Source organism: Staurois parvus, unplaced genomic scaffold (assembly GCF_062004578.1).
Source record: "Staurois parvus isolate SC_StPar_1 unplaced genomic scaffold, SC_StPar_1.0 ptg001903l, whole genome shotgun sequence".
Taxonomy (NCBI): Eukaryota; Metazoa; Chordata; class Amphibia; order Anura; family Ranidae; genus Staurois; species Staurois parvus.
In genome coordinates, this window is record NW_028319699.1 from 2,128 (window position 1) to 279,367 (window position 277,240).

At 44.5% G+C, this 277,240-nt stretch overlaps 5 protein-coding genes and 1 long non-coding RNA gene across 8 annotated transcripts; 4 read left to right on the forward strand and 2 right to left on the reverse strand.

Moving 5' to 3' along the window:
* Positions 1–11,068: 11,068 nt before the first annotated feature.
* LOC149433836 (NACHT, LRR and PYD domains-containing protein 12-like) lies at positions 11,069–77,194 on the forward strand (the record flags this gene model as incomplete). The annotated part of the gene is made up of 10 exons (XM_089664380.1): positions 11,069–11,229; positions 16,723–16,894; positions 19,760–19,825; positions 26,966–28,673; positions 39,502–39,666; positions 40,942–41,106; positions 42,996–43,160; positions 65,119–65,283; positions 68,448–68,612; positions 74,168–77,194. Coding segments are annotated over 10 exons (3,023 nt in total), but the record flags the coding sequence as incomplete, so codon positions are not given.
* Positions 52,409–243,339, reverse strand: LOC149433837 (uncharacterized). 2 transcript variants are annotated; one of them, XM_089664378.1, is made up of 2 exons: positions 243,157–243,339; positions 52,409–55,159 (listed from the first exon to the last, which is right to left on the reverse strand). In XM_089664378.1, exon 2 carries the CDS (start codon positions 54,994–54,996, stop codon positions 53,572–53,574), a length of 1,425 nt encoding a protein of 474 aa, XP_089520504.1. In that variant the 5' UTR covers positions 54,997–55,159; positions 243,157–243,339; the 3' UTR covers positions 52,409–53,571. The 2 variants fall into 2 exon arrangements, with proteins under 2 accessions (XP_089520504.1, XP_089520505.1); XM_089664379.1 differs by having other exon boundaries at positions 52,409–55,163.
* Positions 109,537–152,882, forward strand: LOC149433838 (NACHT, LRR and PYD domains-containing protein 12-like). The gene is made up of 6 exons (XM_089664377.1): positions 109,537–109,641; positions 127,537–127,625; positions 134,920–135,080; positions 137,194–137,371; positions 139,347–139,412; positions 151,180–152,882. The coding sequence occupies exons 2-6, from the start codon at positions 127,592–127,594 to the stop codon at positions 152,880–152,882; spliced, it is 2,142 nt and encodes a 713-aa protein (XP_089520503.1). The 5' UTR covers positions 109,537–109,641; positions 127,537–127,591.
* Positions 175,643–187,174, forward strand: LOC149433839 (uncharacterized). The gene is made up of 2 exons (XR_016308840.1): positions 175,643–175,802; positions 184,802–187,174. It is a non-coding gene; the product is annotated as an uncharacterized LOC149433839 (long non-coding RNA).
* Positions 191,412–225,832, forward strand: LOC149433840 (NACHT, LRR and PYD domains-containing protein 3-like). Of its 2 annotated transcripts, XM_089664374.1 has the most exons (13): positions 191,412–191,465; positions 195,005–195,119; positions 197,179–197,339; positions 199,269–199,443; positions 202,178–202,243; positions 204,958–206,665; positions 209,200–209,364; positions 210,756–210,920; positions 214,542–214,706; positions 217,011–217,172; positions 220,286–220,450; positions 221,985–222,149; positions 224,542–225,832. In XM_089664374.1, exons 2-13 carry the CDS (start codon positions 195,089–195,091, stop codon positions 224,624–224,626), a joined length of 3,213 nt encoding a protein of 1,070 aa, XP_089520500.1. In that variant the 5' UTR covers positions 191,412–191,465; positions 195,005–195,088; the 3' UTR covers positions 224,627–225,832. The 2 variants fall into 2 exon arrangements, with proteins under 2 accessions (XP_089520500.1, XP_089520501.1); XM_089664375.1 differs by lacking the exons at positions 217,011–217,172; positions 220,286–220,450; positions 221,985–222,149; positions 224,542–225,832 and adding an exon at positions 213,271–213,380 and having other exon boundaries at positions 214,542–214,661.
* Positions 243,340–263,355: 20,016 nt separating the features above from the next.
* LOC149433841 (ribonuclease inhibitor-like) lies at positions 263,356–269,091 on the reverse strand (the record flags this gene model as incomplete). Its single annotated transcript, XM_089664381.1, has 3 exons — positions 263,356–263,524; positions 267,465–267,629; positions 268,927–269,091. Coding segments are annotated over 3 exons (499 nt in total), but the record flags the coding sequence as incomplete, so codon positions are not given.
* Positions 269,092–277,240: the final 8,149 nt, after the last annotated feature.

Genomic DNA, 277,240 nt, shown 5'->3' on the forward strand with positions numbered 1-277,240 from the left:
CATAAGGGGGGATATGATCACCATGTATAATACATAAGGGGGGATATGATCTCCATGTATAATACATAAGGGGGGGATATGATCACCACGTATAATACATAAGGGGGGATATGATCATCATGTATAATACATAAGGGGGATATGATCTCCATGTATAATACATAAGGGGGGATATGATCTCCATGTATAATACATAAGGGGGGGATATGATCACCACGTATAATACATAAGGGGGGGTATGATCACCACGTATAATACATAAAGGGGGGATATGATCACCACGTATAATACATAAGGGGGGGATATGATCACCACGTATAATACATAAGGGGTGATATGATCACCACGTATAATACATAAGGGGGGGATATGATCTCCACGTTTAATACATAAGGGGGGGATATGATCACCATGTATAATACATAAGGGGGATATGATCACCGTGTACAATACATAAGGGGGGATATGATCTCCATGTATAGTACAAAAGTTAGGAAATGATCTCCATGTATAATACATAAGGGGGGGATATGATCACCACGTATAATACATAAGGGGGGATATGATCACCATGTATAATACATAAGGGGGGATATGATCACCACGTATAATACATAAGGGGGGGGGGATATGATCTCCATGTATAACACATAAGGGGGGATATGATAACCATGTATAATACATAAGGGGGATATGATCTCCATGTATAATACATAAGGGGGGATATGATCACCATGTAAATTACATAAGGGGGGATATGATCACCATATATAATACATAAGGGGGGATATGATCACCTTGTATACTACATAAGGGGGGGATATGATCTCCATGTATAATACATTAGGGGGGGTATGATCTCCATGTATAATACATAAGGGGGGATATGATCTCCATGTATAATACATAACGGGGGATATGATCATCATGTATAATACATAAGGGGGGGATATGATCACCATGTATAATACATAAGGGGGGATATGATCACCACATATAATACATAAGGGGGGGATATGATCTCCACGTATAATACATAAGGGGGGGATATGATCTCCATGTATAATACATAAGGGGGGGATATGATCACCATGTATAATACATAAGGGGGATATGATCTCCATGTATAATACATAACGGGGGATATGATCTCCATGTATAATACATAAGGGGGGATATGATCTCCATGTATAATATATAAGGGGGGATATGATCACCATGTACAATACATAAGGGGGATATGATCACCATGTAAATTACATAAGGGGGGATATGATCACCATATATAATACATAAGGGGGGATATGATCACCTTGTATACTACATAAGGGGGGGATATGATCTCCATGTATAATACATTAGGGGGGGTATGATCTCCATGTATAATACATAAGGGGGGGTATGATCTCCATGTATAATACATAACGGGGGATATGATCATCATGTATAATACATAAGGGGGGGATATGATCATCATGTATAATACATAAGGGGGGGATATGATCACCATGTATAATACATAAGGGGGGATATGATCACCACGTATAATACATAAGGGGGGGATATGATCTCCACGTATAATACATAAGGGGGGGATATGATCTCCACGTATAATACATAAGGGGGGGATATGATCACCATGTATAATACATAAGGGGGATATGATCTCCATGTATAATACATAACGGGGGATATGATCTCCATGTATAATACATAAGGGGGGATATGATCTCCATGTATAATATATAAGGGGGGATATGATCACCATGTACAATACATAAGGGGGATATGATCACCATGTAAATTACATAAGGGGGGATATGATCACCATATATAATACATAAGGGGGGATATGATCACCTTGTATACTACATAAGGGGGGGATATGATCTCCATGTATAATACATTAGGGGGGGTATGATCTCCATGTATAATACATAAGGGGGGATATGATCTCCATGTATAATACATAACGGGGGATATGATCATCATGTATAATACATAAGGGGGGGATATGATCATCATGTATAATACATAAGGGGGGGATATGATCACCATGTATAATACATAAGGGGGGATATGATCACCACATATAATACATAAGGGGGGGATATGATCTCCACGTATAATACATAAGGGGGGGATATGATCTCCACGTATAATACATAAGGGGGGGATATGATCACCATGTATAATACATAAGGGGGATATGATCTCCATGTATAATACATAACGGGGGATATGATCTCCATGTATAATACATAAGGGGGGATATGATCTCCATGTATAATATATAAGGGGGGATATGATCACCATGTACAATACATAAGGGGAGATATGATCTCCATGTATAATACATAAATGGGGATATGATCTCCATGTATAATACATAAGGGGGGATATGATCACCATGTACAATACATAAGGGGGGAATATGATCTCCATGTATAATACATAAGGGGTTGATATGATCTCCATGTATAATACATAAGGGGGGGATATGATCTCCATGTATAGTACAAAAGTTGGGAAATGATCACCATGTATAATACATTAGGGGGGATATGATCTCCATGTATAATACATAAGGGGGGATATGATCTCCATGTATAATACATAAGGGGGATATGATCTCCATGTATAATACATAAGGGGGATATGATCTCCATGTATAATACATAAGGGGGGATATGATCACCATGTATAATACATAAGGGGGATATGATCTCCATGTATAATACATAAGGGGGGATATGATCATCATGTATAATACATAAGGGGGGATATGATCACCATGTATAATACATCAGGGGGGGGATATGATCACCACATATAATACATAAGGGGGGATATGATCACCACGTATAATACATAAGGGGGGGATATGATCACCACGTATAATACATAAGGGGGGGATATGATCTCCACGTATAATACATAAGGGGGGATATGATCACCACGTATAATACATAAGGGGGGATATGATCACCGTGTATAATACATAAGGGGGGGATATGATCACCACGTATAATACATAAGGGGGGGATATGATCTCCACGTATAATACATAAGGGGGGATATGATCACCGTGTATACTACATAAGGGGGGATATGATCACCGTGTATACTACATAAGGGGGGATATGATCTCCATGTATAATACATAAGGGGGGATATGATCTCCATGTATAATACATAAGGGGGATATGACCTCCATGTATAATACATAAGGGGGGATATGAGCTCCATGTATAATACATAAGGGGGGATATGAGCTCCATGTATAATACATAAGGGGGGGGATATGATCAGCATGTATAATACATAAGGGGGATATGATCACCGTGTATAATACATAAGGGGGATATGATCACCGTGTATACTACATAAGGGGGGGATATGATCTACATGTATAATACATAAGGGGGGATATGATCTCTATGTATAACACATAAGGGGGGATATGATCTCCGTGTATAATTTCATATTTTAAATTATTTTACTGGACATGTTTTATAGCAAAAAAGGGCAAAAAAGGACTTAAATTTCATTCAGGTGCAGTGTTGCATGACCACGCAATTGTCAGTTAAAGTAACGCAGCGCCATAAAAAAAATGGCCTGGTCAGGAAGGGGGAGAAATCCTCTGGAGGGAAGTGGTTACATTTTTTAATTTGTTTTTATCTATCTTTATTGCTATCATAGCACAGCAGGAGTGCGACATCAGGAGTCCATTAGTACAGAGATGTGCAATTTTTTTTTTTTTTTTGCATTTGAAGAGTCCAAAGTTTCAGGTTTTGTCTCAATCCTTACTTACAACATTGTTGGCATTTAAGATGTTCATTTAATGATGGATGAGTGTTAATAACTACAGAGCTGTATTATTTTCTGTCTATTATATCTGCCTGGTGTTCGGTAATACTGTTTTTCTCCGGTTTTTAGTTTTGGATATATATCTATTAAAAAAAAAAAACAAAGTTCCATAAAAATTTTAATCTGCATCAGGAAATGAAGTCTCAGACATCTTACTTCTTCTGGGGGATCTGGACAACCTAGTAGCCATTAGTCACAATGTATCTCTGTGTCTAGGTGTTCTGTGGCATGACTGGAATACGGCTGTAAAAAAAACTAAGAGCAAGAAAAAAAGATGGCGGAGAGTTGGAGATGCCAGAGAAGAGTCATCAGTCCCGGTAATCAAGAGATCATTGGTTTATTGGTATCCCTTTTTGATGCTGTGGCTGCTTTATTCTTCATAGCGTTCACAACTTCTTTTATACTTCTATTAAGAGATCAATCACGGTTTGCCATTTATATATATCAGCCTTTCTCAGCCTTTTAAACACAGAGGAACCCATGAAATAATGTTCGGTCTCAGGGAACCCCCATTAAGAATGTCCATATCTACAACTCATCTAAAGGTTAAGTGGACCTGAGGGAGCCAACCTCTCCTAAAAAAAAATTCCCAGCTCTAACTTGTCAGCCAGCCTGCAAATCCCAACTTATAGCAGGACTGCAGCGGGCATTCTGACACTGGGGGGAACTTACTTGGTATCACTGACATCCCCAGTGAGACCCAATTCAGTGATCAGCGCTAATAAAAAGCACTGACACTGTACTAATGGCACTGGGTAGGAAGAGGTTAACATCTGGGGCGATCAAAGGGTTAACTGTGTGCTGTTTTAAGTACTGTGCTGTGTTTGTGCTTTACTGTAAGCTCACTGTTTGTATGGCTGTGCTATGCAGAGCCATGCAAAGCAGTGTGCAGGAGCTGACAGGGGAGAGAACCTTTTTGTGTACAAACAATTCTCATCCCTCCCCTGTCGGAGATACTCGGCAATCACCGGGCGCCGATGAGTAATCACCGGGCAGTACCTGGTGATTGACAGCCAAGGCCGCAAATGGTGGCATGGGTAGGTTGCGCTCAGCGTTCGCACGCGCCCCCACCTGGAAATGCAAATTCATATATATACGTGATATTGCGCACCCGTGCCGCCCTGTAGCAGTACTTCTGCTATAGGGCAGACGGGAAGCGGTTAAGTAAATTTAACATATACAGAAAATCTCGTATCCACCTTCATTCTCAGACTTCAAACTACCCCTACAATAACTCTCCCTACACCAACATAGTTCTCCAATCCAATCCCTTCACACTGTCCCTTTGACCGCCACCTATGCTCACCCTGAAAAACAAAAACAGAACAAATGTCAGTTTCATAAAGACAATTTTGATCAAATATAAACAAATTAAACGTTTTATATACAACATTGTTTCCATTCCTGCAATTTCCAGATGTTTCTTGCCTTAGTCTCACACAATTATTTTTCATAATCATGGTAAGCCTAACCGTAGATCAGTAAGGATTCATAGTTGGTTGGCTTGGGATGTACAAATATAAATCCCCAATCACAGGGCAATTCATGTAATGGTCCTTATAGTGATCCCCACCTCCTGTGCTCCTTATAGAAATGTCATGACAAGGGTAGAATATATGCCTTCCAACCTAACCCAGCCTGCTAGGCCCTACCCTCCACCGACCCAGAAATACAAAATACACAAACCAAGTTTTTGGAGTCAAAATGGCCATAGCAGTCTTTTTTTAACCAATAAATTATTTCAACTCAGGGACAATCCTACTTATCTCCAGCCGCAACACACGGGCTCAGAGATAACCCTACTTGTAACGCACATGTAAGATTTGAGTGGAAATATGGTATCATAGTCATAACAGGTTGGGTAGATTAAATTAGGCCAGGCCCTTTCATTGCAAAGGTGTTTGCAGGAACAGACTGGTCATTAAGGATGTATATTGAGCCCCTGGGCAGTAGGGAAATGAATAGATGGTACAAACAAGGGGTCATCAATTGATCTGGGATAAAGATGTGTATGTATACACAATTACTCAATAGGCCTTACAAACTCAATCATCAATTAGTGTTAATTTGTCAAAAGCCAGGCCTCCTGGATGTGACACCTTTTGTGTGTCAATCAGGTTATCACTTTCTGGGAAAACATTTTGAAGCCAAGGACAGCAGACAGACTGTCTGCCTTATGTGGAAAGCTCTATAGGTATAATTCTCATCAAAGAAGTATGTTTCATCTCTCATAAAAGCTAAATATTAGTTGCAGAGAGGTGAACATACTCCCTTCTTGTAGGCCATTCTTTACGCTGCATTCGCATATGAAAATCATATTTTTGGCTTGGGGAGAAAGCTAGGAAAATGCATGAAACGGTTAAGTGGCGTTGCATCGCGACGGTCGGATGGTGTTTGGTACTGTTGCGATCGGGCTGACACGCTGGTGTCGGAAATCTAATCCCCGACTTGGTGTCCAGGCCAGTCTTGGCCCAATTGAACATGGGCAGGTCCACGCATGGTACCTCTTGTGGGCAGGTCAGGACCACCTCCCCCAGAGTCAATTGGCCGAAGACTAATGTCCCGCCCATGTCCAAATCCCAATAAATTGAGTGCACGGACATTTGTGATCCGTACGGAGTTGGTCGATCGACTAGCGGATTGCTGATTTTCTGGCTTGCTCCAGCTGCAGGGTAAAGTGTTATTCTGTCTTTTTATTCCCTTTTTATTTTATAGTAATTAGTAATTTGTGTAAAGAAATAAAAGGTGCAGCGCTAAGAGCTAAAGTACAAATGACAACAGAAATAATATGTGCAATATGCAAAACTTATATGAATGCACAGCGGTGCAATAACAATTAATAATCACACAAACGTCCAGATCGCAAAGTATAAATCATATCAATCCTATAGGATCCTGTCCGTGGTGACAATGTGCAATTCAGAGGTGAAGATTGTTAAATCAATAGAATGTGCACTCACCAGAAGTGCGTAATTAATACGCATGAAAGAAGTGTCTTTTTTCTCATCAAACACCTACAGTCAGGTCCATAAATATTAGGACATCAACACAATTCTAACATTTTTGGCTCTATACACCACCACAATGGATTTGAAATGAAACGAACAAGATGTGCTTTAACTGCAGACTGTTAGCTTTAATTTGATGGTATGTACATCTAAATCAGGTGAACGGTGTAGGAATTACAACTGTTTGCATATGTGCCTCCCACTTGTTAAGGGACCAAAAGTAATGGGACAGAATAATAATCATAAATCAAACTTTCACTTTTTAATACTTGGTTGCAAATCCTTTGCAGTCAATTACAGCCTGAAGTCTGGAACGCATAGACATCACCAGACGCTGGGTTTCATCCCTGGTGATGCTCTGCCAGGCCTCTACTGCAACTGTCTTCAGTTCCTGCTTGTTCTTGGGGCATTTTCCCTTCAGTTTTGCCTTCAGCAAGTGAAATGCATGCTCAATCGGATTCAGGTCAGGTGATTGACTTGGCCATTGCAGAACATTCCACTTCTTTCCCTTAAAAAAACTCTTTGGTTGCTTTTGCAGTCTGCTTTGGGTCATTGTCCATCTGCACTGTGAAGCGTCCAATGAGTTGTGAAGCATTTGGCTGAATGAGCAGATAATAATCCCGAAACACTTCACAATTCATCCGGCTGCTTCTGTCACATCACATCATCAATAAATACAAGAGAACCAGTTCCATTGGCAGCCATACATGCCCACGCCATGACACTACCACCACCATGCTTCACTGATGAGGTGGTATGCTTAGGATCATGAGCAGTTCCTTTCCTTCTCCATACTCTTCTCTTCCCATCACTCTGGTACAAGTTGATCTCGGTCTCATCTGTCCATAGGATGTTGTTCCAGAACTGTGAAGGCTTTTTTAGATGTCGTTTGGCAAACTCTAATCTGGCCTTCCTGTTTCTGAGGCTCACCAATGGTTTCAATCTTGTGGTGAACCCTCTGTATTCACTCTGGTGAAGTCTTCTCTTGATTGTTGACTTTGACACACATACACCTACCTCCTGGAGAGTGTTCTTGATCTGGCCAACTGTTGTGAAGGGTGTTTTCTTCACCAGGGAAAGAATTCTTCGGTCATCCACCACAGTTGTTTTCCGTGGTCCTCCGGGTCTTTTGGTGTTGCTGAGCTCACCGGTGCGTTCCTTCCAAACAGTTGTTTTGGCCACGCCTAATGTTTTTGCTATCTCTCTGATGGGTTTGTTTTGTTTTTTCAGCCTAATGATGGTTTCACTGATAGTGACAGCTCTTTGGATCTCATCTTGAGAGTTGACAGCAACAGATTCCAAATGCAAATAGCACACTGGAAATGAACTCTGGACCTTTTATCTGCTCATTGTAATTGGGATAATGAGGGAATAACACACACCTGGCCATGGAACAGCTGAGAAGCCAATTGTCCGATTACTTCTGGTCCCTTAACAAGTGGGAGGCACATATGCAAACTGTTGTAATTCCTACATCGTTCACCTGATTTGGATGTAAATACCCTCAAATTAAAGCTGACAGTCTGCAGTTAAAGCACATCTTGTTAGTTTCATTTCAAATCCATTGTGGTGGTGTATAGAGCGAAAAATGTTAGAATTGTGTCGATGTCCCAATATTTATGGACCTGACTGTAGGTCATCAGCATTCTGGTAAGGCCACACTCTACATCATCCTCTGCTTCCCCGTAGTAGTAGGGCTCCAAGGTTCATCAAGCAATCACAGGCATCAGGTGTCCCCCTTATTTAAAGCAGGCACTGCGGAAGGTGGTGCTCCCAGAGAGAGCCCAATAAGGGACACCACATAGTGTAATATTGCTGTGATGCGTTTTAATTAAATTTATTAATAAACAAAAAATAGTACTGACCAAAAATTCAGGATGGCCACCAGCGGTGGCTAGATGTCCGAATGCTGTAGCCCCCCCCCTGACGCATTTCGTGCTAATCACGTCCTCAAAGGGTGCAGGGCTTACCTTTTTGGTGTTCTAGCGGCTTTTATCTCAATTTAATACGTTAAGTAGCGCTCGCTATATTCTCTATACATAGTCATTTGTGTGTTTTCTTATATCTTTTGTATTTTCTGTAACTTTTTATATTTTGTACATATTTTATGCACTGCCCACTTCGGGAAATTAAATCTTAAAATTAATTAGTGAACTTCTGTGTATTTAAGCACGTGCTCATATCTTCGGAGAGACTAGATTGGAGAGATTAGATTGTATTGCATTTTAGTGCCTTTAAGCTCATTGCCAATCTGTATGCAATTGCACTGTGTGGGCAGATTGCGTGCAGATTGTAAAAGGTAACAGATCTGCCAGACGGAGATTTGTGTGTGTGGGGTGACTCAACAGACCATTCTGCGGATAAACTGTTGGGTGGTGGCAGGCTACCTTTTGTGGTGTGTCTGGTGTGGGGGTGTGTGGACAGTGGAAGGGTTATCAACACCAGGGTTCAAGCTAGGATAGCTGAAGGGACCTTAGAAGGGTGTGTGATTACTAAGCTGGTCCTGAACTCTAATCAGGGCACCAGGTTGTATGTAAGATCATATCTGTCAGTGTGTGGTCGACCAGCTGGATTGGAGTGGAGTCTCCATCTGGTGGTGGCCAGAGGTAGTGCGGGCTGTGAAAAGGTATCACGGCTGATCTTATATACGGTTTGAGATATTCAAGTGTAAATCCCTTTATTCCCCCTCTTTACCACCCTGTTGCGGCCGCACGTGCGTGCCTCGGTTAGCTAGTCGCTGTGGGTGTGCCGTGTGGGGGACACGTGACGGGGTGAATTCGTGACACTACTTATCAGCAGTGACCACCATTTTACCTATTCTGAGTTAACCCCATGGAATGTACCGAGGTCCCTATACCATTGATGGGTCCCGAATCTGTCTCCATCCAGAATTCTTTCCTCCTCCAAAGACCAACCACTGCCAAGGCTGCCGTGACAATCCAAACCAAAGCACGAAGGGGAGGGGTTGGGAAGCTTCTTCTTCTTCCAAACTTCCCCCACTGGACTTCCTGAGGTCAGACACTCCTTTTCCTCCCTTGGAGACCCTCCCCAACATCCCTCCTCCAATAAGGTAAGCCATAATCCCCAAAAACTTCCTACCCATCATTTAACCCTCTGTTTTCCCTCTATTCCCCCTAGTCATGTCCTCCCTGCGCTTATTAAGCGTTCTTGCATGGCGACCACTTACTGTTATCTCACATATATATTCCTATTATTATAGCCAAATTTACCACCCTAACTCCTCCCACAGTTTTTACACTACATAGACAGTAATATACCGAAACGTGCAGATTGTTCCCGATTGGTGTGCTATTACTTTGTGGAATGTTTCGCCGAATGGTTCACAAAATATCTGCGTTTTTGTGGTGAAATGGGTCCCATAGGAATGAATGGCGGAATGTTCAAAACTAGAGTGGGAGCTGACAAAAGCTAAAGTGTGAACTGAAAAATCAGGACATGATTTCTAAACTGCCATCACTCCCTCATTTTCAAGCCCACCTACACAAATCTTATATCAAAATGTTCAGCTATCCCTGCTGCCACTAAAAATGTCCACGGCTAAGCCATAGTCCTGATAGTTTTCACAATATGACCATTTGTTTGCAACTCACGCCGCCCATTGACATTCATTGAAACTCTACTCTAGCCGCCTCAAATTTGAAGGGCAATTTCTAAACTGCGACTGTGCCTTCATTTTTAATATTTCAGAGACATACTAAGCATCAAAATGTAGGAATGCATTTCTCACTCTATCAAGCTTGCCATGTGCACTTTTTAAATTTCATCAATCAATTGGTTAGTGTAATGTTTACTATCTTTACTCACTCCAAACACTCCACACAGTTACTCCGCCCACTCCATAAAGTTACTCTGCCCAGTCCAACCTTTTCACAGTTACTCCAGCCACTCCAACCACACAACAGTTACTCAAGCCACTCCACCCAGTTACTCCGCCCACTCCAGTTGTAGACCACTGGTGGAGGCAAGAACACTTCACACAATTTCCCCAGAAATTGTAGCTTTTCTAGGTTTTTATTTGTTTTGTTCCGGGCCTACCTTTTGTTACATCCCTCCGATTGCAGAGCATTGATCCAGCATAGAAGTAAAAGTTTGTGGTTGAAGTAAATTCACAGCATTTATAAAGCTGGTTTTAGGAAGGCCAGAAAATGTGATTCTCTCTGCTTTTCTAGATGACATCAGAAAGTTCCGCCGTCAGCTGTCTGTGTATGACGATCCATCACTGAGGAGGATATACGAGTATTACAGAGATGATCTGACCTACATCCTGGAGAACATGAACCCTCATTCCATCCTGGCAGAACTACAATCTCTGGGAGTTTTAAACACAGATGTAAGATATTTCTACATTTCCTACAGTAAAATACAGTATGTGTGGTACAGGGGAGCTCCATATAAAACACCCAATCCTTTATAATTGTACACCAAATCACTCCATACTGATCATAAATAACTGAACTTTATAATAAATCCACAAGATAAATGTGATCATATCAGCACTTCATTACATCCCACATACAACTTTTAAAGCCATTTACACAACTGTTGCCACCAGAATATAATTATTATTTATTTTTTTTAAATAGCAAAGATGGCTGTATGAGTACGTTACCCGCGGAGTTATGTTGTTTCTTCTCACATCACAAAAGCCTCACATCCATATCTCCATATACATGTTAGACATGCCCACATGGAAGAAAAATATATATGAAATATAGTTTAAAAATATTCTTCCCAAATATTTTGACATATATTTGAAATACTACAATTATGGCCATATTCAATATATTTCAAAATGTATTTCAATAAATATATATACATACACTGTATGTTGAAATGCGTTTTTACTACAAAATATACGAAAAATAATTTTAAAAATACATTTTCAAATATACTGTATTTCTTTAAAAATACATTTAATCTACATTTTTGGAATGCATTTACAAATATATGTTGAAATGACTTTTTAATATGTTAAAAAAAAATGTGAAGAATATTTTAAAAATATATATTTTTAAAAATATTTTTCATATAGTTTGTAATATATAAAAAACGCATTTCAAAATGCAGTATACATATATGTATTAAAATATATTTTTAAATACATACTGAATAGGGCCAAAATTTTAGTATTTAAATATATATCAATATATTTGGGAAGAATATTTTTAAATTTATATTTCAAATATATTTTTTTTCCATGTGGGTGATACCTCTTCCTATCGCTCTCTGCATGTTTATTGGGGTATTGGGGATGAGCAGCAAATATCGGCCAAGTTGTATTTGTTGGGAAATTTTTCCAAAAATTGTCTCAAAATTATTTTTTAAAAAAATGTTTTCTTTTGAAAGCTATGAGCATGACTGGCCTGGCAACATTGAATGGATGTTTTGTAGCATCTAGAATAAAAAGCTTTTAAAAAATTAAAAAAAGAATCAAAAATGTAATTTAAAATATGCAAGAAAGATATATATATATATAAAAAAAAAAAAGGCAGGAGAGTAATCATTACATCTTTGTTTGACCTGCTGATCACATGCCTTATAATCAACTCCATGTAAAGTGAGTAAGTAGTGAGATAATCACACTGACCTCCATGTTCCCAATTCTCTGATTTCTGAAAGTTCTGCTCTAAGCGATCTCCGGGAGTTGAACCTTTCTATTAAATGCTGTAAATCAATAAAATAATATATGCTTACAGTTCATTTTTTTATAAAGCACTTCCAGCTCCAACAACAACCTTTCTTTGGCCATTAGACAGCGGAGAAGGACCCCTGTGACCCGTGTAGAAGCAGTGGTCTCTCTGCACAGATCAGACATGCCTAATGCTGAATCAGAATTAGAACTGTCCAATCAGCAACACTCACACTCCCTGCTGACTGGGGAGAGCTGCAGAGAGCAGAGCAGCAATTATGTGAAATAGACCTGCAGTAAGAACAAATGAACAACCTCGGGATCTATTAGAAGAAAATTAGCTATCTGCTTCGTATTCTACACCAGAAAAATATGAAAGCCCTCCCCATACCATTCACTGAAAACCATTGAAGTAATCACCTTCTGATAGTTCAGATCAGGCTGACAATGGGAGTGTCTGCACTGGGTGCTAACAATGGTACAAATCCTGTCTACCATCTCTATCTTGCCTGATGCTCTGGTAGTATCCTAGTCAGGGCTTTTTTTCTCAAAGAATAGGTGCAGGAACCCTTGTTTCCACCTCCTACCCACCTCTGAGCACCGTCCCTTGGTTCCACCCCCTACCCACCTCTGAGCACCGTCCCTTGGTTCCACCCTCTGCCCACCTCTGAGCACCGTCCCTTGGTTCCACCCTCTGCCCACCTCTGAGCACCGTCCCTTGGTTCCACCCCTTACCCACCTCTGAGCACCGTCCCTTGGTTCCACCCTCTGCCCACCTCTGAGCACCGTCCCTTGGTTCCACCCTCTACCCACCTCTGAGCACCGTCCCTTGGTTCCACCCTCTGCCCACCTCTGAGCACCGTCCCTTGGTTCCACCCTCTGCCCACCTCTGAGCACCGTCCCTTGTTTCCACCCCTTACCCACCCTCCAAGTACCGCTCCTTTTAGAGAATACAGAGCCAAGTTTTATTTTGTATGGAATTTGTTAATGATAACAAGAAAAACAGTAAAATACTCTACAGCCAGCAACATTAGCCCCCCCAGCAACAATGGACCATCACAACAAAATTACACCCCAGCAAGAATAGACTCCCAGCAGCAAGCATCAATAGACCACTCAGTACTGTAGATCTCTTCCGGCAACAACTGACCTCCCAGAAACATGAGATCTCTCTCCATCAACAATAGATTCCTCTCCAGCAACAATAGATCCCATTCTAGCAACAATAGATCCCTCCACAGCAACAAGAGACCACCATGCAAAAATATATCCCCTCCAGTGACAATAGATCCCCAGCAGCCAGCATCAATAGACCCTCCAGCCTCCCTTGCCATTACATACATTAAAGTGTTACTAAACCCACAACAGTACAATCAGTCTGTAGATGCAGTAAAGCATGCTTGTTATACTCACTGTGGAACCTAAGGGGTTTATCCTCTGCATTGTGTAAAAAGTTAGTTTGATCCTGTCTTCTATGTTCCTCCCCTTTTTCAAGTAACTACCACTTATCTCCTAAACTAAGACAGACTGAACCGTAGGTATTTTGCACATGCTCAGTTTGGTGTGTATTGCTAGAGAATTTTTTTTTTCCTTGGGAGAGTGCTCAGAACAGGGCCAATCAGCACTGGTCAGGCAGAGGTCTGCATCCTCCTAGAGCAGAAAGAAAACGTCTCCTACATGCTTTAACCTCTTCCCGTCCGGACACTTTCCCCCCCTTCCAGTCCGGACACTTTCCCCCCCTTCCAGTCCAGGCCAATTTTCAGCTTTCAGCGCTATCATACTTTGAATGACAATTGCACGGTCATGCAACACTGTACCCATCTGAATTTTTTAGCATTTTTTTGAGACAGATAAAGCTTTATTTTGGTGGTATTTATTCACCACTGGGATTTTTATTTTTTTGCTATGTAAATTAAAAAGTCCAAAAATTTTGAAAAAAAAGTGTTTTTCTTATAAAATTTTGCAAATAAACAGTATTTCATCATAAATCTTGGCCAAAATGTATTCTGTTATATTTTTAGTAAAAAACAATAACCCAAATTAGTTTATAATCAAAACTTATAATTTTTAAACATTTATTTTACATTTTTTTTTTTTTTTACATACTGTCACCCTAGCAGTACAGTGTCACCATGGTGACACTGTACTACTTGTGGGGGGTGATGAAGATTTTTTTTTTTTTTTTACACTGATTGCTTTTATACTCATATAGGATGTAAAAGCAATCCTTTCTCCTTCTCTCTAGCTGCATTCTTGCAGCCATTGAGAATTACTGAGTGAGCTGTTATTGGTCACAGCTTGTCACATGGTACAAGGCTGTTGTGAATAGCCCTGTACCATGTGATCTCTGTTATCATTCACAGATTTCACACGTAGTAAGCAATGATGTCAGAAGTGACATCTTGCTTACTACTCTGCATGTGATCACTGATTGGCCAATCAGTGATCACATGATCGGGACCTCGTACAGAGGTCCCGTACGACGGTCGGTGTTCCACTGTGTCCGGAGGACACAGCGGGCACCGGATCACGGTGCTGCGCGCTCCCAGGGAGCACGCACAACCAGGGTGCGGGGAGGCCGTTTATAAACGGCCACCCGACCCAGCAGTGCCACCGTCCAGCTGTTTATATACAATGGCCGGACAGGAGGTGGTTAACCAGTGCTCTGCTGGACACTAATAGAAATCAAAAGACTGCTATATACTGCTGATGAGAAAAGGTATTTAGCAGTTTACATTTACTAAAATAATTGCATTTCCATGTTGTGTGTACTGCGGGAGACCAGATATAGTGAATGCAGGGTCCGGGGAGAGCGGATATAGTGAATGCAGGGTCCGGGGAGAGCGGATATAGTCAATGCAGGGTCCGGGGAGAGCGGATATAGTGAATGCAGGGTCCGGGGAGAGCGGATATAGTGAATGCAGGGTCCGGGGAGAGCGGATATAGTGAATGCAGGGTCCGAGGAGACCGGATATAGTGAATTCAGGGTCCGGGGAGACCAGATATAGTGAATGCAGGGTCCGGGGAGACCAGATATAGTGAATGCAGGGTCCGGGGAGAGCGGATATAGTGAATGCGGGGTCCGGGGAGAGTGGATATAGTGAATGCAGGGTCCGGGGAGAGCGGATATAGTGAATGCGGGGTCCGAGGAGAGCGGATATAGTAAATGCAGGGTCCAGGGAGAGCGGATATAGTCAATGCGGGGTCCATGGTGACCAGATAAAGTGATTGCAGGGTCAGGGGAAACCAGATATAGTGAATGAAGGGTCCGGGAGACCGGATATAGTTAATGCAGGGTCCGGGGAGAGGGATATGGTGAATGCGGGGTCCAGGGAGAGCGGATATAGTGAATGCGGGGTCCGGGGAGAGCGGATATAGTGAATGTGGGGTCCGGGGAGAGCGGATATAGTGAATGAGGGGTCCGGGCAGAGAGGATATAGTGAATGCAAGGTTCTAGGAGACCAGGGATAGTTAATGCAGGGTTCTAGGAGAGCAGATATAGTGAATGCAGGGTCCAGGGAGAGCGGATATAGTGAATGCGGGGTCCAGGGAGAGCGGATATAGTGAATGCAGGGTCCGGGGAGAGCGGATATAGTGAATGCGGGGTCCGGGGAGAGCGGATATAGTGAATGAGGGGTCCGGGCAGAGAGGATATAGTGAATGCAAGGTTCTAGGAGACCAGGTATAGTGAATGCAGGATTCAGGGAGACCGAATATAGTGAATGCGGGGTCCAGGGAGAGCGGATATAGTGAATGCAGGGTCCATGGAGACCGGATATAGTGAATGCAGGGTTCTAGGAGACCGGATATAGTGAATGCGGGGTCCGGGGGGAGCGGATTTAGTGAATGCGGGGTCCGGGGAGAGCAGATATAGTGAATGCGGGGTCCGGGGAGAGCGGATATAGTGAATGCGGGGTCCGGGGAGAGCGGATATAGTGAATGCGGGGTCCGGGGAGAGCGGATATAGTGATTATTACAACAACTGGTGTTAGAAGGAGGAGCCATTCTGAAAAGCACACAAAAGTCAGGCAGAGTTCAGGCACTATAACTTCACTATGACAGGATTTACTTTTCTGAACAGAGCGGTCAGAGCAACCAGAATTATTGTTTAATGTTTTACGTAATAAAACACAATATATTGAAATTACATTTCTAAATGTGGAAATGGAACAATCATAAGATGTCTTTTTGCAGAAATACCTGCCAATGGAAAAAGATCACTCTTCCTTCTCTCGCACCTTGTTACAAGACATTCAGGATCGGGGAAGAGAAGCTGTGATTGGACTCTGGGAATGTCTCTGTGCAGTACAGACAGATCGCCCTCATCCGAATTTATTGGCCGTTCTGGATGAGATCACACAGAGAGGTAACAGGACTTTGTGTTATCAGTCAACATTGTGATAAAATAATGATTGACACCAATTACCCCAAAATAATAACTGACACCAATTACCCCAAAATAATGACTGACACCAGTTACCCTAAAATAATAACTGACACCAATTATGCCAAGTGTAACTCCATTGTTGGCAAACTACACTATCATTGTTCTCTCTTTTCCTCTGTGACAGAGTTTCTCTCCTTCCCATTTCCATACAGAAAACCTCGCTGTCACTAGTGAAAAGGCTCGATTATTATTACACAATATTTTATGTACTAGCCTTTTCACTAGTGATTTAAATCAAATCCTCCCTGATCCTGAAGGATCTTATTGTGTGTTGCAGCTGCCAGTGGGAAGAAGAGGAGGGAAACCGGCAGCACTGCGGGGGCGGGGCACACAGGGGGGGCCTGGCCAGCAGGGGGAAATGTATGGTGTACAGAGAAGGTGATCATTGGGTGCAGCAGAAGGCAATTACTAGAACCAATCCCCTGTATGGCTCTCTGTGCAGCAGCTGAAAGCCAGCAGAAGGTAGAGAAGAGGGCAGGCCAAAATGCGCCCCCCCTCCCCCCGGTTTATGATGTGTAAGCTTAAAGGATCCTATGCCCAGCTGTCACACACTTGTTAAAATCACTGCCACTACTCCTGTCAGGCTTGTAACTGATGGAAGGTGCCCCTATCCCTACAGAGAACCACTGTGCCCAGGGCAGCCGCCCCTCTTGCCCACCCCTTGTCCCAGCCCTGAGAGCCATACAGGGGATTGGTTCCAGTAATTGCCCCCCTGCCATGCCAATCACCCTCTCTGCCCACATCCGATTCACCCAGCTGGCTTGGGCCCCATACAGGAGGACTGGTGGTACCCCCCCATCCACGGCCATGATAGACAGACTTTCTACCAATATTTTTTTGTGGAATGTAAACTATGTGCACACATTACTCCTAAACCTCTATCTTCTGAAAAGCTTGTTTGGTCTTCTCACTAATTGTTCTGACTCGACTACAGGATGATAAACGTTATCTCCAGCGATGTATAAAGATATACCACATGGTGTTGAATATATCTCTTGCATCAGGTCAGACAGCTGAACCCAATGAATAAACTTACACGTTGAGGAAGTCAGATGAGGAAACCCATTTGAATGTTCCGTTTAATGGAGAATAACCATAGGTAGAAAAACGTTAACGGTACGGTCACCAATCAGTGTCCCTGATCACCGCCATGCCAGTTATATGATGACGATGTACTGCACTGGTGACAGTATGTAAAAAAAAAAATAGTGTAAATAATTTTTTTAATTTTCCGAAAAATTATGACAAAAAAATTACAACTTCAAAAAACTTGGCATGCCTGTTATGAAATAGGCCGGACTGTCTACTTTGCAAAAAGGGGTCATTTGGGGGATATCTGTCCTGTTCTGACATTCTTGGACCTGAAAAAATTAGATTGGCCGTCAGTACTTCAGGACTGATCAATATTCAGATATATCCCATAATTTGTGAACTCTATAACTTTCCTACAAACTAAAAAATACATCCTAATTTGGGTTATTTTCACCAAAGACATGGAGCAGAATACATCTCGGCCTAAATTTATGAAGAACAATTATTTATTTGCAAACTTTTATAACAGAAACAAAGAAAAATGTTTTTTTATTTTCAAAATTTTCAGTCTTTTTTTGTTAATTTAGCAAAAAATAAAAACCCCAGCGGTGATTAAATACCACCAAAAGAAAGCTCTAGTTGTGTGAAGAAAATGATAAAATTTAAGTTTGGGTACAATGTTGTATGACTGCGCAATTGTCATTCAAAGTGTGAGAGTGCTGAAACCTGAAAAATAGCCTGGGCAGGAAGGGGGTAAAATTGCCCGGTATTGGAGCGGTTAAAGACACAGAGCAATAATAAACAATTGATGGTCACAAAGAAATAATAATGAATCAAATAGTGTAACACAACACTACTAAAATAATTCTCTGTGACAATTGGTGCTATGCAGGCCATACACGGGTCAAATTCCGAACAATTTTTTAGAAAATCAGAAATTTCATGCATTTTGTAATCCGATGGTGCCACCATTGATTTCACAATTCGACCAATCAAGCCTTCAATTTCACGTTTTCTTTTCTTTCCAGATCACAGCTCATGCTCATTTCTTTTTCGATTATATTTCTCACACGATTCTCCCATCATTAATGAGAAATTTGTTTGTTTTTCAAAAACATTTCCAACATGCCCGATCACTCAAATTTTATTCGGCCACTCAAATGGTCGCATGAAAATCTGCTGTTTCTGTGGCCCCACAAATGGTGCGAATTTCGAATGAAAATTCTTAGAAAATTATTTCGGAAATCGACCTGTGTATGGCCAGCTTAATTTATTTTTCGATTCTCCTATCATTGATTAGAAATTCGTTTGTTTTTCAAAAAATATCCAACATGCCCGAGAACTCAAATCTGATGGTGGCACAAAAATCGGGCATTTCTGTGGCCCACTATGGTACGAAATTAGAATATAAACTCTTAGAAAATGTTTTCAAAAGAAAATTCTTTCGAAGTTTAACCCGTGTATGCCCGGCCTAGAGGAGAGGAAGCAGCAGTGAGCGGTCCTTATTACAGAAAACTCCTGCACAGACTAAAGTCTCACACTGATTACTGCACAGATCTGGAAGAACACAAAGCATACCAAGATTCAAGGAACAATACACAGGATGAATATATTCACACAATATTTCCTTATCCCCGAGTTCAGCTTTAATGTATTTTCTTTTGTTTGGACATAAATCTAATGTGTAGTTTGTGAAAGGTCAGCTTCAATCATACATGACTCAGACCGGTCATCTTCTATTCCTCTGTATAGGTGATCGTCTGGTGGATCAGATTCTGCTGGATGAACTCGGACACTCGCTGACTCCGGAGCTGAGAGGTAAAAACACCAAAACACATTATACATTATATCTTATAAAACACGAGATCAGATTCTGCCGGATTCTCGGAATGAAAGAATGAATGAACTGCAAGTCCCAACAGCCTTAGCGGCCGTGGGCTTGTAGTGTTCAGTGAACTACCACGGCGCTCCACAGTTCATTCCGTACACCCCATACATCCCCTAAATCCAGTACACCCCATACATCCCCTACACCCCGTACATCCCCTAAATCCAGTACACCCCATACATCCCCTACATCCCGTACACCCCATACATTCCATACGCCCTGTACAGCCCATACACCCCGTACATCCAGTAAACCCCATACATCCAGTACGTCCAATACATCCCTACACACCATTCATCCCCTACATCTTGTACATCTCCTATATCCCCGTACATCCCATACCACCCCGTACATCTAGTACACCCCATACATCCAGTACACCCCATACATCCCCTACATTTGGTACACCCCGTACATCCCCTACATTCAGTACACTCCGTACATCCCTACACCCCATACATCCCTACACACAGTACATCCCCTACATCCTGTACATCTCCTATATCCCCGTACATCCACTACAACCTGTACATCCCATACCCCCCATACAAATCCTGTACATCCAGTACACCACGTAAATCCCGTACATCCCATACATCCTGTACACCCCGTACATCCAGTACACCCAGTAAATCGATTATACCCCGTACCATCCCGTACACCCAGTACCATCCCGTATGGCCAAGCACATATTTTGACAGGTCTGCAGGAGACCTGCATGATATCAGATATCCACTGATCACCGGTGCAATGCTTTCCAGGCTCCTTTGGACAATAATAATAAATGCACATTTTTTTACCTGCAAAAAAATGTGCATTTATTATTTTTGTCCAAAAGGAGAACTTATCCTTTAACCGATCAAGCTGAAGTTAGAAGCTGATTGGCTCCCATGCACAGCTGTACCAGATTCTGCGTGTTCCAGTTTTAGTAAATCTCTCCCTATCATTCAACAGAACAGCAGACACAGAACAAGTAAGAACACAAATTCAGGTAAAAAAAAAATGCATATATTGAAAGACGCTCTGTCACGGGTCACCCACACGCCACGCTTACAGCGACTAGCTAACTGAGGCACGCACGTGCGGCCGTGACTTGGGGTAAGAGGGAATAAAGAGGACTTAACTTTGAATATATAAAACTGTATATAAGATTAACCGTGATATCCTTTCACAGCCTGCGCTACCTTTTGGCCACCACCGGAGGGAGCCTCCACTCCAATCCAGCTGGCTGACCACACACTGGCAAACACAAATCTTATATACAATCTGAAACCAATAGCTGTGCACACTCCCAACTAAAACTATAACATTCCTGACCCAGAAAAAAAGAAAAAACTTTCACCCTTGAAAGTGATATAATGTGTAAAATCTTTCTTCAACGACACTCTACCCAATTCTAATATCTACACCTCAAACAATTGATTAAATAAATAAATCAAGTGAATAAATTCATAAATCAATAAATAAGCCATAAATTCATAAAAGTCCCACAAATGTCTCTGAAATCTCCAAATGTACAAATCACTTTCTTTTCCACTTTCAAATCACATCGTGTTATGCTGTATATGATACTCCAACGTGTTGTATTTCAATGTTCTTGTACCTCAAAATAATGTAAACTAAAAATAGTGTATTACCTTTTACAAACAAACGCTTGTGCAAAAATAAATGTGTCATGCACACTGCATATCATGTGTATAAAAAAGTGCAAAGAGAAAAAAAAAAAAAAAAAATATATATATATATATATATATATATATAAACAAAATAAATATACACAAATATGAACACACGTGGACAAAAGTGAACACTCCAAACACAATGACCGTGTTCACAGCCTAACCACTTGCCTACCGGGCACTTATACCCCCTTCTTTACCAGGCCAATTTTGATTGACAATTGCGCGGTCATGCAAGATTGTACCCATTACAATGGGTACAATCTCACAAATAGAGCTTTCTTTTGGTGGTATTTAATCGCTGCTGGGCACTTTACTTTTTGTGCTATAAGCAAAAAAATTGCAAAACATTTTGAAAAAAAAAAAAGTTTTTTTGTTTCTATTATAACATTTTTCAAACAGGTAATTTTTCTCCTTCACTGATGTGCGTTGATGAGGCAGCACTGATGGGCACTGATAGGTGGCACTGATGAGCACTGATATTCAGCACTGAAGGGCACTGATAGGCGGCACTGATAGGCAGCACTAATGAGGTGTCACGGATAGGTGGCACTGATATGCAGCACTGATTGGTGGCACTGATAGGCGACACTGATAATGGGTACTGATAGACAGCACGGATAGGTGGCACTGACTGACATCACTGCTGGGCACTGACTGGCGGCACTGCTGGGCACTGACTGGCACAACCGCTGGGCACTGACTGGCAGCACTGCTAGGCACAGGTGGGTGGGCACAGGTGGGTGGCACTACTGGGCACAGGTAGGTGGCACTTCTGGGCACAGGCGGTGACACTGCTGGGTGGCACAGGTGGGCGCACTGCTGGGCACAGGTGGGCACATTGCTGGGCACAGGTGGGCGCACTGCTGGGCACAGGGGGGTGCACTGCTGGGCACAGGTGGGCGCACTGCTGGGCACAGGTGGGCACATTGCTGGGCACAGGTGGGCGCATTGCTGGGCACAGGGGGGTGCACTGCTGGGCACAGGTGGGCGCACTGCTGGGCACAGGTGGGCGGAACTTGTGTGTGGCACTGCTGGGCACCGATCATCAGGGCACTGGTGATCTGTGACCCTGATGATCGGTGCCGATCCCCGCTCTGACAACTGCCGGTTTTCGGCAGTACTTTCCTCACGATCTGACAGCGTGAGGAAAGTGCAGCCGAGAACCGGCGTTTGCATTTTCCTGGTGATCAGCGTGTCATTGGACACGGCTGATCACGTGGTAAAAGGCCGCTGTGATTGGCCTTTTACCACGTCGCGTGATCACCTGTGTCCGTAGGACACAGCGATCACGGAGATCGCCGGGTGCGCGCCCCCGGAGAGCGCGTTCTGGGAGGACGTCAGATGCTAGAAGCAGTTTGTTGTAGTTTTAGATGTAAGTTGATGAATAAAATGTTATCTTTGAACACTTTATAGCCTCTAAATATCTGATTTGCCTTATGAGGAATATGGGAACACGCTAACAGGAATATAAAGGAGCCTGGAGATGCCAGCATCTACTGTGTGGGAAAAGCTTGACATTACCTTCATAGGGTAATTACCCATTGCTGCACCAGTTGGAGTGTTTTCACTTGAGTTGCACACTTTAGAGTTCACTATTGAGTTTTATTTATTTTTGCAGTGAATGAGTTTACTACCACATTAAGCTGTGAACACGGTCATTGTGTTTGGAGTGTTCACTTTTGTCCACGTGTGTTCATATTTGTGTATATTTATTTTGTTTATATATATATACAGTATATATATATATATATATATATATATATATATTTATTTTTTATTTTTTTTCTCTTTGCACTTTTTATACACATGATATGCAGTGTGCATGACACATTTATTTTTGCACAAGCTTTTTTTTGTAAAAGGTAATTACACTATTTTTAGTTTATATTATTTTGAGGTACAAGAACATTGAAATACAACATGCTGGAGTATCATATACAGCATTACATGATGTGATTTGAAGGTGGAAAAGAAAGTGATTTGTATATTTGAGAGACATTTTTGGGACTTTTTATGAAATTATGGTTTATTTATTGATTTATGAATTTATTCACTTGATTTAATTAATTGTTTGAGGTGTAGATATTAGAATTGGGCAGAGTGTCGTTGAAGAAAGATTTCACACATTATATACAATCTGTTGCACTGATTAGAGTTGAGGAGCAGCCTAGCAATCACACACCCTTCTAGAGTCCCTCCCGCTATCCTAAAGCTAGAACCCCGGTGTTAATCACTCTTCCACTGTCCACACAGCCCCACACCAGACACACCACAAAAGGTAGACTGCCACCAGCCAACAGTTTATCCACAGAACGGTCTGTTGAGACACCCCACACACACAGATCTCTTGTCTGGCAGATTTGTTACCTTTACAATCTGCATGCAATCTGCCCACACGCAGTGCAATTGCATACAGATTGGCAATGAGCTTGACCGAGCGTTTAAAGGCACTAACATACAATACAATCTAATCTCTCCAATCTAATTTATCTGAAGATATGAGCCCGTGCTTAAATACACAGAAGTCACTAATTAATTTTAAGATTTAATATCCCGAAAGTGGGCAATGCATAAAATATGTACAAAATATAAAAAGTTACAGAAAAACAAAAAATACAAGAAGACACACAAATGACTATTCACTATAAAATAAAAGGGAATAAAGGATAGAAATAAAACTTTTGCCAAGATTTACCCTGCGACTGGAGCAAGTCAGAAAAAGTCCATAATCCGTTAGTTGATCGACCAGCTCCATACGAATTACAATGTCCGGGTACTCAATTTATGGGGATATGGACGTAGGCGGGACATTAGTCCTCGGCCAATTGACCCTGGGGGGTGTTCCTGTACCCACCCACAGGATGTTCTGGGTGCTGACCTGCCCATGGTCAATTGGACCAAGACCGGCTTGAATCACCAAGTCGGGAATTGGATTTCCGACACCAGCGCATCAGCCCGATCGCGACAGTACCAATCACTGTTCGACTGTCGCGATCCAGTGCCACATAACCATTTCCTGCATTTTCTTGGCCTTCTACCTAAGCCACAAATATGGTTTTTATATGTCGGTGTGACCCACAGAGTGCCCCATCAGAGGGAAGTATTTTCATCTCTCTGCAACTAATATTTTAGCTTTTATGAGAGATGAAACATTTCCTTTGATGTATATATTTTTTTTAGAGCTCCCAATGTCAGGGAGACAACCTGTCTACAGCCATTTCCTTTCAACGGGTTTCCCCAGAAGGTGACAAAATCTTATTAGCCCCCAGGTGCCACTTCCAGAGGAAGCTAGGCTTTTCAGATGTTAATTGAGTGAGCACATGCCTCTGCCTTAATTCTGAACACATCTTATATTATTATAACATGGAGTGCTAAATCTACATTTACGATTACATATTGCTACAGGTACAAAGAAAAAACTGGTCACCTACCCAGGTCTATAACTGGTTTTTTAAACAGTGAACATGGAAGGCATCACATATAAAATAAAAATAGGACTATCCTGCTCAACTTGCCAGCCTACCCCAGTCTAATAATGGCTATTGTCAGCAAGGAGCATAGATAGGTATAACTTATCAAAGAGGGGGATAAGAAAGCCAGTTCAAACTGCCAGCCAGTTAGCCAACTATCAAAAACCAAATTGACCTGTCTAAGAACATGCGTTTAAAAACAGGAGTTTAGTTAGCACACATTTGCAAATACATACGTAAGCCACAGAGTCACATCACGGCACCCTGAGTATCTGTGGTCCTAACTCTATAAATCTTGAGAGTCCTCACAATGAAGGCACATGCATTTAAATGGATAGAAACAAGGGCAGGTGAACCTGAGGGAGTCCACCCCTCATTAAGTTCATGGGAGCGCACCTGACACCCAGCATATAGCACAACAGCAGCCAGGGTGTCCAATGCACCCACTGAACCTCCAAAATCAACATACCCCTGTAAACCCCTGTTTTTAAATGCATGTTCTTAGACAGGTCAATTTGGTTTTTAATAGTTGGCTGTCTGGCAGTTTGAACTGGCTTTCTTTTCCCCCTCTTTGATAAGTTATACCTATCTATGCTCCTTGCTGACAATAGCCATTATTATACTGGGGTAGGCTGGCAAGTTGAGCAGGATAGTCCTGTTTTTATTTTATATTGCTACAGGTCAAATCTTATGTACTCAAATCTGTACATTCATGTCACATGTATGTCACACGCGTATCCTTAGGAAAAATAATTTTTAATTAGAAGTATTTCTTTATGGCTGACAATGCTGGGAGGAAGAAATAGGTTTGAAGTAATAAAGCAGAGAGACTGGCAGGAACACCAGGTATTTCTCACAAAGGAAGCAATACAAAGAGAACAGGAGACTTTATCACAAGTACTGCCTATGGTACAACAGACAAATATCGGGAATATGAAATGTTTGGGTAACATACACTTAAAATGAAAAATTAGAAGACAACATTCTCCTATGACTACTGATTCTCTTTAACCTTTCACCAACACCTCTTTATTGGGCTCTGAATGACAGGAAGCAGAAGCAGAGTTCCTGGTAATGTGATCGCTGTGATTGGCTGTTATAGCAGTCACATGATTAGGAACCCCCACCACCTCCCATTTATAAATAGTGACTGCTCAGTCAGTGCGCTGGTAGTGCTTGCTGCACAGAACAGAGGTGCACCATAGATGCATATGTGTGACGCATGGACGATACGGCCCACCCACCTCGCTGGCACACATATACATTAGGTAGTTGGAAAGTGGCCAACATTCTTGCTTTTATTATTTTATATTCATAGAAATTCTTGGTCAAAGATGTATTTTATATATCTGGATCAATGTATATCATTACAGTATATTTACATTTCATTTTATTGATTTGATTAATTTAAATTATATTGAGGTTACTGTAGAGGATGGGGGTGTGTGCTTTATTGTACTTCTACCATACAAAGTGCAGTACTGTGGTTGGTTGCCATGGTGAAAGGTGGGAGTTCCTGAATAACTTGGCTTTTAGTGACACAACGTTTCAGCTTCCAGCATCATCTTCCTTTGAAGCTTATGGTATTCAAACATGACATCTCAGAGCTGCTAAAAGAGCTGTAATTAGCTGGAGGTCCTATTCTGAATAATATCTGCATAGTAAAGTATCTCCAGTCAGGTGTGATCTCACCTGAGACATCCTGGAGCCGGAGATGCCAACACTAGCCACAAAGTATAGAAGAGGCAGCATAGGGTACTTATTGGGAATATGTGGGGAGGAGACCAAGGGGACACATTGAACTTTGAAGGGTGGTAGAGGAAGCCCCTGACAGCACCCCTTCCACTGGGAGTACTGCTTATACTTTCTCAACTACTGTTTTAACCTGAATCAAAAAATATTTCTATTATATTCCCAGATATTCAGGAAAAGCACAAACATCATCTGATGGAGAAGACTGAGACTCTAGTGGAGCATAGACCCCCAGGAACTACCCTGGAACCACAAAGATTCCTCATCAATGAGCGTTATGTGAAGCTGATTGTAGTCTCCACTGATCATTTCCGGCAGCGTCCCCAGAATGAGATAATACAGACCGGGGTAAAACATGAGGAATGCTTGAAGGATACACAAACTGGACTGGAACATATTTCCCCCAACAAACTGTTCCGATGGAACCTCCAGTCACAATGTGTACCACATGCAGTAATGGTGAGTGGAGTACCAGGAATAGGGAAGACCACACTGATGCAGAAGTTTGTCTATGACTGGGTGTACGGAAAACACTACCAAAGATTTGCCTTTGTCTTCTTCTTCAGATTCCGGGACCTTAATAGACTGGGAGATGTTAGCTTAGAGGAGATGATTCTTCAACAATATCCACATCTGGAGGGTCAGATTGGAAACATTTTACAAGATCCAGAGAGACTTCTGTTTATATTTGATGGCTTGGATGAAAGTATTCACCAAATGGATTTCAGATCAAGTAAACTGTCCAATCAAAAACAGAGAACACATTTTGATAAGATTGTGGTCAGTTTGGTAAGGCAGAGTCTTCTTAAGGGTTGCTCTGTACTGATGACCAGCCGCCCAACCAGACTGGCATCGGTTGATACCGATGTTTTCCAGAGAATAGCGGAGATCATGGGATTTCTCCATGAAGACAGACGGACCTTCTTCAAAAATTTCTGTGCAAATGAGGAATGGTCAGAGAAGGCTTTTCATTATGTGCAGGAGAATGACACGCTGTACACTTTCTGTTATATCCCAGCATACTGCTGGATCATCTGTACAGTGTTATCAATGTGCTTCAGAGCCCAACCAACAATCACCGATCAGCTGATGACATCATTACCCAAAACAGTGACACAACTCTTTGTGACTTTTGTCTCCAACATTCTGGCCAATCACAGCCAGAATACAGATGGCAGTCACACTGCCCGGGAACTGCTGACATCTATGGGGCGGATGGCAGAACATGGCGTCCTGAATCACATGGTTGTATTTGATGAGCGTCATCTGGAGTCATTCAGTGTGAGAAATGATAAACATCTCTTTTCATCTTTCCTGATGGAATCTGGTCAGCCTCCTGATGTGGATTACACCTTCTTACATCTCACTCTTCAGGAGTTTTTTGCTGCTTTAGTCCATTTTATTGACTATAATTCTGACAGATTACAGGAAACACTTGATGAGGCTGAATCTTACAAAGACGGCTGTGCCGAAATATTCCTCCGTTTCCTCTGCGGTTTCTCAGACTCTTCTACTAGATCCATGTTAAAGACTCATGTGGGAGTGTTGTCTACTCAGGCTGCCAGACATGTCATCATCTGGATCCAGAAGAAAATGACAGAACAAAGACCTGACACATCCATAAGAGGCAACAGAGATCTTCTTAATGTATTCTACTATCTCCATGAGAGCAGGAATAAGGTGTTGGTGTCACAATGTATTGGATCAAACAACATTGACTTTTTCAGTGTCCCCCTCAGCCCTCTGGACTGCTCTGTGCTGTCCTTTATCCTTCAATCCTGCAGAGAGATAGAAGTAAATCTAAATTCATGTAATATTCAGAGTGAAGGATTGAGAAAACTTGTACCGGCTCTACACAACATCAAGAGTCTGGGGTAAATATTAACTATGAATAATAAAATGTTCATAAATTTCCCCAGAGAAATTATTATTATTATATTGGATTTATATAGTGCCTACAGTTTATGCAGGGCTTTACAACATAAGGGCAGAGAGCACAATTACAATACAATTTAATACATGAGGGATCAGAGGGCCCGGCTTGTTAGAGCTTACAATCTAAGAGGGAGGGTCGAGAGATTCAAGAGGTAATAACTGTGGTTGATGGGCTGATGGACAAAATACATGTATAGTTGTTAGTTGGGGGCAGGATAGGCCTCTCTGTCCACTTTTAGATGATTCCCGAAAACTCATCTTTTCAGAGTAGAAGATAGATGGCATTGGGGAAGGGAGTTTCAAAGGATGGGAGCAGCTCTGGAGAAGTTACAAATTGTTGGTGCTTCTTGTTGTCTGTTATATGTGGACTCTATAGGTATCTGTGTGAATGTATCAGATTGTTACATCAAATGTACAGATGAGTAGAGGCAGCAGAATCTGATCTATGGGAGTAACATCAAGGTACAGGTAAAAGAGTAGAACCAGCACTTACATCTGAGGTAGTTTGCCCTTTGAAAATGTGTTATTACACGAAACGTGTTAGGGAGATACCCTTTCTCATGGAATACTAACCACATGACCTACAAACTACCTCAGATGTAAGTGCTGGTTCTACTCTTTTACCTATACCTTGATGTTACTCTTTTCTGATCATTAAACATACTACACTATTGGAGTTCTTTTCTCTCTGGGCTAATTTTTTTGGCACTGAGAGTCCTTATCCTGAAGGATCCTTTCTTGGTTCCCATCTGAATGCATGATCCCCCTGATGGCTGGAAATTGTACTGCTGGACAGTTAACCTGAGATGTGGAAACCTGCTTTGGATAGATGACAGCTGGTGAAGCACCCCCACCTGATGATCACATCCGCATGCTGAGTTCCCACCCCCAGAGTACCAAGGAGTAGGTCTTATATACTCCAACGCACATTTATCTGTGCTATCTGGTTAGTGCATAGTATGCTCATTGTTTCCAGCCACAGCAGTCACGAAAGTTATCCGCTGTTCTTTGTGTCACCACAGTCACATTACTTCGCATGAACTATATCCTACAAGTTTACGTTACTGTGTGATACTATCTGGTCGGTGCATAGTATGCTCATCGTTTCCAGCCACAGCAGTCACGAATGTTAATCATTGCTCACTGTGTCTCCACGGTCACATCACTCCGCATGAACTACTGTATATCCAATAAGTTTTGTTACTGTGAGATACCATTTGCATACTGTTAATATTATATAGTGCCACAGTCACAGCAGTCACGAAAGTTAATTATTTCTCACTGTGTCACCTCAGTCACATTAATCCGCATGTACTATATCAAATAAGTTTTAATACTGTGAGATACCACCTGCATACTGTAAATACTATATAGCGCCGCATTTGTATTTTAATTTTTGTCATTTCTTGGAGGATCTGAGGTTGTTCATCTTCTATGCTGGCTGCTCCCATCTGTGTTTTTCTTGTCACCCAGCGCTCATATTTTTATTGTTTATATTATACACACACAATATTGTACATTGTACATTCACATCAGTCCCTGCCCACATGGAGCTTAAAATCTAAGATCCCTAACTCACATACAGTTGTGTTCAAAATACTAGCAGTCAGACATCACTAACCGGATCAATCACTGTTTTTGGTAGAAATGATATTTCTACATGGCAAATAATTTCCTAGCAGGTGTAGTAGAGTAATAGAAATCCAACAGACCCAACAGTCATGACATGCATGCTGCTGATTCTGTGTCATTGAATCACTCATTGAAAGGGGCGTGTTCAAAATAACAGCAGTGTGGAGTTCTATTAGTGAGGTCATTCATTCTTTGAAAATCAGGTGGCAATTATTGCCCTTATTTAAGGAAGGAAGGCAGCAAATGTTGGACATGCTGGTTACAGTGCATTTCTCTCTGAAATTCTGAAGAAAATGGGTCGTTCCAGACATTGTTCAGAAGAACAGCGTACCTTGATTAAAAAGTTGATTGGAGGGGAAAACATATAAAGAAGTGCAGAAAATGATAGGCTGCTCAGCTAAAATGATGGCAAATGCTTTAAAATGGCAAACAAAACCTGAAAGACGTGGAAGAAAGTGAAAAACTACCATTGGAATGGATAGAAGAATAGCCAAAATGGCGCGGACTCAGCCAACAATCATCTCCAGGAAGATCAAAGAAGGTGTGACGTTCCCTGTGAGGACTGTTACAATTAGAAGACGCCGATGTGAAGCCAAGTTATCTGCAAGAAGTCCCCGCAAAGTCCCACTGTTGGAAAAAAGACGTGCTGAAGAGGTTACAATCTGCCAAAGAGCACATTGACTGGCCTAAAGAGAAATGGCGCAACATTTTGTGGACTGATGAAAGTAAGATTGTTCTTTTTGGGTCTAGTGGGCGGAGACAGTTTGTCAGATGACCCCCAAACACTGAATTCAAGCCACAGTACACTGTGAAGACAGTGACGCATGGTGGTGCAAGCATCATGATATGGGGATGTTTCTCATACTATGGTGTTGGGCCTATTTATCGCATACCAGGGATCATGGATCAGTTTGAATCGGGGCGAACTGACCATTTGGAAACTCGGGCACTGCCTGAGGGCCTGGGGTCAGTAGGGGGCCCCATGAGATGCCCCTGCTACCTTTTTCATAGGCTTTTTTGAGTTTGAGCAAGGACACAGGGGCTCCATGATCCCCTGTTGCCCAGAGGCCCCATGAGTTGTCGGTCCGCCCCTGGTTTGAATACATCAGAATACTTGAAGAGGTCATGCTGCCTTATGCTGAAGAGGAAATGCCCTTGAAATGGGTGTTCCAACAAGACAACGACCCCAAACACACCAGTAAACGGGCAACATCTTGGTTCCAGACCAACAAGATTGACGTTATGGAGTGGCCAGCCCAATCCCCGGATCTTCATCCAATAGAAAACTTGTGGGGTGACATCAAAAATGCCATTTCTGAGGCCAAACCAAGAAATAGAGAAGAACTGTGGAATGTCGTCCAATCATCCTGGGCTGGAATACCTGATCACAGGGGCCAGAAGTTGGGTGACTCCATGCAACACAGATGTACAGCAGTTCTCAGAAACAGTGCGACTACAACCAAATATTCATGAAGTCATTCAAAGGAAAGCAAAATCTTCAAACATTTTTCAGTTTATATAGTGAATGTTTGAGCTTGTAAAGAAGAATACAAATACTGCTATTTTTTTGAACAATCTAATATTCACTTTTCTTCAATTTGTTTTAGAGGAACAACACAAATTTGATATATTTTTCTGTATGTTTTGATTTGGAATAGAATGTGTCGTGTTCCCAATGCATTTGTGTGTATGGAAATAAAAGCTATTAGAAGGATTTTCAGCTTTATTCACTTTTTTCAACACACTGCTATTATTTTGAACACAACTGTACATACTAGTGCAGTACCCTCCTAGATAGCTAGGGGGAGCTAGAGTCCTGATTGATAGAGAGGAGGGCTGAGTAGCAGTCTGGGTGCAATAATCAGGAAGTCAAATAGTGGTCAGGAGTGGAGAGGTTCTACAGGCCAGCCCCTCTGGAATTTCCCCTTTCTCTAGAGCTTTGGAGAAAGGCCTAGAGGCAATGGGTGGATCTGAGGAGAGGCTAGCTTGTACTCTTGAGGGATCCAAACAAATCCTCTGTCCAAGTATACCACGTCCACAGCCACCCCTCTGTCCAAGCATACCACAGCCACTCCCTTGTCTAAGATTTTGCTCACTTCCTCATAAAAAGAAATCAGATTTGTCTCACAACTTCTGTCTTTCATGAATCGATGCTGTCTGTTGCTTAAAATGTTTTTTTTCCCAACAAGAACTTGTCCATGTGTTTTGTTTTTTAATACCCTGCTACAAGTGGATGCAGGATGTTCAAACAAACACATGATGGCAGTGTCCTGCAGAACAGTGGCATTCACACTCTGTACAGCAGCCCCATGGATCTTGTATGCTGAACTGCAAAATCTAGCTAGGGAACAGTGTAGTAAAGAACTACATTTCCCAGAGGAGCTTGCGTGTGGGCGGGGAAGTATATATATATGAAAGCCTGAGAGATGTGACATAAAGTGAGAGGGGAGAGATCTGGAGAGAGGAGTGCATTGACTGTGGGAGGACCGGACGAGGCCGGTTAAAGAGAGAAAGACAAGAGACAAGGAGAATCTGCTGATCACTGACCTTGCCGCATCATGGAGAAAGCTAATCTGCTAGCAGGTAACCAGACGGAATGCTGCAGGCAGGACCGGAGAGTGTGTGGAGGCCTTATCGAAGGGGAGAGAGAAAACTGCCAAAATTAATTAAAAGCCATCCCATCATTATCAAGGACAGGGAACACTGACACCTGCTCCACCTTTGCTATTTTCCTGCACACAGTTGCGGACATTGCACACAGTTATTAGAAGTTGCGGCCTAGTTCCTTTCGCCACTATCATCTGATTACACTTAGCACAGCCTTACCATCAGAACTGATAGCAGGACAGTCGGTCCACAGGCCAAACCACCACTGTGTCACCATCATCATCAATTCACTCTGCTAAGGAGGCCATTTCCCTATTGCTCCAAAAGTCTTGTAGCCCAAAGAAGAGTTGCCCTGTGCCAACAATCCCTTTTACCAGATTGGCCCCTTGTTGCTTTAGACTCGGAAGTGACTAGTGCCCTAAAGGAACATTACATTTGTAATGCTTGCAGGGGGAGTGTTATTACACTGTTCCTCAGAGAGTTACAGTCCACACTTCTCTTCACTGTGCACAAACTGGGCCCTTAAACGTGAGTAGAAGACTCTTCATTGCATTTAAAGAACATTGGTTGTTTTGGGGTAAAGAGCTCTTTTCCTTATTTCAGGCCATCTCCTTGCCATCAGGTCCTGAGGGCCTAAAGCGAGCAAGTCTACCTAATAATCCTACCTGCTCACTGGGGACTTTTAAGACCACCTCAGGTTGAGGGTATTGGGTTAGTTTCTGAAAACTAGTGGGTTAGTTTTCCTTAAGTTCAAATCAACACAAGTAACAATTGATTTTACACATTCTAATTCTGTTCATGCTGTGTAACCAAGCCATATTGAAGTTTGCTATAAACCTCTTACTAGTTTACTTCAATCGGTGTGAGAATTCACTTTCTGGTGGTGATTTATTTCAGTTAAGAGTGTACTGTGATGTCAGCGGGGGTTGGGCTTTCAGAGTGGGGTCCAGATCCACAGGGAACCTGAAAACAATTCAGCAACTCCTAAGGGGGTAGTGATACATGTGGGGGCTTGTCCGGGATTTCCCTGGCCAGATAGTCTGTGAACCCCAGGAAGAAAGCATGGAACCCACGCAGATCACTGCATGGTACCAAGAGGAGAATGCCAGAATGGTGTGTGGTGCTGAGCCTCCCTGGAGATGACTGGACTGAAAAACTGAAAAGTGTACTGGGATGTCCAGGATGACATAGCTAGGGATGGAGAATTGGATCCCTCTATGACAGGTGATAGGGTTGCGTGGGGTCCCTGCCCCCACCCCCACCCCCATTATACTCCTGTCATTATTTGTATGTTGCAGTTGCACAGACCTGCTCAGTACTGCTCACCACACGATGGCCAGGAACAAGCTGCTGCCTCCACTTCCAGAGATAATGGCCTCCCCCACCTCCTATTTCCCCCCAACTCTGCCCTGTGTCACCGGCAAGAACTGCTCTGAATGGTGAGAGTAATGTGCTGCCCTTGGGTCTCTGCAGCCCGAGCAATGCCACCCGGACGCTGGCCAGGGACTAATTTTTGGTCTCCTTTAAATGTTGCGCATGGGGCGACTGCATCGGCTGCCCCCCCTCATGCTACGCCACTGGCAATTAGAGCCTCAAATGAGCTTCCGATCACCTAACATAACCATCCACTATTCAGTGTCAGGGGATCCCCCATTACTGCACATCTACTGTTCAGTGTTAGGAGGATCCCAAATTACTACACATCTACTATTCAGTGTCAGGAGATCCCCCATTACTACACATCTACTATTCAGTATCAGGGGGTCCCCCATGACTTCCTATGAGTACAGAGCTCTGATCAGCAGAGATAAATAGAATATCAGATACAATCCTCCCGTCCAATCACTAGCAATGCTGATGCCGGCCTCACACTGTCTGCTGATCCCATTCATGCTCCATACACAAGGAGATGATTGCACAATACGAGTCATGTCAGTGGTATTCTGTGCTCATCCTGTGTATGGAGATATCACCGTCTCTACACATGGAGGACAATATTGGGGGGTCTACTCCATTATAACATTTGTCTTATAAAATTCTATTTCCTGGAGATTTATAAAGCGATCGAATATAAATGATTCCAATAAAGAGAAATGAGTTCCATCCATGTAGAGAATAGTTCCATTCATTCCTGGGGGGGGGGGGATTAATTTCCTTCTGGTAACATTCTTCTCTTCTTCTACAGATTGGATGGTAATCACCTGACAGACAGTTCCTGCCCCCACCTGGCATCTGGAATAAGAAATAACCCGACACTGAGGACACTGGACCTGTCTGGTAACAATCTGGAGGGTCCTCATTTCAGGGATCTGATGGCGGCTCTGACAACAAGCCGGATAGAGGAATTACGGTGAGTATAACAGGACTGACTGAGACAATCATATTCTGGGACAGATTAACATTCAATTGTCTAAATCTTCGGATCTTCTCTAACTCTGTTATCAGCAATAAATTAGACTTTTTCTACATCTGGCCATAAGTGGATCAAATATGGACAGGTTTAGTAAGGACCAGCCGAGATCTGACCCATCTATGGGCAGGCTGGATGTACTGAAGTTGATCCGTCAATCACATTCAGTACAACCATCCTCTGGGACTTTTTGCATTCGATCACTGCTGGAGGTCTATAGCAGCTAACAGTGATCAGTGTTCTGCTGGCAGGGAAGGCTTCCTGTTGGCAGAACACAGTTGTGCGGCAGGAGTGATTCCCCCATCCATTCTGACTGTGTTGATGGGAGGATTGAGCAATTGTCTTTCTTTCCACCCGTAGTGGAAGGAAAGAATGTTGTATAGTCTGTAGGTTACTTAAAGCTCCCCACACACAGTACAATCTGATCTTACAATCTTCTTTACCTCCATTGCCTAATTGGATACAAACTGACTGGATACATTGGGTAGGTCCTAATATGATATAAAGTTGTACAAACAGCATAATATCAGATGGTAACATGGTGACCCTATAGACCAGTGATGGCGAACCCGTGGCACGCGTGTCACAGCCGGCACGCCGAGCCTTATCTGTGGGCACGCCAGGAGAATACCGTATTTTTCGCTCCATAAGACGCACTTTTTTTCCCCCAAAAAAGGGGGGAAAATGTCAGTGCGTCTTATGGAGCGAATATAGAGCGGCCGGTCCGGTATTTCCACTGCTGCCGTGTCAGAATACCGGGCCGGCCGCTCAGCTCTGCAGTGGGACCATACCTGTCCCTCTATCCAGCGGCGCGCTGTCTTCCCGGCTTCTGTAGTGTGCGTGACAGCCGGGTCCCAAGTGCGCATGCGCAAGAAGCAGTGCTCTTTGTGAATGGTAAGGCGGTACCTGGGACACATGACAGATCCCAGAAGCCGCCGGACCAATCACAAAGCGCAGCGCTTCTCGCGCATGCGCACTGGGCATCCGGCTGTCCGACGAGCGCCCACACTACAGAAGCCGGGAAGACAGCGCGCGGCTGGATAAAGGAACAGGTAAGATAAAAAAAAAACTCTGCGGAAGTAAGAGCGGGTACCTGTCAAATTCAGGTACCCGCTCCCCCTCCCTCCCCAAAGATCAGCAGTCATCTGTACTGTCCGCAGTCTCTGGTCATCCCTGTGCTTTCCGCAGTCTCTGGTCATCTCCTGTACTGTCCGCAGTCCCTGGTCATCCCTGTACTGTCCGCAGTCTCTGGTCATCTCCTGTACTGTCCGCAGTCTCTGGTCATCTCCTGTACTGTTCGCAGTCTCTGGTCATCTCCTGTACTGTGTCCACAGTCTCTGGTCATCTCCTGTACTGTGTCCGCAGTCTCCGGTCATCTCCTGTACTGTGTCCGCAGTCTCCGGTCATCTCCTGTACTGTCCGCAGTCTCTGGTCATCTCCTGTACTGTCTGCAGTCTCTGGTCATCTCCTGTACTGTGTCTGCAGTCTCTGGTCATCCCTGTACTGTGTCCGCAGTCTCTGGTCATCCCTGTACTGTCCGCAGTCTCTGGTCATCTCCTGTACTGTGTCCGCAGTCTCTGGTCATCCCTGTACACTGTCCGCAGTCTCTGGTCATCTCCTGTACTGTCCGCAGTCTCTGGTCATCTCCTGTACTGTTCGCAGTCTCTGGTCATCTCCTGTACTGTTCGCAGTCTCTGGTCATCTCCTGTATAATTGAAAGCTCTGTTATTGTGTTTTTCTTTTAAGACAAAAGCTGTTAATTAGTTTGCACTACTGTACGAGTTGTTTTTTCTAAACCAAAAGCTCGATATTCAGGTTTCATTGCAGTGTTGGCACTTTGAAAGAAATAAGTTGGTTTTGGGTTGCAGTTTGGGCACTCGGGCTCAAAAAGGTTCACCATCACTGCTATAGACTATAAAATGTAAACATTAAAGTGTTACTAAACCCACAACAGTACAATCAGTCTGTAGATGCAGTAAAGCATGCTTGTGATACTCACTGTGGAACCTAAGGGGTTAATCCTCTGCATTTTTGAAAAAGGCTGATTGATCCTTTCTGCTCTGTTCCTCCTTTTTTCAAGAGACCACCTCTTATCTTCTGATAAGACAGACTGATCCGTAGGCATTTTGCACATGCTCAGTTTAGTGTGTATTGCTAAAGAGGTTTATTTTTTTTTTCCTTGGGAGGGTAAATATGATCAGCACAGGGCCAATCAACCCTTTTCAGACAGAGATCAAGGGTTCTGCATCCTCCTAGAGCAGAAAGAAAATGCCTCCTACAAGCTTTAACTAGTGCTCTGCTGGACACTAATAGAAATCAAAAGACTGTTATATACTGCTGATGAGAAAAGGTATTTAGCAGTTTTTATTTACTAAAATAATTGCATTTCCTTGTGGTGTGTACTGTGGAAGACCAGATATATTGAATGCAGGGTCTGGGGAGACCAGATATAGTGAATGCGGGGTCCGTGGAGAGCGGATATAGTGAATGCAGGGTCCGGGGAGAGCAGATATAGTGAATGCGGGGTCCAGGGAGACTGGATATAGTGAATGCGGGGTCCGGGGAGAGCAGCTATAGTAAATGCGAGGTCCGGGGAGAGCAGATATAGTGAATGCAGGGTCCGTTGAGAGCGGATATCGTGAATGCAGGGTCCAGGGAGAGTGGATATAGTGAATGCAGGGTCCGGGGAGACCGGATATAGTGAATGCAGGGTCCGGGGAGAGCGGATATAGTGAATGCAGGGTCCAGGGAGACCGGATATAGTGAATGCAGGGTCCGGGGAGAGCGGATATAGTGAATGCGAGGTCCTTTGAGAATGGATATACTGAACGCAGGTTCCATGGAGAGCAGGAATAGTGAATGCGGGGTCCGGGGAGAGCGGAAATAGTGAATGCAGGGTCCGGGAAGAGCGGATATAGTGGATGCGGGTTCCGGGGAGAGCGGATATAGTGAATGCAGGGTCCGGGGAGAGCGGAAATAGTGAATGCAGGGTCCGGGGAGAGCGGATATAGTGAATGCGGGTTCCGGGGAGAGCGGATATAGTGAATGCGAGGTCCTGGGAGAGCGGATATAGTGAATGCAGGGTCCAGTGAGAGCGGATATAGTGAATGCAGGGTCCGGGGAAAGCAGATATAGTGAATGCAGGGTCTTGGGAGAGCGGATATAGTGAATGCAGGGTCCGGGGAGAGCGGATATAGTGAATGCAAGGTCCGGGGAGAGCGGATATAGTGAATGCGGGGTCCAGGGAGAGTGCATATAGTGAATGCAGGGTCCAGTGAGAGCGGATATAGTGAATGCAGGGTCCAGGGAAAGCAGATATAGTGAATGCAGGGTCCAGGGAGAGTGCATATAGTGAATGCGGGGTCCAGGGAGAGTGCATATAGTGAATGCAGGGTACAGTGAGAGCGGATATAGTGAATGCAAGGTCCTGGGAGAGCGGATATAGTGAATGCGGGGTCCAGGGAGAGTGCATATAGTGAATGCAGGGTCCAGTGAGAGTGGATATAGTGAATGCAGGGTTCGGGGTTTAGTAACACTCTACATTTAGTTTGGTATCCGTATAAATAGATGACATTAAAGATGCTCATACATGGGAGAATCTGATCTTAATGCAATGAGTGATCAGAGCATCAAACTAATTCTTTTCATCTGGCGTTCTATTCAGTTCCAGAAGATCTCCCCATTACTGAACATTTGTTACCTAGCGCCATGACGTCCTATGAGTACAGAGCTCTGATCAGCAGAGAGAAATAGAATATCAGATACAATCCTCCCGTCCAATCACTAGCAATGCTGATTCTGGCCTCACACTGTCTGCTGATCCCATTCATGCTCCATACACAAGGAGATGATTGCACAATACGAGTCATGTCAGTGGTATTCTGTGCTCATCCTGTGTATGGAGATATCACCGTCTCTACACATGGAGGACAATATTGGGGGGTCTACTCCATTATAACATTTGTCTTATAAAATTCTATTTCCTGGAGATTTATAAAGTGATGGAATATAAATGAGTCCAATAAAGAGAAATGAGTTCCATCCATGTAGAGAATAGTTCCATTCATTCCTGGGGGGGGTTCATTTTCTTCTGGTAACATTCTTCTCTTCTTCTACAGATTGTCCTATACTCACCTGACAGACAGTTCCTGCCCCCACCTGGCATCTGGAATAAGAAATAACCCGACACTGAGGACACTGGACCTGTCCTGGAACAATCTGGAGGGTCCTCATTTCAGGGATCTGATGGCGGCTCTGACAACAAGCCGGATAGAGGAATTACAGTGAGTATAACAGGATTATTTAAATAAAACCACTTCCTAAATAAATATACAAATTCAACTCCCCCACAGCACAATCAACACCTTCACCCCTGAAGATGTGTAAAATAATATAATACAGATAATACTACTAAATAGTTGGAAACTCCTCAATAACACACTACAAGTGAAGTCCAATCCCTAATAAGTCCACAAAATATAAACCATAGCCTTCCTGTGTAATCACAGTGAAAAATTGTGTCCAAAGGAAATATAAATCCAACGATTTCCACGATAAATGTCCCCTCAAAAAAAAGAAAAACATCACATAGTGCATTATCTTTTATAATCTACATATAAACATGTGACATCACTCAAGTGAGTATCCCATCAAAACTTTGCAGTGAAAAATAGTGAAAAAGTGTAAAAAAGAACTGTGAATGAAACGGTGAAACAACACTGTGTGTGTGAATCACTCTTCAGTGCCCAAACACAAGCCAACACAGTGTACACTTCTCATTATAGTAAGGAGTGGGTACCCTTACCAACAATCCCAAATAATCACGCCTATAATATAATCCAATAACTGGTGAGAAATGGCCCCCCTGTAGATCTCCACACGGCCTATACAGTCTCCATGGCACTACCTGGATTCATCAGCCATAGTACTCCATGTGTCCCCATACACCTCTTGGCCACCACCAGAGGGAGACTCCACTCCAATCCAGCTGGTCGACTGGACTGGTGGTGTTCAAGAGGTGTATGGGAGAATCTGAACTTAATGCAATGAGTGATCAGAACATCAAACAAATTCTCTTCATCTGGCGTGCTATTCAGTTCCGGAACTTCTCTCCATTACTGAACATTTGTTACCTAGCGCCATGACGTCCTATGAGTACAGAGCTCTGATCAGCAGAGATAAATAGAATATCAGATACAATCCTCCCGTCCAATCACTAGCAATGCTGATTCCGGCCTCACACTGTCTGCTGATCCCATTCATGCTCCATACACAAGGAGATGATAGCACAATACGAGTCATGTCAGTGGTATTCTGTGCTCATCCTGTGTATGGAGATATCACCGTCTCTACACCTGGAGGACAATATTGGGGGGTCTACTCCATTATAACATTTGTCATAAAATTCTATTTCCTGGAGATTTATAAAGTGATCAAATAAAAATGATTCCAATAAAGAGAAATGAGTTCCATCCATGTAGAGAATAGTTCCATTCATTCCTGGGGGGGGGGGGGGGGGATTCATTTCCTTCTGGTAACATTCTTCTCTTCTTCTACAGATTGTCCTCCAATCACCTGACAGACAGTTCCTGCCCCCACCTGGCATCTGGAATAAGAAATAACCCGACACTGAGGACACTGGACCTGTCTGTGAACAATCTGGAGGGTCCTCATTTCAGGGATCTGATGGCGGCTCTGACAACAAGCCGGATAGAGGAATTACAGTGAGTATAACAGGACTGACTGAGACAATCATATTCTGGGACAGATTAACATTCAATTGTCTAAATCTTCGGATCTTCTCTAACTCTGTTATCAGCAATAAATTAGACTTTTTATACATCTGGCCATAAGTGGATCAAATATGGACAGGTTTAGTAAGGACCAGCCGAGATCTGACCCATCTATGGGCAGGCTGGTTGTACTGAAGTTGATCCGTCAATCACATTCAGTACAACCGTCCTCTGGGACTTTTTGCATTCGATCACTGCTGGAGGTCTATAGCAGCTAACAGTGATCAGTGTTCTGCTGGCAGGGAAGGCTTCCTGTTGGCAGAACACAGTTGTGCGGCAGGAGTGATTCCCCCATCCATTCTGACTGTGTTGATGGGGGGATTGAGCAATTGTCTTTCTTTCCACCCGTAGTGGAAGGAAAGAATATTGTATAGTCTGTAGCTTACTTAAAGCTCCCCACACACAGTACAGTCTGATCTTACAATCTTCTTTACCTCCATTGCCTAATTGGATACAAACTGACTGGATACATTGGGTAGGTCCTCATATGATATAAAGTTGTACAAACAGCATAATATCAGATGGTAACATGGTGACCCTATAGACTATAAAATGTAAACATTAAAGTGTTACTAAACCCACAACAGTACAATCAGTCTGTAGATGCAGTAAAGCATGCTTGTTATACTCACTGTGGAACCTAAGGGGTTAATCCTCTGCATTGTGCAAAAAGGCCGATTGATCCTTTCTGCTCTGTTCCTCCTTTTTTTCAAGAGACTACCTCTTATCTTCTGATAAGACAGACTGATCTGTAGGCATTTTGCACATGCTCAGTTTAGTGTGTATTGCTAAAGGGGTTTATTTTTTTTTTCCTTGGGAGGGTGAATATGATCAGCACAGGGCCAATCAGCCCTTTCCAGACACAGATCAGGGCTTCTGCATACTCCTAGAGCAGAAAGAAAACGCCTCCTATAAGCTTTAACCAGTGCTCTGCTGGACACTAATAGAAATCAAAAGAGTGCTATATACTGCTGATGAGAAAAGGTATTTAGCAGTTTATATTTACTAAAATAATTGCATTTCCATGTTCTGTGTACTGTGGAAGACCGGATATATTGAATGCGGGGTCCGGGGAGACAAGATATAGTGAATGCGGGGTCTGGGGAGAGCAGATATAGTGAATGCGGGGTCCGGGGAGAGCGGATATAGTGAATGCAGTGTCCGGGGAGAGCGGATATAGTGAATGCAGGGTCCGGGGAGAGCGGATATAGTGAATGCAGGGTCCGGGGTTTAGTAACACTACATTTATTTTGGTATCTGTATAAATAGATGATATTAAAGATGCTCATACATGGGAGAATCTGATCTTAATGCAATGAGTGATCCAAACATCAAACAAATTCTCTTCATCTGGCGTGCTATTCAGTTCCGGAAGATCTCCCCATTACTGAACATTTGTTACCTAGCGCCATGACGTCCTATGAGTACAGAGCTCTGATCAGCAGAGATAAATAGAATATCAGATACAATCCTCCCGTCCAATCACTAGCAATGCTGATTCCGGCCTCACACTGTCTGCTGTTCCCATTCATGCTCCATACACAAGGAGATGATAGCACAATACGAGTCATGTCAGTGGTATTCTGTGCTCATCCTGTGTATGGAGATATCACCGTCTCTACACATGGAGGACAATATTGGGGGGTCTACTCCATCATAACATTTGTCTTATAAAATTCTATTTCCTGGAGATTTATAAAGTGATCGAATATAAATGATTCCAATAAAGAGAAATGAGTTCCATCCATGTAGAGAATAGTTCCATTCATTCCTGGGGGGGGGGGTTCATTTCCTTCTGGTAACATTCCTTTTTTCTACAGATTGCATGATAATCACCTGACAGGCAGTTTCTGCCCCCACCTGGCATCTGGAATAAGAAATAACCCGACACTGAGGACACTGGACCTCTCTAGGAACAATCTGGAGGGTCCTCATTTCAGGGATCTGATGGCGTCTCTGACAACAAGCCGAATAGAGGGATTACAGTGAGTATAACAGGATTATTTAAATAAAACCACTTCCTAAATAAATATACAAATTCAACTCCTCCACAGCACAATCACCACCTTCACCCCTGAAGATATGTAAAATAATATAATACAGAAAATGCTACTAAGTAGTTGGAAACTCCTCAATAACACACTACAAGTGAAGTCCAATCCCTAATAAGTCCACAAAATATAAACCATAGCCTTCCGGTGTAATCACAGTGAAAAATTGTGTCCAAAGGAAATATAAATCCTTCCAACGATTTCCACGATAAATGTCCCCTCAAAAAAAGAAAAACATCACATAGTGCATTATCTTTTATAATCTACATATAAACATGTGACATCACTCAAGTGAGTATCCCATCAAAACTTTGCAGTGAAAAATAGTGAAAAAGTGTAAAAAAGAACTGTGAATGAAACGGTGAAACAACACTCTGTGTGTGAATCACTCTTCAGTGCCCAAACACAAGCCAACACAGTGTACACTTCTCATTATAGTAAGCAGTGGGTACCCTTACCAACAATCCCAAATAATCACGCCTATAATATAATCCAATAACTGCTGAGAAATGGCCCCCCTGTAGATCTCCACACGGCCTATACAGTCTCCATGGCACTACCTGGATTCATCAGCCATAGTACTCCATGTGTCCCCATACACCTCTTGGACACCACCAGTCCAGTCAACCAGCTGGATTGGAGTGGAGTCTCCCTCTGGTGGTGGCCAAGAGGTGTATGGGGACACATGGAGTACTATGGCTGATGAATCCAGGTAGTGCCATGGAGACTGTATAGGCCGTGTGGAGATCTACAGGGGGGCCATTTCTCAGCAGTTATTGGATTATATTATAGGCGTGATTATTTGGGATTGTTGGTAAGGGTACCCACTCCTTACTATAATGAGAAGTGTACACTGTGTTGGCTTGTGTTTGGGCACTGAAGAGTGATTCACACACAGAGTGTTGTTTCACCGTTTCATTCACAGTTCTTTTTTACACTTTTTCACTATTTTTCACTGCAAAGTTTTGATGGGATACTCACTTGAGTGATGTCACATGTTTATATGTAGATTATAAAAGATAATGCACTATGTGATGTTTTTCTTTTTTTGAGGGGACATTTATCGTGGAAATCTTTGGAAGGATTTATATTTCCTTTGGACACAATTTTTCACTGTGATTACACAGGAAGACTATGGTTTATATTTTGTGGACTTATTAGGGATTGGACTTCACTTGTAGTGTGTTATTGAGGAGTTTCCAACTATTTAGTAGCATTTTCTGTATTATAACAGGACTGACTGAGACAATCATATTCTGGGACAGATTAACATTCAATTGTCTAAATCTTCGGATCTTCTCTAACTCTGTTATCAGCAATAAATTAGACTTTTTCTACATCTGGCCATAACTGGATCAAATATGGACAGGTTTAGTAAGGACCAGCCGAGATCTGACCCATCTATAGGCAGGCTGGTTGTACTGAAGTTGATCCGTCAATCACATTCAGTACAACCATCCTCTGGGACTTTTTGCATTTGATCACTGCTGGAGGTCTATAGCAGCTAACAGTGATCAGTGTTCTGCTGGCAGGGAAGGCTTCCTGTTGGCAGAACACAGTTGTGCGGCAGGAGTGATTCCCCCATCCATTCTGACTGTGTTGATGGGGGGATTGAGCAATTGTCTTTCTTTCCACCCGTAGTGGAAGGAAAGAATATTGTATAGTCTGTAGCTTACTTAAAGCTCCCCACACACAGTACAATCTGATCTTACAATCTTCTTTACCTCCATTGCCTAATTGGATACAAACTGACTGGATACATTGGGTAGGTCCTCATATGATATAAAGTTGTACAAACAGCATAATATCAGATGGTAACATGGTGACCCTATAGACTATAAAATGTAAACATTAAAGTGTTACTAAACCCACAACAGTACAATCAGTCTGTAGATGCAGTAAAGCATGCTTGTGATACTCACTGTGGAACCTAAGGGGTTAATCCTCTGCATTGTATAAAAAGGCTGATTGATCCTTTCTGCTCAGTTCCGCCCCTTTTTCAAACAAACAACTCTTATCTTATGATAAGACAGACTGAACCTTACTCATTTTGCACATGCTCAGTTTAGTGTGTATTTCTAGAGGCTTTTTTAGGGGGGGAGGGTACATGTGATCAACACAGAGCCAATCAGAACTGTCCAGACAGAGATCAAGTGTTCTGCATCCTCCTAGAGCAGAAAGAAAACTCCTCCTACAAGCTTTAACCAGTGCTTTGCTGGACACTGATAGAAATCAAAAGATTGCTATATACTGCTGAGAAAAGTTATTTAGCAGTTTATATTTACAAAAATAATTGCATTTCCATGTTGTGTTTACTATGGGAGACCAGATATAATAAATGCAGGGTCTGGGGAGACCAGATATAGTGAACGCAGGGTTCCGGGGAGAGTGGATATATTGAATACGGGGTCCAAGGAGAGCGGATATAGTGAATGTGGAGTCCATGGAGAGCGGATATAGTGAATGCGACGTCCTGGGAGAGCGGATATAGTGAATGCAGGGTCTGGGGAGAGCGGATATAATGAATGGAAGGTCAAGGGAGAGCGGAGATACAGTCAGGTCCATAAATATTGGGACATTGACACAATTCTAACATTTTTGGCTCTATACACCACCACAATGGATTTGAAATAAAACAAACAAGATGTGCTTTAACTGCAGACTGTCAGCTTTAATTTGAGGGTATTCACATCTAAATCAGGTGAACAGTGTAGGGATTACAACAGTTTGCATATGTGCCTCCCACTTTTAAGGGACCAAAAGTAATGGGACAGAATAATAATCATGAGTCAAACTTTCACTTTTTAATATTTGGTTGCAAATCCTTTGCAGTCAATGACAGCCTGAAGTGTGGAACGCATAGACATCACCAGACGCTGGGTTTCATCCCTGGTGATGCTCTGCCAGGCCTCTACTGCAACTGTCTTCAGTTCCTGCTTGTTCTTGGGGCATTTTCCCTTCAGTAAGTGAAATGCTCAATCGGATTCAGGTCAGGTGATTGACTTGGCCATTGCATAACATTCCACTTCTTTGGTTGCTTTTGCAGTATGCTTTGGGTCATTGTCCATCTGCACTGTGAAGCGGCGTCCAATGAGCTGTGAAGCATTTGGCTGAATATGAGCAGATAATATTCCCGAAACACTTCACAATTCATCTGTCAGCAGTCACATCATCAATAAATACAAGAGAAGCAGTTCCATTGGCAGCCATACATGCCCACGCCATGACACTACCACCACCATGCTTCACTGATGAGGTGGTATGCTTAGGATCATGAGCAGTTCCTTCTCCATACTCTTCTCTTCCCATCACTCTGGTACAAGTTGATGTCGGTCTCATCTGTCCATAGGATGTTGTTCCAGAACTGTGAAGGCTTTTTTAGATGTCGTTTGGCAAACTCTAATCTGGCCTTCCTGTTTTTGAGGCTCACCAATGGTTTCCATCTTGTGGTGAACCCTCTGTATTCACTCTGGTGAAGTCTTCTCTTGATTGGTGACTTTGACACACATACACCTACCTCCTGGAGAGTGTTCTTGATCTGGCCAACTGTTGTGAAGGGTGTTTTCTTCACCAGTGAAAGAATTCTTCGGTCATCCACCACAGTTGTTTTCCGTGGTCTTCCGGGTCTTTTGGTGTTGCTGAGCTCACCGGTGCGTTCCTTCTTTTTAAGAATGTTCCAAACAGTTGTTTTGGCCACGCCTAATGTTTTTGCTATCTCTCTGATGGGTTTGTTTTGTTTTTTCAGCCTAATGATGGCGTGCTTCACTGATAGTGACAGCTCTTTGGATCTCTTCTTGAGAGTTGACAGCAACAGATTCCAAATACAAATAGCACACTTGAAATGAACTCTGGACCTTTTATCTGATCATTGTAATTGGGATAATGAGGGAATAACACACACCTGGCCATGGAACAGCTGAGAAGCCAATTGTCCCATTACTTTTGGTCCCTTAACAAGTGGGAGGCATATATGAAACTGTTGTAATTCCTACACCGTTCACCTGATTTGGATGTAAATACCCTCAAATTAAAGCGGACAGTCTGCAGTTAAAGCACATCTTGTTCGTTTCATTTCAAATCCATTGTGGTGGTGTATAGAGCCAAAAATGTTAGAATTCTGTCCATGTTCCAATATTTATGCACCTGACTGTAGTTAATGTGGGGTCTTAAGAGAGCAGATCTAGTGAATGCGGGGTCCGGGGAGAGCGGATATAGTGAATGCAAGGTCCGGGGAGAGTGGATATAGTGAATGCAGGGTCCGGGGAGAGCGGATATAGTGAATGCAGGGTCCGGGGTTTAGTAACACTACATTTATTTTGGTATCTGTATAAATAGATGACACTAAAGATTCTCACACATGGGAGAATCTGATCTTAATGCAATGAGTGATCATAGCATCAAACAAATTCTTTTCTTTTTTTTTATAATTTAAATATTTATTTTAATTTTCCATTTTAAATACATTTCATCAACACAATGTAGATATATATATATATAAATATATTCTATAATATTATAATATCCAACATTTCTACTTTATTTACTCTATACAACATTTCCCTCCCGCCTCCACCCCCCACCCCAAATCCCCTCTGCCTATCCTACCTTTTCTCTACATCTTCTTATATCAGCAAGGGAAGTTTTTCTGTTGTTTTCTTTATTCTTTCCTATACTTCATATATAATCTAGCTTTTTCCCAGTTCTCCCATTTCCCATAATAAGCCTCCATCCTATCTTCTTGGATATGACACAACCTTTCCATCTTTTTGATCTGCTCAACTCTTTCAATCCAGTCCTCTTCCTTCGGTATCTCTATTCGCCGCCAGAACTTGGGTATTAGAGCTTTTGCAGCGTTTATATAGTGCCATATCCCTGATTTTTTATATTTATTTACTGTTATATCCATATTATGCAAAATACATACTTCTGGATCTAGATCTATATCTATTTCTGTCAATTTTCCTATCAAGTGGATTATTGTTTTCCAGAATATCTGGATTTTTGAGCATCCCCACCATATATGGTATATTGTGCCGACTTCTCCACATCCCCTCCAACACAGTGGTGAACTCTCTCCACATATCTTATTTTCTACATTTGGTGTAATGTGCCATCTTATCAAAGACTTATAGTTTATCTCTACTTCTCTCATAGAAACGTTCTCGTGAATTAATCTATACATCCTCCTCTGCTTTTCCGCATCTATCACAACTCCCATATCCATTTCCCATTTTGTTATATATGTTGGCTTTGTGTTTGTATCTAATTCAGTGAGTATTTTATAAACTTTAGTGATCGTGTTTCCCATCACCTTGTGTTCCCAATACCTTTTCAAACAAGTTCCAATTATCTCTTGTCCTTAAAGGTTTTGGCAAACTTCCAACAAAACACCTCAATTGAAAATACCGCAATTCATCTAGTTTAGTGAAGATCTCTCCCTCTTTTTTCTTCAATTCACCAAATGATCCTATTTCATCTCCCACCAAAATATCTCTTAATTGCACCTTGTCTTTTTTAAACCACCTCCCTCCTATTTCTTCTCTACCTGGGGGGAAAAACTCTGTGTTTTTTAGTGGAATCAGTGTTGAATTAAAAGTCCATTTCATACTTCTCTGTAAATTATCCCAAACCTTTAGAACATTCAAAGTGTATGTATTTACATTATCATTTAAACCCCTATACTGTGTTGGCACCCATATCATTCTTCCCAGGTCTATTCCACTGAGTTCATTCTCTATTCTCACCCAGCTTTTTTTATAATTATATATCCAGTCTATGGTTCTTGCCAATATTACCGCTTTGTAATATTTTTTAAAGTCCGGGAGCCTTAAACCACCTCTTTCTTTCCTCCTACTCAACAGTTCGTAAGACAGTCTTGGTTTTTTATTCCTCCATATGTATTTTGTTATCAGTTTCTTAATTATTTTATAAAAAATCTCTGGGAGTTTAATTGGGATCATTTGATATCTATATATAATTTTTGGTACTATTACCATTTTTACTAGATTAATACGGCCCATCCATGTCGGGGTTCCTCCCTCCAATCTTTGTAACTCGTCTCTAATCTCATTAATCAGTGTAATATAGTTTAATTTATATAGATGTTTGTGTGAGGCTGTAAGTTTTACTCCTAGATATTTTATATCTCTGTCTTTCCATTTAAAAGGGAATTCCTTTTGTATTTTTTCTTTTTCATTTTTTAAGATGTTTATGTTTAGTATCTCCGTTTTTGTTGGATTTATCTTTAGGTTTGATAGTTCTCCATATTCCTTTAATGACTTCATTAAATTTGGGAGTGTTATCCGGGGATTTCCTACGTAGAACAGCAAGTCGTCTGCGAAAGCAGCAACTTTATGTTCTGTATCTCCTATCAGGATTCCCTTTACATCTCTATTCAGCCTTATTGTTGACAACAATGGTTCTAATGATATAACATACAACAATGGGGACAATGGGCATCCCTGTCTTGTTCCGTTTGACATCTCAATGGGTTCTGACCTCTCCCCATTTACCCCAATAACCACAGAAGGGTATCTGTACAGCTTCCCTATCCACTCTCTCATCCTAGGCCCAATCACCTTCCCTCCTCACCTTCAGGCGCTCCCTGAAAACCCACCTCTTCAGGGAAGCCTACCCCACCCTCACCTAACTGCTGCTCTCCTTCATTCCTCCTACCACTCCATCCCCCACAGCCACTTCCTCCTGTACCACTACCCCCTCCCTCCCAGATTGTAAGCTCGAAAGAGTAGGGCCCTCTTACCCCTCGTGTGCTGTTCGTAGCTGCTGTAATGTTTCATGTATTGTCCCCCCCTCTATTGTACAGCGCTGAGCAAACCCTTTGGCGCTATATAAACTCAATGTAATGCAATGTAATGTAATGTAATACCCAAGGCTTCTAGAGTATCCATCATGAATCTCCAATTCACTCTGTCAAACGCTTTTTCAGCATCTATAGAGAGTAACACCACCGGTTCTTTTCCCTTTTTGCTCTTTTGGATTAACATCAGTGATCTTAACCCATTGTCTTTACCCTCCCTCCCTGGGACAAAACCCACCTGATCCTCATGTATCCATTCAGGCATTAGCTCTTTCAATCTATTTGATAGGACCTTTGCATATAACTTAATGTCGGTGTTCAATAGTGAAATAGGTCTATAACTCGAACACTGTGAGGGATCTTTTCCCTCTTTTTGAATGAGCACAACTTGGGCTTGTAATGATTCTCTTCTTATTTCCATCTCTCCACCTAGTGCATTCATGTAATTTCTAAGTTTTGGTACTAAAATTTCACTAAATTTTTTATAATATCTCACTGTATATCCGTCTGGTCCTGGACTTTTCCCCGACACTGACCCCTTCAATGCTAATTTTATTTCGTCCTGTGAGATATCTGCTTCTAGGGAGTTCAGTTGGTCCTCGCTTAATTTTAGTAACCCAGCCATTTCCAGATATTTCTTTCTTTTTTGATTCTTCTCACTTTGTATATTTTCTAGGCCTTCCAAGGGGCTTATATTATACAGTTTCCTGTAATATTCTGTGAAGGCTTTGATATCTTTATTAGAATGCGACATGTTTCCTTTAGCATCTTTTATTTTTTCTATATAATTTCTATTTTTCTTTTTCCTCAGAGCTCTCATCAGATACTTTAAAGGTCTTTCTCCCAATCTATATCTCTCACTCAAAACTCTATTATATACTTTTCTCCTCTCCTCTTCTATCACTTCTTTTAATTCTTCTTTCTTTTTTTTTTTAACTTCAGCTCTATTTCTTTTGTTATTCTATTCTTATGTATTTGTTCTATTTTACTTATTTCTTCTAGGAGGTTACTCATTTTCTCCCTTCTTTCTTTTTTCTTTCTTGCCCCAATCGCCATTAATATTCCTCTTATGTATGCTTTATGAGATTCCCACACTGTGGCTGTTGATACCTCACCTGTCTCGTTCTCCTTAAAAAAGCGTTCGATCTCCTCCCCTATTTTCTGAGCTATTTCCTTTTCCACTAAAAGTGTCTCATTCAATTTCCATCCCAGCCCTCCGATTTTCCTCCTCCCCATTCCATTTTCATACTAACTGGGGCGTGATCTGATAGAGATATTGTCTCTATTTCTACCTGGGTCAGATGGTCAATTAATTGATGTTCTATTAATATATGGTCTAATCTTGAATATCTCTTATGCATGTTTGAAAAGAAAGTATAGTCTCTATCTTGCATATGTGTAATTCTCCATGCATCTACCAATTGACTTATGTGTAATTCTTTTTTCAATAATTTCAGGGCCCTACTTCCCTCTCTCTTTATATGGGAGGTGGAGTCCCTTTGTGGTTCCATACAAAAGTTAAAGTCCCCTGCCAGGATCAAACGTCCTTTTTTAAAGTCCATCAACTTCCTCAACACTTTTTTCAGATACGCCTCCGGTTTTTTATTAGGGCAGTAGATATTGGCCAGTGTACACTCAATCTCCTGTAACTTGCCCTTTAATAACAAGAATCTCCCATCTGGGTCCGTTTTTCTATCTTCCAACTCAAACCTAATATTCTTTGCCAAACCTATTGCCACCCCTTTTGCTCTTTTAACCGGGGAATCTGCATAATACCATGTTGGGTGATTTCTAGACCTCAGCCTAACATTTGATTTTATCTCAAGATGTGTCTCCTGTAGAAATATCACTGAGGCTGCCCTATGGTGTAGTTCTTTAAATAATCTATATCTTTTCCCAGGGCAGTTCAACCCATTTACATTATATCTTATAAACTGAATCGCTTCCATCTTCCTTAAATTTCCTCTTTTCTCCTCCATCTATATTTTCCTTTTCTCTCCTCTTTCAACTCCTCTTCTCCTCCCATTCTTCTCCTCTCCTCCTTCTCCCTTCTCACTTGCTTTTATATCTTTATTTATCTTGCAAAAAAAACAACCCCCCTCTCCCATTTCCCACCCTTCCAACCTCCCACCTCCCTCCCTCCCTCCCCTTTGTCTTGGAAATTCGCTTTAACGAATTTCTCCTTACCGTGAGTACTCGCAGTTGGATGCGCATAAATCCCCCATAAAGCTGTGCGAATCTCGCTTACCACGACTGCAGCTAAACTACACGATTCCTGCCCATCCAAATACTTTGGATCTGTTGAAATGTGGGGGAATTGGAGCTCCGTTACCCTAGAATGATCAAACGACACTCTCAGGATCGTGTTGCAATTCACATAAGGGCTGGTTTCAGACTCAGCTCTCTGTTTTATTAAAAATACACACATGCCCCCCACATGAATAAAGTCAATCCCCTCCCACCGAACAATGCAATGGGGAGTGCCTATACACAGGATGTACATTCCAATTGGAGCATAGCCTTTCCTATTATCTATCACTGGTCCTCCCCCATGAGTCTTCTGAGGTCAGCAGACTTCCTCCCCTTCCCCCCCATGAGCCATCTGAGGTCATATTTCCTGTCCTACTAGCTTCTATTGGTATGTAAATTCTTTGTACAAGCACTCCCTAAAAATATCAGTCTGTACCTGGATGGGCCCGATACGATCTTTATTAAAACACATCCATCCAAGATACAGTTTCAAGTTGGTAATGGATTGTAAGATATGCATAAGCCTACACGTGGAGTTCACACCGCTTGGCGCCTTGCGTTATGAAGCCCATGTGGTACTATGCTGCTATTATGTGGATACAGGCCCGCGGTCTACTGCCAGCGACATTCGCATCGAATGCCGTGGTGGTATACACGCCGGTCTATAAGCGCAGATCTGCCATCTCATCCATTACCAAGCTGAGTACTGTAATACATACATTGTACATGCGCATGGCCCAATTGCAGCCTTCAGAGCTTTAATTAAGCCACACGAGAGACATATGAATAACACGAATATATGACACATTTAAAGTTCGACCAACAATACAAAATTTCCATGACATTCCCTCCTGTTTTATCATATTCTCCTCGTGTCCCTTCTTGATCTTCTTCAGCTTGATGGGTGTAGTCTCAAACTTCAAAGAGTTCCTGTAGTTGTCCCTGAGAATAAAGCTCCACGGGGTACCTGAAACAACAAGACCCGATGCAGACTCGACGCAAACAGGCTTGATTGAAGCAATGATCCTCAAGAGCGTTGGAACCTTCACTACAGGAAGGCTCTTGCAAAAACCACAAACAGACTTGTGGTATGAATAAGGCTTGTGATCCCACGGTGGTCTGGGGAGATCCAGCAATAGATTCTCAAATTGCCCCTGCAGACGGGGCCACACAAGGCTGGTCTCGACCCAGACGGTTTTCCAAATCGCAGACACAAACCATGATGAGGCTTGAAGCTTGCTTGAAGGTCTTGGAGAATGTGGTCTTCAGAGAGATAAATTAGAGGGAAGCCAGGACGTAATCTGTAGAGAAGGTGGTTGGTTGGTGAGGTCTTCCTCCGATCAGTGGTTGGAGTGGGATCCCAGGAGCGGGCATGGAGATGTGGTCGTCTGCCCGAGCTTGGCTTACACGGTCGATGAGGCAACAGGAACATCTCACCGCGGCATATAAAAGGCAGATGAAAAAGAGAAGCATCAGGATATACACTCCCACTTCCTTCAACCAAGATCCGATGGAGAACAGGAAATCTCCCAATCCTCCCAAACCCTTGAACGGATTCCAACCCTCACTAGCTATAGCTCTAGCTTTTCCCTGTAGTTCACTAACTTTGTCCATATGGGCCTGGACCTTGTCATCGGTGTCTTCTATCCAAGTACAACAATCCTCTCCGATGAACTCACAGAACCGCCCTGTGGCGGCTAAAAGATAATCAGGGGCCATCTTCTCCTGAAGCACTAAAATTCCCATCTGCCGTTGTTCTTGGGCAATTTCTCTGACAGCCTCTACGGTCTCGTTAAACATACTATCCACGATGACAGAAAAATTGTTCAGGCGCTTCATAAGTTCTATTCCCAATCCTGTCCATGAGGGGAACCAAGCCCATGCCTGGTCGCCCTCAGAGAACAGCTCTCTGCGAACTCTCCCTGCCATCCTTACCTTCTTGTGGACCATCAACTCTTCATGATCCATCACTACATAGGATGCGGGGACTAGCTTTATGAGGGCACACGAACCTTTCGCGTTCTGGGGAAATGTTCTATAGGCTGCCGAACCACACAGAAAATAGTATGGACCTGTCAGAGCAGAGCAGGAGGAGTTCCTCGTTCGGCCTCTGGCACTGAGCAACAGTTGCACAGACTGGGGGATTGCTCCCTCAGTCTGCACATCACATCCGTCCTTCCAACACACGTGGTCTGGTCGGTCAGTGTGGTTACTCAGAAGGGAAGTCTGGTTAGTCAGATTGACAGTTATACCTCCCTCACAGGTGGTAGTCCCAACAAACTTGTTACCTGTGCCAAAGCTGATGTTAAAGCACACCTGAGGGCTGCCTAGCTGTCCAGTTACCCATAATGGACTGACGAGGGCCCTACAGGAGCTAGAGCTAATATTGGTGCTGAAACTGATGTTACCTGCTAAAAATGTGTCATTAAGTTCTACCGACAAATGTCTACGTGGGGGCTGACCAGGGGTCCCTTGCTTTTTCATGCCGACGCGGATGTCATATAGGGCATGAACAGCGGCCATTGCGGACATGTGATGACTGGGTGGGGGCTTAGAGCATACCCAACAGTTGGTTTTGTTGGCGGTTCTGGCTAAACGCAGGTGCATTTTAAATAAAAGGTTGGGGTATCTGCCGTCTTTTCCTCCGTTCACACACATGTATGACATACAAACAAAAAGAAAAAGGAAAATGACACCCCTCATTCTCTGGTGTAGCTGAAAAGCTTCTTGCAGTGGCTTGCGTGCACCCAGTTGTCTCGTCCCTCGAGTTTGAGTGAGGTAGGTGTCGTCAGCTGGACTTGGTATGGTCCGGTGAACCGTGGCTCGAGTCCGGTTCTTTGATGTTTCTTTAGGACGACCCAATCACCTGGCTCAATAGAAAGAACACCAGTTATTGCATTTGGATCGGGGAGCGATTCGCGAACCCGATGGTGTATCTTCTGCAGCTCCCGTTGCAGAGATTGCACATAACCTGTAAGCTGTGAATGCAAAGACGACAACTGTTGAGGAAAGTACAACCCTGTTTTGGGAGGTCCCCCAAACAACACCTCGTAGGGTGACAGCCCATGTGGTTGACAAGGGGCATTCCGGATGGAATAGAGGGCAATGGGGAGACACTCAGGCCAGGGTTTTTTGGTATCGGCCATGATTTTGGAGATCCTGTTTTTAAGGATTCCGTTGAGACGTTCAACCTTACCGCTACTCTCGGGGTGATACGGGGTGTGTAGCCCTTGGTTGATGTGAAGGGCTTTACATACCTCTGCAAAGATCTGTCCAGTGAAGTGTGACCCCCTATCGGACTCGATGGTTTCAGGTAGACCCCAGCGGCACACAACCTCAGACAGGATTTTCTTCGCCGTGGTACTAGCATTGGCACATGTGACGGGCCACGCTTCAGGCCAGCCTGAAAACATATCTACACAGACCAAGGCGTATTCGTACGGCCCACTCTTTGGTAATGAGATGTAATCGATCTGGATGCGTTGGAAGGGGCGTTCAGGTTTTGGTGAGTGCCTTTGGGGTATTACTACCGTTCTGCCAGGGTTGTGTAGGGCACAGACTAGGCAAGAAGCTGCAAAGGTAGCTGCAGCAGTACTGAACCCAGGTGCAATTCAATGCTCGTCTACCAACGCACACATAGCCGTCTTAGATTGGTGCCCAGGGTAGTGAGCCAAGTGGGCCATCATGGGGAAAAGGGACTTTGGCAAACACCATCTTTTGTTCAGGCACCAAATGTCATTCGACCCTTGGGAGGCTCCTGCTGCTGTCCATCTAGCCTTCTCCTGCAAACCCGCCTGCGATTGCAGTTTTTTAAACTCGTCTAACGAAACCTCTGAAGGGATGGCCAGCATCAGAACCCCCCTTTCCTGAACCAGTGCACCGGCCTTTGCGGACCGATCTGCCAAAGCGTTTCCACATGCCTCCACACTAGTCTCAGTGGTATGAGCTTTCACCTTAAGAACAGCAATCTCCCGTGGCAGGCCGAAAGCAATGAACAACCTGTCAATCAGTTCTGCATGCTTCACCGGTTTACCTGAACTTGTGAGAAATCCCCTCGCTTTCCAGATGGGACCAAAGTCATGTGCAATACCAAACGCGTACCTCGAATCCGTATAAACATTAATCCTCTGACCTTCATGTAACTCACATGCCCTGGCCAGTGCCCACAGCTCAGCTTCCTGAGCTGACATATGTGCGTTCAGAGAGCCCTTTTCCACAACGTCACTTTCCGTCGTGACCGCGTAACCAGTGTGTGGCTTACCGTCTTGGGTGTAGTACCTGGACCCATCGACAAAAAGATTTTTCGCTTCCGGTATTGGCGTTTCCTTCACTGGGCTGATCGCCGCTGAGTCCAGTTCCATCAAAGAAATGCAGTTGTGTCCTTTGGAAGAGAGGTTAGTAGTGGACAAAGAAGACATGTTAGTAGAAGAGGTGTTAGTATTGTTAGTCGGGTTGCAAAGTTCAGCACTGTCGTTGTTGTCCTCCCCCCCCTTTCTCGTCTTCCAACACAGGAAGAAGAGAAGCTGGGTTAAGAATAGTGCATCGTTTGATAGAGAGGTTAGTAGGAGTTAGGAGGGCTACCTCGTATTTGGTCAATCTTGCTGCAGAGAGATGTTTAGTTTGGACCTGGTTTAGGATCTCTTGCACCGAGTGCGGAGTGTAGAGTGTGAGGGGTGAATCCAAAACGATGTCACCCACTTTTTGGACAAGGACAGCACAAGCAGCCACTGCCCTCACACAACCCGGGGACCCTTTGATGACTGGGTCCAGAGCGGTCGATAGGTACATGATGGGGCGGTATTTGGTTCCGTGAAGTTGGGTTAGTACTCCGGTTGCATGGCCCTGACTTTCGTGACAGAAAAGGTAGAAAGGTAGGTCATAGTTGGGTAGACCTAGGGCTGGTGCTATTGAGAGTTCCTGAGTCAAATCTTGAAGAGTTGACCAGTCGTCATCTGACATTTGAAATGGTGTTTTGGATGTCAGCTCATACAGGGGACCAAGTTTGCCCGAGATATTGGGGACCCAATCTCTGCAGTAGTTGATAAGGCCGAGGACGGCTCTCAGCTGACGGTGGTTTTTGGGTCTCTTTAGGTCTTGCAATGTCTGCACTCTTTGGGTTGTTAGGTGCCTGGTGCCCTGAGAAATACAATGCCCCAAGAAGATTACTTTTTCCTGGCAGAGTTGTAATTTCTCCTTGCTGGCCTTGTTGCCCGTTGACGCCAGATGGTTGAGTAATGAAACAGTATGTTGATAACAATCCTTTTTAGTGGGACAGCAGAGGAGCAAGTCATCAACATACTGTAACAACACCACCTCTGGATTCATTGGGGTCCACTGATCTAACACGATTTTCAGCTTGCAGCTGTATTCCGAGGGACTGGTTACCGCCCCCTGGGGGAGATGGGTCCAGGTAAGTTGTCGGCCCTGGAAGGAGAAGGCAAAAAGGTACTGACACTGGGGATCCAGGGGTACCGAGAAAAACGCGTTTGACAGATCAATGATGGTAAAAAATTTTGCATTGGGTGGTACGGTTGCCAGCAGGGTGTGTGGATTGGGCACCAAAGGGGCATCACTGATGATGATTTTGTTTACCGCTCTCAGGTCATGTACCGGCCGGTACGTGGTCGGTTGACCCGGTGCTGTCTTTTTGGCTACTGGGAATAATGGTGTGTTACATGGCGACTGGGTTGGGGTGAGGACCTTTATCTGTAGATATTGGTCGATCTGGGTTTTTAGGCTGTCCATTTGAGCTACACTTAAAGGATATTGTGGTAGTTGTGGTAATACGCTTCCTGGTCTGATGTTGACTGTAGTTGGAGGTACCGGCAAGAGACCCACATCATATTTATCTGCTGCCCAAACTTTGGGGTCAACTTCAGCCAATACGTCCAACTCCAGACAATATGTAGCCTCGGTGAGATAAGGTAGGGCCAACAATGTGCACAGTCTTTCTTCCGACAGGGCACTACTCACCACAACACCCGATGGGGTGAACTCAATGACAGCTTGAATGTCTGACAAGATGTCCGCTCCCAAAAGATTGATGGGGACGTCATCTGAGACCAGCACTGACCTGACAGCCTCAGTGTGCAGACCTAACCTGCAATGGAGTGGTTTGGTGGACTGTAGAGACACCGTTTGACCTGTGAGACCTACCGTCGGTGTGCTTGCCCCTGAGAGGGGTACCTTGCCTTGGATGTCCTGTTTTCGCAAGACTGTTCTGGCTGCACCGGTGTCGATGAGGCAAGGGAGGGGATATTTTAATTCCTCGAGAAAAAGATGGATCTGGGCCGACACCGATTTGCCAACTTCCTATGAGGATTCATAGGAGTTACTTACCATGGTGGTCATAGGGGCGGAGGACTCATCAGGAATGAACTGCCACCGACCTTTAGGTAATTGGGGACAGCTCCTCCTCATGTGCCCCGTTTGGTGGCACTGGAAGCACCTGGGTGGGGGCCTATCCTTCCTGTGACCCAGATCCCTTGGTTTTTCGTGTGGGGTCTGGGACATAAGAACTTTGGCCTTGTCTTGTTTTCTTCTATCCATTTCCCTCTCTATTGCCGCAAGAGTGGAAAGGATAGCAGGGATAGACATCTCATTATATTCGGGTCGGGCCAGAACCAGCCTTTCCCGAATTTTAATATTGATGCCTTCCAAAAATTTGGCCCGCAACAGAATGTGCGTCGTGGTCACCTTTACCCCTTCAGTTGGAGCATCAGGTCCAACTTCCAGATCCGCATCCAGTGCCGTCTGCTTGAGACGGCGCCAGAAGCAGGCGCTTTCCTCATTAGGACCCTGGGTGAGCTTCATCATGTCCGTAGTAGAGGTAGCACCATACATTTCTGGAAGCTTTGCCTTTAGCTGTGTACAGAACTCTTTGCCCCCTGAAGTCATCTCCTCATGCGTGGTTATAGAGCACCCTGCAATCACTGTACTGGCCACTTCCATGCCCACCTTAGCCCGCAGGATCTGCGCACAATCTGACCCGCTCATACCATAGCTAAACTGGTTTTGTCCAAACATTCGAGCAAATCCTCTCGGATTGACTCGATAGTCCGGGAGCTCAGCCAGAATAGTGCGGATCTCTGCCGGGGTGAAGGGGACATGCCAAACTACCCGTTCCCCTAAAGTCCGTTCCCCCCGTGCATTGGGAGGACCTTCAAATTGCTGCACTCTGACTGGATAGGCCTCGGTCCGGGAAGAGTGCAAGGGCTGACCCAGCTTCATCGGTGGGCTTAGATTAACCACCTCGCTTACTGCACCTTCAGGTTTGAGGTCCCTCAGATCAGGGTATAGCTGGGGGGCAGGGGTCTGATCAGTGGTTCGTAGCGCTTTGATGCAATCCGCCCTGTTTCTTAACCGGGTGTCTATTCCCCTTGATTCACAGATAGTCTGCAAATCGGTTGTTGAGTAGGCTTCATAGTTGGAAACAGAAGGAGCTGGGGTGAAGCAGGAAGAAGGGAGAGGTAGAGGTAGAGGTAGAGGCTGAGGCATAGAGACAGAAGACACAGAAGGGACATCAAGAGTGACGTCACTAACAGAAGAGACAGGTGCAGTTATACTTATCTCAGCCACTGTTGGTTGTTGGGGAACCCCAGCAGACCCTGATCCTGCCTGCCTTAGTAGAGTCAGCCCTGAAAGAGCTTCCTCCACCTCTGACACTGGATCCTCCTGTTTTATTCCCTCTGGAGGCCAGGTATACATCACCTGGTTCTTCCGGACAGACACCAGTTTATGTATGCCCTGCCTCCCTAATTGGATTGACCTGTGAAGCCATAGCTGTGCGATCTCTAGTTCTGACGCCTGCATCCGTGGTTCAAATTCAGAGATGAATTTTTCCCACCTCCATGCGTCAAATGTACCTTCCCGGGGAATTTCCCATCTGGTACCCTTCGACCATTTATTCCACCTTTTGAGGGGTTCTGTAGACTTCCCCCCCAAACTCACCTTCATCAGTTGTGCAGCTGTCCTTACCCTGAAGAGGGCTGGTTCCCCCTCTCTCTTCATGGACTGACTACTGCCCATCGTGACTAGTCACTGGTATATATCCCGCGTCCGGGTACCTGTTTACCCCCTGGAGCACTCGGTGGGATCCTACCGAGAGGCTGGATTCCACCACTTTCCCAGCACAGCGTAATTTATGTGATACTTATCGATCACCCGAAGCGCATCAAGTGGCGGTCAGACTGAGAGCACACCTCCCACTCCCACAGCGCAATTTATGCGATCCTGACCACCCGAAGTGTTTGTGGTAACCAGGCTAAGTGTTATACTTCCCTGGACCGCCCACTCGCACAGCGTAATTTATGTGGTTCTCATCACCCACTGTGTTTGGCAGGCCACACCGCACAATGATGAAAGTGGCTTTTCTCTCCCTGCACACAGTAGCTAACACAAGTCAAAACAAAAAGAGGGGTTCTTGGATGTTACTTAGGGGTCACTGGTTGGGCAGAAACCTGCTAACTGACCTTTAGGAAATTTGTGTAAAGAAAAAAACTTTCCTAATACACACAGAAAAACCCTTTTTCAACCTGAAAAACTGTTAAAAAGGACAAAGTGGATCCTTATGAAAAACACGGGACGTTTCACAGTAAAACAATTACACAGAGGTAAACCGAAAAACTGCGCCAAAAGTAACCTTGTTGCTGACGCAAAAATCACTCCTATCAGCACCGCTAAACGATCCACGTTACACACGCAATCTTCACTGCAACCACCTAAAACCGTTTACACAAAAAGTCTGCTGGACGCGAAACACGTGACACAGCAGCTTAAAACAAACCTGCTTTACAATAAGGAACTACTTTTAACAGGAAAAACACAAGAAAAACATAATCACTATACAAGAAATCTATGTGCAAAAACCCAGACTTCACCGCGCTCATTAAATGTGGAACACGTGAAGGGAAAACTCGCTTAACACACTTTAAATTGGCTGGCAATACGCAAATTTAAAGCTAAAAGCAAACAAATGAAACTGTAAAAAATTTGGATTAAAAACACAATATGGGTCAAATGCATATAGGAAACTTCATGCACATTGCATAGAGATTACTGCACATATGGTAGTCAACAAAATGGCCACCAACAGGGAAAGCACATGGTCATTAACAAAATGGCCACCAAGCAAAAGGAGTACATGTGGTTAGTCAAGAAAATGACCCCCCACAGGGAAGCACATGGTAACACTAGAATGGCCCCCCACAGAGGAGCACACGGCAGACTCTAGCCTCAAAATTGCCTCTAACCTCTTACATAAAACAGACTTTTGGACAGAACATACACTGGACAATTACACAACAATATGAAGTACACATACAACACAATTTGGGCACAATCACAGAACGGACATAAAACACCAACATATCACACTAACATGCACATGTAACAGAAAGGACCCCCTGCTGCATGCTTGCTGGGAGCAGTAGTACCACAAAACACTGCACAGACTACATACACACAGAGATCTTACAACAGTTAACAATTAACCTAAACCTTTCAGCACTGTAATAATTACCTCACGTGGAGGGGGGTAGAGCAATTACCACAGTACCTACAACCCGCAAATACTTACCTAACACTATGCAACAACTTTTACCCGCTAAAACATATACCCGTTTAATTTTTGGTTGGAAGATTTTTAAACTTGACCAAATCCAGCCAACCAAACCCACCCCTCTGCTGCTCTCCGCAGAGACAAACCCTCGTCTTTCACCCACAAATCAAGAGTTTAGGACAAAAAAAACTAGGTCCTTGCTAAGCGGTAATTCTTGTTAGCTAACCGAGAGCGAAATCAGCCACACGAACACGCAAAAAGCGATCCTCTTAATGGCAGAGAGACCTGAAATGTGCCGGCATACTTTTTGCTAGTTCATGATGGCTATTCCCCCCTCGTACTGGGTTAGATATGCAAGAATACGCGTTAGTATCCACCAGGCTCGCCAAACTGTCTTGGAAATTCGCTTTAACGAATTTCTCCTTACCGTGAGTACTCGCAGTTGGATGCGCAGAAATCCCCCATAAAGCTGTGCGAATCTCGCTTACCACGACTGCAGCTAAACTACACGATTCCTGCCCATCCAAATACTTTGGATCTGTTGAAATGTGGGGGAATTGGAGCTCTGTTACCCTAGAATGATCACACGACACTCTCAGGATCGTGTTGCAATTCACATAAGGGCTGGTTTCAGACTCAGCTCTCTGTTTTATTAAAAATACACACATGCCCCCCACATGAATAAAGTCAATCCCCTCCCACCGAACAATGCAATGGGGAGTGCCTATACACAGGATGTGCATTCCAATTGGAGCATAGCCTTTCCTATTATCTATCACTGGTCCTCCCCCATGAGTCTTCTGAGGTCAGCAGACTTCCTCCCCTTCCCCCCTATGAGCCATCTGAGGTCATATTTCCTGTCCTACTAGCTTCTATTGGTATGTAAATTCTTTGTACAAGCATTCCCTAAAAATATCAGTCTGTACCTGGATGGGCCCGATACGATCTTTATTAAAACACATCCATCCAAGATACAGTTTCAAGTTGGTAATGGGTTGTAAGATATGCATAAGCCTACACGTGGAGTTCACACCGCTTGGCGCCTTGCGTTATGAAGCCCATGTGGTACTATGCTGCTGATATGTGGATACAGGCCCGCGGTCTACTGCCAGCGACATTCGCATCGAATGCCGTGGTGGTATACACGCCGGTCTATAAGCGCAGATCTGCCATCTCATCCATTACCAAGCTGAGTACTGTAATACATACATTGTACATGCGCATGGCCCAATTGCAGCCTTCAGAGCTTTAATTAAGCCACACGAGAGACATATGAATAACACGAATATATGACACATTTAAAGTTCGACCAACAATACAAAATTTCCATGACACCTTCCCCCACTTTTTAGGCCTATCATTTGCCTACTAATCATTTATGGAATATAAAATCCACTTTTGATTTTGTATAAAAGGTGGAAGACGCCCGAGGGAAGAAAAGCTTAAAAATCAGCAGGGGGTCAGGGCAGAGATTTGAAGGTTAAAGAACTGTTTTCCCCTCCCCTCCTTACCCACGAACTTACAAAGGAGTACAAGAAGGATACAAGCCACAGAGAAAAATGAAAAATAAAAACGTAAAAGGAAGCGGGCTTAAAGGGTCCCAGACTGGTACAATTAAAAAATATACCTCCCAAGGAAACGTAACCCCAGAAAGATCCCAGAGCAGGACTGAACAAGGAGAAGTAGACCTTAGTATGGAAAGTAGTCCTAGAGTATCATTAGGTCTTGATACTAGTAACCAGCAAACATCAGGCAATATAGAGATGGAAAAAGATCTACAAATACCTAACAAAAAAGAAATGGCAGAAATGTTTAAAGAATTGGAGAAAACAATAAAACAAGAAATGGTAAATATCCGTAGCGATCTGGGACACCTGTTGGAGAGAGTTGAAGAAACGGAGGAGAAAGTTAAAAGTCAGACTCAGGCTATCTTTGAATTAGAAAAAGAAATAATTAATATAGGGAAAGCCCAAGAAAAACTGTTATATAAGGTTGAGATACAAGAAAACAAAGACAGGAAGAGAAACATCTTGATACGTGGGGTCCCAGAGAACTCAAAGGGAGAAAGTCTGCAAGAGGTGGTTTGTAAAATATTTAATACTATAACAGACAGCTCCGAAATGGATAGGACTAAAATAGAAGGAACCTTTAGAAAAGGAAAAATTCAAAGAATTCTGGGGAAAGAAAGGCCGAGAGATATACTAGTTAAATTTTATGAGCTTCGGGATAAAGAAAAAATCTGGAAGAAGACCAAAGGAAAATCAGTAATTAAATATGAAGGAGACATACAGATATATGCGGATCTGGCCCCAGAGACTCTGTGGAGAAGGAGATCTTTGAGACCCCTATTGGGAAGGTTGAAAGAACAAAATGTGCAATATAGATGGGGGACTCCCGAATGCTTAATAGGATGGAAAAATGGGACTACAGCATACCTCAAGTTTCCAGAAGATTTGAAAAATTTTTTTGACAGTTTAAAAATTCAAAGAATGGAAATCCCTGGTTGGGAAGAAGAACTATGGGAAAATAGAACGAAGAGAAAAGAGGACTGGCAATTTGTTGGGGGGATGAGGCGGGGGGGAGGGGGAGAGGGATGGAGGAGGAGAAATAGGGTTTTTTTTTTTTGTTTTTTTTTCTCCTCCATCTTTTTTCTGCCCTCACCCCACCGTCCTTGTTTTACTGTGCCTGAGATAAATCTGGGTGGGACCTGGGGGGCTATGGGGAGGTTAGACAAGGGGAAGTTGTCCATGGACGGAGTCTTAGCCCAAGGTTTAAATCAAACAAATTCTTTTCATCTGGCGTGCTATTCAGTTCCGGAAGATCTCCCCATTACTGAACATTTGTTACCTAGCGCCATGACTTCCTATGAGTACAGAGCTCTGATCAGCAGAGAGAAATAGAATATCAAATACAATCCTCCCGTCCAATCACTAGCAATGCTGATTCCGGCCTCACACTGTCTGCTGATCCCATTCATGCTCCATACACAAGGAGATGATAGCACAATACGAGTCATGTCAGTGGTATTCTGTGCTCATCCTGTGTATGGAGATATCACCGTCTCTACACATGGAGGACAATATTGGGGGGTCTACTCCATTATAACATCTGTCTTATAAAATTCTATTTCCTGGAGATTTATAAAGTGATGGAATATAAATGATTCCAATAAAGAGAAATGAGTTCCATCCATGTAGAGAATAGTTCCATTCATTCCTGGGGGGGGATTCATTTCGTTCTGGTAACATTCTTCTCTTCTTCTACAGATTGTATGGTAATCACCTGACAGACAGTTCCTGCCCCCACCTGGCATCTGGAATAAGAAATAACCCGACACTGAGGACACTGAACCTGTCTGGGAACAATCTGGAGGGTCCTCATTTCAGGGATCTGATGGTGGCTCTGACAACAAGCCGGATAGAGGAATTACGGTGAGTATAACAGGACTGACAGAGACAATCATATTCTGGGACAGATTAACATTCAATTGTCTAAATCTTCGGATCTTCTCTAACTCTGTTATCAGCAATAAATTAGACTTTTTCTACATCTGGCCATAAGTGGATCAAATATGGACAGGTTTAGTAAGGACCAGCCGAGATCTGACCCATCTATGGGCAGGCTGGTTGTACTGAAGTTGATCCGTCAATCACATTCAGTACAACCATCCTCTGGGACTTTTTGCATTCGATCACTGCTGGAGGTCTATAGCAGCTAACAGTGATCAGTGTTCTGCTGGCAGGGAAGGCTTCCTGTTGGCAGAACACAGTTGTGCGGCAGGAGTGATTCCCCCATCCATTCTGACTGTGTTGATGGGGGGATTGAGCAATTGACTTTCTTTCCACCCGTAGTGGAAGGAAAGAATATTGTATAGTCTGTAGCTTACTTAAAGCTCCCCACACACAGTACAGTCTGATCTTACAATCTTCTTTACCTCCATTGCCTAATTGGATACAAACTGACTGGATACATTGGGTAGGTCCTAATATGATATAAAGATGTACAAACAGCATAATATCAGATGGTAACATGGTGACCCTATAGACTATAAAATGTAACCATTAAAGTGTTACTAAACCCACAACAGTACAATCAGTCTGTAGATGCAGTAAAGCATGCTTGTGATACTCACTGTGGGGCCTAAGGGGTTAATCCTCTGCATTGTGTAAAAAGACCGATTGATCCTTTCTGCTCTGTTCCTCCTCTTTTTCAAGCAACCACCTCTTATCTTCTGATAAGACAGACTGAACCATTGGCATTTTGCACATGCTCAGTTTAGTGTGTATTGCTAAAGATTTATTTTCTTCTTTGGGAGGGTACATGTGATCAACGCAGCGCCAATCAGTGCTGTCCAGACAGAGATCAGGGGTTCTGCATCCTCCTAGAGCAGAAAGAAAACTCCTCCTACAAGTTTTAACCAGTGCTCTGCTGGACACTGATAGAAGTCAAAAGACTGCTATATACTGCTGATGAGAAAAGGTATTTAGCAGTTTATATTTACTAAAATAATAGCTTTTCCATGTTGTGTGTACTGTGGGAGACCAGATATAGTGAATGCAGGGTTCGGGGAGAGCAGATATAGTGAATGCAGGGTCCGGGGAGAGTGGATACAGTGAATGCGGGGGCCAGGGAGAGCGGATATAGTGAATGCAGGGTCCGGGGAGAGTGGATATAGTGAATGCAGGGTCCGGGGAGACCGGATATAGTGAATGCGGGGTCCGGGGAGATCAGATATAGTGAATGCGGGGTCCTGGGAGATCAGATATAGTGAATGCGGGGTCCTGGGAGACCAGATATAGTGAATGCGGGGTCCGGGGAGACCGGATATAGTGAATGCGGGGTCCGGGGAGAGCGGATATAGTGAATGCAGGGTCCAGGGAGAGCAGATATGGTGAATGCAGGGTCCGGGGAGAGTGGATATAGTGAATACAGGGTCCGGGGAGAGCGGATATAGTGAATGCAGGGTCCAGTGACAGCGGATATTGTGAATGCGGGGTCCGGGGACAGCGGATATGGTGAATGCGGGGTCAGGGGAGAGCAGATATGGTGAATGTGGGGTCCGGGGAGAGCAGATATAGTGCATGCTGGGTCCAGTGATAGCGGATATAGTGAATGCGGGGTCCGAGGAGAGCGGACATAGTGAATGCTGGGTTCGGGGAGAGAGGATATGGTGAATGCAGGGTCAAGGGAGAGTGGATATAGTGAAAGCAGGGGTCCATGGAGAGCGGATATAGTGAATGCGGGGTCCATGGAGAGCGGATATAGTGAATGCGGGGTCCGAGGAGAGCGGACATAGTGAATGCTGGGTTCGGGGAGAGAGGATATGGTGAATGCAGGGTCAAGGGAGAGTGGATATAGTGAAAGCAGGGGTCCATGGAGAGCGGATATAGTGAATGCGGGGTTCAAGGAGAGTGGATATAGTGAATGCTGGGTCTGGGGAAAGCTGATGTAGTGAATGCAGGGTCCGTGGAGAGAGGATATGGTGAATGTAGGGCCCGCACATCGGATATGGTGAAGAAGGGGCTGAGGAGACCAAATTTAGTGAATGCAGGGTCCAAGGAGAGCGGATATAGTTAAGGCACTGTCCGGGAGAGCGAATATAGTGAAGGCAGGGTCCGGGGAGAGCGAATATAGTGAATACAGAGTCCGGGGAGAGCGGATATAGTGAATGCAGGGTCTGGGGAGAGCGAATATAGTGAATGCAGAGTCCGGGGAGAGCGGATATAGTGAATGCAGGGTCCGGGGAGAGCGGATATAGTGAATGCAGGGTCCGGGGAGAGCGGATATAGTGAATGCGGGGTCCGGGGAGAGCGGATATAGTGAATGCGGGGTCCGGGGAGAGCGGATATAGTGAATGCAGGGTCCGGGGAGAGCGGATATAGTGAATGCAGGGTCTGGGGAGAGCGGATATAGTAAATGCGGGGTCCGGAGAAGGCAGATATAGGGAATGCGGGGTCCGGGGAGAGCCAATATAGTGAATGCAGGGTTCGGGGTTTAGTAACACTCTACATTTATTTTGGTATCTGTATAAATAGATGACATTAAAGATGCTCATACATGGGAGAATCTGATCTTAATGCAATGAGTGATCAGAGCATCAAACAAATTCTCTTCATCTGGCGTGCTATTCAGTTCCGGAAGATCTCCCCATTACTGAACATTTGTTACCTAGCGCCATGACGTCCTATGAGTACAGAGCTCTGATCAGCAGAGATAAATAGAATATCAGATACAATCCTCTCGTCCAATCACTAGCAATGCTGATTGCGGCCTCACACTGTCTGCTGATCCCATTCATGCTCCATACACAAGGAGATGATAGCACAATACGAGTCATGTCAGTGGTATTCTGTGCTCATCCTGTGTATGGAGATATCACCGTCTCTACACATGGAGGACAATATTGGGGGGTCTACTCCATTATAACATTTGTCTTATAAAATGCTATTTCCTGGAGATTTATAAAGTGATCGAATATAAATGATTCCAATAAAGAGAAATGAGTTCCATCCATGTAGAGAATAGTTCCATTCATTCCTGGGGGGGGGGGGAGGGGTTAATTTCCTTCTAGTAACATTCTTCTCTTCTTCTACAGATTGTCCTATACTCACCTGACAGACAGTTCCTGCCCCCACCTGGCATCTGGAATAAGAAATAACCCGACACTGAGGACACTGGACCTGTCTGGGAACAATCTGGAGGGTCCTCATTTCAGGGATCTGATGGCGGCTCTGACAACAAGCCGGATAGAGGAATTACAGTGAGTATAACAGGACTGACTGAGACAATCATATTCTGGGAGAGTTTCCATTGAAATCTTCCAGAGACCTCTATGCCTGGCCTGAACAGAGCAGAGACAATCACTGCAGACATTTTTCCATCAGATAATTGAACTCACCAAACACTTTGCAACCATGAATATTTTTCTTGTATGGAGGACGTTCCGGCAAACTATACAATGTGGAAGAATTCTGTATATTTAGTGATATAGAGTAAAAGTGTCTGTCTTGAAGAAAGGATAGAAGGAAATTACAATGAAAGAGAAAAAATGACATCACACAGATACAGGGGAGGATACAGAAATAATGAGTGCATTAAAAACAGTGACCATAAACAATACATGAACAAAACTGAGCTGCATGGTCAAGTTGCCAGAAAGAAGTCTTTACTGTGCCAATGCCTCAAAAAAGCCTGGTTACAATACACCTGACAACACCTTGACACGTCTCTCCGGGCTTTTTTGTAGCATTGGTGCAGTAAAGGCTTCTTTCTGGCAACTTGACTACGCAGCTCATTTAAGTTCAAGTATTTTCCCATTGTGCTTCTTAAAAAAAAAAAAACACACCATCTTTTTACACAGCAGCCTGTATTTCTCCTGAGGTTAGATGGGGTTTTTCTTTGTTTCCCAAATAATTATTCTGGCAGTTGTGGTTGCTTTTACTTGGTCTACCTGACCTTGGCCTGGTATTCCCTGAATTTTCTACTCCTTAATAAGTGATTGAACAGTACTGACTGGCATATTCAAGACTTTGCATATCTCTTTATATGCTTTTATCTTTATAAAGATCCATTACCTTGTTACGCAGGTCTTTTGATAGTTCTTTCTGATCCTCATGGCTCAGTATTAAGCCTGCTCAGTGCTTCCATGTGAGAGCTAACTAACTCATACTACTTATACACAGACACTGATTGCAATTGAAATAGCAACAGATGTGGGAAATGAATGTTTATTTGCCATTGTAACCTGTGTGTCCCCTTGTGTGCCTGTACCAACATTCCAGGGGAGGGAAACTTTTGCTCAGGACTATTTGGGTGATTTCGGTTATCTTTAGGATTTAAAAAGGAGCCAAACAACTCTGTGATAATAAATGGCTCCTCCATGTCTTTATGGACCTTGCTTTGTGCACTGGTGCACAGTCATGTTGGAACAGGAAGGGGCCATCCCCAAACTCTTCCCACAAAGTTGAGAGCATGAAATTGTCCAAAATGTCGCCTTAAGAGTTCCCTTCACTGGAACTGGGGGGCCAAGCCCAAACCCTGAATAACAACCCCCACACCATAATCCCACGTCACCAAACTTTACACTTTGCACAATGCAGTCAGGCAAGTACCGTGCTTCTGGAAACCGCCAAACTCAGACACGTCCATCAGATTGCCAGACAGAGAAGCGTGATTGGTCACTCCAGAGAACACGTCTCCACTGCTCTAGAGTCCAGTGGCAGCGTGTTTTACACCACGGCATCCAACGCTTTGCATTGCACTTGCTGATGGAACGCTTAGATGCAGCTGTTCGGCCATGGAAACCCATTCCATGAAGCTCTCTACACACTGTTGTTGAGCTCATCTGAAGGCCACACCAAGTTTGGAGGTCTTTAGCTATTAACTCTGCAGACAGTTGGCGACTTCTGCGCACTGTACGCTTAAGCATGCGCTGACCCCGCCCTGTCATGTGACGTGGCCTACCACTTGGTGCTGAGTGGAAGCAACTGGGAACAACAGCCACTTTGTTATAATCTCACTAACAGTTGAGCGTGGATTATTTAGTAGCCAGGAAATGTCACGGATGTACTTATTGCACAGGTGGCCACCTATCACAGGACCACGCTTGGAGTCACCGAGCTCCTGAGAGCGACCCATTCTTTCACCAATGTTTGTAGAAGCAGTCTGCATGCCTAGGGGCTTGATTGTATACACCTGTGTCCATGGAGGAGATTGGAACACCTGAATCACATGATTGGGAGGGCAGGGCCCAATACTTTTGGTAATATAGTGTATGTGATGTTGGAGATGTTGGAGGAAGCACGGCCAATAAAATAAAAATTTGGCAATGTCATTAAAATTAACCCTGGAGGAGGCATTGAGATGCGCCTATTACAGAAACTTAAATACTTTAAAATGTTTAACGACTAATAGCGTCACATACGGCCAACACATGTGGGGGGGGGGGGGGTGGTAAGGCCTCCTCCAGTTTCAGGGCCTTATTCACAGGATTAGAATTGGAATTAAAATAAGGTGGTCGGTTTTTATAACTTTATATATAATTAGAATTGAACACGATCTTATGTAGGTGATAAATAGGACACACACATGATGATAAGTTGACGAATGATATATATAATGGGACCTGTATGGATCATATGTTTTAAAGTGATAATTATTATTATTATACAGTATTTATAAAGCGCCAATGGTTCGCTCAGCGCTGTACATTACAAAGGGGGACAGAACATGTGACAGAACAATAACAATACAATGCAAAACATGAGGGGATTGAGGGCCCTGCTCTTTCGAGCTTACAATCTAGGAGGGAGGGGATGGTGGTACAGGAGGAGATAGCTGTGGGGGATGGAGTGGTAAGAAAAGTGGAGGAGGTTGGCAAATTATGATAATAAAGGCAATTTTAAAAAAAGAAAACTAACAAACATGTGATACTTACCTGCTGTGTGCAGTCATTTTGTTCCTCTACTCGGGGTCTCCCGCTAGCGCTTCTGGCTCCTCCTTCCTACCAAGTGCTCCCACAGCAAGCAGCTCGCTCTGGGGGCACCTGAGCAGGCTCATTCCTAAGCCGCTGCCCTGAACATATATTCATACACCAAGCCGCAGTCCAACTCCTCCCCCTCTCTCTCCTCTTTGGGTCACTGGCTGTGATTGACAGCAGTGGTAGCCAATTGTTCTTGCTATTGTCACAGGAGGGAGAGTCTCCGGAAAGCCGAGGCTCCTGTGCACATTGCTAGCAGCTTACCAGTCCTAAGATGTGTTGGAGGCATTTATTTCCTTATTTCAGGCCTTTCCTTTATCTTCTCCTGTTGATCCCACCAGTAAAGCTGTGTACACACAGGAAGGTTTTTTTTTTGTTTGTTTTTTTCGCTCAGCCAGTGGGATAGAAAAAAAACAGATCCTTGTATCAGCATGATGATGTAGGGATCTCTCCCACTGAGATATTGTATTCTGACAGGGGGGCTCCCCTCCAGCCAGAATACACTGATTAGGGCTTGCACCCATTGGCTTTCCATTATGCCATTCAACAGACCGGCTGAACCAGCTGATTTTCTGCCCATGTGTACCAGGCTTAAAGTGGTTGTAAAGGATAAAGGTTTTTTACCTTCATACAGTACATTTTATGCATGAAGGTAAAATCCTTTTGTGTGCTGCTCCCCCCACAGCCCCCCTAATACTCACCTGAGCCCCCTTTTGATCCATGATGTGCACAAGAGCCTTGGCTGTCCCAGGACTTCCTCTTCTCATTGGTTGAATCAGCAGAGGGAGCCACTGTCCATCACAGCCAATGAGGAGAGGACAGAGGGCAAGGACGAGCTCCGGCTCTGTCTTATGGACACAAAGAGCAGGTCTCAGGAGCGAGCATGCACCAGTGCCCCCATAGCAAGTGGCTTGCTATTGGGGGCACTGGTCAAGGGGAAGGAGCACCAGTGGGGAATCCCAGAAGAGGAGGGTTGGATTGCACACAGCAGTATAACATCTTTTTTGGGGTTTCTCTTTTTTTAATTTGAACCTTTAGTACCACTTTAACACACTTGGTAGATTGTAAAAAATCCTAGATTGTAAGCTCCAAGCAGCAGGGCCCTCGAACCCCTCACGTATTGCATTGTATTGTTATTGTACTGCCGCATGTACTGTCTCCCATTGTAATGTACAGCGCTGAGCGAACTGTTGGCTCTTTATAAATACTGTATAATAATAACTTCCTGTGCTAGGATGACAACACTCACTGACTGCACTGTGTTTAGGAAAAGCAGTGTTGTCACCCAAACCTGCACAACTGATTTGGGCTACAAACATCTTCTGTCTACATCTTCATTACGGGGGGGGGGGGGAAATTAGTCATTTACAGACACTTTCTTGGAAGGAAATTACTATTGTTTGTTTGTTTGTTATAAGAAGAGTAGAAAGACAAAGCATTTCTGGAAGGATCAACTTGTTAAACAAGGTAAATAAATTAAATTCAACTATTGCAGCCACCACATTTGGGCTTCATTCAAATCTGAGCGTAGCGGTTTTCAGAGTTTTTACCGCAATTTTTTATGCGTTTATTATTATTAGTAATAATATTAATTAAAAAATGATGATGATAAATACACAAACAATCATAAATAAATACTATGTAACAATACATTAATAATAATTAACCCATAACCTCCTAACCCTAAAAAAGTAATAATTAATATTTTTATTATAAACACCTTAAAATACATTATTAATAATAATTCATTTCATATTTTTTTAAGGTTAAGGGTTAAAATTGATTTAGTTTTTTTTTATTTATCATGATTTTTTTTGTTTATATACTGTATGTACTTCTTATTTATTTTACATTTATTTATTCATATATTTTTACTTTTTTTTGTTTACTTTTTTTATTTGAGCAGAAAATCGCACAAAAATGTGCGAAATCACGCAAAAATACACCAATCACACATTTCTATTCTTTTCTATGGGAATCACAACGCGCCAAAGATGTGCACATCTTCCCAATCTGAGTTACAAAGGTAGCTCCAAAACTTTTTTGAGCTTCAGCCGTTCTGCTTCAGGCGACTTGGAGTGGAGATGTGAACCATCTCCACAGAGGAATATTGATTTTCTTTTCCCCCCTGAGTGTTTTTGAGCTTCGAACTTCACGCTGCAAAACGCTCAAGTGTGAATGGGGTCTTCAAGACTGGTAAGCTGCAATATGTCACAGTTTTGCTCTTGGATAGAGATATAATTTAACTCCTTCCGTGCTGCAGAGACCCCAAAACAATCTGGAAAATCTGACGACCTGTAGAATATAAATATGGTAGTTATACATTTTTGTTACATTATATTATGGTAACTGATTTTCAAAGCTATATTTTCAGTAAAAAAAAAAAAATACATTCAAATTACTTTTACTGCATCCTAACATAAAGTGTGCCCATCAGAGTGCCATTTACCATGAAATGTGCCCATCGGTGTGCCTCTGAGAATCTTTTTTGAAGTAGAAGCACACCCTACCTTGAGGGCAGACAAGGAGCGGGAGCCAGAAGAGGTAGCGAGCTGCAGGGGGCGGAGAACCTTGCTGAGGGTGGAGAGGCGCCCACATGACGTCACATCATACCCTGCGGGCAAAAAAGGAGCAGGAGAGATGCCAAGCCACAGGGGGCACACATGACGTCATTGGTTGCTGGGATGTCCAGGGTCCCAGCAACCAATGACTGCTGGGCGGCAGGGATTGGACAGTTTAGTCTGGTGGGCTGACAGTCCGGACAGGAGCATCGCTTGGTCGGTGTCCGCACCGCGGTCCGCCATTTAATGATGGCTGCTTTAAATCCTCTCTTCTAGGATCTTGAATAATTCCTTGTCAGATGAAACTGAAAGGGAACTGAAAAAGTTGAAATCCCTCCGACCAGAACTGAAGGTTTATACATGGTGAATCCAGAGGAAGAACCTCTGCTACAGCTGTGAATGGGATATTGCTCGGGATGACGAGGAGAATAAGAATTCGATATGAATAACCCGACTCAAGAGGGGAATGAAACATCAAAGAAGAACTAATCCACCCAGGACAGGATGGGGGAGGACTTTGTAACTGTTTTGTTCCCAATACTACTGAACATGAAGGGGTGACACTCCAGTCAGCCATGAACATTTTCCCCATAAAGTGACTTGGGAGACACGGCTGTCTCTAATGATCATCCTTGCATTCGTCTTCCACAGCTCATCCAGAGATAATACAGACGGAGTGATGAAGAGATGGCACCAGTGGTGTATTTAGGTTTTATGCTGCCCTAGGCAACACAAAAATTGGCGCCAATTGTGTGCCAATGACAATTTTCCAAACTTTATTCATACAAAAGCCTTATTAAGTGTTCTTGCGTGGCGACCACTTACTGTTATCTCACATATATATTCTTATTATTATAGCCAAATTTACCCCCCTAACTCCTCCCACAGTTTTTACACTACATAGACAGTAATATACTTAACTAGAGTGGGAACTGACAAAAGCTAGAGTGTGAGCTGAAAAATCAGGACATGATTTCTAAACTGCCATCACCCCCTCATTTTCAAGCCCACCTACACAAATCTTATATCAAAACGTTCAGCTATCCCTGCTGCCACTAAAAATGTCCACGGCTAAGCCATAGTCCTGATAGTTTTTACAATATGACCATTTGTTTGCAACTCACGCCGCCCATTGACATTCATTGAAACTCCACTCTAGCCACCTCAAATTTGAAGGGCAATTTCTAAACTGCGACTGTGCCTTCATTTTTAATATTTCAGAGACATACTATGCATCAAAATGTAGGTCTGGGTCATGTGATTCTCACAATATAAAGCTCTTTGATGTAGGATTTATAATTTTTAAACTACAACCATTTGAAGATGGCAACCAACAGTGAAGTGAGCAAGTTGGAGCAGTTTGTTTTTAACCGCTCTTCTCTGCCCTTGCTGTAGAGCGAGTTGCCATAGGAACCCAGGTGTGTGAGCAGGCAGCAGAGTGACAAGCCACTCCACCCAGTTACTCTGCTCACTCCAGTTGTAGACTACTGGTGGAGGCAAGAACACTTCACACAATTTCCACAGAAATTGCAGCTTTTCTAGTTTAACAATGTAATATTTATTACTGCGTTCTTTCATAATTCTGTTTGTGGGTTGGATGCCAGGCTGTCTAATAAGAGAGCCCAGCACTAGTTCTGTCATTGACTGCTATAGCAGATTGAAGGTCTACAGCGCTCTGAAAAAGTATTCCTACATTCATACCCCTTGAAATGTTCCACATTCTGTCATGTTACAACCACGACCGTCAATGTATTTGTATCCAGAGTCATTACTTTGTAGGACCCCCTTTGGCTGCAATTCCAGCTGCAAGTCTTTTTGGGGATGTCTCTTTGCACATCTAGAGAGGGACATTTCTGCCCATTCTTCTTTGCAGAATCCCTCAAGCTCTGTCAGGTTGGATGGAGAGCTTCTGGGAACAGCAAATATCAGGTCTGGCCACAGATTCTCCATTGGATTTAGGTGTGGACTGTAACTGGGCCATTCTAACACACGAAGATGCTTTGATCTGAACCATTCCATTGTAGCTCTGGCCGGATGTTTCCGGTCGTTGTCCTGCTGGAAGGTGAACCTCTGCCCTGGTCTCAAGTCTTTTGCAGACTCCTAATATTGCTCTGCATTTGGCTCTATCCACCTCCCCATGAACTCTGACCAACTTCCCTGTCCCTGCTGAAGAAAAGCATCCCCACCACATGATGCTGCCACCACCATATTTCACGGATGGTGTGTTCAGGGTGATTTATATTGTTAGTTTTGCTTTTAGGCCAGAAAGTCCCATTTTGGTGTCATATGACCAGAGCCCCTTCTTCCACATGTTTGCAGTGTCCCCCACATGGCTTCTCACAAACTGCAAATGAGACTTCTTATGGCTTTCCTCCAACAATGGCTTTCTTCTTGCCACTCTTCCATAAAGTCCAGATTTGTGGAGTGCACGACTAATAGTTGTCCTGTGGATAGATTCTCCCCCCTGAGCTGTGGATCTCTGCAGCTCCTCCAGAGTTCCCATGGGCCTCTTGGCTGCTTCTCTGATGAATGCTCTCCTTGGCCGACCTTGTCAGTTCAGGTGGGCGGCCATGTCTTGGTAGGTTTGAAGTTGTGCCATACTCTTTCCATTTTCAGATGATGGATAGAACAGTGCTCCGTGAGATGGTCAAAGCTTGGGATATCTTTTTATAACCTAACACTGCTTTAAACTTCTCCACAATTTTATCCCTGACCTGTCTGGTGTGTTCCTTAGCCTTCATGATGCCATTTGTTCACTAATGTTCTCTAACAAATGTCTGAGGACTTCACAGGACAGCTGTATTTATACTGAGATCACATGACACACAGGGGGACTCTATTTACTAACTAGGTGACTTCTGAAGGCAATTGGTTCCACTAGATTTTAGTTAGGGGGATCAGAGTAAAGGGGGATGAATACAAATGACACACTTTTCAGATATTTATTTGTAAATCATTTATCACTTTCCTGCCACTTCACAATTATGTGCTACTTTGTGTTGGTCTATCACAGAAAATCCCAATAAAATACATTGACGGTTTTGGTTGTAACATGACATGTGGAACATTTCAAGGGGTATGAATACTTTTTCAAGGCACTGTATATTCACAACTCTGGCAGACTAATCAAAGTGTCAAATGTCTTGTTTACTACAGAGAGGGAAAAATGAGAACCATTTCTAATCAAAATATTTATATTTAATAGTTCAGATTTACTTGTCATAAGAGAAGCAGAAACATCTTCAGATCGGTATGTTGTCTTCATTTTAATATAATACATGAATAAAGCAAATATTTGTACAAGCGCCTTACTTTTTCTTTCATTTCATCTGATTTAAAGTATCCGAGGAAGAGAAAGCTAATTTAGGGCTGGTTCACAGCAGTGCAGGAAATGCAAATTTCTGTGTGCGTTTTCCACACCGCAGAGGAATACGCTGCCTTTGCTGGACACATGCAGATGCCAATAAATGTTAATGCATCTAGAAAATATGTACATTTTGCAGCCACCAAATCGCATAGTACTGCAGTATCAGACAATTTGGTGCAGCATTTTTTAATGTAGCACCCTCCTTGTCAGCTAGGGGGAGCACTAGTTCCAATTGTTAGTGAGGAGGGCTGAGTAGCAGCCTGGGTGTGATAGTCAGAGGGAGGTCAACTTTTGGTCAGGGCTGAGTGGCTCTCCAGACCAGCTTTTTGGAACTTCCCCCTGCACTAGAACTTTGGAGGAAGATCTAGTAGCAGTGGGTAGAGGTGAGGAGTGGCTGGTCTGTAGTCTTAGAGGACCCTGGCCAATCCCTGACAGGAGGCATGGCAAGGGGCCAGGACATCCTTTAAGAGTAAATGAGCCTGCTCAGCAGCAGGGGAGTTCAGGGGGAAGATGGAGACGTGAGGTTGGAGAGGAGGAGGAGCCTGGGAGGGGGCCCAGATGGGGAAGGGCTCACCTACAGGCAGAGGAGCTTGGAGGAAGCAAAGCTTGGGACTTCACCAGCCCCCAGAAAGAGGACCACCTATGCAACAGGAAAGGAGCGGCCCAACTAGAAGGCCTGGTAGCAGCCACGAACCCACCATCGGCACAGGAGAAGGACTGAGTGAGTAAACTTGCACCCCTGGACCAGTGAGGGGAAAGATGCACTCTGCTGGGAAACTAGATTAGCTTTTCACCTGGGACTGTTTCACACTGCAGTGACATCGCAGGCACTGGATCCTGCCCAGGGATTCACCCAGTACAGCTGGATGAGGAGAGGATTCATCTGGGGTCTGGGGTGGTACAACAGGACATGCTGGCTAGCACTCCAGAAGAAAATGTTGCTGTGAAGGCTTGTACATAAATTATAAATAAATAAGTGATGTAGCGCTACTAAACAATAGCTACAAAAAATAAAAGTGACATAACTGAATGAAACGTCCATAATGAGTCCATAGATGTAAAATCAATTTGTAATAAAGATTCTTCCATAATTCATGTGTTTTCTTCTTGTGCTGATATCCCCAAACACCATCCAGTAGAATAGTGCCCATAACATACAGTGCCACCTCAGTGCTCACAGAACTCTCACCTCAGAGCACATGGAAATGCGCTTTATGACATCCAATAGGAAAACGGATTCTTCCATTTGTCAGATTGTCAAACCAGAGCAAAGGATCGGTCCCTTTACGGGTGATGGAGGTCACACATTCCTATCTTGAAAAGGGAACAAATGGCGTCTCCCATGGTGCAGGATGTACGAATATAAAATGTATAAAGTAGCAGTAATACACTCACATGTAGGAAATGAATAAATGCCATCAAATCATCAGATGCCGGCTTCACTTGTTGTCAGCTGAACTCACTATTCATGTCTGCCCAGAGCCAAGTGTCTACACAGAAATGATCGCTGATTTGGGGATTGAAGATGCTGTGTAAATACCGACACTCGTCCTGCTGCTCATTAGATCCCTTTTTATCCCAAAATGTTCTAACATTAAGTTTGTGAATGAATTTTTGTAAATCTATATATGTATCTGTTGTGTCCAATAGTTTATCTGGGGCAAATTTCAATCTTCATTCTAAAACGTTCAGTTGGTCCTCAGTGACCGCCACATCACTCAGGTTACACATGCCGACTTCAACCTCTCTTTTCCTTTTTCCTCTTCCCCCCCTCTACACCCCCTCCTTCTCTTTCTCCATTTCTCATATAGGAGCCTGTTGCTGACATCTGGGGATCTGATCTCCAAATCCCTCTTCCTCTCCCTGGTTGGAAAAATGGGGCTCCCCTCCCCCTGAGGTAAGGACCCCCACTCCACGGTGGACCCCCATACTCTCTCCTCCGAAAATCCCCTCCATTTGGGTGGGGGTGGGGTCTGGATAGTGACTGCCTCCATCCTTTTAGAGGTTCAAATCTATTTTGCATCGGTACCCTATAGAAAGGGGTTCGTTCACCTTTATGACTCCCCTCATTCTGCCTCCTGAGGGTTTCCTTTTGTTATTATAGTTTTGTGAACCTCTACTTTTCTGTGGTGAAGGAGGGCGGGTTCTATCACTATGACAATCTCTCTCCTCACTGGACGTCCTTGAACCCACATTATCTTTAGCTCCATCTTCTGGCCATTTATAGACTCCATTCTGTTTCTAGTCTTGTGTGTCTCTATAATACTTCATCTTTTTCTTTTGTGTTTTCTCCTCCACTTATTTACTCTCCTCCTGCAATGATTTTGTTCTCTCTGTAAAGTCGGTGGTGTTCTCAAACGGCATCATTTTTTTCTTTGAAAGTGTGAATTTTTTCTTCTAAAACTCCGAGTTTCTTTTTCCTCCTCAGGATAATCAGTTCTAAAAGTTTTCTCTACATGATTGAAGAATGAAAACCGTTCCTCCTCCGATTCAATCCCTACTAAACCGTCATTAGGGGCCCCTCCCACCTCACCCTCCTGGGTGTCATCCCCTCTGTAACAGATTTCTCCAAAGCAGCAACATCCCCCTGAGCTCTGATCTGTTTATCTGGAGCATTTTTAGGGGTCTGAAGTCTTTCGTTAAATCTGTGTATTCAGCTGAGTGTGAAAAAATATCAACAATCATTTTTTTGTGTTGAACAAAATCAAAAACCTCCATGGCTGCTGAGTGCAAACAAACAAACCGCACAAAATATATAGAAAACTTGTGCCAAAGGAATAAACAATAAATGATAATAAATGCTGCTGTTCAGAAATTGACTAAACATCAAAATATTCTCATAGAAGTGATACGGCAAAAATCCTACAAATAATAAAAATGGGGAAAATTATATATTAAAGTCCAACAAAAGTCCCAATTTAAAGTCCATTGTCCCAAAAATTTGTGAAAAAAATAAACAGAATTGTAACTTAAACTTCATACATTTTCCAGCATGCTCACATCTTCAGTGAAAAAAAAAAAACCCATTTGATCCAAACTCAGCAAATACTGAGAATTCTCGAGCGAATAAAGCTTTAAAAGACAACAAGACACGCCTGCAGGTGGGTGTGGTATCCTCAGACGTTGTCTTACTCTTTCAGCAATTTCTCACTGACTCTCCTTTCCAGATATTTCCACATATAGAGATAGAAAACATAAAAGAAAAGATGCCAATGGAATATTACTATATAACCAGAAAATATATAGAAAGTGCCAAAAACAGCCTTCCTTACACCCACATAAGGTGGTTAGACACCAATTTTCATGGAATTATCTGCCTCCCAAATCACAGATGATGATCCATCCTTACCTTCCTCCAAGCTCTCACTCATGGATGGATAAGGGTAATTTGTAACCAGCTTGTATTTCTCTCTTTTATTTTTTCTAATTTTTATTTATATTTTTCATAGATTTTTATTTTTTATATATATTTTTCTTCATATATTTTCTTATTTTTTTACTTTTATTTTTTGTTTATTTTTCTTCATTTATATAGATTTTTTAATTTATGTTCTATTTATATTTTTATTATTTATTTTTCTTCTATATATATATATATACACATACACATATATATACACACACACACACACACACGTATATACATACATATATACACACACAATACTTCTTTTATTTCTCATTATATTGTATTTTTTCTTTAATTTTTTTAGGGTTATTAATAATAAAGATTATCATTTAGTGTTGATAGTTTATATATTGCTTTGGTTCATATTGTTTGCTAATTGTAAATGACGTTCCAGTGGGGTATTCACCATGTAAGGAGATCGATCGGCAGCAGGGTATTCATCATGTAAGGAGATCGATCGGCAGCAGGGTATTCATCATGTAAGGAGAACGATCTGCAGCGGAGTATTCATCGTGTAAGGAGGTCGACTGGTAGCGAGGTATTCACCGTGTAAGGAGATCGATCGGCAGCGAGGTATTCACCATGTAAGGAGATCGATCGGCAGCAGGGTATTCACCGTGTAAGGAGATCGATCGGCAGCGAGGTATTCACCATGTAAGGAGATCGATCGGCAGCAGGGCAGTCTATTCAATAGTCCGTTGATATAGCAGGATGGAGTGGGCGGGGATTATACGGATTTACTCCACCCATTAATTGCTGGACGAATGAGGAGTGATGGGGGAGTATTTAGAGTGACTGAGAACCGGAGTTTGTTGTCCGTGACGACGCCTTGTGGGAAGGTGAAACGCGTTGACGTAACGTCCTGTTCTGACCCGGTACGTGTGACGTCACATCCGGTGAGCGGAGCGCACGCTGATGCGGCGTTCTGCGGCCATCTTTAGTGTGGGCAGAGAGATCTGACTGTACAATTTTGCCAGTTCTTCATTGCCAAAGCTGACCCATTGTGTGTGCCTAGCTGGGACTGTCAGAGGGGCTGTTGGGACAAGTTGGAGGAGTCCTGATTTATGTACAAAAAGGCTTTATATTCCGTTCTATAATGTGAGACGTTTGGAGCGTCACCTGAGGAGGAAACGGACTTATCAGTAGTACGCTATTCTGTATCCTTTCTCTTGCATTTTTCATCCATCCATGAGAATGAATTCGGGGGAAACTAAGGAGGAATTATTAGCGAAGGCTTGAGAGTGACAAGCTGGTCACAAAGTACCCTCATCCATCCATCCATCCGTCCATCCATGAGGGAGGGCTTGGAGGAAGGTAAGGATGGATCATCATCTGTGATTTGGGAAGCAGATAATTCCATGAAAATTTTTGTCTAACCACCTTATGTGGGTGTAAGGAAGGCTGTTTTTGGCACTTTCTATATATTTTCTGGTTATATAGTAATGTTCCATTGGCATCTTTTCTATCTCTATATGTGGAAATATCTAAGAAGGAAAGTCAGTGAAAAATCACTGAAAGAGTATGACAACTTCTGAGTATACCACACCCACCTGCAGGCGTGTCTTGTTGTCTCTTAAAACTTTATTAGCTCGAGAATTCACAGTACTTGCTGAGTTTGGATCAAATGTTTTTTTTTTTTCACTGAAGATGTGAGCATGCTGGAAAATGTATGAAGTTTAAGTTACAGTTCTGTTTAAATTTTTTTCACACATTTTTGGGACATTGGACTTTAATTTGGGACTTTAATATATAATTTTTCACATTTGTATGATTTGCGCTGTATCACTTCTATGAGAATATTTTGATGTTTAGTCAATTTCTGAACAGCAGCATTTACTATCATTTATTTTTTATTCCTTTGGCACAAGTTTTCTATATATTTTGTGCGGTTTGTTTGTTTGCACTCAGCAGCCATGGAGGTTTTTGATTCTTTTTTTTTTTTACAAATTTTTGGGACGTTGGACTTTAATTTGGGACTTTTGTTGGACTTTAATATATAATTTTTCACGTTTTTATTATTTGCGCTGTATCACTTGTATGAGTTGTCAAGTACCAGGAGCGCAGAGGGAGCACACGGAGACAGATTGCACAGAACCCGCCGTGCGGGCGTTTATTGGGGAGGTTTTCGGGGTACAGATGATAGATCCGTTAGTCCACAGACCAACACCAGACACAGCGACATAGTAAAGTCCTCTGAAAGGCAATATGGAAAAACAGGGGGCCGATAGTCCACAGGGTTCAATAGGACAGTGGGGTGGAGGTTCCGTGAGGATTGGGGTTCATGGGTTAGAATTGGGCTCAGTCTTTTGGGCAGCACAGGGTTAGTCCACTTACTGGATGCAGGGAGCCGGACACGGAGGGTTACAGTCCACACAGGCAACACAAGGTCAGTCCACACAGGCAGCTCCAGGCAACAAAGGGTTAAGTCTGCCAGTCTCACAGGCAGCAAAGGGTTAAGTCGGCCAGGACAGCGCACTCCCAGCACAAAGACCGGGGTGTCACTGAGAGTCCTGAGTCCTGCTCTAATGATCGAGACCTGGAACTCTCGATTCCAGGTCACATTGTTGTGATAGCCTCTGATTGGCTATCACAGTGATCAGTCAGTGTACAGCCCACCCCCTTCTTTTTTTTTTTCTCACTGAATGGAGGAGAGATACATTGTATCGTTATATACATCCCATTATACATTGTATCGTTATATACATCCCGTTATACATTGTATCTCTCTCTCTCTCTCTCCTTGCATAGAGACAAAAAAACTGTTAAATAAAAAAAAGATAAATAAAAAATACCTAAATCAAGGTTCAATCTAGTTCAATGCTTGGGTCAGGGTCAAAGGTCAGGATTTTTGTTTTGCTTTTAAGTTGGTATCAGTGTGTTTTAGGTAAAAAAACAAAACAAAACGCAGACTATTGTTTCTGGGCTGTACTGTGGGTACAAATAACAAATATCACACTTGCACCTCCCCGATTGAAACGGAACTCAGCCCCCACAACACAAACACCCCCAAAACCTCCCAAAAACCCCAACCGCCCCCCTGCAGCAATAGTAGCGAGACTCTTCAATAAAAAAAAGTTCAAATAAAACTGGCAATAATGAAAACTCCTCCACACTATAATATAATAATCCTCCATCACAACGTTCAAAGAAAATCCCAAAGTACAACTGTGTTACTTTGTTTCAAGTTTCCACAACGAGTGAGACTTCTGTAACCATCACAGTGATCCCCCACAACTGAATCCAAGACTTACCAGAAGGTTGGACCTCAAAGCCTAGAGAGGTCAGTGTGAGTGTGTATGGTACAATCCCCATACAGGGATAATGAATGGGTCACAATCTAGCATGCGTTACAATTGCGCATACTCCTGAAATGTGACAAATTACAACTCTTACAAATCTCCATCGGCCACGCCTTAACATCCTTTCCAGGTGAGCAGATTAGAGTCACACAGGAGGGCCGGTGATGGGATTATCGCTCTCGCTATGACATTCATGGTGTCACCTTACATTTGTGGTGCCATCGCCAGCAGAAAGTGGTGGGGGATGGGGACCCCCTTCCCCCACATGTGAAAGCGATCCAGCAGCCATTCAGCCACTAGATTTGCTCTTACATAATTCAGCACCGACTGTGAGATATCCAAAGCTGGAATGCAGAGCAGATGACAGGAAACCGCTGAAACCTGCAGAGTGACTTCAGACCAGCGAAGCGATAGAGTTCCTGCAGACAGGAGGTGACAGAGACAAGACCCTGGAGCACGCACATACTTCATACATGTGCGGTGTCATGGGGGAGATCGGGTAGCTGCATGTAGAGACCAGCTCAGCAATAATGGAGCAACAATCTTTACTGAAGGGAAGAAAGTCTGATGAAAAAACAAGCTGCAAATAGGTGAAAGCCGTACTAAACCCAAAATGTATTGTATTGCAGCTCACCAGTCATTGGATGTGGTGGCTGCATTAGTTTTCTTTGTCTTTTTTCCCTCTGTTTTCACCTTGTGATCCTGTCAGTAAGATACCTCCTGACAACTCTGGAGCAATGAGCACAGGAAGCACAGCAGCATTGTAAGTCTGGGGAAGGGTAGTGTTAAATGTATTAGCAGATTTAGAACCGCTATCACATGGAAGCCGAACTCCTCCAGCTCACACTCCGAACTCCTCCAGCTCACACTTTATAGTCATTTACAGCAAACAATGTTCAGGATGATAAAGGTTTGGCATGAATAAATAAAAGCTGATCATAGTAATCACCGCTGCCAGTGGTAAATGGTTTGTCTCATCCATGTAAACTGATACATTCTGCTGGAGAGCTTGTGCTTCTGAAAAGACTTGCTGGCTGGATCACCAGATGAAAATAGAAGAAAAGGAAATGTATTCCAGCCATCACATCTAAGATTTGGCAGCTGCAATATAAGAAATGTTTGATTTAAACTTTTCTCAGCAGAGTAAAGACCTCCCCCGCCCGAGGACACCAGCAGAAAACTGAGGCATGTTGGGAGTAAATAGGTGAAAGCCGTACTAAACCCAAAAATGTATTGTACTGCAGCTCACCAGTCATTGGATGTGGTGGCTGCATTAGTTTTCTTTGTCTTTTTTCCCTGATGATCCTGTCAGTAAGACACTTCCTGACACAACTCTGGAGCAATGAGCACAGGAGGCACAGCAGGACCGTAAGTCTGGGGAAGGGTAGTGTTAAATGTATTCGCAGATTTAGAACCGCTATCACATTGAAGCCGAACTCCTCCAGCTCACACTCCGAACTCCTCCAGCAAACACTTTATAGTCATTTACAGCAAACAGCGTTCGGGATGATAAAGGTTTGGCATGAATAAATAAAAGCTGATCATAGTAATCACCGCTGCCAGTGGTAAATGGTTTGTCTCATCCATGTAAATTGATACATTCTGCTGGAGAGCTTGTGCTTCTGAAAAAGACTTGCTGGCTGGTTCACCAGATGAATATAGAAGACAAGGAAACGTATTCCAGCCATCACATCTAAGATTTGGCAGCTGCAATATAAGAAATGTTTGCTTTAAACTTGTCTCAGCAGTAAAGACATCCCCCGCCTGAGGACACCAGCAGACAACTGAGGCATGCTGGGAGTAGGAGGGATTATCCTGGCCTGGACCCCAGTTTTTTAGAATGCCATTGTCAAATTTTCCTCTAGGTGGCAATATATTCCCAATAGTGATGGGCTACATGGTGGATTTGAACCCAAGTTTGACTGGAACATGGGCCATGCGTGTGTTCGACCAACACATGAATGGTACGGGCGTTCCACGGGCTATTCGCACACTGCGCCCCGTAATGAACTGCACCGACAGTGCGTTGTGATTGGTCAAAGCAATGCTCCTGACCATAGCTCAGGTGCAATACTTTGGCCAATCACAGCATAGGATGATGTCACAAGGGGCGGGGTTCACCGCTTGTGACATCATGACAGTATTTAAGAACGGTCATCGGGGGGCGCAGCTGCCAGAAGGCGGGAGCCAGAGTCACGGTTTTTCCTTTTTCAGGTAGCGGCGGGCATCATGACTGACGATGGATTTATTTCAGGGGACATTTTTTAAGTCTCTATTTTTAATAAAGGATTTGTCAGAGACTTCTCCTGTCTGTTTTTTTTACAGTAAGCTTTTTTTTTTGTGAATGGATAGTAGTACCATGTACCACATACTCATCCACATGGGGGGTGCTGGGATCTGGGGGCCCCCTTGCTAAAGAGGGCTTCTAGATTCCGATAAGCCTCCCGCCTGCAGACCCCCACAGCCACGGTTGTGGGGAAGAGGCCCTTGTCCCCATCAACATGCCCCCCCTTCCCCAAAGCACCCCCCCATGTTGAGGGAATGCACCCACTTGTCCTCCCCCCCCTTTTCTGACCTGCTGAGCCACATGTTCGGATAAGGGTCAAGTATTGGTTTTTGTTTTTTTTTGGGGGGGGGGGGGGGAGACCCCCACGCCACTTTATTTTTAAATTTTGGCATTGGGGTTCCCCTCAAAATTCCTGAAGGGCTTGGTATGGATAGGAGGGGGACCCCAGGCTGTTTTTTTTTTTTTTTTTTAAGTAATTGTTGGGCAATTATATAAAAATCACCAGCGCCAAAACCGTGAAATTATATGCTAAATAAATGCTGCTGCTCATTAGTGCAAACACCAAAAAATATATATAAAATATCAAAACAGCGCAAATATATAATGAAAATTAATAAATATACACTGCAGTGAAAAATTAAATAAATAATAAAAAAAATAAAAAATGAAAATTAATAAGTCCCACTCCAAATCAATAAAGTGAAAAATAAAAAAATATATTCATGAAAGTCCAAAAAAAACAAAAAAAAAACTTTTGACCCGTGTTTCCATCGAAATAGTGCTCAAATACCACACCGCACTCACCAGATATTGGTGAAAAAAAAAGCCTTTTAAGGGTTTTTTTGGGATCCTAGACCCGCTCAATAAGCCTCCAATCACCAGATATTATTGGATCTCCCCTCCTCCAGACAGGAATATAGCCGGCCTCTAGGATCACCAGACTCCGCTCTCCAAGAAAACGTTTTGAATAGTGTAGGAAAACAAACCAATCTCTAGTGTAATCCTGCAATACTCGGCAGAATCGATTCCCGAGTACCAAACCGCTCACATTCTTACAAAGTATAATCCGCATTTATTGTATTTCACATGGAGCCAAAACCGCCACATCACCGCCGGGGTATTCCTGAGATCTCACGGTCAGCAACACATGACAGCACAAGAATCACCCACAACCAAGATGGCCCCCGGGAACGTCACACGCCGGGGTATTCCTGAGATCTCACGGTCAGCAACACATGACAGCACAAGAATCGCCCACAACCAAGATGTCAGCCAAGATGTAGGATTCTCCCCTTTGTGCCTGAGGGCGATTCTTGTGCTGTCATCTGTTGCTGACTGTGAGATCTCAGGAATATCCCGGCGTATGGCGTTCTCGGGGGCCATCTTGGTTGTGGGTGATTCTTGTGCTGTCATCTGTTGCTGACCGTGAGATCTCAGGAATACCCCGGCGGTGATGTGGCGGTTTTGGCTCCATGTGAAATACAATAAATGCGGATTATACTTTGTAAGAATGTGAGCGGTTTGGTACTCGGGAATCGATTCTGCCGAGTATTGCAGGATTACACTAGAGATTGGTTTGTTTTCCTACATTATTCAAAACGTTTTCTTGGAGAGCGGAGTCTGGTGATCCTAGAGGCCGGCTATATTCCTGTCTGGAGGAGGGGAGATCCAATAATATCTGGTGATTGGAGGCTTATTGACCGGGTCTAGGATCCCAAAAAAAACCCCTGAAAGGCGGTTTTTTCCCCAATATCTGGTGAGTGCGGTGTGGTATTTGAGCGCTATTTCGGGGAAACACGGGTCAAACGTTTTTTTTTTTGGAAAAGGACTTTCATGAATATATTTTTTTATTTTTCACTTTATTGATTTGGAGTGGATTTATTCATTTTTTATATTTTTTATTAATTATCATTTAATTTTTCCCTGCAGTGTATATTTATTATATTTATTCATTTTATTATATATTTGCGCTGTTTTGATGTTTTATATATAATTTTCGGGCAATGCGGACAATTGTTTTGACATCCGGCTGTCGGCAGGGAACCTCACTGACAGCAGAAACATGAATGAATGTCTCACGATTAAAATACCGAATGACGTCATCATGGAACTCCGGCCAGATTGTAGTAACGGACGATATCTCACCTCATACTCAGATGCTGGAAGATACCGCTCACTATATTGTTCGTGTTCAGAGTTCGAACATTCTGTAGGTTTGGATGTTTCGACCGCGAACCGAACGGGGGGGGGGGGTTTCGGCCCATCGCTAATACCGAACTTACCTGAACCGCTGTGTCCCTCAATGGAGGAGAAAGAGAGACGTGTGAATGTGATTGGTGGGATCGGGACATCACATAACAGATCTTACAGGAGAATTGACCAATGAGGAGGAATATTTCCTGTTGTATAGTCTGATATCTCCCATCAGCCTCCATAGTACAGTTACTAAAGTCCTACAAGAAGGTGACAGGATGGTGTCAGGTCCATCACACACAGTACAACCTCACCGTACAATCTCTGTACAATCAACTTCTACAATCTACCAAAACGATGTAATAGGAGGACCCACCTAAACTATCCAATCAGATTCTATACAATCAGACAGAACCTCACTTTGCAGACTTGATGGAAGATCAAACAGTGATTGTACAATCAGATTGTAATGTGTGTGGAGTTTATCAGATATCCTGGAGGATGCTGGAAAATGGTGTGAGAACATTCTGCTGAGATCTGATGACTGTTTATATCCTCTCTTCTAGGATTGGGAACAACTCCTTGTCAGAGGAAGCAAGCAGAGAACTAGAAACTCCGGGAACGCTCCGCCCAGAACTGAAGATATACACATGAGGTGACCCCGGGGGGAGGAGACTCGACTACAGCTGTGAATGGAGCCGGGACATCGCTCTGAATGAGATATAGAGAAGAGCAATCCTGACCCCAGAGGAGAACGGATCATCACAGATGAACGAATACACCAGGACAGGATGGGGGGGGGGAATTTGGTTTTGTAATGAAGGAGATAAAAACTCCACTAAAAATATGAACATTTCATAGAATCCATATTGTGGGCAACAAAGTGGCTGAGGGGTTAGCACTTCCATCTATCAGCACTAGGGATGTGGGTTCAAATCCCAACCATGGCATGTGCTTGTTTCCTCCGGGTACTCCGGTTTCCTCCCACACTCCAAAGACATGCTGGGAGGTTAATTGACCCCGGTATGTGTATGTATGGATGTGAGTTAGGGACCTCAGATTGTACGCCCCTCGAGGGTCAGGGACTAATGTGAATGTAAAATATACACTATATTGCCAAAAGTATTGTCCCTGCCCTCCCAATCATGTGATTCAAGTGTTCCAATCCCCTCCATATGATGTGATTCAGGTGCTCCAATCCCCTCCCAATCATGTGATTCAGGTGCTCCAATCCCCTCCCAATCATGTGACTCAGGTGTTCCAATCCCCTCCCAATCATGTGACTCAGGTGTTCCAATCCCCTCCCAATCATGTGACTCAGGTGTTCCAATCCCCTCCCAATCATGTGACTCAGGTGTTCCAATCCCCTCCCAATCATGTGACTCAGGTGTTCCAATCCCCTCCCAATCATGTGATTCAGGTGTTCCAATCCCTTCCATGGTCACAGGTGTATACAATCAAGCCCCTAGGCTGTGATGGCCCCAGATGTTAACCCCTTCCTGCCCAGTGCCATTAGTACAGCGTCAGGGCTTTTTATTAGCACTGATCACTGTATTGGTGTCACCGGGGATGTCAGTGACACCAGGTCAGTTCCCCCCCGCAGTTCCGCTGTAAGTCGTTGATCGCCGCCATTACTAGGAAAAAAAAATTCTGGGGGCTATACCGGCATTTGCAAACGCTATAACTTTCACGTAAACCAATTAATTTACACGTATTGGGATTGTTTTCAGCAAAGACACGAAGCAGAATACATTTTGTCCTCAATTTGATTTTTTAATTTGTTTTTGGACAGGTTTACCCACCTCCCGTCCGGCCGTTGTATATAAACGGCCAGACGGTGGCAGTGCAGGGTCGGGTGGCTGTTTATAAACGACCTCCCTGCACCCTGCTTGTGTGCAGTCCCTGGGAGCGTGCAGCACCGCAATCCGGACACAGTGAAACACCGATCGTCGGACGGGACCTCTGTATGAGGTCCCAATCATGTGATCACTGATTGGCCAATCAGTGATCACATGCAGAGTAGTAAGTAAGATGTCACTTCTGACATTATTGCTTACTACGTGTGGAATCTGTGAATGATCACAGAGGTCACATGGTACAGGGCTATTCACAACAGCCTTGTACCATGTGACAAGCTGTGACCAATCATAGCTCACACAGTAGTTTTCAATGGCTGCAAGAATGCAGCCAGAGAGGAGAAATGATTGCTTTTACATCCTTAATGGGTGTAAAAGCAATCAGTGTAAAAAAAAAATCTTCATCACCCCCCACAAGTAGTACAGTGTCACCGCAGTGGCACTGTACTGCTAGGGTGACAGCATGTAAAAAAAAACAAATATAAAAAAATAAATTAAAGAAAAAAGTTTAAAATTATGTTTGGTTATAAACCAATTTGGGTTATTTTTTTTTTTTTTGCTAAAAAGATAAACGGAATAATTTTTGGCCAAGATTTACGATGAAAAACTATTCATTTGCAAAATTTTATAAGAAAAACACTTTTTTTCAAAATTTTTGGACTTTTTCATTTACATAGCAAAAAAAATAAAAAATCCCAGTGGTGAATAAATACCACCAAAATAAAGCTTTATCTTTCTCAAAAAAAATGCTAAGAAATTCATATGGGTACAGTGTTGCATGACCGCGCAATTGTCATTCAAAATGTGATGGCGCTGAAAGCTGAACATTGGCTTGGAGGGGAAGGGGGGGGAAAGTGTCCGGACTGGAAGGGGGGGTGTCCGGACCGGAATGGGGGGGGGGGGGGGGGAAGCATCCGGACTGGAAGTGGTTAATAGCAAAAACCCAAAAATATTTCTCAGAATTGTCAGTTTCTTGTTTATAGCACAAAAAATAAAAACCGCACAGGCGGTCAGATACCACCGAAGCTCAATTAATGGGAAATAAAGGACATAAATGTCATTTGGGTGCGGCGTTGCATGACCGCGCAATTGTCAGTTAAAATAATGCAGCACTGTAACACAAAAGATGTCATGGTCAGGAAGGGGATCCTCTGGAGAGGGAGGAGTTAAGGTCACATTGGTTGCTGTGATACGGCGAATGTTTGGCGTTTATGGTAGATGTGTGTAAAGTGGGCCCGGCTCAGGCGGGATCTATAGTTCAGGGATCAGCAGCACACTTCTATTACATGACATTACAGCAAACATGGATTCCCCACGCAGGGAGTTTTCTCCAACAAACAACCAACAATGCTATCCCACCTGGCTACACTTCAGCAGCTCCGCCTCATGTAGATGTAACACCCGGAGATCTCAGAGAGGACTTCACACCCCACAGCCGCCATTCTCCTCCCCTCAGCCTGGAAAAGGCGGGAACACAGAGCAGGTACGCCTGAGGGAAAGCTGGAAGGGACAGGACAGCCAATCACAGGAGAGGAGCTGAGAGGCGGGAACACATGAGGGAACTGTGAGGTGACAGGACAGACAATCACAGGAGAGGAGCTGAGAGGCGGGAACACATGAGGGAACAGCTGGAAACTGTGAGGGGAGGGACCATAACAGCTCAGCCAATTACAGGACAGGAGCTGAGTAGAGGGAACACATGAAGGAAACTACTTGGAACTGTGTGGTGAGTGACAGGACTGCTCAGCCAATCACAGGAAAGGAACTGAGAGGCACGAGAGAACTATTGAAAACTGTGAGGTGAGTGACATGACAACTCAACCAATCACAGTGGAGTAGCTGAGAGGAGGGAACACTTGAGAGAACTGCTGTGAACCGTGAGGGGAGGGACAGGACTGTTCAACTAATGACAGGAGAGCTCAGAGGCGGGAACACATGAGGGAACTGTGAGGTGAGTGGCAGGACTGCTCAACCAATGACAAGATAGGAGCTGAGAGGCGGGAACACTTGAAGGGACATCTGTGAGGTGGGTGACAGGTCTCCTCAGCCAATCACAGGAGAGGAGGTGGGAACACCTGAAGGGACTGCTGGGAACTGTGAAGTGAGTGACAGGCCTCCTTCAGCCAATTACCACAGAGTAGATGGGAGGGGGAACAATTGAGGTTATAAATATAAGGGGGTGATGGAGAGTATCTGGGAATACAGCTGTCAGGGGACAAGCTCTCTCAGCCAATCACAGGAGACTATCTGGGAGGTGGGAACACAGCTGTGAGGGGACAAGCTCTCTCAGCCAATCACAGGAGACTATCTGGGAGGTGGGAACACAGCTGTGAGGGGACAATTTCTCACAGCCAGGAGTGTGGCTGTGAGGCAGGGCACAACTAAAGGGAGTGACAGGTCTCTTCAGCCAATCGTAGGAGAGAATCTGGGAGGCGGGAACACCTGAGGTAACTGCTGTGAGGTGAGTGACAAGCTCTCCCAGCCAATTACCAAAATGTACATGGGAGTTGTGATGGCTGTGAGGTGAGTGACAGGTTTCCTCAGCCAATCGCAGGAGAGGAACTAGGAGACTGAAACATCTGTGAGGTAAGTGACAGACTCCTTTCAGCCAATCACAGGAGAGTATTTGGGAGGCGGAAACACCTGAGGTAACAGGTGACAAGCTCTCTCAGCCAATCACAGAAGAGTATTTGGGAAGCGGGAACACCTGAGATAGCAGGTGACAAACTCTCTCAGCCAATCACAGGAGAGTATTTGGGAGGCGGGAACACCTGAGGTAGCAGGTGACAAACTCTCTCAGCCAATCACAGGAGAATATTTGGGAGGCGGGAACACCTGGGGTAACAGGTGACAAGCTCTCCCAGCCAATTGCTGGAGAGTAGATGGGAGGCGGGGAAGCTCCAAAGATAATGGCGTGTCTCCACTCAGCCAATCACTGGAGAGGAGCTGGAAGGTTCAAATGCCTATGAGATGATTGACAAAGTGTCTCAGCCAATTATAGGACAGGAGCAGGGAGGCAGGACAGCTGTGATGGGAGTGATAGGTCTCCTCAGCCAATCACAGGGGAGAAGCTGGAAGACCTAAAGTAACAGCCGCGAGTTGAGTGGCCAACTCTCCCAGCCAATCACAGGAGCGTGTCTGGAGGTGGGGACATCTGATTGGACAGCTGTGAGGGTTGGCAGGTCTGGTGTAGAGTATGTCCGTTGTGAAGGGCTCTCTTGGGCTCAGGTGGTCCCTGGGGGGAGGAGTCAGCTTATTTTGGTCCCCCATTTAATAGAAGTCACATGACATCCATTGTACTGGTATTATAATGAGGGGAAAGCTGCTTTATCTGTGACCTGGAACACCAGGCGGGTGGAATAGATTTATAACTAGACGAGGAATTGTCCCGCCCCCGAGGGATTGACACAAGACAGGATTATTCTAGAGATGATTGGGGGATGGAGGACATAAAACCAATGACACGGAAAAGAATCTCAGGAAATGGACCTCGGCTGCTTCTATCTGATTGTCATCTGCAGGACTGGAGCTTCCTCATAGATGGCCGTCTGTTCTTTATTACAGCTGATTGCTGGGAGGTCAAATCAAACTGCATTGTGTGCGATGGCCAGTCCTGACCAGACAGCAGCAGCATGGTCCCCTAGACAGTCCTTATTTCCTGCCTGGAATGTTGTCAGATGGGATTCTTCTTCAAAAGGTCTCAGGTGAGCTACTTCTCCCTCTTCAGATTGATTCCTAAATTGGAGGTCTTGCCTGGAGCTCCCCTTTAATCTTTAGCACTGACTGCACTGAGCCCCTGACCCCGGCGGAGGTGGGTATTGTGACGGAACGCGGCATCCGAAACCTGCCCTTCTCACCAACTCGCACCGCGCTGTCACTTGTGTAACAATGTCACTCTCAGCTGCACCCAGCACAAAGATTCTCCAGCTCGCGCGACCACAATCTGTGCCAGCAGACTGAGGGCAATTGTGACTGGGTTAGGTTAATTACACAATTAACCCTTCACACTGCCGCCACCTCATTACAGAGAAGGAGGAAACTCACAAATCCCAGCAACAACACTATGATCTTAGCATAAGCGTCTGCAACACACAGTCACCACAGACAGGGATATCAGAGGATTATTACACACAGGAACACTCTTCTGGGGACAAGGATATCAGAGGATTATTACATACAGGAACACTCTTCCAGGGACAGAGATATCGGAGGATTAATACACACAGGAACCCTCTTCCAGGGACAGGGATATCGGAGGATTATATATACAGGAACACTCTTCCAGGGACAAGGATATCAGAGGATTATTACACACAGGAACACTCTTCCAGGGACAGGGATATCAGAGGATTATTACATACAGGAACACTCTTCCAGGGACATCAGAGGATTATTACACACAGGAACACCCCTCCAGAGACAGGGATATCAGAGGATTATTACACACAGGAGCACTCTTCCAGGGACAGGGATATCGGAGGATTATTACACACAGGAACACTCTTCCAGGGACAGGGATATCGGAGGATTATTACACACAGGAGCACTCTTCCAGGGACAGGGATATCGGAGGATTATTACACACAGGAACACTCTTCCAGGGACAGGCATATCAGAGGATTATTACACACAAATTCCAACACATCCTCCCATCCCCCCACCCTCAACCAGGGTTCCTTCAGGGGGGTTCCTTGAGCAGTGATAGATCCTCTTTATGGAGAGATCTGGAGTCTATTAGGCCCCATTCACACCTGAGAAATTTGTAGCTCGAAGGGAGAAAAAAATCAGTATCACTCCATGGAGACGGTTCACATCTCCACTCCGAGTCGCCTGAAGCTCAAAACAGCTTTGGAGTTGCTATTGTAGCTCCATTTGGGCAGATTGATGTGTTTTTGGCGCATTTTCATTCCCGTAGCAATACATGGAAACGTGCAAATCGCGCGTTATTTATGTGCTTTTGCGTGTTTTGTCGCGTTACCAAGAGCGTTTTCTGGCCTTTCAGAACATGGCAGCAATTGGTGTCACAGATGAAATTTTTGTGTTGGTTAATACAAAAACGCCAAAACTCAAACAGCCCAAAAACGCCTGAACAAATCGTGCATAAATGTTTGCAGAGGTGCAACAAAACACGCAAAAAAAATGCACAAAAACGCTACGCTTACGTGTGAATGGGGCCTTAGACCCCAGATCTGTCCTCTGCCCTTCAAAACATCTGACCATATCAAGATCAGTTTTATCTGATCTTGGAGCATGGGTGGGGTTGCCATTTTGACCACTGAAGCTACACCCATAAAAAAGGATATGATTTCTGGACTGCTGAGGTGTATGTCAGTCCAGTTGTTCTGAATAGACTGCACAACACAGCGCACATTAACTGTGGAAAAATTAGCATGCTTTACACGTGTCTCAGCGGTCAGATGTGTCCGATCCTCATACTTTACCATTTTGGGGAGCATTTCTATACCAGCACACCCCGAGGGGGGGGGGGGAATACCGCACTCTGGGGGACTCATCCAGACTCAGACTGGGACTAAAAATAGGCCCGGGCATTTTGGATGGAGCAGCCCCTAGCCCGGGGACCCTTTCCTTGGAGCCCGGTGGTGGAACGCCAGGGCTCGGTCACAAGAGTGACTTTTGCAACCCTGGTAGTTCCGCCACTAGTTGCAGGTTTTTATTTTTATTTAATTTTTTACAATTTTATATTTTATTATTTTTTTACATTTGTTTTGAAAGAGGGAAGGAGAGAGAGAAAGAAGAGAAACAGGAGAGAGAGAAGGGGGGAGAGAAGACACAAGGCTGTCAGGAATGTGGGCGGGGCAGACAGAAGGAGAGGGCGGGAGGAGGAGGGGCAGCTTCCTCTCTCCTCCCCATCTCTGGGGGGAGGGGGGAATTTGGTGGCGGTGCTGCAGGGTGGAGGGGGGGCGGCCGTAGTTGTCCACTGACAGTCGTCCAACCCCCCCCCAAACAGACAGGAGAGGAGAGAGCTTCCCCTCCTCTTCCCACCCTCTCCTCCTGTGTCTACCCCACCAACACTCTCCACCAGCCTGTGTCTTCTCTCTCTCTCTCTCTCTCCTATCTTTCTTTACTTCACTCTTTCTTTCTTTCTTTTTGTCTCTGTCTCCTGTTTCTCTCCCTTCCCTCCTTCTCTTCCTCCCCTTCCCTCCTTCTCTTCCTCCACTTCCCTCCTTCTCTCCCTCCCTCCCTCCCTCCTTCTCTCCCTCCTTCCTTCTTTCTCTCCTACAAAACAAATGTAATAAAAATACAATAGAAAATTGTACAAAATTGAATAACAACGTACTGACACTAATGACAGAACTACCAGGGTCGCTCCTGTGATCGGGCCCTGGCGTTCTGCTACTGGGCTTTGAGGAAAATGAAAGGGTCCCCTGGCTTGGGGCTGCTCAGTCCAAAATGCCCGGGCTTATTTTTTGTCCCAGTCTGGGCCTGCCTCTAACCCCCTTTTATAGTGCCATTAAGAATTCACGGCAGCACAAGTTCGATGTGCATTTTCGACATGTTTTTATTTTATTTCTGAGAACGCAAAAGTGTGAATGTGGCCTGAGTCAGCAGGCTTCCTCCATCCACTACACTGCATGGATGGATAGGTCCCCTCTGCTGGACTATTGCATGGATGGCACATTTGTAGATCACACGACAGTGATATGATCTGTGAAAATAATGTGTGGCAATGATAGGAAAAGACTCCTTCATCTGTGGCCTCCCTCATGTATAGGGGCTCATTCACTGAATTCCCTCATATATAGGGGCCAAGCACCGGCAATCATCCTCCCTCCCTAGTGGCACATTCACAGTCTGGGAGAAGAGGAAGCCATCCTCCCTCCCCAACAGCCAGTCGGAGTGGAAGATGTGGGATCCTCAGCAGAAGTGCTGGCATCAGGGCAGTGTGTTACCAACCTCTGCCCAGCACCTTCAGCGGCTCCATGGATCCACGGAGAGGAGATAGTGAACCTCTATCCCCCATCACCAGCTCCAAAGACTGGGGATTTAATAGACTTCTGCTGAGGAGGAACAACCCAGTGAACCTCAAGAAGAAGAGCTGGTATCAGAGCAGAACTTCCAACCTCTCCCCAGTGACAGGCTGAGGCAGAGAAGCTCGAATTCCCAGCTGAAGCACTGGCAAGTGGACAGAGTCCAAGACCTCTGCCCCACAGCAGTTCTGGTGGCTCAGGGAGAGAAGGTGGCAGTTCTTCTTCCCCAACGGCAGTGTAGGGACTCGGGAGCGAAGGATGTCGTCCTCGTTGCACAGCAGGAGTCCAGAAGAGGGAGCAACCGGCTCATCTCCCCAGAGGCAATACGTTAACCTGGGAGCAGAGAAATCTGTCTTCCCTCCCCAGCAAGGATCCATGCACCTGGAAGACAGTACCAAAGAAATGTCATCTCAGCAGCCGGATGAGATGGAGCAGCCAGCTCATCTCCCCAGTGGCACTTCAAGAACCCAGGAGAGGAGAAAGCTGTCTTCACTCCCCAGTGGAAGATCCACAGTCCAGGAGAGGAGGTGATGGGTCCTCCCTCCCCATTGGCAGATCCACAGTCTAGGAGCGAAGGAAGTTGTCCTCCCTCCACAGCAGTCAGCTAGAGTGAAGGATGTGGAGTCCCCAGCTGAATCGCTGGCAACAGAGCAGAGCTCTACTGACCTGTGCCTAGCACCTCGTGTCTTCACAGCTCCAGGGAGTCAGGGCGGGCAACCCCTCTCCCCAGCAGCAGATCAAGCCCTGGAAAGGTAAGGACCTCCCAGTTGAACCACTGGCAGCCAGACAGAGGGTCCACGACTTCTGCTCCACACCTACCGACGGCAACTCTTCCCTGTGGCCAAGAATGGAGATTATGTGGACCAACTATGTGGGTTCACTCTGCCCGACTAACACATGTCCAGACTAGGTGGAGGTCTGTGACCTAGTTAGTCTACCTTTTGAGGGTGGAGAAATGTGATAGACCCAACCGGGACAGGGGACTAGGGGCTTGCCTTCTACCAACTGATTATGGCCCATGGAGGAGGCCAGGCATTTTCTCTGCTTCTCCTGGTCAGAGCACGGAGGAGAGCTCAGTTCAGCCTGTGATGGAGAGAACACATCATTCTCTAATGATGGACAACAACATGGTGAACATTGAGAGCGAGGCTTGCATTTATTCTCTGCATAAAGACAATAAAGCTTCTCTTCTGGAGGGGATGGAAAGGTATAATATTAATCTTGGACAGGTTAATGGTCAGAGGAAATATGGTGGCCTTCCTGCAGACTGGGTAGGAGAAGCTCCTTCACTTGGGACAGAAATATTTATCAACAATCTCCCTCAATAAATCTAAGATAAATTAATTGCACTTTTTCAGACTGCTGAAACACTGTATGAGTTTTGTCCTTTGACTTTTTTTAGTGGACAGATTACTCAAGTGAAAGCCAAATACCTGAAGGTCAACATGTGTAATGTATTTTGTGTATCCAGGGCTGTGGACTTCTTGCTGGACTGTCTGGGGTGGGCTCCCTGAATAAATCAAAGCTGGTCTGGGTTCCTGACTGTTGATTAGCTTACTTTTTAATTAGGTTACTGTTAGCTGTTCATTAGATGTACTGATGATATTACTGTTTAAAGTTTGCATTGTTTAGGATAATGTGATCAAGCTCTTGTCTGATTTTGTGTGGTATAAATGATGCGTGAATTTTTTATAATTAACAGTTCCTGTTTGCACCTAAGCTGGAGTCGTCTAGTTCTTGGGTGCAATTCCCAGCTATAATACCTTGTTCCTGTGCTGCAGCAGTGAGGAAGCAGCTCTTTGGTGGATGCACCCAGTCGGGGTGCCTGATGGTTCCTCACAGCCGTCATCTTTGCATCTATTTGATCTATACAATGGTGCTGCATGTTTGCAGTTAGGACTCCAGCCATTTGCTGGCTTGACAGTTCAATTAAGAGCACAAGCTTCTGGTACAGTTCTCATTCAGGGCACGCCTTGAATGTAACTGTTTTGGGAAACTGTTAAAGCGGTATAAAAAAACCCAAAACAATGCAGGTTTAGGACATAATGCACCGCGACAGACCTACCTGTAGATGGAGACCTCCAGTGCCACACTATCACGGCTCCCCGGCACCGCCATCTTTACCCAGTCTTCCTGTATGGATGACTGGAACCGCGATGACGTCACTCCTGAGCATGTCCGCGGGAGCCCTCGGCTGGGACAGGGAGCTCTGAAGTTGCGCCACACTATGCCGTCCCTTCAGAGTGCATGCATCGTTGACATCACCGGCTGCATGTTGTGTGAATATCTCCTAAACAGTGCAAGTTTAGGAGACATTCACTGAACCTACAGGTAATCCTCATTATAGGCTAAAGTATAGGTAAAGTGGTTGTAAAGCCAAATATAACAAAATGTACTTTTTGCCATAAATGAATACATTATAATGTAAACATACATACAACTGGGAGTGAACCTCAGAAAAATGCTCCCTTATCTTGTCTCAGCCTTCCAAAAACTGCTGATCTGTGGGCGTGGCTTAGGACCAGGGAATAGTTGGCGGAGATGTCACACAATCCCTCAGGTATACACTGGTGCTGAGTTCTCCATCTTGTGAAGGCAGAGACCATCAGGGAGAGGACACCCGCTCCCCCCATCCCTTTGCAGTGTATTACATGGAGGCTCACGCTGGTCTCGTCTTCAGCGCAACCTGTCACTCACAGGAGAAGGTGAGTGGCGACACCATTTTTCTGCTTGTGTCAGATTTATTCTGTTCAGAAGAGCAGAGTGGATTTCTGGAAAAAGGGAATTGCTTCAAGGTACCAAACCAAGCGCAAATGCTTAGCAAAGGTCCAATCTATTCAACTGTAGGATTAGATTGATTTGTGTTCTTTAGGTTTATAACCACTTTAAATCTGTGGGTGTAGTTCCACTTTGACTCTCACGTTTACTCGACAGCTTAATCTGTTAATGAAAGGATCATCAGATAAAAGTAAAGGGGAAAAAAAACTAGTGCAGCCACCACATCCAAGAATTAGTAAACTGCAATATAAAAACAATTGGTTTTGGGGTTTAATACTGCTTGCCTGCCGGGCACTTATACCCCTTTCTTACCCAGGCCAATTTTTCAGCTTTCAGCGCTGTCGCACTTTGAATGACAATGGCAACACTGTACCCATATGAAATTGTTATAATTTTTTTCACACAAGCACAGCTTTGTTTTGGTGGTATTTAATCGCCGCTGGGTGTTTTTATTTTTTGCACTATAAAAAAAAAAGCAAAAAATTTTGAGAAAAAAAAGGTTTTTTTCTTTGCAAAAATTTATAATAGAAACAAACAGGTAATTTTTCTCCTTCACAGATGGGCACTGATGAGGTGGCACTGATGGACACTGATGAGGTGCCACAGACAGGCAGCACTGATAGGCTACATTGATGAGGAGGCACTGATATGCAGCAATGATGGTCACTGATAGTTGGTTCTGATAGGCGACACTGACTGATGACACTGATATGTGCCATTGCTGGGCACAACTGCTGGGTGGCACTGGTGGGCATTGGTGGATGGCACTGCATAACCAGTGCTAATCTGCTCTGTGACAGCGTTAGGAAAGTGCTGCCGATAACCGCCAACTGTATTTACTCCGTGATCTGTTGTGTCATTGGACACAGCTGTTCACGTGGTAAAAGGCCGCTGTGATTGGCCTTTTACCTCATCATGTGATCAAGGAGATTGCCGGGTGCACGCCACTGGGGGTGTGTGGTAGGGTGCGATCTGGGAGGACATCATATGATGACATCATTCAGCTATAGCAAGGTTATCAAGTGGTTAACTAAAGCCTCCTGGTGCTCCGTCCTACTCATGGACTCCATTTCTGCATACATACTGGATATACAGCACAGCAAAGCTAGAGGGATGAAGAGTCTAAGGCCGGCCATACATGGGTCGAAATTCGACAGATTTTTTTCACACCTAAGAATAATCGGCTGATTTTTGCTCCGTTAGTGGGTTAATAGCACCGGCCAATTTTCGTGGTTCCTCCCCTTTTCGGTGATCGGGTATGTTGGAAAATTTGTAAAAAACAACCGATTTTCAACTCAATGATGGTCAAATCGTACGATCATTTTTCCGAAAAGAATATGCGCATGAGCCGTGACCTGGAAGGAACAGAAATTTTGCCTGTTATATGGGGTGAACTTTATGACTTAGTCGAAATCCTTGATGGCAACCATCGGATTACCGAGCAAACAACGTTTTTGATTTTCGGACGAAAAATGATTCGGAATTCGAACCATGTATGGCCTGCATTAGGCTCCATGAACACTAGCACGCTTTTTTCTGCTCCTAGAAGCTAAATAGTGTTCTCCTATGTGTCCATGCACACTGCTTTAGATTTTTAGTGTTTTTAGAGCTTCAGTTTTTGGAGCAGAAAAAATGTTGTTTTTGTACAGTTGTTGCGTTTTTACAGCAGAAAAAAAATACAAAATGCTACAATAACTTTGTTTCTAGCTTTTTCTTCTTTTATTTTTTTTCTACATGTACTGTAAAAATGCTAATAAAATGGCAACGCTCCTAAACGATACTACAATGATACTAAAATGCTAAAAACATTATTACCAGCATTTTTTATCCAGCGTTTTTTTAGCTTAAAAAACCCGCTAGTGTGCATGGAGCCTAATAGTGTTTTGTAAGGAACTTTGACCTGTATTTCTTATTTTATCATCTAAAATGTGGTGACCACGTCCAATGTTCCCCAGTTCCATTATAGATCTGGTAAGATGTCTGGAAGATGATCCCACGTCTGGCGGCATAAAGCTGGCCACACACCAGTAGCATTTTAGAGAAATGTTGTATTCGGAACATTTGCTAAATTTTGTAGTAATTAATGGGGTTGAATTGACCATCGTTTTCAACCGTACTGATGAAAAAAAAGGAGCAGGTCAGAATTTTTTTTTTTCTACAATAATTTTCTAACAATGAATGTGGTTTTCATTTGGGAAATTCCATTCAATCCAAATCGAATTTTAAAAGCAAATGCAATTTTGGAGTGCATTCGAAAAGCATCAATGAAGTCTCTGTTGCCATCATCGAGTGTACTGATTGGATTCCACAAATGATCCCATGCAGAGAGCAGATCAAAATGTAAAACCGTTTCAAACTCTACTGCTGAATCCGACCTCCAGAATAATCTGCGTTGTTCTGTCTGGCTTAAAAAACAGGAAGTCGACTCCTACTGAAACTGAAAGGGAGTTAATCAGTCACATTCCCGTTACTTGGCCTCACCTAAAAGTCTCCATGATTTTTCTTCGATCAGCTAGAATGTGGCTTCAAAAACCATCTGATCTGTAAGGTAAGATGACATGTATCCCTATATAACAGAAGTAGTAGTACATTAGGCAGGACGGGTCATCCTGATATGTAATAAGAGATATTTGTAGGTTATACAAACCTTGATTCTCTCTCTGTATTTAGGTCTGTTAGGACTAAGCAGAACTCCGATCTCTTAAGCCCGGTAAGTGGTGATGGACTGAACACCCCCCTGTGCAGTTCGCGGTCAAACATTCGAACGTAATGCGAACTTCAAACTTAAAGCAAGTCTAAGGGACTGGAAGAGCGCCCATCTTGAAGGCTTATATGCAAGTTATTAGTCATAAAAGGGGAATGGGGACTCGGGTTCTGCATTGGGGGACATGGATCAGTGAAAAAATAGTTTTCAGAAAGTACTGTTTTTAAAGGGGCAGTCATTTTTCATAGCTTAAAGTAGAAAAAAAAATAAATCCTTTAAATATCAAGCCTGAGGGTCCTCTTAAACTAACTGCAAAGTTGCACATCTGTACAATGTATAGAACCTGCTGCAGCAGGACTGACCTTTTTTTAAAAATTACATTTTTATTAAAAAAGAAAAGAAAACAAAAAACACAGTGGGCCCCCCCCCAATCCTTAACCACTTCAAGTGCAGATACTTTTACCCCCTTCCTGTCCAGGCCAATTTTCAACTTTCAGCGCTCTTGCACTGCGAATGACAATTGTGCAGTCATGCAACACTGTACCCATATGAAATTGTTATCATTTATTTTCACACAAACACAGCTTTATTTTGGTGGTATTTAATTGCTGCTGGGTGTTTTATTTTTTGCCATTGGACACAGCTGATCACGTGGTAAAAGGCCGTTGGGATTGGCCTTTTACCTCATCATGTGATCACGGAGATTGCCTGGTGCATGCCACTGGGGGAGTGTGGGAGGGCGCGATCTGGGAGGACATCATATGATGACATCATTCAGCTATGGCAAGGTTACCAAGTGGTTAACTAAAGCCTCCTGGTGCTCCGTCCTACTCATGGACTCCATTTCTGCATACATACTGGATATACAGCACAGCAAAGCTAGAGGGATGAAGAGTCTAAGGCCGGCCATACATGGGTCGAAATTCGACAGATTTTTTTCACACCTAAGAATAATCGGCTGATTTTTGCTCCGTTAGTGGGTTAATAGCACCGGCCAATTTTCGTGGTTCCTCCCCTTTTCGGTGATCGGGTATGTTGGAAAATTTGTAAAAAACAACCGATTTTCAACTCAATGATGGTCAAATCGTACGATCATTTTTCCGAAAAGAATATGCGCATGAGCCGTGACCTGGAAGGAACAGAAATTTTGCCTGTTATATGGGGTGAACTTTATGACTTAGTCGAAATCCTTGATGGCAACCATCGGATTACCGAGCAAACAACGTTTTTGATTTTCGGACGAAAAATGATTCGGAATTCGAACCATGTATGGCCTGCATTAGGCTCCATGAACACTAGCACGCTTTTTTCTGCTCCTAGACGCTAAATAGTGTTCTCCTATGTGTCCATGCACACTGCTTTAGATTTTTAGTGTTTTTAGAGCTTCAGTTTTTGGAGCAGAAAAAATGTTGTTTTTGTACAGTTGTTGCGTTTTTACAGCAGAAAAAAAATACAAAATGCTACAATAACTTTGTTTCTAGCTTTTTCTTCTTTTATTTTTTTTCTACATGTACTGTAAAAATGCTAATAAAATGGCAACGCTCCTAAACGATACTACAATGATACTAAAATGCTAAAAACATTATTACCAGCATTTTTTATCCAGCGTTTTTTTAGCTTAAAAAACCCGCTAGTGTGCATGGAGCCTAATAGTGTTTTGTAAGGAACTTTGACCTGTATTTCTTATTTTATCATCTAAAATGTGGTGACCACGTCCAATGTTCCCCAGTTCCATTATAGATCTGGTAAGATGTCTGGAAGATGATCCCACGTCTGGCGGCATAAAGCTGGCCACACACCAGTAGCATTTTAGAGAAATGTTGTATTCGGAACATTTGCTAAATTTTGTAGTAATTAATGGGGTTGAATTGACCATCGTTTTCAACCGTACTGATGAAAAAAAAGGAGCAGGTCAGAATTTTTTTTTTTCTACAATAATTTTCTAACAATGAATGTGGTTTTCATTTGGGAAATTCCATTCAATCCAAATCGAATTTTAAAAGCAAATGCAATTTTGGAGTGCATTCGAAAAGCATCAATGAAGTCTCTGTTGCCATCATCGAGTGTACTGATTGGATTCCACAAATGATCCCATGCAGAGAGCAGATCAAAATGTAAAACCGTTTCAAACTCTACTGCTGAATCCGACCTCCAGAATAATCTGCGTTGTTCTGTCTGGCTTAAAAAACAGGAAGTCGACTCCTACTGAAACTGAAAGGGAGTTAATCAGTCACATTCCCGTTACTTGGCCTCACCTAAAAGTCTCCATGATTTTTCTTCGATCAGCTAGAATGTGGCTTCAAAAACCATCTGATCTGTAAGGTAAGATGACATGTATCCCTATATAACAGAAGTAGTAGTACATTAGGCAGGACGGGTCATCCTGATATGTAATAAGAGATATTTGTAGGTTATACAAACCTTGATTCTCTCTCTGTATTTAGGTCTGTTAGGACTAAGCAGAACTCCGATCTCTTAAGCCCGGTAAGTGGTGATGGACTGAACACCCCCCTGTGCAGTTCGCGGTCAAACATTCGAACGTAATGCGAACTTCAAACTTAAAGCAAGTCTAAGGGACTGGAAGAGCGCCCATCTTGAAGGCTTATATGCAAGTTATTAGTCATAAAAGGGGAATGGGGACTCGGGTTCTGCATTGGGGGACATGGATCAGTGAAAAAATAGTTTTCAGAAAGTACTGTTTTTAAAGGGGCAGTCATTTTTCATAGCTTAAAGTAGAAAAAAAAATAAATCCTTTAAATATCAAGCCTGAGGGTCCTCCTAAACTAACTGCAAAGTTGCACATCTGTACAATGTATAGAACCTGCTGCAGCAGGACTGACCTTTTTTTAAAAATTACATTTTTATTAAAAAAGAAAAGAAAACAAAAAACACAGTGGGCCCCCCCCCAATCCTTAACCACTTCAAGTGCAGATACTTTTACCCCCTTCCTGTCCAGGCCAATTTTCAACTTTCAGCGCTCTTGCACTGCGAATGACAATTGTGCAGTCATGCAACACTGTACCCATATGAAATTGTTATCATTTATTTTCACACAAACACAGCTTTATTTTGGTGGTATTTAATTGCTGCTGGGTGTTTTATTTTTTGCCATTGGACACAGCTGATCACGTGGTAAAAGGCCGTTGGGATTGGCCTTTTACCTCATCATGTGATCACGGAGATTGCCTGGTGCATGCCACTGGGGGAGTGTGGGAGGGCGCGATCTGGGAGGACATCATATGATGACATCATTCAGCTATGGCAAGGTTACCAAGTGGTTAACTAAAGCCTCCTGGTGCTCCGTCCTACTCATGGACTCCATTTCTGCATACATACTGGATATACAGCGCAGCAAAGCTAGAGGGATGAAGAGTCTAAGGCCGGCCATACATGGGTCCAAATTCAACCGATTTTTTTTTTTCCAGACCTAAGAATAATCGGCTGATTTTCGCTCTGTTAGTGTGTCAATAGCACTGGCCAATTTTCGTGGTTCCTCCCCTTTTTGATGATCGTGCATGTTGGAATATTTGTAAAAAAACGACCGATTTTCGACTCAATGATGGTCAAATCGTACAATCATTTTTCCGAAAAGAATATGCGCATGAGCCGTGACCTGGAAGGAACAGAAGTTTCGCCTGTTATATGGGATGAACTTTTTGACTTGGTCGGCTGATTTTCAAAATCTTTGATGGCACCATCGGATTACAGAGCGAACAACGTTTTCGATTTTCGGACGAAAAGTCATTCGGAATTCGAACCATGTATGGCCTGCATTAGGATCCATGAACACTAGCACACTTTTTTCTGCTGCTGAATCCGACCTCCAGAATAATCTGCTTTGCTCTGTCTGGCTTAAAAAACAGGAAGTCAACTCCTACTGAAACTGAAAGGGAGTTAATCAGTCCCATTCCCATGACTTGGCCTCACCTAAAAGTCTTCATGTTTTTTCTTCGATCTGCTAGAATGTGGCTTCAAAAACCATCTGATCTGTAAGGTAAGATGACATGTAACCCTATATAACAGAAGTAATAGTACATTAGGCAGGACGGGTCATCCTGATATGTAAAAAGAGATATTTGTAGGTTATACAAACCTTGATTCTCTCTCTGTATTTAGGTCTGTTAGGACTAAGCAGAACTCTGATCTCTTAAGCCCGGTAAATAACGATGGACTGAACACCCCCCTGTGCAGTTTGCGGTCAAACATTCAAACGTAATGCGAACTTCAAACTTAAAGCAAGTCTAAGGGACTCGAAGAGCGCCCATCTTGAAGGCTTATATGCAAGTTATTAGTCATAAAAGGGGAATGGGGACTCGGGTTCTGCATTGAGGGACATAGATCTGTGAAAAAATAGTTTTCAAAAAGTACTGTTTTTAAAGGGGCAGTCATTTTTCATAGCTTAAAGTAGAAAAATAAATAAATCCTTTAAATATCAAACCTGAGGGTCCTCCTAAACTAACTGCAAAGTTGCACATCTGTAAAATGTACAGAACCTGCTGCAGCAGGACTGACTTTTTTTTAAAAATTACATTTTTATTAAAAGAAAACAAAACAAAAAAACAGAGTGGGGCCCCCCAATCCTTAACCACTTCAAGTGCAGATAATTTTCCCCCCTTCCTGTCCAGGCCAATTTTCAACTTTCAGTGCTGTTGCACTGCGAATGACAATTGTGCAGTCATGCAACACTGTACCCATATGAAATTGTTATTTATTTTCACACAAACACAGCTTTATTTTGGTGGTATTTAATTGCTGCTGGGTGTTTTATTTTTTGCACTATAAACAAAAAAAGAGCAAAACATTTTGAGAAAAAAAAGCTTCTTTGTTTCTAATATAAAGTTTTGCAAACAGGTAATTTTTCTCCTTCACAGATGGACACTGATGAGGTGGCACAGAGGGACACTGATGAGGTGGCACAGATAGGCAGCACTGATAGGCTGCATTGATGAGGAGGCACTGATATGCAGCAATGATGGTCACTGATAGTCGGTACTGATAGGCGACACTGACTGATGGCACTGATATGTGCCACTGCTGGGCACAACTGCTAGGTGGCATTGGAGGGTGGCACTGAATAACCAGTGCCGATCTGTTGTGTGACAGCATTAGGAAAGTGCTGCCGATAACCGCCAACTGTATTTACTCCGTGATCTGTTGTGTCATTGGACACAGCTGATCACGTGGTAAAAGGCCGCTGTGATTGGTCTTTTACCTCATCATGTGATCAACGGAGATTGCCTGGTGCATGCCACTGGGGGTGTGTCAGAGGGCGCGATCTGGGAGGACATCATATGATGACATCATTCGGCTATGGGAAGGTTACCAAGTGGTTAACTAAAGCCTCCTGGTGCTCCGTCCTACTCATGGACTCCATTTCTGCATACATACTGGATATACAGCGCAGCAAAGGTGGAGGGATGAAGAGTCTAAAGCCAGCCATATATGGGTCGAAATTCGACAGATTTTTTTTGGACCTAAGAATAATCGGCTGATTTTCGCTCTGTTAGTGGGGTTAATAGCACCGGCCGATTTTCTTGGTTCCTCCCCTTTTCGGTGATCGGGCATGTTGGAAAATTCGTAAAAAACAACTGATTTTCGACTCAATGATGGTCAAATCGTACGATCATTTTTCCGAAAAGAATATGCGCATGAGCCGTGACCTGGAAGGAACAGAAATTTCACCTGTTATATGGGGTGAACTTTATGACTTGGTCGGCCGATTTTCGAAATCCTTGATGGCAACCATCGGATTGCCCAGCGAACGACGTTTTCGATTTTCGGACGAAAAATGATTCGGAATTCGAACCATGTATGGCCTGCATTAGGATCCATGAACACTAGCACACTTTTTTCTGCTCCTAGAAGCTAAGTAGTGTTCTATGTGTCCATGCACACTGCTTTAGACTATTAGTGTTTTTAGAGCTTCAGTTTTTGGAGCAGAAAAAAAATGTTGTTTTTGTACAGTTTGTTGTAGAAAAAAACAGCAGAAAAAAATGCGAAATGCTACTAATAACTTTTGTTTTTATTTTTCTCTTCTTTTGTTTTTTTCTACATGTACTGTAAAAATGCTAATAAAATGGCAACGCTCCTAAACGATACTACAATGATACTACAATGCTAAAAACATTATTACCGGCATTTTTTGAGCTTAAAAACCCGCTAGTGTACATGGAGCCTAATAGTGTTTTGTAAGGAACTTTGACCTGTATTTCTTATTTTATCAGATGATTGTTTTGCCATCTAAAATGTGGTGACCACGTCCAATGTTCCCCAGTTCCATTATAGATCTGGTAAGATGTCTGGAAGATGATCCCACATGTGGCGGCATAACGCTGGCCACACACCAGTAGCATTTTAGAGAAATGTTGTATTCGGAACATTTGCTAAATTTTGTATTAGTTATTGGGGTTGAATTGACCATCGTTTTCACCTGTAGTGATGAAAAAAATATTGAAAAAGCAGGTCAGAATTTTTTTTTTTTCGAATGAAATTCTAACAATGAATGTGGTTTTCATTTAGGAAATTTCATTCAATTCAAATTGAATTATAAAAGCAAATGCAATTTTGGAGTGCATTCGAAAAACATCAATGAAGTCTCTGTTGCCATCATCGAATGTACTGATTGGATTCCACAAATGATCCCATGCAGAGAGCAGATCCATAGTAAAACCTTTTCACAATCTACTGCTGAATCTGATCTCCAGAATAATCTTCGTTCTGTCTGGCTTAAAAAACAGGAAGTCGACTCCTACTGAAACTGAAAGGGAGTTAATCAGTCACATTTCCGTTACTTGGCCTCACCTAAAAGTCTCCATGATTTTTCTTCGATCTGCTAGAATGTGGCTTCAAAAACCATCTGATCTGTAAGGTAAGATGACATGTAACCCTATATAACAGAAGTAGTAGTACATTAGGCAGGACGGGTCATCCTGATATGTAATAAGAGATGGAATAAAGTGCAACAGCGCTAGGTGTCTAGTAGTTATTCAAATAAAAATATGAGTATGTGGATTAATAAAATAAATTAATTGAGCTGCTAGCATAGAAAGTAAACCTCAAAAAAACTTCGGATAGTATGTAATGAACGTTTGCAGCGCTCATATATTGGAAATTAACCTGATCACATATATTGAATATAACCTGATCGCATATGGTAGATATAAATTAAATAAGATTCATGATAAAAATAAAACGTTAAAATATAAACATATTAAACTCGTGACTTCTGTGTTGCATCCAGGGTTGGGAAACCAGAGGAAAGTTCGTGACTCTTGTGTTGGAAAAAACTGAGAATAGCTTGCACTAACCAGATGTCTCAGCACATGGAGCATGGAGTAATTAAGACCTACTCCTGGTACTCTGAAAGGAAGCCACTGAAGGAGATGATGTCATCTGATCTCTCGCCACTAGATGTCATGTTCCCAGGACAGCAGGACGGGGATCCCAGAGATATACATCAGCCAATGGAAGGAATGATCCAGCAAGCCAGTCAGCAGCGCACAGGAGACCAAGAGGAACCGAGCACTTTCAAAAGGCCCGGGCTCCCTCCAAAATAAGAGAGCCACAGGCCAGAAGCTTTGATAGTGTAGTATTGTATTTATTTCAGCAGTAATTTCAAATGGTAAAAAAACACACTTACAAATTTCAAATAGCAGGAACATGGGGCAGCTAAGTGGTATGTCCAGACAGTTGGGGGGCACCTCTCTGACGCGTTTCGTGTGACACACACGTTTTCAAAGGGCATTCCTTCCATTGGCTGATGTATATCTCTGGGATCCCCATCCTGCTGTCCTGGGAACATGACATCTAGTGGCGAGAGATCAGATGACATCTCCTTCAGTGGCTTCCTTTCAGAGTACCAGGAGTAGGTCTTAATTACTCCATGTGCTGAGACATCTGGTTAGTGCAAGCTATTCTCAGTTTTTTCCAACACAAGAGTCACGAACTTTCCTCTGGTTTCCCAACCCTGGATGCACCACAGAAGTCACGAGTTTAATATGTTTATATTTTAACGTTTTATTTTTATCATGAATCTTATTTAATTTATATCTACCATATGCGACCAGGTTAAATTCAATATATGTGATCAGGTTAATTTCCAATATATGAGCGCTGCATACTTTCATTACATGTAATAAGAGATATTTGTAGGTTATACAAACCTTGATTCTCTCTCTGTATTTAGGTCTGTTAGGACTAAGCAGAACACTGATCTCTTAAGCCCGGTAAGTAGTGATGGACTGAACACCCCCCTGTGCAGTTTGCGGTCAAACTTTCGAACGTAATTCGAACTTCAAACTTAAAGCAAGTCTAAGGGACTCGAAGAGCGCCCATCTTGAAGGCTTATATGCAAGTTATTAGTCATAAAAGGGGAATGGGGACTCGGGTTCTGCATTGAGGGACATGGATCAGTGAAAAAGTAGTTTTCAAAAAGTACTGTTTTTAAAGGGGCAGTCATTTTTCATTGCTTAAAGTAGTAAAAAAAATAAATCATTTCAATATCAAGCCTGAGGGTCCTCCTAAACTACCTGCAAAGGTGCACATCTGTACAATGTATAGAACCTGCTGCAGCAGGACTGACTTTTTTTAAAAATTACATTTTTTATTAAAAAAGAAAACAAAAAAGAACAGAGTGGGGTCCCCCCCCAATCCTTAACCACTTCAAGCCCAGATACTTTTCCCCCCTTCCTGTCCAGGCCAATTTTCAGCTTTCAGTGCTATCACACTTTGAATGACACTGTACCTATATGAAATTTTTATCATTTTTTGAGACAGATAAACCTTTATTTGGCGGTATTTATTCACCACTGGGATTTTGTTTTTTTTATATATAAATGAAAAAGTCCAAACATTTTGAAAAAAAAAAGTGTTTTTCTTATAAAATTTTGCAAATAAATAATTTTTCTTCATAAATCTTGGCCAAGATGTATTCATCTATCTTTTTAGTAAAAAAAAAAAAAAAAATAACCCAAATTAGTTTATAGCCAAACATAATTTTTCTAAATTGTTTTACATTTTTATTTTATTATTATTTGTTTTTAACATACTGTCACCCTACCAGTACAGTGATTGCTTTTACACCCATAAAGGCTGTAAAAGCAATCATTTCTCCTTCTCTCTGGCTGCGTTCTTGCAGCCATTGAGAAATACTGTGTGAGCTGTGATTGGTCACAGCTTGTCGCATGGTACAAGGCTGTTGTGAATAGCCCTGTACCATGTGACCTCTGTGATCATTCACAGATTTCACAAGTTGTAAGCAATGATGTCAGGAAGTGACATCTTGTATGGAGGACACAGTGGGCACCGATGGCACAGGCAATGGATGCAGGGGGACGTTTTGAAACGTACACCCGCATTGGCAGCGTTCTCGTCCGGCCCTCTATTGGCTTGGGTCGGACGGGAAGAGGTTGACAGACCCTTTAGGTCTGGCAGGAAAGTTAGGCGTGGCCTCACAGTAAAAACAATTTATAAAAAGTGCGTGGGGTTTCCCCTAAAAGCCCTACCAGGCCCTTTAGGTCTGGTAGGATTTTTAAGGGTAACCCCACCTCCAAAAAATAGGGGAGCATTGGGTCCCCCCCCAAATTCCTACCGTACCCTTAATCCAGGCACAGGCTTGGGAAGCCAGGAAAGTGTTGGGGGGGGGGGGGAACGTACGAGCGGCTCCCCGCTCCTTGCGCCTTACCAGGCTGCCAGACGGTGTCCCCATGACGATGAGGACAAGGGCCTCTTCCCCACAACCTTTGCCCGGTAGTTGTTGGGGTCTGCGGGCAGGTGGGCTCATTAGCATCAGCGTACCCCTTTAACCGGTTCCCACCCAGCCAACAGCACAAAGGCGGCTGGGCGAGCAGCTCGTCCCTCCGGGTGGACGCCATATGGCGTCCTTTTAGTCACGCGCAGTTTGCCTGCCCGCAGGGCCGCTCTGCGGTGCGATCTGTCACGGACACGGCCGATGACAGATCTGTGTACCAGCCCCGTTTCCAGTACCATGTGACCTGCTGTGACCAATCACAGCAGGTCACATGACAGTTGTATAGAATGGATGGCTTCCTTTCATACCATCCTTTGTATACTAGTGTGTCTAGCTGTGAATGGTCACAGCTATCACATGCACAAGCTGGGCCAATCACAGCCCAGCTGTGTCATGTGATTAGCCGTGGTCAAATCACAGCTAAGTACAAAAAAAGCAAAACCCTGTATGAATCAACGTCATTCAGGTAAATGCTTGCTTATAGCAAATTAATTCCTTGTTATAAGCAAATTGTGTAGTTAAAAAAAGAAAAAAAAAATACTGATCACTTCCCCAAAATAGTACAGTGTTACTATGGTAACATTATACTACTTTGGTCATAGTGAAATATGAAAAAAAATCTTTAAAAAGAAAAAAAAAGTAATAAATTAAAACTAACAAATTATAATTTTTTTTTCATACTGTCACCAGTCAGTGTCCCTGATCACCGCCATGCCAGTTATATGATGACGCTGTACTGCACTGATGACAATATGTAAAAAAAAAGTGAAAATAATTTCTTAAATTTTTTTAATTTTCTGAAAAATTATGACAAAAAATTATAACTTCAAAAAACTCGCCATGCCTGTTATGAAATACGTCGGACTGTCTACTTTGCAAAAAGGGGTAATTTGGGGGATATCTGTACTGTCCTGACATTCTTGGACCTCAAGAAATTAGATTGGCCGTCAGTAATTCAGAATTGATCAATTTTCAGATATACAGTATATACCATAGTTTATGAACTCTATAACGTTCCTACAAACTAAATACATCCTAATTTGGGTTATTTTCACCAAAGACATGTAGTAGAACACATCTTGGCCTAAATTCATGAAGAACAATTATTTGTTTGCAAACTTTTATAACAGAAACAAAGAAAAACGTGGGTTTTTTTTCAAAATTTTTGGTCTTTTTTTTGTTAATTTAGCTTAAAAATAAAAACCCCAGTGTTGCTTAAATACCACCAAAAGAAAGCTCTAGTTGTGTGAAGAAAATGATAAAATTTTAGTTTGGGTACAGTGTTGTATGACCGCGCAATTGTCAAAGTGTGAGAGCGCTGAAACCTGAAAAATGGCCTGGGCAGGAAGGGGGTAAAAGTGCCCGGTATGGAAGCGGTTAAGGGAGCACCCTGATGCTGCCCCCCCCTTTTGAATAAGGGTACAACTACCCATTCACTAAAGGGTTCAAATTGTGAAAAAATAGAGACCAGACGTTTGAAAAAATTCTTTATTGGAAAAAACAGTCCTTTATTTAAAAATTTAAAAAAGCCAAAAAGAAATTGGCTCCAGCTTTGTAATCCATTGTCAATCAGCGTTGTCATGACGACCCCGACTCGGCAAAATTTTGAAAACCCACCAACCTAAGCACTCGCTGCAATCTGATGTTTGCAAGTCAGACATGAACAATTGGGCGGAGTGGGGTGGGGTGACATCACCGCCCAATTGTTGCCAGTTGCCAGTCAGGCGTAAGCAATTGGGCGAAGCTAGCAGTGACGTCACCGCTAGCTCCTCCGATTTGTTTACGTCTGACTCGCAAATGTCAGATTGCGGTGGGTGCGGACGGGTCGGCTGGTGTTGGGTTTTTTTATTTTATTTTGGCAAGTCTTTTTTTTTTTCACAATTTTAACCCATTAGTGAATGGGTAGGGTACAAGTATCCCTTACTCATTCACAAGGTGGGGGTTCAGGATCAGGGTGCCCCTTTATTTAAAAGGATACCCTGATGCTAATGGGCCCTCCTGCCTGCAGACCCCTACAGCCACTGAGCAAGGGTTGTGGGAAGAGGCTTTTAGGAGGAACCTCATGTACAAAATTAAAAAAAATGTACTATGGTATACTGCTACAGGGTGCAGTGGTGTGCAAAATCACGTGTGTATATATACATGATTTTGCATTTCCAGGTAGGGGGTGCACGCCCTACCCACGTCGCCATTCGCGGCTGCGGCTGTCAATCACCAGGTCCCGGCCGGTAGTTACCCGCTGGCGCCCGGTGATTACCGAGCATCTCCTATGGGGAGGAAGACTGTTTACTAAAAGTCTTCCTCCCTGTCAGCTTGGGCACACTGCACAGCACAGCCCTCCAGAGCAGTGTGCTTACAGAGACGCACACAGACACCGCCCCCTAGTAAAACACTCCTTACACATAGTTAACCCTTTGATCGCCCCTCATATTAACCCCGTCTTGCCCAGTGCCATTAGTACAGTGTCAGTGCTTTTTTTTTTTTTTTTTTTTTTAAGCACTGATCACTGTATTGGTATCACTGGGGATGTCAGTGACACCAAGTCAGTCCCCCCCCCCCAGTGTCAGAATGTCTGCGGTAGTCCCGCAATAAGTTGCTGATTGCCGCCATTGCTAGTAGAAAAAAAAAATTCCCATTATCTATACCGCCATTTATAATCTCTAACTTTCACGTAAAACAATTAATTTACACGTATTGGGATTTTTTTTTTTTTTAGCAAAGACATGGAGCAGAATACATTTTGGCCTAAATTTATGACGAAATTTGATTTTTAATCATTTTTTTACTGCATGTTTAACCGCTTAAGGCCCGCCCACAGTACATTTACTGCTGGGCAGGCCCTGTGTGCAAAATCACGTATACAGTGAAGGAAATAAGTATTTGATCCCCTGCTGATTTTGAATGTTTGCCCACTCACAAAGAAATGATCAGTCTAAAAATCGAATGGTAGGTGTGTGACGGGAGTCACTTTGGGTGGGGGGCCCATGGAACACAGCTCACTTTGGAGAGGTGGGGAGACCCCTGTCTCAGCTCCCCCATATCCCTATTATGTGTAAGTCACCCTGTGCCTGTTAGGGGTACAGGGTGATGTGTCCTAATATTGGGGTGGGGGGTTGATGATTGTTTAATGCCATGTGATTGCATCCCATTGTTCTATTGTGTGTCTTGCTTGGGAACAAACTATTATGGGATGTATGTGTTTGTGTATTGGCTTGGTGGGGGGTGTCTGCAGCAGCCCTCCCTCCTGATAGGACTGTCTGTTGTGTCTCTTGTTACTAAATGTGGATTGCCCCGCCATGTGTCATTATGCAGGGAGGGGGTATTGTCCCTTGAGTGTATATATCTTGTATCTGAGTTAAAATAGTAGTTTACTTTCTGGATTATTTCAAGATTGGTGTCGTCTAGTCTTGTATGGTCGGCTGTGGTGTCTGTGGTCGGTGTTCGGACGGGAAGCGGTATTCTAACGGAAGTACCCAAGTGCAGTCTGGGGTTGGTTCCGATACAAGGTGTATTGTAACACTGATAGACAGAATAGCAACAAAAAATTCAAACGAAATGCATGTCTAACAAATGATGACTGATTTGCATGTTCATGAGGGAAATAAGTATTTGTTCCCCTATCATTCAGCAGGATTTCTGGCTACCAGGTGTCTTTCATACAGGAAACAAGTTGAGATTAGAAGCAGTCTCTTAAAGGGAGTGCTGCTAATCTCATTTTGTTACCTGTATAAAAGACACCTGTCCACAGGAGCAATCAAACAGATTCCAAACTCTCCACCATGGCAAAGACCAAAGAGCTGTCCAAGGATTTCAGGGACAAGATTGTAGACCTACACAAGGCTGGACTGGGCTACCAAACTATCGCCAAGCAGCTTGGTGAGAAGGTGACAACAGTTGGTGCAATCATTCACAAATGGAAGAAACACAAAACAACTGTCAGTCTCCCTAGGTCTGGTGCACCATGCAAGATCTCACCTCGTGGAGTGTCAATGATCATGAGAATAGTGAGGAATCATCCCAGAACTACACATGAGGATCTTGTCAATGATCTCCAGGCAGCTGGGACCACAGTCACTAAGAAAACAATTGGTAACACACTACGCCGACAAGGACTGAAATCCTGCAGTGCCCGCAAGGTCCCTCTGTTCAAGAAAGCCCATGTCCAGGCCCGTCTGAAGTCTGCCACTGAACATCTGAATGATGCAGAGGAGGACTGGTTGAAAGTGTTGTGGTCAGATGAGACCACAATCAAGCTCTTTGTCATCAACTCAACTCGCCGTGTTTGGAGGAGGAGGAATGCTGCCTATGACCCCAAGAACACCATCCCAACTGTCAAACATGGTGGTGGAAACATTCTGCTTTGGGGGAGTTTTTCTGCCTAGGGGACAGGACAACTGCACCACATCAAAGGGACAATGGACGGGGCAATGTACTGTCAAATCTTGGGTGAGAACCTTCTTCCCTCAGCCAAGGCATTGAAAATGGGTTGTGGATGGGTGTTTCAGCATGACAATGACCCAAAACACACGGCCAAGGCAACAAAGGAGTTGCTCAAGAAGAAGCACATTAAGGTCCCGGAGTGGCCTAGCTAGTCTCCAGACCTTAATCCGATTGAAAATCTGCGGAGGGAGCTGAAAGTTCCAATAACTTGGAGAGGATCTGCCATGAGGAGTGGGCCAAAATCCCTCCTGAGATGTGTGCAAACCTGGTGCCCAACTCCAGGAAACGTCTGACCTCTGTGATTGTCAACAAGAGATTTGCCACCAAGTACTAAGTCATGTTTTGTGAAGGGGATCAAATACTTATTTCCCTCATGAACATGCAAATCGGTGAATAATTTGTTAGACATGCATTTATTTTGAATTTTTTTTTGCTATTCTGTCTCTCAGAGTTGCAATACACCTACCATTCAATTTGTAGACCATTTGATCATTTCTTTGTGAGTGGGCAAACATTAAAAATCAGCAGGGGATCAAATACTTCCTTCCTTCACTCTATATAAACGTGATTTCGTGATTTGCGACTGACCTACCCGCGCCAGTGTCCATCACTGGGTCCTGCCTGGTGATTACCCACTGGCACCCGGTGATCACCGACAGGAGGAGGGCTGCATTGTTTACCAAAAGCCCATCACCCTATCAGTTTGGGCACACTGCTCGGGATGGCTGAGCACAGCCATTCCGATCAGTGTTCTTTACAGTAAAGCACACAACCCCCCCCGCCCCCTAGTAAAACACTCCCATCACACAGTTAACCCTTTGATCTCCCCTCATTTTAACCCCTTCCTGCCCAGTGCCATTAGTACAGTGTCAGTGTTTTTTTTTTTTTTATCATCGATCACTGTATTGGTGTCACTGGGGATGTCAGTGACACCAAGTCAGTTTCCCCCCAAAGTCATAATGTCCGCTGCAGTCCCGCTATAAGTCGCTGATCTCCGCCATTATTAATATTAAAAAAAACAAAATCCAGTATCTATACCGCCATTTGTAAACGCTATAACTTTCACGTAAACCAATTTACACGTATTGGGATTTTTTTTTTTAGCAAAAACATGTCGCACAATACATTTTGACCTAAATTTATGATGAAATTTGATTTTTTTTAATGTTTTTACTGGACATGTTTAATAGCAAAAAGTACAAAATATTGTTTTTGTTTCTCAAAATTTATGAGCTTTTTTTTTTATAATGAAAAAAATAAAAAATGTACAGGCCATCAACTACCACTGAATGAAAGCTCAATTTATGGGAAAGAAAGGGCATAAATTTAATTTTGGTGCAGTGTTGCATGACCACACAATTGTCAGTGAAAGTAATGCAGCGCCGCAACACAAACTGCTTCTTTAACTGCTTCCTGACCGCCTTTTAGCAGAAATACTGCTACAGGGCGGCGCGGGTGTGAAGAATTATATATATATATACAGTCATGGCCGAAATTGTTGGCACCCTTGATATTTTTCCTGAAAATCAAGTATTTCACACAAAAAAGGTATTGCATTAACACATGTTTTGCTATACACATGTTTATTCCCTTTGTATGTATTGGAACAAATATAAAACAGAGGCAGAAAAGCAAATATGACATAATGTCACACAAAACCCCAAAAATGGGCTGGACAAAAGTATTGGCACCCTTAACTTAATATTTGGTTGCACACCCTTTGGAAAACATAACTGAAATCAGTCGCTTCCTATAACCATCAATAAGCTTCTGACACCTCTCACCCGGAATTTTGGACCACTCTTCCTTTGCAAACAGCTCCAGGTCTCTCTTATTGGAAGGACACCTTTTCCCAACAGCAATTTTAAGATCTCTCCACAGGTGTTCAATGGGATTTAGATCTGGGCTCATTGCTGGCCACTTCAGAACTCTCCAGCGCTTCTTTGCCATCCATTTCTGAGTGCTTTTTGACGTATGTTTGGGGTCATTGTCCTGCTGGAAGACCCAGGATCTTGGACGCAAACCCAGCTTTCTGACACTGGGCCCTACAGTGCGACCCAAAATCCTTTGGTAATCCTCAGATTTCATGATGCCTTGCACACAGTCAAGGCACCCAGTGCCAGAGGCAGCAAAACAACCCCAAAACATCATTGAACCTCCACCATATTTTACCGTAGGTACTGTGTTTTGTTCTTTGTAGGCCTCATTCCGTTTTCGGTAAACAGTAGAATGATGTGCTTTACCGAAAAGCTCTATCTTGGTCTCATCTGTCCACAAGACGTTTTCCCAGAAGGCTTTTGGCTTACTCAAGTACATTTTGGCAAACTGTAGTCTTGCTTTTTTATGTCTCTGTGTCAGCAGTGGGGTCCTCCTGGGTCTCCTGCCATAGCGTTTCATTTCATTTAAATGTCGACGGATAGTTCGCGCTGACACTGATGCTCCCTGAGCCTGCAGGACAGCTTGAATGTCTTTGGAACATGTTTGGGGCTGCTTATCCACCATCCGGACTATTCTGCGTTGCAATCTTTCATCAATTTTCCTCATCCGTCCACGACCAGGGAGATTAGCTACAGTGCCATGGGTTGCAAACTTCTTGATAATGTTGCGCACTGTGGACAAAGGCAAATCTAGTTCTCTGGAGATGGACTTGTAACCTTGAGATTGTTGATATTTTGCCACAATTTTGGTTCTCAGGTCCTCAGACAGTTCTCGTCTCCTCTTTCTGTTGTCCATGCTTAGTGTGGCACAGACAGACACACAATGCAAAGGTTAAGTGAACGTCTCTCCTTTTTATCTGCTTTCAGGTGTGATTTCTATATTGCCCACACCTGTTACTTGCCCCAGGTGAGTTTACAGGAGCATCACATGCTTGTAACATTCTTATTTATCCGCAGTTGTGAAAGGGTGCCAATACTTTTGTCCAGCCCATTTTTGGAGGTTTGTGTGACATTATGTCGAATTTGCTTTCTTTCCTCCCTTTTTTTGTTTTGTCCCAATACACACAAAGGGAATAAACATGTGTATAGCAAAACGTGTTAATGCAATACGTTTCGTGAGAAATACATGATTTCCTGGAGAAATATCAAGGGTGCCAACAATTTCGGCCATGACTGTATATATATGTATATGTGTGTGATTCACGCTCCCGTGATTTTCACGCCCCTCCCAGATAGCTTTAGATTGCCTGTCAGTACACCAGTAATCATATTTAACCCCTTGATTGCCAGCAAGATGCTCATACACGATAAACCTCCATTGCTAGTATAGTGTCTGAATGGATCAATATCTTTGATCAGATTAGCACTATACCAGCGTTCACAAAAACACAGCATTAGCGGGATCAGTCCCGCCACCTTCCAGTACTTGTGTTTAGCCCATACGCTTACCTCTCCCCTTCTCTCCCCAGCAAGTGCAGTGTCAGTAGGTCAGTGTCACTTGATACATTGCACACAAACCGCAATATTCGCAAAATCAGGCCTGATCTCTGCTAGCACTTGCCGGTAAATTTTGATGACCCTCATATGCAGCAGAGTGCCAGTACTTGTGCTGCTCTACCTTTTAGTGAACTGCCGAGCACCAGCGGCCTAGTACATCCTGGTCTTTCACATACCAGCACTGTAGTATCACTTGGTGACGTGGTGAGTCCCTTAAGTGCAGTACAAGCTGGAGCGGTGGTGAGCACAAGTATTGTCCCGCAACCACCGAGAATTCGCATAGAGCTCCTAGTATCCTTCCGGATGTACTTGCAAATCCCAATTGGCAGCCCACAAATTCTGCAGCACCCGTACTTCCCCCATTCACTGCCCAACCCAGAATTCAGGTGGAAACAGCAAATTTAACTACTCCCCTTGATTTTTTTGGAGCTGTTTGTCACGGAATATCTGTATGCATTGATTATGGATCAAATCAATTTATATGCGCAACAATATATTGCTGCCAACCCAAATTCAAACCTTGCCAGACCATTCACATGGAAATCCATTATGGTTTCCGAATTTATTTTTTTTTTTTTTAGGCCTATTCCTCAACATGGGCATTACTAAAAAAATATAATTGCGGTTGTATTGGTCCACAGACCCGATTCATCATATGGTGTTCTCTGCTGCCATGGCCAGGCATAGATAGAGTATTATGTGTTTTATGCATTTCAATGACAATACGCTTTGTCGTCCTCTGAGTGACCCTGAATTTGACCGGCTCTGCAAGATTTGGCCTCTCGCAAATCACCTTAACCAAAAATTTGCAGATGTCTAGATGCCCAGACTACATGGGGAATAGTGGCAAGATAGTTTGGGACTTGGTGTCATTCTTTTTCCATATGGGGTATCACTTATACATGGACAATTTTTATTCAAGCGTGCCCGTGACACTATTTAGAAATTTGTACAATCTTGAAATTGGCGCATGTGGCACCGTGTGACCTAATGTGTGCCCACCATTAGAAGTGGGTGGATGCAGGGCGGTATATTCTAATAGTGGGCATATCACACACTTTTTCTGGCAGAAATTTCTTCTCTTTTTTTTCATTCAGCCCACAGGCTGCATACAAAAAAAAGAACATGGCATACAGGTGAAACTCAAAAAATTAGAATATCGTGCAAAATATCGGTAATATCCCTGATCTTGTCTTCTCCAACTGCTGCGCTCCCCACAACCTCACTAACACCCCCTTCCCTCTCTCTGACCACAACCTGATTACCTTCTCTATCTCCTTGTCCTCCAACGCCTACCCCTCCAAATGTCACACTACTACCAGCCATAACCTCCGCAACCTTAACCCTGCCCCCCTCCACTCTGCAGCTGATCAACTCCACGACAGCATCCCCCCCCGTCCTGCCCCGACTTGGCTATGACTGCCTACAACAACGTGCTGTCAACAGCCCTTGACTCACTAGCGCCTTAACCACACGCAAAATCAGACCCCGACCGCTCCAGCCCTGGCAGACTGATCACACCAAAACCCTCAAACGACACAGTCGTGCCCTGGAGCGACTATGGCGCAAAACCAAATCCCAACAAGCCTTCACCCGCTACAAATCTGCCTTCCACACCTACACCTCCTCCCTCCACGCAGCCAAACAAGCCTACTTCCTGACCCTCATCAAGGCCCTCTCCTCCAATCCTCGCCGACTCTTCTCCACCTTCAACTCTCTCTTTTCGCCACCCCCACCTCCACCCAGCACCTCACTCACTGCCCTTGAGATTGCCAATTACTTCAAAAACAAGATTGACACAATTTGCAAGGACATCGCCGCAACTCACACGCCCTCTCAACCCGTCCCCTCTCACACAGCTACCCCCTCATCCCCCCTCGACATAACCCGCAGGGGCTTCGTCGCTGCTCAAACTCCCTCCAACCCCGTTCCTCCTCACTCAGCTACCCCCTCATCACCCCTCTCCCACAGCCCCACCACTGCTCTGACCTCCACTTCCACCCCACCCTACATTCCTCATACTGAAGCCCCCCCAACACTCCGCACCTTTGATCTTACTACCATCGAGGAAGTCTCCAAGATCCTCTCTGATGCCCACCTCACCACCTGCCCCCTCGACCCTATTCCCTCACAACTCCTACGACCTCCCTCCCCCTCCATCCTACGCTCCTTCACCCACATCTTCAATCTCTCTCTCTCCTCCAGCACTTTCCCCTCCCCTCTGAAACATGCACACATCACCCCCATACTTAAAAAGCCCTCCCTGGACCCCAATGACCCGAACAACCTCAGACCCATCTCCCTGCTCCCATTTACATCTATACTCCTCGAGCGCCTAGTCTACACCCGCCTAAGCTCTCACCTCAACGACAACAACCTCCTTGATCCCCTACACTCCACCGAAACTGCCTTACTTAAACTCTCCAATGACCTGCTAACAGCCAAAGCTAATGGCCACTATTCAGTGCTCCTACTACTTGACCTCTCTGCAGCCTTTGACACAGTCGACCACCCCCTCCTCCTCAAAAAACTACACTCCCTCGGCCTCAGAGATTCTGCTCTCTCCTGGCTCTCATCCTACCTGTCACAACGCTCTTTCAGCGTTACCTATAATGCTACCACCTCCCCCTCACTCCCCCTCTCTGTTGGGGTCCCTCAAGGCTCTGTCCTTGGGCCCCTTCCCTTCTCCATCTACACCTCCTCCCTTGGCCAACTCATACACTCTCACGGCTTCAACTACCACCGCTATGCCGACGACACACAAATGTATCTCTCAACCCCCCACCTCACCCCCTCGGTCTCCGCCCGAATCACACACCTACTGAGCGACATATCAGACTGGATGTTGCTCCACTTTCTTAAACTGAACCTCTCCAAAACCGAGTTTCTTGTCTTCCCCCCAGCCCGAACACCACCCCCCATTGACTTCTCTATCACATCCAACAACGCTACCATCAAACCCGCCCCACAGGCCAGAGTACTTGGTGTCATTCTGGACTCCAACCTATCCTTCCAGCCCCAAGTCCAATCTTTAACAAACTCGTGCAGACTCCACCTCCACAACATCGCCAAAATACGCACGTTCCTAACCCCAGAAACCACTAAACAGCTCATCCACTCCCTCATCATATCATGACTCGATTACTGCAACTCCCTCCTCACTGGCCTACCTCGCCGCTGGCTATCCCCGCTTCAGTCGATCCTGAATACGGCTGCCAGACTCATTCACCTTTCCAACCACTCCATTTCCGCCACCCCCCTCTGCCAATCCCTCCACTGGCTTCCGATTGCGCAACGGATCAAATTCAAAATCCTAACACTGACGTACAAAGCTGTCCACCATACTGCCCCGAACTACATCACTGACCTAATATCCAAGTACCGCCCAACACGCACACTCCGCTCCTCACAAGACCTCCTTCTCTCTAGTTCCCTGATCTCCTCCTCCCATGCCCGCCTCCAGGACTTCTCCAGGGTGTCACCCATCCTCTGGAACTCCCTGCCCCAACCCATCAGATTATCACCTACTCTCCTCTCCTTTAGGCGCACGCTGAAAACCCACCTCTTCAGGGAAGCCTACCCCACCCCCTGCTAACTTGCCGACCTCCTCCACTCTTCCTACCACTCCATCCCCCACAGCTATCTCCTCCTGTACCACTATCCCCTCCCTCCTAGATTGTAAGCTCCAAGGAACAGGGCCCTCAATCCCCTCATGTTTTGCATTGTATTGGTATTGTTCTGTTACATGTTCTGTCCCCCTTTGTAATGTACAGCGCTGAGCGAACTATTGGCGCTTTATAAATACTGTATAATAATAATAATAAGTGCCCGGTAGGCAAGTGGTTAACTAGTCTAGAGCCCAGAGATGATTGCCTTTTCCTTTCTGAGCTAATGGATCTGTTATCTGACAGGCGGGGGGTTGCTTAACCCTGGAGCCCTTTAGAATAGATGCAGAACTACCCTACTAGAGCCTGCCTCTATGAACTGATCCTGTTCCAGGATACTGGGAGTAGAGCCTCTTTTTGTGCTGCACATCACTTCATGGTCCCCAGCCGTGAGGCTATAGACTATACTAGTCTACCTTTACTTGTGATAAATCTACTGCATGGTCCCTCCCCAGCCATGAGGATATTTAAAGTGATTTGACGCCGACGTAACACAAATATGCGGCCTCACAGAACTGGGCTTTTTTCCATGGTGGCCTGGGTGTGATTTCTGGTCACATGATCGCCGTGATAGCCTCTGATTGGCTATCACAGTGATCAGTCACTGTACAGCCCAGCCCCCCCCCCCCCTTTTTTTTTTCTCTCTCTATAAATGGAGGAGAGAGATACATTGTATCTCTCTAACTCCTGGCATAGAGGGAAAATAAATAAATAAATATTAAAAAATAAAATAAAAAATTCCTAGATCAAGGTTTGATCTAGTTCAGTGCTAGGGTAAGTGTTTGGCTCAAAGTCACGGTCAAAGGTCAGGATTTAAAAAACAAAACAAAATCAAATTGGTATTAGTGTCATTGTGTATTAGGTAAACAAAAAACTAAATGCGCACCGTTGTTTTTGGGCTGTACTACGGGTACAAACAACAAATAACATACACTTTTATGGTATCGTTGCGTTCGCCAAGAGCTGAAAATTTTATTTTGGGTTGTTCTTTGGAGATAGATTATGGTAGTAACAAGAAACACACAGCTAAATTTAAAAAAAAAATAATTTGTATTACTATTTTGGGCCAGTTTTCCTTTGATAATAAAAAAAAAATCAGGAGATATTGATTACCATTTACCCCCAAATGAAAGCCCAATTTGTCCTGAAAAAAAACGCGGTGTAATTCACCTGGATGTACAAAATAGTTGTGATGATATGTACGGTTTTACTAACACGTGTCCACGTTGCAAAATTGTGCTTAGGCATTAAGATTTGTTTTACCCTTAGGTGTGAAGGGGTTAAAGACTTTTTAAAAAAAATTTTCTTTTTATAAAAAAAAACTGGTACCTGACCCCGGTCAAATTTTCCTTTTACTACCCGAAACATTCCTCTACATGCTGGAGACAATGCGGTGAGACAGGCTCAACACTACATATTCTTTGGTCATGTAAATCACTTAGATCCTTTTGGAATGCTATCTTCCAATTACTTTCTGACATAACCAAAATCTCGATAATCCCGAATCCCTCATTGGCACTCCTACATATTGGGATTGAGAAATTCCCTCCTCACTCCCGAACAATCATTACCCACACACTTTTTGCTGCCAAAATAAATATCACCAGATTATGGAACACTACTAATGTCCCCTCTCTTACTTCACTAATTACAGACCTCAACACCCAATGTGAAATGGAAAACAAATCTGCACTCAATACTTCCTCTCAACATAAATTCAACCAACAATGGCCCCGATGGTTAAAACACCCAAAATGCTCTGTACAACCCTGATGACGTTAAAGCATAAAAAGTTAATTACTAAACCCAGACTGGTACATCCTCATTCACCCAGTTATATCTTCCCGTTCCTACTTCCTACCCCCCTCACCTCCCCTATCAATACCCCCCTAACATCCCAGGCTCTTCACCAAGGTTCATCATACTCATATGAATACCTCTGATGATATTGCTAAATAAGACTTATACCACCACCACCCAGTGAGTGGAGTAAAACAAACAATGCTCAACTATATTATATTGTATTGCAATATTGTATGAATGAACCGTATATCATTTCCTTGTTTGTCCCTGAAAAAAAATCAATAAAAATATTGAATTATATATATAAAAAAAAAAAAAGAAAAAAACACTTCTAAACGTACGTGCTGTGTGCAGTGGTCTTGCACAGAGCAGCCCGGATCCACCTCTTCTTGGGTCCTCCGCAGGCTCTCCTGGCCTCTTCCTCCTGTCGGGTGCCCCCACAGCAAGCAGCTTGCTATGGGGGCACCCGCTGCTCAGTGTTTCCATTCACACACGGAGCTATGGCTCGGCCCCGGCCCCTCTCTCTTCTGGCTCACTGACTGTGATTGAGAGCAGTGGGAGCCATTGTAGCCAGCCAATGAGGAGAGGGAGCCCTAGAAGAGCCAAGACTCCAGTGCACATCGCTGAATCAAGAGGGGCTTGGGTGAGTATTGGGAGGGCTGGGGGGGGATGCTGCCCAGAGAAGGTGTACCTTCATGCAAGAATGTATTAAGGTAAAAAACCTTCAGCCTTTACAGCCACTTTAATTAACTAGAAAAGCTACAATTTCTGGGGAAATTGTGTGAAGTGTTCTTGCCTCCACCAGTAGTCTACAACTGGAGTGGGCGGAGTAACTGGGTGGAGTAGCTTGAGTAACTGTTTTGTGGTTGGAGTGGCTTGTCACTCTGCTGCCTGCTCACACACCTGGGTTCCTATGGCAACTCACTACAGCGAGGGCAGAGAAGAGCGGTTAAAAACAAACTGCTCCAACTTGCTCACTTCACTGGCAGTTGCCATCTTCAAACGGTTGTAGTTTAAAAATTGTAAACCCTACACCGAAGAGCTTTATATTGTGAGAATCACAAGACCCAGACCTACATTTCGATGCATAGTATGTCTCTGAAATATTAAGAATGAAGGCACAGTCGCAGTTTAGAAAATTGCCCTTCACATTTGAGGTGGCTAGAGTGGAGTTTCAATGAATGTCAATGGGCGGTGTGAGTTGCAAACAAATGGTCATATTGTGAAAACTATCAGGACTATGGCTTAGCCGTGGACATTTTTAGTGGCAGCAGGGATAGCTGAACGTTTTGATATAAGATATGTGTAGGTGGGCTTGAAAATGAGGGAGTGACAGCAGTTTAGAAATCATGTCCTGATTTTGTCCTCCCCCATTTTCAAGCTCTACCAGCAAATACACTTCAAAAAGACAACCCCTAGACTGTTCAATGAGCCGGAGTGAATGGACTGCTGCTTTGTGCCTGGATGCCTCCACACTGTGTTGGGAAAGAACCTTGTAAATGACAGAGGCCCCCGCGGGGGTAGTGCTGCACAACGGAACATTCATTTGAACACTGACTGATTCATAGGAAATGTGTTACCTTTTCAAGTGACATTTTTCAGTTCAAGAAGTTCTTTTATTAATGATATTATTATTGTCTAATAATGGAATGTTAATGATGATGTGCATTTAGGTGTACCTTATGATGGACTAATTCTGCTGTACAGGACTTCACAAAGAGCAAAAAGATGGAGACGAGCCGGAGAGGAGCTGCCAGTTCTGGTAAATAGAGATCAGTTGCTGCTTATTTTTTATTCACTTATATCTTTAGGGACCAACCTCTGGCCGGGGGGCTGCAAGTGACCCTTCGACACCCATTCTGCAGGTTTTGGGGCCCCGCAGACAAAAATCTGTTTTCTTTGCCTTGGTCCTTACTGGATTCTAATAATTTAATATTTCTTACTGTATTATTTTTTTTCCCATCCATTCCCTTCTCTTTTTCTGTTTTATTTCCCACTTTAATAATGGATCTTGCTGAAATAAATTCTCAAATGTGGCTGTAAAATATCGTATTGTCCCGATATTTTATTAACTTGTATTGATGAGAAATGTTCAAATAGAAAGTCCTTCCACTTCTTGCAATTACTCAAAAAGATGATTTAATAATAACGTTGCATAAAATTAGAAATAAAATATTGGCATACAGAATGGTTAAATAATGTCCAAAAAATATAGTTAAGTTCTTGATAATAAGATTGTATATATGTATATGTGTGTGTAGTGTGTGTGTGTCTCTCAAGGCTTCAAGCAATGTGAGCATAAAAAGTCTTTGTTTCAACTCTTAAATGAGCAATCCAGCCCCCACCTTTTCCTCAAAATGGGCTGATATACTTGTAGTCCCACAAAGATAATTGGAAACAGATGTGTATATATTACAAACTTCCAGTCTACTTCTCCTAAAGTCTGAGCGTAACCTAAGAAGGCCTAGACATTCCATCAATCAGAATACATTAGATGTATAACACATACATACATACATATATATATATATATATATATTCTCCTAAAAGTAATCTTACTAAGAGTTATCTCGTATATAAATATTGTAATCAAGAAATATTACAGTATAAACCTTGTAAACCGAACAATTCACTAGTTAGTGAAACATATCATCTCTTACATAGATGGGGGAGGATGGGGGAAGGTATAGCTAATTACTCTCATACTGTATGTGGCTTGAATGTAAAGGAAAAACCCAAGATATGTGTATTCACAGACTCTGAAGTCTAATTACTCACTTTTCCCAATCTAGAACAAATATAAATATAATAACTCAATTATTCTATTAAGATCCAACTCATTCATACTTATGTTAGTACTGTTAATAAGAAGATATTAGATATTTAGGTTAAGGAAAGCTTCTAACAGTGGCACATGTTATATTTTAAAAAAAAGGGGGGGGGGGGGCAAACGTGGGATCATTGATTTGTAAAGAAACTGATTTGTAAAGAAAGTGATCTCTAGTAGTTCCCAGTCTTTAATAACTCTTACAACATGTTTGCAGTCTCTGACCGTCTCCTGTAGCACGTTGGTCTTTCACTGTCTCCTACTGCATGCCTGCAGTCTCTGACAGCACTCTGTAGCATTATGTTCACTAAATATAATGGGCTGTCCCTTGGTGATGTCAGAGGCCTCCTTTAACCACTTCCCTACCACGCTATAGCCGAATGATGGCTAAAGGCCAGTCGTCTAGTTCTGGGAGGGCGTCATATGATCTCTCAGAATGCGCCCGCAGCGGCGCGCACCAGGCGCAGTCTGTGATTGCTGTGTCCTTTTGAACACAGCTGATCACATGACATGGTAAAAGGCCAATCACAGTGGCCTTGTACCACGTGATCAGCTGTGTCCAATCACAGCTGACCATCTTGTAAATACACTTGCCGGTTATCAGCAGTACTATCCTCACACTCAAAGCGTGAAGAAAGTACTGCCGATAACCGGCAACTGTTAAAGGACATATCTGTACTGATAATGAGGGCACTGTTTATCAGTGCCCTCATAATCAGTGCAGCCCCAAAAGTGCCCAGCAGTGCTTCCGATCAGTGCTGTTCAGCGGTGCTGCCCATCAGCCCCCAACAGTGTCGTCCGTCAGTTCTCAACAGTTCTGCCCAGCAATGCTGCCAATCTGTGCCCATCAGTGCTGCCTATCAGTGCTGTTCAGCAGTGCTGCCTATCAGCCCCCAACAATGCTGCCCATCAGTTCTCAACAGTTCTGCCCAGCAGTGCTCCCAATCTGTGCACGTCAGTGCTGACAGTCTGTGCCGTCAGTCAGTGCCCATCAGTTAATTAATGCCTATCCTTGCCGCCTATCAGTTCAGCATCATCCGTACCCCCTCATCAGTGGCCACCAGTAGTGCCACATCAGTGCAGCCTATCAGTGGCCATCAGTGCTGCCTCATCAGTGCCCATCAGTGCTGCCTATCAATGCAGCCTCATTAATGCACATCAGTGAAGGAGAAAAATTACCTGTTTTTAAAATGTAATAATAGAAACAAAGAAAACCTTATTTTTCTAAATTTTCACTTTTTTCGTTTACAGTGCAAACAATAAAACCCCTCCCTGTGGTGATTAACCACTTGCCTACCGGGCACTTATACCCCCTTCTTTACCAGGCCAATTTTCAGCTTTCAGCGCTGTCGCACTTTGACAATTGCGCCGTTATGCAAGATTGTACCCATATGAAATTTTTATCATTTTTTTCTCACAAATAGAGCTTTCTTTTGGTGGTATTTTCTCGTCATTGGGTGTTTTACTTTTTGTGCTATAAACAAAAAAAGTGCAAAAAATTTGAAAAAAAAAAGTTTCTTTGTTTCTATTATAAAATTTTGCAAACAGGTAATTTTTCTCCTTCACTGATGTGCGTTGATGAGGCAGCACTGATGGGTACTGATAGGCTGCACTGATGGGCACTTATAGGCAGCACTGATGGACACTGATAGGCGGCACTGATAGGCAGCACTAATGAGGTGGCACGGATAGGCAGCACTGCTGATGGGCACTGATAGACAACACTGATAGGTGGCACTGACTGGCGGCACTGCTAGGTATTGACTGGCGGCACTGTTAGGCATTGACTGGCGCAACTGCTGGGCACTGACTGGCACAACCGCTGGGCACTGACTGGTAGCACTGACTGGCAGCACTGCTGGGCTGCACTGATGGGCACTGGTGGGTGGCACTGGTGGGCACTGCTGGGTGGCACTGGTGGGCACAGGTGTGTGGCACTGGTAGGCACTGCTGGGCACAGGTGGTTGCACTGTTGGGCACAGGTGGGTGCACTGCTGGGCACAAGTGGGCAGAGCTGGTGGGTGGCACTTCTGGGCATCGATCATCAGGGCACTGATTATCAGTGCCCTGATGATTGGTGCCGATCCCTGCTCTGACAACTGCCTGTTCTTGGCAGTACTTTCCTCATGATCTGACATTGGATTGGATTTCCCTGTGATCAGCGTGTCATTGGACACGGCTGATCACGTGGTAAAAGGCCGCTGTGATTGGCCTTTTACCACATCACGTGATCAGCTGTGTCCGTAGGACACAACGATCACGGAGATCGCCGGGTGCGCGCCCCTGAGCGGGTTCTGGGAGGACGTCATATGACGCCCACTCAGAACTGGCCAGCCGCAGCGTAGCCGTCATTCGGCTATCTGCGGTCGGCAACTGGTTAAATACCACCAAAAGAAAGCTCTATTTGTGTGAAAATATTATAAAAAGTTAGTTTGGGTGCAGTGTTGCATGACCGCGCAATTGTCATTCACAGTATGAGAGCGCTGAAAGTAAAAAATTGGCCTGGGCAGGAAGGGGGTGAAAGTGCCCGGTAGGCAAGTGGTTAAGCCCCCTGTGTCAGTCGTGGTCAACTTTCTTGTTAACGTGTACCTCATGTGTGGCTCCTGACAGCAGCTAAGAGCTGTACATAATATTCACTGCATGTAACAGAAACCCATGAGAGAGTGCAGACGTGCAACTGGAGATTGTCAGAGCCTGCGGACATGCTGCAGGAGACAGACTAAGACTGCAAACATGCTATTGGAGTTGTTGGAGACTAAATAACATGCCTGAAGTGGTAGGAAGCTCTGCATTTTGATTTTTACCTACAAGTGTAAGTTGCTCTGTTTAATTGGGCAACTCTGTGGCAACTGAGGTTTAATGTTGATAAATGTAAGGTTATGCACTTGGGGTCTTAGAATATGCATTCATCATATATACTACGGGCAGGGGGGGGGGGGGTACAACTGGGGGAATTAATGGTGGAGAAGGATCTGGTAGATCACAAGCTTAATAATGGCAGCAATGCCAAGCTGCGGATTCTAAAGCGAGCAAAATCCTCTCTTGTATTACTAGAGGTATAGACTCCAGAGAGAGAGATATCATCCCACCCATCCCTCGGTACAAATCATTAGTAAGACCTCATCTGGAATATGTATTTCAGTTTTGGGCTCCAATTCTCAAAAAGAACATTGGGGAACTGGAGAAAGTACAGAGAAGGGCAACCAAACTGATAAGAGGCATGGAGGAGCTCAGCTATGAGGAAAGATTAGATACTATAGAGCAGGGATAGGCAACCTTAAAGAGGTAGAGATCTAACTAAACAACATGGGAGAAGTCAAAGATCAACTGGCCCAGTGTGGCCTCCTGACACCAGATTTAAACCTGTAATTTCCATACTACCGTCTCACAATCATATGTATTGCACAGCAAATCAGGTGGTGAGGGGGTAACAGTGAAAGAAATAAGTATTTGCCCCCCTGCTGATTTTGAATGTTTGCCCACTCACACAGAAATGATCGGTCTAAAAATTGAATGTTCGGTGTATTGTAACACTGAGAGACAGAATAGCAACAAAAAATTCAGCAGAAATGCGTCTAACAAATGATGACTGATCTGCATGTTCATGAGGGAAATAAGGATTTGATTCCCTTCACAAAACATGACTTAGTACTTTGTGGCAAATCCCTTGTTGGCAATCACAGAGTTCAGACGTTTCCTGGAGTTGGCCCCTAGGTTTGCACACATCTCAGGAGGGATTTTGGCCCACTCCTCTTGGCAGATCCTCTCCAAGTCATTAAGGTTTGGTGGCTGACGTTTGGCAACTCGAACTTTCAGCTCCCTCCACAGATTTTCAATTGGATTAAAGTCTGGAGACTAGCTAGGCCACTCCAGGAACTTAATGTGCTTCTTCTTGAGCCACTCCTTTGTTGCCTTGGCCGTGTGTTTTGGGTCATTGTCATGCTGGAACACCCATCCACCACCCATTTTCAAAGCCCTGGCTGAGAGAAAAAGGTTCTCACGCAAGATTTGACAGTACATTGCCCCGTCCATCGTCCCTTCTGATGCGATGCAGTTGTCCTGTCCCACAAGCAGAAAAACACCCCCAAAGCAGAATGTTTCCACCACCATATTTCACAGTTGGGATAGTGTTTTTGGGGTCATAGGCAGCATTCCTCCTCCTCCAAACAGGGCGAGTTGAGTTGATGCCAAAGAGTTCGATTTTAGTCTCATCTGACCACAACACTTTCAACCAGTCCTCCGCTGTATCATTCAGATGTTCAGTGGCAAACTTCAGATGGGCCTGGACATGTGAGTAAAGGGACCTTGCGGGCACTGCAGGATTTCAGTCCTTGGCGTAGTGTGTTACCAATTGTTTTCTTGGTGACTGTGGTCCCAGCTGCCTGGAGATCATTGACAAGATCCTCACGTGTAGTTCTGGGATGATTCCTCACTGTTCTCATGATCATTGACACTACGAGGTGAGATCTTGCATGGTGCACCAGACCTAGGGAGACTGACACTTGTTTTGTGTTTCTTCCATTTGTGAATGATTGCACCAACTGTTGTCACCTTCTCACCAAGCTGCTTGTCCATAGTTTGGTAGCCCAGTCCAGCCTTGTGTAGGTCTACAATCTTGTCCCTGACATCCTTGGACAGCTCTTTGGTCTTTGCCATGGTGGAGAGTTTGGAATCTGATGGTTTGGTTGCTCCTGTGGACAGGTGTCTTTTATACAGGTAACACAATGAGATTAGCAGCATTCCCTTTAAGAGACTGCTTCTAATCTCAGCTTTTTACCCGTATGAAAGACACCTGGTAGCCAGAAATCCTGCTGAATGATAGGGGATCAAATCCGTATTTCCCTCATGAACATGCAAATCAGTGCATCATTTGTTAGACATGCATTTCTTTTGAATTTGTTGTTGCTATTCTGTCTCTCAGTGTTACAATACACCGAACATTCGATTTTTAGACTGATCATTTCTTTGTGAGTGGGCAAACATTCAAAATCAGCAGGAAATCAAATATTTTTTTCTTTCACTGTATCGCTTCCTTACCACTTTTCAAACACACCTGGACCGTTTTGCAGAGGAGCAGCACCGCTTGCTTTACTTGTGAATGAGAATGAGCCCTTAGTTGCATCCGGCAGCGGCGCTCTTAGGGCTTGTTCACATGTAAAGTTGGGGGGGGGGTGGCAAAACTCTGCAGTTGAGTCACAGTTTTAACCCCCCCTCCCCCCAATGCCTACCCCCTTTAGCTGCTGAGGCAGCAGCCAAAGTTGTACTCATACCATACCACAGCAGGAATTACACCCCCTGCTGCTTTTGGTGGGTGCTACCACCTTGTCAGTCGAGACCCATTCAAGTAAATGGGGCCACTCTGCAAGTGTCCTGTAACTGCATGCTTCTGTGGGGTCCGAGGAGTTAAAGCAGGTGGTGAGAAAGCAACACACTGATGCCTGTTTAACCCCTTGTTTGCTGTACTGCACAAGGTTTCAGGGCACTTGCAGAGCGGCCTCATTCACTTGAATAGGTCATGCTTGGCAGGTGCTACACCCACCAACCATGACAGGGCGTAGGAGTCGGCACTACAGAGGAGGCATGGGCTTATGCGGCTCTCACTCTCTACTACAGTTCCCACTTTACAAATAGTCCCTCTGCATTGCACTCTGATGCTCTGGGATGGTGGGTCAGAAAACCCTGACCGTGATCTACCAGTCATCGGGCCACAATCTACTGGTTGCTGACCCCCCACTATAGAGTTATTGATTTAGAAGTAATGATGGTATTAGATCAGCCTTTCTCAGTCTTTTCACAGAAGACCCTTTGAAATAACATTCCGGTCTCAGGGAACTACTGCTAAAAATGACTATATCTACAGCTCATGATACATTAGTGTGATGGTAGGTGGGAAGAATGTTCCTTACATTTGTGGTCAATGGGAAGAATTAGCCCCTTACAGATAGCTAAAAAGATCAATGGTGTCAGTGGGAACTTACCTGAGAGCCAAAGATTGCTCATAGCTCAAGAATCCCCCAGCAACCTGTGGAGGAACCTTAGGGTTCCATGGAACCCTGGTTGAGAAACCCTGCTTTATAGGTTACAGGTGTTTGTGGGTCTAAACCAACAACTTGTTATTAAAGGAAGCACAAAAAAAGAGGAACAGATGCAATTCTATAGATTTCCTCTATGATCATTTTGTCTCTAATATAAATCGATATTCATGTAAAAATATTTTCTGTTTCTTTAGAGGACATCAAGAGGTTCTGCCACCAGCTGTCTCTGCATCAAGATTCATCACTGAGGAGAATATACGAGTATTACAGAGATGATCTGATCTACATTCTGGAGAACTTGGACACGAAAGCTCTTCTCAGAGAACTAAAGTCTCGGAATGTCTTAAACACAGATGTAAGATAATGATAGCAAAGACCTACCATGTGTTAACAAAAGCATGAAAATTTTACAGACACCTATCAAATGTAAAATTCTCATTAAATGTATAAAATCTGACTTTCTCTACGGAACACGGGGTGAAGATCTTAAAATTCCTGGTCTGACCAACTTCCAGGACATGACGCTGACCGCCTTCTCTTCTCCACTGATTGCTTTGTAAAGCTCCAGGCAAATGGCTCATTTTATAGTTGATATACATACAGTACATTATGGCCTTATATTATAAAGCGTTTCGTAAACTGTTGGCACTATATAAATTCTTTATAATAATTATGTTGGATCTGCGTTACCTGTCAAATGAATTATACGTTTGTCCAATAAAGTCTTGAGATTTTCACAGAACATCCAGAAAGCAGAGCCAGACTGGTGACCTGACATTTCCTTTTGCAGTTAAAGTGATTCTAAAGGCTTATTTAAAATAAATAAAAAATAACAAACATGTCTGTACTTATCTGTTGTGTGTAATGGTTTTGCACAGAGCAGCCTGGATCCCCCTTTTGTCGAGCCCCCCTCTGCGCTCTTGGCTCCTCCTTCCTGTCGGGTTCTCCCACAGCAAGCGGCTTGCTATGGGGGCACCTGCTGCTCTGTGTATCCATTCACACATGGAGCCGCTGCGGCTCAGCCCCACCCCCTCTTTCTTCTCATTGGCTCAGCCAATAAGGAGAGGGAGCCTCGGGAGAGTCAAGACTCCAGTGCACATTGCTGGATCGAGAGGGGGCTTAGGTGAGCTGGGGGGGATGCTGCACATAGGTGTTTTACCTTTATGCATAGAATGCTTGAAGGTAAAAAAAAAACTTGAGCCTATAAAACCACTTTAACTATTTCAGGTACTTGTATAGCGCTGTCAATTTACACAGCACTTTACATATATATTGTACATTCACATCAGCTGCCGCCCTCAAGGGGCGTACAATATAAGGTCACAAACTCATACTAGGGCCAGTTTTTCCACCAGTGGGAGGAAAATGGAGTACTCGGAGGAAACCCATGTAGCCACAGGGAGAACATACAAACTCCAAGCAGGTAGTGCCATGTTTTGGATGTGAACCATTGACCCTAGTGCTGCCAGGCAGAAGTGCTAACCACTTAGCCACTGTGATGACCACATAGAAAGACTCTTCTAGTCAACCTGTTACTTGTGTTGCTCTTACTGAGCAAGAACTGTCCTCTGCTAACAATACCTAGTGTTTTTGAATATGCCATACCCCATTGTCCTCCCCTACTTTCCAGTTCTACCAGCAACTTCAAAAAGACAACTGCTAGACTGTTCAATGAGCCGGAGTGAATGGACTGCTGCTTTGTGCTTGGCTGCCTCTGCCTCAGCCGACGAGGAGAGGGAGTCCCGGGATAATTGAGACTCCAGTGCACATCGCTGGATTGAGAGGGGGGGTTCGGTGAGTATTAAGGGGCGCTGGGGGGGGGGGGATGCTGCACAGAGAAGGTTTTTTACCTTCATGCATAGAATGCATCTTGAGCCTTTACAACCACTTTAAGCAAACTTGTCACCACCCCACCCCCAGCCTGTGATTGGACAACGAATGAGCAGAAGCTCGCTGAAGAACTCATTCCTCTGGTCATTCTGCTTTTGCCTTCATTCAATATGTAGCTTCTCATCATATATGCACTGTAACACACTTGATTGGGTCTTAGGGCTGCCTCTCCTTCTTCCAGTATGGGTTCCACTGTACAAGGGGTAATACTGTATAAAGCTGATATCCAGTCAAATTCAGAAATTGACATAGCTGTCTTTAAAAGTAAATGTAAAAAAAAATGTAGTTTTGAGTTTATTCAAAAATATAACACATTTTTCCTTTATATCTGACTGAAGTTCAGCTTTAAGCTTTGGTTAAGTCCAGCTTCATGGACAGTTGTCATATTAGGCCCATCTGATTTTCTCTGAACTTACAGTAAGTAGGGTCAATTTTTGTTGCTTTGTCTAAATCTGTGCTATTTTCACTGATAAAACTTCAATTTTTTTTCCTTCCTGCAATTTGAGAATATTTGAAAAAATATATTTCTGCAATTCTTTGCCCAATATATCTACAAGGAGAATATGTCTATCTCTTAGAAATACAGGTCAGTACAAGAAGGACTGGGGGTTTCTGCCTTCGCTCACACCTTGTTACAAGATATTCAGGATCGGGGAAGAGAAGCTGTGATTGGATTCTGGGAATGTCTCTATGCACTAAAGGAAGATGATCCTCCTCCTAATTTATTGGCCGTTCTGCGAGAAATCAGCCTGACAGGTAACACTGCTTTATCTGCATTTAATTTTGCTTTTTGTTTAAGTCCATACACAGGAGGAAGTGGAGAGCGGATTTGCCTGGCAGGCTATGTAAGCCTACAAGTAACAGTAACCAGCAAACCTGTAATATTCCACCCCTGGCAGCCATGACACCTTAAGTCATGGCCTATTTGCTGTGTGAGTAATCCGGCCCTGGATACTGATTATAGCATTGGTTGTCAACTCTCAAGGTAAAGGGAGCCTTAAATGCAGACCTCAATATCTCTAAGGGTGCAGCATATAGTTAATGCTACAGAAAACTGTCACAGATGGAAGACTTGATGGAGGAAATGGTCAGAGATTGTTCTACAGAAGTCATGCTATAGGAGACAGTCAGAGACTAGGGACATGTGGCATGATACCACTAGACTTTACTACTATTAAGGGCCCCATTACAAATCAATGCTCCCTCCACTGACTGCTGGGGTCCAAGGGCCACACTTCAGATATCAAAGGGCTGTATGAGTTCATACATGGACAAAGTTTTTTTAGTGATTTGCACTATTATTAGTGCACTTGATCGCCCTAGACGCTCATTGAAAAAATAAGTTGCCTGTGGGAAGTTGTTTATCAGCCTTGTGAAGGCAGATGTCAAGTGTGAACAATTTATGAGTATTTACCTCAAAATGACTAAATAATCCCAAACTGGTAAATTCCTGCAGGTTAGGCATGGGGGTGGGGGGTTTGGGAAATGAATACAGTAACAAAAACCTTTTTTTTTTTTTTTTTTTTTTTTTTTTTTAATTGGGTCATTTTTAGTAAACAATTTTTCATTTAACAACGAAAAATTATACAGAAAAAATATTTCCACAGTAGAAGTAGAAATATTACTGAGACAGCCAAAAAAGTACAAAGCATACTATCTTTAGATCACGCCATAACAGATTTAAGGAACCTTGAGTTAAAGTAGTCTTCTCACAGAGGTTAGTTGTCCAAGAGTCCCATTAAAGAATTAACCACTTATTGTATCTCATTTAAACTAAAAGACGGTCATCCTCTCCAACCATTGGCAGAGCGTTCACCTAACTCCCTACTTCAGGTCCCAAGGACAATGTGGAATGGGTTGATCCTAGATTGTAAGCTCCAAGGAGCAGGGCCCTCCTTTCCCTCTTGTATTGAACTGTATTGTTGCTGTATTGTCTCCCGTTATATTGTAAAGCGCTGAGCAAACTGTTGGCGCCATAAATCCTGTATAATAATAATAAATTGGAATCTAGCCATTGGGCCCATGTTTTCTCAAATGTTTTGGGGCAACCCCTTTTGTTTATATGTCAGGTCCTCCCTCCGTAGGTTGAAATGAATCACATCTATCCACTGTTTGTGCATTGCTGCTGTTGAAGAGATCCTTTTCTGTAATATGTGTTTGCAAGCTCAATATAAAGATCTCGTCCATATTATGTGGACATCAGATGGGAGACTATCATCTGGGACCATTCCTAATAAAGCCACTTTTGGGTCAAGCAATACATGTGTCGAGCAAAGTGTATTTAGTGTGGTTGAAATGGACTCCCAAGAACGAGGGTACTCATAGCCGTAGCTGTGTATGAGGATAGCCGTAGCATATCAGGGACAATGCAGAGAGTCTGCTCTCCCCCAAGATTGTAATTTCTGCAAAGTATAGTGTACTCTGTGGATGATGAACTTGGTTGCTTTGTTCTTCCTTTCTCCAGCCACATTCACCTTCTCCTATGTGCCACTAGTCATGCCAAGTCCAACTCTAACTAATCTTCCAGTGTTGCATTATCATCTCATGCTCAACCTCCTAAGCTGTAGCCAAATTCTAAACCGCTTTGTCTCTTATCCCAGTCCATGGGACTTTATGGTAGCTGAAATTATTCTATTTGTGAGCTCTATTTAGGGGAAAAAATAAATCCAGCACCACTAATCCATTCTCCTCTCGATGAATATAAATAATCATAATTACTTACTTTTTTAAGGTGAGCATCTGGTGGAGCAGATTATGCGGGATGAACACGGTTGTTCACTGACTCCGGAGCTGAAAGGTAAATAGAACATATATTGTGTTTTCAATGAAAAATATGATTAATTTTGTTAAAATATGTTCAAACATGTTAAAATGTTTTCACTTAGAGTATGTAAACCCAACATTTCATATTCCTGATATGTGCCTGCTGTACCATTCTGACATACCTAGTCTGAGGCCGATTTGGTGAGAGGGCTTTCCTTACAACCAAGTACCCCTGAAGGTGAGAACAGGGAATGCTAAGTTCAAAGAAGCACGTGTGCCCTTTAGGTAGATCTTCTGGAAGCTGCTTGCAGTAAAGTCAACCGGATAGCTGTCAGCTTTTCTGTCAAGACAGATGGCAGGACCTCAGTTACCACTGGTGAGGTAGTGGGACCAGGGCAGCAACCACAGGCAAGGTGGCACCCAAGGAAGAAGCAGAATCAGGCTGGCAGGAATGGACTGAAACAGCATAGTCAGGATGGTAGCTGAACTCATACACTGGAAAGCAAGCCAGGGAGTAGGCAGGAATGTGGTCAAAAAGAGAGATGAGTTCATTCACAGGCAAGCAGAAGAGTAGTCAAGAGCAAACCAGAGTCATGCATGGCAGAACGAGAGAAGCAGAGCCCTTAGAGCAAAACAGGGTCAAAACCAGGGATCGGGCAGCAGGGAAGTCTATAGGTAAGTGGAGTCGGTAACAGGTAACCAAGGAATACAGGAAACACAGGAGAAAGGAATACTGGTAGCCGAAGATCATCCAGCAAAGTCTGAGTGCAGCCACTCTCCTTATATAGGGCATTTGGTGCCAGTTCTGGAAGCAGGTATGCGCAAGTGCGAATATTCATGCTGACTTAAACTTTTATGCCATGTAAAGCATTGGTGACTATGCCAGGTCTTGTCCTTGGCGCACACACACTTTTATTCTATGGTCTCCTTTTCAGCACATGCTCATGTTTGTTCCGAATAGCACCCTTGACAACCATGTGCCTGTATGAAGTCTCCTGTTCTCTTTGTATTGCTTCTTTTCTAGACATGAGAGCACAGCGTGGTCAGTTCTCTAACTATGCTGGGAACTCTGCTTGCTCTCCTCCAATCAGACTTGTCCTTACACCCCGCCCCCCCTACACAGCCATTCACTGAAAAAGTCAGTGTACTGCTGTCTCTCCACCTCCACCTCTCTGTTCTTAGCTGCATAAGGAATGTGATCATTTTCTAAACAAGGAAAACAATTTTGTTTTTTATCTATACAAAAATGTTTTACCTTTCATTTCTTTCGTGAACTGAATAGGTTGTTTTACAATGTGAGGATTTGCATATACTATCATTGGGGCTTTTCTTTCACTGAGGAATTTTAAATTCAAGGCATAAAGTGTATTCATGACAAAATGAGAGTGACTACTGCTGATATTCCATGGCAAAGGGTAGGTCCACATTTAAAAAATGATGCTGCTTTTGTGGCCAATCCTTGGGTCTGTTGAATATCAGTTGCAAGAGGGGAGGATAGTTGAGTTCATATACAGTACATGGGCAAGGTTTTTTAGTGATCTGCACTATTATTAGTGCGCTCAGTCACCCTAGACTCCCACTGAAAACAGATGTTGCCCGTGAGCAGTTGTTTACCAACCTTGGGAAGGCAGATGTCAAGCGTGAACAATTTATGAGTATTGACCTCAAAACAACTAAATGATCCAAAACCGGTAAATTCCTGAAGAATGGAAGGAAAATCAAGGTAGGATTCAAAATACATAGGAGAGGGTCATTCATGTACAGACCCATTTTGTAATGTTGTTGGACTGTTGGTATGCCCTAGATGGTCAGGTTCATTTAAAAAGCTCTAGCCACGTGTTCTATTGGTCAAGTACAGGCAGTCCCTGGGTTATGAACAAGATAGGTTCTGTAGGTTTGTTCTTATAGTGGTTCTAAAGGCTCAAGGTTTTTTACCTTCATGCATTCTATGCATGAAGGTAAAAAACCTTCTGTGTGTATCAGCACCCCCCACCAAACACTTACCTGAGCTCCCTCTTCATCAAGCGATGTCCACGAGAGCCTCAGTTCTTTGGGGACTCTCACGACTGATTGGCTGAGGCAATGGCTCCTGCTGCTGTCAATCACAGCCAGTGAGCCTATCAGGAGAGGGAGGGGGTGGGGCTGAGCAGCGGCTGTGTGTGTGAATAGACATGCAGAGCTGTGTCTCAGGAGCATGCCTGCTCAGGTGCCCCGATATCAAACTGCTTGCTGTGGGGGCACCCGACAGGAGGGAGGGGCAAGGAGCACCAGAGAAGAGGAGGATCCGGGCTGCTCTGTGCAAGACTATTGCACAGAGCAGGTATGTATGACATGTTTGTTATTTTTATAAAAAAAAAAAACCCAAGACTTTAGTATCCCTTTAGGATGAACTGCATGTAAGTTGGAACAGGTACATTTTTTAAGGGTAAATCCAGACCCCAATTTTTTTTTAAGTGTTGGATAGCATAGGGAAGGGTTAACTGGCCATGCAGTGATGTGGAATTGCTGACAGATCCACCAGACAGTAGGTGGCAGCATGCGGTGAGCAGCAAGATGGCTGTCTGGCTTTTTCTGGGACCAGCGTAACGTCACGCTGCCTCTGTTCTTAAGTACGAGTCGTATGTGTGACAGGAGTCACTTTGGGTGGTTGGCCCATGGAATCCAGATCTCAATATCCCTCTTATGTGTAAATCACCCTGTGCCTGTTAGGCGTACAGGGTGATCTGTCCTAATATTGGGGTGGAGGTTGTTGATTGTTTGATGTTATGTGGCTGCATCCCATTGTTCTATTGTTTGGGAGCAAACTATTATGGGATGTATGTGTTTAAGTGTATTAGCTTAGTGTGGGGGGGGGGTGTCTCCAGCAGCCCTCCCTCCTGATGGGACTGTCTGTTGGTTTGTTTCTTGTTAGTAAATGTAGATTGCCCCGTCCTGGGTCATTATGCAGGGAGGGGGGGTTGTCCCCTGAGTGTATATATTGTGTATCTGTGTTCAAATAAAGTGTCTACCTCCTGGTTTACTTCAAGACTGGTTTCGTCTAGTCTTGTATGGTCGGCTGTGGTGTCTGTCGATGTTCGGACGGGGAAGCGGTATTCTAACGGAAGTTCTCAAGCACTGTCTGTGTCAGGGATGCGGGTATGACCAGAAGTGTGTGGACTGACACAGGGAAGCGCAGGCTTCAGATATAGTAAATAATATAATTTATTAAGACTAACAATACAAACGCAGTGCAAAACTAAACATAAACACAGTGCAAACAAACTGAACCAAACCTCCAACAGATAACAAACATACAATACAAGAGTAGTCAGGCAGGCCGGGTCGGTAGCAAACGGGCAAACGGAGTACCAGGAGCAGGCGGGAGAGTGGTCAGGACTAGCCGAGGTCAGTACAGGCAGAGTTCAAGCAGAGTCAGGACAGAAGTAACAGGATCAGGAAACCAGGGCCAAGCAAACAGTACAACAAGGCACAGACTGTAGGTCTGGCCATCCCTTAAATACACCACCTGCAATCAGCCCCAGGTGGTGGCTAATTGCCGGAGTGAGCCTCTGGTTGCTGAGAGCACCCGCTGGCCAGTCCTGGTACTGCAACCCACAAGGCAGGTGAGTCCCACCACTATTGGCGAGTCCATTCCTGACAGTACCCCCTGTCACGACCCGCGGTCGCCGCCACCAACAGGCGACAATCGCACAGCCGCGACTGACAGTAATACGTCACGCCCACGGCGTCAGACCCCAGACCTTCTCACCAAACTCGTGACCGAAGGGCCGGCCGATCCAAAAACCGCGGTGTGACGCGCGTAACAAGGCCCCACCCAGCTGCACCCTACACAGCGATTGCCCAGCTAATGGACTACAATCGGTGCCTGCAGCCTGAATGCGCTTGTTACTGGGTCGGGTTAGTTACGCAACTAACCCTCTACTGCCACCACCACTTTTGTCGGAGACTGGGAAACTCCCGTTATCAAATATACACTATAATGATTGAAATATTGATCTATATAGCACGGCCCGCGGACCTGTTATACAGAGATATAACCAACCAGTAGCGTTTCTTCAAAGGCAGGGATTCGTGAATTGCAAGTAAGCGCTTAGAAACAGTTTAACACTTTCAGAAAGAAAAATTTATTACCAAAAGCGTCACACAGATGCAAAATAAATATTTACGAAGAGATGTCACAAAAATATATATATATGTATATAAAGACACAGCAAACAGAATAGCGAGGAAATTACAGGGTAAGTTACTTGCCTTGCCTGGTTTTAGCAAATTCAAGATGCAGAGCAGAAAGGTTCTTTGATCTCCTCTGTTACGATGTTACCTCGGAGATCTCTGTGTGTGTGAGAGTGTGACACAGACTAACTCGCTTAACTCTCTCAAAGGTCCCTCTCAAAGGGGAGGGGGGGGGCTCTGACTTGGGAGTGGTCATTGGGAAACTCTACACTAAATTACCAGCTTCATATCCAGTGATATGAACCATACAGTTGACCTGAAGAATGTTCAGTTCTCGGGTCCGTTTGATAAGGTGTGGGGCTTACATAGCTTTGGGTGACCAAAGTGACACCTCCGGAGACGGGCTGGCTCCACTTCTCATGTCTTAGCCTCCTTGTTCCGCATCATCTGCCAGGAGATAAAGTCTGCCTCACAGGAATGCAAGGGGGGGATGTGAGGAATGATTTGAGGAAGACCTCAAATACAGCAAGGAACAGGGGAACTCCGCTTCCAGCTCTGATGAGCTAGTTTGTTACAAAAGCAAAGGTTGAAGGAGAACTCCGCTTCCAGCTCTGAGGAGCTAGTTTGCTACACCCCCCCCCCCCTCAAGGAGCGGCCTGAGGACGCTCCAAACCGTCCTAAATGGGCAAAATGTTCCACCGCCCGGATCCGGTAATTGGCGGGATATCAAGGACTGGTACATCAGGCTGGGCACCGGACAGAGGCACATCAGGCTGGGCACCGGACAGAGGCACATCAGGCTGGGCACCGGACAGAGGCACATCAGGCTGGGCAATGGACAGAGGCACATCAGGCTGGGCACCGTGTCATTTGGCAAAACAGCGGGCATCGGGTCTTTAAGCTCGACAGCAGGCACCGAGTCATCTGGCAAGACAGCGGGCGCCGAGTCATCTGGCAAGACTGTGGGCGCCGAGTCATCTGGCAAGACAGCGGGCACCGAGTCATCTGGCAAGACAGTGGGCTCCGAGTTATCTGACAAGACAGCGGGCACCAAGCCATCCGGCGGAACAGCGGCACCGAGTCTTCTGGCAAGACTGCGGGCACCGAGTCATCTGGCAAGACTGCGGGCACCGAGTCATCTGGCAAGACTGCGGGCACCGAGTCATCTGGCGGAACAGCGGGCATCGAGTCATCTGGCAAGACTGCGGGCACCGAGTCATCTGGCAAGACTGCGGGCACCGAGTCATCTGGCAAGACTGCGGGCTCCGAGTCATCTGGCGGAACAGCGGGCATCGAGTCATCTGGCAAGACTGCGGGCACCGAGTCATCTGGCGGAACAGCGGGCATCGAGTCATTTGGCAAGACTGCGGGCACCAAGTCATCTGGCAAGACTGCGGGCACCGAGTCATCTGGCAAGACTGCGGGCACCGAGTCATCTGGCAAGACTGCGGGTTCCGAGTCATCTGGCGGAACAGCGGGCATCGAGTCATTTGGCAAGACTGCGGGCACCAAGTCATCTGGCAAGACTGCGGGCACCGAGTCATCTGGCAAGACTGCGGGTTCCGAGTCATCTGGCGGAACAGCGGGCATCGAGTCATTTGGCAAGACTGCGGGCACCAAGTCATCTGGCAAGACTGCGGGCACCGAGTCATCTGGCAAGACTGCGGGCACCGAGTCATCTGGCAAGACTGCGGGTTCCGAGTCATCTGGCGGAACAGCGGGCATCGAGTCATCTGGCAAGACTGCGGGCACCGAGTCATCTGGCGGAACAGCGGGCATCGAGTCATTTGGCAAGACTGCGGGCACCAAGTCATCTGGCAAGACTGCGGGCGCCGAATCATCTGGCAAGACTGCGGGCGCTGGGTCATCTGGCTCGACAGTGGGCACCGGGTCATCTGGCATCAGGTCATCTGGCTCGACAGTGGGCACTGGGTCATCTGGCATCAGGTCATCTGGCTCGGCAGCGGGTACCGAGTCACCTGGCATAATAGGATCATCAGGCTGGATCAGTTCATCATGCTGGGTAGAGACATCATGCTGGGTAGGGACATCAGGCTGGGTAGAGACATCAGGCTGAATTGTGGGCGCCGAGGCACCAGGCTGCACCACGGAAGGCGGGTTCTCAGATGGCAGGCTGACCGGTTTGGATACTGGCAGGATGGTATTGGTTGGAAAGAATTTTCGTCTTTTCCTGGTTTTAGTTACCTGGCACTGTAAGTAAGCGCAGGTTTGTAAACGGATGGAGCAGCTGAAGACAGAGAAGAGCTGGAGGATGGAACAGAGGAGGGAGCAGTTGCTACAGAGGACTTCTTTACAGGGTTAAAGGCAGGATAGGTGCAGCGAGCGGGAGCAGAGGACTGATATGTGGTAGTTAGCAGAGTATACTGGGCCGTCACTGGGGGTGCTGTCGGGGATGCAGGAAGAGTGCCTTGAGCGGAGGAATGACGTTGTAAGCTGACTGAGGCTGGGTGCAACAAGTCTGTCCATGTCTGCAGTATGGGTTGAACAAAGCTCAGCTTACACAAAGCCTGTCTGGTCAAAGACTGCACTGCGTTTATACAATCCCTTAATACCTGTTGTGAACATGCAGAATAATGCTCCAAGAAGCAATCCACATCATCCTCTAATAACCATACCAGGGACTCTACCTGGTCTGCACTAAATGGTGGCAAAAAGTCATTCCTGCTTTCAGGGGTACCAGATGAAGCCAACTCTGCACAAACCTGAATCAAAGGTTGCACCTCAGAGAACTCTGTGCCCTGATCTACTAGAACATGAGCGACCGGTATACATTCTAGCAGTTGATCCCGGGTATACTCCTTCAGAGTCTGATAAGCATACTCTCTGTCATCAAAGACCAGCAGCGACAAATACACAACCTCATCAGGATGCATCCTTCCCAGCAACAAGCCAAGATGGCTTCCCTGTGCAGCCACTTCTGGTCAGGAATGGCCTTGTTGTAATGTCAGGGATGCGGGTATGACCAGAAGTGTGTGGACTGACACAGGGAAACGCAGGCTTCAGATATAGTAAATAATATAATTTATTAAGACTAACAATACAAACGCAGTGCAAAACTAAACAAACACAGTGCAAACAAACTGAACCAAACCTCCAACAGATAACAAACATACAATACAAGAGTAGTCAGGCAGGCCGGGTCGGTAGCAAACGGGCAAACGGAGTACCAGGAGCAGGCGGGAGAGTGGTCAGGACTAGCCGAGGTCAGTACAGGCAGAGTTCAAGCAGAGTCAGGACAGAAGTAACAGGATCAGGAAACCAGGGCCAAGCAAACAGTACAACAAGGCACAGACTGTAGGTCTGGCCATCCCTTAAATACACCACCTGCAATCAGCCCCAGGTGGTGGCTAATTGCCGAAGTGAGCCTCTGGTTGCTGAGAGCACCCGCTGGCCAGTCCTGGTACTGCAACCCACAAGGCAGGTGAGTCCCACCACTATTGGCGAGTCCATTCCTGACAGTCTGGGTCGGTTCCGTTACAGTATGTAAGTTGGATGTTTGTAGCTTGGGGACTGCCTGTATAAAGGTAGAGTGAAAGTGGACAACCCTGGTGCAAAACATTATGAATTGCTACCAGTTCAAAGAATAATTAATTGACAAGGCTTTCTGTAGTTAGGGAATCATAAAGGGTCATCATGTTGTGAAGCAGGGTTGGTGGCGTGCCAATTTTTTGTAATGTTGCACAGAAGAATCCCCAGTCAGGGTTATTTTCTGCATCATCAGGAAAGTAGGCAAAGGGGGACGTTTCCATTTAATTGCATTATCAATTATTGTAATAGTCCTGATAGTGCTAAAATCATACGATAACAGTGCCACACTATTCAAATAGTGACATAATATTGAAGAAATACTACAAACAATATGCCCAAATCTAATGAACTAATACAGTCATTTGCTAATTCATAGTCCTTCCAGCTATAGAAAAAACTTTTTCCATCAAAAATTTTCTTTTCATATATAGTGCACCTCCACCACCAGTGACACCAGTTGTGCTCTCACCTGGAATTTTTGACCTCACAACTATGTTTGGTCAAAGAAGGCTTGCGTCCTCTAGGTGGACGTATAGTGATGGTATGACCTCTACCAAGATTCTCCTTCATTGTTGATTCAGCTCCTTCTTCTGACTCCTTCTCCTCCACTCAGCATACATGTAGGAAGTACATAGGCAGACCAATAATGCTTTATCGTTTAAAAACTTCCATTTTATTAAAATATAAATAAGCAACTCGCATGATTCAGGTGCTCCATAGCACCCAATATTACACACATAAATGTAGCTGACACCTGGCTATAACCAGTTCTCCCCTTCGTGATCTCTCTCTGGAGCAGGTCAGCTGACCTTGAGCACCATGACATCACCAAAACTCCTCCCCTACGCATCACACCACAGGGTCACATGACGCAGCTGGTTCACATTTTATATCTTAGTCATGATAGTGCTATTTTTTGCTTCTATCAATGGGATAAATCCAATGGGGTTGATTTACTAAAGGCAAAATAGAATGTGCACTTTCCCTTGTTTTCCTTAGTAAATGTAGTATGGTAAAGCTTCTGTAGCACTACCCCTTAGGAGTTGCAAAGATTTTGGGTCCCTTCGTTGTCCTGCACAGCCAGGCAACATGCATCTTCACACAAGCTTGTATCCAGAGTCAGAAATCAGTCCTTGAGCTTTGTGTTGTTGTTGGTTTATTTTTTTTTTTAGTGATTTGTACTGGAATAGGGTTAGGGGTGTACAGAATGCCCAAGGGAACTGATGAACTGAGGACAACTTCCTGGAACCATTTACAAGCTTTTACACATAGCGCAGTCTGTAATGAAGAGCTAGCCAGCAACTCCTAATATACCACCCCAGACCCTAGATGAGCTCCTCTTCCTTCATCCAGCAATCTGGAGGTATTCCTGAACAGGGGATCCGGTGCCTGTCAATTTAGGAGATGAACAGTCACAAGTAGGTGGTGAATCTGGTTTCCCACCAGAGTGCTCCTTCCCCTTCCCCGCCCAGAGGGCATAGGTGTACTCGCTCAGATCCTCTCCTGTACCACTGGTGGGTTGGTGGCTGCTACCGGGCCTATCAGCTCCTTCCCTGCCATACAGGTGGTCCTCAATCTGGGGGTCTGTCAGAGCATGGGATCGAATCTGGGCCTTCTGCAGTGAGAGGCAATGTTTCTTCTCACTGAGCCACCTGGAATGCTGGACAGTTCCCTTAACAACTCTTTGGATGATCCTGCCTTGGCCCTGTTTTGTCTTGAACCTTGAACTCCTTGCTCCTCCCATGAACTTCCTATAAAAGCCATGTCCACGCACTTCCTCCATGCCAGATTATTGTGCCTTCCCAGCCAATATCCCGCTTACTGTTCCTGCTGCCGTCTACATCTTCGTTACCGACCTTTGGCTTGCTACTGACTACGATTCTGCCTCATCCTATCTACTACCATTGTGACCGACCCTTGGCTTGTGACTGACTCCGCTTCTGTTTGATCCCTAATCTGTTTTATCCGCTTTTGGTTTCCAGCTTGCTCATTCCCTGGTGGGCTGATCCTGAGATCTGCGACCTGGTATTAGCATGCAGCCAAATCCATCTCCAGCATTAGGAGCTCTGGGGAAAATCGGTTAATACTTAGACCCCGCACCTCAGGTGAGCCTGCGTCATTCCCAGGGTGATCCGCTGGTGTACCAACCCTGCTGGTTTCAGGTAAGCCTTACACTGCTGTAGCAGCTGGTCTCTGAACCTGATCCAGACCGTGACAGGGCCAGTGGGACTCTGTGCTTTCTTCCTTTCCAGCTCAAGGCCTGCAGGTAGACTCCATCCTATTGGGCCTCCTCACAGCCTCCCACCTTCAGCCTCACATCTTCTACCCGAACTCTCCCTCCTCCAATTGAGCAGGCTCCAACACTTTTAAGGGTGCCCTGGCCCCTTACCAACCTCTTGTTGGGGATTGGCTAGGAACTGCAACCCCCTCAGATCCACCCACTGCCTCTAGGGCCTTGCTCCAGAGCCATAGAGCAGGGGGAAATAAAAGAGGGGCAGGCCTGCAAAGCCTCTCAGCTCCTGTCCACAATTTAACGTTTTGGCTATTACACCCAGGCTGCTACTCAGCTTTCCTGACTGACAATTGGGACTCTAGCTTCCCCTAGCTAAACTAGGAGGATGCTGCACTTCAATATCTAATGAATACCTAATCATGTGCAAGGAAAATAAAAAAGCATTTTTGTTTGCACATGACTGGATGATAGAAATCATCATAGCTTTTCCACATTTAATAATGTTTGGGAAAAAGTATTTCTATTCAGTCTATTTGCCTTTATTAAATCCAGCCCGATGTGTTCTGTATGGGTTAGGTGTGGTATGTAGGTGTCCTATTTGCTATCATATTGGCATAATTCTTCAAATCAAATTAATGGCATTGGATGATAGCTAGAACATTGGATGGGATCCTTTTGATCCTCAACAATCAAGGTAATTTGAGCCTGGAATGCAGACTATGGCTTTCATCCCGTAGTTTGGCAGGCTGCTGGCAGTGAAGCTGAAAGGGAATCGTGACCTCCACCTACATGCCACAGCGCCTCTAAGTGTAGACTGTTTAACAGTATAATGATTAAAACAGTAAGTTTAACAACTCATATATTGGAAACAACAAACGGGCTCATAAGGGTTAAGTGTGCACAGCGCCTCTTCGCCAGACACTGGAACCACAGTGAGAGAGAATGCAGGCCGGACAGCAGAAAGCGCTGGAGAGATGGAGGAGCGCCTGATAGTAAAGCCTGGCAGGTCACTGGAAAGTATGGTTTTAATTATTAAACTGCTAAACAGTCTACACTTAGAGACACAGTGTTTCTCTCCTTGTATTTTAGACTGTCCACCCTCCTGTCAGTTTTTGGATCTCATACCCAACTAAAAGACTAAGTGGACTGCCTATTCCATGCGCCTGTTACTCCTTTGAATCCGTAGTCACCTGTACATGCTCAGTTTGATGTGTATTGCTAGAGAGGTTTTTTTTTTCTTGGGAGGGTGCATGTGATCAGCACAGTCCCAATCAGCACTGTCCAGACAGAAGGTCAGGGGTTTCACATCCTCCTAGAGCAGAAAAAAACTCCTCCTACAAGCTTTAACCAGTGCTCTGCTGAAGTCAAAAGACTGCTCTAACTGCTGATGAGAAAAAGGTATTTAGCAGTTTATATTTACTAAAATAATTGCATTTCCATGTTCTGTGTACTGTGGGAGACCAGATATAGTAAATGCGGGGTCTGGGGAGAGCGGATATAGTGAATGCGGGGTCTGGGGAGAGCGGATATAGTGAATGCGGGGTCCGGGGGAAAGCGGATATAGTGAATGCAGTGTCCAGGGAGAGTGGATATAGTGAATGCAGTGTCCAGGGAGAGCTGATATAGTGAATGCAGGGTCCGGGGAGACCAGATATAGTGAATGCAGGGTCCGGGGAGACCAGATATAGTGAATGCAGGGTCTGGGGAGACCAGATATAGTGAATGCGGGGTCCGGGGAGTGCGGATATAGTGAAAGCAGAGTCCTGGGTTTATAACACTTTAAAATTAATTTTATATTTCAACTTCTGATTTTATCTGATTAAAAGAAAATTTCACCACCTTCTAGATATTCAGAAAAAGCACAAACAACATCTGATGAAGACTGAGACTCTAGTGGAGCATAGACCCCCAGGAACTACCCTGGAACCACAAACATTCCTCATCAATGAGCGTTATGTGAAGCTGATTTTAGTCTCCACTGATCAGTTCCGGCAGCGTCTCCAAAATGAGATAATACAGACCGGGGTAAAACATGAGGAATGCTTGAAGGATACACAAACTAGACTGGAACATATTTCCCCCAATAGGCTGTTCCGATGGAACCACCAGTCCCAATGTGTACCACGTGCAGTAATGGTGAGTGGAGTGCCAGGAATAGGGAAGACCACACTGATGCAGAAGTTTGTCTATGACTGGGTGACCGGAAAACACTACCAGAGATTTGCCTTTGTCTTCTTCTTCAGATTCCAGGACCTTAATAGACTGGGAGAGGTCAGCTTGGAGGAGATGATTCTTCATCAATATCCGTATCTGAAGAGTCAGATTGGAGATATTTTACAGGATCCAGAGAGACTTCTGTTTATATTTGATGGCTTAGATGAAAGTATTCACCAAATAGATTTCAGATCAAGTAGACTCTTTGCTTACAGGACGAATTTTGGTGAGATTGTGGTCAGTTTGGTGAGGCAGGAACTTCTTAAGGGTTGCTCTGTACTGATGACCAGCCGCCCAACCAGACTGGCATCAGTTAATACCGATGTTTTCCAGAGAATAGCGGAGATCATGGGATTTCTCCATGAAGACAGACGGACTTTCTTCAATAATTTCTTTGGAAATGAGGAATGGTCAGAGAAGGCTTTTCATTATGTGCAGGAGAATGACACGCTGTACACTTTCTGTTATATCCCAGCATACTGCTGGATCATCTGTACAGTGTTATCAATGTGCTTCAGAGCCCAACCACTAATCACTGATCAGCTGATGACATCATTGCCCAAAACAGTGACACAACTCTTTGTGACTTTTGTCTCCAACATTCTGGCCAATCACAGCCAGAATACAGATGGTGTTCACACTGCCCGAGAACTGCTGACATCTATGGGGTGGATGGCAGAACATGGAGTCATGAATCACATGATTGTGTTTGATGAGCGTCATCTGGAGTCATTCAGTGTGAGAAATGATAAACATCTCTTTTCATCTTTCCTGATGGAATCTGGTCAGCCTCCTGATGTGGATTACACCTTCTTACATCTCACTCTTCAGGAGTTTTTTGCTGCTTTAGTCCATTTTATTGACTATAATGCTGACAGATTACAGGAAACACTTGATGGGGCTGAATCTTACAATGATGGCCGTGCTGAAATATTCCTCCGTTTCCTCTGCGGTCTCTCAGACTCTTCTACTAGATCCATGTTAAAGTCTCATGTGGGAGAATTGTCTGCTCAGGCTGCCAGACACGTCATCACCTGGATCCAGAAGAAACTACTAGAACAAAGACCTGACACATCCATAAGAGGCAACAGAGATCTTCTTAATGTATTCTACTATCTCCATGAGAGCAGGAATAAGGCTCTGGTGTCACAATGTATTGGATCAAACAACATTGACTTGTACAATGTCCCCCTCAGCCCTATCGACTTCTCTGTGCTGTCTTTTATCCTTCAAACCTGCAGAGAGATAGAAGTAAATCTACGTTCATGTAATATTCAGAGTGAAGGATTGAGAAAACTTGTACCGGCTCTACACAACATCAAGAGTCTGAGGTAAATATTAACTATGAATAATAAAATGTTCTGAAATTTCTCCAGAGAAATTATATTATATTGGATTTTTTTTATAATTTACATATTTTATTATTTTTTCAGATTAACAGTTTATTTTAAATGGTTGGTTTGTATAAACAAAACATACGCTCACATTTACCCAACACCATATCAAAACAATAACATTAATATTTTATATATCTTTTCCCCTCACCCAAAGCCCCCCTACCAATAAACCACATACCTCCCCCCCCCTTCAACCCTACATTATCTCTGCTCTGCTTTTTCTGGAGATCCTAATCCAGAAATAAAGCCATATCGATTCCTATATTAATCAACCATGATCTCTAGAATTGAGTTTGATTTTTTTAAATTCCTCCCATTTTTTCCATTTTATATGGAAACTCCATCTTATCTTCATTCATATGGTAAAGTTCCTCCAATCTATATATCTGATCCACCCTATCTACCCAATCTTTTATTTTTGGTGCCTCCTGTTAATTTCCAAAATTTGGGTATCAATCCTTTCACTGCATTCAAATAATACAATAAACCAGTTTTTTTTATATATTTTTTAACTGAAAGCTTGGTACCATGAAAAAGGCAAATCTCTGGGTCTTTTGAGATATCAACTAGCTGCCGACCGCAGATAGCTGAATGACGGCTACACTTCGGCCGGCCAGTTCTGAGTGGACGTCATATGACGTCCTCCCAGAACGCGCTCTCCTGCGCGCCCCAGGGGGCGCGCACCCGGCGATCTCCGTGATCGCTGTGTCCTACGGACACAGCTGATCACGTGATGTGGTAAAAGGCCAATCACAGCGGCCTTTTACCACGTGATCAGCGGTGTCCAATGACACGCTGATCAGAGGGAAATGCAAGTGCCGGTTCTCGGCTGCACTTTCCTCACGCTGTCAGATCGTGAGGAAAGTACTGCCGAGGACCGGCAGTTGTCAGAGCGGGGATCGGCACCGATCATCAGGGCACTGATGATCAGTGCCCTGATGATTGGTGCCCAGCAGTGCCACCCGCAAGTTCCGCCCACCTGTGCCCAGCAGTGCGCCCACTAGCTCCGCCCACCTGTGCCCAGATCACCCACCTGTGCCCATCAGTGCACCCACCTGTGCCACTCTGCAGTGCCACCTACCTGTGCCCAGAAGTGCCACCTACCTGTGCCCAGCAATGCCACCCACCTGTGCCCACCAGTGCCACCCACTTGTGCCCACCCACCAGTGCAGCCCAGCAGTGCTGCCAGTCAGTGCCACCAGTCAGTGCCCAGCGGTTGTGCCAGTCAGTGCTGCCAGTCAGTGCCCAGCAGTGATGCCAGTCAGTGCCGTCTATCAGTACCCATCATCAGTGTCACCTATCAGTGCCGCCTATCAGTGCTGCATATTAGTGCCGCCTATCCGTGACACCTCATTAGTGCTGTCTATTAGTGCCGCCTATCCGTGCCACCTCATTAGTACTGCCTATCAGTGCCGCCTATCAGTGCCCATCAGTGCTGCCTCATCAACGCACATCAGTGAAGGAGAAAAAATACCTGTTTGAAAAATTTTATAATAGAAACAAAGAAACTTTTTTTTTTTTTTCAAATTTTTTGCACTTTTTTTATTTATAGCGCAAAAAGTAGAGCGCCCAGCGGTGATTAAATACCACCAAAAGAAAGCTCTATTTGTGAGAAAAAAATGATCAAAATTTCATATGGGTACAATGTTGCATGACCGCGCAATTGTCAAAGTGCGGCAGCGCTGAAAGCTAAAAATTGGCCTGGTAAATAAGGGGGTATAAGTGCCTGGTAGGCAAGTGGTTAACCTCCGTAATTTTCTTAATCAAACATACTATTTTAACCCAATACTCTTGGATTTTAGGACATTCCCACCATATGTGATATATTGTATCTGTACCCCCACATCTATGCCAACATAAGGGTGAATTGTCTCCACTTAATCTTTGTGCTACACTCGGTGTAATGTACCATCTTGCCAAACATTTATAATTCATTTCCACCTCCTTCATATTTACATTCATGAATCAGACTGTACATTTTCTTCTGCTTTTCCACATCTATTGTTACTCCTAAGTCCCTTTCCCATTTCTCTATAAATGATGGCCTTATATCCGTATCTATTTCAGTGAGAATCGTATATATTTTAGAAATCCCATGTTTCCCATCACCCCGTGTATCTAACAAGTGCTCAAAAGGGTTCCAATCCTCTCTTGTTCTCAATGGCCTTGGCAACTTCCCTATAAAGTGTTTCTATTGAAAATAACGCTACACATCCATTCTCATAAATATTTCCCTCTTATTTTTCAATTCCTTAAGTGAACCCATTTTCTCTCCCACCATTATGTCTCTTAATTGTACATCTTCCTTCTTTATCCACTTCCCAGTGATACTTTCTTTACCTGGAGGAAAAAAACTGTGGATCCTAAAGGCATTAAAAGTGAATTAAATTCCCATCCCATCTGTTTGTGTAAAACATCCCAAACTCTTAAAACATTAAGTGTGAACCAGGGGCGGACTGACCATTTGGAAACTTGGGCACTGCCCGAGGGCCTGGGGTCAGTAGGGGGCCCCATGAGATGCCCCTGGTACCTTTTTCATAGGCTTTTTTGAGTTTGGCAAGGACACAGGGGCCCCATGATTCCCTATTGCCTGGGGCCCCATGAGTTGTCAGTCCGCCCCTGGTGTGAACAAACTTGTGCTATCTGCTAATCCTCTATATTGTGGAGGTATCCATGCAATTCTGCTTAAATTAGTACAACTTATTGGTCTTTCAATTTTTACCCAGCTTTTCCCATGTGCATTATGTGTCCAATCAAAAATTCTTGCCAATATTACTGAATTATAATATCTTTCCAAGTCTGGTACTCCTAGTTCGCCTTTTCTCTTTATTTCTACTTAAAATTTCATTGCTCCAAATAAATTTATTTAACATTTTTTTAATTGTTCTGAAGTATGCTTCTGGTAATTTAATTGTTATCATTTGGAATTTATATAGAATGTTTGGAACAATCACCATTTTTATCAAGTTTACACAACCGATCCATGATATATTTCCCCCACCTAATTTCCTTAGTTCATCTTTGGTCTCTAGATATTTTAATTCTTTTTCTCTCCAAACAAAGGGAAATTACTCCTGTAACCTATTTTTCTCTCTATTTGGAAGCTTTATATTTAAGATCTCTGTTTTAATTGGGTTAATTTTTAAATTTGACATCTCCCCATATTCTTTCAATGATTTTATTAAATTTGGCAATGTTATCCTTGGCTTTCCCACATAAAACAGCATATCATCTGCATAAGCTGCCACCTTATGTTCTGTGTCTCCTATCCATATTCCCTTTATATCTATATTATTCCTTATTGTAGCCAATAGAGATTCCAATGACAAAACATATAGAAGTGGAGACAGAGGGCATCTCTGTCTTGTTCCATTTAGCATCCCAAAATACTCTGATAATTCCCCATTAACCATGATTGCTGCAGAGGCTATATAATTTCCTTATCCATTCTCTCATTCTATGTCCTATCCCCAATACTTCCAATATATCCATCATATATCCCCAGTCTACTCTATCAAAAGCCTTTTCAGTATCAATCGAGAGTACCACCGCAGGGTTTTCTCTTTCCTACTTTTTTTGTATGAGAAACAGAGATCTCAATCCATTGTCTCTACCTTCTCTCCCTGGGACAAAGCCTACTTGATCTATGTCGCGACCCCTGAGTGCACCCAACTGTGGTAGAGGGGTCCCGCTGAGGGTATGTGCCAGGTGTGAGCCTGATGTGAAGAGGCTGACAGGTCCAGGTCCTGAGCGGGATGGATGGATGACAGTCAGGAGTGAGCGTGGTCCAACTAGCCAGGTCGGTAACTGTGGAGGCAGGTAGGTACCCAGCAGTAGACAGAGAGCAACCGGGTCACGAGGCAAGGTTCAGCAACGGGAGGTCCAATAGTAATAGTAACGACAGGCAGAGGAATAGTCAGAGACGAGCCAGGGGTTAGAGCAGGAGAAGGTCAACACAATTCAAGACAAGCAGGATCGGCAACAGGGACGCACTTCAGAAACACAGGAACTAGACCTTGCGGCAACCTGATCACCGCCTGGCCAGTTTAAATAGTGCTCCCTGCACCGTCATTGTTGCCAGGCGCGTGAGTGCGCATGCGCGGCCACAACTGCCGCCGCGGACGCCCAGGTCCTAGTGCCTGCACATTGGTGCGCCTGGGCAGTCTGCGCATGCGCAGATCTGTGCGCCGCGGCGAGACCCGCAGTTCCTGACAGCTGCAGTACTTTTTAGTGCTAGTTGTATTTCTTCCTGCGTTATTGCTAATTCAAGGGATTTTAATTGTTCCTCGCTTATTTTCGGTAATCCCGCTTTTCTTAAGTATGACTGTCTTTTTTTCTATTTTTCCTACTCCATCTTTATTTATAGAACTATGGGGAATAATATTATAGAAATTATTGTAGTATTCTTTAAACACTTTAGCTATATCTTTAGTTGAGTACAATAATTCTCCTTTGGGATCTCTTATTTTCTCTAGTTCCTGGATTTATTTTTCTCTAAGCCCTCATTGAATACTTTCTTGGCCTGTCTCCCCATCTATATCTCTCACTTATCATTTTGTTAAACACTCTTCTCTTATCTTCTTCCAGAAAATTATTTAATTCTTCTCTTTTATTTATTACCCTCTGCATAATCTCTTTTGTTACTCTATATTTATGTGTCTGCTCAAGCTCACAGAGTTCCCCAAGAAGTACATTCATTTTTTTCTCCTCTTTCCCTCTTCTTCTTTGCTCCAATTGGTATCAGGATTCCTCTAATATAGGCCTTATGAGCTTCCCACACCGTTGCTACAGACACTACCCCAGACTCATTTTCCACAAAAAATTGCTCTATTTCTTTTTTAATTTTTTGATCCGTCTCTTGATCCCGGAGGAGTGTCTCATTTAACCTCCATACTTTTTCCCCTTTCAGCTCATCATAATATTTCCCCATAATAATTGCATTTTGACAGCATGGTCCGATATTGACATCACTTCTATTTTTGCTTTGACCAAAGACTCATTGGGGTTTATTTACTAAAGCTGGAGAGTGCAAAATCATACTCCCTTCTGCATAGAAACCAATCAGCTTCTAACCTCAGCTTGTTCAATGAAGCTTTGGCAATGAAACCTGGAAGCTGATTGGTTTCTATGCAGAAGTGAGTCTGATTTTGCACTCTCCAGCTTTAGTAAATAAACCCCAATAAGTCGATGTTCCAGCAATATATAATCCAATCTTGAATACATCTCATGTGCAAGGGAGTAAAATGTATAATCTCTGTCCTTCACATGCTTAATTCTCCATATATCCACAAGTTGGCATTGGAATATCATTTTTTTCAAGGATCTCAAAGACCTACTTGCCTCTCTCTGCACAGGAAACGTTATGTCTATCTGAGGGTCCATACAGAGATTGAAATCTCCTGCCACAATTAGACCTCCCTTTTTTGAAATCCATTAATTTTTTCAGAGTGTTTTTTATGAATTTCTCCAGTTTCTTATTCGGGCAATAAATATTTGCTAATGTACAATCTATTTCTTGTAGTTTTCCCTTCAGAAACAAATCTCCCTACAGGATCTACCAATCTGTCTTCTAACGTAAACCTTATATTTTTTTGCAAAACCTATTGCCACTCCCTTAGCTCTTCTAATTGGGGAATCTGCATAGAACCACAATGGATAATATCTAGAATTTAATTTCACATTTGTTTCTCGCACCAAATGTGTCTCCTGTAAAAAAAAACACTGAAGACAATCTATGCTGAATCTCTTTAAATATCCTAAATCTCTTCCCAGGGCTATTTAATCCATTAACATTATAAGTCACGAAGTGTATCTCTTCCATTCTTCCCTTATTCTCCTATCCTTTCCTCCAGGCTTCACCTGCTGTTTCCTAGTGCAGACGGATGCCTCTGCATATGGATTGGGTGCAGTCCTGAGCCAGGTGGATGGTGCAGGAGAGGAACATCCCATCCTCTACCTGAGCCGGAAGCTGCTTCCCAGGGAGGTAGCCTACACCACGACATCAAATGTGAATATTTTTGGTCATAGCCTGAGGTCTCCACCTACAACTCCCTCCCCAAATGAGGAAATTGGTTTACTGCTCCAGACACCCTGTGGAGTTGCTAGCTAAGCTAGGCTGAGTTGAGGTGTGTGTTTGTCTGTGCTCACCTATGGGCATCGTTTGCTATCCTTTTGGTTTTATTTCCTTCTGTTCCATCACTTCCTGGCCTGCCTCCTAGTTTGCTTGTCTATTCAAGACATGTTCAGTCTAGCCCACTTTGCCTGAGAAACTTCCTAGTTGTTGGAGCTCCTGTGTGTTATTACTGTCTGAATACTACTTTGACTACTCGTGTATTGACCCCGGCTTCGTTCTCTGACCTTGCTTTGTTTTCTGCCTGTCCTGACCTCGGCTTGCCTGTCAGATTCCGTTTGTCTCCTCCCTTTGTACTCTGCTCCCGCAAGCGGTCTCCTCAACCTCAGCTTCCGCGACCTGGTCCCAGCTTGCTGCAAGTCCATCCCCACTGTCAGGGGCTCTGGTGAACAAGCAGGCTGGGGCTTAGACTCCACATCCTGGGGAACACCAAGTTGAGGATCAATAAGAACTCACTACCACAGGTGCTGAAAGTTTGCTTAGGCCATCAGCTCCTCAGAGACCCCGCAGCCTCTTCTGGAACAACTCCAGTGTTTGGCACAGAGAGTCGATGTCCAGCAGGCCTATTAGAAACGTATTATGCAGTGTCTGCAGGAACTTTCCTCTCAGGTGGATCAGCTGCAGGTTGTGTCCCCTTCCTTATCCTCTGTTTTGGCTTCTGCTCCGGTTCCTGCTGTTCCAACCCCCGCTGTTCCTCCAGTGGAACACAGTCCTTCGAAACTCCAGTTGCCTCCTCCGCCTCGCTTCTCAGGTGATCCCAAAGATTGTCAGGGCTTCATCAATCAGTGCTCAATTCATTTCGAGCTGGCAAGCCACCATTTTTCTACTGACCGTTCCAAGGTGGCATACATGATTTCCCTCTTTTCTGGTGAAGCACTGGCTTGGGCCTCGCCACTGTGGGAGCATCAAGATCCAACTATTTACAGCCTCCCAGCCTTTCTGCAAGCTTTCTGTAAAACCTTCGATGTGCCCGGCAGGACTTCGTCTGCCGCAGGAGCTCTTCTTCGGCTTCGTCAAGGTAGCATGACTGTTGGACAATATGAAGTTCAGTTTCGCACCTTAGCTTCGGAACTGGCATGGAATAATGAGGCTCTCTCTGCAATCCAATGTCAGGGTCTAGCAGACTGTATTATGGACGAACTAGCTGGAAGAACCATACCCATCGCCCTGGATGACTTGATTGCTGTTAGCATCCAAATCGATATCCGCTTCCAAGAGCAAGCTCTGTAAAGGGCTCGTCCACGTCACCCCCCAGTGGGTTCTTTTGCTCCTGTTTTCCAGAAAGCCCCTGATCAACTTACCTCTGCAACCGTACCAGCATCTGAAGAGCCTATGCAGTTAGGCCGAACACACCTCACTCCACAAGAGCGATTGCGTCACCTAAGAATTGGTCTATGCCTTTACTGTGGGGCTGAAGGTCATCTAATTAAGTCATGTTCTGTCCACCCAGGAAACTTGGGTCTAGGTCACTCTGAGGAAGGTGATCTAGAACAGAACCTGAATTCCACCATCTTCCCTTGATTTATCATACCTGTCTCCATTCAGTGGGCCCTGAACTTGTACCAGGTTTCTGCTTATGTGGGCTCTGGGGCAGCCGGGAACTTAATTGAGCAATCTTTGGCCACTGAATTGGGCATTCTTCTTGTCCCCTTGATGACACCCCAATCAGTATCTACAGTTGATGGCTCTACCTTGGCCTTAGGACATCTACGCTTTTTCCACCACTATAACTATGCATGTTGGCACTCTTCATCATGAGGAAATCTCCCTCCTGATCCTCCCTAACTCTTCTAGCTCCATCATTTTTGGACTTCCATGGTTGCAGAAACACTCACCCAATCTTGAATGGAACTCTGGCCAAGTATTGTCTTGGGGGTCAAAATACAATCGGACTTGTCTCCCTAAGGTGCTCCCATCTCACACTGTACCCGTGGCTGAGGCCACCACCTCTCCGATGCTCCCTCAACATTGCCAGACCTTACAAGATGTTTCTTTTAGTAAAGCTGCTTCCCTGCCTACTCCTATTGCCCCCTTCCGGTGCTGTCCACCTCTAGTTCCTTACCCTCTTTGCTTCCCAAACCATCGATCCCTTTACATACTGTGCAGCTCAGAGCTCCTATGTCACTACCTTCTGGATGGGTGAAGGTCCCAACATCTGTGACCTCTGTACCATATGAGTTCCCAGATTCCGTGTGCCCTGCCTGCTAAGACCCCAAAACTCCCTTCAGCTGCTTTGGACCCAGCCATGGTTTCCACATTAGAAGCTACTGTACCATCTGTCCCCTGTCCTGTCTCCTACACCCTACAGTGCCTTCTGTCCCCTGTCCTGCCCCCCTACACTCTACTGTGTTTTCTGTCCCCTGTACAGCTCCCATACACCCTATGGTGCCCTCTGTCCCTTGTATTACCCCAGGTTCCTGTTCTGCACAGCCTGTCTTGCCTACTGTACAAATCAAAGCCTTCATGACTACTCCTGTGTCCTCCCTGGCAGCCTCCTCACCAGACCCTTCCTCCTGGTTATTGGTGTCTGCTCCAGCCCAGTTTCCTGTCGTATGTTCTCCTATTCGTACTCCTTTTGAGGCAAATGTTTCCAAGAACTTACATCTGTCAGCTCCCAAGTACAAAGTAGCTGCAGATTGTCATCACTGGGTGAGTCCCAAATGTTTCCTTGGTGACAAGGTTTGGCTCTCTACCAAGAATATCCATCTATGAGTACCCTCTATGAAATTTGCTCCTTGTTTTATTGGTCCATTTACCATCCTCCGCCAGGTCAATACTGTTGCTTTCAAACTTCGCCTCCCTTCACATCTGAGAATCCCTAATGTTTTCCATGTTTCTCTTCTGAGACCGTACATCAACAACAGGTTTTCCCATCCTCATCGTCATCCTTCCCCAATAGCGAGTACTTCGGATCATGGAGCTTAAAATCTGAGATCCCTAAATCACATTTATACATATACTAGTGTAGTACTGTCCTAGATAGCTAAAGTCTTGATTGATAGAGAGGAGGGCTGAGTAGCAGCCTAGGAGCAATAATCAGGAAGTCAAATAGTGGTCAGGAGCGGAGAGGCTCTACAGGCCAGCCCCTCTGGAATTTCCCCCTGCTCTAGAGCTTTGGCGGAAGGCCTAGAGGCAATGGGTGGATCTGAGGAGTGGCTGGCTTGTACTCGTGAGGGATCCAAGCCAATCCTTTTTCCAAGTATACCACATCCACAGCCACTCCCTGGTCTAAGGTTTTGCTCACTTCCTCCAAATCAGATTTGTCTCACAACTTCTGTCTTTCATGAATCCATGCTGTCTGTTGCTTAAAATGTTTTTTTTTCCCGCAAGAACTCATCGATGTGTTTGTTTTTTTTTGTAACACCCTGCTACAAGTGGATGCAGGATGTTCAAACACATTCTGGCAGTGTCCTGCAGAACAGTGGCATTCACACTCTGTAGAGCAGCCCCATGGATCTTGTATGCTGAACAGCAAAACCTTGCTAAGGAACAGTGTAGTAAAGAACTACATTTCCCAGAGGATCTTGCGTGTGGGCGAGGGAGTATATATATGAAAGCCCGCAAGATGAAACAGAAAGTGAGAGGGGAGAGATCTGGAGAGAGGAGTGCATTGACTGTGGGAGGACCGGACCAGGCCGGAGAAAGAGAGGAGACAAGGAGAATCTCCTGCTCATTGACATTGCTGCATCATGGAGAAAGCTAATCTGCTAGCAGGTGACCAGACGGAATGCTGCAGGCAGGACCGGAGATTGTGTAGAGGTCTTATCGAAGGAGAGAGAAAAACCGCCAAAATTCACCAGAAGCCGTCCCATCATTATCAAGGACAGGGAACACTGACACCTGCTCCACCTTTGCTATTTTCCTTCACACAGTTGCAGACATTGCACATAGTTATTAAAAGTTGTGGCCTAGTTCCTTTAACCACTATCATCTAATTACACTTAGCACAGCCTTACCATCAGAACTCATAGCAGGACAGTTGATTTACAGGCCAAACCACCACTGTGTCACCATCATCATCAATTCACTCTGCTAAGGAGGCTTTTTCCCTATTGCTCAAAAAGTCTTGTAGCCCAAAGAAGAGTTGCCCTGTGCCAACAATCGCGTTTACCAGATTGGCCCCTTGTTGCTTTAGACTTGGAAGTGACTAGTGCCCTAAAAGAACATTACATTTTTTAAATTTCTGCTTGCAGGGGGAGTGTTATTCTTCCCTCTCTTTATTGCACTGTTCCTTAGAAAGTTACAGTCCCCACTTCTTTTCACTTCGCACCAACTGGGCCCCACCACGTGAGTAGAAGACTCTTCATTGCCTTTAAAGAATATTGGTTGTTTTGGGGTAAAGCGCTCTTTTCCTTATTTTAGTCTATCTCCTTGCCATCAGGTCCTGAGGGCCCAAAGTGAGCTACTCTACCTGTTTGATAGTCCTAGCTGCTCACTGGTGAATGTAAGACCACCTCAGGTTGAGGGTATTGGGTTTGTTTATGAAGACTAGTGGGTTAGTTTTCCTTAAGTTCAAATCAACACAAGTAACAATTGATTTTACACATTCTAATTCTGTTTATGCTGTGTAACCAAGCCATATTGAAATTTGCTAGAAACCTCTTACTAGTTTACTTCAATCGGTGTGAGAATTCACTTTCTGGTGGTAATTTATTTCAGTTAAGAGTGTACTGTGATGTCAGCGGATGTTGGGCTTTCAGAGTGGGGTCCACATCCACAGGGAACCAGAAAACAATTCAGCAACTCCTAAGGGGGTAGTGCTACATGTGGGGGCTTGTCTGGGATTTCCCTGTCCAGAGAGTCTGTGAACCCCAGGAAGAAAGGATGGAACCCATGAAGATCACTGCCTGGTGCCAGGAGCAGAATGCCAGAATAGTGTGTGGTGCTGAGCCTCCCTGGAGATGACTGGACTGAAGAGCGGGTCGAGCAGACGCTGACAGCCTGCATCCCTGATCAGGGAGTGAGAATCTTCAACATCAGAAGTATTGCAGATGTTCCAAATGTTTCGATACTGACAGAATGGAAAAAAGGAATTCATCCTCTACTAGAATGAGAGAATGTACACCTGTCTGATACAGTAATGGCCCAGGTGTTTCAACCAGTCCACCCTGATGGCAGCTCAGAGAGTTCAAGGAAAGGAACCTGTAACCAGAGCCATCCACCTCAGCAGACATAGTGGGAGGCATATCTGCTACCTCACTGGTGGTATCAGCAGTGGTTGTGTATATCGTGTGTGTGTATCATGTATGTGTGTATTGTGCACCTTCTTCTGGGTGCCTGCACTGGAGAGCAGAAGTGAGTGCCTTCTCATCCTGCATGGATCCGGGCTTGGAAGAGGAGACCTGCCTTGTAGTGGAGGTGTGCTGTGCAGTGTACTGGGATGTCCAGGATGGCATAGCTGTGGATCTGTGGATGGAGAATTGGATCCCTCTATGAAAGGTGATGGGGTTGGGTTGGGTGGGGTCCCTGCCCCCACCCCCCATTATACCCCTGTCATTATTTGTATGTTGCATTTGCACGAACCTACTCAGTACTGCTCACCGAATGATGGACAGGAACAAGCTGCTCCACTTCCAAAGATAATGGCCTCCTCCACCTCCTATATCACCCCAACTCTGTCCAAGGTGCTGCCTGTGTCACCGGCAAGAACTGCTCTGAATGATGAGAGTAGTGTTCTGCTCTTGGGTCTCTGCAGTCCGTGCAATGTCACCCAGGCGCTGGCCAGGGACTAATGTTTGCGCTCCTGCCACTGGCAATTAGAGCCTCATATGAGCTTCCTATCACCTAACACAACCGTCCCCTATTCAATGTCAGGGGATCCCCCATTACTGGTTGTTATGGAGCTGGTCTTCCCCCCCCCCCATCCTCCAGGTTTGCTGCCTGCCATCCCCAACCCTCAGTCTTCTATCCCGTCCATGCTGGGACTTCTAGTCCTCCTTGTCCCTAACACAGGCAGCCCCCTGCAACCCCTCACCCCCGTTGCCGGCAATCTGGCCCCCTGCCGAGGGAGCATCCTGTTTCCATGGCTGGGTGCCATAAAGTTGGCCCCCCTACTGTGGGAATCCACAGGCAGGCTCCCTCCTGTCACCTCAGCCCTCCCTGTCCCCTCGTAGATGTCTTCCTGCGCTCCATGCCCGACAGGGACAAAGGCCGCGTTCCCTGTGTGGTTCCGGAGACTCGGGGGCGGGGCCCGTTGCCTTGGTAACCCGATGCAAAGTTTTGGGTTAGCCCGGCAACGGCCCCGGCTCTGTACTTAAGACAGAGCAGGGCACCGGTCCCGTGTGTTCTCCTGCCTGCCGTGTGCTCAGTGACAGCCTCCTCTGTGTTTCCGTCTCCCTGCCCTCCTCTCTTCTCAATGGCTCACCTGCCTGCCAGTCTGCTGCTGGATTCCTCCCCTGTGTGGGGTTAACTCTCTGCTGCCTGGATCTCCTCACTGTGGATGAACCTTCTGCTGCCCCCCCCCCACCCCTGTGAGCCTGCTGCTGGATCTCTCCCCTGGAGGACTTAACCCTTTGTTCCCTGTGAGCCTGCTTCTGGATCTCTCCCCTGGAGGACTTAACCCTTTGTTCCCTGTGAGCCTGCTTCTGGATCTCTCCCCTGGAGGACTTAACCCTTTGTTCCCTGTGAGCCTGCTTCTGGATCTCTCCCCTGGAGGACTTAACCCTTTGTTCCCTGTGAGCCTGCTTCTGGATCTCTCCCCTGGAGGACTTAACCCTTTGTTCCCCGTGAGCCTGCTGCTGGATCTCTCCCCTGGAGGATTTAAACCTTTGTTCCCGGAGAGCCTGCTACTGAATCTATCCCCTGTGCAGACTTAACCATTTGTTCCCCTTGAGCCCACTGCCTGGATCTCTCCCCTGGAAGACTTAACCCTTTGTTCCCCGTGAGCCTGCTGCTGGATTTCTTCCCTGTGCGGACTTAACCCTTTGTTCCCTGTGAGCCTGGCAAACTTAACCCTTTGTTCCCCGTGAGAACGCTGCCTGTGTGGATTGACCCTGTGTGATGTGTAACCCTCCGTGTCTGGCTCTCCGCATCTAGTAAGTGGACTAACCCCTTGCTGCCTGAAAGATTTAACACAATTCTCCCCAGGAACCCGAATTCTCACGAAACCTCCACTCCCTTGTCCTACTGAACCCTGTAGATTATCAGCCCCCTGTTGTCCAATATTGCCTTCCAGAGAACTTTACTGGACTAACAGAACTATTGTCTGTACCCCAAAAACCTCCCCAATAAACGCCCGCACGTCGTGTCCTGTGCAATCTGTCTCTGCGCTCCTGGTACTTGACACTACACATCTACTATTCAGTGTCAGGGATTCCCCTTTACTACACATCTACTATTCAGTGTCAGGGATCCTCTATTACAACACATCTACTATTCAGTGTCAGGGATTCCCCTTTACTACACATCTACTATTCAGTGTCAGGGGATCCCCCCATTACTACACATCTACTATTCAGTGTCAGGGGATCCCCCCATTACTACACATCTACTATTCCGTGTCAGGAGATCCCCCAATTACTACACATCTACTATTCAGTGTCAGGGACCCCCCCATTACTACACATCTACTATTCAGTGTCAGGGATCCCCCCATTACTACACATCTACTATTCAGTGTCAGGAGATCCCCCAATTACTACACATCTAATATTCAGTGTCAGGGGATCCCCAATTACTACACATCTACTATTCAGTGTCAGGGATCCTCCATTACTACACATCTACTATTCAGTGTCGGGATCCCCCCATTACTACACATCTACTATTCAGTGTCAGGGAATCCCCCCATTACTACACATCTACTATTCAGTGTCAGGGAATCCCCCCATTACTACACATCTACAATTCAGTGTCAGGGGATCCCCCATTACTACACATCTACTATTCAGTGTCAAAGGGATCTCCATTACTACACATCTACTATTCAGTGTCAAAGGGATCTCCATTACTACACATCTACTATTCAGTGTTGGGGGTCTCCCTATTACTACACATCTACTATTCAGTGTCAGGGGATCCCCCATTACTTCCTATGAGTACAGAGCTCTTACAGAGATAGACTATCAGATATAATCCTCCCGTTAAATCACTAGCAATGCTGATTCCGGCCTCACACTGTCTGCTGATTCCATTCATGCTCCATACACAAGGAGATGATGGCACAATACGAGTCATGTCAGTGGTATTCTGTGCTCATCCTGTGTATGGAGATATCACCGTCTCTACACATGGAGGACAATATTGGGGGTCTACTCCATTATAACATTTGTCTTATAAAATTCTATTTCCTGGAGATTTATAAAATGATCGAATATAAATGATTCCAATAAAGAGAAATGAGTTCCATCCAAGTAGAGAATAGTTCCATTCATTCCTGGGGGGGGGGGGGGGGGGGATTCATTTCCTTCTGGTAACATTCTTCTCTTCTTCTACAGATTGGTTGGTAATCACCTGACAGACAATTCCTGCCCCCACCTGGCATCTGGAATAAGAAATAACCCGACACTGAGGACACTGATCCTGTCTATGAACAATCTGGAGGGTCCTCATTTCAGGGATCTGATGGCGGCTCTGACAACAAGCCGGATAGAGGAATTACAGTGAGTATAACAGGACTGACTGAGACAATCATATTCTGGGACAGATTAACATTCAATTGTCTAAATCTTCGGATCTTCTCTAACTCTGTTATCAGCAATAAATTAGACTTTTTCTACATCTGGCCATAAGTGGATCAAATATGGACAGGTTTAGTAAGGACCAGCCGAGATCTGACCCATCTATGGGCAGGCTGGTTGTACTGAAGATGATCCGTCAATCACATTCAGTACAACCATCCTCTGGGACTTTTTGCATTCGATCACTGCTGGAGGTCTATAGCAGCTAACAGTGATCAGTGTTCTGCTGGCAGGGAAGGCTTCCTGTTGGCAGAACACAGTTGTGCGGCAGGAGTGATTCCCCCATCCATTCTGACTGTGTTGATGGGGGGATTGAGCAATTGTCTTTCTTTCCACCCGTAGTGGAAGGAAAGAATATTGTATAGTCTGTAGCTTACTTAAAGCTCCCCACACACAGTACAGTCTGATCTTACAATCTTCTTTACCTCCATTGCCTCATTGGATACAAACTGACTGGATACATTGGGTAGGTCCTCATATGATTTAAAGTTGTACAAACAGCATAATATCAGATGGTAACATGGTGACCCTATAGACTATAAAATGTAAACATTAAAGTGTTACTAAACCCACAACAGTACAATCAGTCTGTAGATGCAGTAAAGCATGCTTGTGATACTCACTGTGGAACCTAAGGGGTTAATCCTCTGGATTCTGTAAAAAGACCGATTGATCCTTTCTGCACTATTCCTCCCCTTTTTCAAGCGACTACCTGTTATCTTCTGATAAAACAGACTGAACCGTAGGCATTTTGCACATGCTCAGTTTAGTGTGTACTGCAAGAGAGGTTTTTTTTTTTTTCCCCCTTGGGAGGATGCATGTGATCAGCACAGGACCAATCAGCGCTGTCCAGACAGAGATCAAGGGTTCTGCATCCTCCTAGAGCAGAAAGAAAACTCCTCCTACAAGCTTTAACCAATGCTCTGCTGGACACTGATAGAAGTCAAAAGATAGACTCCACCTCCGCAACATTGCCAAAATCCGCATGTACCTAACCCCAGAAACCACTAAACAGCTCATCTACTCCCTCATCATATCACGACTGCACTACAGCAACTCCCTCCTCACTAGCCTGCCTCGCCACAGGCTATCCCCGCTTCAGTCGATCCTGAATACGGTAGCCAGACTCATTCACCTTACAAACTACTCCGTTTCTGCCACCCCTCTCTGCCAATCCCTCCACTGGCTTCCGATAGCACAACGGATCAAATTCAAAATCCTAACACTGACGTACAAAGCTGTCCATCATACTGCCCCAAATTACATCACCGACCTAATATCCAAGTACCGCCCAGCATGCACACTCCGCTCCTCACAAGACCTCCTTCTCTCTAGTTCCCTGGTCTCCTCCTCCCATGCCCGCCTCCAGGATTTCTCCAGGATGTCACCCATCCTCTGGAACTCCCTACCCCAATCCATCAGACTATCACCTACTCTCCTCTCCTTTAGGCGCTCCCTGAAAACCCACCTCTTCAGGGAAGCCTACCCCATCCCCTGCTAATTGCCGACCTCCTCCACTCTTCCTACCACTTCATCCCCCACAGCTATTTCCTCCTGTACCACCATCCCCTCCCTCCTAGATTGTAAGCTGGAAAGAGCAGGGCCCTCGAACCCCTCGTGTATCGCATTGTATTGTTACTGTACTGTCGGATGTTCTGTCCCCCTTTGTAATGTACAGCGCTGAGCGAACTATTGGCGCTTTATAAATACTGTATAATAATATACTGCTGATGAGAAAAGGTATTTAGCAGTTTATAGTAACTAAAATAATTGCATTTCCATGTTGATTGTACTGTGGGAGACCAGATATAGTGAATGCGGGGTCCGGGGAGAGCGGATATAGTGAATGCGGGGTCCGGGGAGAGCGGATATAGTGAATGTGGGGTCCGGGGAGAACGGATATAGTGAATGCGGGGTCCGGGGAGAGCGGATATAGTGAATGCGGGGTCCAAGGAAAGCAGATATAGTGAATGCAGGGTCCAGAGAGAGCAGATATAGTGAATGCAGGGTCCAGGGAAAGCAGATATAGTGAATGCAGGGTCCGGAGAGAGCAGATATAGGGAATGCAGGGTCCGGGGTTTAATAAACTTCTACATTAATTTTGGTATCTGTATATAGATGACATTAAAGATGCTCATACATGGGAGAATCTGATCTTAATGCAATGAGTGATCAGAACATCAAACAAATTTGCTTCACCTGGCGTGCTATTCAGTTCCGGAAGATCTCCCCATTACTGAACATTTGTTACCTAGCGCCATGACGTCCTATGAGTACAGAGCTCTGATCAGCAGAGATAAATAGAATATCAGATACAATCCTCCCGTCCAATCACTAGCAATGCTGATTCCGGCCTCACACTGTCTGCTGATCCCATTCATGCTCCATACACAAGGAGATGATTGCACAATACGAGTCATGTCAGTGGTATTCTGTGCTCATCCTGTGTATGGAGATATCACCGTCTCTACACATGGAGGACAGTATTGGGGGGTCTACTCCATTATAACATTTGTCTTATAAAATTCTATTTCCTGGAGATTTATAAAGTGATCGAATATAAATGATTCCAATAAAGAGAAATGAGTTCCATCCATGTAGAGAATAGGTCCATTCATTCCTGGGGGGGGGGGGGATTCATTTCCTTCTGGTAACATTCTTCTCTTCTTCTACAGATTGTCCTATAATCACCTGACAGACAGTTCCTGCCCCCACCTGGCATCTGGAATAAGAAATAACCCGACACTGAGGACACTGAACCTGTCTGGGAACAATCTGGAGGGTCCTCATTTCAGGGATCTGATGGCGGCTCTGACAACAAGCCGGATAGAGGAATTACGGTGAGTATAACAGGACTGACTGAGACAATCCTATTCTGGGACAGATTAACATTCAATTGTGTAAATCTTCGGATCTTCTCTAACTCTGTTATCAGCAATAAATTAGACTTTTTCTACATCTGGCCATAAGTGGATCAAATATGGACAGGTTTAGTAAGGACCAGCCGAGATCTGACCCATCTATGGGCAGGCTGGTTGTACTGAAGTTGATCCGTCAATCACATTCAGTACAACCATCCTCTGGGACTTTTTGCATTCGATCACTGCTGGAGGTCTATAGCAGCTAACAGTGATCAGTGTTCTGCTGGCAGGGAAGGCTTCCTGTTGGCAGAACACAGTTGTGCGGCAGGAGTGATTCCCCCATCCATTCTGACTGTGTTGATGGGGGGATTGAGCAATTGTCTCTTTCCACCCGTAGTGGAAGGAAAGAATATTGTATAGTCTGTAGCTTACTTAAAGCTCCCCACACACAGTACAATCTGATCTTACAATCTTCTTTACCTCCATTGCCTAATTGGATACAAACTGACTGGATACATTGGGTAGGTCCGCATATGATATAAAGTTGTACAAACAGCATAATATCAGATGGTAACATGGTGACCCTATAGACTATAAAATGTAAACATTAAAGTGTTACTAAACCCACAACAGTACAATCAGTCTGTAGATGCAGTAAAGCGTGCTTGTGATACTCACTGTGGAACCTAAGGGGTTAATCCTCTGCATTGTGTAAAAAGGCCGATTGATCCTTTCTGCTCAGTTCCTCCCCTTTTTGAAGCAACCACCTTTTATCTTCTGATAAGACAGACTGAACTGTAGGCATTTTGCACATGCTCAGTTTAGTGTGTATTGCTAGAGAGGTTTTTTTTTCTCCTTGGGAGGGTATATTTGATCAACACAGCACCAATCAGCGTTATCCAGACAGAGAACAAGGGTTCTGCATCCTCCTAGAGCAGAAAGAAAACTTCTCCTACAAGCTTTAACCAGTGCTCTGCTGGACACTGATAGAAATCAAAAGACTGCTATATACTGCTGATGAGAAAAGGTATTTAAAAGTTTATATTTACCAAAATAATTGCTCTTCCATGTTGTGTGTACTGTGGGAGAGCAGATATAGTGAATACAGGGTCTTGGGAGACCAGATATGGAGAATGCAGGGTCCGGGGAGAGCGGATATTGTGAATGCAGTGTCCAGGGGGCGCAGATATAGTGAATGCAGGGTTAGGGAGACCGGATATAGTGAATTCGGGGTCCGGGGAGACCGGATATAGTGAATGCGGGGTTCGGGGAGACCGGATATAGTGAATTCAGGGTCCGGGGAGAGCGGATGTAGTGAATGCAAGGTCCGGGGAGAGCGGATGTAGTGAATGCGGGGTCCGGGGAGAGCGGATATAGTGAATGCAGGGTTCAGGGAGAGTGGATATTGTGAATGCGATGTCCGGGGAGAGCGGATATAGTGAATGCAGGTACGGGGACAGCAGATATAGTGAATGCAGGTACGGGGAGAGCAGATATAGTGAATGCAGGTACGGGGAGAGCAGATATAGTGAATGCAGGGTCTGGGGAGATCGGATATAGTGAATGCAGGGTCTGGGGAGATCGGATATAGTGAATGCAGGGTCTGGGTAGATCGGATATAGTGAATGCGGGTTCTGGGAAGAGAGCCGAAATAGTGAATGCAGGGTCTGGGGAGAGCGGATATAGTGAATGCAGGGTCCGGGGAGAGCGGATATAGTGAATGCAGGGTCCGGGGAGAGCGGATATAGTGAATGCAGGGTCCGGGGGAGAGCGAATATAGTGAATGCAGGGTCCGGGGAGAGCGGATATAGTGAATGCGGGGTCCGGGGGAGAGCGGATATAGTAAATGCTGGGTCTGGGGAGCGGATATAGTGAATGCAGGGTCTGGGGAGAGCGGATACAGTGAATGCAGGGTCTGGGGAGAGCGGATACAGTGAATGCAGGGTCTGGGGAGAGCGGATACAGTGAATGCAGGGTCTGGGGAGAGCGGATACAGTGAATGCGGGGTCTGGGGAGAGCGGATACAGTGAATGCGGGGTCCGGGGTTTAGTAACACTCTACATTTAGTTTGGTATCTGTATAAATAGATGACATTAAAGATGCTCATACATGGGAGAATCTGATTTTAATGTAATGAGTGATCAGAACATCAAACAAATTCTCTTCATCTTGCGTGCTATTCAGTTCCGGAAGATCTCCCCATTACTGAACATTTGTTACCTAGCGCCATGACGTCCTATGAGTACAGAGCTCTGATCAGCAGAGATAAATAGAATATCAGATACAATCCTCCCGTCCAATCACTAGCAATGCTGATTCCGGCCTCACACTGTCTGCTGATCCCATTCATGCTCCATACACAAGGAGATGACAGCACAATACGAGTCATGTCAGTGGTATTCTGTGCTCATCCTGTGTATGGAGATATCACCGTCTCTACACATGGAGGACAATATTGGGGGGTCTACTCCATTATAAAATTTGTCTTAAAAAATTCTATTTCCTGGAGATTTATAAAGTGATCGAATATAAATGATTCCAATAAAGAGAAATGAGTTCCATCCATGTAGAGAATAGTTCCATTCATTCCTGGGGGGGGGGGGGATTCATTTCCTTCTGGTAACATTCTTCTCTTCTTCTACAGATTGTATGGTAATCACCTGACAGACAGTTCCTGCCCCCACCTGGCATCTGGAATAAGAAATAACCCGACACTGAGGACACTGGACCTGTCTAGGAACAATCTGGAGGGTCCTCATTTCAGGGATCTGATGGCGTCTCTGACAACAAGCCGGATAGAGGAATTACGGTGAGTATAACAGGACTGACTGAGACAATCATATTCTGGGACAGATTAACATTCAATTGTCTAAATCTTCGGATCTTCTCTAACTCTGTTATCAGCAATAAATTAGACTTTTTCTACATCTGGCCATAAGTGGATCAAATATGGACAGGTTTAGTAAGGACCAGCCGAGATCTGACCCATCTATGGGCAGGCTGGTTGTACTGAAGTTGATCCGTCAATCACATTCAGTACAACCATCCTCTGGGACTTTTTGCATTCGATCACTGCTGGGGGTCTATAGCAGCTAACAGTGATCAGTGTTCTGCTGGCAGGGAAGGCTTCCTGTTGGCAGAACACAGTTGTGCGGCAGGAGGGATTCCCCCATCCATTCTGACTGTGTTGATGGGAGGATTGAGCAATTGTCTTTCTTTCCACCCGTAGTGGAAGGAAAGAATATTGTATAGTCTGTAGCTTACCCCCTTTCCTGCCCAGGCCAATTTTCAGCTTTCAGCACTATCACACTTTGAATGACAATTGTGCAGTCATGCAATACTGTACCGATATGAATTTTTTAGCATTTTTTTGAGACAGATAAAGCTTTATTTTGGTAGTATTTATTCACCACTGGGATTTTTATTTTTTATTTTCTATGTAAATTAAAAAGTCAAACATTTTGAAAAAAGTGTTTTTTTAAATAAAAATTTGCAAATAAATAGTATTTCATCATAAATCTTGCCCAAAATGTATTCTGTTATCTTTTTAGTAAAAAAAATAACCCAAATTATTTTATAACGAAAAATTACAATTTTTAAACAAAATGTTTAATTTTTAAATTATTTGTTTTTTTGCAGTACAGTGTCACCATGGCGACACTGTACTACTTGTGGGGGGTGATGAGGATTTTTTTTTTTTTTTACACTGATTGCTTTTACACCCATAAAAGGATGTAAAAGCAATCATTTCTCCTTCTCTCTGACTGCATTCTTGCAGCCATTGAGAACTACTGAGTGAGCGGTGATTGGTCACAGCTTGTCACATGGTACCAGGCTGTTGTGAATAGCCTTGTACCATATGACCTCTGTGATCATTCACAGATTTCACACGTAGTAAGCAATGATGTCACAAGTGACATCTTGCTTACTACTCTGCATGTGATCACTGATTGGCCAATCAGTGATCACATGATCGGGACCTCGCAGAGAGGTCCCATCTGACGATCGAAGTTCCACCGTGTCCGGAGGACACAACGGGCACCGGATCGCGGTGCTGTGAGCTCCCAGGGAGTGCGCACAACCAGGGTGCGTGGACGTCGTTTATAAATGGCCACCCGACCCTGTACTGCTACCGTCTGGTCGTTTATATACAATGGCCAGATGGGAGGTGGTTAAAGCTCCCCACACACAGTACAGTCTGATCTTACAATCTTCTTTACCTCCATTGCCTAATTGGATACAAACTGACTGGATACATTGGGTAGGTCCTCATATGATATAAAGTTGTACAAACAGCATAATATCAGATGGTAACATGGTGACCCTATAGACTATAAAATGTAAACATTAAAGTGTTACTAAACCCACAACAGTACAATCAGTCTGTAGATGCAGTAAAGCATGCTTGTTATACTCCCTGTGGAACCGAAGGGGTTAATCCTCTGCATTGTGTAAAAAGGCTAATTGATCCTTTCTGCTCTGTTCCTCCCCTTTTTCAAGCGACCACTTCTTCTGATAAGACAGACTAAACTGTAGGCATTTTGCTCATGCTCAGTTTAGTGTGTATTGCTAGAGAGGTTTTTTTTTTCCTTGGGAGAGTGCATGTGATCAGCACAGGGCCAATCAGCACTGTCCAGACAGAGATCAGGGGTTCTGCATCCTCCTAAAGCAGAAAAAAAACTCCTCCTACAAGTTTTTTAACCAGTGCTTTGCTGGACACTGATAGAAGTCAAAAGACTGCTATATACTGCTGATGAGAAAAGGTATTTAGCAGTTTATATTTACAAAAATAATTGCATTTCCATGTTGTGTGTACTGTGGGAGACCAGATGTAGTGAATGCGGGTGCGGGGAGAGCGGATATAGTGAATGCAGGGTCCGGGGTTTAGTAACACTCTTTATTTTGGTATCTGTATAAACAGATAACATTAAAGATGCTCAGACACGGGAGAATAGTTCCATTCATTCCTGGGGAGGGGGGGGGGATTAATTGTCTTCTGGTAACATTCTTCTCTTCTTCTACAGATTGTCCTATACTCACCTGACAGACAGTTCCTGCCCCCACCTGGCATCTGGAATAAGAAATAACCCGACACTGAGGACACTGAACCTGTCTGGGAACAATCTGGAGGGTCGTAATTTTAGGGATCTGATGGCGGCTCTGACAACAAGCCGGATAGAGGAATTACAGTGAGTATAACAGGACTGACTGAGACAATCAGATTCTGGGACAGTTTCCATTGAAATCTTCCTGAGACCTCTATGCCTGGCCTGAACAGAGCAGAGACAATCACTGCAGACATTTTTCCATCAGATAATTGAACTCACCAAACACTTTGCAATCATGAATATTTTTCTTGTATGCAGGACGTTCCGGCAAACTATACAATGTGGAAGAATTCGGTATATATAGTGATATAGAGTAAAATTTCCTTCCTCATTTCAGTGCCCGTCTTGCAGAAAGGATAGCAGGAAATTACAATGAAAGAGAAAAAAATTACGTCATACAGATACAGGGGAGGATATAGAAATAATGAGTGCATTAAAAACAGTGACCATAGACAATACATGAACAAAAACGAGCTGCATGGTCGAGTTGCCAGATAGAAGTCTTTAGTGTGCCAATGCCACAAAAATGCCCGGTTACAATACAGCTGACAACACCTTGACACGCCTCATTGTGTTTTTTTGTGGCATTGACACAGTAAAGGCTTCTTTCTGGCAACTTGACCACACAGCTCTTTGTTCAAGTATTTTCCCATTGTGCTTCTTAAAAAAAAAAAAACCACACCATCTTTTTACACAGCAGCCTGTTTTTCTCCTGAGGTTATGTGGGTGGGTGTTCTTTGTTTCCCATATAATTATTATGGCAGTTGTGGCTGCTGTTACTTGGTCTACCTGACCTTGGCCTGGTATTCCTTGAATTTTCCACTCCTTAATAAGTGATTGAACAGTACTGACTGGCATATTCAATACCGTCCACATCTCTTTATATGGTTTTCTATCTTTATAAAGATCCATTACCTTGTTACACAGGTCTTTTGACAGTTCTTTCTGATCCCCATGGCTCAATATGAAGCCCGCTCAGTGCATCCATGTGAGAGCTAACTAACTCATTATACTATTTATACACAGACGCTGATTGTAATTGAAAAAGCCACAGATGTGGGAAATGAACGTTTATTTGCCATTGTAACCTGTGTGTCCCCTTGTGTGTCTGTACCAAGGCCGAACATTCCAGGGGAGGGAAACTTTTGCTCAGATCTATTCGGGTGATTTCTGTTATCATTAGGATTTAAAAAGGAGCCAAACAGCTCTGTGATAATAAATGGCTCCTCCATGTCTTTATGGACCTTGCTTTGTGCAATGGTGGGCAGTCATGTTGGAACAGGAAGGGGCCATCCCCAAACTCTTCCCACATAGTAGGGAACATGATATAAAAGAAGTTGTGAGCGCTATGAAAACAAAAAGCAGCCACAGCATCAAAAAGGATACCAAAGAACCTTACAAAACATAAAATATGAAAGATGCGGCGCTATAGTATAAATAAAACGTCCAAAATATCAGTATATGGTGGTTAGGTGATTAATGTGATCACAAAAGTTATATCACAAGCAAAGTGACATGCGGTGCAAAACCAGTCTTTGTGACAGTTATTTTTCTTCAAAGTGCTGCTTCCATGCAGTAAACGTGAAAAGGATAAGGCTGTGCACTCACCAGATGCACAGTGTAACTGCGCATTTAGAGATATATTATCTCCACTAGATCCACAAGTAGCTTCAAAAGGTCAGGTCAGGCCGGATATTCCTCCACCCGCTGGATGTTGCTAGTAATCCACGGTCTCTCTCTTAGGTGGCTCTATAGGTGATGAGTGACTCACCAAGGGCCACAAAGAAAGGAGACCAATAGCATGATACCGTTTAAAAGATATTTATTTCATATACAGTATGATATAGGTGAGGAAAACAAACAATCACTGACCATGAGGAGAATTGAAAGATGGCCGCCGGGACCTCCGTGGTGCCGGCGGCAGAGAAATAGTGACGCTGTAGCTCCTAACCTGACGCGTTTCGTGCTAACCGCACATCATCAAAGGGGATAAGCTTCAGCGTCTGCTCCTAACTGTATCCATTAAATAACGTGAATGGCGCATGCGCATTACGAACGCGCCATTTTCCATAAGAGATATATCTCCATATCGGGCGCCATTTTGCCGGAGACAAACCTAATCTCACATGCGCGGGCGCCATTTTTAAAAACATAGGTGTGTGTCACTAAATCACCAGGGAAACCAAATATAAATATGAAATAAACACTAAAAATTTTTATGAAGGATCCAAATGAGCAGTGCCAGGACTCAATCAATGATAAGGCCCACACATAAGAATGGGATTGACGAATACCGTCGCAAAATGGACCACTGCGCATGTGCAGGATCATACTGGAATATATATAGAGCTAATAACTCCTTATCCAAATATGAAATCATAATGAAATCTGATAATAACAGTGGCACACACACTGCAATAAGACAAATACAATAAAAACATAGATGTAAATAAACTCATGAATATAAATAAAAACGATAATATCTGTAAAACACATGTCATAATACATATAATCATATACACATATTGTCCCTAAATCTTTAATACGAGATACCATCACAATATATTAAACATCAAAAAAACACACTGTATTTAAAACACACTATATTTAAAAATCTTAAAATTATTCTAAAAATCGCAATGACCAAAAACGCATCAGTATATATATTTGTATATATACATCTATGTATATATATGAAGAAATTGAACCGCTTGGGGCGAGTATATAAAAAAGGCACAGAAATAAAACGCAAGGACATATAGGTCCGTATAAATTGTATATGAAAACCGGTAAAAGTAAAGATAAAAATAAGGGAATAAAACCTGAGATCAAAAGCGTAATTCCGAAGTTTCAACTATTGTCTATAAAGCAGTTGATATCTATATCAACATTTAATCCTCTGGGATACATAGATCCCATCTCAAATATCCACTTTGTTTCCAATTGAGAAACAACCCTTTTCTTATTAGTACCTCTCCAATGATGATGTACAACGTCTATAGCTGTAAATTTAAGTGACGATGGGTCTCTATTATGGCAAAGCCTATAATGTTTTGAAAGAGAATGTTCTTTAAATCCACGTTTTATGTTATATACGTGTTCACGTAGACGATCTCGCAATCTCCTTGTAGTGCGACCTATATATTGCTTAGAACACGGACATTGGAGTAAATATACAACGTATCTGGTATTACATGATATAAAGCTCTTAATATCATATTGCTTGTTAGTAGAAGTAGAGGTGAATTGATCAATTTTCCTCTTTCTATGGTCGCTACAGGTACAGATAACGCATATATTACATGGAAAGAAACCCACTAAGCCATTAAAAAACTGAATCTTGGGGGGAGGGTCTATTACATTAGGCGCTATTCTGTTTCTCAAAGGAATAGCTCTTCTGAATGTGATTTCCGGTCTTTGTGGTAAAATTCTAGCGAGCGTTTGGTCTGCCATAAGAATTTTCCAATTATTCCTAATAATCTTTGTAACACTTTTATATTGGGACGAAAAGGTTGTTACAAAAGGACATACTTTAACAGATTTATGTCCCGTATTATTACTAAGCATCGTATCCCTGTCCATATTGGCAATTGATGTTAAAGTACATGAAAGTGAGGATTCATCATAACCTTTTTCGATGAATCTCTCTTTTAGTATACCTGCTTGAGCAAAATACGTCTCAAGATCTGTGCAATTGCGACGGATCCTCGCAATGAAGGCCACGCCAAGTTTGGAGGTCTTTAGCTATTGACTCTGCAGACAGTTGGCGACTTCTGCGCACTGTGCGCCTCAGCATGCGCTGACCCCGCTCTGTCATATGACGTGGCCTACCACTTGGTGGCTGAGTGGCTGTTGTTCCCAGTTGCTTCCACTTTGTTATAATCCCACTAACAGTTGAGCGTGGAATATTTAGTAGCCAGGAAATGCCACGGGTGGACTTATTGCACCGGTGGCCACCTATCACGGGACCACGCTTGGAGTCACTGAGCTCCTGAGAGCGACCCATTCTTTCACCAATGTTTGTAGAAGCAGTCTGCATGCCTAGGGGCTTGATTGTATACACCTGTGTCCATGGAGGGGATTGGAACACCTGAATCACATGACTGGGAGGGGATTGTAACACCTAAATCACATGACTGGGAGGGGATTGGAACACCTGAATCACATGATTGGGAGGGGATTGGAACACCTGAATCACATGATTGGGAGGGCGGAGACAATACTTTTGGTAATATAGTTTATATGATGTTGGAGGCAGCACGGCAAATAAAATAAAAATTTGGCAATGTCATTAACCACTTCCAGACCGGACACTTTTACCCCCTTCCTGACCAGGGCAATTTTCAGCTTTTAGCGCTATCACACTTTGAATGACAATTGCGCGGTCATGCAACACTGTACCCAAATGAATTTTTTTACCATTTTTTTGAGACAGATAAAGCTTTATTTTGGTGGCATTTATTCACCACTGGGATTTGTATTTTTTTTGCTATGTAAATGAAATGTCCAAAAATTTTGAAAAAAAGTGTTTATTTTATAAAATTTTGCAAATAAATAATATTTCACCATAAATCTTAGCCAAAATGTATTCTCTTATCTTTTTAGTAAAAAAAAAAATCCAAATTAGTTTATAAGCAAAAATTATAATTTTTAAACATTTTTATTTAAATTTTTATTTTATTTTTTATTATTATTATTTTTTTTTTTTTTTTACATACTGTCACCCTAGCAGTAAAGTGTCACCATGGTGACACTGTACTTACTTGTGGGGGGGGTGATTTTTTTTTTTTTTTTTTTACACTGATTGCTTTTACACCCATATAGGATGTAAAAGCAATCATTTCTCTTTCTCTCTGTGTGCATTCTTGCACTCATTGAGAAGTACTGAGTGAGCTGTGATTGGTCACAGCTTGTCACATGGTACAAGGCTTTTGTGAATAGCCTTGTACCATGTGACCTCTGTGATCATTCACAGATTTCACACGTAGTAAGCAATGATGTCAGAAGTGACATCTTGCTTACTACTTTGCATGTGATCACTGATTGGCCAATCAGTGATCACATGATCGGGACCTCGTACAGAGGTCCCGTCCGACGATCGGTGTTTCACTGTGTCCGGAGGACACAGCGGGCACCGGATCGCGGTGCTGCGCGCTCCCAGGGAGCGCGCACAAGCATGGTGCGGGGAGGCCGTTTATAGACGGCCACCCGACCCTGCAGTGCCACCGTCCGGCTGTTTATATACAACGGCCGGACGGGAAGTGGTTAAAATGAACCCTGGAAGAGGCATTGAGACGCGCCTATTAGAGAAACTCGTATCACTTTAAAGTGTTTTTTTTTAATGTTTAATGACTAATAGTGTCACATACGGCCAACACATGTGGGGGGGGTAAGGGGGGTAAGTCCTCCTCCGTTTTCAGGGCCTTATTCACAGAATTATAATTGGAACTAAAATAAGGTGGTTGGTTTTTATAATTTTATATGTAATTAGAATTGAACATGACCTTATGTAGGCAATACATAGGGCACACACACGATGATAAGTTGATGAATGATATATATAATGGGACCTGTATGGATCATATGTTTTAAAGTGACAATAAAGGCGATTTGTAAAAAAGAAAACTAACAAACATGTGATACTTACCTGCTGTGTGCAGTCATTTTGCTCCTCTTCTCGGGGTCTCCCGCTGGTGCTTCTGGCTCCTCCTTCCTATCAAGTGCTCCCAGAGCAAGCAGCTCGCTATGGGGGCACCTGAGCAGGCTCGCTCCTAAGCCGTTGCTCTGCGCATATATTCATACACCAAACTGCAGTCCAACACCTCCCCCTCCTCTTTGGGACACTGGCTGTGATTGACAGCAGCGGGAGAAAATTGCTCCTGCTGTTGTCGTAGCCAATGAGGAGGTAGAGTCTCCGGAAAGCTGAGGCTTCTGTGCACATTGCTAGCAGCTTACCAGTCCTAAGATGTGTTGGAGGCATTTATTTCATTATTTCAGGCCTTTCTTTTATCTCCTGTTGATCCTGCCAGTAAAGCTGTGTACACACAGGAAGGTTTGTTTTCTTTTTTTTTTGCTCAACCAGTGGGATAGAAAAAAAAAAAAAAACCAGATCCCTGAATCAACACAAATGATGATGTAGGGATCTCTCCCACTGAGATATTGTATTCTGAGAGGGGGACTCCCCTCCAGCCAGAATACACTGATCAGGGCTTGCAGCCATTGGCTTTCCAGCCTGCCGTTCAACAGACCGGCTGAACCAGCTGATTTTCTGCCCATGTGTACCAGGCTTAAAGTGGTTGTAAAAGGATAAAGGTTTTTTACCTTCATACAGTACATTTTATGCATGAAGATAAAATCATTTTGTGTGCTGCTACCCCCACAGCCCCCCTAATACTCACCTGAGCCCCTTTTGATCCATGATGTGCACGAGAGCCTTGGCTGTCCTAGGACTTCCTCATCTCATTGGCTTAAACAGCAACAGGAGCCAGTGTCCATCGCAGCCAGTGAGCCAATGAGAAGAGGGCAAGGTCGAGCCAAGGCTCTGTCTGTTTTATGGACACAGAGAGCAGGTCTCGGGAGCGAGCATGCACCAGTGCCCCCATAGCAAGTGGTTTGCTATTGGAGGCACTGGTCAAGGGGGAGAAGCAACAGTGGAGGACCCCAGAAGAGGAGGATTGGATTGCACGCAGCAGTATAACATTTTTTGGGGGGTTTCTCTTTTTTTAATTTGAACCTTTAGTACCACTTTAACACACTTCCTGTCCTAGGATGACAACACTCACTGACTGCACTGTGTGTAGGAAAAGCAGTGTTGTCACCCAAGCCTACACAACTGATTTGGGCTACAAACATCTTCTGTCTGCATCTTCATTATGGGAGGGGGGGGGGGGGTGGGTGGAGGAAATTAGTAATTTACAGACACTTTCTTGGAAGGAAATTACTATTGTTTGCTTGCTTATAAGGAGAGTAGAAGGACAAAGCAATTTTGGAAGGATCAACTTGTTACAGAAAGTACATAAATAAATGAAATTCAACTAATGCAGCCACCACATTTGGGCTTAATTCAAATCTGAGTGTAGTGGTTTTCAGCATTTTTACTTCAATTTTTGGGCATTTATTATTAGTAGTAATAATATTAATAAAAGATAAATACCTAAACCCAAACAAAAAATACATTATTATTATTATTAATAATGATAATGATGAATAAACGTAAAATAAACACACAAATAAATAAAAATCATAAATACTATGTAACAATAAATTAATAATAATTACCGTATTTTTCGCTCCATAAGACGCACCTGACCATAAGACGTGCCTAGGTTTTAGAGGTGAAAATCAAGAAAAAAAATATTCTGAACCAATGGACTGCAGACATAGTACAGAAAATGACCAGAGACTGCGGACACAGTACAGGAGATGACCAGGGACTGCGAACATAGTACAGGGGATGACCAGAGACTTCAGACACAGTACAGATTGTCACAATCATGCACACAGGGAGGTGCAGGTCATCCATTCTGCTCCAAGCATCTACATTTTGGTATCCCTCCCCAAAACAAATCAGTCTCTCTCCTCCGATTTCCCCCCCTCCCTCAGGAATGCGTTCAGCGTACCTTGCTAGTCCCTGCCTTTAAACAATCCTCTTGCCAAATAAGGTATTGGCTTGTCCGTGATAGGAAAACACCCATTTGATTTTTGTAGAAAAGAAGTGTTATCTTTTGTGTTCAGTCAAAGTGAGGACGGTTGGTCGGCTCTGTACCATCTAGCTGACCAAGAGTCTTGTTGCTCAATATTCGCTCCATAAGACGCACTGACATTTACTCCCCTTTTTTTGGGGGAAAAAAGTGCGTCTTATGGAGCGAAAAATACGGTACCCCCTAACCCCAAAAAAGTCATAAAATAATAAAAATGTATTATTAATAATGTATTTTTTGTTCAGGTGTTTATTATAATAGTAATTATTATTATTATAAACACCTAAAAAATACATTATTATTAATAATAATAATTCTATATATTTTTTTAAGGTTAAGGGTTAATTATTTATTTAGTTATTTTTTATTTATGTTTTTTTTTGTTTATATGTGTACTTATTTTACATTTATTTATATATTTTTTTTACTTTTTTTTATTTTTTCATTTGAGCAGAAAATCGCACAAAAACGTGCAAAAGCGCGCAAATACGCACCAATCACATGTTTCTATTCTCTTCTATGGGAATAAAAACTCGCCAAAGACGTGCACATCTTCTCAATCTGAGCTACAAAAGTAGCTCCAAAACTTTTTTGAGCTTCAGCCGTTCTGCTTCAGGTGACTTGGAGTGGAGATGTGAACCATCTCCATAGAGGAATATTGACTTTTTTTTTCCCCCTGAGCGTTTCTGAGCTTCGAACTTCGCGCTGCAAAACGCTCAAGTGGGAATGGGGCCTTACAGACTGGTAAGCTGCAATGTCACAATTTTTCTCTTGGATATAGATATAATTTAACTCCTTCCCTGCTGCAGGGACCCCAAAACAATCTACAAAAGCTGACGACCTGTAGAATATAAACATGGTAGTTACACATTTTTGTTACATTATATTACGGTAACTGTTTTTCAAAGCTATATTTTCAGTAAAAAAAAAATACATTCAAATTACTTTTACTGCATCCCAACATAAAGTGTCCCCATCAGAGTGCCATTTACCATGAAATGTGCCCATCGGCGAGCCTCTGAGAATCTTTTTTGAAGTAGAAACACACCCTACCTTGAGGGCAGACAGGGAGCAGGAGCCGGAAGAGGTAGCGAGCTGCAGGGAGCAGAGAACCTTGCTGAGGGTGGAGAGGCGCCCGCATGACGTCACATCGTACCCTGCGGGCAAAAAAGGAGCAGGAGCGAGGCCGAGCCACAGGGGGCACACATGACGTCATTGGTTGCTGGGATGTCCACAGTCCCAGTAACCAATGACTGTTGAGTGGCGGGGATATGACACTTTAGTCTGGTGGGCTGACTGTTCGGACAGGAGCATCAGTTGGTCGGTGTACGGACCGTGGTCCGCCATTTAATGATGGCTGCTTTATATCCTCTCTTCTAGGATCTGGAAAAATTCCTTGTCACATGAAACTAAAAGGGAACTGAAAAAGCTGAAATCCCTCCGACCAGTACTGAAGATTTATACATGATGAATCCAGAGGAAGAACCTCTGCTACAGCTGTGAATGGGACATTGCTCGGGATGACGAGGAGAATAACCCGACCCAAGAGGGGAATGAAACCTCAAAGAGGAACTAATACACCCAGGACAGGATGGGGGAGGACTTTGTAACTGTTTTGTCCCAATACTTCTGAACATGAAGGGGTGACACTCCAGTCAGCCATGAACATTTTCCCCATAAAGTGACTTGGCAGACACGGCTGTCTCTAATGATCGTCCTTGCATTCGTCTTACACAGCTCATCCAGAGATAATACAGGCGGAGTGATGAAGAGATGGCACCAGTGGTATATTGGCGCCAATTGTGTGTCAATGCCAATTTTCTAAACATTCCAAGCTTTATTCATACAAAAGCCTTATTTTACAATGTAATATTACTGCATTCTTTATTAATTCTGTTTGTGGGTTGGATGCTAGGCTGTCTAATAAGAGAGCCCAGCACTAGTTCTGTCATTGACTGCTATAGCAGATTGAAGGTCTACAGCGCCTTGAAAAAGTATTCCTACATTCACACCCCTTGAAATGTTCCACATTCTGTCACGTTACAACCAAAGCTGTCAATATATTTTATTGAGATTGGATGTGATGGACCGACACAAAGCGGCACATCTTTGTGAAGTGGAAGGAAAGTGATAAATGTTTTTCAAAATTTTTTACAAATAAATCTGTGAAAAGTGTGGCAGCATTAGTATTCGGAGTAAATACTTTGTAGGACCCCCTTTGGCTGCAATTCCAGCTGCAAGTCCTTTTGGGGATGTCTCTTTGCACATCTAGAGAGGGACATTTCTGCCCATTCTTCTTTGCAGAATCCCTCAAGCTCTGTCAGGTTGGATGGAGAGCGTCTGGGAACAGCAATTTTCAGGTCTTGCCACAGATTCTCCATTGTATTTAGGTCTGGACTGTGACTGGGCCATTCTAACACATGAAGATGCTTTGATCGGAACCATTCCATTGTAGCTCTGGCCGGATGTTTCCGGTCGTTGTCCTGCTGGAAGGTGAACCTCTGCCTCGTCTCAAGTTTTTTGCAGACTCCTAATATTGCCCTGTATTTGGCTCTATCCACCTCCCCATGAATTCTGACCAACTTCCCTGTCCCTGCTGAAGAAAAGCATCCCCACAACATGATGCTGCCACCACGTTTCACGGTGGGGATGGTGTGTTCAGGGTGATGTATATTGTTAGTTTTGCTTTTAGGCCAAAAAGTCCCATTTTGGTCTCCTCTGACCAGAGCCCCTTCTTCTACATGTTTGCTGTGTCCCCCACATGGCTTCTCACATACTTCAAACGGAACTTCTTATGGCTTTCTTCCAACAATGGCTTTCTTCTTGTCACTCTTCCATAAAGGCCAGATTTGTGAAGTGCACGACTAATAGTTGTCCTGTGGACCGAATCTCCCCCCCCCCCGAGCTGTGGATCTCTGCAGCTCCTCCAGAGTTCCCATGGGCATCTTGGGTGCTTCTCTGATGAATGCTCTCCTTGCCCGGCCTGTTAGTTTAGGTGGATGGCCATGTCTTGGTAGGTTTGCAGTTGTGCCATACTCTTTCCACTTTCAGATGATGGATTGAACAGTGTTCCATGAGATGGTCAAAGCTTGAGATATCTTTTTATAACTTAATCTTGCTTTAAACTTCTCCACAACTTTATCCCTGACCTGTCTGTTGTGTTCCTTGGCCTTCATGATGCTCTTTGTTCACTAATGTTCTCTAACAAACCTCTGAGGACTTCACAGGACAGCTGTATTTATACTGAGATCCCATGACACACAGGGGGACTCTATTTACTAACTAGGTGACTTTTGAAGGCAATTGGTTCCACTAGATTTTAGTTAGGGGAATCAGAATAAAGGGGGCTGAATACAAATGCACGCCACACTTTTCAGATATTTATTTGTAAAACATTTTGTAAATCATTTATCACTTTCCTGCCACTTCACAATTATGTGCTACTTTGTGTCGGTCTATCACAGAAAATCCCAATAAAATACATTGACGGTTTTGGTTGTAACATGACATGTGGAACATTTCAAGGGGTATGAATACTTTTTCAAGGCACTGTATATTAACAGCACTGTAGTAAACAAGGCATTTGACACTTTGATTAGTCTGCCAGAGAGGGAAAAATGAGAAACATTTCTAATCAAATATTTAGATGTAATAGTTCAGATTTACTTGTCATAAGAGAAGCAGAAACATCTTCAGATCGGAATGTTATCTTCATTTGAATATAATACATAAATAAAGCAAATATTTGTACAAGCGCCTTACTTTTTCTTTCATTTCATCTTATTTAAAGTATCCAAGGAACAGAGAGCTGATTTAGGGCCGGTTCACAGCAGTGCAGGAAATGCAAATTTCTGTGTGCGTTTTCCACACCGCAGAGGAATACGCTGCCTTTGCTGACACATGCAGATGCCAATAAATGTTAATGCATCTAGAAAATGTGTACATTTTGCAGCCACCAAATCGCATAGTTCTGCAGTATCAGACAATTTGGTGCAGCACATTTTTTAATGTAGCTCCCTCCTTGTCAGCTAGGGGGAGCTCTAGCTCTAATTGTTAGTGAGGAGGGCTGAGTAGCGTCCTGGGTGTGATAGAGGGAAGTCAAATTTTGGTCAGGGCTGAAAGGCTCTGCAGACCAGCTTTCTGGTTACTTCCCCCTGCACTAGAACTTTGGAGGAAGATCTAGAAGCAGTGGGCGGAGGTAAAGAGTGGCTGGTCTGTAGTCTTAGAGGATCCTGGCCAATCCCCGACAGGAGGCATGGCAAGGGGTCAGGGCGTCCTTTAAGAGTAACTGAGCCTGCTCAGCAGCGGGGGAGTTCGAGTGGAAGATGGAGACGTGAGATTGGAGAGGAGGAGCCTGGGAGGGGGCCCAGATGGGGAAGGGCTCACCTACAGGCAGGGGAGCTTGGAGGAAGCAAAGCTTGGGACTTCACAGCCCACAGAAAGAGGACCACCTATGCAACGGGAAAGGAGCGGCCCAACTAGAAGACCTGGTAGCAGCCACTAACCCACCAGCGGCATAGGAGAAGGACTGAGTGAGTAAACTTGCACCCCTGGGCCAGGGAGGGGAAAGAGGCACTCTGCTGGGAAACTAGATTAGCTTTTCACCTGGGACTGTTTCACAATGCAGTGGCATCGCAGGCACTGGATCCTGCCCAGGGATTCACCCAGTACAGCTGGATGAGGAGAGGATTCATCTGGGGTGGTACAACAGGAGATGCTGGTGACAGGACATGCTGGCTAGCACTCCAGAAGAAAATGTTGCTGTAAAGGTTTGTACATAAATTATAAATAAATAAGTGATGTAGCGCTGCTAAATAATAGCTACAAAAAATAAAAGAGTAACATAACTGAATAAAACGTCCATAATGAGTCCATATATGTAAAATCAATCAATTTGTAATAAAGATTCTTCCATAATTCATGTGTTTTCTTCTTGTGCCGATATCCCCAAACACCATCCAGTAGAATAGTGCCCATAACATACAGTGCCACCTCAGTGCTCACCGAACTCTCACCTCAGAGCACATGGAAATGCGCTTTATGACATCCAATAGGAAAATGGATTCTTCACTTTTTCAATCCACAGCTGTGTGATAGAAATCAAACACCTTTCAGCTTTCCATAGATTGATCCAACCAGAGCCAAGGATCACTCCCTTTACGGGTGATGGAGGTCACACATTCCTATCCTTAAAAGGGAACAAAGGCGGCTCCCATGGTGCAGGATGTACGAATATAAAATGTATTAAGAAGCAGTAATACACTCACATGTAGGAAATGAATGAAATGCCATCAAATCATCAGATGCCGGCTTCACTTGTCAGCTGAACTCACTATTCACTATTCATGTCTGCCCAGAGCCAAGCCCCTTACGCATTACATCACGCCACACCACGTGACTTCATCCCTCCTCTTCTCCATCCCCAACTCTGCTCACCCCCCTTTTCTCCATCCCCCAACTCTGCTCACCCCCCGTCTTCTCCATCCCCCCAACTCTGCTTGCCCCCCTCTTCTCCATCCCTGCTAACTCTGTTCACCCCCCTTCTCTATCTCCCCTCTTCTCTATCCCCCCAACTTTGCTCACCCCCTTTCTGCATACCACCAACTCTGCTCATCTCTCTCTTCTCCATCCCCCCTCCTCTCTATCCCCCTCTTCTCTAGCCCCCCAACTCTGCTCGCCCCCCTCTTCTTCATCCCTGCTAACTCTGTTCATTCCCCTTCTCTATCCCCTCCAACGTTGCTCATCCCCCACCCCCAACTCTGCTCACCCACCTCTTCTCCCTCCACCCAACTCTGCTCACCTGCCTTCTTTCCACCCCCAACTCTGCTCACCTGCCTTCTTCTCCACCCCCAACTCTGCTCACCCACCTCTTCTTCCTCCACCCAACTCTGCTCACCCCCTCTTCTCCATCCCCCAAAATCTGCTTGCCCCCCTCTTCTACATCCCTACTAACTCTGTTCACCCCCCTTCTCTATCCCCCCTCTTCTCTATACCCCAAACTCTGCTCACCCCTCTCTTCATCCCCCCAACTCTGCTTACCCCCTCTTCTCCACCCCCCCAACTCTTCTCACCCACCTCTTCTCCATCCCCCAGACTCTTCTCATCCCCCCTCTTCTGCATCCCCCCCAACTCTGCTCACCTCCCTCTTCTCCATCCCAACTCTGCTCCCCCCCCCCTCTTCTCCAATCCCTCCAACTCTGCTCGCCCCCGCTCTTCTCCTCTATCCCCCCCAACTCCGCTCACCGCCTTCTTCTGCATACCCGCAACTCTGCTCACCACCCTCTTCTCCATCCTTCCAACTCTGTTCACCTCCTTCACCACCCCCCTTTCTCTATACCCTCCAACTCTGCTCACCCCCCCTCTTCTCCCCTCCAACTCTGCTCACCCCCCCTCTTCTCCATCCCCACCAGCTCTGTTCACCCCCTCTCCATCCTCCTCAACTCCACTCACTCCCCTCTTCTCCATCCCCCCCAACTCTGCTCACCCCCCCTCTTCTCTATTCCTCCAATTCTGCTCACCCCCCTCTTCTCCATCCTTCCAACTCTGTTCACCCCCCTTCTCTATACCCTCCAACTCTGCTCACCCCCCCCCCTCGTATCCCCCCCAACTCTGCTCTCCCCCCTGTTCTCCATCCCCGCCAGCTCTGTGCACCCCCTCTCCATCCCCCTCTTCTCTATCCCCCCCAACTCCGCTCACCCCCCCCCTTCTCTATCCTTCCAACTCTGCTCACCCCTCCCTCTTTTTTATTCCCCCTATAATGAGACTTCTGTTGATCTTTAAAGTTCTATGCTGGGGAGGGGGGCTGGAAGGGAGTTGAGAGTTTGTATTATGGTAGGGGGGACAAGGAAGGGTGGTCTGTACTAAGGCCATGTTCACATGCCGCAACTTGCGCAGGCACGAGAGTCCATTCATTTGCCCTGGAACACACAGGGAAGAAGTCACTGGAGCCAATGCGAGCGGCGTGCCATTAGAACTAATTTGGGTAATTCCTCTGTGCGGGTGGTGCAGCTGCAGGTATTTGTGTGGGTCCCGCATTCCTCTGTGTGGGTAGTGTGGTTGCAGGTATTTGTGTGGGTCCCAGCGACACCACCCACACATATGTGAACTGAGCCTAAGATGGGGCCTGTATTGAGGATGGTCTTTACTGAGGATATGGGCTGGCAATTTAAACCACGCCCATTTTTAAGATCACACCCACTAATGAATGCCACACCCCTAATTAAAATAATGCTCCACCTACAGAAAAAAAAGTGTCCCTAAATATTTCTTGGGAATGTTGGCAACTATGCAAACCGCCTGTTTTCAGTTTTTGCAAAACTACAGGGCACAGCATGCCCTTCTTACCGTCTGCTGGAAGATGTAGTTCCCCTGCAGCTGGAAGGTAACGATTTTAGAGACGGATCCACATTAACATTTAGGCTCTGTTCACATCTGTGTGGGCGGTGCCGCTGTGGGACCCGCACAAATACCACCCGCACAGAGGAATGCGGGACCCGCAGACAGGTGACATTCATTCTAATGGCACGCCACTGGAAATCGCAAACATGCTGGGAACCTCACTGCCCATGTGGGCTGCGATTTTTGAAAAAGTGCAGGGACTTCTTCCCTACGTGGCACGGGAGTCCATTCAAACGAATGGGCTTATGTACCCGCACGACCGCACAGATGTGATCCTGTCCTTAAAGCTGCAGAGAACCACACATAAATATTCCAAATATTCATGTGCACTAGTTGTGTGTTGATGCACTAGTTGTGTGTTGGGAAAACGTTACGTCCGAGGGACTGAAAGGAAATATCTATGGATGACTTGTGCTTAGTATTTTCCTGATGAGATCACGAATACAGTGCAGGGTGAAGGTCAGATCCCAGCCTGAGAATCTGCTTAGTTTTTCAGGAAGTATCAACATGCACGTCTACAGTCATATGACTTTATGGGAGGACTATACGCATGAACTGCTGAAGAAAATAACTTCCTGGGGGGATTGTAGACTTCCATCCCGCCCTGTGGCCATTTTATGAGAACCAACATAAGGAACAGAAAAAGGTAAACAGAACTTGGAACTTGTTAACTTGTTATTAACTTTGTTACAGTTGCAGTTTCTTTTCTTAGATAATAACATTTGTATTGATTGTTTTCAACATGCATTTAGATTTCACATTTGAACCTCCACAGGTGATTTCTGATTTCAGGCATCCCAGTGAAGGAAAATATAGTATTTATCATTGAAACTCACTTAGTGTCTTACCTGCATTAAATTAGCCTCAGAACCCGTGTAATTATTGTGTTCGGGTTTGAGCCCGGTTTCACCCTTGTGCGGTGCGGCACATCGCATGTGTTACGCATTGGAACCGCACCGCATTTCTGTGCGAATCACATGTGATTTCTGTGCGCTGCGATTTGAGCCGTACATTTTGTGTGGCTCAAAATCGCACCGCATCCGCACCAAAAAGGTGCAGGACCCTTTTTTTTGTCCGCATTAGAAATGGATCGCATTGGGTATTCACAGCCATGCGATCCGATTCTGCACATCGCACCGCGTTGTGAGAACTGATTTCGGGGTGTTGTCAACTCAACATACACACCCGCAGCGGTTCGCACGAATGGGGCGCAATTGTGATGCGGTGCAGGATTCGCACAGAAAATGCACTGCATCAGTGTGAGCCTGGGCTAAAGGAAGGAGGTTGCCACCCTATCTGCAAGCAATGTTTACATCTTAGGTGAGAGAGGTCTGTATATGAATACGTTGTCTACAGATTTGGGCGTTCCCTTTACATCTATGCACTGCCCGTTTTTCTTTCCTATTTGTATACAGTCTGCAAACATTTGTCTTTTTGTTGCGGTTGTTGTTACAGCATATCTTTTTTTTTTTTTGCTACTCTTCAGGTCAGAGGTTTGCCCTTTGGTCTGCATAATGTTGGTTCTTGCTAACGTTCAGCCCGGGTTCACACTGCCGCGGTGCGGAACTCGCAGCGTTTTCAGTGCAAATTCCGTACCGCATCAGAATCGCACCCCGTTCATGCAAACCGCTGCGGGTGTGTATGTTAAGTTAACAACACCCTGAAAGCGATCCGCAAAACGCAGTGCGATGTGCAGAATCAGATCACATAGGTGTGAATACACATGCGATCTGATTCTAGTGTGGACCCAAAAAAGGGTCCTGCACGTTTTTAGTGCGGGTGTGGTGCGATTAGAGCCATAAAAAATGTACGGCTGCAATCGCACCGCACACGAATCGCATGTGAATGCGGTGCGGTTCCTGTGCGAATCACATGCGATGTACCGCACCGCATGTATGTAAACCCAGGATCAAGTGTAACAAAAAAAAAAGCAAATCTTTAGTTTACCCTAGCCAGCCCTTATTAACTCCTTCTACTCCCTCTACTTTTAGGGCTCGTTCACACCAGTGTGCAGAGACATCAGTTTTTCTGCATGCGTTCTGCAAGGGCACAACGAAATCAGTTGTTCTCTATGTGCCCTGTTCACACCACAACACTGGGATCGCGCGCAGATATTTTTTTCTGCGCAGGAACCTGCAAGGTCTAAACCAGGGGTAGGCAACATATGAGAGGTGGAGATCTACCTGGACAACATGAGAGATCAAAGAGATCACCGGGTTCAGCTCCATTTAAAAAAAAAAATTAATTAATTAGCAAGCCCTAACTAAAGAGCAAGGAAAATGTAGCAAAATATAGAAAACAAAGAAAAATATTATAAAACAAACGTCACTGCAAAAATACAAACTTAGCCTACCTTAACCCCTCGCCCTCCAGAGGATTTCCTCCCCTTCCTGACCAGGCCTCTTCTTGCGTTACGTCGCTGCATTAATTTAACTGACAATTGCGCGGTCATGCAACGCTGCACCCAAATTAAATTTACATCCTTTTCCCCACTAATTGAACTTTCTTTCGGTGGTATTGGATCGCCTGTGCGGTTTTTTTTTCGCTATAAAAAAAAAAAAGACCAACAATTTTGAGAACAAACCAATATTTTTGACCTTTTGCTATTAAACATGTCCAGTAAAATATAAATGTACGGCAAAATGTATTCTTCTCCGTGTCTTTGCTACAAAAACAATCCCAATACGTGTAAACTAATTGTTTTACGTGAAAGTTATAGCATCTACAAATGTCAGTTATATATATATATATTGGGATTTTTTTTTTTATTTTTACTAGTAATGGCGGTGATCAGTGACTTATAGCGGGACTGTGCCGGGCATTCTGACACTGGGGAGGAACTGACCTGGTGTCACTGACATCCCCAGTGACACCAATACAGTGATAAGTGCTAAAAAAAAAGCATTGACACTGTACTAATGGCACTGGGCAGGAAGGGGTTAACATGTGGGGCAATCAAAGTGTTAACTGTGTGCAGGGAGTGTTTTATTAGCGGGTGGGGTGTGTGTGCTTCACTGTAATCATACCATTTCCTGATGGCTGTGCAGTGCAGTGTGCCCGAGCTGACAGGGAGGAGGACTGTTAGTAAATTAAACAGTCCTCCACGTCGGTGATCGTCGGTGCTGGTAATTATCGGCCGGGGCCCCGCGATTGACAGCCGAATGAGATGCATTTCCCCCTACCCAGAAACGCAAAATCTCGTATATGTACATGATTTTGCGCACCCGTGCTGCCCTGTAGCAGTATTTCTGCTATAGGGCGGATGGGAAGCGGTTAAAAATGGACAGTCTCAGTCAGTAGGGCAGTGAACGGTGTCAGTAGGGCAGAGGTTGGTGTCAGTAGAGCAGTGGACAGTGTCAGTAGTGCAGTGGATGGTGTCAGTAGGGCAGAGGTTGGTGTCAGTAGAGCAGTGGACAGTGTCAGTAGGGCAGAGGTTGGTGTCAGTAGGACAGTGTCAGTAGTGCAGTGGACGGTGTCAGTAGGGCAGAGGTTGGTGTCAGTAGAGCAGTGGACAGTGTCAGTAGGGCAGAGGTAGTTGTCAGTAGGGCAGTGGACAGTGTCAGTAGGGCAGAGGTAGTTGTCAGTAGGGCAGAGGTTGGTGTCAGTAGGGCAGAGGTTGGTGTCAGTAGAGCAGTGGACAGTGTCAGTAGTGCAGTGGATGGTGTCAGTAGGGCAGAGGTTGGTGTCAGTAGAGCAGTGGACAGTGTCAGCAGGGCAGAGGTTGGTGTCAGTAGGACAGTGTCAGTAGTGCAGTGGATGGTGTCAGTAGGGCAGAGGTTGGTGTCAGTAGAGCAGTGGACAGTGTCAGTAGGGCAGAGGTAGTTGTCAGTAGGGCAGTGGACAGTGTCAGTAGGGTAGAGGTTGGTGTCAGTAGGGCAGTGGATGGTGTCAGTAGTTTTTATGTTTACATTTTTAATTGTTAATGTTTCAGAATTTTTTTTAGATCTGCATTGAAAGCAATTGGCTTCCAGGCTTTATTGTCAAAGCTCAACTGAACAAGTTGAAGTTAGAAGCTGATTGGCTCCCATGCACAGCTGTACCAGATTCTGGGTGCTCCAGTATTAGTAGATCTACCCCAAGATGTTGTTGTACAGCGTGTGAATGCAACCTAAAGGATCTTTTGTATGGCTCTTTTCTTGTATTTGTATTTATTTATGTATTCATTGAACTTTATTATTATTGCAGATTAAAAAGCGATGATTCTGTCAGGTGTCTCATGACAAACTAATTTCTGCTTTACATGAACTGCCAACAAATAAAAGATTGGAAATGAAAATATCTTACCCACGAGAATTACCTGGTAAGCAGCAATACTCTGTTACCTTTTATTTACATCATCTTTACAGAGAAATACAACTAAATAACCCAGTAAATAATTTACAAAAGATGCATATTCACATGAATTTTGTGAACAATATTCCTTTTTTGTGAAGGCTTAAAATTATTCAGTTTTTTTAAAATGTATTTTAAAAGCACATATTGTATGCAAGTTTTCTGTGTGATGTTGTAATAATCTGATCAAGCTGGATTATTAACCCCTCGCCCTCCTGAGGATTCCACCCCCCCGACCAGGCCATTTTTTTCGTTACGACGTTACGTTACTTTAACTGAAAATTGTGCGGTCCTTTTTTCCCCACGAATTGAGCCTTCTTTCAGTGGTATTTGATCACCTTTGTGTTTAATTTTTTGCACTATAAAAAAGAAAAAAAAAAAAAAAGACCGACAGTTTTGAGGAAAAAAAACAATATTTTTGACTTTTTGCTATTAAACATGTCCAGTAAAAAAAATAAAATTTCATCATAAATTTAGGCCAAAATGTATTCTGTTCCGTGTCTTTGCTAAAAAAAAAATCCCAATACGTGTAAATTAATTGGTTTACGTGAAAGTTATAGCGTCTACAAATGGTGGTATAGATGCTGGGATTTTTTTATATTTTTTTTTACTAGTAATGGCGGCGATCAGTGGCTTTTAGCAGGACTGCAGTGGACATTCTGAAACTGGGGGGGAACTGACTTGGTATCACTGACATCCCCAGTGACACCAATACAGTGATCAGTGCTAACAAAAGCACTGACACTGTACTAAAAGCACTGGGCAGGAAGGGGTTAACATGAGGGGCGATCAAAGGGTTAACTGTGTGCTGGGAGTGTTTTACTAGGGGACGGTGCCTGGGTGCTTCACTGTAATCACACTGCTTTGGATGGTTGTGCTGTGAACAGCCATCCAATGCAGTGTGCCAGAGCTGACAGGGAGAACTGTTTGTAAACAAAACAGTCCTCCTCCTCATCGGAGATCCTCGGAAATCACCTTGCGCTGGCGATTAATCACCGGCCGTGAATGGTGGCACGGGAAGGGTGTGCGCGCAGTTTGTGCTCGCCCCATACCTGGAAATGCAAAATCGTGTGGGTGTGGTATTTCTGCTATAGGGCGGTAGGGATCTTATTAAAGGATAAGTTCACCTTTGGGAACATGTTACAGGTTCCACCTGTTTTGCTGCACCCCCCACCCCGTGACAGAAGTACAGGGAGAAGATCCCCATGCTAGCTGTTGCTTTTTAAAAATAGCTCCGCCCATATAGCTGCGTCATTCGTTCGCAGTGTTCTGTGAAATAATGAAGTACAGAGTCCAGAGATCGTTAATGAAGATGGCAGACAACAGTGTTGGTACGGGCATGGAACAGCGCGTGGTGATGAAGTTTCTTGCGAAGGAAGATGTACAACTCATGGATATCTACGGAAGACTTCAAGCGCAGTATGGTGATGAAACGCTCAGCCACAGTAAAACATTTGAACGTTATAAACGTTTCAAAGGTAGCCATACATCCATCACTGACGATTCCGACCATGGTGGTTCCCAGCCCACAGCAGTCATTCCTGTGAACATTCAGCGTGTAGAACGCCTGATCCTGGATAATGGATACTTAATCCATCGTGAAAATGCACAAGAGACAAATCTTTCTGTGGGAATGGTGAACACAATGATTAGGAAGTGAAACCGGCTGTCCTAGGATGGTTCAGGAGTACTAAAAAATTTTTCTATGCCAAAGCTTTCCAGGCCTTAGTTAAATGCTGGGATATGTGTATAAATGTAGCAGGGGAGGATGTTGAAAAATAAATTCAGTTTCCACTCCTTGCAATTATTTATTTTATTAAAGAAACTCAAAAGCCCCGGATTGACTTGAACACCCCTCATATTTATTTGAGGTGTCTAAACTTTAAAAAAAATATAACACTATAAAACAATTACTCAATATTACAAAGCAAAGATGAAAAGATAAAAATATATAGATTTCCTCAATGATAGTTTGGGTTCTGAGTTCAAGCCACAATCCTGTAAATGTATTTTCTGTGTTTCTGTAGAGGACATCAGGAGATTCCGTCACCAGCTGTCTGCATATGATGATCCATCACTGAGAAGGATATATGAGTATTACAGAGATGACCTGACCTACATCCTGGAGAACATGGACACCGGGGTCCTCCTGAAGGAACTAAAATCTCGAAAAGTCTTAAACATAGAAGTAAGGCAGAAATATTTCTAAATGAACTGCAATATATTGGGGTTGATTTATTAAAACCCATATGTAGTGAATGCGGGGTCCGGGGAGAGCGGATATAGTGAATGCAGGGTCCGGAGAGAGCGGATATAGTGAATGCAGGATCCGGGGAGAGCGGATATAGTGAATGCAGGATCCGGGGAGAGCGGATATAGTGAATGCGGGGTCCGGGGAGAGCGGATATAGTGAATGCGGGGTCCGGGGAGAGCGGATATAGTGAATGCGGGGTCCGGGGAGAGCGGATATAGTGAATGCGGGGTCCGGGGAGAGCGGATATAGTGAATGCGGGGTCCGGGGAGAGCGGATATAGTGAATGCGGGGTCCGGGGAGAGCGGATATAGTGAATGCGGGGTCCACGGAGTGCAGATATAGTGAATGCAGGGTCCACGGAGTGCAGATATAGTGAATGCAGGGTCCAGGGAGAGCGGATCTAGTGAATGCAGGGTTCGGGGAGAGCGGATATAGTGAATGCAGGGTTCAGGGAGAGCCGATATAGTGAATGCAGGGTCCGGGGAGAGTCGATATAGTGAATGCAGGGTCCGGGGAGAGCGGATATAGTGAATGCGGGGTCCAGGGAGAGTGGATATAGTGAATGCGGGGTTCGGGGAGAGTGGATATAGTGAATGCGGGGTTCGGGGAGAGTGGAAATAGTGAATGCGGGATCCGGGGAGACTGGATATAGTGATTGCGGGGTCCGGGGAGAGCAGATATAGTGAATGCGGGGTCCGGGGAGAGCGGATATAGTGAATGCGGGGTCTGGGGAGAGCGGATATAATGAATGCGGGGTTCGGGGAGAGCAGATATAGTGAATGCAGGGTTCGGGGAGACCCGATATAATGAATGCAGGGTCCGGGGAGAGCCGATATAGTGAATGCAGGGTCCGGGGAGAGCCGATATAGTGAATATGGGGTCCGATGAAGAGTGGATATAGTGAATGCAGGGTCCGGGGAGAGCGGATATAGTGAATGCAGGGTCTGCGGAGAGCGGATATAGTGAATGCGGGGTCCAGGCAGAGCGTATATAGCGGATGCGGGGTTTGGGGAAAGCGGATATAGTGAATGCGGGGTGTGGGGAGAGCGGATCTAGTGAATGCAGGGTGTGGGGAGAGCGGATCTAGTGAATGCAGGGTGTGGGGAGAGCGGATCTAGTGAATGCAGGGTGTGGGGAGAGCGGATCTAGTGAATGCAGGGTGTGGGGAGAGTGGATCTAGTGAATGCAGGTTCAGGGAGACCAGATGTCTTTGGTAAAATAAGTATGTACTAATTGGTTTGCGTAAAAGTTATAGCATCTACAAATGGCAATATATATACTGGAATTTAAATTATTTTTTTTATACTAGGAATGGCGGCGATCAGTCACTTATAGCGGGACTGCGGTAGTGCGGCGGGCATTCTGGCATTAACTGCCACTGGGTGGGAGCTGACTAACTGCCACTGACACCTCCACTGACACTAATACAGTAATCAGTGCAAATAAAAAGCACTGACACTGTACTAATGACACTGGGCAGGAAGGGGTTAACATCTGGGTCGATCAAAGGGTTAACTGTGTGTTGGGGAGTGTTTTTACTGTGTGCTGTTTTACTATGGTGCATGCTGCTTTTAATCTCTCTGCTAGTCCCAGCTGGCAGGAGAGAGATCTGTTTTGTTTACACTCACAGATCTCTCTCCTGTCAGCTGCTCCGCCGATCACCAAGTCCCAGCCATAAATCACTGTCTGGGACCGGGTGATTGACACCTTTGGGAGCCAATGACAGCATAGGAAGGGCAGTGCATGTGTGCGTGCCCCCTAGCTAGAAATGCAATCACATAAATGTGCTACAGACCAGTTGGTAAGTGGATAATAGTGTGTAGATAATTCTAGCTATTAATTGCAGATTTGTCTGTTTTTCAGACCCCCTTGGCCAGGGAAAAACACATGAGCCGGGCTGCCTTCTCTCACACCTTGTTACAAGATATTCAGGATCGGGGAAGAGAAGCTGTGATTGGATTCTGGGAATGTCTCTATGCGCTACAGAAAGATCGTCATCCGAATTTATTGGCGGTTCTGGATGAGATCACACAGAGAGGTAACAGGACCTTGTGTTTGCAATAACAATTGTGACAATCCCAGGACACAGTAGGGATGTTGCAGCCAGATGGGGGAACCATATTGTCAAGTGGGGGATGCAAGAATAGAACACATGGAAAGTTTTGGATGCTGAAGATTCTGCTGAAGGAGTAGCTTTTCAAGAAAGCAAAGCCCCAAGGCACAGGCAGAAGGCCAGGTAAGTATGAAAGAAGTAAGGCCAAAACTTTCTTGGCTGCACTTCTCATGGGTGTCACAGGAGTGCACTTATTTGTCTTCTCTTGTGACCCAGAACAGCAGGCTAAAGCCCATATTTGGTTGATGTCAGAGATGCTCCAGGCTCCACCCGGATACCCGATTGACATTTGGCTCCTGAATCCTGTAGGGTAGGCGGGTGATACCTCATCCATGTTCCCCTCTGTCAGGAACCTGAAGTCAGGCAGAGACAGAAAGTGCAGTTAAAATAACACCTTTAATGAAATAGCAAAAGTAACACAGTTTAGGAATGTAGTCAAAACAGAAGCCAGGGTTTGGATGCTAGAGCGGGTAATCAGATGACCCAGGGTCAGGAAACCAGAAGTATGCGTAGTCAGGAGCCAGAAATCAGGAATAGGAATCAGAAGAGAAGTCAGCCAGACCGAGTTGTACACACGAACACAGGCAGGAACACACTGGATATCATAGAATCAGCAAGGGGAAGGAGGAAATGAGCTAAGCTGCTAAAATAGCAAAAGGGGCTGACTGTGGGCTGGACTAATGAGGCAGGTATGGTATCCAGGTGAGTTGCTGTGGAGACGAGAGGCTGGTAATTAACTGACAGCTGAGCAGCTTCTGAGCACTGAAATAAAAGAGTTGCTCGTTAAGTAGCAGGAGCCCAGCCTTGACACTCTCCTCATTGGGTGCCAAGTGTGAGTCACATTGGAGGTCTACCCCAGGGAGGGTTCTTCTGCGTTTTGCTAAGTACCTTATACAAGGCAACTTTACTACACATGGGGTACCTTTACTTTCTGCCATTTTCACCAATGCCCTGGGATAAGGCTGAGGCTACCATGGGGGAATACTCAGCCTTAAAGGATAAGTTCACCTTTTGGACAAAAATAATAAATGCAAATTTTTTTGCAGTTTAAAAAAAATGTGCATTTATTATTTTTGTCCAAAAGGAGCCTTGAAAGCATTGCACCATCAATCAGTGGATGCCATGCAGGTCTCCTGACCTGTCAGAATATCTGCTTGTCATATGGGGTGTAAGGGATGTATGAGCAAACAGATATTCTGACAGGAAGCTTCAATGAACTACCACAGCGCCGTGGTAGTTCATTGAAAACTACAAGCCCACAGCTGCTAAGGCTGTCAGGACTTGGAGTTCATTCATTCACGGAAGTCAGTGAATGAATGACGCAGTCGTGTGGGCGGATCCCTGCACGGCCACGCTATTTTCAAATCTGACAGATAGCACAGGGAAACTTCTCCCTGTACTAGGGAGAGGGCGCGGCAGGCACTACTGCAGCTATGGGAACATGTTCTATGTTCCACCCTAAAAATGGGTGAAACATGTAACATATTCCACAAGGTGAACCTAACCTTTAAGGTAGGCCTGTACTATTAACAATTAACATACACCAGGCACAACTCCTCTCCAGTTTCTCCTGGGTCCCCATGAAAATGTACATCTTCCACTGTAGCTTGCAATTAAGTGGGCTGTGCTGAACACTGACCACAGCCACTTGTCCATCATTTCCACGACCGGTCCTGGTAGAAGAATGGAACTCCCATCCAGCACATAGCATGGACTTCATCGTCCACTTGACTTTAACTCTGTTTCTGTACAGGATGGGAATCTCTGTAGTGCAGTTCAATTCCAGTTGCTGTGGGAGATGGAATGTGGCATAGGAAGTGCCGACAACATCTCCCTGGTGAATAGAGGCAATTAGAGCTACAACAGGTACACTTTTATGACAGGCTGCTTGTTGACTGTGCCTTGGCTGCTCATAGCAGTCACATGTATAACGTGTACCAGAATAACTGTTAACATGCTGACTCTTCATACTCCATGTGCCAGTGATCAAAAACTGTAGACTAAGTGTTCAATGGTGCCGGTTACTTGCAGTGCACCCCTTTCAAAGGACGTCAGACCAAGCAGAAGGCAAAGTTTAGTGCTTTAAAGAGCAACAATACCAAACCCAAGAGCAGACTGAAGAGTTCAACAAGAACTCTGATGAAACCGTCCCTACTCCTAACCAGGCAATGTACTGCCCCAGCTTACCTACAAAAGGCCATGTGAATAAAAGTCCATTTGTGGCATTCCCCAGTAGTTGATGTCTTTGAGAGCCATCCAACCTGGGGTTTTCCCCACACTGCACTGGAGGGGCAGAGAAAAGAGTGGTGACTAACAGTCACCACTCTCTGCTCCAGGTAAGACCAAGAACAGAGTGATCAGCAGTCACCCACTTCTCAGTCTTAGAGCCAGCGGGGGACAGCTGCAAACATTTTTAAGAATCCCAAACTTCTCCTTTAATGATCTTTTAGCTTTTTATGTCCTGTTTATCAAAGCGTGTACGATGGTATTGTTGAAAGTTCACGTTCTGTCCACAGTTTGTATACTACAAATATAACAAAAAAAAAACATGCTTTATTCAATGCAGCCTGTTTAGACATCTTTTCAATGCATAATTTCGTGTGTATGCCTCAAAAGTATAGGATCATGTCATAGATTTTATTGAGTTATTTTTCTATAGGTGAGGATCTGGTGAAGCAGATTTTGCTGGATGAACTTGGACAGTCACTGACTCCGGAGCTGAGAGGTAAAGAATATACAGTAATGTAGGGATGCAACGATACCCAGTGGTGTATTTAGCTCTTGTGATGCCCTAGGCAATACTAAAATGGGGTTCCGTTCGAGAGCTAGAAGTATCAATGGACTATAAGCCTTGGTTCACACTAGTGCAGGTGGAAGCAGCTGTGGGACCAGCACTTTGTCCAGCAGCTGCAACCACCCGCACACAAAATGCGGGACCCCTGGGCAGGTGCCAGTAATCTTAATGGCACACCACCCGCACTGGGAACTACACTGCAGTGCAGTTCCCAGTGTTGGCTGCGATTTCTGGAAAGGTGCAGAGACCTTTTCCCTGCGATTTGGGTGGCACAGCAGTCCAATCAAAAGAATGGGCTACCCAGTTGTGGTCCGCAGAACAGCACTAGTGTTAGTGTGAACTGAGCCTATGTGCACTGAATACCACAGTTTTGTTTCACAGAGTCTGTTTCACAAGTCTGACTGCCTCAGTAACAGACGGAACATGTAGTTTATTCAGTCACAGATCTCTGTGAATAAATGACACAGCTATGCTGCAGGTGGAGCACTACAGCCATGCAAAAATGAAGAATCCCTGCTTGGTGCCATGGGGGAAGTGGTTTGAGGGTAGACAATTGCACCACGTTACATATTACAGCCTAAACTTGGGTGTAACATAACATAATGCAAAAGGCGAGACTTTAAGAAAAAATTTTTTATGTGAGTTGCTAATCACAACGGGATTTTAACTACAATCAGTTAGTTTCTACAACGTATCCTACCTCTTGTATTCATAAAAAGTAATATGAATTCTGCAACAAGCAAGCAGGCTATCCCATAATATACTGTACATGTAGCACTACCCCCTTAGGAGTTGCTGAAGATTTAGGTCCCCCTATCATCATGCACAGCCAGGCAACACACATTTCCTTCCACACTTGCACTTCAGAGACAGTAAACAATACTTGAACTTTTTGGGTGTTATTAGGGGATTGGAACTTGGATGGGGATGAGGGATACATGGGTTGCCCAAAGAACTGTTAAACTGCAGACAACTTCCTGAAACTAAGTAAAATGCACAGAAGGGTTTTCTCTTCTTGGAGAGCTCTCCAGGCTGTGTAAGAACCACTGGACAAGGGGAGCTAGCATCTGACACTTTAAACATACAGTCCAGCAGGAGCTACTCGGGTTTTCTACCCAAATGTTCTCTCTCCTACTTCTGTCCAGGGAGTGTAGAAGTACTCACTGTTCCTCTTCTGTAGACTGTAGGTTGGCAGTTGCCTTCAGGCCTTCTGCTGGACTGGCTCCTTCCATAACTCCACAGATGATCCTCTCTCAGGGGGCCCATGAGGTTCAGCTTTCCCTCTGTCCACATCCACCCTTTGCTGGGCCTTCTCCCAGGTTGCACACTCCAGTTTCTGCTCTTACATCTTCCACCCGAACTCTCCTCCCTATTGAGCAGGTTCAGCCATGCTTAAAGGCTGTCCCAACCCCATGCCAAACCTCCTGCCTGTGGACTGGTCACGATCCCTTGAGCATGCAGATCAGCCACTTCTCGCCTCCGCCCACTGAGTTCTAGAGGATTCTCAAAGTCTTTAGATCAGGGGAGGGTTTCAGAGAGCTGATCTGTAGAGCTTCTCAGCCCTGACCTGAATTTGGCCCCCACTGACTATTTATCACCCAGGCTGCTGCTCAGCCTTCTATCTAAAAAATAATAATAATCATCGACTAGCTTCACATAGCAGAAGGCATGTGACTACAGGCATTTCTTTAATCTACTCCCTTGTTTGTACACAAATCACAACTTCTGTGACAGCATGGCTCCCACCGGTAGCCACTGTGAATATAGCCTGAGTGTCAGGAATGGACTTGCCAATAATGGTGGGACTCACCTGCCTAGTGGGCTGCAGCGGGTGCTCTCAGCAATCAGAGACTCAACCCTGCAGTCAGCCAAACACCTGAAGCTGATTACGGGGGTTGTATTTAAGGAATGGCCAGACTCACAGTCAGGGCCTTGGTGTGTGTTTTTCCATGGGCCCCTGTATCTTGTAACCTGCATTCCTGTTCCTGCTCCTGCCTGACTTGTTGCCGACCCTGCCTGATCCTGACCTCTGCTGACTTCTCCTGTTTGATCCCTGGCTTGTGACCCTGACCATTCTCTGCCTGACCCCCTGTACCTACCTGCCCGTTAGTTGCTGTACCCGGCTCGTGACCTGACTACTCTCCGCCTGCTCCTCCTGTACCTACCTGCCCGATAGTTATCGACCCGGCTTGCCTGACTACGTTGTGCTCTATATGTGTATGTACCTGTGTATCCATTTCAGTTTAGGTTTGGGTTTGTTTCACCTTGTTGTATGTATTTGTGTTAGCTTGGGGTTTGGTGCACTGCGTTTATATTTGTATTGTTAGTCTTAAATTGTCTTATTTATACCATATCTGAAACCTGTGTTTCCCTGTGTCAGTCCACACACCTCTGGTCACACCCGCATCCCTGACACTGAGCAAGGCTGGTCAGGGGATATGTCATCTTTTGGCATCAAGGACTGACAACAGAACTGCAGGAATGCTATACAACAGCACAATTCTATTTTTTTCACTGAATGAAAATTTATATGTATTTGTAGTATATTCCCAAAGATCTGTGCTAAGAAAATAAATTGAAGTTTTGCTTAGACTAAACACGAAATTGTGACATTTTGTTATAAAATATTTCTATTATATTCCCAGATATTCAGAAAAAGCACAAACATCATCTGATGGAGAAGACTGAGACTCTAGTGGAGCATAGACCCCCGGGAACTACCCTAGAACCACAAAGATTCCTCATCAATGAGCGTTATGTGAAGCTGATTGTAGTCTCCACTGATGAGTTCCGGCAGCGTCCCCAGAATGAGATAATACAGACCGGGGTAAAACATGAGGAATGCTTGAAGGAAACACAAACTAAACTGGAACATATTTCCCCCAACAGGCTGTTCCGATGGAACCACCAGTCCCAATGTGTACCACATGCAGTAATGGTGAGCGGAGTGCCAGGAATAGGGAAGACCACACTGATGCAGAAGTTTGTCTATGACTGGGTGACCGGAAAACATTACCAGAGATTTGCCTTTGTCTTCTTCTTCAGATTCCGGGACCTTAATAGACTGGGAGAGGTCAGCTTGGAGGAGATGATTCTTCAACAATATCCATATCTGGAGAGTCAGATTGGAAATATGTTACAGGATCCAGAGGAACTTCTATTTATATTTGATAGTTTAGATGAAAGTATTCACCAAATAGATTTCAGATTAAGTAAACTGTCCAACCCAAAACAAAGAAGCCACTTTGGTGAGATTGTGGTCAGTTTGGTGAGACAGATTCTTCTTAAAGGTTGCTCTGTACTGATAACCAGCCGTCCAACCAGACTGGCATCGGTTGATACCGATGTCTTCCAGAGAATAGCGGAGATCATGGGATTTCTCCAAAGAGACAGATGGATCTTCTTCAATAATTTCTTTGGAAATGAGGAATGGTCAGAGAAGGCTTTTCATTATGTGCAGGAGAATGACACGCTGTACACTTTCTGTTATATCCCAGCATACTGCTGGATCATCTGTACAGTGTTATCAATGTGCTTCAGAGCCCAACCAACAATCACTGATCAGCTGATGACATCATTACCCAAAACAGTGACACAACTCTTTGTGACTTTTGTCTCCAACATTCTAGCCAATCACAGCCAGAATAAAGATGGCGGTCACACTGCCCGGGAACTGCTGACATCTATTGGGTGGATGGCAGAGCATGGAGTCATGAATCACATGATTGTATTTGATGAGCGACATCTGGAGTCATTCAGTGTGAGAAATGATAAACATCTCTTTTCATCTTTCATGATGGAATCTGGTCAGCCTCTAGATGTGGATTACACCTTCTTACATCTCACGCTTCAGGAGTTTTTTGCTGCTTTAGTCCATTTTATTAACTATAATCCTGACAGATTACAGGAAACACTTGATAAGGCTGAATCTTACAAAGATGGCCGTGCTGAAATATTCCTCCGTTTCCTCTGTGGTCTCTCAGACTCTTCTACTAGATCCATGTTAAAGTCTCATGTGGGAGAATTGTCTACTCAGGCTGACAGACATGTCATCACCTGGATCCAAAAGAAAATTGCAGAACAAAAAACTGCCATATATATAAGAAGCAAAACAAATTTGAATGTATTCTATTATACCTATGAGGCCAGGAATAAGGCTCTGGTGTCACAACACACTGGGTCAAAGAAAGTTGACTTTTCTGTTGTCTACCTCAGCCCTCTGGACTGCTCTGTGCTGTCTTTTATCCTTCAATCCCGCAGAGAAACAGAAGAAGTAAATCTAAATTCATGCATTATTCAGAGTGAAGGATTGAGCAAACTTCTACCAGCTCTACACAACATCAAGCGTTTTAGGTAAAGGTCAACTGTGACTAATCACATTTCTGTGTTAAATTGGAATGATCTGCAAATTCTCCATATAAATTACTAGTGTTTCTCCTTTCTTTGACAAAGCCTAGAGGCCACTTAATTCTTTAAGACTGGTCTTTTAGGACTAAGTCTTTCACAAGAACAATATCACTGGGTTTCAAATTATGTTTGATGGATTGCCATTTGATCCAGGGCCACAATGTGGAAATGTACTGCTCCCTCCATCTTCCCCAGAAGGTAGTTGCAAGACTTTACACTTATCCCAACATCAAAGGACTTTTAAGAGTCTCTGGTTTAAGGTGGTCTGTGTTGTACCTCTCTGGCATGAAGAAGGTTAACCCTACAGGACAACTTGAAGTTTCAGGTACACGTGCATAGGGAGTCCACCATGAGGGGTGTGACTTTGCTTGATGTTCTCTTGAGGCTTTTGACTGAATTAAATGGTGCTGCATGGGTTCTTTAGTTTATTTCTTCAATGGCATTTTTCCCTGTCTTTTCTAGGCGAATCCTAATTATCTTAGAATGTTGACCGACATACTCTGAAATCAGTTGCAAGAACTTTTGGGATTTTGGCTCTGGACCGAGTCTGTTTTGGCATCTATGTTCAGGATATATGGGGGGTTTCTAGGGCATCTGCCTCTACTATGGCAGCTGCTGCTTCATTCTGTATAGCAAGATTTTCTTGGCCTCTATGAGGGCCTTTTTTTGTATTTCTATTTTTTAAAGACTTGTCTACCAGCAAGATTTATAAATCACAGCTGGTAGCAAGGGCCTTTAAGCACAAACTGACTGTCGGTTTCCTGGCGGAAACGATCCACTTCCACACCTCTACCCCCCTAACTCAACCATCCACACCATGTGTTCCAGGCTTTATTGTCCCTCCTACAGGCCTGTGACTGGTATGTCTGGTGTTGATGGGTAGAGCTGAGAGAGATCAGTGATCATCACTTTCACAGCCCGCTAAAGGTACCACCCCCGCTTGATTATCCCCACGTTTTCCTGGCTCCGATGTCCTTCCTGTGTCTTTAGGACTCATATGTTGGGTATCTGATTACAGTGGAAGGAAATCAGTGATCATCACTTTCACACCCCTAGAAGTACCGCTCTCCCACTACCTTTGTCATCTATCCTAGGCTCTTCTTCCCTTCTACGAACCTGGAATCAGCATGGTGGGCGTAGGCAGGTAGATTAGAGGGAGATTAGCAAACATTCATATGCTGATCTCCCCTATGGTGAATGAACAAAGAAGCAACAAGCATGTCATCATTTTGGGTTCTAAGTTGTCATTCATGGCAGCGCTGCCTGTGGAAGCAGCTGATTATACACAATCTGCTTAACCAGCTTCACTGGGATAAAGAGGTGACATTAGAGGTCTACAAGACCCTTGATGCCTCCTTTAAATCTTTACTACTACTACTACTATGGTATCACATAGTAGGCTATTAATTTCCTACATGATAACAACAAGTAGGAGCAATATTGCCCCATTGTTGGTGTCAGTGGGAGGAATAATGCCCCATGATTGATGTCAGAGGAAGAAATAGTGCCCTGCCGCTGGTGTCAAAGAGGAATTGTGCCCTATTGTTGGTATCCGTGACAGAAATGATGCCCTGATGTTGGTGTCAGTGGGAGGAAGAGTGCCCCAAGGGCCATATAAGGGCAATTTAAGGGCCAGATCCAGCTCCCAGGCTGCAGTTTGGAGACCTCTGGTTTAGAGGAAGAGAAAACTTTGGGGCTGATTTACTAAAGGCCAATAGACTGTGGACTCTGAAAGTGCAGTTGCACTCTTTTTTCTTAGTAAATGTCAATGCAGTAAAGAATACTCAATCAGGTGCAAGAAAGATTAAAAAAAGTATTTTTGCTTGCACACAATTGGATGATAGAAATCAGCAGAACCCAAATCACCCTGGTTGAGGAACACTGCTCTCACATGTCTTAGGGACTTTTTAGCTTTGCTTTCCCATGCTTTTGAGATAATTACATCTTCACACTATTAGCTATTCAAGAGGCCTATTCATATATACATTCAACCCAAAGAATTTCGAAGGGGTGGAGGAAGTTTTCTTAGGCCCTAGCAATATGAAATTTTAATATTCAAATACTAAAAAAATCATATATTTGGATTAAAGAATTCTTCATTAGCAGAGAGAAATAGAATATCAGATAAAAATCCTCCCATCCAATCATTGGCAATCCAGTCTCACACTGTCTGCTGATCCCATTCATGCTCCATACACAAGGAGATGATAGCGCAATACGAGTCATGTCAGTGGTATTCTGTGCTCATCCTGTGTATGGAGATATCACCGTCTCTACACATGGAGGACAATATTGGGGGGTCTACTCCATTATAACATTTGTCTTAGAAAATTCTATTTCCTGGAGATTTATAAAGTGATTGAATATAAATGATTCCAATAAAGAGAAATGAGTTCCATCCATGTAGATAATAGTCCCATTCATTCCTGTGGGGGAGGGGGGAATTCATTTTCTTCTGGTAACACTTTTTTCTTCTACAGATTGTGGAATAATCACCTGACAGACAGTTCCTGCCCCCACCTGGCATCTGGAATAAGAAATAACCCGACACTGAGGACACTGAACCTGTCTGGGAACAATCTGGAGGGTCCTCATTTCAGGGATCTGATGGTGGCTCTGACAACAAGCTGGATAGAGGAATTACAGTGAGTATCAATCAGTGAGAGAGCTCTTATAGTTCTTAATATAGTAAACAATTAAGAAATCTGTATTTGAAAGTAACTCCAACATGGTTTCTCTATATCATACAGACCAGAACCACTCCTCCCATCAGCTGATCTGAGAATGTAGTTTTCTACTGACAGTGTAACTAGAGCTTTAGAGATTCCCAAAATAAAGATACTCTCATCCTTCAGAGATACAAAGTTAAAATTACATTTACATGTTACAAGATGGTGTCTTTATTATAGTTACAAAGCAAAACTAAAGTATTGTCAAAAGATCTACAAGAACTTTTGTTAAGCTCCAAAGTGCAGCGCTAGTCAAACCCTTGTGAACAAAAGTGAACTGTGAATCACAGCACACACGAAAGTGCACAGAGGGTACAGAAATGGCCAATCCTCTGAAGAGGAAGGGCCTCTAATCCTGAACTCCTTTGGGGAGCCAGGCTCCTGACAGGGACAAGGTACTTCATGGTCTACCTAAGGCAAAGCCAGGTGGACCCTGCTTCTTTGGGACAGCCAAAGCCAGTCTACCAAGTACTTGGTGAGGGGCTTTCCCTAAGATAAAAGACCTGAAAGCCACAGAACCTCTCCCCAACATCAGGATAGGCCCTGATTACTGGTAGTAATCTCAAACACATATACGATTTATGTTCCATACACAAGGAGATAGCACAATACGAGTCATGTCAGTGGTATTCTGTGCTCATCCTGTATATGGAGATATCACTGTCTCTACATATGGAGGACAATACTGGGGGTCTAGTCCATTTTAACATTCTTTGTATAAAATTCCTTTTGTTGGAGTTTTATAAAGTTATATAAATGATTCCAGTAAGAGAAAGGAGTTTCATTCATTTAGAGCAGTGGTCTCCAAACTGCGGCCTAATGGCCGAATGTGGCCCTTTGCTTGCCATTGTACAGCCTTTGGGGCACTATTCCTCCCAAGAAACAGTGCCACCAACAATGGGGCACTGTTTCTTCCACTCACACCAACAATGGGTCACTATATCTCGCACTGATACAAGGCACTAATGCTAAAACATGAGTGATTTGGACCACAGATACCAGCAATGGGGCCCTATTCCTTCCATTGATACCAACAATGGGACACTATTCCTTCCATTGATACAAACAATGGGGCACTATTCCCCATACTAATACCAATGATGGGGCATTGGTTATATCCACTGATATCAAGCCATTTTCCACTGGGCAAAGTCCAACCCCCCCCCCCCCCCCCCCCAAAGTCTGCAGGACAGTAAACTGGCCCATTGTTTGGAAAGATCGGATACTTCTGATGTAGAGAATAATTCCATTCATTCCTGGTGGAGAAGTTAATTTTATTCTGGTAACATTCTTCTCTTCTTCCACAGTTTGGATAATAATAAGCTAACTGATAGTTCCTGCCCCCACCTGGCATCTGGAATAGGAAATAACCTGACACTGAGGACACTGAACCTGTCTAAGAACCATCTGGAGGGTCCCCAATTCAGTGATCTGATGGCAGTTCTGACAACAAGCCAGATAGAGAAATTAGAGTGAGTATAACAGGACTGACTGAGATAATATCATAACGGGGCAGTTTACATTTAAAACATTGCATGATAAGGCTGTGTATGTGCAGGATCTTAAAATTGGTCACTGGATACTAGGAAGCTGGATGCCGCTGGCTTTCTTACAATCAGATTTTATATCTCCTGTTTTAATGTTAGCCTACACATCCCCTTTTTTCCTCCTCATCAATGCTGTGTTTTGCATTAGGGAACAACACTCATTTTGTGGCTCTGTCCTTTAGCCTTGCCACTGCACCACAAGTTTTCCCAAAGGTGCTGGCCCCAGTGTTGGCTCTGCCTCAAGCGTGACGGCCCCCCATCTGGATGATCTGCAGCAAAGGGTTCAGACTTTACAGAAGTTGATGCAAAATCTCCAAAACTTGGATCTGTCACATCACCTACAGTATCTGGGCCTAGTCCTGGACATGGCTCTAGGATGCATTATTTTTCCTCAGAAAAAAAGTTCTGAACCCCCCCCCCCCCCAGTCCAAGGTATGGGCCCTGTCATGTCCCTCCATTTGCATCTGGATGATGGTGTTGAAATTGATGGTGGCTTCCTTTTAAGGTGGTCTTGTATGCTAAATGTCACTCCTGAGAGCGTGGGAAAAATGGACACAGTCCTTGGATTGCCCCATGCATCTGAATAACAGCTCCAGGATAGCCCTGGAGTAGTGGCTGTCCAGCTCAGCTCAATGGAATCCCTTCTACCCATGGTGTGGATGGCACTGACAATGGATGCCGGTCTGTCAAGCCAGGGAGGTGTCCTAGATTTTTATCTATTCAGGAGATGTGATCATTGGAAGAATCCAGGCTGCTGACCAGTTTTATGGAGCTCAAGGTAAATCCCCTTGCCCTTCATCATTGTACACCCCTGCTTCAAGGTCTGCTTGTCAGGGTCCAATCTGATGATGCCACAGCAGTGATATTCATCATTAATCAAGACAGTACCAGGAGTTACCCATGATACATTGGTCTTTGGAAAGAATGCTCTTTACGCTTTTGGGCTAAAAAGATCAATGGTGTCAGTGGGAACTTATCTGAGAGGCAGACATCTATTGCTCAAGGAACCCCTAATAACCTCTGGAGGAACCCTGGTTAAGAAACCCTGATCTAAAACATCAAGGTCTGGATCCTGGAGAGTGGTCTCTCCATCCAAAAGTGTTTTGGTGTTTATGATGGGGAATGCCTGATGTAGATCACCTGGCATCCAGATTCAACTCTACACTGGAATTCTTGAGCCTTTGTGTTGGATGCCCTTGTGACTCTATAGGAACAGTTCAGTCTGATTTATAGGTTTCCCCCTCTCAGACATGTGCATTGTCTGTTTTGGAAGTTAGAGAGGGAATGCATCCAGGTGATTCTCATAGTTCCAAATTGGCCCAGGAAGGCATGGTATTCCAACATAGTCAGACAGGGCTGCCATTACATATCATGATGGCCCCACATACAGCTTAAATACAGGGCCCCCAAGAGTTCCAATGGATGAGTTTTGCCAGTAACGTGGCTCTCTACTTCCCTTCCCTGGCTTCTCTTGAGTTTGCAGTGAACGGTGATTCTGATGGAATCCTGGGAGTAGAAGAGGTTATGCAGGGTTGAGTTAAGCTTCACAATTTGCCATTGTCCAACCACTTGGACTAATTGTCTAAGAATTATTAATTTCCTGTGTCCTGTGATATACTCCATGAAAAAGATCTTACAGGAAAGGGTCCTTTCATACAGGCATGTGCTGCTACATTTAGCAGTGGATCTCTGACACAGATTCCCTGCCGATTCAAAGCAGAAATTTTTTGTCTGCATTTTGACAGGGGATGTTTGTGGACCCCCTATTGGATTTATGAGTTTCTGTTCAGGTCCACCTAAAAATCTGACAGCTGAATCTGATTGAAAAGCCCATGTGAAAGGACCCACCTCAAAAAAACTTTTACTGGAGTTTTATAAATTGATTAAATGTTTTTAATTAAGAGAATCTAGTACCATTCGTTTAGAGAATACAGTGTGGAAAATAAATATTCTATCCCCTACAGATTTTGTATGTTTTCCCACTTACAAAGAAATGAGAGGTCTATAATTTTTATCTTAGGTGTATTTTAAATGATAGAGACAGAATATCAACAAAAATCTAGAAAAAACACATGATACAAATGTTGTTTATTGAGTTGCAGTTCAGTGAGTAAAATAAGTATTTGATCCCCTACCAACCAACAATAATTCTGGCTCCCACAGACTGGCTACGTGCTCATGTGGCACACAGATTAGTCCTGTCAATTTAAGAAGGTGCTCCTAAAGACAACTCGTTATGTGTATAAAAGACAACTGTCCTTATCTCTTTCTTCAGTTCAAGCCTCACCATGAGCAAGACCAAAGAGCTGTCAAAGGATGTCAGGGACAAGATTGTAGACCTGCACAAGCCTGGAATGGGCTATAAGACCATCAGCATGAAGCTTGGTGAGAAGGAGAAAACTGTTGGAGTTATTATTTGCAAATTGAAGAAATTCAAAATAACCATTAATTGCCCTCGGTCTGGAGCTCAATGCAAGGTTTCGCCTCATGGGGTAAGGACAATCATGAGAAAAGTGAGGGATAAGCCCAGAACTACATGGGAGGAGCTTGAGAATGATCTCAAGGCAGTTGGGACCACAGTCACTAAACAAACCATTGGTAACATAATACATCACAATGGACTGAAATCGTGCATCCCCTGCATGGCCCCTCTCCTCAAAAAGGCACATGTACAGGCCCATCTGAAGTTTGCCAATGAACATCTAAATGATTCAGAGAAGGATTAGGAGAAAGTGCTGTAGTCAAATGAGACCAAAATTGAGCTCTTTGGTATTAACTCAACTCGCTGTCTTTGGAAGAAGAAAAATGCTGACTATGACCCTAAGAACACCATCCCTACAGTAATGCACGGAAGTGGAAAAATTATGCTTTGGGGCGGTTTCTCTGCTAAAGGTACAGGTCGACTTTGCTGCATCGAGGGGCCAATGGACGGGGCCATGTATTGTAAAATCTTGGATGAGAACCTTCTTTCCTCAGCTAGAACACTGAAGATGGGTCGTGGATGGGTTTTCCAGTATGACAATGAGCCAAAACATACTACCAAGGCAGCAAAGGAGTGGCTCAAGAAGAAGCACATTAAGGACATGGAGTGGCCTAGCCATCTCCAGGCCTTAACCTTATAGAAAATGTATGGAAGGAGCTGAAACTTCGAGTTGCCAAGTGACAGCCAAGAAACCTTAAGGATTTCAAGAAGATCTGTAAAGTAGAGTAGATCAATATCCCTCCTGAGATGTGTGCAAACCTGGCCAGCAAGGGTTTGTCCATCAAGTACTAAGTCATGTTTTGCTTGGGGATCAAATACTTATTTTACTCACTGAACTGCAAATCAATTTTTTAACATTTGTATCATGTGTTTTTCCTGGATTTTTGGTTGATATTCTGTCTCTATCATTTAAAATACAATTATGATAAAAATGATAGCCCATTTCTTTCGAAGTGGGCAAACTTACAAAATCTGCAGGGGATCAAATTATTTCCCCACTGTAGTTACATTCATTCCTGGGGGAGAAAATCATTTTCTTCTAGTCACATTCTTCTCTTCTACAGTTTGACCTGTAATCACCTGACAGACAATTCCTGCCCCCACCTGGCATTTGGAATAAAAAATAACCCGACACTGAGGACATTGGACCTGTCTAATAACAATCTGGAGGGTCCTCATTTCGGTGAACTGATGGAAGCTCTGACAACAAGCTGCATAGAGAAATTACAGTGAGTATAACAGGACTGAGACAACATTTTTGGACAGGTTTACATTATTGCATTCTGTGATATTCTGTATGACAATTTCAGTGTCTTCACCCATGTAAACAAGATTTAGGGACATATCACGCAGTACAGCAGGAAGGCTCATACAATGCCCCTTAATCCAATAATTAATCATCTCTTCAGCTTTACCACCCCAAGACATCAGCAATGGTGGAGTAAATCTTCCATGCTTCACACCATTCCCAGAATTGGAAGTGACATCACATCCATAGGATTTTGAAGAGTATTTTCACCTGTGTCACAAAAGTGGCACAATATAGCAGTTTAGTGAGCATGCTTTGAATAGTATACAGTTGTGCTCAAAAGTTTTCTTCCCCTGGCAGAAATGGTGAAATGTTGGTATTGCCATTGAAAATTTGACATTATACCAAAATACTATCTTTTATTTAAAGCGGAGTTCCACTCAAAAGTAGAAGCTTTGCTTGTTTGCCTCCTCCACTGCCATATTTGGCACCTTTTGGGGGGAGCGGACACCTGTTTTTGACAGGTCCCCACTCCCATTTCCGGTTCAGTTCGCCACGGCAAAGTGAAACGGAAGTTCGTCCCCCTCCTCCCTCCCACAGTCTCCTAGGAACTTTAACAGGTCCCCGAAGACTGGCGGATCAATTAGGAGGCACAGCGTGACTCGCCACAAGCTGTTATAGCCTGGTGCCCACAGTTGAGATGCCGGCACCATGGCAGAGCGGAGGGAAGAAGGGATAGCGCGGGTGAGAACATCACTGGACCCTTGGACAGGTAAGTGTGTGTTTATTAAAAGTCAGCAGATACAAAAACTGTAGCTACTGACTTTTAATAAACACTAAAACGACTGGAACTCCACTTTAAGTATAGTGATCTTATGAAGCCATTTATTATCACATCGTTGTTCATCTCCTTTTTAAATCATAATGACCCTGGTCAAAAATTTCCCTCCCCTGGAATGTTTGGCCTTGGTACAGACACACAAGGTGACACACAGGTTACAAAGGCAATTAAAAGGTTATTTTCCCACATCCGTGGCTTTTTAAATTGCAATTAGTGTCTGTGTGAGTCAATGAGTTTGTAGCTCTTACATGGATGCACTGAGACATGGGGAGCAGAAAAAGACTGTCATAAGATCTGCATAACAAGGTAATGGAACTTAATAAACAAGGAAAAAAATATAAAAAGATATCCAAAGCCTTGAATATGCCAGTCAGCACTGTACAATCACTTATTAAGAAGTGGAAAATTTGGGGATCTCTTGATAACAAGCCAGGGTCAGGCAGACCAAGAAATATTGAAGCCACAACTGCCAGAAGAATTGTTCAGGATACAAAGCAAAAACCTCACAGGTAACCGCAGGAGAAATACAGACTGCTCTGGAAAGACTGGTGTGGTTGTTTCAAGGAGCACAATACAACGATACTTGAACAAAAATGAGCTGCATGGTAAAGTTAGCAAAAAGAAGCCTTTACTGCGCCAATGCCCTAAAAACGTGCGGTTACAATATGCCCAACAACACTGACACGGCTCAAAGCTTTTGGCACACTGTAATCTGGAGTTACAAGACCAAAATAGAGCTTTATGGTCACAACTATAAGCACTATGTTTGGAGAGGGATCAAAGGGGTCAACAATGATGGGACACCATTCCCTCTACAGACACCATCAATGGGGCATGTATATAGGAAACAAAGAGTGGTCTGATGGGTGACTGTGAGCCTCTGGATAGCTGGTGGCTGATGCGTTTCGAGGCTGTACCTCTTCCTCAGAGCCAGTGGCCACATGCTTCCCATTTCTATCTAATTTTATATTTCTTTTTAGGTATTTTGCCATTTATTAATAAATCCCATTTTTTACGGTAATGCACTAGGCCTGTACACCCTCTCTTTGTTTCCTATATACAGTTCTCTTTGGATTTCCCTGGTTCGTAGAGGGCAGCAAGACCTGCATTTCTCATTCACTCATTTGGAGATAAATATTGTTGAGTCCACAGTCCAGCGCAGGAACACATGCATTCGGTTGCTTCATTCTTCTTACCAGCAATGGGGCACTATTCATATTGACAATGGATCACTATTCCTCCCATTAAAACCAATCATGGTGCACTGAGGCTGGAGCATTTTCTCCTCCCATTGGCCACAATCTGGCAATCCTAAAGCCTGAAGGACAATAAACTGGCCCTTTTCTTGGAAAGTCTGGAGACAACTGATGTAGAGAATAGTTACATTTATTACTGGGTGAGAAATTAATTTTTTTCTGGTAACATTCTTCTCTTCTTATACAGTCTGGATAGTAATTACCTGACAGACAGTTCCTGCCCCAACCTGGCATCTGGAATAAGAAATAACCCGACACTGAGGACACTGAGTCTGTCCTGGAACTATCTGAAGTGTCATTGCAGTGATCTGATGGCAGCTCTGACAACAAGCCAGATAGAGGAATTACAGTGAGTATAACAGGACTGACTGAGACAATAATATTCTGGGAGAGTTTTGCATTGCAAATACTGTGTAATAATTTTGTGTATGATTATATCTGTGTCTCTATCCATGTATGGCAGGATTTAGTTTTATATATATATATATATATATATATATATATATATATCACACAGTACAAGAGGAAGGTTGAGACAACACCCTTAGTGGCAATAATTAATCATCTTTCCAGCTCTACTACCCCAAGATATCAGCATTGGAGGAGTAAATGCTAAAACTTCTCACAGAACTGGATGTGACATCATGGACGCATCCTATTTAAGTGTAATTCTATGTGACTAATGTGATGCAATAAAGCAATGACTAAACATTATATATGGTATAAACCATATTGCCTAACTTTTGTTAATCTGAAATATTTTTGTGCCCTGTTATGGAAATTTTGCTTAATGCCATAAGTATCAGTCTAAACTATTGTAGCACCCTCCTAGGTAGCTAGAGGGAGCTAGGACTGTTAAATTTCAGCTAAGAGCTGAATAGCAGCCCAGGTGTAATAGTCAGAGGGGTCACATTTCGGCCAGAGCTGGGAGGATCTGCAGAATCGGCTCTCTGTGACTTTCGCCTGCGTAGAATGTTGGAGAAAGTTCTAGAAGTAGTGGGCGGATGTAAGGAGTGGCTAATCTGCACTCTTGAGGGATCCTAGCCAATCCCGAACAGCAGACTTGGCAAGGGGCTAGGACAACCTTTACAGCCGGCCTAGTAGCAGGAGGGTTCGGGTGGAAGATGGAGAAGTGAGCTAAAGCATAGGATAGAGCTTGGGAAGGGGTCTAAGAGAGGGGTCAACTGACAGGTAGAAGAGCTAGAAGGGAGGATCTCTCAGCCTTATCTCCCCTGAGAGAGGACAGCCTGGGAAGCAGGGAAGGAGCCAGCCCAGCGTTAGTAACCCCACACCCCCTGGGTCAGATAGGAGAGGGCATTTGGGTGGGAAAGCTGACTAGCCCTCATCTAGGAATGCTTCATTCAAGGTGGCATATTCTGGGACCCCTTAGCCAGGGATTTCCTCAGGCAGCTGGATGAAGAGGAGATTTCATCTGGGGTCTGAGGAGGTACTCAAGGAGAGACTTGCTAGCTCTCCAGGAAGAGAAAATCCTTTTTACTACTTGTACATAGTTCCAAAAAGTTGCTCTCAGTTTCACAGCTCATTGGGCATCCCATGCACCCCTCATCCCTATCCAAGTTTCAATTCCCCTAATAAACACCAAGTTCAAGGACTGTTTAGTTTACTGTCTCCTGGATGCGTGTCTGAGAGAAATGAGTGTTGCCTGGCTGTGCAGGACTATAGAGGAACCCAAAATCTTCAGCAACTCCTAAGGAGGTAGTGCTACACTATCTACGAGGGGTGTTCAAGTCAAACTCGGACTTTTAAATTTACAGGTATAAAAAGACATGCTAGCATAGCAGTACTACACGCAGTAATATGTGGTAAGTGTGTACTATTACTGATAGGCAGCGCACATGTCGCGGGCCAGTCCAGAGACTGTTAATCAAGATTAAGCCCCTGTGCATAGCAACCAATCAGCTTCTTGCTTTAACTTTTTCAGCTAAGCTTTGAAAACGAAATCTAGAAGCTGACTTTTTGTTATGCACAGTTGCTCCTGGTTGTTCTGTCTGCTTCAGTCTTAATACATTACCCCTTGTGTGTGTTTCCAAGGGAATGGGAAGAAAGTGCAAACCCCTGAGATAAAAGGTCAGAGAGAGGCCAGGCACTGCACCCATGATCCACCCCATCACTATAGAATCCATCCAATATGGCAGACACTTTCTAGAAGTCCAATATCCAAAAATATTCCTTGTTCCTTTCAATTTCAGGGAAAAACAACATTTTATTACTCCACTCTTCTAAAGTATCAAACCCGCTATATTAATATTTTATTTTGAACAAGCAATCTCTATATCAGGCTAGAACTAAGAGGGAAACTAAAACTACATTTTAATTTCTGCATTTTTCTTTTAAAATAAAGATTGGATATGGTATAGTATTTACTGGAGTTTATAAAGTGACTTAACATAAATGATTACAATAAACAGAAATGAGCTCTGTTCACAAAGACCTTCTTTCTTAGATACACAGAATATAACTGGATACTAACATTCATAGCTAAAGTTGATCCAGGGAATATCCGATTGCCTCTCAGGGGATCAGGAAGGAATTTTTTTCCGAGCATCATTCTTTGCTGGGTTTTTTTTTTTGCATCCCTCTGGATCAACTGTGGGTATAAGATTATAACTTTTTTTTAATGGTTGAACTGGATGGACTTTGTCTTTTTTCAGCAAGACTAACCATGTAACTTTGTAAGCAGGGATACTCGACAAGTGTTCCTTGAATCCCTGGGGTTCCTCCAGAGGTTTCAAGGGGTTCCTGGATCAATAAGAGTTTCTAACTGAACTAATATCTATTATATTTTTATGGGTGCTTTTGAGGGGGGTAATTTTTCCACTGGTCAACCATGTAAGACTAGTCTAATCTCACTGACCGTTCATATAAGGGATTCTTCTCCCACTGGCCACCAATGTATGGGGCAACTACACTGACTACCTATATGAGAAGGTGCTTTTTCACTGACTACGAATGTAAGGGGCCAGTGGTGTATTTTGGTTTTGTACTGCCCTAGGCAAGACTAATATCGCCCTTCCATGTAAATTTGTCGCGCGGCATCGACCCCCTGAAAGATGCCGCCCTAGGCAAATCCGTGTTTGCCTCGCACTAGATACGCCCCTGTAAGGGGCACTAGAATTTCCACTGTTGATGTTTTCTGGCCATTATTATTACTTTCTCCATTTCATGAATGTTATTGAAACTAATTGTTTCTTACAGAGCAGGAGTACATCCTAGACACACCACATTCTTTATTCTTTCATGTATTATTATATTTACAACATACTGACCATGCAAATGTGCCATGAGCTAGAAATGTAATCCTTTTGCAAGGGTCCCCCAAGACATGAACATTTTTCCAAGGGTTCCTGTCTATTGAAAAAGTTGAAGGCTGACGTAGAGGATAGTTAATTCCTGGGGGAGAAATTCAATTTGTTCTGGTAACATTCTTCTCTTCTTCTACAGTTTGTATAATAATCACCTGACAGACAGTTCCTGCCCCCACCTGGCATCTGGAATAAGAAATAACCAGACACTGAGGACACTAGACCTCTCCTGGAACAATCTGGAGGGTCCTCATTTCAGGGATCTGATGGCTGCTCTGACAACAAGCCGGATAGAGGAATTACAGTGAGTATAACAGGACTGACAGAAAATACACTGTGATAATTCTGCCTAAGGTGATATCAGTGTCTCCACCCTTCTGCAGCAGGATTTAAACCTGATACACACAGGCCAAATATCAGCTGGTTCAGCTGATGTGTATGGCAGCCTGTCCACAAGAAGCCGACCCAACGTCCATTTGCTGTCGAACGGGCATTGTCACGTACCTGGTGTGAGAGGCCAATGGAGAGTGGGCTTCCCTTGCGGCTCCAGACTCCCCTGAGAGTGGGACAGCGGGAGTCAGGCCCAAAGTGGCACAGGTTGCCTGTAGGAGTGCTTGTTGGTGGTCCACCCAGGAGCACAGCTGATGCACTGAGATAAGGTCTGCAGACAGGTGGCGCCTGTGCGAGCTATGCAAACCCTTCTGGGGAACAGAGGATTACTGGATAGCCAGTTCAATGCCAAGGTCAGGTACCAGGTGGGAATCAGAGCAGACGTAGTCAGATGGGATAGCCGAGGTCATACACAGAGGAGCAAAAGGGAATATCTGTTAGCCAAGCCAAGGTCAGATCAGGGGTTAAGCAGAGCAGACAGGTCCAAGAGCAAGCCGAGTCGGTATCAGGAAATCACAGATCACAATAGCACAAGAAACAGGAACAAGGTACAGGGAAGCAAGAGATCATCCAGCAACTTGAGGAGGTGACGAGCCTCCTTATAAAGACCGTCTGGCCCCAAAACTGAGCCTGATGCATGCGCAACTATGCGCCAGTCCGCATGCGTGGTCCGGCTCGTGTCCATGCGCCAATGCGCATGGATCTTTGCCAATGCGTGCTTCTGCGGCCATGTAGGGTACTGGCGGAAATGCCAGATCTTCCAGAACTTCCGCCGTGGACAGGACCCTGACAGGCATGCTGGAAAAAACATCAGTTGATCGGCATCCCCGTCAAAACACAATAGCTCAGCAGGGAGATCTCTGTACTAACATTTAATAGTACAGTGAGCCCCTCCTGAGCTCCTCAGTGTTTTTTCATTCAGCCTGCTTTGTTGAACGAAACAAAAATCTTAGTGTACAAGGATTTAGGGATGCATCACACAGTACTGGAGTGGCCCCATACATGACTCTTAATGACAAAAATTAATAATCTCTCTGGTTTTATTACCCCAAGATGGCATAGGGTGGTGGAGTAAATCTCCAGTTTCGACAACTGTATTCTGTTATTCTGTTACATTTCAACGTCACCAATGTGGCAAATGTAATACAATAAAGCAGTTTAGTGAACAAATTTTGTAAATGCTGTATATATATATATATATATATATATATATATATATATATATATATATATATATAGTGTATCACCTCATTTTTTTTGTTTGATCTATTGTTTTGTTACTTTTTGTGCCCCTTTTGGGACCAGAGATTTATGGGAGAACTCTAGCACAGGACTTTGGGCCCCATTGCATGCCAATGTTAATTATTTCCTCACTGGCAGTGCAGTAGTTACATTCATTCCTGGGGGTGAAATTCATTTTCTTCTGATAGCATTCTTGTATTCTACAGTTTGAATAATAGTCACCTGACAGACAGTTCCTGCCCCCACCTGGCATCTGGAATAAGAAATAACCCGACACTGAGAACACTGAACCTGGCTGGGAACAATCTGGAGGGTCCACATTTCAGGGCTCTGATGGCGGCTCTGACAACAAGCCGGATAGAGGAATTACAGTGAGTATAACAGGAATGACTGAGACAATAATATATTGGGAAAGTTTCACATTCCATAGACTGAGATAATCCTGTGTATGATGATATTAGTGTCTCCATTCATGTATGGCATGATTTATTTGATATATCACATAGTACCAAAAGAAGGTTCTGTGCCAATAATTGCTCATCTCCCCAGCTTCACCACCACAAGGTGTCAGAAGAGGTGGGGTAATTCTGCAATACCGCATAGTGCTCACAGAACATTTGTTACAAATGTGATGTAATAATGTTACCTCATTGTTTTATTTGGAATTAGGGGTGAACTGACCATTTGGGCCGTCAGGCACTGCCTGAGGGCCCAGGGACAGTTGGAGGCCCCATGAGAGGCTCCTGGCAGAGAGGAGACTAGGGCCATCGTGCAGCGAAAGGCGCACAGGAGCCTAATGTAGTAAGTGGGGTTTCTTAAGATAGATTTAAAAGCAATAAATATGCACTCACAGATGTGGAGCTATGCTAGGCATGTCTCCTTCATGGAAAGCCCAGGGATGAGGTGAATTAATGGCTGTATGAACACAGGATGCAGAGCCGCTTGCACGCTGTAACTGCTGCCACCGCTGGACCGGGATCGGTGATGACTGGAACCTGCCATCAGAGAGAGGCTTCGCTGCCCGCACAGAGCATTTTAAATGTTTGGCATTACAGCGTATCTGCGTGAATAGCTGGTTTGTTTAGGACATTGTTGGGTGCCGGCTCCCTAATAACCGGCTATTTGTTGATTGTTAAGGACACTGGCGGGTGGTTGGTAAAGTGGCAGTAAACTCTTCTTGAATAGTTTTACCCACAGGTAAGCTTATAATAAAACTTACCTGTAGGTAAAATTAATATCTCCTAAAAGTGAACCAATAGTAGCCCTCTTTGATATTCGGCGCATGTGTTCAGAAGGAACGGCATACCCATACCGTTCCTTCAGAGCACTGTGCCATAGCCCCGTCATCGTGGCTCGGCCACAGCTCGTGAACCCGGAAGGAAGACCAGGTGAAGATGGAAGCCCCGGGGAGCTGTGAAAGCGCTCCGCTGGAGGGCTTCAATTCAAGGTAAGTCCTTTATAATGTGCTAGTGTGTAGTGCCGGGTTGGACCCCCTTTTGCCTTAATTTTTCGGGCATAGATTCAATAAGGTGTTGGAAATATTCCTCAGAGATTTTCCACCATATTGACATGATAGCATCATGCAGTGGCTGCAGATTTGTCGGTTGCACATTCATGAATCATTGATACAAGGCAGGATAGATCCATGCTTTCATGTTGTTTACACTAAATTCTGACCCTACCATCTGAATGCCGCTGCTGAAATCCAGACTCATCAGACCAGGCAACAGTTTCCAATCTTCTATTGTCCAATTTTGGTGATCCTGTGTGAATTGTAGCCTCCGTTTCCTGTTCTTAGCTGACAGGAGTGGCACCTGGTATGATCTTCTGCTACTGTAGCCCATCTGCTTCAAGGTTGGACGCGTTGTGGGTTCAGAGATGGTATTCTGCATACCTTGGTTGTAACGAGGGGTTATTTGAGTTACTGTTGCCTTTCTATCATCTCGAACCAGTCTTCCCATCCTCCTCTGACATCAGCAAGGCATTTTTGTCCACACATTTGCCCCTCACTGGATATTTTCTACCATTCTCTGTAAACCCTAGAGATAGTTGTGTGTGAAAATCCCAGTAGATCAGCAGTTTTTGAAATACTCAGACCAGGCTGTCTGGCACTGACAACCATGCCACTTGCAAAGTCACATAAATCCCCTTTCTTCCCCATTCTGATGCTCGGTTTGCACTTCAACAAGTAGTCTTCACCACGCCTAGATGCCTAAATGCATTGAGCTTCTGCCATGTGATTGGCAATTTGTGTTACCAAGCAATTAAACAGGTGTACCTAATAAAGTGGCCGGTGAGTGTATATTGACTCAATATTTTCTAAAAAATATACATTAAATTCAATTACTTATTTGTGTACTTCCGTGTTTCTGGCTTGGCTACATTGTGGGTATCCCAGGAAGCAGTGTATTACTAAGCCACTGCTGTGCGGTATCTGCGCACAAACACCACTGGGCGGTATAGTGGCAATCTGGAAGAAGCTGGCAGAATTGTGCACTCACAGAACCCCTTCCCAAGCATGTGCATAGGCACTGTGGTCTTTGCTAGGTCCAAGATACCTGGCAGACACCGGCAAGCGCCGTAGTTTTAAATATGGCGACGCAGAAGAGGGGCAGGGAAGCCAACGCATTCAGCGGTTTAGTCCTGCTTTAACGTCATACAAGAAGGTGACAGGTTGGTGTAAGGGACGTCCTGAAGGATGCTGGGAAATAGTGTGTGAGCAATATAATGAGCTCTAATGACTATTTATATCCTCTCTTCTAGGATCAGGAACCCCGTGTCAGAAGAAACAATTAGAGAACTAAGAGAGCTAGAAGAGCTCCGGCCAGAACTGAAGGTTAACCTATAACAATTCCAGTGGAAGAGGCTTCGAACTGGAGCTTGGATTCTGAATGATAGAACAGAGTGAGATTGAGACACTGAAAATCCGACCCAAGAGGAGAATCATAATATACCCAGGACAGGATGGGGAGGATTTTTTCTTTGTCCTCGATACCTTCGGGCATAAAGGTTTTAAAATACACTCCACCCGAAACCAGTGCACATGTTGTGGTGATAAGGGCGCTGCTTGAATTCAAGAACTGTGCAATTTATTGATCGATGGAAGGATAAGGACACTTCTACAGAGCCAAACATATTGGGGTTGATTTACTAAAACTGGAGGGTGCAAAACCTGGTGCAGCTCGGCATAGAAACCAATCAGCTTCCGGGTATTATTGTCAAAGCTTAATTGAACAAGATGAGGTTTGAAGCTGATAGGCTGCCATGCACAGCTGCCCCAGATTAGTATTCTCCAGTTTTAGTAAATCCACCCACATTGTGTTTATTTAATCGATTCTGCGCCGTCCTATAGCAGAATTACTGCTACAGGGTGGCACGGGTGCGCAAAATCATGTATATATGTAATTTTGCAGTTCTGGGTAGGGGGTGTGGGCGAGCTGCGCACATGCCCTATCCATGCTGACATTCGCGGCCTCGGCTGTCAATGACCAGGTCCTGACCGGTAATTCCACACCGGCACCCGGTGATCGCCGAGGATTTCCGAAAGGGGAAGAGACCTGTATGTAAACAATACAGATCTCTCCCGTCAGCTGCTGCACACTGCTTTGCATACAAAACAGTGTGCTTACAGTGTAAAGCGCACACACAGTTAACCCTTTGATCGCCACAGATGTTAACCCCTTCCTGCCCAGTGTCATTAGTACAGTGTGAGTGTTTTTTATTAGCACTGATCACTGTACTGGTGTCACTGGGGATGTCAGTTCCCCCCAGTGTCAGAATGCCCGCCACAGTCCTGCTATTGATCACTGCCATTACTAGTGAAAAAAAAAAATCCAATACATACATATACATTTATATATACAGCCATTTGTAAATGCTATAACATTTACGTAAACCAATTAATTTACAAGTATTGGGATTATTTTTATAGCAAAGACACGGAGCAGAATACATTTTGTCCTACATTTATGACGAAATTTGATATTTTAATTTTTTTTTACTGGACATGTTTAATAGCAAAAAGTCACAAATACAGGTTTTCTTTTTCTAAAAATTGTCGGGTTTTTTTTTTATAGAGCAAAAAATTTAAAAAAACTGCACAGGCGATCAAATACCACCGAAAGAAAGCTATTCGTAGGGAAAAAAAAAGGACGTAAATTTAATTTGGGTGCAGCGTTCCATGACCGAGCAATTGTCAAAGTAACGCAGCGCCGTATCGCAACAAATGGCCTGGTCAGGAGGGGGGGGGGGGGATACTTTGGAGGGCGGGGGGTTAAAGGACTCACTATTGTTTAATTTTTTGGCTTTTTTCACAATTTTTTCATTTGATTTTTGTATGTACTGCACCTGTCATTTTACTAGCACATATCTTTATTTATGACATGGAGGTTTATGTAATTGATGATAAATGACCACGCTGCACTGTGATACTATTAGAGCTTCATCACTTTATCACAAGAACATACACTCACCGGACACTTTATTAGGTCCACCTTGTAGTCCCGGGTTGGACCCCCTTTTGCCTTCATTCTTCGTGGCATAGATTCAACAAGGTGTTGGAAAAGTTCCTCAGAGATTTTGGTCCATATTGACATGATAGCATCACTCAGTTGCTACTGTCAGCTGCACATCCATGAACCGTGCATACAAGGCAGGATGGATCCATGTTTTTGCCAAATTCTGACCCTACCATCTGAATGTTGCAGCTGAAATCCAGACTCATCAAACCAGGCAATCTTCTATTGTCCAATTTTGGTGAGCCTGTGCAAATTGTAGCCTCCGTTTCCTGTTCTTAGCTGACAGGAGTGGCACCCGGTGTGGTCTTCTGCTGCTGTAGCCCATCTGCTTCAAGGTTGGACATGTTGTGCATTCAGAGATGGTATTCTGCATACCTTGGATGTAACAAGTGGTTATTTGAGTTACTGTTGCCTATCATCTCCAACCAGTCTGCCCATCCTCCCCTGACACCAGGTACAAGGCATTTTCCTCCACACAACTGCCACTCACTGGATATTTTCTCTTTTTTGGACCAGTCTCTGTAAACCCTAGAGATAGTTGTGCGGGAAAATCCCAGTAGAGAAGCAGTTTTTGAAATGCTCAGACAAGCCCGTCTGGCACCAACAACCATGCCACGTTCAAAGTCACTTCAATCCCCTTAATTCCCCATTCTGATGCTCAGTTTGAACTTCAGCAAGTCGTCTTCACCACGTCCAGAGGCCTAAATGCATTGAGTTGCTGCCATGTGATTGGCTGATTAGCAATTTGTGTTACCAAGCAATCGAACCTAATAAAGTGGCTGGTGAGTGTACGCTCCACATGAATAATTATGCTACCAAAATCAGTGTGTGCTGTAAATTGCCTCCAGCATTGCTCCTGCTTCTTCTTGCTGGAGGCCGCCATTTTGTTGTAGCCCAGTGCAGTCACTTTCCTATTAAAAACTCTACCTCCTCTCCTTAGTTTCAAAAACTTCATGTCTTTTTCTGTAATTAAAATGTGTGCATTTCCAGTCATGATTGTATGTCTTGGCTCAGCTAGAGAGGAAGGCTGACAGAAGTTTTACAGCACTGACGTTCATATCGGTGCTGCTGCCAAAGGAGAAAGAGGAGAGTATCTGGGAGATAAGCCAAGACACTACCCTTGTAAGTTTTACACTTTTGTGTCTCGCTGGCAATACAGACTGGTCACCTCTCCTTTTCTCTTCTCTCCCCCTAATCTTTTTTTTTCCCATTGACACAGTCTGTGTCATTCCTGTTATTTCCTCCCCCTCAGCAGCAGTAAATCTTAAGACTGTTAGTTATTGAATTGCTAGATGCCAATCAGCTATTGGCACAGTGTCAAGGAGACAGGAGAACTGAGCATGTGCAGAGCACAGTAAGAGAGAGCTTTATTGGATTTTTAAACAGTCTAGGCACTTATTTGTAATGTTTTCCATAGCTATACCTGCATAAGGGGCCAGAATGAAGTGATCTCTCAGGACATTTTAACATTTTCACATTTTCAAAGTCACACGTTCAATAATATCATGAAATAAGATGAATTATTGTGCTATCTTTATATGAATTTTGATTAAAATGTATATATTTTGTAGACATCTCGAGTGGTTTTATGATTAACCTCTTCACCTCCGCCCTATAGCAGAAGTACTGCTACAGGGCGGCAGGGAAGCACAAAATCATATATATATATATATATATATACACACATATACATGCAATGTGATTTGCATTTCCGGGTAGGGCGGGCACGTGCGCTGCCCTACCAGCGCCGCCATTGGTGGCTACAGCTGTCGATCACCGGGTCCCGGCTGGAGATTCCATGTCGGCACCCAGTGATTGCTGAGGAACTCTGACAGGGGAGAGTTCTGTATGTATAAAATGCAGATTTCTCCCCTGTCAGCTCCAACATGCTGCTTTGTATGGCTCTGCATAGCAGCATGCTTACACAGTGAATCACACCCAGCACACAATTAACCCTTTCATCACCCCACATGTTAACCCCTTCCTGCCCAGCGCGACCTCAGCTGTCAATCACCGGGTCCCGGCCGGTGATCGCCGAGGATTTCCGACGGAGAAGAGGCCGGTATGTAAACAACACTGATCTCTCCCGTCAGCTCCTGCACACTGCTTTGCATGGCTCTGCATAGCACAGCCATACAAAGCAGTGTCCTTACAGTGTAAAGCACACAGTTAACCCTTTGATCGCCCCACATGTTAACCCCTTCCTGCCTAGGGCCATTAGTACAGTGTCAGTGCTTTGTATTAGCACTGATCACTGTATTGGTGTCACTGGGGATGTTAGTGGCACCAAGTCAGTTCCCCCCCCAGTGTCAGAATGCTCGCCGAGTCCCGCTATAAGTCGCTGATTGCCGCCATTATTAGTATAAAAAAATCCCAGTATCTATACCACCATCTGTAAACGCTGTAACTTTCACGTAAACCAATTAATTTACACATATTGGGATTTCTTTTAGCGAAGACACGGAGCAGAATACATTTTGGCCTAAATTTATGACCAAATTTTATTTTTAATAATTTTTTTAATGCACGTTTAACCACTTAAGGCCCGCCCACAGTACATTTACTGCTGGGCGGGCCCTGTGCGCAAAATCACATATATATATATATATATATATATATATACGCGCACACACACGCGTGATTTTGCATTTCCAGGTAGGGGGCGTGCGACCGCCCAACCCACACCTTTGCCAATTTTTTTTATTGGATGTGTTTTATAGCAAAAAGTCCAAAATAGGTTTTTTTTTTTTTTTTGCAAAATCGTCAGTCTTTTTTTGTTTATAGCCCAAAAAATAAAACTGCCAGAAGAAAGCTCTATTTGTTGGAAAAAAGGACGTAAATTTCATTTGGGTGTGGCGTTGCATGACCGCGCAATTGTCAGTTAATGTAACGTAGCGCAAAAAATGTCCTAGTCAGGAAAGGGAGGAATCCTCAGGAGGGCGAGGGGTTAATGATCAGCAGCACACTTCTATTACATGACATTACAGCAAACATGGATTCCCCACGCAGGGGGTCTTCTCCAACAAACAATAACCAACAATGCTACCCCACCTGGCTACACTTCAGCAGCTCCGCCTCATGTAGATGTAACACCCGGAGATCTCAGAGAGGACTTCACACCCCACAGCGGCCATTCTCCTCCCCTCAGCCTGGAAAAGGCGGGAACACAGAGCAGGTCTGCCTGAGGGAAAGCTGGAAGGAACAGGACAGCCAATCGCAGGAGAGGAGCTGAGAGGCGGGAACACATGAGGGAAAGCTGGAAGGGACAGGACAGCCAATCACAGGTGAGGAGCTGAGAGGCGGGAACAAATGAGGGAACTGCTAGGAACCGTGAGGGGAGGGACCATAACGGCTCAGCCAATTACAGGACAGGAGCTGAGAAGAGGGAACACATGAGGGAGCTGCTGAGAACTGTGAGGTGACAGGACAGCCAATCACAGGAGAGGAGATGAGAAGTGGGAACACATGAGGGAACTGCTGGGAACCGTGAGGGGAGGGACTATGACGGCTCAGCCAATCACAGGATAGGAGCTGAGAAGAGGGAACACATGATGGAAACTACTTGGAACTGTGTGGTGAGTGACAGGACTGCTCAGCCAATCACAGGAGAGGAACTGAGAGGCACATGAGAGAACTATTGAGACCTGTGAGGTGAGTGACATGACAACTCAGCCAATCACAGTGAAGGAGCTGAGAGGAGGACACACTTGAGAAAACTGCTGGGAACCGTAAGGGGAGGGACAAGACTGCTCAGCCAATCACAGAGGAAGAGCTGAGAAGAGGGAACTGCTGGGAACCTAGAGGTGAGTGACAGCACTATTCAGCCAATCACAGGAAAGGAGAGGTGGGAACTACTGTGGGAACTGTGAGGGGAGTTGCAGGACTGCTCAACCAATCGCAGAATAGAAGCTGAGAGGCGGGAACACTTGAGGGAACTGCTGGGAACCGTGAGGTGAGGGACAGGACTGTTCAACCAATGACAGGAGAGGAGCTCAGAGGCGGGAACACATGAAGGAACTGTGAGGTGAGTGGCAGGACTGCTCAAACCAATGACAAGATAGGAGCTGAGAAGTGGGAACACTTGAAGGGACAGCTGTGAGGTGGGTGACAGGACTGCTCAGCCAATTACCACAGAGCAGCTGGGAGTTGATAATGTTTGAAGTGATAACTGTGACGTGAGTGACAAGTCTCCTCAGCCAATCACAGGAGAGGAGGTGGGAACACCTGAAGGGACTGCTGGGAACTGTGAGGTGAGTGACAGACTTCCCTCAGCCAATTACCACAGAGCAGATGGGAGGGGGAACAAGTGAGGTTATAAATATAAGGGTGATGGAGAGTATCTGGGAGGTGGGAACACAGCTGTGAGGGGGACAAGCTCTCTCAGCCAATCACAGGAGACTATCTGGGAAGTGGGAACACAGCTGTGAGGGGAAAAATTCTCTCAGCCAGGAGAGTAGCTGTGAGGCAGGGCAGCACTAAAGGGAGTGACAGGTCTCCTCAGCCAATCGTAGGAGAGAATCTGGGAACACCTGAGGTAACTGCTGTGAGGTGAGTGACAAGCTCTCCCAGCCAATTACTGGAGAGTAGATGGGAGGTGTGATGGCTGTGAGGTGAGTTACAGGTTTCCTCAGCCAATCGCAGGAGAGGAACTAGGAAACTTGAACATCTGTGCGGTAAATGACACACTCCTTTCAGCCAATCCAAGGAGAGTATTTGGGAGGTGGAAACACCTGAGGTAACAGGTGACAATCTCTCTCAGCCAATCACAGGAGAGTATTTGGGAGGCGGGAACACCTGAGTTAACAGGTGACAATCTCAGCCAATCACAGGAGAGTATTTGGGAGGCGTGCACACCTGAGGTAACAGGTGACAATCTCAGCCAATCACAGGAGAGTATTTAGGAGGTGGGAACACCTGAGGTAACACGTGACAAGCTCTCTCAGCCTATCACAGAAGAGTATTTGGGAGGTGGGAACACCTGAGGTAACAGGTGACAAGCTCTCTCAGCCTATCACGGAAGAGTATTTAGGAGGTGGGAACACCTGAGGTAACAGGTGACAAGCTCTCTCAGCTAATTACTGGAGGTGGGACAGCTCCTGAAGGAAATGGTGAGTCTCCACTCAGCCAATCACAGGAGAAGAAATGGAAGGTGCAAAACGCCTGTCAGACGATTGGCAAACTGTCTCAGCCAATAACAGGAGAGGAGCTGGAAGACCTAAGTAACAGCTCTGAGTTGTATACTATAGTTAGTTTGGCTGAAAAAAACAAAAGTCCATCCAGTTCAGCCAAAAATAAAAAAGTTATATTCCTACACCCACAGTTGATCCAGAGGAAGGCAAAAAAAAACCAGCAAAGCACGATCCAATTTGCTCCTGCAGGGGAAAAAATTCTTTCCTGATCCTCCGAGAGGCAATCGGATATTCCCTGGATCAACTTTATCTATAAATTTTATATTCTGTGTATCCAAGAAAGAATCCAGGACTTTCCTACAGCAATCCACTGAGCTGGCCAGAACCAACTCTTGAGGGACTCTATTCCACATTCTCACAGCTCTTACTGTGAAGAAACCTTTCCGTGTTTGGAGATTAAATCTCTTTTCCTCCAGACGTGAAGAGCGCCCCCTTGTCCTCTGTGATGTCCTCAGGGGGAATAACTACACCGAGTTCACTATATGAGCCACTGATGTATTTATACATGGAGATCATATCCCCCCTTATGTATTATACATGGAGATCATATCCCCCCTTATGTATTATACATGGAGATCATATCCCCCTTATGTATTATACATGGAGATCATATCCCCCCTTATGTATTATACATGGAGATCGTATCCCCCCTTGTGTATTATACATGGAGATCGTATCCCCCCTTGTGTATTATACATGGAGATCGTATCCCCCCTTGTGTATTATACATGGAGATCGTATCCCCCCTTGTGTATTATACATGGAGATCGTATCCCCCCCTGTGTATTATACATGGAGATCGTATCCCCCCCTTATGTATTATACATGGAGATCGTATCCCCCCCTTATGTATTATACATGGAGATCGTATCCCCCCCTTATGTATTATACATGGAGATCATATCCCCCCCTTATGTATTATACATGGAGATCATATCCCCCCTTATGTATTATACATGGAGATCATATCCCCCCTTATGTATTATACATGGAGATCATATCCCTCCCTTATGTATTATACATGGAGATCATATCCCTCCCTTATGTATTATACAAGGAGATCATATCCCCCCTTATGTATTATACAAGGAGATCATATCCCCCCTTATGTATTATACATGGAGATCATATCCCCCCGTATGTATTATACATGGAGATCATATCCCCCCGTATGTATTATACATGGAGATCATATCCCCCCTTATGTATTATACATGGAGATCGTATCCCCCCCTTATGTATTATACATGGAGATCATATCCCCCCTTATGTATTATACATGGAGATCATATCCCTCCCTTATGTATTATACATGGAGATCATATCCCCCTTATGTATTATACATGGTGATCATACCCCCCCTTATGTATTATACATGGTGATCATATCCCCCCTTATGTATTATGCATGGAGATCATATCCCCCTTATGTATTATAAATGGAGATCATATCCCCCTTATGTATTATACATGGAGATCATATCCCCCCGTATGTATTATACATGGAGATCATATCCCCCCTTATGTATTATACATGGAGATCGTATCCCCCCCTTATGTATTATACATGGAGATCATATCCCCCCTTATGTATTATACATGGAGATCATATCCCCCTTATGTATTATACATGGAGATCATATCCCTCCCTTATGTATTATACATGGTGATCATATCCCTCCCTTATGTATTATACATGGAGATCATATCCCCCCTTATGTATTATACATGGAGATCATACCCCCCCGTATGTATTATACATGGAGATCATATCCCCCTTATGTATTATACATGGAGATCATATCCCCCCGTATGTATTATACATGGAGATCATATCCCCCCTTATGTATTATACATGGAGATCGTATCCCCCCCTTATGTATTATACATGGAGATCATATCCCCCCTTATGTATTATACATGGAGATCATATCCCTCCCTTATGTATTATACATGGAGATCATATCCCCCCTTATGTATTATACAGTTGCAAGAAAAAGTATGTGAACCCCTTGGGATTACATGGAGTTTAGCATGAATTGGGCATAAAATGTGCTCTGAATGTCATCTAAGTCACAACAATAGAAGAACACAGTCTGCTGAACATAATACTACACAAACATTAGATGTTGCCATGGTTTAATTGCACATAACATGTAAACATTCACAGTGCAGGGAGGAAAAAGTATGTGAAGCCCTAGCTTAATGACTTCTCCCAGAGCTAATTGGAGCCAGGAGGGAGCCAACCTTGACTCCAATCAGTGTGATGATATTGGATGTGTTGCTGACAGCTGTCCTGCCCTTAAAAAACACACACCTGTTTTGGGTTTACTGGTTTCAAGAAGCACTGTCTGATGTGGACCATGCCTCGCAGAAAAGAGCTCTCAGAAGACCTACGATCAAGAATTGTTGACTTGCATGAAGCTGGAAAGGGTTACAAAAGTATCTCCAAAAGCCTTGATGTTCATGTGTCCACGGTAAGACAGACTGTCTACAAATGGAGAAAGTTTAGCACTGTTGCTACTCTCCCTAGGCATGGTCGTCCTGTAAAAATGACTGCAAGAGCACAGCGCAGAATGCTGCATGAGGTAAAGAAGAATCCCAGAGTGTCAGCTAAAGACCTACAGAAATCTCTGGCACATGCTAACATTTTTGTTGACACATCTACAATAAGGAAAACATTAAACAAGAATGGAGTACATGGGAGGACACCACGGAGGAAGCCATTGCTGTCCAAAAAGAATATTGCAGCACGTTTGAAGTTTGCAAAAGAGCACCTGGATGTTCCACAGCACTACTGGCAAAATATACTGTGGATAGATGAAACCAAGATTGAGTTGTTTGGGAAGAACACACAACACTATGTGTGGAGAAAAAAAGGCACAGCACACCAACATCAAAACCTCATCCCCACTGTAAAACATGGCGGAGGGAGCATCATGGTTTGGGGCTGCTTTGCTGCCTCAGGGCCTGGATGGATTGTTGTCATTGATGGGAAAATGAATTCCAGAGTGTATCAAGACATTTTGCAGGAAAACGTACGACCATCTGTCCGCCAACTGAAGCTCTGCAGAGGATGGGTGATGCAACAGGACAATGACCCAAAGCATACAAGTAATTCAACAAAACAATGGCTGCAACAGCACAGAATACACCTTCTGGAGTGGCCCAGTCAGAGTCCTTACCTCAACCCGATTGAAATGCTGTGGCATGACCTAAAGAGAGCGATTCACACCAGACATCCCAAGAATATTGCTACACTGAAACAGTTTTGTGAAGAGGAGTGGTCCAAAATTACTCCAGATCGTTGTGCAGGTCTGATCTGCAACTACAGGAAACGTTTGGTTGAGGTTATTGCTGCCGAAGGAGGGTCAACCAGTTATTAAGTCCAAAGGTTCACATACTTTTTCCTCCCTGCACTGTGAATGTTTACATGTTATGTGCAATTAAACCATGGCAACATCTAATGTTTGTGTAGTATTATGTTCAGCAGACTGTGTTCTTCTATTGTTGTGACTTAGATGATGTTCAGAGCACATTTTATGCCCAATTCATGCAAAACTCCACGTAATCCAAAGGGGTTCACATACTTTTTCTTGCAACTGTACATGGAGATCATATCCCCCCCCCCCTTAATCTCCTCTTCTCAAGAGAGAATAAATTCAGTTCCTCTAATCTTTCTTTATAGCTGATCTCCTCCAAAATTCAAGTATACCACGTCCACCGCCACCCCTCTGTTCAAGTATACCACGACCAGCGCCACCCCTCTGTCCAAGTATACCACGTCCACCGCCACCCCTCTGTCCAAGTATACCACGTCCACCGCCACCCCTCTGTCCAAATATACCACGACCACCGCCACCCCTCTGTCCAAGTATACCACGTCCACCGCCACCCCTCTGTCCAAGTATACCACGACCACCGCCACCCCTCTGTCCAAGTATACCACGTCCACCGCCACCCCTCTGTCCAAGTATACCACGTCCACCGCCACCCCTCTGTCCAAGTATACCACGTCCACCGCCACCCCTCTGTCCAAGTATACCACGTCCACCGCCACCCCTCTGTCCAAGTATACCACGTCCACCGCCACCCCTCTGTCCAAGTATACCACGTCCACCGCCACCCCTCTGTCCAAGTATACCACGTCCACCGCCACCCCTCTGTCCAAGTATACCACGTCCACCGCCACCCCTCTGTCCAAGTATACCACGTCCACCGCCACCCCTCTGTCCAAGTATACCACGTCCACCGCCACCCCTCTGTCCAAGTATACCACGTCCACCGCCACCCCTCTGTCCAAGTATACCACGTCCACCGCCACCCCTCTGTTCAAGTATACCACGACCAGCGCCACCCCTCTGTCCAAGTATACCACGTCCACCCCTCTGTCCAAGTATACCACGTCCACCGCCACCCCTCTGTCCAAGTATACCACGTCCACCGCCACCCCTCTGTCCAAGTATACCACGTCCATCGCCAACCCTCTGTCCAAGGTTTTGCTCACCTCCTCACAAAAAGAAATCAGATTTGTTTGACAACTTCTGTCTTTCGTAAATCCATGCTGTCTGTTGCTTAAAATATTTTTTTCCAGCAAGAATATCTCTACTGGTAATTGCGCGGTCGTGCAATGCTGCACCCAAACAAAATGTATGTCCTTTTTTTCACACAAATAGAGCTTTCTTTTGGTGGTGTTTGAACACCTCTGTGGCTTTTAATTTTTGCGCTATAAACAAAAACAGACCACACATTTTGAAAAAAAAATATATTTTTCACTTTTGGTTATAAAAAAATATCCAATAAACTCAAAGTTAGTCATAAATGTAGGTTAAAATGTATTCTGCTCCATATCTTTGGTAACAATAAATCTCAATACGGGTATAATAATAGGTTTGTGTGAAAGGTATAACATCTACAAACTATGGTATATATATTGGAATTTACACAGCTTTTACTTTCTGACTGCCTATCACATTTCTTGAGGTGCTAAAATGCCAGGGCAGTACAACCCCCCCCCCCCCCCCCCAAATGACCCCTTTTTTGGAAAGTAGACACCCCAAGGATTTTGCAGAGAGGCATGTTGCATCCATGATACATTTTATTTTTTGCCACAAATCATTTGAATATGACAATTTTTTTTCTCTTACACATAGTTGTCACTTTGATATATTGCTCATTCATGCCAGGGGTAGATGTGGAATTACACCCCAAAACACATTCTCCTACTTCTCCCGAGTATGGGGGCACCACATGTGAGAGACTTCTTGGCAGCCTAGCTACATACAAGCCCACAAAATCCAATGGCCCCCTCCAGGCTTTCAAAGGGCATATTTCCTCATATCACTTCCCCACTACCTATCAAAGTTTCGGAGGCTCTAAAATGCCAGGATAGTACAAACCCCCCAAATGACCTCTTTTTGGAAAGTAGACACCCCAAGGAATTTGATAAGAGGCAGGGTGAGTATTTTACAGATAACATTTTCGTCACAGGGTTTTGAAAACAGAAACTAAAAAAGAAAAAATACATTTTTTTGTGTTCTTTCTTCATTTTCCAAAAACATGTGGCAACAAATGAGATCTGCAATATACTCACCATGCCTCTTAGTAAATACATTGGGGTGTCCATTTTCCAAAAAGGGGTTATTTGAAGGGGGGGGGGGGTTGCTTCTACTATCCGGGCATTTCAGGGCCAACATTAGATACTTATGCCACACATCACCCACTCTTGAAGACCAAGCCTTTTCTGACACTTTTTTGTTCACATGAAATATCAGTTTTTTTGCTAGAAAATGACTTCGAACCCCCAAACATTATATATTCTTTAAAGCAGAGGCTCTAGAGAATAAAACGGTGGGTGTTGACATTTTTTACGTCACACAGTATTTGCGCAGCGATTTTTCAAACGCATATCTTTTGGGAAAAATACACTTTTTAGAATTTTAATGCACAAAAACACAATAGATTGCCCAATTGTTAGATAAAATATAAAAGATGATGTGACGCTGAGTAAATAGATACCCAACATGACATGCTTTAAAATTGCGCATGGCAACAAAGTTCATACATTTTTATTATCGATAGGCAACGCTATAAAAGCCTTTACAGGTCACCAATTTATATTTACACAGAAGTTCTGGTGGTGGAGGAGTACTGTGGATGTTCTGAAGTCCGTTACCAGCGTATAGAGGTATCAAGATCACACAGACGGCCAACTTACTGCAGGAGAGTGCTGCAACACCCAATGTGCTATTTGACCTACCATTCAAGATGGTCATGGTAAATGATGTGGTGAGTGGGGTAAATTATGGTGGTAAATTATGAAGTGAGTGGGGTAAATTATGGTGGTAAATTATGTGATGAGTGGGGTAAATTATGGTGGTAAATTATGTGGTGAGTGGGGTAAATTATGGTGGTAAATTATGTGGTGAGTGGGGCTCTGGAGGGGGAGCACTAATTGGAGCACTTCACACAGAGGATTGCTATGGATTAGAAGATTAACTATTGTATCACCGGGTATTCACATTGGATGCGGATGGGGATTTTTTTTCCATATTGGAATTTTTATTTGTTTGCACATTGATTGGGACTTTAATATACATACATATTGTCTTTTGCATACAAGTTCACTGTACATATATCTTGTTGGTATTTTTACTATTATTTATTTTATAGCACAATTGTTGGTTGAGCACGCTGAGTATATATATTGGTTCCCTATTTATGATTTACTGTAGTCACTGGGCAGGAGGGATATATTTGTCCTCGCATAGGGCATTGTAGTATGTGCACATTTGTGGGGACCCTATATGTAGTAGGGTATTTAGTTTATTTATTATTTACTGTACTAATGGCACTGGTCAGGAAGGGGTTAACATCTTGGGCGATCAAAGGGTTAACTGTGTGCTGTTTGTGTTTTACTATGGGGCTGTGTATGTGCTTTCTATTGTAAGCACTCTGTATGGCTCTGCTATGCAGAGCCATACAAAGCAGTGTGGTGGAGCCGACAGGGTAGAGATCTGTATTGTACACATACAGTTCTCTCCCCCTGTCGTTATTACTCTGTGATCACTGGGTGTCAGCGAGTAATCACCGCCCGGGACCTGGTGATTGACAGCTGAGGCCACGCACCCCTACATGGAAATGCGAAATCATATATATATATATATATATAAATATGTGATTTCGCACACCCCTGCCGCCCTGCAACAGTATTTTTGCTGTAGGGCAGCGGGAAAGTGTTTAATTTTAGTCAATTTTAGTCGTCTACAATTGTTTTAGTTTCAGTTGTATTTTAGTCATCTGCAAAAGTTTTACTTTTAGTCATCTGCATCAGTGTGTGGATTATAAGAATCGCCTCTTTTTATCAACTCCCCTCTCTCTCTCCTCTCTCATTGACAATAGAGGTAAATATCACACTAAGACTCCCCTACGGGCAGGACCCCGACGTAAGGATGCCCTATAAAACCCACACTGGACTGACTGGATCAGTCATTGGTTGTAGGTGGGTAGTTGTGTGGGTGGGTAGGGAGATGTCCCTCCAGTCAGTTGTGCCCAATGGTGGATACTGGTGGTGAACCCTTTTAGGGTTTGGGCTTCTGCCTTTCTGGTACGGCCTTAAGGTCATTTGCACACATAGAATTGGAATAATAGGAAAGAAGGAGCGCCCAATGTCCAGAAGAATGCACTTTTGCTGGTAGATTAAGAGGCATTTATTGAGATTATCAACAAGTACATCAAACCAATGCATTTCGGGAGAAAAGACTTTTCCTTCTTCAGGGTTGTTGCTGCACACTATTAAATGGAGAAGATGACCCCACCGGTTATACATTTTCCAGGTTTTGTAAGAAAATTGACAGAGTGACGGCTGTTATCGCTGCCCCTGGAACGACAGCTGTCACTCTGCCAATTTTCTTCCAAAACACTGGACAGGCATTGTATAGGGCAACCTTATGCTGAGGTGTGTGGTATCCTGTCAAAGGACACCACCAGACACCTCAGAAAATAGGCAGAGAAGGCATCTTCACAGCGCCCCTCTATGGAGGATGCTTAGACACGTGCCTACTCTGCCTAAATCCGACCCTGAACATAGGTTTAGGAAGTCCTGTCAATAGCAGTAAATACTATTCACTGCTATTGTGTCAGGGACAGCGCACAGGTGTGTGTCGTCTCGGGGCTTCGGTCGGCTCCGTTCGCGGCCGGTTAGCGGGTGCGCAGTCGCGTGCACGCATGCATACCAGCATTTTGCCACCGGCGGGCTATTTAAACTTTGATGAGACTCTGCCACATTGCCATTTTGTTTCTATTCTGTGCTGATACCAAGATGGTGGCCTGTGTGCTTCCTGTATTGCGGTTGACGTCCCCAGCGTACTCTACGCGTTACATCACATGTCGTAGAGTACGCTGGGGACGTCAAGCCGCAATACAGGAAGCACACGGGCTGCCATCTTGTATAAGAAAACAGCATTCGAACACACAAGAGTTTATCCTTCAGTGTCCCAGTTGGACACTATCAAATGTGAGTGGAAATCTTTGTATTTTAACAAAGGTGTTTTATTTACAATACTACACTATGAGGAGTATCTTTTTCATATGTATGGAGTGGAGTTGGAGGAGATAGTAAGCTGACGGTGGAAGAGCAGTTACATCTATATACCTACCCGGTCAAAAGGGAAAAGCGCAGTTAGACCTGGAATATAGGTCAGACATTAAGGTGAGCACAATAGTGTGTCGGGGGTGTGTGGACACTGAAGAGGGACACTATTGCACTTCGGTTGGATTTGAATATCACATGACGCCCGGCAGTATTAAAGGCACAATTCACTATAAAAACTGTTTGATAATAGCGTACGGGGAATTTCAAACAGAGCGTACAGCAAGTTCACCCCGTGGATGTATGAGTGATTTATGATGAATTTGGAACTTAATATGTTCTCATTTTTTTGATGGACATATGTTTAATTTTGGATCATTTCAACGCACATTTAGGCACATGCGTTTGTCACTTATGACACAAGGATTCACACATTTTTGTATGTATGTTTGGTATTGGAGTATATCTGTTTCCTACACACAATGATATATGTTTATGGTGTACATCTACTTATGACACTAGTATATTACAGTATTATTTGTGCGCTGCATAGACACTTTTTCATAGTGTATGTTTCATTCTCCTCTTGCGTCGGGTTTCCCTTTTCTGAATCTTATGCTTCTCGTCATCCCATGCAATGTCCCGACTCCATTCACAGATGTAGCAGAGATCCTTCCTCTAGGGTCATCATATGACAACCTTCAGTCCTGGTCGGAGGGATTCCAGCCTTTCCAGGTTTCTTTTAGCTTCATCTGACAGACGATTGTTCCTGATCCTAGAAGAGAGGATAGAAATGGTCATCAGATCAATCTCATTTCTTTTATTTGCTGAGGTGTAATAATGAGAAATGTATGATGATTATTATTGTTTTTTATATTTTATTCACAGGCTTAATTACTGCACTCCAGATCATAAAGAACCTCCTGTCAAAAGTCTGTAGAACTATTTATACATATACTACATTAGCCAATCAGGTTCTGGCTTTCCTAATGCTATAGCAGGTCAGACGGTGTATAGGAGGCCCTGAACATGTAGAAAATGACTGATTATATGAATCCCTGGGACTACAACTGTATTTCTCCATCTATATTCATTTATATCAGAGGATTGTTCTTCATAATACACCGAAACCCACACAGACTGATGGGCAGAGACACAAAATGACATGATGATGAACACTGATTGGTGGACATAAATTGGGAGGATGAACACACATACATGGACAGACAGACAGGCAGCTGGGGGTATTTTGGGTAAAATAAAATTGCATGGCTAAATCACCAATCCCTGTTTTCATCAGAGATATGAACATAAGACCAAGTATAAGTAGGTTCAGTTTAGCCTCCAACAAAAAGAAAAACAATACAAGCACAAAGACTAGAGCTATGAGTGTTTTTATTGAAAAGTGCAATATATGAAATAATAATCCACTCACGTGCTCCACATAGATAACATGCCTGCAACAGCCTGAGAAAGAATCCCCGCATGCCCCGGTCAGAGCTGTAACTGGTGCATCTCCTGCTGCTAAACTCTCCCAGACTGCTCGTGCATTCCATGTCACATGACAGGGCGGGGTCAGCGCATGCTGAAGCGCACAGAAGTTGCCAACTGTCTGCAGAGTCAATAGCTAAAGACCTCCAAACTTGGTGTGGCCTTCAGATGAGCCCAACAACAGTGCGTAGAGAGCTTCATGGAATGGGTTTCCATGGCCGAGCAGCTGCATCCAAGCCTTCCATCACCAAGTGCAATGCAAAGTGTCAGATGCCGTGGTGTAAAGCACGCCGCCACTGGACTCTAGAGCAGTGGACACATGTTCTCTGGAGTGACCAATCATGCTTCTCTGTCTGGCAATTCGATGGCTATGTCTGGGTTTGGCGGTGGCCAGGAGAACGGTACTTGCCTGACATCATTGTGCCAAGTGTAAGGTTTGGTGGAGGGGGGATTATGGTGTGGGGTTGTTTTTCAGGGGTTGGGCTTGGCCCCCTAGTTCCAGTGAATGGAACTCTTAAGATGACATTTTGGACAATTTCATGCTCCTAACTTTGTGGGAGGAGTTTGGGGATGGCCCCTTCCTGTTCCAACATGACTGCACACCAGTGCACAAAGCACGGTCCATAAAGACATGGAGGAGCCATTTATTATCACAGAGCTGTTTGGCTCCTTTTTAAATCCTAATGATAACAGAAATCACCCAAATAGACCTGAGCAAAAGTTTCCCTCCCCTGGAATGTTCGGCCTTGGTACAGACACACAAGGGGACACACAGGTTACAATGGCAAATAATAGGTAATGGAAGTCTTGTATATGCCAGTCAGTACTGTTCAATCACTTATTAAGGAGTGGAAAATTCAGGGAATACCAGGCCAAGGTCAGGTAGACCAAGTAACAGCAGCCACAACTGCCAGAATAATTATTTGGGAAACAAAGAAAAACTCCCACGTAACCTCAGGAGACATACAGGCTGCTGTGTAAAAAGATGGTGTGTTTTTTGTTTTTTTAAGAAGCACAATGGGAAAATACTTGAACAAAAGAGACGTGCGTGGTCAAGTTGCCAGAAAGAAGCCTTTACTGCACCAATACCACAAAAAAGCCCAGTGAGGCGTGTCAAGGTGTTGTCATTTATATTGTAACCGGGCTTTTTTGTGGCATTGGCGCAGTAAAGACTTCTTTCTGGCAACTCGACCATGCAGCTCGTTTTTGTTCATGTATTGTCTATGGTCACTGTTTTTAATGCACTCATTTTTTCTTTATCCTCCCCTGTATCTGTATGATGTCATGTTTTTCTCTTTCATTGTAATTTCCTTCTATCCTTTCTGCAAGACAGGCACTGAAATGAGGAAAGAAATTTTACTCTATATCACTATATATACCGAATTCTTCCACATTGTATAGTTTGCCGGAACGTCCTGCATACAAGAAAAATATTCATGATTGCAAAGTGTTTGGTGAGTTCAATTATCTGATGGAAAAATATCTGCAGTGATTGTCTCTGCTCTGTTCAGGCCAGGCATAGAGGTCTCAGGAAGATTTCAATGGAAACTCTCCCAGAATATGATTGTCTCAGTCAGTCCTGTTATACTCACTGTAATTCCTCTATCCGGCTTGTTGTCAGAGCCGCCATCAGATCCCTGAAATGAGGACCCTCCAGATTGTTCCCAGACAGGTTCAGTGTCCTCAGTGTCAGGTTATTTCTTATTCCAGATGCCAGGTGGGGGCAGGAACTGTCTGTCAGGTGATTATTATACAAACTGTAGAAGAAGAGAAGAATGTTACCAGAAGAAAATGAATCCCCCCTCCCCCCCAGGAATGAATGGAACTATTCTCTACATGGATGGAACTCATTTCTCTTTATTGGAATCATTTATATTCGATCACTTTATAAATCTCCTGGAAATAGAATTTTATAAGACAAATGTTATAATGGAGTAGACCCCCCAATATTGTCCTCCATGTGTAGAGACGGTGATATCTCCATACACAGGATGAGCACAGAATACCACTGACATGACTCGTATTGTGCTATCATCTCCTTGTGTATGGAGCATGAATGGGATCAGCAGACAGTGTGAGGCCGGAATCAGCATTGCTAGTGATTGGACGGGAGGATTGTATCTGATATTCTATTTATCTCTGCTGATCAGAGCTCTGTACTCATAGGACGTCATGGCGCTAGGTAACAAATGTTCAGTAATGGGGAGATCTTCCGGAACTGAATAGCACGCCAGATGAAAGGAATTTGTTTGATGCCCTGATCACTCATTGCATTAAGATCAGATTCTCCCATGTATGAGCATCTTTAATGTCATCTATTTATACAGATACCAAAATAAATGTAGTGTTACTAAACCCCGGACCCCGCATTCACTATATCCGCTCTCCCTGGACCCCGCGTTCACTATATTCGCTCTCCCCGGACCCTGCATTCACTATATCCGCTCTCCCCGGACCCTGCATTCACTATATCAGCTTTCCCCGAACCCTGCATTCACTATATCCGCTCTCCCCGAACCCTGCATTCACTATATCCGCTCTACCCGGACCCTGCATTCACTATATCCACTCTCCCCGGACCCTGCATTCACTATATCCGCTCTCCCCGTACCCCGCATTCACTATATCCGCTCTCCCCGGACCCCGCATTCACTATATCCGCTCTCCCTGGACCCTGCATTTACTATATCCTCTTTCCCCGGACCCCGCATTCACTATATTCGGTCTCCCCAGACCATGCATTCACTATATCCGCTCTCCCCAGACCCCGCATTCACTATATCCGCTCTCCCCGGACTCTGCATTCACTATATCCGCTCTCCCTGGACCCTGCATTCACTATATCCTCTTTCCCCGGACCCCGCATTCACTATATTCGGTCTCCCCAGACCCCGCATTCCCTATATTCGGTCTCCCTGGACCCTGCATTCACTATATCCACTCTCCCCGGACCCCGCATTCACTATATCCGCTCTCCCCGAACCCTGCATTCACTGCATCCGCTCTCCCCGAACCCTGCATTCACTATATCCGCTCTCCCCGGACCCTGCATTCACTATATCCACTCTCCCCGGACCCTGCATTCACTATATCCGCTCTCCCCAGACCCCGCATTCACTATATCCGCTCTCCCCAGACCCCGCATTCACTATACTCGGTCTCTCCAGACCCTGCATTCACTATATCCGCTCTCCCTGGACCCTGCATTCACTATATCCACTCTCCCCAGACCCCGCATTCACTATATCCGGTCTCCCCAGACCCTGCATTCACTATATCCGCTTTCCCCGGACCCCGCATTCACTATATTCGGTCTCCCCAGACCCTGCATTCACTATATCCGCTCTCCCCGGACCCCGAATTCACTATATCCGCTCTCCCTGGACCCTGCATTCACTATATCCGCTCTCCGCAGAACCCTCATTCACTATAGCTTTTCTCCCCGGACTCCGCATTCATTATATCCGCTCTCTCCGGACCCTGCATTCACTATATCCACTCTCCCCTGACCCTGCATTCACTGTATTCACTCTCCCCGGACCCTGCATTATATCTGGTCTCCTACAGTACACACAACATGGAAATGCAATTATTTTAGTAAATATAAACTGTTAAATACCTTTTTGATTTCTATCTGTGTCCAGCAGAGCAATGGTTAAATCTTGTAGGAGGAGTTTTCTCTCTGCTCTAGGAGGATGCAGAACCCTTGATCTCTGTCCAGACAGCGCTGATTAGCCCTGTGCTGATCACATGTACCCTCCCAAGGAAAAAAAAACCCTCTAGCAATACACACTAAACTGAGCATGAGCAGAATGCTTACGGTTCAGTCTGTCTCATCAGAAGATAAGAGATGGTCGCTTGAAAAAGTGGAGGAACAGAGCAGAAAGGATCAATCGGCCTTTATACACAATGCAGAGGATTAACCCCTTAGGTTCCACAGTGAGTATCACAAGCATGCTTTACTGCATCTACAGACTGATTGTACTGTTGTGGGTTTAGTAACACTTTAATCTCTCCCCGGACCCCGCATTCACTATATCCCTTCTCCCAGAACCCTGCATTCACTATAGCCGTTCTCCCCGGACCCTGCATTCACTATATCCCCTCCTCCCGGACCCCGCATTCACTATATCCCCTCTCCCCGGACCCTGCATTCACTATATCCCCTCCTCCCGGACCCTGCATTCACTATATCTTCTCTCCCCGGACCTTGCATTCACTATATCCGCTCTCCCCGGACCCTGCATTCACTATATCTCCTCTCCCCGGACCCCGCTTTCACTATATCCGCTCTCCCCGGACCCCGCATTCACTATATCCCCTCTCCCCGGACCCCGCATTCACTATATCCGGTCTCCCCAGACCCCGCATTCACTATATCCGGTCTCCCCGGACCCTGAATTCACTGTATCTGTTCTCCCCGGACCCCGCATTCACTATATCCGCTCTCCCCGGACCCTGCATTCACTATATCTCCTCTCCCCGGACCCCGCTTTCACTATATCCGCTCTCCCCGGACCCCGCATTCACTATATCCCCTCTCCCCGGACCCCGCATTCACTATATCCGGTCTCCCCAGACCCCGCATTCACTATATCCGGTCTCCCCGGACCCTGAATTCACTGTATCTGTTCTCCCCGGACCCCGCATTCACTATATCTGCTCTCCCCGGACACTGCATTCACTATATCCCCTCTCACCGGACTCCGCATTCACTATATCCCCTCTCCCCGGACCCTGCATTCACTATATCCCCTCTCCCAGGACTCCGCATTCACTATATCCCCTCTCCCCGGACCCTGCATTCACTATATCCCCTCTCCCCGGACCCTGCATTCACTATATCCGTTCTCCCCGGACCCTGCATTCACTATATCCCCTCCTCCCGGACCCTGCATTCACTGTATCTGCTCTCCCCGGACCCCGCATTCACTGTGTCCCCTCTCCCCGAACCCCGCATTCACTATATCCCTTCTCCCCAGACCCTGCTTTCACTATATCCGCTCTCCCCGGACCCCGCATTCACTATATCCCCTCTCCCCGGACCCCGCATTCACTATATCTGGTCTCCTACAGTACACACAAGATGGAATGGCAATTATTTTAGTAAATATAAACTATTAAATACCTTTTCTCATCAGCAGTATATAGCAGTCTTTTGATTTCTATCAGTGTCCAGCAGAGCAATGGTTGAATCTTGTAGGAGAAGTTTTCTTTCTGCTCTTGGAGGATGCAGAACCCTTGATCTCTGTCCAGACAGCGCTGATTAGCCCTGTGCTGATCACATGCACCCTCCCAAGGAAAAAAAAAACCTCTAGTAATACAAACTGAACTGAGCATTTACAGAATGCCTACGGTTCAGTCTGTCTCATCAGAAGATAAGAGGTGGTTGCTTGAAAAAGGGGAGGAACAAAGCAGAAAGGATCAATCAGCCTTTTTACACAATGCAGAGGATTAACCCCTTAGGTTCCACAGTGAGTATCACAATCATGCTTTACTGCATCTACAGACTGATTGTACTGTTGTGGGTTTAGTAACACTTTAATGTTTATATTTTATAGTCTATAACCTGTCGATATTTGATCCACTTATGGCCAGCTGTAGAAACATCTAATTTATTGCTGATAACAGAGTTAGAGAAGATCCGAAGATTTAGACAATTGAATGTTAATCTGTCCCAGAATATGATTGTCTCAGTCAGTCCTGTTATACTCACTGTAATTCCTCTATCCGGCTTGTTGTCAGAGCCGCCATCAGATCCCTGAAATGAGGACCCTCCAGATTGTTCCCAGACAGGTTCAGTGTCCTCAGTGTCGGGTTATTTCTTACTACAGATGCCAGGTGGGGGCAGGAACTGTCTGTCAGGTGATTAGAGGACAATCTGTAGAAGAAGAGAAGAATGTTACCAGAAGGAAATGACCCCCCCCCCCAGGAATGAATGGAACTATTCTCTACATGGATGGAACTAATTTCTCTTTATTGGAATCATTTATATTCGATCACTTTATAAATCTCCAGGAAATAGAATTTTATAAGACAAATGTTATAATGGAGTAGACCCCCCAATATTGTCCTCCATGTGTAGAGACGGTGATATCTCCATACACAGGATGAGCACAGAATACCACTGACATGACTCGTATTGTGCCATCATCTCCTTGTGTATGGAGCATGAATGGGATCAGCAGACAGTGTGAGGCCGGAATCAGCATTGCTAGTGATTGGACGGGAGGATTGTATCTGATATTCTACTTATCTCTGTTGATCAGAGCTCTGTACTCATAGGACGTCATGGCGCTAGGTAACAAATGTTCAGTAATGGGGAGATCTTCCGAAACTGAATAGCACGCAAGATGAAGAGAATTTGTTTGATGTTCTAATCACTCATTGCATTAAGATCAGATTCTCCCATGTATGAGCATCTTTAATGTCATCTATTTATACAGATACCAAACTAAATGTAGAGTGTTACTAAACCCCGGACCCGGCATTCCCTAAATCCGCTCTCCCCGGACCCCGCATTCACTATATCCGCTCTCCCCGGACCCCGCATTCACTATATCCGCTCTCCCCGGACCCCGCATTCACTATATCTGCTCTCCCCGGACCCCGCATTCACTATATCCGCTCTCCCCGGACCCCGCATTCACTATATCTGCTCTCCCCGGACCCCGCATTCACTATATCTGCTCTCCCCGGACCCCGCATTCACTATATCTGCTCTCCCCGGACCCCGCATTCACTATATCCGCTCTCCCCGGACCCCGCATTCACTATATCTGCTCTCCCCGGACCCCGCATTCACTATATCCGCTCTCCCCGGACCCCGCATTCACTATATCCGCTCTCCCCGGATCCCGCATTCACTATATCCGCTCTCCCCGGACCCCGCATTCACTATATCCGCTCTCCCCGTACCCCGCATTCACTATATCCGCTCTCCCCGGACCCCGCATTCACTGTATCAGTCTATCCTGAACTCAGCAGCCAGACTCATCCGCCTTACCAACCGCTCCACTTCTGCCACCCCCTCTGCCATTCCCTCCATTGGCTCCCGATTGCCCAACGCATTAAATTCAAACTACTAACACAGACGTACAAAGCCATTCATAACGCTGCCCCAAACTACCTCACCGACCTGATACCCAAATACCACCCTACCCGTAATCTTCGCTCCTCACAAGACCTCCTACTTTCTAGCTCCCTGGTCTCCACCTCACACGCCTGACTTCTCCAGGACTAACCGCATCCTCTGGAACTCACTACCCCAATCCATCAGACTGTCACCTACCCTCCTCACCTTTAGGCGCACCCTGAAAACCCATCTCTTCAGGGAAGCCTACCCCACCCTCACCTAACAGCCAATCTCTTCCACTCCATCCCCCACAGCCACTTCCTCCTGTACCACCATCCCCTCCCTCCTAAATTCTAAGCTCGAAAGAGCAGGGCCCTTGAACCCCTCGTCTTTTGTTTTGTTACTGTATTGTCTCATGTTCTGTCCCCCACTATAATGTACAGCGCTGAGCAAACCTTTTAGCACTATATAAATACTGTATAATAATAATAATATATCCACTCTCCCCGGACCCTGCATTCACTAGATCCGCTCTCCCCGGACCCTGCATTCACTGTATCCGCTCTCCCCGGACCCTGCATTCACTATATCCGCTCTTCCCGGACCCCGCATTCACTATATCCGCTCTTCCCGGACCCCGCATTCACTATATCCGCTCTCCCTGGACCATGCATTCACTGTATCCGCTTTCCCCGGACCCCGCATTCACTATATCCGCTCTCCCCGGACCCCGCATTCACTATATCAGCTCTGCCCGGACCCCGCATTCACTATATCCGCTCTGCCCGGACCCCGCATTCACTATATCCACTCTCTCGGACCCCGCATTCACTATATCTTCTCTCTCCGGACCCTGAATTCACTATATCCACTCTCCCAGGACCCTACACTCAATATATTTGCTCTCTTTGGACTCTGCATTCACTGTATCAGCTCTCTCCGGACCCCGCATTCACCATATCTGATCACCATGGACCCCGCATTCACTATATCCGCTCTGTCCGGACCCCGCATTCACTATATCCGCTCTGCCCGGACCCCGCATTCACAATATCCACTCTCCCGGACCCCGCATTCACTATATCTTCTCTCCCCGGACCCTGAATTCACTATATCCACTCTCCCAGGACCCTACACTCAATATATTTGCTCTCTTTGGACTCTGCATTCACTGTATCAGCTCTCTCCGGACCCCGCATTCACCATATCTGATCACCATGGACCCCGCATTCACTATATCCGCTCTGTCCGGACCCCGCATTCACTATATCCGCTCTGCCCGGACCCCGCATTCACTATATCCACTCTCCCGGACCCCGCATTCACTATATCTTCTCTCCCCGGACCCTGAATTCACTATATCCACTCTCCCAGGACCCTACACTCAATATATTTGCTCTCTTTGGACTCTGCATTCACTGTATCAGCTCTCTCCGGACCCCGCATTCACCATATCTGATCACCATGGACCCTGCATTCACTATATCTGGTTTACCCGGACACTGCATTCACTTTGTCTGCTCTCTCCGAACCCCGCATTCACTATATCCGCTCTCCCCGGACCCTGGATTCACTGTATGCGCTTTCCCCAGACCCTGAATTTACTACATCTGGTCTCCCCGGAACCTGCATTTACTATATCTGGTCTCCCAGGACCCTGCTTTCACTATATCCGCTCTCCCCAGACCCCGCATTCACTATATCCGCTCTCCCCGGACCCTGCATTCACTATATCTGGTCTCCCAGGACCCTGCATTCACTATGTCTGCTCTCCCCGGACCCTGCATTCACTATAACCGCTCTCCCAGGCACTGCATTTACTATATCCACTCTATCCAGACCCTGCACTAACAATATCCGCACTCCCCGGACCCTGCATTCTCTACATCCGCTCTCCCCGGACCCTGAATCCACTATATCAGCTCTCCCTTGACCCTGCATTCACTATATACGCTCTCCCCTAACCCATCAACGTGGAAATGCAATTACTTTAGTAAATATAAACTGCTATATCCCTTTTCTCATCAGCAGTATATAGCAGTCTTTTGACTTCTATCAGTGTCCAGCAGAGCAATGATTAAAGCTTGTAGGAGATTTTTTTTTGCTCTAGGAGGATGCAGAACCCTGATCTCTGTCTGGACAGCGCTGATTGGCCCTGTGCTGATTACATGCACCCTTCCAAGGAAAAAAAAACCTCTCTAGCAATACGCACTAAACTGAGCATGTGCAAAATGCCTATGGTTCAGTCTGTCTTATCAGAAGATAAGAGGTGGTTGCTTGCAAAATGGAGGAACAGAGCAGAAAGGAGCAATCAGCCTTTTTACACAATGCAGAGGATTAACCCCTTAGGTTCCACAGTGAGTATCACAAGCACGCTTTACTGCATCTACAGACTGATTGTACTGTTGTGGGTTTAGTAACACTTTAATGGTTACATTTTATAGTCTATAGGGTCACCATGTTACCATCTGATATTATGCTGTTTGTACAACTTTATATCATATGAGGACCTACCCAATGTATCCAGTCAGTTTGTATCCAATTAGGCAATGGAGGTAAAGAAGATTGTAAGATCAGACTGTACTGTGTGTGGGGAGCTTCAAGTAAGCTACAGACTATACAATATTCTTTCCTTCCACTGCGGGTGGAAAGATAGACAATTGCTCAATCCCCCCATCAACACAGTCAGAATGGATGGGGGAATCACTCCTGCCGCACAACTGTGTTCTGCCAACAGGAAGCCTTCCCTGCCAGCAGAACACTGATCACTGTTAGCTGCTATAGACCCCCAGCAGTGATCGAATGCAAAAAGTCCCAGAGGATAGTTGTTCTGAATGTGATTGACGGATCAACTTCAGTACAACCAGCCTGCCCATAGATGGGTCAGATCTCGGCTGGTCCTTACTAAACCTGTCCATATTTGGTCCACTTATGGCCAGATGTAGAAAAAGTCTAATTTATTACTGATAACAGAGTTAGAGAAGATCCGAAGATTTAGACAATTGAATGTTAATCTGTCCCAGAATATGATTGTCTCAGTCAGTCCTGTTATACTCACTGTAATTCCTCTATCCGGCTTGTTGTCAGAGCCGCCATCAGATCCTCGAAATGAGGACCCTCCAGATTGTTCCCAGACAGGATCAGTGTCCTCAGTGTCGGGTTATTTCTTATTCCAGATGCCAGGTGGGGGCAGGAAATGTCTGTCAGGTGAGTATTATCCAATCTGTAGAAGATGAGAAGAATGTTACCAGAAGGAAATTAATCCCCCCCCCCAGGAATGAATGGAACTATTCTCTACATGGATGGAACTAATTTCTCTTTATTGGAATCATTTATATTCCATCACTTTATAAATCTCCAGGAAATAGAATTTTATAAGACAAATGTTATAATGGAGTAGACCCCCCAATATTGTCCTCCATGTGTAGAGACGGTGATATCTCCATACACAGGATGAGCACAGAATACCACTGACATGACTCGTATTGTGCTATCATCTCCTTGTGTATGGAGCATGAATGGGATCAGCAGACAGTGTGAGGCCGAATCAGCATTGCTAGTGATTGGAAGATCAGATTCTCCCATGTATGAGCATCTTTAATGTCATCTATTTATACAGATTCCAAACTAAATGTAGAGTGTTACTAAACTCCGGACCCTGCATTCACTATATCTGCTCTCCCGGACCTCGCATTCACTATATCGGCTCTCCCCGGACCCCGCATTCACTATATCAGCTCTCCCTGGACCCTGCATTCACTATATCCGCTCTCCCCGGACCCTGCATTCACTATATCAGTCTATCCTGAACTCAGCAGCCAGACTCATCCGCCTTACCAACTGCTCCGCTTCTGCCACCCCCCTCTGTCATTCCCTCCACTGGCTCCCGATTGCCCAACGCATTAAATTCAGACTACTAACACAGACATACAAAGCCATTCATAACGCTGCCCCAAACTAACCTCACCGACCTGATACCCAAATACCACCCTACCCGTAATCTTCGCTCCTCACAAGACCTTCTACTTTCTAGCTCCCTGGTCTCTACCTCCCACGCCCGACTTCTGCAGGACTTCCCCCATCCTCTGGAACTCACTACCCCAATCCATCAGACTGTCACCTACCCTCCTCACCTTTAGGCGCACCCTGAAAACCCATCTCTTCAGGGAAGCCTACCCAGTCCTCACCTAACAGCCAATCTCCTCCATCCCCCACAGCCACTTCCTCCTATACCACCATCCCCTCCCTCCTAGATTGTAAGCTCAAAAGAGCAGGGCCCTTGAACCCCTCGTGTATTGTATTGTTACTGTATTGTCTCATGTTCTGTCCCCACTATAATGTACAGCGCTAAGCAAACCTTTTAGCGCTATATAAATACTGTATAATTATTATTATTTTTATTATTATTATACAGTATTTATATAGCGCCAAAGGGTTTGCTCAGCGCTGTACAGTAGCAGGGGGGACAGAACATGAGACAATACAGTAACAAAACAGTACACAAGGGGTTCAAGGGCCCTGCTCTTTTGAGCTTACAATCTAAGAGGGAGGGGATAGTGGTACAGGAGGAAGTGGCTGTGGGGGATGGAGTGGTGGGAGGAGTGGAGGAAGTTGTTAGGTGAGGTCAGGTGTTAGGTGAGGTTGGGGTAGGCTTCCCTGAAGAGGAGGGTTTTCAGGGTGCACCTGAAGGTGAGGAGGGTAGGTGACAGTCTGATGGATTGGGGTAGGGATTTCCAGAGGATGGGGGAAGTCCTAGAGAAGTCCTGCAATCGGGCATGGGAGGAGGAGACCAGGGACCTAGAGAGTAGGAGGTCCTGTGAGGAGCGGAGGGCACGGGTAGTATTTGGGTATCAGGTCAGTTATGTAGTTTGGGGCGACGTTGTGAATGGCTTTGTAGGTCAGGGTTAGCAGTTTAAATTTGATGCGTTGGGCAATCGGGAGCCAGTGAAGGGACTGGCAGATGTGGAGCGGTTGGTGAGGTGGATGAGTCTATCCGCTGAGTTTAGGATTGACTTTATATCGAGTTTATATCCGCTCTCCCCAGACCCCGCATTCACTATATCCGCTTTCTCCGGACCCCGCATTCACTATATCTGCTCACCACGGACCCTGCATTCAATGTATCTGCTCTCCCCGGACCCCGCATTCACTATATCTTATATCCCCAGACCCCGCATTCACTATATCCGCTTTCCCCAGAACCTGCATTCACTATATCCGCTCTCCCCGGACCCTGCATTCACTATATCCGCTCTCCCCGGACCCTGCATTCACTATATCCGCTCTCCCCGGACCCTGCATTCACTATATCCGCTCTCCCCGGACCCTGCATTCACTATATCTGGTTTCCCTGGACTCTGCATTCACTATATCCACTCTATCCAGACCCTGATCTAACTATATCCACACTCCCCGGACCCTGCATTCACTATATCCGCTCTCCCCGGACCCTGCATTCTCTATATCCGCTCTCCCCGGACCCTGCATTCTCTAAATCAGTTCTCCCCGGACCCTGCATTCTCTATATCCGCTCTCCCCAGACCCTGCATTCACTATATCAGTTCTCCCCGGACCCTGCATTCACTATATCCGCTCTCCCCGGACCCTGCATTCACTATATCCGCTCTCCCCGGACCCTGCATTCACTATATCCGCTCTCCCCGGACCCTGCATTCACTATATCCGCTCTCCCCGGACCCTGCATTCACTATATCCGCTCTCCCCGGACCCTGCATTCACTATATCCGCTCTCCCCGGACCCTGCATTCACTATATCCGCTCTCCCCGGACCCTGCATTCACTATATCCGCTCTCCCCGGACCCTGCATTCACTATATCCGCTTTCCCCGGACCCTGCATTCACTATATCCACTCTATCCAGACCCTGATCTAACTATATCCACACTCCCCGGACCCTGCATTCACTATATCCGGTCTCCCCGGACCCTGCATTCTCTATATCCGGTCTCCCCGGACCCCGCATTCACTATATCTGCTCACCACGGACCCTGCATTCAATATATCTGCTCTCCCCGGACCCCGCATTCACTATATCTGATATCCCCAGACCCCGCATTCACTATATCCGCTTTCCCCGGAACCTGCATTCACTATATCCGCTCTCCCCGGACCCTGCATTCACTATATCCGCTCTCCCTGGACCCCGCATTCACTATATCCGATCTCCCCGGACCCTGCATTCACTATATCCGCTCTCCCCGAACCCATCAACGTGGAAATGCAATTACTTTAGTAAATATAAACTGCTAAATCCCTTTTCTCATCAGCAGTATATAGCAGTCTTTTGACTTCTATCAGTGTCCAGCAGATCTCTGGTTAAAGCTTGTAGGAGGAGATTTCTTTTTGCTCTAGTAGGATGCAGAACCCTTGATCTCTGCCTGGACAGCGTTGATTGGCCCTGTGCTGATTACATGCACCCTTCCAAGGAAAAAGAAACCTCTCTAACAATACACTCTAAACTGAGCATGTGCAAAATGCCTATGGTTCACTCTGTCTTATCAGAAGATAAGAGGTGGTCGCTTGCAAAATGGATTAACAGAGCAGAAAGTATCAATCTGTCTTTTTACACAATGCAGAGGATTAACCCCTTAGGTTCCACAGTGAGTATCACAAGCATGCTTTACTGCATCTACAGACTGATTGTACTGTTGTGGGTTTAGTAACACTTTAATGTTTACATTTTATAGTCTATAGGGTCACCATGTTACCATCTGATATTATGCTGTTTGTACAACTTTATATCATATGTGGACCTACCCAATGTATCCAGTCAGTTTGTATCCAATTAGGCAATGGAGGTAAAGAAGATTGTAAGATCAGACTGTACTGTGTGTGGGGAGCTTTAAGTAAGCTACAGACTATACAATATTCTTTCCTTCCACTACGGGTGGAAAGAAAGACAATTGCTCAATCCCCCCATCAACACAGTCAGAATGGATGGGGGAATCACTCCTGCCGCACAACTGTGTTCTGCCAACAGGAAGCCTTCCCTGCCAGCAGAACACTGATCACTGTTAGCTGCTATAGACCTCCGGCAGTGATCGAATGCAAAAAGTCCAATAGGATGGTTGTACTGAATGTGATTGATGGATCAACTTCAGTACAACCAGCCTGCCCATAGATGGGTCAGATCTCGGCTGGTCCTTACTAAACCTGTCCATATTTGATCCACTTATGGCCAGATGTAGAAAAAGTCTAATTTATTGCTGATAACAGAGTTAGAGAAGATCCGAAGATTTAGACAATTGAATGTTAATCTGCCCCAGAATATGATTGTCTCAGTCAGTCCTGTTATACTCACCGTAATCCCTCTATCCGGCTTGTTGTCAGAGCCGCCATCAGATCCCTGAAATGAGGACCCTCCAGATTGTTCCCAGACAGGTTCAGTGTCCTCAGTGTCGGGTTATTTCTTACTACAGATGCCAGGTGGGGGCAGGAACTGTCTGTCAGGTGAGTATCATACAATCTGTAGAGGAGAAGAATGTTACCAGAAGGAAATGAATCCCCCCCCCCCCCAGGAATGAATGGAACTATTCTCTACATGGATGGAACTCATTTCTCTTTATTGGAATCATTTATATTCGATCACTTTATAAATCTCCAGGAAATAGAATTTTATAAGACAAATGTTATAATGGAGTAGACCCCCCAATATTGTCCTCCATGTGTAGAGACGGTGATATCTCCATACACAGGATGAGCACAGAATACCACTGACATGACTCGTATTGTGCTATCATCTCCTTGTGTATGGAGCATGAATGGGATCAGCAGACAGTGTGAGGCCGGAATCAGCATTGCTAGTGATTGGACGGGAGGATTGTATCTGATATTCTATTTATCTCTGCTGATCAGAGCTCTGTACTCATAGGACGTCATGGCGCTAGGTAACAAATGTTCAGTAATGGGGAGATCTTCCGGAACTGAATAGCACGCCAGATGAAAAGAATTTGTTTGATGCTCTGATCACTCATTGCATTAAGATCAGATTCTCCCATGTATGAGCATCTTTAATGTCATCTATACAGATTCCAAACTAAATGTAGAGTGTTACTAAACTCCGGACCCCGCATTCACTATATCGGCTCTCCCCGGACCCCGCATTCACTATATCGGCTCTCCCCGGTCCCTGCATTCACTATATCAGCTCTCCCCGGACTCTGCATTCACTATATCCGCTCTCCCCGAACCCCGCATTCACTATATCCGCTCTCCCCGAACCCCGCATTCACTATATCCGCTCTCCCCGAACCCCGCATTCACTATATCCGCTCTCCCCAGACCCTGCATTCACTATATCAGTCTATCCTGAACTCAGCGGCCAGACTCATCCGCCTTACCAACCGCTCCGCTTCTGCCACCCCCCTCTGTCATTCCCTCCACTGGCTCCCGATTGCCCAACGCATTAAATTCAGACTACTAACACAGACATACAAAGCCATTCATAACGCTGCCCCAAACTAACCTCACCGACCTGATACCCAAATACCACCCTACCCGTAATCTTCGCTCCTCACAAGACCTCCTACTTTCTAGCTCCCTGGTCTCCACCTCCCACGCCCGACTTCTGCAGGACTTCCCCCATCCTCTGGAACTCACTACCCCAATCCATCAGACTGTCACCTACCCTCCTCACCTTTAGGCGCACCCTGAAAACCCATCTCTTCAGGGAAGCCTACCCAGTCCTCACCTAACAGCCAATCTCCTCCATCCCCCACAGCCACTTCCTCCTATACCACCATCCCCTCCCTCCTAGATTGTAAGCTCAAAAGAGCAGGGCCCTTGAACCCCTCGTGTATTGTATTGTTACTGTATTGTCTCATGTTCTGTCCCCACTATAATGTACAGCGCTAAGCAAACCTTTTAGCGCTATATAAATACTGTATAATTATTATTATTATTATACAGTATATAGCGCCAAAGGGTTTGCTCAGCGCTGTACAGTAGAAGGGGGGACAGAACATGAGACAATACAGTAACAAAACAGTACACAAGGGGTTCAAGGGCCCTGCTCTTTTGAGCTTACAATCTAAGAGGGAGGGGATAGTGGTACAGGAGGAAGTGGCTGTGGGGGATGGAGTGGTGGGAGGAGTGGAGGAAGTTGTTAGGTGAGGTCAGGTGTTAGGTGAGGTTGGGGTAGGCTTCCCTGAAGAGGAGGGTTTTCAGGGTGCACCTGAAGGTGAGGAGGGTAGGTGACAGTCTGATGGATTGGGGTAGGGATTTCCAGAGGATGGGGGAAGTCCTAGAGAAGTCCTGCAATCGGGCATGGGAGGAGGAGACCAGGGAGCTAGAGAGTAGGAGGTCCTGTGAGGAGCGGAGGGCACGGGTAGTATTTGGGTATCAGGTCAGTTATGTAGTTTGGGGCGGCGTTGTGAATGGCTTTGTAGGTCAGGGTTAGCAGTTTAAATTTGATGCGTTGGGCAATCGGGAGCCAGTGAAGGGACTGGCAGATGTGGAGCGGTTGGTGAGGTGGATGAGTCTATCCGCTGAGTTTAGGATTGACTTTATATCGAGTTTATATCCGCTCTCCCCAGACCCCGCATTCACTATATCCGCTTTCCCCGGACCCCGCATTCACTATATCTGATATCCCCAGACCCCGCATTCACTATATCTGATATCCCCAGACCCCGCATTCACTATATCTGATATCCCCAGACCCCGCATTCACTATATCTGATATCCCCAGACCCCGCATTCACTATATCCGCTTTCCCCGGAACCTGCATTCCCTATATCCGCTCTCCCCGGACCCTGCATTCACTATATCTGGTTTCCCTGGACTCTGCATTCACTATATCTGGTTTCCCTGGACTCTGCATTCACTATATCTGGTTTCCCTGGACTCTGCATTCACTATATCTACTCTATCCAGACCCTGATCTAACTATATCCACACTCCCCGGACCCTGCATTCCCTATATCCGCTCTTCCTGGACCCAGCATTCTCTATATCCGCTCTCCCTGGACCCAGCATTCTCTATATCCGCTCTCCCTGGACCCTGCATTCTCTATATCCGCTCTCCCCAGACCCTGCATTCTCTATCAAACACAAATGCTCCTGCGCTTGGGGATGGACTCGATGCAGGCTACAACCACATTAAGAATGTCCTGGAACATGCACACCTTGCTGCCCTCAAATGGACCGGGGGAATCCAAATATACTGAATGGGGAAAGAACAAAAAGAGGGCGCACAGGCCTAGTGCATTACCATAAAAAATGTTTAATAAAAATAAAGTAGGTGTTGTACTCACAAACGACAATATAGTCAAGGCACATCATAAAAGAACAGCTGGATCAACACCGCGCTGAGTAACAGTCCGCAATAGGGAGTTTAGACATCCAAAAGGCTGACGCGTTTCGAGGACTTGCCTCTTCCTCAGAGTGGCTTTGAGGAAGAGGCAAGTCCTCGAAACGCGTCAGCCTTTTGGATGTCTAAACTCCCTATTGCGGACTGTTACTTAGCGCGGTGTTGATCCAGCTGTTCTTTTATGATGTGCCTTGACTATATTGTCATTTGTGAGTACAACACCTACTTTATTTTTTATTAAACATTTTTTATGGTAATGCACTAGGCCTGTGCGCCCTTTTTTTGTTCTTTCCCCATCCTGCATTCTCTATATCAGCTCTCCCCTGACCCTGCATTCTTTATATATGCTCTCCCCGAACCCATCAACGTGGAAATGCAATTACTTTAGTAAGTATAAACTGCTAAATCCCTTTTCTCATCAGCAGTATATAGCAGTCTTTTGACTTCTATCAGTGTCCAGCAGATCTCTGGTTAAAGCTTGTAGGAGGAGATTTCTTTTTGCTCTAGGAGGATGCAGAACCCTTGATCTCTGCCTGGACAGCGTTGATTGGCCCTGTGCTGATTACATGCACCCTTCCAAGGAAAAAGAAACCTCTCTAACAATACACTCTAAACTGAGCATGTGCAAAATGCCTACAGTTCACTCTGTCTTATCAGAAGATAAGAGGTGGTCGCTTGCAAAATGGAGGAACAGAGCAGAAAGGATCAATCTGTCTTTTTACACAATGCAGAGGATTAACCCCTTAGGTTCCACAGGGAGTATCACAAGCACGCTTTACTGCATCTACAGACTGATTGTTTCGTGACTGAACGTGCCGCATATCGTCTTCACTATATGTGAGTGTACTACTTGGAAGGAATAAAGCAGTGTTTTAAAAAGATAAAACACTATGTCTGGCATTTCTTTCCTGCATGTGGAGAAACGCATGGAGAGGAGAGTATAGGGGTCTGTATCACTGTGAGGAGTGATCAACTCCAGAGAGGATAATCAGCTCTAAAGGATACTCCCGCTCCGTAATATAAAGAGGAGAAAATTTTAACAAGCAGGTCCCAAAGGAGGTGGACCAAAAGTGTATATAGCCTAATTGCAGGCATATAAGGAGGTGAGCTTACATCTGCACTAATTGGAGGATTCACAAACACAATCACGGATTCACAATCAGTCACGGATTCAAGATTATTAGAACACAGAGTCACTTTATATATATTTCCTTGATTAATGGGACTATGTTTTTGCACTAAAAATTTATTTATTTTATGAGTATATATTCACGGTATTTTTTTAATATTTTGTCACTAAATTATGATTCACAATTAATTATAATTTATTACACAATCACGTATATGGATTAATTATATGTTTTTATATACTAAGTTATTATTTTATATATGAATTTATGAATATTTATGTTTATGCAACTTTTTTATTTGAACATTAAGAAATACATTGTTTATTTTGGCACTAGAATTATATAAAACAATATTAATTAATAAGGAGCGCAACACAAGATGATGAAATAATTTATGTACACAGTGGTAGTTATGTGTTATGTGTCTGCGATCCAGTAATATCACGGACATATTTTTGTCCAGAGTTGTGCCACAAGGTGAATATTTGTCACATACTGCTTGGCTCGCAAGATATATACAGATCTACAGACTGATTGTACTGTTGTGGGTTTAGTAACACTTTAATGTTTACATTTTATAGTCTATAGGGTCACCATGTTACCATCTGATATTATGCTGTTTGTACAACTTTATATCATATGCGGACCTACCCAATGTATCCAGTCAGTTTGTATCCAATTAGGCAATGGAGGTAAAGAAGCTTGTAAGATCAGACTGTACTGTGTGTGGGGAGCTTTAAGTAAGCTACAGACTATACAATATTCTTTCCTTCCACTACGGGTGGAAAGAAAGACAATTGCTCAATCCCCCCATCAACACAGTCAGAATGGATGGGGGAATCACTCCTGCCGCACAACTGTGTTCTGCCAACAGGAAGCCTTCCCTGCCAGCAGAACACTGATCACTGTTAGCTGCTATAGACCTCCAGCAGTGATCGAATGCAAAAAGTCCCAGAGGATGGTTGTACTGAATGTGATTGACGGATCAACTTCAGTACAACCAGCCTGCCCATAGATGGGTCAGATCTCGGCTGGTCCTTACTAAACCTGTCCATATTTGATCCACTTATGGCCAGATGTAGAAAAAGTCTAATTTATTGCTGATAACAGAGTTAGAGAAGATCCGAAGATTTAGACAATTGAATGTTAATCTGTCCCAGAATATGATTGTCTCAGTCAGTCCTGTTATACTCACTGTAATTCCTCTATCCGGCTTGTTGGCAGAGCTGCCATCAGATCCCTGAAATGAGGACCCTCCAGATTGTTCCTAGACAGGTTCAGTGTCCTCAGTGTCGGGTTATTTCTTATTCCAGATGCCAGGTGGGGGCAGGAACTGTCTGTCAGGTGAGTATTATGCAATCTGTAGAAGAGAAGAATGTTACCAGAAGGAAATGAATCCCCCCCCCCCCCCCCCCCCCAGGAATGAATGGAACTATTCTCTACATGGATGGAACTCATTTCTCTTTATTGGACTCATTTATATTCCATCACTTTATAAATCTCCAGGAAACAGAATTTTATAAGACAAATGTTATAATGGAGTAGACCCCCCAATATTGTCCTCCATGTGTAGAGACGGTGATATCTCCATACACAGGATGAGCACAGAATACCACTGACATGACTCGTATTGTGCTATCATCTCCTTGTGTATGGAGCATGAATGGGATCAGCAGACAGTGTGAGGCCGGAATCAGCATTGCTAGTGATTGGACGGGAGGATTATATTTGATATTCTATTTATCTCTGCTGATCAGAGCTCTGTACTCATAGGACGTCATGGCGCTAGGTAACAAATGTTCAGTAATGGGGAGATCTTCCGGAACTGAATAGCATGCCAGATGAAAGGAATTTGTTTGATGCTCTGATCACTCATTGCATTAAGATCAGATTCTCCCATGTATGAGCATCTTTAATGTCATCTATTTATATGTATACCAAACTAAATGTAGAGTGTTACTAAACCCCGGACCCTGCATTCACTAAGTCCGCTCTCCCCGGACCCCGCATTCACTATATCCGCTCTCCCCGGACCCCGCGTTCACTATATCCGCTCTCCCCGGACCCCGCGTTCACTATATCCGCTCTCCCCGGACCCCGCGTTCACTATATCCGCTCTCCCCGGACCCCGCATTTACTATATCTGGTCTCCCACAGTACACACAACATGGAAATGTAATTACTTTAGTAAATATAAACTGCTGAATACCTTTTCTCATCAGCAGTATATAGCAGTCTTTTGACTCCTATCAGTGTTCAGCAGAGCACTGGTTAAAGCTTGTAGGAGGAGTTTTCTTTCTGCTCTAAAAGGATGCAGTACCCTTGATCTCTGTCTGAAAACGCTAATTAGCCCTGTGCTGATAACATGCACCCTCCCAAGGAAAAAAAAAAAACCTTTCTGGCAATACACATTAAACTGAGCATGTACAAAATGCCTACGGTTCAGTCTGTCTTATCAGAAGATAAGAGGTGGTCACTAGAAAAAAAGGAGGAACTGAGCAGAAAGGATCAATTGTTCTTTTTACACAATGCAGAGGATTAACCCCTTAGGTTCCACAGTGAGTATCACAAGCATGCTTTACTGCATCTACAGACTGATTGTACTGTTGTGGGTTTAGTAACACTTTAATGGTTACATTTTATAGTCTATAGGGTCACCATGTTACCATCTGATATTATGCTGTTTGTACAACTTTATATCATATGAGGACCTACCCAATGTATCCAGTCAGTTTGTATCCAATTAGGCAATGGAGGTAAAGAAGATTGTAAGATCAGACTGTACTGTGTGTGGGGAGCTTTAAGTAAGCTACAGACTATACAATATTCTTTCCTTCCACTACGGGTGGAAAGACAGACAATTGCTCAATCCCCCCATCAACACAGTCAGAATGGATGGGGGAATCACTCCTGCCGCACAACTGTGTTCTGCCAACAGGAAGCCTTCCCTGCCAGCAGAACACTGATCACTGTTAGCTGCTATAGACCTCCAGCAGTGATCGAATGCAAAAAGTCCCAGAGGATGGTTGTCCTGAATGTGATTGACGGATCATCTTCAGTACAACCAGCCTGCCCATAGATGGGTCAGATCTCGGCTGGTCCTTACTAAACCTGTCCATATTTGGTCCACTTATGGCCAGATGTAGAAAAAGTCTAATTTATTGCTGATAACAGAGTTAGAGAAGATCCGAAGATTTAGACAATTGAATGTTAATCTGTCCCAGAATATGATTGTCTCAGTCAGTCCTGTTATACTCACTGTAATTCCTCTATCCGGCTTGTTGTCAGAGCCGCCATCAGATCCCTGAAATGAGGACCCTCCAGATTGTTCTTAGACAGGTTCAGTGTCCTCAGTGTCGGGTTATTTCTTATTCCAGATGCCAGGTGGGGGCAGGAACTGTCTGTCAGGTGATTACCAACCAATCTGTAGAAGAAGAGAAGCATGTTACCAGAAGGAAATGAATCCCCCCCCCCTTCCCCAGGAATGAATGGAACTATTCTCTACATGGATGGAATTCATTCTCTTTATTGGAATCATTTATATTCGATCACTTTATAAATCTCCAGGAAATAGAATTTTATAAGACAAATGTTATAATGGAGTAGACCCCCCAATATTGTCCTCCATGTGTAGAGACGGTGATATCTCCATACACAGGATGAGCACAGAATACCACTGACATGACTCGTATTGTGCTATCATCTCCTTGTGTATGGAGCATGAATGGGATCAGCAGACAGTGTGAGGCCGGAATCAGCATTGCTAGTGATTGGACGGGAGGATTGTATCTGATATTCTATTTATCTCTGCTGATCAGAGCTCTGTACTCATAGGACGTCATGGCGCTAGGTAACAAATGTTCAGTAATGGGGAGATCTTCCGGAACTGAATAGCACGCCAGATGAAAAGAATTTGTTTGATGTTCTAATCACTCATTGCATTAAGATCAGATTCTCCCATGTATGAGCATCTTTAATGTCATCTATTTATACAGATACCAAAATAAATGTAATGTTACTAAACCCCGGACCCCGCATTCACTATATCCGCTCTCCCCGGACCCCGCATTCACTATATCCGCAATCCCCGTCCCCTGCATTCACTATATCCGCTCTCCCCGGACCCCGCATTCATTATATCCGCTCTCCCCGGACCCTGCATTCACTATATCCGCTCTCCCCGGACCCCGCATTCACTATATCCGCAATCCCTGGATCCTGCATTCACTATATCCGCTCTCCCCGGACCCTGCATTCACTATATCTGCTCTCCCTGGACCCCGCATTCACTATATCCCCTTTCCCCAGACCCTGCATTCACTATATCTGCTCTCCCCGGACCCCGCATTCACTATATCTGCTCTCCCCGGACCCCGCATTCACTATATCTGCTCTCCCTGGACCCCGCATTCACTATATCTCCTCTCCCCGGACCCCGCATTCACTATATCCCCTCCTCCCGGACCCTGCATTCACTGTATCTGCTCTCCCCGGACCCCGCATTCACTATATCCCCTCTCCCCGGACCCTACATTCACTATATCCCCTCCTCCCGGACCCTGCATTCACTGTATCTGCTCTCCCCGGACCCCGCATTCACTATATCCCCTCTCCCCGGACCCTACATTCACTATATCCCCTCCTCCCGGACCCTGCATTCACTATATCCGCTCTCCCCGGACCCTGCATTCACTATATCTCCTCTCCCCGGACCCTGCATTCACTATATCCGTTCTCACCGGACCCCGCATTCACTATATCCGTTCTCCCCGGACCCTGCATTCACTATATCTGGTCTCCCCGGACCCCGCATTCACTATATCTGGTCTCCCTGGACCCTGCATTCACTATATCCCTTCTCCCCAGACCCCGCATTCACTATATCCGGTCTCCCCAGACCCCGCATTCACTATATCCGGTCTCCCCGGACCCCGCATTCACTATATCCGGTCTCCCCGGACCCCGCATTCACTATATCCGCTCTCCCCGGACCCCGCATTCACTATATCCGCTCTCCCCGGACCCCGCATTCACTATATCCGCTCTCCCCGGACCCTGCATTCACTATATCCGCTCTCCCCGGACCCTGCATTCACTATATCTGCTCTTCCTGGACCCCGCATTCACTATATCCCCTTTCCCCAGACCCTGCATTCACTATATCTGCTATCCCCGGACCCCGCATTCACTGTATCTGTTCTCCCCGGACCCCGCATTCACTGTATCTGTTCTCCCCGGACCCCGCATTCACTGTATCTGTTCTCCCCGGACCCCGCATTCACTGTATCTGCTCTCCCCAGACCCGCATTCACTATATCCCCTCTCCCCGGACCCCGCATTCACTATATCTGCCCTCCGCGGACCCCGCATTCACTATATCCCCTCTCCTCGAACCCTGCATTCACTATATTCCCTCTTCCCGGACCCTGCATTCACTATATCCCCTCTCCCAGGACCCTGCATTCACTATATCCCCTCCTCCCCGGACCCTGCATTCACTATATCCCCTCCTCCCGGACCCTGCATTCACTATATCCCCTCCTCCCGGACCCCGCATTCACTGTATCCCCTCTCCCCGGACCCCGCATTCACTATATCCGTTCTCCCCGGACCCTGCATTCACTAGATCTTCTCTCCCCGGACCTTGCATTCACAATATCCTCTCTCCCCGGACCCCGCATTCACTATATCCCTTCTCCCCAGACCCTGCTTTCACTATATCCGCTCTCCCCGGACCCCGCATTCACTATATCCCCTCTCCCCGGACCCCACATTCACTATATCCGGTCTCCCCGGACCCTGCATTCACTATATCCCCTCTCCCCGGACCCCGCATTCACTATATCCCTTCTCCCCAGACCCTGCTTTCACTATATCCGCTTTCCCCGGACCCCGCATTCACTATATCCCCTCTCCCCGGACCCCGCATTCACTATATCCCCTCTCCCCGGACCCCGCATTCACTATATCCGCTCTCCCCAGACCCCGCATTCACTATATCCCCTCTCCTCGGACCCTGCATTCACTATATCCCCTCTTCCCGGACCCTGCATTCACTATATCCCCTCTCCCAGGACCCTGCATTCACTATATCTGTTCTCCCCGGACCCTGCATTCACTATATCCCCTCCTCCCGGACCCTGCATTCACTATATCCCCTCATCCCGGACCCCGCATTCACTGTATCCCCTCTCCCCGGACATTGCATTCACTATATCTGTTCTCCCCGGACCCTGCATTCACTATATCTGCTCTCCCCGGACCTTGCATTCACAATATCCTCTCTCCCCGGACCCTGCATTCACTATATCCCCTCTCCCCGGACCCCGCATTCACTATATCCGCTCTCCCCGGACCCTGCATTCACTATATCCCCTCTCCCCGGACCCCGCATTCACTATATCCCTTCTCCCCGGACCCTGCTTTCACTATATCCGCTCTCCCCGGACCCTGCATTCACTATATCCGCTCTCCCCGGACCCCGCATTCACTATATCCGCTCTCCCCGGACCCCGCATTCACTATATCCCCTCTCCCCGGACCCCTCATTCACTATATCCGCTCTCCCCGGACCCTGCATTCACTATATCCCCTCTCCCCGGACCCCGCATTCACTATATCCCTTCTCCCCAGACCCCGCATTCACTATATCCGGTCTCCCCAGACCCCGCATTCACTGTATCCGCTCTCCCCAGACCCTGCATTCACTATATCTGGTCTCCTACAGTACACACAACATGGAAATGCAATTCTTTTAGTAAATATAAACTATTAAATACCTTTTCTCATCAGCAGTATATAGCAGTCTTTTGATTTCTATCAGTGTCCAGCAGAGCAATGGTTGAATCTTGTAGGAGAAGTTTTCTTTCTGCTCTTGGAGGATGCAGAACCCTTGATCTCTGTCCAGACAGCGCTTATTAGCCCTGTGCTGATCACATGCACCCTCCCAAGGAAAAAATAAACCTCTAGTAATACAAACTAAACTGAGCATTTCCAGAATGCCTACTGTTCAGTCTGTCTCATCAGAAGATAAGAGGTGGTTGCTTGAAAAAGGGGAGGAACAAAGCAGAAAGGATCAATCAGCCTTTTTACACAATGCAGAGGATTAACCCCTTAGGTTCCACAGTGAGTATCACAATCATGCTTTACTGCATCTACAGACTGTATTGTTGTGGGTTTAGTAACACTTTAATGTTTACATTTTATATTCTATAACCTGTCGATATTTGATCCACTTATTGCCAGCTGTAGAAAAAGTCTAATTTATTGCTGATAACAGAGTTAGAGAAGATCCGAAGATTTAGACAATTGAATGTTAATCTGTCCCAGAATATGATTGTCTCAGTCAGTCCTGTTATACTCACAGTAATCCCTCTATCCGGCTTGTTGTCAGAGCCGCCATCAGATCCCTGAAATGAGGACCCTCCAGATTGTTCACAGACAGGTCCAGTGTCCTCAGTGTCGGGTTATTTCTTATTCCAGATGCCAGGTGGGGGCAGGAACTGTCTGTCAGGTGAGTATAGGACAATCTGTAGAAGAAGAGAAGAATGTTACTAGAAGGAAATGAATCCCCCCCCCCCCCCAGGAATGAATGGAACTATTCTCTACATGGATGGAACTCATTTCTCTTTATTGGAATCATTTATATTCCATCACTTTATAAATCTCCAGGAAATAGAATTTTATAAGACAAATGTTATAATGGAGTAGACCCCCCAATATTGTCCTCCATGTGTAGAGACGGTGATATCTCCATACACAGGATGAGCACAGAATACCACTGACATGACTCGTATTGTGCTATCATCTCCTTGTGTATGGAGCATGAATGGGATCAGCAGACAGTGTGAGGCCAGAATCAGCATTGCTAGTGATTGGACGGGAGGATTGTATCTGATATTCTATTTATCTCTGCTGATCAGAGCTCTGTATTCATAGGAAGTCATGGCGCTAGGTAACAAATGTTCAGTAATGGGGAGATCTTCCGGAACTGAATAGCAGTTGGCCACGCCAGAAGAAAAATATTTGTATGATGCTCTGATCACTTGCATTATGATCAGATGCCCATGTACTGTATATGAATATCTATAATGTCATCGATATATATGGAATGCAGGATATCTGGCAAGCGCTGAGTATTTGGACCTGCTAGCACAAAATGGGACAAAATCCCACAAGAACTAGTATAAGTGGAAGTGCAGAGCTAAATATTAAATTCTGTCATAAAGTGTTATGGTGAAAAATGTGAACAACTGATGTTATTAAACTATGTGACAAAATATGAATGTATTGCACATGTAACCATTGAAATATTAAACAAAATAAAATATGAATAAAATTTCCGTGGTACTACAAGTCTCAGCAATACCAATGTGATAAATATAATAGTGCTCATCATCCAGTGAAGGAATCCGTAGATACTACAAGGTTCAGCAATACCAGGTGAAATATTGAAAAGGTGCTCATAATGCAATGTGGGAATCCACCACCTCTTATGGATATGCACTCACCAGAACACTACTGGTATAGGAGCATTTGTGCTGATTCCATAGAAGATCTCGGAGAGCCATATATGCAGACCGGACTTCTCCAGAAAACAGACTTTAGAAAATCAACAAGGGAATCGTCCTAGGGGGAAATACCACAGGAGCCCAAGGTTCAGCATATAGTGTAGTGTTTATTAAAAGCTTAAAATACAATCCACATAGATAAAACAATTCATTTGTGTATAAAACACATACCAAGATGGCTGCTGCTCTGAGCTCCGGTCGCGGCAGAATGACATCAGCACATAAGGCTCAACCAGAACTGTCCTGTTATACTCACTGTAATTCCTCTATCCGGCTTGTTGTCAGAGCCGCCATCAGATCCCCGAAATGAGGACCCTCCAGATTGTTCCCAGACAGGTCCAGTGTCCTCAGTGTCGGGTTATTTCTTATTCCAGATGCCAGGTGGGGGCAGGAACTGTCTGTCAGGTGAGTATCATACAATCTGTAGAAGAGAAGAATGTTACCAGAAGGAAATGAATCCCCCCCCCCCCCCCAGGAATGAATGAAACTATTCTCTACATGGATGGAGCTCATTTCTCTTTATTGGAATCATTTATATTCGATCACTTTATAAATCTCCAGGAAATGGAATTTTATAGGACAAATGTTATAATGGAGTAGACCCCCCAATATTGTCCTCCATGTGTAGAGACGGTGATATCTCCATACACAGGATGAGCACAGAATACCACTGACATGACTCGTATTGTGATATCATCTCCTTGTGTATGGAACATGAATGGGATCAGCAGACAGTGTGAGGCCGGAATCAGCATTGTTAGTGATTGGACGGGAGGATTGTATCTGATATTCTATTTATCTCTGCTGATCAGAGCTCTGTACTCATAGGAAGTAATGGGGATCCCCTTACACTGAATAGTAGATGTGTAGTAATGGGGTATCCCGACACTGAATATAAGATGTTTAGTAATGAGGGGAAACCCCTGAAACTGCATAGAAGACATGTAGCAATGGGGGGATAACCTGACACTGAATAGTAGATGTGTAGTAATGGGGGATCCCTGACACTGAATAGTAGATGTGTAGTAATGGGGGATGCCTGACACTGAATAGTAGATGTGTAGTAATGGGGGATCTCCTGACACTGAATAGTAGATGTGTAGTAATGGGGGACCCCTGACACTGAATAGTAGATGTGTAGTAATGGGGGACCCCTGACACTGAATAGTAAATGTGTAGTAATGGGGGATCCCTGTCACTGAATAGTAGATGTGTAGTAATGGGGGATGCCTGACACTGAATAGTAGATGTGTAGTAATGGGGGATGCCTGACACTGAATAGTAGATGTGTAGTAATGGGGGATCCCTGACACTGAATAGTAGATGTGTAGTAATGGGGGACCCCTGACACTGAATAGTAGATGTGTAGTAATGGGGGACCCCTGACACTGAATAGTAAATGTGTAGTAATGGGGGATCCCTGTCACTGAATAGTAGATGTGTAGTAATGGGGGATGCCTGACACTGAATAGTAGATGTGTAGTAATGGGGGATGCCTGACACTGAATAGTAGATGTGTAGTAATGGGGGATCCCTGACACTGAATAGTAGATGTGTAGTAATGGGGGACCCCTGACACTGAATAGTAGATGTGTAGTAATGGGGGACCCCTGACACTGAATAGTAAATGTGTAGTAATGGGGGATCCCTGTCACTGAATAGTAGATGTGTAGTAATGGGGGATGCCTGACACTGAATAGTAGATGTGTAGTAATGGAGATTCCTGACACTGAATAGTAGATGTGTAGTAATCGGGGGATATCCTGACACTGAATAGTAGATGTGTAGTAATGGGGGGATATCCTGACACTGAATAGTAGATGTGTAGTAATGGGGGATCCCTGACACTGAATAGTAGATGTGTAGTAATGGGGGACCCCTGACACTGAATATTAGATGTGTAGTAATGGGGGATCCCTGACACTGAATAGTAGATGTGTAGTAATGGGGGATGGCTGACACTGAATAGTAGATGTGTAGTAATGGGGGATCCCCTGACACTGAATAGTAGATGTGTAGTAATGGGGGATGGCTGACACTGAATAGTAGATGTGTAGTAATGGGGATCTCCTGACGCTGAATAGTAGATGTGTAGTAATGGGGGATCCCCTGATGCTGAATAGTAGATGTGTAGTAATGGGGGATCCCCTGACACTGAATAGTAGATGTGTAGTAATGGGGGATCCCCTACACTGAATAGTAGATGTGTAGTAATGGGGGATGGCTGACACTGAATAGTAGATGTGTAGTAATGGGGGATCCCCTGACACTGAATAGTAGATGTGTAGTAATGGGGGATGGCTGACACTGAATAGTAGATGTGTAGTAATGGGGATCTCCTGACGCTGAATAGTAGATGTGTAGTAATGGGGGATCCCCTGATGCTGAATAGTAGATGTGTAGTAATGGGGGATCCCCTGACACTGAATAGTAGATGTGTAGTAATGGAGGATCTCCTGACACTGAATAGTAGATGTGTAGTAATGGAGGATCCCTGACACTGAATAGTAGATGTGTAGTAATGGGGGATGCCTGACACTGAATAGTAGATGTGTAGTAATGGGGGATCCCTGACACTGAATAGTAGATGTGTAGTAATGGGGGACCCCTGACACTGAATAGTAGATGTGTAGTAATGGGGGACCCCTGACACTGAATAGTAAATGTGTAGTAATGGGGGATCCCTGTCACTGAATAGTAGATGTGTAGTAATGGGGGATGCCTGACACTGAATAGTAGATGTGTAGTAATGGAGATTCCTGACACTGAATAGTAGATGTGTAGTAATCGGGGGATATCCTGACACTGAATAGTAGATGTGTAGTAATGGGGGGATATCCTGACACTGAATAGTAGATGTGTAGTAATGGGGGATCCCTGACACTGAATAGTAGATGTGTAGTAATGGGGGACCCCTGACACTGAATATTAGATGTGTAGTAATGGGGGATCCCTGACACTGAATAGTAGATGTGTAGTAATGGGGGATGGCTGACACTGAATAGTAGATGTGTAGTAATGGGGGATCCCCTGACACTGAATAGTAGATGTGTAGTAATGGGGGATGGCTGACACTGAATAGTAGATGTGTAGTAATGGGGATCTCCTGACGCTGAATAGTAGATGTGTAGTAATGGGGGATCCCCTGATGCTGAATAGTAGATGTGTAGTAATGGGGGATCCCCTGACACTGAATAGTAGATGTGTAGTAATGGGGGATCCCCTACACTGAATAGTAGATGTGTAGTAATGGGGGATGGCTGACACTGAATAGTAGATGTGTAGTAATGGGGGATCCCCTGACACTGAATAGTAGATGTGTAGTAATGGGGGATGGCTGACACTGAATAGTAGATGTGTAGTAATGGGGATCTCCTGACGCTGAATAGTAGATGTGTAGTAATGGGGGATCCCCTGATGCTGAATAGTAGATGTGTAGTAATGGGGGATCCCCTGACACTGAATAGTAGATGTGTAGTAATGGAGGATCTCCTGACACTGAATAGTAGATGTGTAGTAATGGAGGATCCCTGACACTGAATAGTAGATGTGTAGTAATGGGGGATCTCCTGACACTGAATAGTAGATGTGTAGTAATGGGGGATCCCCTGACACTGAATAGTGAATGGTTGTGTCAGGTGACAGGAAGCTCATGAGGCTCTAATTGCCAGTGGCATAGCATGAGGGGGCAGCCGATGCAGTCTCCCCACGCGCAATATTTATAGGTGCGCAAATATTAGTCCCTGGCCAGCGCCCGGGTGACATTGTTCGGGCTGCAGAGACCCAAGGGCAGCACACTACTCTCACCATTCAGAGCAGTTCTTGCCGGTGACACAGGCAGCTCCTCGGGCAGAGTTGGGGCAAATAGGAGGTGGGGGAGGCCATTATCTCTGGAAGTGGAGGCAGCAGCTTGTTCCTGGCCATCATGCGGTGAGCAGTACTGAGCAGGTCTATGCAACTGCAACATACAAATAATGACAGGAGTATAATGGGGGTGGGGGCAGGGACCCCACCCAACCCCATCACCTGTCATAGAGGGATCCAATTCTCCATTCACAGCTATGCCATCCTGGACATCCCAGTACACTGCGCAGCACACCTCCACTACAAGGCAGGTCTCCTCTTCTAAGCCAGGATCCATGCAGGATGAGAAGGCACTCACTTCCTCTCTCCAGGGCAGGCACCCACAAGAGGTGTTGCATGTGCACAATACACACATACATGATACACACACACACAATACATACACTCATGATACACACAACCCCTGCTGACACCACCAGTGATGTAACCGGTATGCCTCCCACTATGTCTGCTGAGGTGGATGGCTCGGGTTCCGGGTTCCTTTCCTTGAACTCTCTGTGCTGCCATCAGGGTGGACTGGTCTAAACACCTGGACCATTACTGTATCAGACAGGTGTACATTCTATCATTCTAGTAGATGATGAATTCCTTTATTCCATTCTGTCAGTATCAAAACATTTGGAACATCTGGAATACTTCTGATGTAGAGGATTCTCACTCCCTGATCAGGGATGCTGGCTGTCAGCATCTGCTCGACCCGCTCTTCAGTCCAGTCATCTCCAGGGAGGCTTTACACCACACACCATTCTGGCATTCTCCTCTTGGCACCAGGCAGTGATCTGTGTGAGTTCCATCCTTTCTTCCTGGGGTTCACAGACTCTCTGGACAGAGAAATCCCGGACAAGCCCCCACATGTACCACTACCCCCTTAGGAGTTGCTGAATTCTTTTTGGGTTCCCTGTGGATCTGGACTCCTCTCTGAAAGCCCACCCCACACTGACATAACAGTACACTCTTAACTGAAATAAATCACCACCAGAAAGTGAATTCTCACACCGATTGAAGTAAACTAGTAAGAGGTTTATAGCAAATTTAAATATGGCTTGGTTACACAGCATAAACAGAATTAGAATGTGTAAAATCAATTGTTACTTGTGTTGATTTGAACTTAAGGAAAACTAACCCACTAGTCTTCAGAAACTAATCTAATACCTTCAACCTGAGGTGGTCTTACAGTCCCCAGTGAGCAGCTAGGACTATCAAACAGGTAGACTAGCTCCCTTTGGGCCCTCAGGACCTGGTGGCAAGGAGATAGCCTGAAATAAGGAAAAGAGCTCTTTACCCCAAAACAACCAATTTTCTTTAAAGGCAATGAAGAGTCTTCCACGCACATGATGGGGCCCAGTTGGTGCGCAGTGAAGAGAAGTGTGGACTGTAACTCTCTGAGGAACAGTGTAATAAAGAGAGGAAAGAATAACACTCCCCCTGCAAACAGAAATTTTACAAATGTAATGTTCCTTTAGGGCACTAGTCACTACTGAGTCTAAAGAAACAAGTGGCCAATCTGGTAAAAGTGATTGTTAGCACATTGCAACTCTTCTTTGGGCTGCAAGACTTTTGGAGCAATAGGGAAATGGCCTTTTTAGCAGAGTGAATTGATGATGATGGTGACACAGTGGTGGTTTGGCCTGTGGACCGACTGTCCTGCTATCAGTTCTGATGGCAAGGCTGTGCTAAGTGTAATCAGATGATAGTGGCTAAAGGAACTAGGCCGCAACTTCTAATAACTATGTGCAATGTCCACAACTGTGTGCAGGATAATTGCAAAGGTGGAGCAGGTGTCAGTGTTCCCTGTCCTTGACAATGATGGGATGGCGTTTGGTGAATTTTGGCGGTTTTTCTCTCTCCTTCGATAAGGCCTCCACACACTCTCCGGTCCTGCCTGCAGCATTCCGTCTGGTCACCTGCTAGCAGATTAGCTTTCTCCATGATGCCGCAAGGTCAGTGATCAGCAGACTCTCCTTGTCTCCTCTCTTTCCCCAGCCTGGTCCGGTCCTTCCACAGTCAATGCACTCCTCTCCAGATCTCTCCTCTCTCACTTTCTGTCTCATCTCGGGGGCTTTCATATGTATACTGCCCCGCCCACATGCAAGCTCCTCTGGGAAATGTTCTTTACTACACTGTTCCTTAGCAAAGTTTTGCAGTTCAGCATACAAGATCCATGAGGCTGCTCTACAGAGTGTGAATGCCACTGTAATGCAGGACACTGACATCATGTGTTTGAACATCCTGCATCCACTTGTAGCACTGTTGGGCACTGGGAGGGGCTGCTGGGCACAGGTGAGTGGCACTGCTGGGTACAGGTGGGTGGCACTGCTGGGCACCAATCATCAGTGCCCTGATCATCGGTGCCGATCCCTGCTCTGACAACTGCCGGTTCTCGGCAGTACTTTTCTCACGTTCTGAAAGTGTGAGGAAAGTGCAGCTGAGAACCGGCAATTGCATTTCCCGGTGATCAGCGTGTCATTGGACACGGCTGATCACGTGGTAAAAGGCCGCTGTGATTGGCCTTTTACCACATCACGTGATGAGCCGGGTGTGTGCCCCTGGGGGTGCGCAGGAGACCGCGTTCTGGGAGGACGTCATATGACGGCCTCCCAGAACTGGCCAGCCGCAGTGCAGCCATCATTCGTCTACCTGCAGTTGGCAACTGGTTAAGATTGTCACTGGCATGTGGTAAATCTGGTGTCCCACCAGAGTGCTCCTTCCACTATCCGTCCAGGGGGTGCAGGGGTACTCACTTAGATCCTCTCCTGTACTGCTGGTGAGTTGGTGGCTCTTACCAGGACTATCAGCTAGACTGCTCCTTCCCTACTGTACATGTGGTCCTCGCTCTGGGGGCCAGGGAAGCTCTGAATTTTCCTCCTTTACAGCTCTGCTGCCTGTAGGCGAGCCCCCATTTCCTTCTTCACGAGGTGAGATCTTGCATGGTGCCCCAGTCCGAGGGAGACTGACAGTCGTCTTTAGCCTCTTCCATCTTCTAACAGTTGATCTATTTTCACCAAGCTGCTTGGCAATTGCCCCGTAGTCCTTTCCAGCCTTGTGGAGGTCCACAATTTTGTCTCTGGTGTCTTTTGACAGCTCTTTGGTCTTGCCCATGGTAGTAGTTGGCGTCTGACTGACTGTGGGGTGGACAGGTGTCTTTAAAGAGCTCAGACAGGTGCTACTAAGTTAGATTACTGAGTGGAGTAGAGGTGGACTTTTTAAAGGCACGGTAAAAGGTCTTTGGGAGCCAGAATTCTTGCTGTTTCTTAGGTGTTCAAATACTTATGTTCAGCAGTGCAAGACAAATACATTCTTTAAAAATCATACAATGTGATTTCCTGAATTTGTTTTTTAATTCTGTCTCTCAGAGTGGGAATGCACCTACAATGTGAATTTCAGACCCCTCCATGATTTCTAAGTGGGAGAACTTGCAAAATCGCAGGGGTTCAAATACTTCTGTTCCTCACTGTATCTCTCTCTCTCTCTCTCTCTCTCTCTCTCTCTCTCTCTCTCTCTCTCTCTCTCTCTATATATATATATATATATATCTATCTATATATATATATATATATATATATATATATATATACATACATAAACAGTGCAGGAAATAACTATTGATCCCCTGCTGATTTTGAATGTTTGTCCACTCACAAAGAAATGATCAGTCTAAAAATGGAATGTTCGGTGTATTGTAACACTGAGAGACAGAATAGCAACAAACAAATCAAAAGAATTGAATGTCTAACAAATTATGCACTGATTTGCATGTTCATGAGGTAAATTAGTATTTGATCCCCTTCACAAAACATGACTTAGTACTTGGTGGCAAATCCATTGTTGGCAATCACAGAGGTCAGACGTTTCCTGTAGTTGGCCACCAGGTTTGCACATATCTCAGGAGGGATTTTGGCCCACTCCTCTTGGCAGATCTTCTCCAAGTCTTTAAGGTTTGGTGGCTGACATTCGGGAACTTGAACTTTCAGCTCCCTCCACAGATTTTCAATTGGATTAAGGTCTAGAGACTGTCTAGGCCACTCCAGGACCTTAACGTGCTTCTTCTTGAGCCGCTCCTTTGTTGCCTTGGCCGTGTGTTTTGGGTCATTGTCATGCTGGAACACCCATCCACGACCCATTTTCAATGCCCTGGCTGAGGGAAGAAGGTTCTCACCCAAGATTTGATGGTACATTGCCCCGTCCATTGTCCCTTTGATGCAGTGCAGTTGTCCTGTCCCCTTAGCAGAAAAACACCCCCAAAGCAGAATGTTTCCACCACCATGTATCACAGTTGGGACGGTGTTCTTGGGGTCATAGACAGCATTCCTCCTCCTCCAAACACAGCGAGCTGAGTTGATGAGAAAGAGCTCGATTTTGGTCTCATCTGACCACAACACTTCCCACCAGTCCTCCTCGGCATCATTCAGATGTTCAGTGGCAGACTTCAGACAGGCCTGGACATGTGCTTTCTTGAGCAGAGGGACCTTGCGGGCACTGCAGGATTTCAGTCCTTGTCGGCGTAGTGTGTTACCAATTGTTTTCTTGGTGACTGTGGTCCCAGCTGCCTGGAGATCATTGACAAGATCCTCACATGTAGTTCTGGGATGATTCCTCACTGTTCTCATGATCACTGACACTCCACGAGGTGAGATCTTGCATGGTGCACCAGACCTAGGGAGTCTGACAGTTGTTTTGTGTTTCTTCCATTTGTGAATGATTGCACC

Excerpts from the sequence above, each read along its gene's own strand:
- LOC149433837 (XM_089664378.1), bottom strand. The coding sequence starts at position 54,996 with ATGAGGGGTGTCATTTTCCTTTTTCTTTTTGTTTGTATGTCATACATG.
- LOC149433838 (XM_089664377.1), top strand. The coding sequence starts at position 127,592 with ATGGAGACGAGCCGGAGAGGAGCTGCCAGTTCTG. Across the intron at positions 127,626-134,919 it reads GAGAGGAGCTGCCAGTTCTG|AGGACATCAAGAGGTTCTGC; the intron begins GTAAATAGAGAT and ends CTGTTTCTTTAG. Across the intron at positions 139,413-151,179 it reads ACTGACTCCGGAGCTGAAAG|ATATTCAGAAAAAGCACAAA; the intron begins GTAAATAGAACA and ends ACCACCTTCTAG.
- LOC149433840 (XM_089664374.1), top strand. The coding sequence starts at position 195,089 with ATGAAAATATCTTACCCACGAGAATTACCTG. Across the intron at positions 197,340-199,268 it reads GAAAAGTCTTAAACATAGAA|ACCCCCTTGGCCAGGGAAAA; the intron begins GTAAGGCAGAAA and ends TCTGTTTTTCAG. Across the intron at positions 214,707-217,010 it reads AGCTGCATAGAGAAATTACA|TCTGGATAGTAATTACCTGA; the intron begins GTGAGTATAACA and ends CTTCTTATACAG.